Source organism: Anolis sagrei, chromosome 3, assembly GCF_037176765.1.
Source record: "Anolis sagrei isolate rAnoSag1 chromosome 3, rAnoSag1.mat, whole genome shotgun sequence".
NCBI lineage: Eukaryota > Metazoa > Chordata > Lepidosauria > Squamata > Dactyloidae > Anolis > Anolis sagrei.
In genome coordinates, this window is record NC_090023.1 from 183,934,450 (window position 1) to 184,182,553 (window position 248,104).

At 40.5% G+C, this 248,104-nt stretch overlaps 3 protein-coding genes across 5 annotated transcripts; 1 reads left to right on the forward strand and 2 right to left on the reverse strand.

Moving 5' to 3' along the window:
- Nucleotides 1-6,015: 6,015 nt before the first annotated feature.
- On the forward strand, nucleotides 6,016-81,966 carry ASAH2 (N-acylsphingosine amidohydrolase 2; the record flags this gene model as incomplete). Its single annotated transcript, XM_060768758.2, has 21 exons — nucleotides 6,016-6,067; nucleotides 26,988-27,122; nucleotides 39,256-39,326; nucleotides 42,752-42,904; nucleotides 47,069-47,245; nucleotides 48,610-48,737; nucleotides 50,217-50,294; nucleotides 52,525-52,645; nucleotides 54,317-54,442; nucleotides 57,721-57,807; nucleotides 60,253-60,357; nucleotides 60,451-60,532; nucleotides 64,639-64,754; nucleotides 65,995-66,089; nucleotides 68,721-68,760; nucleotides 71,281-71,376; nucleotides 73,315-73,410; nucleotides 74,345-74,491; nucleotides 76,437-76,496; nucleotides 77,552-77,640; nucleotides 79,997-81,966. Coding segments are annotated over 21 exons (2,229 nt in total), but the record flags the coding sequence as incomplete, so codon positions are not given.
- A 2,935-nt stretch (nucleotides 81,967-84,901) lies between these two features.
- On the reverse strand, nucleotides 84,902-175,450 carry SLC16A12 (solute carrier family 16 member 12). Its single transcript, XM_060768757.2, has 7 exons — nucleotides 175,280-175,450; nucleotides 114,742-114,961; nucleotides 106,522-106,625; nucleotides 102,729-102,872; nucleotides 99,465-100,056; nucleotides 94,607-94,866; nucleotides 84,902-87,395 (listed from the first exon to the last, which is right to left on the reverse strand). The coding sequence occupies exons 2-7, from the start codon at nucleotides 114,849-114,851 to the stop codon at nucleotides 87,133-87,135; spliced, it is 1,473 nt and encodes a 490-aa protein (XP_060624740.2). The 5' UTR covers nucleotides 114,852-114,961; nucleotides 175,280-175,450; the 3' UTR covers nucleotides 84,902-87,132.
- Nucleotides 175,451-188,743: 13,293 nt separating this feature from the next.
- On the reverse strand, nucleotides 188,744-238,833 carry PANK1 (pantothenate kinase 1). Of its 3 annotated transcripts, none has more exons than XM_060768753.2 (7): nucleotides 238,478-238,833; nucleotides 206,152-206,504; nucleotides 200,198-200,451; nucleotides 198,404-198,580; nucleotides 196,645-196,768; nucleotides 193,340-193,465; nucleotides 188,744-190,327 (listed from the first exon to the last, which is right to left on the reverse strand). In XM_060768753.2, the coding sequence occupies exons 1-7, from the start codon at nucleotides 238,719-238,721 to the stop codon at nucleotides 190,268-190,270; spliced, it is 1,338 nt and encodes a 445-aa protein (XP_060624736.2). In that variant the 5' UTR covers nucleotides 238,722-238,833; the 3' UTR covers nucleotides 188,744-190,267. The 3 variants fall into 3 exon arrangements, with proteins under 3 accessions (XP_060624736.2, XP_060624737.1, XP_060624738.1); XM_060768754.2 differs by lacking the exon at nucleotides 238,478-238,833 and adding an exon at nucleotides 230,644-230,807; XM_060768755.2 differs by lacking the exon at nucleotides 238,478-238,833 and adding an exon at nucleotides 230,531-230,611.
- Between the last annotated feature and the right edge of the window lie 9,271 nt (nucleotides 238,834-248,104).

Here is a 248,104-nt window from a genome sequence, read left to right on the forward strand (position 1 = left end):
TGCAGGACCTAGGAGGAGGTTGGCATGTGCCATAGTTTCTGCCAGGCTTTTAACAGCACTCTGTTCCAGTGTCACAAAGCCTGGCAATAATGAAGAGACATCAGATGCTCACATGTCTTTTAAAGACCACCTCAGCCTTATAGTCATTGGAATCCTTTGGGCATTTTCTTCATTTTGGTGATACATATCAGAGGGTTGGGTGAAATCTCATCGCAACCTTTCTGGGACTGGGCCTTTTCAAGGTTTGTTTGCTCCACCCCCACCCAAAATTACACATTTTGCATAGCATTATCAGTGAATGCTACCTCCATTCTAAATTTCCATGAGGGACATCTGGATTTAGGTGAGGAAGTGTGGAGGAAGAGTCTCTGAAGGTGGGGAGAATCACAGAGCTCTAATGGCATTCTTCAGGAGCACAAGCAAATCCTTCATTTGGAAAAGTCTAACCATGTTGGATAAGACTTCCCACTCTTCCGATGAAGATTCTCTCTTATCAGCCTCTAATGAGATGATATGGGAAGTCCCATGCTCCTACTCCAGCTCAGGGAGTACATAGCACAAACCATGGTTTCCCTTCCAAAGATGGGATGAAGCTTCTTGTGTTTTCTAGGAGTAATCAAAGCCTGAAGTTTCCTCTCTGCCTGGACCTGTTTAGGTGTCTCCATGGCCATGTGCTAAAGATATTGACCATCCATGCCTCCAACACAATTACAGCATAATTGGAACCAACTCAGTGCAGTCCCTAATACTGCCACTGCCCATTTCTGGAGGCTGTTAACTGGTCTTCTTTACCCACTGAGGTGCTGAGATACCACTGGTGTTGGAGTGATTCGTCTTTGATTGAATCTATCTAGAACAGTTGTTCCCAATTTTTGGTTCTCAAGGTGTTTTGGACTTCAGCTCCCACAATTCTTACCAGCTGGTAAGATTGCTGGGATTCTGGAAGTTGAAGTCTAAAACACCAGTAAGAACAAAGGTTGGGAACTACTGTTCTAGAAAGTGTTCTTCCCCTTTTCCTCCTGCCTTCTACCTTGCCAAAGGGACAGGATAAGCAACCTTGCTAGATTCAGAACTGAGTGAAAGGTAAGTCTTGGTACTACAAGGACTCAAACAGAAGGAGGCAGCTGTAAATCCATAGATGTCCACCCCCAGAGAGTCTCTGCAAACTGCAGCAAATCAATGAAGCTTGGAAAGTATAACAAGCTACTACTCTGTTAACTTTGCCAGATCTGTGCACACAGCTATTTCCTTTTTGCCTGAAGCTGAGCCCATGAAAACTGGAGAATCTGCAGCCACATCTCTCACCTACAGAATGCCACTGAAGACATAAGGTATAGCAACCCTAGTTTGGACGCTACTAGGCAGTTTTAGGATTAAGAGATGATTAACACAGGAACGGAACAGGAAGAGACTTCCAGTTCTTCTTGCAAAAAGACCCCTCCTCCATCTCAAATAACCAGAAGGTATGTGCAGGGGCAGCTCAACCCACTACGCAAAGTAAGCATTTGCAGTATAGTTGATTTTGCCCAGGGGCGCTCTTGAGGTGCTCTTGGGGAAAAATAGACCTTGACATATGCGAGTTGTAGTTACTGGGATGTATAGTTCACCTACAATAAAAGAGCATTCTGAACTCCATTAATGATGGAACTGAACCAAATATGGCACACAGAACTCCCACGACGAACAGAATATATATATCAGTAATTGGTTGGGGGGGGGGGCACCAAAATATTTATTTGTTTATTTATTTACTTTATTTCTATACCGCTTTTCTCAGCCCTCAGGCGACTCAAAGCGGTGAACAACATCAATACAAAACACCATGGGACAAGTATAGGCAATTAAAAACAATTATAACATAAATCATTAAACATCCGTATAACAATCATTAGCGACTCAACAGTAAAATCGGAATCCAGTCTCATCAGCCATTATTCCGTATTCCTATGTTTAATTACACTGTTTAATCAGATGCTTGTTCGAACAGCCAGGTCTTCACTTTCCTCCGAAACGCCAGCAGGGAGGGGGCTGATCTGATATCTGCAGGCAGGGCGTTCCACAGCCGAGGGGCCACCACTGAGAAGGCCCTGTCTCTCGTCCCCGCCAAGCGCGCCTGTGATGCAGGCGGGACAGAGAGCAGGGCCTCCCCAGATGATCTTAGTGTCCTAGCCGGTTCATAGGAGGAGATACGTTCGGAGAGGTAAGTAGGGCCAGAACCTACTTGCTTACTGTTTGCTTACTGTTGAAAATTACCTAGGGCCGCCTCTGGGTATGTGTGATTTCCAGGAAACAAAGGGGGTCCACCCATAAATATTGGAGAAAATATACTGTTTAGCGACCTCATGGTATCAGCCAGTAATGAAAGGCCCAAGGCATTGACTTCCTCGGCCCATCCTCTATTCGGTTATCAGCCAGCATGCCAACATCTTAAATCAAGAAATAACTTCCTAATATCTACAGAGATACTTGCAGGAACACCTCTGCAAATGAGAGTCCAAAAGTGGCAGGCTAAAACCCAGCACCTCAATCAGTGACCGAGACGAGATGAAAAACTCCCTCCTGGGCACACAGAAGACTCGGCAACTTGGAAGGCATTGAGTAGACTACGCTCTGGCATCACGAGATGTAGAGCTAACCATAAGAAATGGGGCTACAAAGTGGAGTCCACGACATGTGAGTGTGGAGAAGAGAAAACCACAGACCACTGACTACAATGCAGTCTGAGCCCTGCCACATCCACAATGGGACCTTCTTACAGCGACAGCAGAGCCACTCCAAGTGGCCAGCTTCTGATCAAAAGAAAGTATTGCTTGTTGCTTTAGGGGTGCTGGTCGGTCCACCACCGTGTGTGTGAAAATGTGGCAAAATGCTCCCCTTCCTGAGAATTCAACTAGAATTCAAGTGCAAATATTGAATGTGTATATGTGTAGAATATGTGGAAGACGTATTCTACACATTCATAAACACACTAGATGTGATTTCTAACCCAACTTTTTGGCAGGACAGTAGAGAACCACTGTGGTGTAATGGAGATCAAGGTGCAAACCCCCAATTCGTCACAGAAACCCACTGAAAGATTGTAGGCAAGATTTTACACTATACATCTCTTTATTATATTTTGAACAATATACACAAAACAAAACTGCATGAAGCTATAATCAAAAATAGAAAAAAGCAATGACTAATCTACTCCCACCCTCACCAACAGAAGAAAGAACAAGTCAGAAGTTGTTTTTCCTTCCTCCAAACACAAAACTTTGGAGTAAAGGTGTTATAAGTTTCTCATAGCTGCTCAACATTTCAACTATAATCAAAAAAAGGATACATACATTCTTGTGCTATCTGAGTTATTGTAATTATTTCTATATATGCAGCTTGTCATACAAATCAGCATATGCAAAAGAAAGAAAGAAAGAAAGGAAAACAGTGTCCTCTTGTGGGGTGGAAATGACACATTTCCTCTGTTTATACCACATGATTCCAGCTCCCTTAAACCTTGTTGTTGTTTTGAATCTTCAAATCATTTTTGACATGGTGCTTTATTCACAATATTTATTCAGAGGAAGTTGTCTTTGCCTGCCTTCGAGAAGCTAAGGAAGTGAGGATTTGGTCAAAGTTAACACAGTGGTTTCCATGACTGATCAGAGATTTGAACCCCGCTCATCAGAGTAATATCCTTCCCTCCAATGAGCAGTTGGGTTTTATTTCCTATCCATACTTCAGGAAATAAAGCCTGACTGCTCATTGGAGGGAAGGATACTAGAGGCCAAGATGAAGTACTTTGGCCACATCAGGAGAAGACAGGAAAGCTTAGATAAGACAGTGATGCTGGAGAAAATGGAAGGAAAAAGGAAGAGGGCAAGATGGATGGATGGTATTCTTGAAGTGACTGGCTTGATTCTGAAGGAGCTTTGGGTGGAGACGGCCAACAGGGAGCTCTGGTGTGGGCTGGTCCATGAGGTCACGAAGAGTCGGAAGCGACTGAACGAATGAACAACATCAGAGTAATAGTTCAATGCTCAAACCACCACCATGGCAGTTCTCTACTATCATTCAAAAAGAAAGAGGAAGAATAAAAATTAAACTAATTCTGAAAGGTAGGTATGGAAATGGAATAGATAACACTTTGTTTGGCTGCATCTATACTGTAGAATAAACGCAGTTTAACACCACTTTAACTGCCATGACTTGATGTGATGCAATCATGGGAATTGTAGTCTTAGGACCTCATCACACTGACCCAATAAAGCGTCCTAGGATGCTTCCAGCCTGCTTCAAGGACCGAGCCCCACACCTGCTATCACAAGATGTCCTTTGACTTCTGTCAGAGGTGGAAGAGCCCTTGGGGCCCCCAACTGGGGTGGAAGAGTCCTTGCCTCCAAACACAGGAGCCTTCCTGTGTTGTGGTGACTCCAATGCAGCCAGCACACTTCTGCCCAGTTTGGGCGACACTCCCACTGTGTGATGGGGAAAGCGCCACTTCGCTATGCCAAAGTGGTACATGGATCACCAGAGTTGCCGCTTATGCCTGCCGTTTTGCCACACTTGTTGACAAAATAGCATGAGGGGATTCCTCCATATGATAAGATCATAGGTCTCCATTCTTCTCTGCCATAGAGTCCTGGTACTTCAACAAACTACAACTCCATTGCTTCCCTAAGATTGATCGAGGACCATTAAAGGCTGGCTCTACACTGCCATATAATCTAGTTTATCAAATCAGATAATTCACATAGGAGTCTACACTGTCACATAATCCAGTTCAAAACAGATTATCTGGATTTTATATGGTAGTGTAGATACAACCAAAGTGATGTCAGGCTGCATTTATTCTACAGTGTCAATGTACTTCTTGTCCTGGGCAATTTCCACTGCCCTATATCTCAGGATCTGATCCCAGATTATCTGCTTTGAACTGGATTATATGAGACTACACTTTCAGATAATCTTAGATAAGCAGATAATCTGGGATCAGAGCATGGGATATAGAGCAAAGTAGATCCATCCTAGATTTTGCGAAGCCCCTTCCACACCATCCTATATCCCATGATCTGATCCCAGATTATCTGCTTATCTAAGACTAGCTGTCCTCTGCCATGCGTTGCTGTGGGCCAGTGTGTATATATGCTTGGTGTGTGTGTGTGTGTGTGTGTGTGTATATATATATATAGGCGTGTTTGCGTGTGGGTGTGTGTGTGTGTATATATATGGTTTTGCGCATGTGTTGTAATTTTTTTTATTAAAAATTGGTTTTTAAGTCTCCTGTGTTTTTCAGTGTTTTTATGAGTGATGGTCACTCATTGGCCTGATATGTGTATTGTGTCCAAATTTGGTGTCAATTCATCCAGTGGTTTTTGAGTTATGTTAATCCCACAAACATTACATTTTTATTTATATAGATTATCTGGCAGTGTAGACTCATATCATTCAGTTCAAGGCAGATATTCTGGGATCAGATCCTGGGATATAGGGCAGTGTAGATTCAGCCTTACTTCCCCCCCCCCCCTTACTTTTGAATTATAGCTTGCAACATCCTTGGGGCAGGAAGCCTGCTACTTAAATTCTATATTTGTTTAAATTGCTATCTTTTCATGCTGCCTTTCCTTCAATGAGCAAAAATCACTGTACATTGTCTTTTCCACTTTATCCACACAGCAATCCTGTGAGGCTGGTCAGGCTGAAAAAAAACTTTTATGGAAACAGGATTTTAAAATAGTCACTTTTTAAGGATTTTTTTTTTGTTTGCATTGGATTTCAGCAACTTGAAGAGATCCTATGGACCATCTAGTCCAGCAAGGTGGTTGGGCTAGATGACCCATAGGATCCCTTCAACCTTGTTGGTTCTAGAAAGAGTTCTGTTATGTTTTCTAGTAGAGGAGACTCACTTTATTTTTTGTGGCACAGGTTTACCACCTTAGTCTTTTGGAATGCTGTGCTGGGAAGCTATGAGTCACAGAGAAGGCCACTTGGCATAAGCTGCTGGGAGGGTCAGAGTCCTTATAATACCTACTTATAGTAGGAGGCAACTCACAAGGAGCACAAGCCTTCTCGAGGGATACAACAATACGTGAGTATGCCTCATTCACTGCTTCATTTATTATTAGAATTGGGAAGATGCCTGGAAAAGCAACCATAATGTAACCTTATATGGGAGGGGGGCCTGTTTGCTAAATTCTAAACTATTCATTTGGACTTGGCTGTTTTTGAACCAGGGCAAAAAAGTTGTTAAAGTAGGAAAGAAATCTTCCAAGTGACTTTTGCGGCAACAGTTTGAAGATGTAGAGACATTAAGCCATCCTAAAAGGTAGTGGCAGACAAATGCAAACTCTTACATAGAGGGCAGCTTTGTTTATAAAACTTTTTGAAACCAGAAAAAGAAATTAAAGACTGATACAAGTTTCCTGTTGATATTTCAGAATAAGTCAAAACTGACCATCAGAGTTTACATGAGAAGAGACTATTATTATTATTTACAATGTGGTTTTATTCTTGCCATGCCAATACATCCCCTTTGTCTCGCTGTTTAGATTATGGATGTGCTCTTTCTGCTTTATCTGTAAAGGGAAACGTCTTCACAAAGTTCAGATCTAAGATCTTTTTTATACCCAGGACATGGTAATGCTTGTGAATGTAAATATAGGAACGTGTACCTCGCCAACTTTTGTCTCCTCTTGCTTTTAATGTGTTGTTACCCTTTTCTAATTCATTTTTGCTGTGATGAAGGCAACACAGTGAACAAAAACATTATCATTACAACAAAGCAAAGTCCAATAGCGATTTCACAATTATAAGCAGCTTATTTCCAATAACTATTTGTTTCGTTGGTAGAGGATAAAAAGGACCATGAGTGTGTGTGCATGTGATATTTTTAAAATGACAACTTCCAGCATTTAGTGAGTGGTCACTAGTATATCTAGCATGCTCCTGGATTATCTGCTCTGAACTGGATTATATGAGTCTTTTACTTAGGCGATCCCTCCTTGTCTGAGTAGGATAGTCTTCCAGGATCAGTGTATTGGCGGTGGGTCCGTAGATGACTGTGGAGCCCTATTCTTGATCTGCATCTTCTCCCACAGTGAGGGCATTGTTTTCCAGGCGGAAGGCGGTCCTGTCAGGGTTGGCTTGATCCGCTTTCTTCTTGGCACGTTTCTCTCTTTCACCCTCCATTTGTGCCTCTTCAAATTCTACAGCACTGCTGGTCAGAGCTGACCTCCAGTTAGAGCTCTCAAGGGCCAGGGCTTCCCAGTTCTCAGTGTCTGTGCCAGAGTTTTTCAGGTTGGTTTTGAGCCAATTTTTAAATCTCTTTTCCTGCCCTCCAACATTCTGTTTTCTGTTCTTGAGTCTGGAGTAGAGCAACTGCTTTGGGAGATGGTGGTCGGGCATCCGGACAACATGACCAGTCCAGGGGAGTTGATGGTGGAGGACCATCGCTTCAATGCTGGTGGTCTTTGTTTCTTCCAGCACACTGACATTTGTCTGCTTGTCTTCCCAAGAGATTTGCAGGATTTTCCGGAGGCAGGACTGATGGAATCGTTCCAGGATTTGCATGTGATGTCTGTAGACTGTCCACGTCTCGCAGGCATATAGCAGGGTTGAGACGACAATAGCTTTATAAACAAGCACCTTGGTATCTCTACGGATGTCCCGGTCCTCAAACACTCACTGTCAAATAATCTGCAATAACGTCCTGGGATATAGGGTAGTGTAGATCCAGCCTATCACAGGGTAAGATTTGTTCAGAAAGGTATTTGGTTTCCACTGAGGCTGAGCGAGTGCAATTTGCACAAGACTTTTGGATGCTACTTTGGGCCCCACTTTGGAAGAAAGGTGACATATAAATTAAACAAATACATAAAATAAACTAAAGTCTCCCAGTGACTTTCCATTGCTAAGCAGGGATTTGAACCTTGGCCTCCAAAGTCAATAGTCCAACGCACAAAATTCTACACAGTGCAGTATGTGTCTTCAAGTCTCTTCTCGACTTATAGCAACCACATGGCTTTCTAAGGCAAGGAATACTCAGAAGTGGTTTTGCCAGTTCCTTCCTCTGAAATATTTGTTTGTGGTCTCCCCTCCAAAATATTTGTACTAAGTAAGGTTGACTTTGTTTAGCTTCCAACACAATCTGGTGCCTTTCGGGTATTTAAGGCCTCTCATATTCAGAGTCCTGAGTATTTATTAAGAGTAGCACCTTACCATGGTGTCATAGTGAAATGAGAGAAAGCGCCTTCTCCGTGGCTGCCCCCCATCTCTGGAACTGCTTTCCTAAGGAATTAAAGAGGGGGCCCTCCCTCTCCACCTTCAAGGAACAGATGAAGATGTACCTCTGCTCACTAGCTTATAAAGAGAAGGAGGAATAGATGATAATACTACCATTATACCTCTGATTAATAGCTGCCATCTGTATCTGTGCCCTGTTCACCCCACTAGCTCAATAGACATCTTGAGCAATGGTCAATCTTATTTGCCCCCAAGGAACTGGGAAATTGACGCTTCTGTTTGATGTTTTGTTTCATGTCTGATATAATAGGTTGCATTTTCATTTATTTTTTAGTTTTATAATTTAATCTTTTATTAAAGTTTTTCATTTAATTTTGTTGTTAAGTTATAATTTGCTGGGTCATCAATTTTTGTTATTATGGGTGTATTGTTATTATGACCCTGAGATAAGGTGGAATATAAATATATTATTATTATTATTATTATTATAGTTTGAAGTGTGATTTTCGAATCCCTCCTCAATGAAAGCCTCCTGGGCAAGTCTTACAGGCTAGATCTACACTGTCCTATATTCAAGGATCTGATCCCAGATTATCGGCTTTGAACTGGGCTATATGAGGCTGGATCTACACTGTCCTATATCCCAGGATCTGATTCCAGATTATCTGCTTTGAACTGGGCTATATGAGGCTGAATTTACATTGTCCTATATCCCAGAATCTGATTCAAGATTATCTGTTTATCCTAGATTATATGCCAGTGGAGACTCTCAGAATCCAGTTCAAAGGAGTTCAGATCCTGGGATATAGGGCAGTGTAGATAACAACAACAACAACAACAACAACAACAACAACAACAACAACTTCTTTATTTTTGTATCCCTCCTCTAAGGGACTTGGGGCGGCTTACATAGGGACAAGCCCGATCAACATAGTTAAAATATCCATCCTCAGAAATGACAAACTATTCTAACCACTTGACATTGATGCCTGGAGGGAATAAGGATGGCTGTTGTTGGCTCTTCTCCCTAGGTTTCCATGAATCAGGTGGAAGGCTGCCAATGGAGAACCCTGACCAAGTGTGCCAGGAATAGAGTACAGCTTGCTGCTATTATTATTATTATTATTGTTATTATTATTATTATTATTATTATTATATTACTATTATTTTACTGACACAAAGCCACAGTATGTCACAGCAAACGAGATCAATATGCTGGATTTCGTATAAAAAAATCACAAGGCGAACACTTCCCAAGCATCTCGGACTGTGTGATGTATTATATTACTACTATTATTGCTATTATTATTAGTTCACTTTTTTCCAGGGTTGGGACGCAAAGTGGTTAACCACTTTAAAGGCACCATAGTGAAAAACATATGATAGGCAAACATTAAAGTAAAAGTAAATTAATCCAATTATTAAAGCTATTCATTTAAAATACAATTATAACATAAATTACAAAGCTGTTAACAACAATTGAACTTAAGCAATGTTTTGGATCCACTGTCTGCAAAGCCACAGAACCATATATTTACCAGGTCATCATTTAAGCCCTGGGACCAAAATAGGCAATTTCCTGTTCTCAATAATTTGTGAACACAAAAATCCCCTTTGCTAAAAGAAAATCAGGTGAAGAGGGCCTCTCCCATCCACACATTTTAGTTGGAATGCAACTTCTCTGCTCTTTCCCACATTTTTGTAATTATGCTGGTTGTGAATGTTGATTTTTATCCTCCATGTTCTGGCATCACAAAAACATCTTGACAGTAAACGATCCGCTAGATGAATTTATCTAGTGCCTCGGGAGTTTATGGGAGAACTCTGACTAACCATATGGTGAAGTACTGGCCCTCAAAAAGGAAAATCCTTTTTTAGAAGAAGCCATGTGTGGGCAAAGTACTTGGATCAGGATGACAGGAGGTGTCACCCTTGTGATTTTGTACCCGACAAGCAAACGCCCAAGGAAGTCGCAATCATGTCGGAGATTGTTATGGTAATGAGCAGCTGCCTGTCAGAAATTTGAAATGATGCATTGGCACAAGCATGATCCTCTGGTAAACATCCCATTTTATTTGGAGGCACATAGAGATGTGAAAGGTAGATGGATCACTATTTGAGTCTCGTAACCACAAAGTAGCATAGTGGTATATTCTGCTAGCATACTTTTCACCAGATGACTTCTGACACTTAGATAAGGTTTGCACATTCGAGTTTCCTTGGAAGCTTAACTGAAAACTTACTCAACACATGTGCTGGCTGATTTCCTATTCCAAAACCTCTCTCCCTGCCTTATAGGTAGAAAACATGTGTTTTCTTCATTATTTTTTTGCTTGCAATGGCAAAGATAAATACAAGTTAGCACAATTCTATGAGGTGCCTAAGGCTGAAATAATTTGCACATTCCTGGGAGTATATTCAGTGGCCCTTATTCCTTTCTTGGTGTATATTATTCTAGTCCTGTTTGAGGAATCTTAAGCACATTCAGCTCCAGTTATGACTGGTGAGCATCACTGTATGAGCAATACTACTTTGGTGACAAGAATTCTGGACATCAGGAAAATCTGCAGCAGTATTGCGCTCAAGGGAGATATTTTATATTGAATGTCACTGGGTTTTACATTTTAGCACATCTTGGCATTCCAGGAGATATGAGTAAAAGGTGACCTGTTTTCCTGAGAGAACATTGAAGACTCACATGGTCTTGACTTTGGACTAGGCAGGAGAAGTATATATTAGTCATGTGTGCAAAATTCGTTCCTACCATTCCATTGGTGTCTTTCATGTCTTCCATTTCTTCAGAAGCACGAAACAGGAAGCCCCCTCCACACACGAAAATCTGCTTGACACAAAAACTTGCTTTCATGTCGAGCCGAAATTACCCACTTGCCTGGATTTGGGCAGACCTGGAGCTAGGCTGCACGGACACTCGGGGCCTGCCTGCAGGCCCCGCCACACACACACACACTCACTGAGAGTGTAGTGGGGCATATGTGGCAGCTGGTTGGGCCTGAAGGCAGACTCCGGGCCGGTCTGCAGGCTATACCATACACACACATTATCTGAGAGTGTGGTAGGGTATGTGTGGTGGTTCCTACAGGCACACTCCAGGCCTGCCTGCAGCTGAGCGCCTTACTCCAGAGGAGCAACAGCAGGTGCCAAGTAAGAAGAAGCAGTACCTCCATGTCCCATTTCTGCAAGGCGACAGGGACACACTCCTCCTGTCTAGCCCTTAGCGTAGATCATTTACTAAGGCAACCAAGGCTGTTTCAGTGCCATGTCCCGGCCTAAAGCCAGACTGCGCCAGATCTAGATAATCAGTGTCTACCAAGAACCCCTGGAGTTGCAAAGCCACCACATGTTCCATGACTTTGCCCAAGTAGGGGAGATTGGAAACTGGCCGATAGTTGACTAATTGATTGGGGTCCAGTGATGGTTTTTTCAACAGCGGTTTTATAACAGCCTGTTTTAGACTGGCTGGAATCTTGCCCTCCTTTAAGGAGGCATTAACCACAACCTTAACACACTCTGCCAAACCTTCTCTTTGATCAGCCAGGATGGGCAGGGGTCTAGGATGCATGTGGTAGGCCTCGCCTTTCCAAGGATCTTGTCCACATCCTCAAGATGAACAAATTGAAATAAATCCATTAAAACTGGACAAGCAAGTGCTCGTGTTACACCCTCAGAGACTGCTGTTAACGTGGCATCGAAGTCAGAATTGATCAGTGCAATTTTGTCTGCAAAGAACCGAACAAATGCTTCACAACGATCTTCCGAGTTGTCAGGGATCTTGCTCTGAGGTGGATTTAATAGTCCTCTGACAACTCGGAACAGCTCAGCTGGACAGATCTTAGCGGATGCAATATTGGCCGCAAGAGATGGTGGGGTTTTTTTTTGGCAGCCTTTATTGCCGCATCATAGATCCTTAAGAAGGAAACTAGACGTGCTTGAACTGACCCACTGTGCTTCTGTCACCACATGCACTCTAGCCTCCTCTTCTTTCGCTTCATCACTGCAAGCTCCTCAGTCAACCAAGAGGCTGGTTTAGCTCAGTTACTCAAGAGTGGGCGTTCTGGAGAGATAGTGTCTATAGCCCTGGTCATCTCCCTGTCCCAGCCTCAACACGGTCACTTACCAAGGATGCAGGAAAATCCCCAAGAGCCATCAGGAAACCATTTGGATCCATAAGTCTCCTAGGGTGGACGAATTTAATGGGTCCACCACTCCTACGGAGGTGGGAAGGCACAATAAGTCTAAACCTGATCAGGTGGTGGTCGGTCCATGAACAACAGAGCGATGGTCAGCTCCTCCACCCCGCCACCTTCTTCCCATCCCTGACAGAAAACCAGATCCAGTATGTGTTCAGCACTGTGGGTGGGACCCGATACTAATTGGGACAAGCCCATGCTTGCCATGGCGGCCATGAAGTCCTGAGCTGCTCCTGACAGAGTGGTCTCGGCATGAACATTGAAGTCCCCCAGCATAATTAGCTGTTGGGACTCCAATGCCAGGCCTGAGACCACTCCAGCTTATGCAAGCCACAGTTTTGTTTTTGTCACTCCATTTTTGTAATTGTAATTTTATAAGGTTTTATACCTACAAGCTGGTATTGATGTTTCTGAGGGCAGTTCCAGACAGTACTTTATCCCAGGAAAAATGTGGATATTTCTGGGGACCTGTCTACAGTTTTTTGGAGGCAATACAGTTGTAATGTATGCATTATACATTGCTTCTTATGTCCTCATCAGATGTCAGCCATGTCGCTCTGCTTCATAATGGGGGGCGTAGGGAATCCGGCACCTCATGCCTTGCATTGCCCAGTTCCAGATGAGGATGATCAGATGGGGAGAAATGTGAGCAAGCATTGTGTGTATGGCTTCCCCCTCTGGATTCTACGGCAACACAGGAACCCTCCTGTGTTGCTCTGGTGGCAGTATGTGCTGGCTCCGCCATCCTTCACACATAGAGCTGCACCGGCAGCATCTGATGGGAGCCACCAAGCTCCATGGGTGACCTGGACTAAAATTGGCACATGCCACTAATTTTAGTCCTTTGTGATGTGGTCGCAAAACTGTTACTTTATCCCTTCTATTTCAGTTCTTCTACTCAGTTTCCCCATCACTTGGTCAAGATAACAAAGGTTGGAAATTTTACTTTACAAGTCACAGAATCTGGTCGTGTTGGGTGAGGGATTCTGGCTTTTGTTGTTGTGTGTCTTCAAGTCATTTCCAATTTATGGCAACTGTAAGGCAAACATATCATGGGTTTTTCCTTGTCAAGGGTTGTTCATCTGGTGCCAGAGGTAATTTTCAATGGTAAGCAAACAGTATTTTGGCGTCCCCCCCCCCCAACCAACCAATCACTGATATATATTTTCTGTTCGCCGTGGGAGTTCTGTGTGCCATATTTGGTTCAATTACATCATTGGTGGAGTTCAGAATGCTCTTTGATTATAGGTGAACTATACATCCCAGTAGCTACAACTCCCAAATGTCAAGGTCTATTTTCCCCCAAGAGCGCCTCAAGAGCGCCCCTGGGCAAAATCAACTATGCTTACTTTGCATAATGGGTTGAGCCGCCCTTGTCTGGTGCTGAGAGAATGTCATTTGCCCAAGTAGCCCAGTTGTTTTTCATAGCTGAGTGTGGATTTAAACAGTGGTCTCCTAAATTGTAGTCCAGTGCTCAAAGCACTAGTTGTGGGTCTATGTCTTGTATGTCCCAGCAATAACTCAGGCTTTCTCCTTTGCATCAGCATCCCCAGCTCCATTTTTGGATAGTAGGATAATGTTTGTAGCAATGAGAATATGGCAATGGAAGTAGGTCCAGCAGCCAGCATATTTTGGCTCTGACCCTTCACAAAATTAAAATAATTCATTATGTGAATGAAATGCCGAGACAGGGTCTTTGGCTGTTTTCTATTGCTAATACCCTTTCTCTGCTTCGCAATCTCCTGCACATGATACCATCTGTTATACTTGGGCAAGATGCCAGAAGAGCAAAGGGCAAGACTGACTTTCAAGAACCTATAGGGATATATCCGGGAACTTATCAAGTACATCCTATGCAGCATGGAGAAGACAAATAATAGTTTGGTTTTTTATCTTTGGAGGACATCTGAACACATCATGAATGATAGCATTAACAGGTGTTACCCGTTGGTTTTCCCCAACGGAAACATTTTTTATGGTAAGCCATTAAGCCATGTCTCTTTTCATGGATTTGACTTGGTCAGTTCCTTAGCATGTGACCAAAAATTCAATCCACTTTCCCACAGGGATAAGATGAATACTTACATAAAAGCTCTGTCTTTTCATTCATTTCACTCAGCCAGCAAAAACTAGGGAAAGATCACATGAACTGAACTTCTTTACACTGAGGGGAAATTCTGCGGAGAGTCTAACTTGGGAGTTACTTTTGTGTGGTAGAGATTTTGTGATCTTTCTAACCACCTCATCACACGGGCTATTTTTCAGCAGCAGTGACAGGTTTTTAGCAGTTTTACCACAGAGCCCGACAGCTCCCATCACACCCCGGAGAAGTACTTCTAGGGTGGCTTCATGGTTTGTTTTGTTGGGGGTTTTTTTGTCATGTCAGGAGCGACTTGAGAAACTGCAATTGGCTGTCTGCAAGGGTGTTGCCCAGGGGATGCCCAGATGATTTGATGTTTTTATCATCCTTGTGGGAGGCTTCTCTCTTGTCCCTGCATGAGAATGTAGTTGATAGAGGGAGCTCATCCGCCTCTCCCCGGATTCGAACCTGCGACCTGTCGGTCTTCAGTTCTGCCGGCACAGGGGTTTAACCCACTGCGCCACCGGGGGCTCCTGCGCACTGCGCACCGGGGGCTTCATGGTGAAACTGGCAAAAAATCCCTGCTGCCACCAAAAAATAGCTGGCAGCAAAAGACAGGAGGCATCCCGTCTTTCCATAGGGATCCACAAGGACAGCCAGCTTTCTGATGCTTGAAGTAGGGAGAAGCCGGGATGCTGTGTGGTGTGGGATGACAGGTCCCCACTCCTCCGTGCTGCTGTGATCCACAGTGATACTTGGCGATTCCGGTAGGGCATGTGAAACGGTAGCAAGTCAGGTCTTAAGCATTTTTTTCTGAATGTACAGTAGATTCTCACCTATGGGGACTGGTAGATGCCAGGTATCATGGCTGGCTCTCCACTATAAAATTAATGCAGTTTGACATCACTTCAACTGCTGTGGCTCAAAGCTGTAGAATCACAGGAATTATAATTTGTCAAAGTACCAGCATTCTTTATCATAGAAAGACCTTCTAAAACAGTGGTTCTCAACCTGTGGGTCCCCCAGATGTTTTGGCCTTCAACTCCCAGAAATCCTAACAGCTGGTAAACTGGCTGGGATTTGTGGGAGTTGTAGCCAAAACACCACAGGTTGAGAACCACTGTTCTAAAACAACTCCAATGAGTCCATAATATTGAGCCATGGCAGTTAAACTGCATTAATTCTACAGTCTAACACCAGCCTTGGGATATTATCACATAATTTTTTAACCCACTAGCCATCACCTGCCACACATTGCTGTGGCCCAATCTGGTGATCTGGAAAATAAAGTAACAAGAAAATGTTGGTTTCTAATATATGTAATTTCTTTATGCTCGTGGGAATACTGTACTTCTTGTTGTTTCTTTGTCAGTGTTGATGTAGAGATTTTCTGTTTTGCCTACTCTGGAACATGGAACACATTATTGTATTTCTTTAGGGGTCCCTTTCAAATCTATGATATTATATCTGTCGTATACATATGTGTGTATGTGTCTATCTATGTATATCTATGGCTGGATGGCTGCTTGTCAGGAGGGCTTTGATTATGTTTTCTTGCCCTGGTGAAGGGAGTTGGACTGGATGGCCTTAAAGGCAGCATTTCTCAACCTGGGGGTTGGGACCCCTGGGGATCGTGAGGGGGTGCCAGAAGGGTCGCCAAAGACCACTAGAAAACACAGAATTTTCTGTTGGTCATGGGGGCCCAATTCTATCATTGGTGGGATTCAGAATGCTCTTTGATTATAGGTGAACTATAAATCCCAGTAATTACAACTCCCAAATGTCAAGATCTGTTTTTCCCAAACTCCATATGTGTTCACATTTGGGCATATGGAGTATTTGTGCCAAGTTTGGTCCAGATCCATAATTGTTTGAGTCCATGGTGCTCTCTGGATGTAGGTGAACTACAACTCCCAAACTCAAGATCAATGCCAACCAAACCTTTCCAGAATTTTCTGTTGGTTGTGGGAGTCCTATATGCCAAGTTTGGTTGAATTCCATCGTTGGTGGAGTTCAAAAGGCTCTTTGATTGCAGGTGAACTGTAAATCCCAGCAACTACAATTCCCAAATGACAAAATCCATATTTTTGAGTGATGGTCGCTCCTTGGGGTAGTAGGTGTATTGTGTCCAAATTTGGTGGCAATTCGTCCCGTGGTTTATGAGTTATGTTAATCGCACAAACGAGCATTACATTTTTATTTATATAGATCGATGTTGCACCCTCTCCCCATGCCTCCCCAACAACCGGGTTAAAGTGGATCTCACCACATGATATCTCCTCCTTTCAAAGGAGATTTGTAGACAAAGCATAGCTAGTGAACTCCCATCTTTATCTGCCTACCTTCGTTTTGGAAATGGATTACCATATTTTATGTATGGTGAAGGAGAAACGCTTGAGACCTGGCTTCTTCTTTGTAATACAATTCTGAAGGAGCAGGGCATGGGAGGATGTGAAGCCCATTCTGTGCTGAACTTTTGGATAGAGCACTACAAAGCAATCCTTTACTTTTTCAACACTGGAGCCTTTGTCTCACTTGAGAGTGCTTTAACATCCATGGCTGAATGCTATGTAACTCTGGGAGTTGTCGTTAACAAGGTCTTTAGTCTCTTCTGCCAAAGAGTGCTGTTGACTCACTAAAATACAACATACAGGATTCCATAATATTGAACCACTAGCCATCCCCTGCCACACATTGCTTTGGCCCACTCTGGTGGTCATGGGGGTTCTGTGTAAGAGGTTTGGCCCAATTCGTTGGTGGGGTTCAGAATGCTCTTTGATTGTAGGTGAACTACAAATCCCAGCAGCTGCAACTCCCAAATGTCAAGATTCTATTTTTCCCAAACTCCACCAGTGTTCACATTTGGGTATTGAGTATTCGTGTAGAGTTTAGTCCAGATCCATCAGTGTTTGAGTCCACAGTGCTCTCTGGATGTAGGTGAACTACAACTCCAAAACCAAAGGACACTGCCCAAACTCTTTCAGTATTTTCTGTTGGTCATGGGAAAACTGTGCGCGGCCCTAGGTAATTTTCAACGGTAAGCAAACAGTATTTTGGCGCCACCCTTCCCCCCAACCAATCACTGATATATATTTTCTGTTCGTTGTGGGAGTTCTGTGTGCCATATTTGGCTCAATTCCATCATTGGTGGAGTTCAGAATGCTCTTTGATTATAGATGAACTATACATCTCAGTAACTACAACTCGCATATGTCAGGGTCTATTTTCCCCCAAGAGTGCCTCAAGAGCACCCCTGGGCAAAATCAACTATACTGTGAATGCTTACTTTGCGTAATGGGTCGAGCTGCCCCTGACTGTGTGCCAAGTTTGGTTCAGTTCCATCGTTGGTGAGAATCAGAATGCTCTTCGATTGTAGGTGAACTGTAAATCCCATCAACTACAACTCCCAAATTACAAAATCAATTTTTTGAGTGAAGGATGTATTTTGGGTTGTTAGGTGTCTTGTGTCCAAATTTGGTGTCAATTCGTCCAGTGGTTTTTGAGTTCTGTTAATCCCACAAACGAACATTACATTTTTATTTATATAGATGGCAGTGTAAGTGAGGTCGAATTGATTCCTGTAGTTTGGTGAGACACTGGCACTCTGGCAGACATTGTGAAAATACAACTTCCAAGAATTAATACCATTGAGTTATAGCAGTGAAAATGATGTCAGACTAATGCCCAGATTTTAGTTTGGTGAGGAAGAAACTGACATTAAATATTGGTGAGGAAATTTGTGCCAGTTCCAGTTTGGATAAGCGCTAACAAATTTATTTCTACATGGACTTTCTTGGGTTATAATCCACTTCCTCAGCTGTTCAGAATGCATTGTTTGAATCTTGGGCATTCTGTGCACTATTATATAATTGTATGGAAGTTTATACCTTTTTTCTACTTCTTTTTCCCATTCTAAAAAGGACTCTGCCTCCAACAGCATAGATTTCCTTGAAAGCAGGACTCATTGCAGGACTTCAAACTATGTAACATTTTGACAGTCTAGTGAAATTTAGGGCCCCCAGTGGCGCAGTGGGTTAAAGCACTGAGCTGCTGAGCTTGTTGATCGAAAGGTCGCAGGTTCGATTCCGGGGAGCGGCGTGAGCTTCCGCTGTCAGCCCTAGCTTCTGCCAACCTAGCAGTTCGAAAACATGCAAATGTGAGTAGATCAATAGGTACCGCTCCGGCGGGAAGGTAACGGCGCTCCATGCAGTCATGCTGGCCACATGACCTTGGAGGTGTCTACGGAAAACGCTGGCTCTTCGGCTTAGAAATGGAGATGAGCACCACACCCCAGAGTCAGACATGACTGGACTTAATGTCAGGGGACTACCTTTACCTTTACCTTTAGTGAAATTTATAGGATACTAAAAGGCCCCTTTAAAGTTAATAATACAATTTCAACATCCCATTTCACTCTGGAATTTTGCACACAACCATGAAATATTTTGCAACTCAAACATTGTCCACCAGTCTTCTGAGAAAATACACTTCCTTCATTCTTTTCTTTGAAGAAAATGCAATCCACAAAGAAGGGGCAAGACAATAGCTGTGCAATATTAATGCACCAAAACTACTTTGAGTTTTTTTTCTACTCCCCCCCCCCCCCCCGCCCTAAATATACATGTTTATCTCTGCCTTTAAACTGTAATACAGTGTTTTGTACAGGAGATAGATCTTTGTGAATTATGATGGAATGAACCCAATTATGAAAGTTCGATCTGATAACTCTATTTCTGCAAAGGTCAGAACGACATATTTGGGTGACTTGATTTTCTTGTATTATCTTCCTTTAACAGTTCAGATAAAGATTTATTACATCTGCTTAACCTGACTCCATAAAAGGTGTCACTCAGACAGAGTAAAAACCACATGGAATAATAGAATAATGGTGTTGAAAGAGATTGGGGAACCATGTAAACTTGGGATTGTGGCTTCAAATTCTTCTGTACTACATGCTGTTGAAAAGCCAAAGAGCCCTCTTGTTCAGTAGCGAAAAAATTTAATAGTATCCCTGATCTACTCAGATCGTTACAATATATACTCAAATATAAGCCGAGTTTTTCAATCCTTTTTTTACGCTGAAAAAGCCCCCGTTAAGGTTATTATTATTATTATTATTATTATTATTATTATTATTATTTGAAACATAACAAGATGAGTCCACAGCAGACACTCTGCTGGCTGTTGAATTGGATCACACGTCAGACACTTCCCAAGTGTCTAGGACTGTGTCATGTATCAGTGAATAATGCATGCAGATCCCAGTAAGGTGGCCTTCTGCAACTGGCAGATGGTAATTTTGTCAGCGCCAATTGTGTTTAAGTGCAGGCCGAGGTCTTTAGGCACTGCACCCAGTGTGCCGATCACAACTGGGACCACCTTGACTGGTTTGTGCCAGAGTCTTTGCAGTTCGATCTTTAAATCCTCATATTGTGTCAGTTTTTCCTGTTGTTTCTCTGCAATCCTGCTGTCACCTGGGACTGCGGCATTGACAATCCATACTTTTTTTTTTAACACGATTGTGAGGTCAGGAGCGTTGTGCTCCAGAACTCTGTCTGAATTTGGAAGTTCCAGAGGAGTTTGACGTGTTCATTTTCTGTAACTTTTTCTGGCTTGTGATCCCACCACTTCTTTGTTGCAGGCAGATGGTATTTGTGGCACACGTTCCAATGAATCATCTGGGCAACGGTGTTATGCCTCTGCTTGTAGTCTGTCTGCGCGATCTTCTTGCAGCAGCTGAGGATGTGATCTATTGTTGCATCTGCTTCCTTGCAGAGTCTACATTTGGGATCTGTTGTTGACTTTTCAATTCTGGCTTTGATGGCATTGGTTCGAATGGCTTGTTCTTGGGCTGCCAGAATCAGGCCCTCTACTGTTTTCTGCATATGTTTAGGTCCTATCTTTGCAATGACTGGTCCTTGGACTAGCATTACTTATATAATAAACTATGTGAATAATAAACTATGTGATGCAATTTAATGGCAATCCAGTTTGCACTGCTAAGTCTACAACTTAGAAGAACAGTGTCACCAAATTTATATCCTACTTAATGTGTCTTTCCTGATGGCTAATTAAACAGACTCCAAGATCTCTTTCACATATACTGCTGTTGAGCCAGGCGTCAACCGTCTTGTATCTGTGCTTTTCGTTTTTTCTTCCTAAGGATCTTACCACATTAACTATGTGATTTGCCACACATTGTGGTCAATCTATCAGGGCCCATCGGGAGTGTGGGGAACTCATTGCCTCACACTGCACATCGCCTGGCTTCCACCTTATGCCATCCCATGGGGAAAGTGTCCGCTGTCCGGCTTCTCCCCATTGTTGCTTATGCAACACAGCAAGCCTCCAGTGTTGCTGTGACATGTGACAGTCCTACTTCAATTGCACCACAGAGCCACACTCGAAGTAGTTTGACATTGGGGGATGGGAACCGACAGGATCCGTGGTGCAAGTAATGTAGGACCTTACTTACTTAGGCAATCCCTCGTTGTCCGAGTAGGATAGTCTTCCAACAACAGTGTACTGGCAGTGGGTCCGTAGGTGACTGTGGAGCCCTATGCTTGATCTGCATCTTCTCCTCCAGTGAGGGCATTGGTTTCCAAGTGGAAGGTGATTCAGGTCGGGGTTGGCTTGATGCAGCTTCCTCTTGGCATGTTTCTCTCTTTTGCCCTTCATTCATGCCTCTTCAAATTCTACAGCACTGCTGCTCACAGCTGACCTCCAGTTAGAGCTCTCAAGGGCCAGAGCTTCCCAGTTCTCAATGTCTATGCCAGAGTTTTTAAGGTTGGCTTTGAGCCCATCTTTAAATCTCTTTTCTTGCCCACCAACATTCTGTTTTCTGTTCTTGAGTTCAGAATAGAGCAACTGCTTTGGGAGATGGTGGTCAGGCATCCGGACAATGTGGCCAGTCCAGCAGAGTTGATGGCGGAGGACCATCGCTTCAATGCTGGTGGTCTTTGCTTCTTCCAGCACGCTGACATTTGTCCACTTGCCTTCCCAAGAGATTTGCAGGATTTTCAATGTTGACTTTTGTGGAAAGATGGTTGCCAAGTTAGTGGAAATGGTCAACATTTTCTAATGTTACACCATTAAGCTATATTTCTGGCATTTTGTAGAGGGATTGGCTGGTGACTTCTGGAAGAGCACTTTGGTTTTCTCAATGTTCAGTGACAGGCTGAGCTTTTCTTATGCTCCTGCGAAGGTGTTTAGAGTGGCTTGTAGGTCTTCTTCTGAATGCGCACAGATGACGTTGTCATCAATATTCTTCAGTTCTATAACAGATATTGTTGTAATCTGGTTTTGGCTTTCAGTCTGCTGAGGTTAAATAGCTTGCTGTCTGTCCAGTAGATGATTTCCACTCCGGTGGGAAGCTTCCCGTCAACAAGATGACAGTCCCCCTTCGATGGACTGTCACCTTGTGGTGAGGGAGCTTGCATGTTCCAATGAACCTGCGGGCACAACGACTGAAGTCATGCACTCCCAGGAGAGGCCACGGGGGAGATTCCAGACCAAGCACAGTCCGAAGACCCAATGACGGAGCAGGCGGAGGATAACATGGTACAAGTTACAACTGCTGTGAAGGCAGAAGAAAACTGCAACAGATGAGAAACCACAGTTGTCATGTTAAACTATGCCACCAGTGGAATCTCACTCTGTGAAAACTGTGTGTTGGTCAGTTGTGCACTGACCTCCACACAATGTAGGACCATCATATGATGGACAGTTTAGCTCATGTGATCAGGCCCTTAGTGAAGCATCCTACATTTCTCCTTGTTGAAAATAATTTTGTTTGTTTTGGCCCAGCTCTCTTATCTCTTGTGGTTCTATTGAATTCTGATCCTGTCTTCTAGAGTATTATCTCTCCCAATCTGGTGTCATCTGCAAACTTGATAAACATACCTTCAAAACCTTCATCCAATCTTTAATAAAGATATTGAACATCACTGGGTTTAGGACAGAACCTCTCCACTAGTCACCTCCTCCCAGGATGAAGAAGAACCATTGGTTGAATGGAGAGGAACCCTTTGGATTCGGTTGCTCAACCAAATCTACTTAACAGCCGTATTGTCAGTAGCACAAAGAGTTGTATAAAGCTAGCTCTGTAGCTATATATCACTACATTGCCTAGATCAGAGGTCCTCAAACTAAAGCCCGGGGGCTGGATACGGCCCTCCAAGGTCATTTACCCGGCCTTCGCTCAGGGTCAACCTAAGTCTGAAACGACTTGAAAGCCACCGCAACAACAACAATCCTATCTTATCAGCCAAAAGCAGGCCAACACTTCTCACCGAAATACTAATAAAATGTTATTCATTTTAATTATTGTATTGTTTTTAAGTATTTTTGCACTACAAATAAGATATGTGCAGTGTGCATGGGAATTCATTCATTTTTTTTCAAATTATAATCCAGCCGTCAAACAGTTTGAGGGACTGTAACCTGGCCCTCTGTTTAAAAAGTTTGAGGACCCCTGGCCTAGATGTTCAATGGGCAGGAACAGAAGTTCAGTATTTTCATGAACTACACTAAGTATATTGATTAAGAGAAGATATGCCACATTCCATCCCCTCCAAAATTTTGCACGTGAAAACTGGGACATGTGTGGCAAAGCACTATTGGGTAGTTAAGATTGCAAAATTATTGAGAAATAACACACAAGATAGGAGAGATTGCACTAGTTTCCTTTTAGTTTGATCCCAGTGGGCAAGACGTGATTCTGCCTTCCCCTCTCCTTCTTGCTGAATTAACCATGTGCAAACTAGTTTTGCTCTTAGTTTACTGCAATGGAAGTACTTTGAAAATAATGGGGTTTTTTTGGGGGGGGGGGGGTTGGCAGAGAAAGGGAGTTTTTAGAAACAGCTGAAAAAAAGTGAGATGGCAGGATTAATTGGGGCTGCCCTGCTGGATGGTTGGAGGGTATGTGTACAAAACCATGTGGAATGTGTCCTTTAATCCCCCTTGATTCAGGGATAATTTACCAATACAAAGGCCTCAAAACATGTAGTAAAACATAGTAAAATATGTACATACTATTTCCCACATTAAGATCACTTCTGACCGAAAGGTCATGAATTCAAAGCCAGCCCAGGTCAGAGTGAGCTTCTGTCCAATTGTGTAGCTTGTTGTCGACCTTTGCAACCCGAAAGACAGTTGCATCTGTCAAGTAGGAAAATTAGGTACCACTTATGCGTGGGGAGGCTAATTTAACTAATTTACGAGGCCATAAAAAAGACTCCAGCAAAAGCACTCCAGCAAAGCATGCAGGGAATGCGGAAGTACTTCATCAGTGTCGCAGGTGGACGATGAAAGCGACAATTCCCTGGCGGCCAGAAAAGTTAAATAGCCTCTGACTGTCTGTCTATATGTGTTGTGTGTCTTTGGCATTGAATGTTTGCCATATATGTGTACATTGAAATCCGCCCTGAGTCCCCTGCGGGGTGAGAAGGGCGGAATATAAATACTGTAAATAAATAATAAATAATGATGCTGCTAACTGCCAAGTGAAGTTTACATTGGGGACCTTATCATGTTGTGCACTCTTGTGATCTCATGTGAACAATTTAATTGTGGGTAGCCTAGATATCTATGTGTTTCTGAACTTTGCAACCAAAATGCTGTAAATGCCAGAAACTCACAAGTTCAAGGGTAAGGTGAGAATTGATTGTGCTTAGCTATCTCTTGCCTTTAACTGATAGAACATAATTTATCAAGGAATCGCCCCAAGTATGCAATTTCTGATAGTAGTTATTGCATCACTAACAGGTTGTGCTTTATGAAGGCCATGTGCGTAATCAGCCCTCCATGGCCTGAAAACATTCTTAAAAAGAAGAACACAATTGAGATGCATTAGAATTTAGGAATTTTCACAACAGATCAAACAGTTAAGGAGCAACCTCCAAACATCCATAAACATTCATTGTTTTTAGGTGCCATCTACAAATCAATGTCACAAGCTTGGTAGGTGGGGATCAGAGAGGGGGGGCTTTCTCGGTGGCGGTCCCATAGCTTTGGAACTCCCTTCCCAGGGAGATTAGACAGTCCCCACACTGTCCTCCTTTTGTAGGAACTTGAAGACATGGCTCTTCAATCAAGCCCTTGAGAATATTTACTCCCTAGTTGTCCTGCGTAGTAGTCACACATCCTGCACTTTATCCCATAACCTCTCTCCATTACTGCAGCTGGCACTTATTTCATTCTTAATGTTTACAACTTGGCCATATTTACAGGAATTTACAGCTACGGTTAGAGGGCCACAGTTTGACTGAATCTGAGTTGATGTTTTATATATGCATGTGTTTTATTATATTGTATTCTATATTGTGCTTACTGTTTATGTTGTTTTTAGGCACTTTATGCCGTCTGTAAGCCATCTCAAGTTCCTTCAGGGAGATGGCAGGATATAAAAATAAAGTTGATGTTGTTGTTGTTAGAAACAAAACAAGATGAGTCCACAGCAGACAAAATAACTCTGCTGGCTGTTGTATTGGATCACACGTTGGACACTTCCCAAGTGTTTAGTAAAAACCACAAGATGAGTTCACAGCAGATACTCTGCTGGATGTTTTATTGGATCACACGTTGGACGCTTCCCAAGTGTCTAGGACTGTGTGATGTATTGGCGAATAATGCGTGCAGATCCCAGTAAGGTGGCCTTCTGCAGCTGGCAGATGGTAATTTTGTCAGCGCCGATTGTGTTTAAATGCAGGCCAAGGTCTTTAGGCACTGCACCCAGTGTGCTGATCACCACTGGGACCATCTTTACTAGCTTGTGCCAGAGTCTTCGCAGTTGGATCTTTAAATCCTCATATTGTGTCAGCTTTTCTAGTTGTTTCTCTTCAATCCTGCTGTCACCTGGGATTGCAACATCGATGATCCATACTTTGTTTTTTAACACGATCGTGAGGTCAGGAGTATTTTGCTCCAGAACTCTGTCAGTCTGAATTCGGAAGTCCTAGAGTAGTTTGATGTGTTCATTTTCTGTAACTTTTTCAGGCTTCTGATCCCACCAGTTCTTTGTCACAGGCAGCTGGTATTTGTGGCACAAGTTCCAATGAATTATCTGAGCAACGGTGTTATGCCTCTGCTTGCAGTCTGTCTGCACGATCTTCTTGCAGTAGCTGAGGATGTGATCTATTGTTTCATCTGCTTCCCTGCAGAGTATACATTTGGGAATAATAATAATAATAATAATAATAATTATTATTATTATTATTATTATTATTATTATTAATGTACAGTAGACCCTCTGTTAACTGGTCCTAATGGGGATTGCCAAATAAATTTAGTTTCTGGCTGTTCAACAATACTATTAAAAATAGGCCTAACTAAGGACTTCATCAGATGGAGCTGGGGACAACGGGGAATCCGTGGGGTAGTGGGGGAATCCGTGTGGCAGTGGGGAAAACTGTGGGGAAGTGCATCGCTTTGTCCCCTTACCATCACGCAATGTTTTCCGGCTGCCGCTGACTTCCTTCTGCTCGGTCACCTGCTTCTTGAATGAGAACATGTGTAGTCACCTGTGTTCTCAGGGCAGCCTGTGAACACACTGCTGGGACAGAGTAGACTAATATAATCCAGTTCAGTGCAGTTAATCAACAACAACAATTTTTATTGATTAGCCAGTTGGCCTTATCAAAAACAGACAGTGCAAACACAGCATACAACATATAACATACGCCTGGTCCTATTAAAATGGAATACAAATATATAGGAATTTATCAACTTAAAACCAATGTAGCTTAACTGTAGATATATGCATCAACTATCCTCGTCTCCCCTACACTGCACCCCAATCTGATCTATGTACTCTGATCTCATTTTAGCAGCTTTAAATGCAGTTAATCATCTGAAATTGCATTATACGGCAATGTAGATGGGGTGTGGGAAATCAAATACCAAAGATGGCTGGAAACTCACAGTCTTGTCTTTTGGCATCATCTTTAACTAGACCAAACTCCAACATGCCTCCCAAAATGTCATGGGATCATTTCAAATTCCTAAATACTACTCCCTAAACAAATATTTGCAGAATGGTCTGGAACCCGAAAACAGCTTGGTAAAGTTCAGGTTCCATCCTAGCCTTGCTGACTGTAGGGTACTGGACGTGGTAGTCCAAAACAAATGAAAGTCATATTTATTAACTCTGCTAAAGACCAGGAAGTGAATCTCCAGTCATTTTTGGCTTACCATGTTTGAATGGGTTTTGGCATTGACAGTGATAATCAAATGTATTCCCTAAGTATTTCCATGCAAGCAAATATATTGCTTTGTAGACCACACCTGAAAAAATAACTCTAAATATTTTACTATAATTGGTATAATGATTTGGAGATGGTACCTAATATCTTCCCATAAGGTACTGTCAGTGAATTGCGAAGGATATTCCTTCTGTCCTGCTTATGCAAATACCCCAGCATATCTGCAAAGATCAAGATGTTTTTGGGATGTCACAACTTCCTTATTTCCTTCTCTTATAGATGTTCTGCCTCAAATGAGTAAGTCCTTGTCAACAGCTTCAAAACTAGCTATTATCATTATCCCTATTGTGATGTTGGCAACAGGACTTGTGACTTTGCTGGTGTTCCTCTTTCTCCCTAACAACACCAAGGCTGGTAAGTGTTATGTTTTCTCATATTTGTGTTATAAAACTAATTGTACAATTGTATCCACTGTATGAGTTCTGTAACCACAGGGGACACTTCCTGAACTTACCCATGGATAATAGCGAACCCTATTGAAATGACAATTCCTGCTAGAAAATATCTTAGATGTAACTTGTCTAGAAATATGCTAGATCCTCCAGCAAAACTCTGTTGTAACCAGAAGCATACTGTAGAATCACCTGGAAGACCTCGGAAATACCATATTTACTTTAGTATAATGTACCATCAAATGTAATGCACACCACAGTTTTGAAGGAATGTATTACCTTAAAAAAAGGATCCACTGTCAAATATCATGCAAGACAGTGATGGCCACAAAAAGCTGTTGGGAATCTATGCCCTTCCACCCGACCTCCTTGCCACCAGCCTTTTCTCCTTCCTCTGTCCCCAGCTTGGATCTCTTGTCCAACCATGCATATGTAAGTCTAATGTGCCATCAAATCTAATACACACCTCAATTTTAGCGATGTAATTTAGCCAAAAAAGATGAGCACTAGACTCAAGTTAATATTGTATTTTGTTGGATATGAATAGGTGAAACTTCTGGTATTGGTTCTATGGATTTGGGAGTTATATTGTATATGTCAGTGGAGCTTATCTTCTCCATGTCTTGTTGTATTGCCCTCTAACACTATGCTACAAATGTGTTGTTGTAGATTTTTTCGGGCTGTATGTCCATGGTCTAGAGGCATTCTCTACTGACGTTTCGCCTGCATCTATGGCAAGCATCCTCAGAGGTAGTGAGGTCTGTTGGAACTAGGAAAAAGGGTTTATATATCTGTGGAATGACCAGGGTGAGACAAAGGACTCTTGTCTGCTGGAGCTAGCTAGTTCCAACAGACCTCACCACCTCTGAGGATGCTTGCCATAGATGCAGGCGAAACGTCAGGAGAAAATGCCTCTAGACCATGGCCATGCAGCCTGACAAAACCTACAACAGCCCAGTGATTCCGGCCATGAAAACCTTCGACAATACTATGCTACAAAATTTGTTAAAAAATGTTCCTTGTTTGAAAATGTTATTTCCAGTTTAGTTGGATTGTACTTACTTTGAAAGTAATGTATATACTCGAAGATAAGATGAGTTTTTCAGCCTTTTTTTTGAGCTGAAAAAGCTTCCCTTGGCTTATAATGTGTTCAAGGCTGGGCAGCAGAGCCTGGAGGCCATTGCTTGAGTATATTATACTCTAGCCATCTCCTGCCATGCGTTGCTGTGACCAAGTCTGTGTATATGTCAGGTTTTTTGTGTGTATATGTGTGTATATATTTGTGTATATGTGTGTTTACGTATATATACATGGTTTTGAACATGTGTTGCAATGTATTTTTTGTTTTTTTGGCTTTTTAAGTCTCTTCTGCTGTGTTTTTTAGTGTTTTTATGAGTGATGGTCACTCATTGGCCTGATATGTGTATTGTGTCTAAATTTGGTGTCAATTCGTCCAGTGGTTTTTGAGTTATGTTAATCCCACAAGCGAACATTACATTTTTATTTATATAGACTAGCCATCCCCTGCCACGTGATGCTGTGGCCCAGTCTGTATATATGTGTTTTGTGTGTGTATATATATGTATATGTGTGTGTATATATGTGTGTGTGTGTGTATGTGTGTTTGTGTTTATGTGGTTTTCCACATATGTTGTGTTGTAATGTATTTTTTTTGTTTTTGGCTTTTAAAGTCTCTTCCATTGTTGGCCTGATAGGTGTATCATGTCCAAATTTGGTGTCATTTCGTCCAGTGGTTTTTGAGTTATGCTAATCCCACAAATGGACATTACATTTTTATTTATATAGATTTACAACATTTATATGCCGCCCTTCTCACCCCGAAGGTGACTCAGAGCAGCTTTCAAGTAATATGTAAATACAATATATTATATTATTACCATAACATAATATTAGTATTATATATTACTATATTGTACTACACCATTATACTATAATATTATTAGTAATATTACACGTAATATAAAATATATAATTATAATATTGTATTATTATTTTTATTAGTATTGTATCACATTATATATTAGTATATTAGTATATTGTATCACATTATAATATTATAAATATTACATGTATACACATATTATATTATATTAAGTCTCTTCCATTGTATTTTTCAGTGTTTTTATGGGTGATGGTCACTCATTGGCCCAACAGGTGTCTTGTGTTCAAATTTGGTGTCAATTAGTCTCGTTGTTTTTGAGTTACGTTATCCCACAAACTAACATTACATTTTTATTTATATAGAGTAGGCGTCCCCTGCCACACATTGCTGTGGCCCAGTTTGTGTATATGCGTTTTCCGTGTGTATATGTGTACATGTGTGTGTATGTAACTGTGTATATGTGTATATATGTGTGTTTACATATGTGTGTATGGTTTTGCACATGCGTTGCAATGTAATTTTTGTTTTTTGGCATAAAAACACTGTGTTTTTCTGTGTTTTTATGAGTGATGGTCACTCGTTGGCCTGATAGGTGCCTTCTGTCCAAATCTGGTATCAATTGTTCCAGTGGTTTTTGAGTTACGTTAATCCCACAAACATTACATTTTTATTTATATAGATTTCTCTCTTTTATCTCCCTTAAAATCTCCCTCAAAAAAGAGAGAAAGGAGATATATTTCAAAGAAGATGAAAGAAATTAACTATAATATAGAGGAGACAGAGAAAAATCGAAAGAAATAACCAAAAAATGAAAAACTTAAAGTGGAATTACAACTTCTAAACAAAGAAAGAAAGTTCTTGGAGCTAGATCAGATGGCGAAATAACTGATATATGTCAGACAAAGATCACTTCCAGAATGCGAACAAACCGGGGAAGTGGCTGTCGAAGAAAATTAAAACAAAGAAATATGAACAATGCATTGTATAGATTATAAATGAAGAAAAATATACTCAAAAGACCAAGAAATTGTAGACCAATTTTACAAATTCTGTGGGAAATTATACAGGAAGTGTTCACTGGCCTTTGCAAGATACCGTTCAGCTATCCCATTTTAGAGAAGACAATTCTGATTAATCCTTGATCATGCCACTTTCCCAACTGCTTTAAAATGTCTCAGCTTCTTTCTCCTCCTCCCACTTTCCCTCTTTGTCCTTAGCTTTCTTCAGTTGCTGCAAACTGAATTTGTAGCGCAAATGTAGCTTGCACTCAACACAGCAGGGAACAGAAAAAAAAAGAAGACAGAACTTTGCCCTTTCCAGTAGGTTCAGGCAAAAGCAAATTGTTGCGGTTTCTTCTAAGTTATGTTTCTTCCTCATTAATACCATTTACTATCTCAACTACCGTACATTCTGCTATTGCTCAAACAAGTCCTAATTTTCATATCTGAAATGCCCCAAACGTGATGAAATTATAGTTTACCCATGCTTTAATTGCCAACAGAAAGGATCTCTTTCTTCCTACACAACTGGTGCTCAGTAAAGTAGGCTGGGGGAAAAGGGGGCAGAAGTTTAGATCATGAAAATAGTGCCAAAGGTATAACGAATACCAAATAAGGGCCTGTATCTGACATTCAGTGGCCCCTTTGATCAAGACACTGATTAGTACTTGATCAAAGGGGCCACTGAATGTCAGATACAGGCCCGTAGCCAGGATTTTGATTCGGGGGGAGAGGGGTGTGAGTTTGATTAAATTTATTTATACCCCGCCACCATCTCCCCTCAGGGACTCGGGGCGGCTAACATGAGGCCAAGCCCAACAAATACAATAAACAAGTAAAATACATGGAGCAAATAATAATTAAAATTTAAATCACAGTAAAAATTGAAATTGAATACAGCAATAAAACAATAACATACAAACAATAAAAGGAAATTAACATAACAGGATAGACGAGGGTTGAATGAAAAGTAATGCCTCCATCTTCGTAACTCCTCAACAGATGGAAAGCCTTAGCATTGAACGGTTGTGTTGTGAAAGTGCAAAGTATGGAACCCTGTGCAGACAGTTGGTCAATGTGACTTAAGCAACGTGCAGTCATTGAATTCTTGACAGCAGAAGGTGTCACCCCAAGGGAGATTCATCAAAGAATGCAAGCTGTTTATGGTGATTGAGTTGATGTGAGTATTGTGTGTCGTTGGGCGAGTCTGTTTAAAGATGTTGAGGTGACACCTTCTGCTGTCAAGAATTCAATAACTGCACGTTGCTTAAATCGCATTGACCAACTGTCTGCGCAGGGTTCTATATTCGCACTTTAACTGCACAACCGTTCAATGCTAAGGCTTTCCACCAAATTGTAACTGTAGAGGAGAGTCTACTGAACAAGCCAGTGCCTGCCACATACCAGTACTGCCATCAGTTGAGGAGTTACGAAGGTGGAGGCATTAGTTTTCATTCAACCCTAGTAACACTGGGTATGAAGTAAAATAAGATTGGGGATACGGAATTAATCAGAATGAGCTGTGCCAAAGTGTGCAGATAAAAACAGGGGACATAGGACAGGATAGGATAACCCAAGTGATTTAACTGGTGGGAGGTACAGGGGGGGACAAGCTATGGGGTTTAATTATAACTGTACCCTTGGTTCGCTTCTGATACAATAAATAAATAAGTAAGGAACGGACTCCAACAGTTCCCTCCTCTGCCTGACGATTTCCCTCACTGCTCCTCACTTTACCCCTGCCCGTCTGATAATGTTTTTTAGTTAACTGACACAGGATGCCAGGCAATGTGTTTTAGAAGGTTGAAAACGTATTAAACCATTTTGTAAGTTAAACAAAGAAATATGTAAATCAGCGAAAGCACTTAAAACAATTAAAAACATGTACATGTGAGGGTTTGTATAAAACCAGTTAAGCCCCACAAGGCTTTTATTAACAAGCATTACTGATATCCTGTTGGGAAGTTACGCCATTGTAAAACAACTTACGATCGCATAAAGTTGGATTGTGTGATTGTGCAACTGTTTTATTCTCAGGAGAGGATGCAGGGATACATATTTGCAGTCAAGACTATTGTGCAAGCAGAGTCAGTGATGTGGCCACATGTCCCGATACTCGGTGTGTCCTAATTTGCAGCGTTTCCCAACGTGCAACATGTCCTGGTAGACATTTTGTGTAGTGCCCCTTGTGCATTCACCACAATTTGTAGCATTGCTGCATATCTTGTCAGCGATGTAAATCCATCATTGTTAAGTTACATATCTTAGCCTCTGATCTTATCCCATGCTTTTGCTTATTGCTGAAATGACAGCAATGTGGGCTCCAATGGGAACTTTAAAGGGAAGGCCATTCCATGCACCTCATGAATGGAATGGCCTCCCTCGTGCCCTTTGCACCAATGACTAACCTAGTGAGAAGGCTACCAGGCAGGAAACAATAAACAATGAGCTAGATGCATACCAAATAAAAGAGCATGTCAAATCAAGACAGATCAAATACCCATTCATGTTGTTGTTGTTCATTCATTCAGTCGTTTCCGAATCTTCGTGACCTCATGGACCAGCCCACACCAGAGCTCCCTGTCAGCCATCACCACCCCCAGCTCCTTCAAGGTCAATCCACTCACTTCAAGGATACCATCCATCCATCTTGCCCTCGGTCGGCCCCTCTTCCTTTTTCCTTCCATTTTCCCCAGCATAATTGTATTCTCTAAGCTTTCCTGTCTTCTCAAGATGTGGCCAAAGTACTTCAACTTTGTCTCTAATATCCTTCCTTCCAATGAGCAATCGAGCTTTATATCCTGAAGTATGGACTGGTTGGATCTTCTCGCGGTCCAAGGCACTCTCAGAACTTTCCTCCAACACCACAGTTCAAAAGCATCTATCTTCCTTCGCTCAGCCTTCCCTGAGGTCCAGCTCTCACATCCGTAGGTGACTATGGGGAATGCCATTGCTTTAACTATGCAAATCTTCATTACCAGTGTGATGTCTCTACTCTTCACTATTTTATCGAGACATTGCTCTCCTCCCAAGAAGTAAGCGTCTTGCAGTAATCTTTGCACCAAGAAATACAAAGTCTGTCACTGCCTCCACGTTTCATTCCTACAAATCCAAAAATCATTTGGACCAGTTTATCAGGAGTGTCTGGTCTTTACTGTTATTCTGAGCTCAAGTAGTGAACCCAGCAGACTAATTTCCTTGGGCAAATATATCACAATCTAGTGAAGGTCAAATTAAATATTATCTGGGTGACTGTTGTCAGTGCGGTTTTATCTGACCAAAGTAAATGTCACTCAGAGGACCTGAGTTATGAGTGAATTACACCAGAGAACCAGTCCTGAAGTGACATGGACCCAAAAGATGTAGGAATTGGGTAACAACCAACACTTTCTACTTTGCCTGGAAATTAATTGGCAGCCGGTGGAATTATTTTAATATTGGTATATCATAATCACTCTTTTATTCACTGGCAGCCAATCTAGACTTGGTACAGAGGTGGCCCAATGTACAGTAGATTGCAGAAGTCCATCATTGAGGTTGCCAGCCTATGCATTATCATCTTTAGGTCTTCCAAATCTAAGTAAGGGCCTCGGGCTTGTTTTGGTTCAACTGGTTTTTCTTTCCTTTTGCCATGATTTTTCTATTATTTTGATTAAATGTGCACAACAACAATAGACATATTACACAAAGACAAAACATACATTACAAAATAAATATACAGTTATACGGTGGGTTTCACAAAAGAGTTTAAAAGATGTTTAAAGGGGTAACTTTTTGCTTTTTACTATAACAGGCACGGGCAAACTTTCTAACTTGTGGGCCGCATGGCTGGCTGGCCAGGAGAGAGGGGGTTCTCCCCAAGTCCCTTCCCTACCCTTACCTCCCTTTCCTCTTCTCTTTCGGAGGCAGAAAGTGAAGGAAAGATGGGAAATATTTGGATCCCAAAAGGGTTGGCCTTCACCAGGATGAGATGGTGCATTGGAGAGAAAAAGTGTATCCATGAGACCTTCTATTGCCTACTCCTGATATAGAATCATAGAGCTGGAAGATACCTCCAAAGGTCATCCAGTCAAACCCCCTGCCATGCAAGAAGGCACAATCAAAGCACTCCTAATAGACAGCCTCTGCTGAAAAGCCTCAATCACAATCTCCGACAGCTCTTACTCTCAGGACGTTCTTCCTCGCCTTTCAGTCAAATCTCTTTCCCTGTCCTTTGAACCCCTTGCTCCCTTGTGCCCTGGTCTCTAGAGCTGCAGAAAGTCAGCTTTCCCCCTTTTCCTCCTCAATGGGACACCCTTTAAAATCTTGAAACATGGTTCTCGTGTTCCCTCTCAGCTAAACATTCCCCAGGAAGAAAGGGGGAAGGGAAAAGGGAAGGGAGGAATGAAGAGAAGAATGGAAGGGAGGGATGGAAGAAAAAGAGAAGGAAGGAAAGACCAAAAGGAAGGAAGGAAAGAGAAAGGAAGAGAGGGAAGGAAGGATGGAAACAGAAAGAGGGAGGAAAGGAAAGAAGAGAAGGAGGAAGATAAGGACGGAAGAGAAGGAGGAAGGAAAGAGAGAAGAAAGGAAGGATAGGATGGTGAGAGAGAGAGAGGAGGGCCTGAGAAAAGAGCCCAAAGGACTGCATCTGGGTCCTGGGCCTGGGCTTGCCCACATCTGTACTAGAAGAATAAGTGCAGACGTCGGCTACATTCCCAACATTATGTGTTAATTCAAGTGCTTCAACATACTATCGTGAATTCAACTAAATCTCAAAGGCAAATATTATATTTTCTCCACTCTCACTTTAAAAATGCATAAAAAGTTCCCAGTCTTTCAAAAAAGCATCACTTAGTGATCTTAAGCGTCAAAATACTCAGCCTTCTGTTCTTGGGATTTTCACATTTTCCCTTAACTGTGTGTTCGAAAAGTCTTGCTGCTATTATCATGTATAACAAAATCTGTTCATGCTGCCATTAGATCATAAAATATCTCCAATTTAAAAAGCACCAGATTAAAAGGAAATTTATATTTAACTAGCCCTGCCACGCGTTGCTGTGGCCCAGTCTGTGTATATGTGTTTTGTGTGTGTGTGTATTTGCGTATATGTGTATTTATGTGGTTATGTGCATACGTTGTAATGTATTCTTTTTGGCTTTATAAGTCACTTCCACTGTGTTTATCAGTGTTTTATGTGTGATGGTCACTTGTTGGCCTGATAGGTGTATTGTGTCCAAATTTGGTGTCAATTCGTCCTGTGGTTTTTGAGTTATGTTAATCCCACAAACAAACATTACATTTTTATTTATATAGATTACTAGCTTTACCCGCCACGCTTTGCTGTGGCCAACCTTCCCTCCTTCTTTCTTTCTTTCTTTCTCTCCTTCCTTCTTTCCTTCCTTCTTTCCCTCTTTTTCTTCCCCTTGTACCTTCCCTTCTTCTTTCTTCCTTCTCTATCTGTTTCTTTCCTCCCTCCCTTTGCTCTTTGGTTCCATCTTTCCTTGTCTCTTTCCTTCCCTCCCTCCCTCTTTCTCTCTTTCATTCCTTCTCTCCTTCCTTCGCTCTCCCTTTCCTTCCTTCTCTCATTTTTTATTTCCTTCTCTCCTTCTTTCCTTCTCTACCTTTCTTTCTTTCCTTCATTCTTTCCTTCCCTCCTTCTTTCCCTCTTTCTCTCCTTCCTTTCTTCCCCTTTTCTGTATATATGTGTTTTGTGTGTATATATATGCATATATGTGTGTATAGATTTGTGTATATATCTATATATGTGTGTTTGCATATATATGTGGTTTTGCGCATGCGTTGTAATGTATTTTTTTGTTTTCTGGCTTTTAAAGTCTTTTCTGCTGCGTTTTTCAATGTTTTTATGAGTGATGGTCACTCATTGGTCTGAGAGGTTTATTGTGTCCAAATTTGGTGGCAATTCATCCAGTGGTTTTTGAGTTATGTTAATGCCACAAACGAACATTACATTTTTATTTATATAGATTTACTGAATCACAAGTCCACCAACAATGATACAATGAGCCTTCTTGTTACTAGGTCCTTGTGGGTTTTTTCGGGCTATAGAGCCATGTTCTAGAGGCATTTCTCCTGACGTTTCGCCTGCATCTATGGCAAGCATGAGGATTCTTGCCATAGATGCAGGCGAAACATCAGGAGAAATGCCTCTAGAACATGGCTCTATAGCCCGAAAAAACCCACAAGAACCTAGTGATTCCAGCCATGAAAGCCTTCGACAATACATAGCCTTCTTGTTGTTTCCGTTTACAAGAAAAGTTACTACTTCCTTTGTACATTTTTGCTCATTTCACTGATGTTACATCAAATTGTAGAAGTTTTCTCTTGGATCATAAGGATATGTAGACATCAATCCCTCCTGCTACATTTTCACCCATTTTCCCAGTTCAATATTATAGACAAACTTTTGTGCTGACATCTCAGATAGTTTTCCCTCATCCAGCCCATTATCTCCTCCAGGCATTCATTCAGAGGAAATGCACCGTCCTTAGCTGGTGATATTAATGAACCTAACCACAAGTACAGCAACATTTCTACTATTCCAAACAATGCACAATAAGGAGATTATCATACCGTGACTATGAGCAATAACTGCTTTTGAAAGCTATCTAATGAGCACTTACCACTTTAAAGGTGCTGTGCCCTGAAGGCAATTGGAGATTCTCCAATTACACTTAAAACAGGAGTGTGTTTGGCTGCCAACATTGTAAGATAAACCCAGCCAAATGCTGATACATATGTGGGAATAATCTATTTTGCTTTCAGTGGGTGTAAGTAAAGTAGCTACATGTGCAGGTTGTGGCTCTTGGACCTCTCCCAGAGTGCCATAAGGCTCCCACGCCCCTTCAAAACATCTCAAAATGACTGCAAAATGCAATAATTTTGTGCTCTCTTTCACAAAATCCTGCTGCCTTTCCCCCCATGCTCCCAAAAAAGCTAAGAAAAGGCTGAAAATCAAGCAAACCCAAAATTCAAAAAGAAGTAATACACACGAGTACAATATGCTAAGGGAGAAAGTTACAATTGTCCCCACCCTCTCTGTAGTCTTCCACTGTCATTTACAGATAGCAGCATTGCAAGGTAATAAATATCCATAGGTAATTGCTATGCAGTTTCAGTGTGCCTTTGATGATGATTAGTCCCTGTTCATGAATGCCCACTCTTATTTACTGATAAGGTGGTTCTCAGCCCTGGCCCTATAGTCTGCTTTTGCACAAGTCCATGCCCAGCCCTCTCTAGTCTGATCATGCCATGTCTTGGTTACTGGTTTTTGAGTTTGGTTTGATATACTTTTAATGATGTTTTTATATCCGTCTGTGTTTTTTAATTGTTTTAATTGGATTTTATATGCTATTCTGTTTTTAATTGTGTTTTTCATGGGTGTATTTTGTTGTATGTTCTGGGCTTGATGCCACTTGTAAGTTGCCCCGAGTCCCTTCTGGGAGATAGTGGCGGAGTATAAAAATAAAGTTGTTGTTGTTGTTATTACTACCTGTACCCGCGGCACGTTGCTGTGGCCAACCTTCCCTCCCTCTTTCTCTCCTCTTTCTTTTTCTCCTTCCCTCCCTCCCTCTTTCCTTCCTTCCCTTTCTTTTCTTTCATTCTCTCCTTCCTTCTCTTCCTCTTCCCTTCCTTCCTTTCCTTCTCTTCCTCTTTCTCCCCTTTCTTCCTTCTCCACCTATTCTTGGGCTGCGGCTCCCAGCAGTCCTCCTGATCTATCTACCTACCTACCTACCTACCTACGTATCTATCACTATCTAATCTATCCATCTTATCTATCTGGAGTATTGCTGGGAGTTGTAGTCCAGGAATAAGAAATTGGAAATATGCAGGGATTGGTATGCTCTCAAAGAAATCCAAGAAGAAGAAAGCTTGCAGCTTGGAAGCAGTGCATTTGGATCATCCTCCTCTCCTAAAGGGCCTGGTCTAGGGGATGCTGGGAGTTGTAGTCTGGAAGAGAGTGTGGATATGCTATTGTGTGTTTAGCTTGCCAGGGGAAGTTGTTTTTGCGCATGCGCTGTAGCATATTTTTGCTTTGTTTGCCGTTTAAGTCCCTTCTGTTGTGTTTTTCAGTGTTTTTATGAGTAATGGTCACTCACTGGCCTGGTAGGTGTATTGTGTTCAAATTTCGTGTCAATTTGTCCAGTGGTTTTTGAGTTATGTTAATCCCACAAATGAACATGACATTTATATTTATATAGATTACTAGCTGTCCCCTGCCACGTGTTGCCATGGCCCAGTCTGTGTATATGTGTTTTGTGTTTATATATATTTGGGTATATAATAAAATAATAATAAAACTTTATTTATACCCTGCCACGATCTCTCGTGTGTTTGTGTAAATATGTGGTTTTGTGCATGCATTGTAAAGTATTTTTTTATTTTTTGGCCTTTAAAGTCTCTTCTGCTGTTTTTTTCAGTGTTTTTATGAGTGATGGTCACTCATTGGCCTGATAAGTGTATTGTGTCCAAATTTGGTGTCAATCCGTCCAGTGGTTTTTGAGTTATGTTAATCCCACAAACTAACATTACATTTTTATTTATATAGATGTTTTTCATTGGTTTTTCATTGGTGTGTTTTGTTGTATGTTTTGGGCTTGGTGCCACTTGTAAGCTACCCTGAGTCCCTTCAGGGAGATGGTTGCGGAGTATAAAAATAAAGTTGTTGTTGTTGTTGTTGTTGTTATGGAGCCCCCGGGGGCGCAGTGGGTTAAACCCCTGTGCCGGCAGGACTGAAGACCAAGAGGTCGCAGGTTCGATTCAGGGGAGAGGTGGATGAGCTCCCTCTATCAACTCCAGCCTCCCACAAAGATGATAAAAACATCAAATCATCCGGGCATCCCCTGGGCAACGTCCTTGCAGACGGCCAATTATCTCACACCAGAATCAACTTGCAGTTTCTCAAGTCGCTCCTGACACGACAAAAAAAAATTATTATTACATGTAGGCATTATTTTCAAACAAGAAGGGGGACTTTGTTTGGGCAGTACATATCCAGACCACTGGGAAGAGGTCACATGGTTATGTTATTGTCATTGCACAACAAAAACAAAATAAGAAAGACAAAGAATTGTAGATGTCAGAGAAAAGGAAACCAGGTTACACTAGATATATTCTAAAAGGGAAAATTCTGTAGTATTCCTAAGCCCAGCTGTTGGAAGGAGTGTTCTCCATACTAATTTGTGTTGTTCTTATAGTTTCTCAGGATGGCTACTTAATTGGTGTTGGCCGAGGAGACTGCACTGGTCCAGTGGCTGAAGTACCTTTTGTAAGTACCTGATCACAAGCATCCTTTCTTTTTTGCCATTGTATCCTTAACCTAATGTGCCTGCTGATTTCACTGGTGAAATGTTGATCTCCATACTTAGTGATGTAAATGTGAACTCATGTATAACTCTACATTTTAGTCAAAATTCGACCCCGAACTAATCCATGAGTTGACTTGTGTACTGTATCTTAACTCTTATTTTAAAAGAAACCACACTTTTCTGTCAATAGAGTGGTAAATGGCAAACGTTTTGTCCATCCCGAGAGAACATAAAAGAAGTACCAGAACCCTCTTATCTCTGCAAAGGTACTATTTCTGGACTTTTTGAATGTCTGGATCCAGAAATGGTGACAGCAGCCAGAGGTAGCTGGCCTCCTGAGGTGACATTGATGACATTCATACTTCAGGAAATAAAGCCCGACTGCTCATTGGAGGGAAGGATATTAGAGGCAAAGATGAAGTACTTTGGCCACATCATGAGAAGACAGGAAAGCTTAGAGAAGACAATGATGCTGGGGAAAATGGAAGGAAAAAGGGAGGGGCTGACCAAGGGCTAAATGGATGGATGGCACCTTTGAAGTGACTGCCTTGACTCTGAAGGAGCTGGGGGAGGTGACGACTGACAGGGAGCTCTGGCGTGGGCTGGTCCATGAGGTCACCAAGAGTCGGAAATGACTGAACGAATGAACAACAACAACACGAACAAATTGAGTTACAAGTTTGGCCACAGAATGAATTAAAGTCGTATATCAAAATATCACTGTATTTCTTCCAATGTCAGGGATGGGATTTATCTGAATACAGGCATTTCCCAGTTATGAACAAGATAGGTTCTGTGGGTTTGTTCTTAGGCTGAATTTGTTTGTAAGTTGGAACAGGTACATTTTTCAAGTGTAACTCCACACACCCACACCTATATATATATATATATATATATATATATATATCCCAAAAGGTTCTCAGAGCTTTGGATAGCATAGGGAAGGGTCTGTTTTGCTGTCTGTGTCTCTGTTCAGAAGATTTCACCTAACTGCATTTTGAAAAAAATGGCTTGTTGTGGAAACAAGGATTGACAAGAAACCTTCAATTGAGACACCTTTTCCCCATGATTATTCTTGTATGAGTGAATTTCCCTTCTGAAGGGTAGGTTTCTCTCACTTTCTGTTGTCTCAACCCCATTCTTAAATATGAGTCATTTGTAAGTCAGATGCTTGCAACTTGGGGACTGCTTGTAATCAGTTGATGTGGAGCATAACACTGCAATCACACCATATTGTGCAAGTGGGCCTCTCATAAACAACTGTTCAGCAACTGTGAACATAATGGAGGACTAGACAGACTTTGAGCCTGATCCAGTATTGCTCATTTTATGTGTTTATATCTGATCAGATATTGGGGATAAGGGGATTTCACGCCATTTAAAGTTTAAAAGCCCTATGCTTTAAACGCCTTTAAACTGGTCCTGCAAGATATATAAACTGGTCCTGCAACAAGATGAGATATACAGAGTTCATCAATGTCTGTGGCTTACTTCTCAGTAGAATTGCTCAGAAATGGATTACAGTAGATACCCGAGTATAAGATGACCCGAATATAAATCGAGGCACAAAAAACTGGGAAAACTTATTGACTTGAGTATAAGCCTAGGGGATTAAATACAGCAGCTACTGGTAAATTTCAAAATAAAAATAGATAAAATTACATTAATTGGGGCATCAGTAGGTTAAAAGTTTTTGAATATTTACTGTATTTCAAAGAAAAATGGTAAGCTAGCTCTCTAAGTGGAAAAGTAGGATCAACAAAAACAATAGGGTATCAACAATAACATAATAATAATAATAATAATAATAATAATAATAATAATTGGCACAAACCAGTCAAGGTAGTTCCAGTGGTGCTTGGCACACTGGGTGCAGTGCCTAAAGACCTTGGCCTGCACTTAAACACAATTGGCGCTGACAAAATTACCATCTGCCAGCTGCAGAAGGCCATGTTACTGGGATCTCCACGCATTATTCGCCGATACATCACACAATCCTAGACACTTGGGAAGTGTCCGACGTGTGATCCGGTACAATAGCTACCAGAGTGTCTGCAGTGGACTCATCTTGTTGTGTTTCAAATAATAATAATAATAATAATAATAATAATAATAATAATAATAATAAAAACAACAGCAACAAACAACAACAACAACGGAAACTTCATTTGTATCCCGCCCTATCTCCCCATGGTGACTCAGATTGGCTTCCAATATAGTAACAGGCAAACATTCAACGTCTATATAAACAATGCAGGGTTAGGTATAGATCTATAATTGTATATACTAATTTCACATATGAATTTCTCCCTGAAACGTTTGCAAATCCTCTCTCTCTATATATGTGCATTTCTCCTGCAATATCTGATAGTCAGTCTGCGGGTACACAACATTTAACAAAATGCCTTTTTGGAGTCTAATAAAATTGAATCTAAATGTATGAGAATGGTTAGTAAATTGAAATGCTGTACAGTTTTTTCTGCTGGTTCCTATTAAATTAATTTTAACATTATGAATGCAAAATCCAATCAAACAAGTTGACTCACAATGTGCATCAAAATGTGTCACAACAAATTCTGACAAATATTCAGACTGCAACCATTTCCATGCAAATGAAGATACATACTTGAAATTTTGACCAAGCATTATGATTCTGCTGGACATAATACTGCCAGATTTGCAACTATTTAACATCAATAACCACCCTGCAGGACCTCTTCAAATTTGGCACTATCTGTGCAAATGGTAAAATCTACCAAAGTTCAAAGCCAATTATTTAAAAAGAGTCTACCTGAATATACTTGCGAATAGTATCATCTGAAAGAGAAAATTTTGCTCTGCAGGACTGATATCTTTTTGTTTTGCAATGCAACCATTAAGTATCCATTTACTCAGTCAATGTATATATTTTGTTCATTTGTGCGTTGTGCTTTATGCAACCTCATGGTCCTTCTAGTTCATTTTATTGGCTGCTAAGACACGATATTTGCTGGATTCCAGAACAACTTTTTGCTGTTATGCCAGCTCCATCAGTGACATCATGTGGTCGGCAATATAGTTTCTCTGAAATCATTTTATTGCAGATCAATGATGCTTTCAGAATAATGAAGTAACTGAAGAAGACTTGGGAACCTGCAGTAAAGATATCCACCCGTGGCTGTTACTGCATAGCTATCGATAGTGGCCCCTATGGCGATGGGGATACATGACATATTGCATCTTGTGTGCACAACATGTTGCATTGGTCTATGATGCCTGAGCCATTACTGGTTATCACATTGAAACCAGCAGTGTAGATCCAGCCTGAAACTTATTTCTGAGGAAACATAACCAGGACTGCAATGCACTCTACATGTTGTTAACAAAATACATTTTTTCTCTGCAGATGGGCTATGCCAGTATGGACCAGAGTGGTGCTGGTATGATCTCCCGACAATACGCTAGAGCGTTCATCTTTGCCAACCCCAATAATTCAACCCAGCGGGTGGTGTTTGTTACTGCTGAAATTGGAATGATGTCTCAAAGAGTCAGACTAGAGGTAAGTGGAAAAATTAAGCATCCTTTTATGACTTTACTAGCTGTACCCGCCACACGTTGCTGTGGCCAACCTTCCCTCCCTATTTCTCTCCTTCTTTCTTTCTCTCCTTTCTTCCTTCTCTACCTCTTTCTTTCTCTCCTTCCTTCCTTTGCTCTTTGGTTCCATTCTTCCTTCTCTCTTTCCTTCCTTCCTTCCCTCTTTCTTTCCTTTTCATCTCTCCTTCCTTCCCTCTCTCTTTCCTTCCTTTCTTCTCTTTTTTCTTTTCTTCTCACCTTCCTTCCTTCTCTACCTCCTTCCTTCCTTCCTTCCTTCCTTCCTTCCTTCCTTCCTTCCTTCCTTCCCCCCTTCCTTCTTTCCCTCTTTCCCTCCCTTCTTTTCTCATAGAATCATAGAATCAAAGAGTTGGAAGAGACCTCATGGGCCATCTAGTCCAACCCCCTGCGAAGAAGCAGGAATATTGCATTCAAATCACCCCTGACAGATGGCCATCCAGCCTCTGTTTAAAAGCTTCCAAAGAAGGAGCCTCCACCACACTCCGGGGCAGAGAGTCCCACTGCTGAACGGCTCTCACAATCAGGAAGTTCTTCCTCATGTTCAGATGGAATCTCCTCTCTTGTAGTTTGAAGCCATTGTTCCGCGTCCTAATCTCCAAGGAAGCAGAAAACAAGATTGCTCCCTCCTCCCTGTGGCTTCCTCTCACATATTTATACATGGCTATCATATCTCCCCTCAGCCTTCTCTTCTTCAGGCTAAACATGCCCAGCTCCTTAAACCGCTCCTCATAGGGCTTGTTCTCCAGACCCTTGATCATTTTAGTCGCCCTCCTCTGGACACATTCCAGCTTGTCAATATCTCTCTTGAATTGTGGTACCCAGAATTGGACACAATATTCCAGGTGTGGTCTAACCAAAGCGGAATAGAGGGGTAGCATTACCTCCCTAGATCTCTCCTTCCTCCCTCCCTCCATTCCTCCCTCCCTTCCTTCCTTCCTTCCTTTCTCCTTTCCCTCCTTCATTCCTTCTCTCTAGACGTAGACTGGAAAAGAGGTGTGCTTGAAGGCAACACTTGAGAGAGATGTGTTCCTGATCTCTGCCAAGCAAGGACGCCATGGTTAGTAAACCAGGAGTCTGCTGCAGACTTCCTGCCACAAAGTAGAATGACTGTCTCATGGGCCCAGTCTGGAGGTGAGGGGTTAAGCAGAAGTGTGCGAGGCCTGTGGCCAGGTGGCCAGCCAACCAGGTGGCCACCGTGGCACCTGTAGACAGTGACCCGGGCTTGAGGCATGATCTGAGCCGCTTGAGAAATTTTCCTGGTTGCTCATGTTCGGGGTGAGGGACTACCCCCTCCCTACACACACACACACTTTCCTTGTGCCCTCATGTTACCTTCAGGTCTGCTTATTGCTCCTTCCAACTGCCGCCGTCTTCAGGATCACTAGACTGGGGGCCAAAATGCTGTGGGCCAAGGCTGCCCACTAAGGGCAGCAGCCTTCTGATGTGACTGCAGCACAGGGCAAAGGAGAGCTGGGACAGCTGTTTGTTTTCTTTTCCCTCACGAGAGGGGAGGGGAGTCGTTTTCATGCATGTGCTGTATTGTCATTTAGATTTTTGGGGGTTTTAAGTCCTTTTCACTGGTTTTTTGAGGGGTTTATGAGTGATGGTCACTTGTTGGTCTGTTAGGAGTGTAGTGTCCAAATTTGGTGTCAATTCGTCCAATGGTTTTTGAGTTATATTAATCCCACAAACGAACATTACATTTTTATTTATATAAATTTGCAAGGTGTGATAGATCCTGAGAGATGTCATATCATACATGGAGTTCTGAGCTTATTGACATAACCACCAGAAGCCGTAGGACATGCTAAATACATTAATTCTGCAGTATAGCTGCACCCTTAAAATACAAGCCAGAAACATATATAAGATTAGCTATTCAGAAATCAGCATACATATTAACAAGAAATATGCTAACTATGGAAATCATGTTGGCACTCCAGATCTTGCTGGATTGAAATTACTAGTAATCTTAGCTAGTGATGAGAGCTGGGAACTTCTGGAAGGCAGCACGATTCCCAATATGCCTTTAAATTTATTTATAGCCATCAAAAAGGGGCTTGAACCTTTTGATAGTCTTAAATTCCTCATAAAGAATTGCCAAATTTACTGAACTTGTGTGAGCTAAGGATCATATGCTCATTTACTCTGTTTTCGGCAGCCTTTCCCTACAGTTTCCTGAGGTTCCTATTACATGACACATGCTCCCTTGTGTGTGCATCCCTATACAGTTCCCGCCCAGCTTACTTGTCCAAATGTATCTCCCTCTACATACCGCTTTGGAGTCTAAGATCGTCCGGGGAGACCCTGCTCTCAAACCCACCTCTGTTGCAAACATGCTTGGTGGGGATGAGAGACAGGGCCTTCTTGATGGTGGCCCCCCGCCTGTGGAACATGCTCCCCAGTGAAATTAGATCAACTACATCCTTTCCTTTAGGAAGAAGCTCAAAACATGGTTTTGGGACCAGGCATTCAAGTAGCAGGCTGACAACAATCACAATGTCTTTGAGAACGGACTATGGGCAGGTTTTAGACTGGGTCGTTGGTCACTGAATTGGATTTAGATATGGCTATTTAGTTAATAATACTGTTTTAAATAGGTTTTAACCTAATGTTTTTACCTATTATGTAATTGTTGTGTTTTACTGTGTTTGTATGTGTGGGCATCAAATTGTTGCCGGCTGTAAGCCGCCCTGAGTCCCTCTTCGGGGGTTGAGTGGGGCAGGGTACAAATGTTTGAAATAAATAATAATAAATAAATAAATTGAAGTTTTGGGGGACAACATTAGTGTCGTCTCCAGCCGTCTCTCTTCCTTCAGTTTGCAGCAAATGCACAGCAATTGTAATGTGAATATAACCTGTTTTGAAACCCATATTTATTTATTTACTATATGAATATACCACTTTTCTCAGCCCTTGGACGACTCAAATGCATTTCATCAGCTGAGCTTCTGGGAAAAAATCTTCTGAGACTTCGAACCATTGAGGGAAAGGGAGTGAGGGGAAGTGATGGAGAAGGGAGGAGAAGGGAAAGGAATCAGAGGAGCAAGAAAGAGGAGAGGAGACAACTACAGTGTGATAAGTTGAAGCACAACTCTTAAAAGGTTTGGGAAGAAAATGAATGGGTCTGATATGAATTCTAGAGTGCATACCTTCTGCATACAACAGTAAAAAAAGGCTATGGGTGAAGATAGATATATCCTCTCATGTCTCAGGTGTGATCAGGTCCTTATTTATTTGTCGTGTCAGGGCAACCAGTCAATTATATTACATTTCTAACAGAACAAAGCAAACAAACAGACAAAATACAAAATTTGCGAGTTTGGTAGTTGATTAAATGTCCTTAAATGTCTGGCCACTTGGAGTGCTTCTGGTGTTGCCGCAAGAAGGTCCTCCATTGTGCATGTGGCAGGGCTCAAGTTGCATTGCAGCAGGTGGTCAGTGGTTTGCTCCTCTCCACACTCGCATGTCAAGGATTCCACTTTGTAGCCCCATTTCTGAAGGTTGGCTCTGCATCTTGTGGTGCCAGAGCGCAGTCTGTTCAGCGCCTTCCAAGTCACCCAGTCCTTTGAGTGCCCAGGGGGGAGTCTCATTTGGTATCAGCTATTGGTTGAGGTTCTGGATTTGAGCCTGCCACTTTTGGACTCTCGCTTGCTGAGATGTTCCAGTGAGTATCTCTGCAGATCTTAGAAAACTATTTCTAGATTTAAGTTGTTGATGTGCTGGCTGATACCCAAACAGGGTATGAGCTGGAGATGTCTCTGCCTTGGTCCTTTCACTATTGGCTGCTACTTCCCGGCGGATGTCAGGTGGTGCAATACCGGCTAAGCAGTGTAATTTCTCCAGTGGTGTAGGGCGCAGACACCCCATGATAATGCGGCATGTCTCATTAAGAGCCACATCCACTGTTTTAGATCAGGTCCTAAGATTTTGGTTTTCTAACACAAGTGATTGGGAGGTGTCAAAGATTCAGATTTATGAATTCTGGCTTGAACTGGACTGGTTCAAGCCAAAATTTGTCTAAATAAATTGGGTGTTAATTCAAGTCAAACAATCTAGCAGAAGGCATGACCTTGTGTAGCCCTAACAGATGCAATACCTTTTTTTTTAGGTCATGCGACAGTTGAAAAACAGATATGGAAATCTTTACGGACCAGATAATGTTGTACTAAGTGGAACTCATACCCATTCAGGACCTGGAGGCTACTTTCAATACACAATTTATATGATAACAAGCAAGGGGTTTATAAAGCCAACCTATAATGCCATTGTCAGTGGAATCCTAGAGGTAAGAGCATGTTCAATCCATGATTTTAACTGTCTTGCTTATTTTTTTACCCTATAGGAAAGCAGTATAGGCAGACTAGTTTCTAGATTTCATAACAACAAGAACAACAAAAACAAAAACTACAACTACAATAATAATAATAATAATAATAATAATAATAATAATACACCTCCTCCCTTACGAGCCCACACGGTCCTTTAGATCTTCCAGGGATGCTCTTCTCTCGCTCCCGGCCCCATCTCAGGCATTGTTGGTGGGGATGAGAGAGAGGGCATTCTCGGTGGTGGCCCCCCGTCTCGGGAACTCCCTCCCCAGGGAGATTAGGCTGACACCCTCCCTAGCCATATTCCGTAAGGAATTAAAGATGTTGATGTTTCGTCGTGCTTTCGATTGACGACTCCTATGACAAACGACATGTATCATAAACTGAATTGTCATTTAATCTGATTTCCCATATTACATTGAATTGATTCTGTTCCTGTTAATTTCGATCTGTTTTCATGATATTTCCTATGCTATTATACATTGTTATCCACCTTATTGAACCACCTTATCCTTTAACCAGATCACATAGTGGTCTTCTCCCCCCCCCCCCCCCAAAAAAAATTAGTCTACAGATTAAATAACTGCTGTTGCTTGTTATTATTGTTACACTGTTTTATGTTTTCTTAATTGTTATTGCTTTGCTTTTAATTGTATTCTGCCTGGGCTTGGCCCCATGCAAGGCGCCCCGAGTCCCTTTGGGGAGATGGAGGCGGGGCAGAAAAATATTCTTTTTCCTCTTCCTCCTCTTCTTCTTCTTCTTCTTCTTCTTCTTCTTCTTCTTCTTTTTCTTCTTCTTCCTCCTCCTCTTTCTCTTCTTCTTCTTTATATTCTGCTCTATCTCCCCGAGGGCACTCAGAGCAGATTAAAGTATACACATATATAGGCAAACATTCAATGACTTTATAAAGTGAGCAACGACATACATTACAAACAAAGGCAAAGGTTTTCCTTTCCATCTCCGCTATTTGGAGGCAATGCTCAACACTTTCCATGCCGAAGAGCCTGTTGTCTGTAGACCCTCCTGGTATTTTTTAACATGCATTCAAAGCAATGCATTCATTCTTTAAGGAAGTAGAATTGGTTTAAATCTGTGTGTATAATAAAATGATTGGTCCTTCTAACCTCTTTATGATGAAAAGTGCTGAATGGATAAGAAGGAAGTCCAGTTATCTGGATTGGAAAGAATTTATCATTGAACTTAGTGACCCATGTAGCTATGTTTAGGTTGTGATTAAAATATCTTAAATCCTTTGGATATATGCAGATGTATGCATGTTGTTTAGAAATTGCTGATTCTATTAATATTTTCTAATTTTCAGAGTATTGAAACAGCTCATCAAAATATGGTCAAAGGGCGGGTTTTTCTCAATAAAGGCTTGGTCGAGAACACTCAAATCAACAGGAGTCCTCTTTCTTATCTTAATAATCCAGAATCTGAAAGACTCAGGTAAACACAAAGTGTCATTCTATAAGGACACGGAATTTAGTGCCTCACTAGCTTGCTTGAAGTGTAAACTAATGAACCCTTATCTAATTTTTATAATGATGTGTTTTTATCTGTGTATTTTATTGTATCTATTTTCCGTTAATGTGTTTTGACTTTGTTGTGCCCCGTCTTGAGCCGCTGGAAGAGTTGGGTGAGAAATAAAATGTATTAGTAGTAGTGGTAGTGGTAGTAGTAGTAGTAGTTGTTGTTGTTGTAATATTTTTTATCAGTGTTTAGTAACTTATCGCCATCAATTGATGAGTGCTGTTTTAATTGAGTATTAGTTGATGTTTTATATATCCATATGTTGTATTTAATTGTATTTTTAATTTGTTTTCATTTAATGTTTTATTTTTAGGCACCTTGTGCCTTGTGTAAGCAATCCTAAGTCCCTCCAGGGAGATGGTGGGGGGATATAAGAATAAAATAATAATAATAATAATAATAATAATAATTATTATTATTATTATTATTATTGTCTTGTAAAAATAATATGAATTGAACCGTACTGGTGAAAACAAAGGTCAATGCTTGTTTAGCATTAGAAGTCATAATGACTGGGGTTTTACTTCTTAGAATCACACTTCCTCTAATTCAGTGAACTTTCTAGAGGTATATTTCTATTTTAACCTTCACACTGCTGATGATGGGAGTTGTACTCTGAAGGTAACCAGGTTGGGGCAAACAAGTTTGTGCAGTTTCCCACACGTAATCTGCACAGAGATATCCATGGTCAGCAACCATGATTTTCTGATCTACTTAGAAATACACTATCATGTGTGCAAAAACCACATTATTTGCAAAAAAAACACACACACAAAAAACCCCCAGCAACCCTGAAACAAAAACTTTTAGCTGTTTTTGGTGTGTTTGATTGCCGTTTTCTGCCAAAAAGAAGACGAAACAAAAGAGCAATTTTCCTAAGAACACATGTGGTTGTGTGATGAAGTAGGCTGCACACACACACAAAAAACATGATTCTCTTGCAAAACCAAAAATCCTCAGAATTATTTCTACATGGAATAATTTTCCAAAACACTTTGGAATGTGTTATTACCAAATGAAATGTGTTTTTCTGTAGTAAAAAAAAAAAAGAAATGGTTAATTCTCGCTTGTAAGAACAAATTAGGTCAAATATCTGTATCTCTAGGTAGGTGAACAAGCAGACAGCAGATGTAGGGGGGATGAGAAGCAAGGGCGACCCTTGAGACAATGGATGTTGACAAATGCCAGCCAGTTGCTATTTCCAAGGCTGGCCCCATACACAACAGCACGGAAATGCCTTCACTTACTATCTGTTAATATGAAGGGACTGCACTGGAAAACTTTCTGATGAGTGATTCTCAGTACAACTCACCTTCTTTGTATCTGCTTCCATCTCTCCCACTAACTTCCCATTCCAGGTGTGAAAGCTTATTTATTTTTTTCTTCATTGTTCAGATATACATCAAACACAGATAAAGAAATGGTGTTGCTGAAATTGGTTGCTGACAATGGTCAAGAGATAGGGATGTTGAGGTAAGGACTCTTTGAACTGCCATTTGAAATAAGGTAAAAGAAATAATGCATCATTTTGGATTGCATTTCTTCATTCCTTGTTATAATCAAAGTAAGGGAAATGTGAGATGCAACTGCAATGGATATGGAAATAGAAGTAAAAGAGGTACTGCAGTGGTTCTCAACCTTCCTAATGGCGTGACCCCTTAATAAAGTCCCTCATGTTGTGGTGACCCCCAACCATAATATTGTTTTCATTGCTACTTCATAACAGTCATTTTACTACTGTTATAAATCATAATGAAAATATCTGATATGCAGGATGCATTTTCATTCACTGGACCAAACTGGGCACAAATACCCAATATACCCAAATGTTAATGCTAGTGGGGTTGGGGGAGGATTGATTTTGTAATTTGGGAGTTGTAGTTGCTGGGATTTATAGTTCACTTATAATCAAAGAGCATTCTGAACTCCACCAGCAATGGATTTGAACCAAACTTGGCTCCCATGACAAATGGAAAACACTGGAAGGGTTTGATGGTCATTGACCTTGAGTTTGGGAGTTGTAGTTCACCTATATCCAAAGAGCACTGTGGACTCATGCAATGGTGGATCTTGACCAAACTTGGCACGAATACTCAATATGCCCAAATACGAACACTGGTGGAGTCTGGGGAAAATAGATCTTGACATTTGGGAGTTGTATTTGCTGGGATTTATAGTTCATTACAATCAAAGAACATTCTGAACTCCACCAACAATAGAATTGCCTCAAACTTCCCACATGGAATCCCCACGACCATCAGAAAATACTGTGTTTTCTTATGGTCTTTGTAACCCCTCTGACACCCCATCGCGACCCCCTTAGGGGTCCCAACCCCCAGATTGAGAAACACTGAGGTACTGAGTCTTGGGGTGTATTGGTTTGCAGGAGAGTAGAATAAGGAGACAGCAAGCTGGAAGATGGATGAATCAAATGGGATTGGGTTGATGGCTACCTTTTCTTCTAAAAATGGGCTCAGGGAGGACTGAGCTGAATCATTTCTGGTTAAAAAATAAATTAGTGCACTTGAAAAGATTGTACCTCAACATTGCAATCCTACTTTTACATGTGTCTGCTGGGCCCTGGGCTTGTGCATGTTAACTAAACCTTGATCCATTTCTGCTGGTTGGATTCCAGTAGACACCTGTATCTGTTTTCGCATGCCTCCCAAAAATGGGCAGGTAGTCGAATAGATGTTTTTGGTCCGCAGCCAAAAATTATGGCCAGATCTGACCCATTGGAACTTAGGAGCCTCCCCCTTCCATTCCTGAGACCCTTTCCATTTTTCTCCTCAAGGGAGCCTGGGTTTCAGCAATGGGGTTAATGAAGCAGACACAGCTTGTGTAAGACACATCATCTTTGCACACCGCGTGATACTGAATAGGGGAGGAGGAGCCGTGATTGGCTGCCACGTGGTCTCATAACAGGTGAAAAACGTCTGTTACGGAACCATCTAACCAAGCTTGAACAAGCCAGATCGGCCGAAGGGAACTAACCACTCCAAATCTGAGCACAAGCCTACTGGGCCCCATTGAATTCATCAGAGCTTATTCCCAGATATTTAGATAGATATATAACTTTATTGATAGTATATATAATTTTAGCCTAGATATATAACTTTAGCCTATAAAGCCCTAAATGGTTCTGGCCCAACTTACCTGTCCAAACGCATCTCCCCTTATGAACCTGCTAGGACTTTAAGATCATCTGGGAAGGCCCTGGTCTCGATCCGGCCTGCATCACGAATACGTTTGGCGGGGATGAGAGACAGGGCCTTCTCAATGGTGGCCCCACGGCTATGGAATGCCCTTCCTAGGAACATTAGATCGGCCCCCTCCCTCTTAACATTCCGGAAAAGAGTCAAGACCTGGTTGTTTGAGCAAGCGTTTGAAAATGCAATGTAAAAGACATATGAACTTGGAACGACTGGACAACGAGATGGATAATGTTTTTAATTAGGAGACACAAATGGCTTATGTATTTATTACTTTTGTTTGGTTTTCTACTATGTATTAATGTTTTAAATGTTTTATGATGTTCTTGGGCATTGAATCGTTGCCTCTGTAAATCGCCCTGAGTCGTCTGAGGGCTGAGAAGGGCGGTATACAAATATAGTAAATAAATAATAATAATAATAAATAAATAACTGCGAGCTGACAAACTGATTTCTAACTTACTTGTTAATCTTTTGATTCTTTTTAATAGCTGGTTTGCCATTCATCCTGTCAGCATGAACAATACCAACCTTCATACAAGTAGTGACAACGTTGGTTATGCTGCTTATCTCTTTGAAGAAGAAAAGAATAAGGGATACTTGACAGGAAAGGTATGAAGAATTTATGGTGATCTTAACTTGCAAATCATAGAATTAAGAATTGGAAGGGACCACACAGGCCCTTTAAGATTTTACCAGTATCTTGACTTAATATTTCCCTTTTTTGTACCTATTCTCTCAGCCAACATCACTGGGTTAACCAAATGGTGTTCAATATGGTTATGATATACCATATTTACTGATGTTAGCAATACACTGTAAAATAGTAACTTCTAATTGTAGTAGGCAATTATACATCATGTAATTCATATCTTGTTGATATCATATCATCCTTTTTGAGTGGGGATTCCTTATGAGAGCCACTTGTGGTGTACAGGGATGCTTACCTTTACCTAAAAGGTCTCCTAAATTTTTACTCCAGCTCTAGGCAAGCACTCCGCTTGAAAACAGAAGGGGTAAAAGCAGTAAAAAAAAGAAAAAAGCATGCCAATGCCAGCTCCAAGTATAGCCTTGTTGCATGTCTTCTTTCCCTGTTCTCTGTTATGTCATATGGGACAAGCAGGTGTGGGTTCAGGGATTAGTTCGCACTCAGCTTGTACACGAAACACAGTTGCACATTGAAACAAAGTTGGCTACAACTTGCATTATTTGTAGCTGCACATAGGCTTTGCACACACATGGGTTTGGATCAAAGCATTGACTGATGCAGTTGTCATTGTCTTCTCTACCAAAACGTGAGACAACAGCCTAAGTAGCAGAAATGGGGTGCAGTGGGATGAGGAGTGTGTCGTGCCAAAATCTGGAGTATTAACATTCCATGGAAGAGATGCACAACATAATAATAATAATAATAATAATAATAATAATAATAATAATACACTGAGCTGCTGAGCTTGTTGACTGAAAGGTCGCAGGTTCAATTCCGGGGAGTGGCATGAGCTTCCGCTGTCAGCCCTAGCTTCTGCCAACCTAGCAGTTCGAAAACATGCAAATCTGAGTAGATCAATAGGTACTGCTCCAGTGGGAAGGTAACGGCACTCCATGCAGTCATGCTGGCCACATGACCTTGGAGGTGTCTATGGACAATGCCGTCTCTTTCACTTAAAAACGGAAATGAGCACCACACCCCAGAGTCAGACATGACTGGACTTAATGTCAGGGGACAACCTTTACCTATTATTATTATTATTATTATTATTATTATTATGCAAAAACACTTGCTTTTGGGAATGAAAGCTGCTGGAACTGGTTTGTTTATATCAGTGGTTCCCAACCTTTTTTTGACCAGGGACCACTCTCCAACATTAGTACCAAAAGGATTACGAATTAGTTTTCATCAACCTTCACTTCAGTTTGCTTATTTGGAGTGCTGATTCAGAAAATTGCATTGGATAGACCACATCAGCTCTAGTTTCTGATACAGAACATATGCCATCCAGTAGTTACCATCTGCTCGCCCACAAAAAAAAACATATTTAATAAGCCTCGGCACTCTAAGAGGGTTTTGCTAGACCAGTTGCTCTTGTTGCAACAGTGTAGTAACAGTGAGGTTGCGAATCATATTTAGTTCTTGCAGACCACTGGTTGGGAACCATTCGTTTCTATGGAGCAATGTGACTGTTTTGGATTCTCCTTGGCAGCATAGCTATAGGAATAATCACAAAAGTGAGTTTAGAACAAAAATATAGTAGCATCACTGATACAATTACTTTTCTCTTTCAGGGGCCGTACGTTGCTGGTTTTGCATCATCTAATTTAGGAGACGTGTCTCCCAACATACAAGGTCCACACTGCATAAACACAGGGGCTTCATGTGAAAATCTCAACAACTACTGTCCAGTAGGAGGGGTAAGTGTTATATCTACAACTTTGGCACAGCTGGCTGGGAGTCAGCTGCATTAAGATCACTACTGACTGAAAGATAATGAGTTCAAAGCCAGCCCGGGTCGGAGTGAGCTTCCAATCAAATTTGTGTAGCTTGTTGTTGACCTTTGTAGCCTGAAAGACAGTTGCATCTGTTAAGTTAGGAAATTTAGATAGGCTAATTTAACTAATTTACGAGGCCATAAAGATCAGCGAAGAATGAGGAAGTACTTCATCAGTATCTCAGATGGACACTGATGGATGCTTGCCATAGATGCAGGCAAAATGTCAGGAGAGAATGCTTCTAGAACATGGCCATATAGCCCGAAAAACTTACAACAACCCAATAAAATTAATTACTCAGGAGAAGCCATCTAGGTTAAACAACCTTTAATTATATCATAACCCACTGAATTATGTTACTAGTGTGACAAAAAGTATATTTTTCAATTTGGATTCAGATTGAAATGCTTATAAATTTTTACTGAAATTCAAAAATAAAGAGTGAGGAAACATGGATGTATTCATCTGTATAGCTATATATGTTTCACAGGTTGCAGCCTAAAACTCTTAACTGATGCAACACATTGTCTCTCCAGTTATGGATATATCATCTACAGAGCTGTGATTGTTACTTCAAAGTTTGGAGTTTGTAGTACTAAACTTTGCAAAACTATTTCAGAATTTTACTGGTTTTTTTGTGTGGGGTTAAGATACAAAATTCAGGTTTCATAATTAACTGAGCTGACTTAGTATAGTAGTGTTGATGGAAGTGAATTCTACCTCCTCTATGCAAAAAAGCGAGGAGGAGCTGAGGAGCCTTCTAAGAAGAAGAAAGCGCAAAAGCTGAGCTGCAGTTAAACATCAAAAGAACCAAGATTATGGCAACAAGAATGATTGACAACTGGGAAATAGAGGGAGAAAACGTGGAGGCAGTGACAGACTTTGTATTTCTAGGTGCAAAGATTGCTGCAGACTCAGACCGCAGCCAGGAAATCAGGAGATGCTTACTTCTTGGGAGGAGAGCAATGTCCAATCTCAATAAAATAGTGAAGAGTAGAGACATCACACTGGCAACGAAGATCCGCATAGTTAAAGCAATGGTATTCCCCATAGTCACCTATGGATGTGAGAGCTGGACCTTAGGGAAGGCTGAGCGAAGGAAGATAGATGCTTTTGAACTGTGGTGCTGGAGGAAAGTGCTGAGAGTGCCTTGGACCGCGAGAAGATCCAACCAGTCCATCCTCCAGGAAATAAAGCCCAACTGCTTATTGGAGGGTAGTAGAGGCCAAGATGAAGTACTTTGGCCACATCATGAGAAGACAGGAAAGCTTAGAGGAGACAATGATGCTGGGGAAAATGGAAGGAAAAAGGAAGAGGGGCTGACCAAGGGCAAGATGGATGGATGTCATCCTTGAAGTGACTGGATTGACCTTGAAGGAGCTGGGGGTGGTGACGGCCAACAGATAGCTCTGGCGTGGGCTGGTCCATGAGGTCACGAAGAGTCGGAAACAACTGAACGAACGAACGAACGAACGAACAACAACAACAACAAATGCAAAATAAGTCAATATCATTGCTCTTTTCACTTGGACAATCAGGGAATCATAGTACTGAAAGGAACTGCAAGGGCCTTCTAGTCCAACCACTGCCATGCAGGACTATCCAACTAAAGTACTGCTATCCAAATTCTGTTTTAAAAGCTCCCAAAAGGAAAGTTTTGTATAAAGAACTCCAAAAGGAGAGTATTGTAAGACAGTCTGTTCCACATTTGAATAACTCTTCTAACTAAGAAGTGATTCCTAATGTTTAGGTGGAATCATTTTTTCGTATATTAATCCACTGGTTTGTGTCCTAGGGCCCTTCCAGACAGGCCCTATATCCCAGGATCTCATCCCAAGTTTTCTGTTTATCCCACATTATCTGGCAGTGCAAACTCATACTGTATAATCCAGTTTAAAGCAGAAAACCAGGGATCAGATCCTGGGACATAGGGCCTGTCCGGAAGGGCCCCTAGTCTCTGGAACAGGAGAAAGCAACCTTGCTCCATCTTCCACATGACAGTCCTTCAAATATTTAAATATGATTATTACCATATCACATCTCAGTTTTCCCCCCCAAGCTAAGCACGCAAGGCTCCCTAAGCTGTTTGTAGATTTACCATCTTGGTCACCTTCCTTTGAACATGTTCCAGCTTGTCAATATTATTCTTCAACTGTAATGCCCAGAACTGGATACAGTACTCATTCCAAGTGAGGTCTATCCAAAGCTGAACAGAGAGATGTTTTGATTTTCCTTCCGTCTGGAGACGATATTCTGGTTGATGCAGCCAAAAATTACATTGGCTTCTGAAACATACTGTTGATTCTGCTTTAGCTTGTGGTCTAATAAGACCTTTAGATCTTATTCATATGTACTGCGGTCAAATCAGGTGTCACATTTCTTACACTGGTGCATTTCATTTTCCAATCCTAAATGGAGTACCTTACATTTGTAGTAGTATATAGTAGTATTTATAGGCCCCCTGGTGATGCAGCAGATTAAGCCACTGAGCTGCTGAACTTGCTGGTTGGTGGTCCAAATCCAGGAAGTGGGGTGAGCTCTCGCTGTTAGCCCCAGCTTCTGCCAATCTAGCAGTTTGAAAACATACAATTGTGAGTAGATCAATAGGCACTGCTTCAGCGGGATAGTAACAACGCTTCATGCAGTCATGCCGACCACATGACCTTGGAGGTGTCTACAGACAACGCCGGCTCTTTGGCTTAGAAATTGAGATGAGTACAACCCCCTAGAGTTGGACACGACTAGACTTAACGTCAAGGGGAAACCTCATGTCGCTCCCCAGATTCGAACCTGCGATCTTTCGGTAAGCTCAGCGGTTTAACCCACTGTGTGACCAGGGGCTCCATTATTATACTTCCAAAAAAACTGTCATTTTTGGACTACAGTCTCCAGAACTTGGCCATGTTGGCTAGAGAAATGAAGCCTCTCTATTTTCCTGTACATTTTTATTATTTTGGGCCAGCACGTCGATGCCCTAGGACCAATTCACATGTTATTTATAGCACCATGAAAGTTGCATGTTAGTTGGGAAATTGTGTGAGATTTCTTCAATAGGGCAGATTCAGAGAATGAGAAAAGGCAAGTATGTCCGTGATATCCTCATAAAAACTAGCTGCAACCACTTTTGCTTCTCTATATTATTGTGTGATATTGTAGCCAGTGGCTAATTTTCCCTTTTGTTTTTCTACAATTCACCTTAGTCCAAGATGTGTATCGCTAAAGGTCCCGGCAAAGACATGCTTGAGAGCACCCAAATAATTGGGAGAAACATCTACTTGAGAGCAAAGGTACATACATCTCCTGACTTCATCTGTATGAGTGGATTCAAGTGGTAGGATGTATTATTTATTTAGTTACTGTTTAGTTTTAAATTAGTGTTCATCTGTGATATTTGGGAAACTTCTTGCATATTAGCACCAATTATAAATAAATGAGTGCATTTTTTTTCCTGCCTGAGTCAGATCAGAGCATAAACTATTATTTGTTATTATGTTTGGTTACGATAAATTGCTTAGATTAATTATCGTATATACTCGAATATAAGCCGACCTGGCTATAAGCCGAGGCATCTAATTTTACCACAAAAAACTGGAAAAGCATATTGACTTGAAGATAAGCCGAGGTTAGGAAATTCCAAAAATAGATACCGATAAAAGTACATTAATTGAGACATCAGTGGGTTAAATGTTTTTGAATATTTACATAAAACTGTAATTTAAGATAAGACTGTCCAACTCTGATTAAACCATTATTCTGACTTTCTTCGATGTAAATGTGCTTACTAGGCCTGGGTAACAACGGAAAAATTTGTTTCTAAAATCGATTTGTATTTGGGGGGTTTTTTTGTTTCGATATTTAAAATAATTACAAAATTTTCCTTTTAAAAAGTTCAATATTTACGAAATTTTGTAAATGGTAAAAAATTAACGAATCGATTTCCGAAACAATAACGAATCGATTCGTTAATGGCGGGCGCGACCGCGAAATACGCTAAAAAACCTCCAAAACCTTCTGAAGCTTCCCTCTCCCTCTGTTGTTGACTGTTGGTGTGATATTATAATTTTTTTCACTAATTAAACCATAAAACTGGCCCAGACATGCAGAAATAATAACGAAACGACCTCAAAACAATAACGAAACGAATACAATATCGAAATATGAAGCATTTACAAAACGTTTTTGAAAATTCGTTTTTTTTAATAATTGCTCCAGAATGGTTCGTTATCGTTTTGTAATTGAAAAAATTAACGAATTATTAACGAATTACGAATTAACTAAACGAAACCGCCCAGCCCTAGTGCTTACATAACCTTCTAATAATAAATAGAGTAAAATAATAAATGTAATAATAATAATACAGTAAAATAATGGAAATATAATAATAACAGTAATAATAGAGTAAAATAATAAATGTAATAATAACAACAATAAAGTAAAATAATAAATGCAACAACAACAATAATAGAGTAAAATGATAAATGTAATAATAATAATAATAATAATAAACAGAGTAAAACAATGAATGTAATAAAATAATAACAGAGTAAAATAATAAAACACTTTGACTCGAGTATAAGCCGAGGGGGGCTTTTTCAGCTTTAAAAAAAGGGCTGAAAAACTAGGCTTATACTAGAGTATATACAGTATTTGTATTTTTAATTTATTATGTATTTGTATTTTTATTATGTATTTGTGTGGCACTGAATAGTTGCCAATTATGTTGTAAGCATCCCCGAGTCCCCAATGGGAGATGGGATGGGATATAAATAAAGTTTGATTGATTGATAAACTAATCACTAATACCTGCGTTTGAAAATCATAAGTTCTATACTTCTTCAATTCTAAGACATACTTCCCCCACACTCATATACGCATAGACAGCTCTAAAAATGGGGTGTATCTTCATTATGGGTACATATATATAGCTTTTGTTCTGTTAGTGACACTGAAATTAGTGTGCATATTACAATCCATGGCATCTTAGAATTGAAGAAATGTTGTATTTATTATTTATTTGTGTTGCATATGATGAAAGCTGCTACTTGAGGGCTTGACGCTTAAAGTCATTAAAACAAACTTGGATAAATAACACTACGTAACACGATTTTTGTTCCTGGAATATAAAAGTCATTTCCTAATTGGTTCTATCATAAAAAAAATATGGAAAAAGTTTATTAAACTGCAAAACCTTTGTTTTTGCGGGACATTGCGTTTTGCTATAGTTTTTCAATGAATATCTCATAGAGTCTCAACTAATTTAACATAGTTTGTGGCAGCCACAAAAATGAAGTTTCTGGAGTAGAACAACTACTTTCAAAGTAAGTATCACACAGTTTGACGGGAAATAAGACTTTCAAACCAGGAACAGAATTTTGTTCGAATTTTGTTACATGGTATAGTATTATGAGCTAATCTTTGTACATGGATTTTTTTTTCATGTCAGAAGTGACTTGAGAAACTGTACGTCGCTTCTGGTGTGAGGGAATTGGCCATCTGCAGGGACATTGCCAAGGAGATGCCCAGATATTTTACCATCCTGTGGGAGGCTTCTCTCATGTTCCCACATGGGAAGCTGGAGCTGACAGATGGGAGCTTACCCCATCTCATGGATTCAAACCACTGACCTTCAGGTCAGCAGTTCAGCTGGCACAAAGGTTTACCCAGTAGATGGAATTGATCCAGTGAATATATGAAAAACTAGTCATTTCAAAGGGTTATCATTTGCATTTCAGGAACTATACAGCAAAGCCGTTGAAGAGATAAATGGCCCCATTCATTCAGCTCACCAGTGGGTGGACATGAGCAATGTTACTGTTCAACTCAATGCTACTCATACGGTAAAGTACACTCAAAGTTATGTTTTAGCAGGAAATAATGACACCAAATTACTTTAACTGCACACCTTAATTTTCCATCATGCTTTCCCAAAGGGTAAAACATGCAAACCAGCCTTGGGATACAGCTTTGCTGCAGGCACCATGGATGGGCCGGGAATGTTCAATTTCACTCAAGGCAAGTGGGGATCCGTAGTTATTCATTATTGCTTGTGCTGATCCTACTTATTATTTCGCTTTCAGCATGGCCATGAAATCTACTGACATTATTAACATGCCAAAAGTACACATGGAAACCAATCCAAGTAAAGTGGGGCTAGGAGTTGTATGCATTCCACCCAGTTTTCCTGAAGCCCAGACTTGGTTCTTAATTCTTTGAGTCGAAAGTGCTTATCTCACAACATCATCATACTGCTTAAGTAAGCAATTGTTGTTGTGGTCTAAAATTACTCATATTTTTTTCTTTTTTCAAGCTAGCACTTAGCCTTTAATGGCCCCACTATCAGTAACCAAATTGAGTATGAATGCCTACAGAGTAGTGGGATTGTGATCTGGTTGTCTCTTCCTTGGTGATTCTCAAGGAAACCTTTGTTATGGAAGCTTCAGACTAATGCTCGGGCTAACAGAATAGCTCTTGTTTCCTATGATCTATGTTCTTGTAACTCTTTTTAGATTCTTAAAAATGTAAAAATAGTAGACATGTGTTTTTGGGGTAAACCTTGTCCCATTTCATGTCCTGGCTTTCATTGGGAGCCTTGGTCCCACTACTGGGAGGGTTGTTTTTGGTTCTTTCATTTCAGGGCTCCGAAAATCGGACCTTTTTTGGGGGGGGGGGGGGGGGCATCCCATCATTGGCTCCTCTTCCCGGCATGTGTTGTTCTTACCTGCCACCTGCTGTTTCTACTCTAAAGTTAGAGGCGCTTGACTGTAGGTATTGGCAGGTGCGTGCACTTTCCTGGCCTGCCTACATGCCACACCACACATGCACTCTCCCTGGAAAGAGAGTGTGTGTGTGGCAGGGCATGCAGTAAGGCCTGGAAAGCGTGCACGCCTGCCAGTGCCTATAGCTGCAGGAGTACTTCGGGCCTGCCTGCATACCCTGCCACACACACCCTGCTACACTCTCCAAGAGTGCATGTGTGATGGGGTGTGCAGGCAGGCCCGAAGTACCAGAGTTCCAGTACTGCCTGCCTGCATGCCCCATCACAAATGAACTCTTGGAGAGTGTGGCAGGGTATGTGTGGCAGGGTATGCAGGCAGGACCAGAGCACATCTGCAGCTGAGCAACTCTTATTATAGAGCTTTCCAGGGAGAGTGCATGTGTGGCGTGGCATGCAAGTAGGCCCGGAAAGCACACACATACCACACACACACATTCTCTTTCCAAGGCAAGCAGGCAAGTTCAGATGCACACAAAAGCAGGCTTTTGTGTAGAGCAGATTTTCGTATCGGGAGGGGGCTTTCCGTTTCATGCTTTCAAAGAAATGGAAGACGCAAAAGAAATGGTAGGAACAAATTTCATGCACATGTCTAATAAATAGTTTGTTGTTATGTTGCAGTGACTATTAACCTTCGGAAGCCACTATTCTGACTAATTTACTGTTTCCAAATTTCTGTCCACTATTTTCTTGTTGTAACTACAGTATTAATGCCATAATGTTACTTTAAAAGTATTTTAAGGCAGTAATATAATACAGCAGTGATGTCATTATGTAATAGTGTTGCCATGCTGTTTTTTTTAAAAAAAATTAAGGCAAACTATGAGACAGGACAAACAGGACAGTGGAAATGGCACTGAAGGATCTTACAGTGTAGAAAGGAAAGCAGTGAAATTATTAAAGCACAAATGTAGTGAAGATATAATATGCAGGGTCAATATTCGGCCTGTGTAAGATGTTCCTTTCCATCATTGTAAATTCTACCAGTGTTCTTACCTTTTGCACCTAAGAAGTGAAAGCATGCCTCTTGGGCAGAGCTTGGAAATGTTTTTGGGACTTATACGTCCTATAATTCTCAGCCAATATGGTCAAAAGGCCATACTGATGAGGGGGATTATGAGAAATTTAGCGGGGCTCCTGCCAGTCTTCAGGAGCCCCCGGTGGCGCAGTGGGTTAAATCCCTGTGCCTGCAGGACTGAAAACTGACAGGTCGCAGGGTCGAATCCGGGGAGAGGTGGATGAGCTCCCTCTATCAGCTCCAGCTCCTCATGCGGGGACATGAGAGAAGCCTCCCACAAGGATGATAAAAACATCAATTCATCCGGGTGTCCCCTGGGCAACGTCCTTGCAGACGGCCAATTCTCTCACACCAGAAGTGACTTGCAGTTTCTCAAGTCACTCCAGACACAACAAAAAAAAAAGTGGGCCAAAGATGGATTTTCAATCCTCTGCTCTTGAGGAACGTCTAGAAGTGTGGCCAGTGTGTTCTTTTTTAAAAAAAATTTTTTAACATATTCGGTATTTAAACATTCTTATACTTATCACTTCCCATTAACAATTGTACAGAACATGTATGTCTTGATACCTATAATATTTCATTCTCCTGCTTCATTACATCCAATCACCCAGTGCTAACCCTTCATCCCAGACCAGCCAATTACAATACTTATTCCCAAAAATCAGTTGTTTCTGTTACAGGTTTGGTCCTCTTACCTTCTATATATACATATTCTATCAATTTCCCCCAAATCTTCCCAAAATCATCTTTTTTTGATAATCCTCTTTTAACCTTAATGTTTCCTGTCAGTTTATCGTTTATTGTGATGTCCCAAATCTCCTTATACCACTCTTCCAATTGGCACTCCCCTCCTTCTTTCCATTTTTTAGCTATTAATAATCTTACTGCTGTTACCAGATCGGCAATTAATTCTTTTAGTTCTTTGGGTATTTTAACATTGTCAATAAATGACAGCAGTGCTATCTCTGGTGTTCCTGTTATCTCTATTTGGGTGATTCTTCTTATTTCTTGAAATACATTTTCCCAAAATTTTTGAACATATTTGCAAGACCACCACATGTGTATATATGTGCCAGTTTCTTGACAGCCCCTCCAGCACTGCTTAGAACGTTTCTTGTCAATTTGATTTAATCTGATTGGTGTGAGGTACCATCTCCACACCAAGTGTGTTCTGCCCATATAGTCAGAACATTTATGGCAGGTAAATGTTTTTATACATTTACTTAAGACATTGATTTGCCATCTTTTGTGGGCATTTTTGGTACCCCATATCTAATAGAATGCAGCTCGGCCAGTGGAATATGAATCTCTGGTGGAAAACAGGATAAATAGAATATTCTTGAAAGGTTGGAAAAAAAGAAAGAAAACTTACATTGTATTGTCGAAGGCTTTCATGGCTGGAATCACTAGGTTCTTGTGGGTTTTTTCGGGCTATAGAGCCATGTTCTAGAGGCATTTCTCCTGACGTTTCGCCTGCATCTATGGCAAGCATCCTCAGAGGTTGAGAAGGTCCTTCTCAACCTCTGAGGATGCTTGCCATACATGCAGGCGAAACGTCAGGAGAAATGCCTCTAGAACATGGCTCTATAGCCCGAAAAAACCCACAAGAACCTAGTAAAACTTACATTTATTGTTTCAAGAATTCCACCTTGGAATAGGAAAGGGTATAAACAAAAGAGGATTATCTAAATTTCAGTAGAAGTTGGCTCTCATATGTGGAGGCAAGTTTTATGGAGGTTCCTTGCGCAAACCAGAGAGAAAATGACTAGCTACATTTTAGAAGAAATTGGACGGGATGTCTGCAGGCAGGATGGAGGCAAAAAGGCTTGAGTACATTGCACTAAGAAAGAAACTGAGAGGTGAAACAAATGGGCATATATATGCTCTAGGACTTCCTCTCACTAAGTCATACAAACCCTGATTTTAAGGCAAGAGCTATCCCAAAGCAACATGGATATAGAATAGTGACCGTATAAATTTTTGTCTGCTACACATCATATTCAAATTGCTATTAAACTAAAATTATCTAATCTAAATTTTCTATATTAAATTGAATTTACTCATTAATAAGATTAATTTATTGGTGAACCAGGCTTTGTATATATCTGAGTTTGGAAATTTAATTGTCTGAGCTATATATCCCAGAAGAATTGCATATTCAGTTCTGGCAGCTGTTGTAAAATATGTAAATAATTTATCTTGATTCTTATCAAATGTCGACCTGTCAGTCTTCAGTCCCGCCGGCACAAGGGTTTAACCCATTGCATCACCAGGGCTCCTTTGTATAATGATAGATGTGAAATATTCTGTTGATGTGTTTGTTGACAGGGATGATAGAAGGGAATTCGTTCTGGGATGCTGTTCGTGATGCAATCCTGACTCGTCCATCCAAGGAAACAGAAGAATGTCACAAACCTAAGCCTATCCTCTTTCCTACAGGAGAGGTATAAAAGATTCACTCTCATTGCCAGAAATGCATTCATTTAATTTTAAATGGTTTCAGTCAAGAAGGATAATAGGACTCTTAGAGACGCTCCAGGGGGTCACTTGTAATATTTACAAATATACTGGCTATTCATAGGTGGGACCCGTGTTTAATGCTGCAGAGCTATTGACTTTCATCAGAAAGAAGTATGTGGCAAGGGTTGCTAAATCCAAGCAGTTACCTTAAAGAGTTTGAAACAAAGTCAGCCTACTGCTTCTATCCTAAAACTGTGGCTTCTATTCTGTTTTACTGCTCAGAAATTTAATTTATCTGATTTTACCTGAATAGGAGATAGAAGAGGGGGCATATGCTCCAAGCCCAGTTCAGAAAACTTACAGGAAGCCCAGACGATTCCTGTGCTGTTTTTAGACAATATTATTTTTAGGTAATATTGTTATTATCAACAACAACAACACTTTATTTATATTCCGCCCCTGTCACCCCAAAGGGGACTCAGGGCGGATCACATACACGGCAAACATTCAATGCCGCTTTGTATAGACAATACACAGACAGACAAAACAGAAGGAGGTGTGTTGTTTCGATTCATTGTCCAGCTCTTTTGGTACCATGGAAGGTTGGGCTCTAGTCCAGCCACAGGGAGTGCTGTCGTTCCATCCTCTATGACAAAGAGTCATCAGGACATCCTCCTTCCATTTAGTCGCCCAGCATTTTCTAATCTTCTTTCTTTACGGCATTGTAAAACACCTCCCCCGCTTTTAGCGGTACCTAATTTATCTAATTACAGCTAAAGCTGTTTTTGACTGCTTATGTAAACCGTGAGCAGGGTACTCACACCGACCCGGGGCTTCGAACTTGCAACCTTTCGGTTGATAGATCTTATAGTTACTGGTGATTTACCAACTGAACCTTCCTAAAGATATCTAATGATACATATCTACAGGAAGATATTGTCAGACCTGGCCAACTTCAAGCTGTTCTTCTGACCCCTTTAACTCCCAACCTGCTCCACAACTTGAAACAATAATGCCATCCTCCAGGTGCCTTCCTAAACAACCGGCTGATTGTATCCTTCATTCCTAGCAGTAAAAAGCTCTTAGCTAGTAAGATGGTGGCCCTTCAGATTTAATTACATTTCTGTTGGCGTTGACACTGCAGATAGAAGTCAGAATGAATGGAAAGTGTACTTCTGAAAAAACAATTAACACAGGATTTTCCTTCTTTCCTGATTTTTTAAGCTTTCAAAACCTTACCCATGGCATCCAAATATAATTGATATTCAAATAGTTACTATTGGATCTCTGGCGATACTGGCTCTTCCAGGAGAATTTTCGTATGTATTCAGTTTCTTCATATATTCGTACATGCAAAGCATTCAAAAATTAGTTTATTTGCATTAAGAAAGTGACTTGTTCTGGAACTGCTGTAATGCTGCACATTTGGGAATGACATAGAAATGAGGGGGGCCTAAACATCCTAAAGGCATCAGATGCCATAAGTAGGGTCAGTTTTGTTTAGTAGTTTGGATAGGAGATCACCAATAAATATTATTATCATTATTATGGTATTAACTTTATTTATATCCCACCTTTCTTTCTCTCAGAACTCAAAGTGTCTAACAATCACACAAACTAATAACAATTTAAAACAAATGCAATTGCAAAATTTTTAAAAACCAAATAAATATTTGTGTGTGGATATAAAGTTACAATAAAATTAAAATACAATTAGAATTATATTCCAAACAGACCATCCTCCCCGAATGCCACCCACAATCTCCAAAACTGTGTGCCTCTCAGCCTTCTCCAAATACCTGCTGGCAAAAAATGTCATGACCTGCCTCTGGAAGGCCAGCAGGGATGGGGCCATCCAGGTCTCTCTTGGGAGGGAATTCCAAAGTCTGGGAGCAGCCACCAAAAAGGCCTCTTTCGTTGTTCCCATCAAACACGCTTGAGTAAGACAGAGAGAAAGCTCTCCCCAGATGATCATAGATAGGTTCATAGACAAATAACCTGGACTTGGTCTGAAAATACTGGTTGTCAGGAGACAAATGGGAGGGGGAGACACCTACAACTATAAGACTATTGTTTAATTTTCATAAGAAATTAATGGGTTTTTAAATTAACAGAAGTGGAAAAATACAATTAAAATTATTAATTGCATGCAGTAATAATATTGGAACTTCTATTATATTTTCAAACTACGAAAAGGTCATTAATCTGACCTACTTCTGAATATTTCTCGCCTAAGATAACCTTATGAAATATATGGGCTTGCTATAAGTTCACAGGCAATTTAGTGATCTGGAAAGATAGAAAGAAAACAGAGTAGCACCATGCTAATATTTTCTAAGCCAACAAAGGACAACCTGATCCTTGTTTTACTTTGTAGTATACTTAGAACACAGTAGACACAGTCCAGTAAAATTTAGTGAAATCTGAAAAGCTACGAACGAGTTATCTGGGAGTAGCTCTGGATTGAGCTACCCTACAAACAACACTGAAAACAATGGAATTTAAGTCAGTCATAATTTAGTTGGGAACAAATCCGTGGTGGGTCAAAATCCAGCATTTGGATTGGGATGATGAGAACTCCAAGGTCTTACTCTCCAAATACTTTCCTTTGTTCCTCGATCTTCTCAATTTCATTAAGATCATGATGTGCAAAGCCAACTTTAGATCTGCCATCTAGAAGCATTACAACTCATCCCTGCTCCCTTCTTGCCATTTAGGAAAGGGTGACAAAGAACAGAGCCCATTCCTGTCCAAAGCACCATGCAGATGAAGTCCAATAAGCATTTAAGCCAAGGATTCAGTACCCATCTGGGCATATCTGGGTGAACTCTAAGATCCTCTGGGGAGGCCCTCCTTTTGCTTTCACCATCGTCACAAGCATGGTTGGTGGGGACGAGAGAGAGGGCCTTCTCGGTGGTGGCCCCCTGCCTCTGGAACGCCCATCCAAGAGAAATAAGACAGGCCCCATCCCTCCCCTCATTTCATAAGAGCATTTCAACAAGCCTTTGAGAATGGCTAGTTCTAGCCCAGCCCCAAACATTGTTGAATATGGCCTTATACTTCCTAGCTATTACCCCGGTCATCCCTCTAATAGGCCCTGGAAATGAGCAGCCAGAGACCCATACCTGCTATTGTTGTTAGCCTGTTATAGCTCTGTTCTTAATTTCCGGTCCCCTCATATTTTGAGTTGCTAGCCCAGCCCAGACATTGTCGGATACGGCCTTGCACCTCCTATTTCTTACCCTGATCATTCTTTTAACAGACCCCTGGAAATGAGCGGCCACAGGCCCATTCCCTCTATTGTTGTTAGTCTATTACAGTATTGTATCTACTTTCCAAGCCCATCTTATTTTGATTTTGTACCAGTCTTGCCCCGTTTTTTTTATTGTTCTGACCCATTCCTTCCCATGCCTAACAATAAAAAAGGCATGGAGAACAGGCAGGATCTTTTTAAATATATATATGTTATTGGGATAATTTTATGCTTATGTTAATACTGTTATTTTTGCCTATGTTGTGATTTTGTATGTGCTAGTGTTGATACTTGGAAACTGCCCAGAGTCCCTTCGGGCAGATAGAACAGTATATAAATAAAGTGTGTTATTATTATTATTATTATTATTATTATTATTATTATTATTATATCTATACCCAGATGTCAAGATGTCATCCAGCCTGCAGAGAACTGTAGGGCAGATCTGGCTCACCCCACAGAAAACAGTGTCCCACCCTATTCTTGTTAATGTGTTTCAAAATGACTTAGCTTGGTCAGAGCTGATATATAATTCACATTTCTACTGTCTTGTGTAATGTCCAGGACTGACCTTGATATTCCATTCTTCTAGTGACCTATAAACCTGAGGGCTGTCACTGAAAGCATTAAAGCTAATTCTATTGCACATTGTAAGGAAGATACAGAAACTGATGGCACTTATTTTCTTGTCTCTCAGGACAATGTCTGGACGAAGAATACGTGAAGCAATAAAAAATGTAAGTCAGTAAGTTCAGAATTAGATAGCAAGGAGGAGCCCAAAAGAAGAAATCCTACTCCTGATTCCCAGGTTTCTGAACCAATTGATTAATGTGTGGTATGAATCTGGGCAACATCTCTTTCCACCATTCTTACCTTATGCTCTGCGGAAGAGAAGGTTGAGAGGAGACATGGTCACCATGTTTAAAGCTGTCATAAGGAAGAGGGAGCAGGCTTGTTTTCTGCTGCTCTGGAGACTAGGACTCGGCACAATGGGCTTAAATTACAGGAGAGGAGATTCCACCTGAACATTAGGAAGAACTTCCTGACCATATGAGCTGTTCAACAGTCTTAGAGTATGGTGAAAGTTTCTTCCTTGGAGGCTTTTAAATAGAGGTTGGGTGGCCACCTGTCGGGGATGCTTTGACTGTGATCTTCCAGTGGGTTAGATTGGATGGCCCATGTGATCTCTTCCAACTCTATTATTCTATGATTTTATTATTCTAGATCACTACAGTCCTCCCATTCAAATTAATTTGTCATATTACTAGCATATTTCGATGTTATATGCCAGTGATTTTCAACCTGGGGTCCCCAGAAGTTTTTGGCCTTCAACTCCCAGAAGTCCTAACAGCTGGTAAACTGGCGAGGATTTCTGGAGAACCGCTGTTATATACCATGGTTGACCATGTACTTATTTGGAACCAGAGTTTTCAAAAACCAGACTTCCAAGGCGTGGAGAAGGGCTTGAGCTGTAAAATTCCTTTGCTTCTTCTTTGCTTTTTAGCTGTGTGGTGCTGTTTTTGGAGTTTCCCACCTACTGCCTTTTTCTCCTTCTGCTCCTTGTAGTTTTGTTGATGTTGTGGTTGTTGTTGTTGTCTTCTTCTTCTTTTTCCTTCTTCTCTTCTTATCCTCCTCCTCTTCCTCTATCTCCTAAGACAGGGGTCCTCAAACTAAGGCCCTCCAAGGTCATTTTCCCGGCCCTCATTCAGGGTCAACCTAAGTCTGAAACGACTTGAGAGCACACAACAACTACAATAATCCTATCTCATCAGGCAAAAGCAGGCCCACACTTCCCATTGGAATACCAATAAGTTTATATTTGTTAAAATTGTTCTTCGTTTTAATTATTGTATTTATTAAATGGTTTTGTTTTTTTTGCACTACAAATAAGAAATGTGCAGTGTGCATAGGAATTCATTCATTTTTTTTCCAAATTATAATCCGGCCCTCCAGTAGTTTGAGGGACTGTGACTTGGCCCTCTGTTTAAAAAGTTTGAGGACCTCTGTCTGAAGAGATATAAGTCCCTTCTATTTCCCTCTTCCAATTTGGTTGTTTACTATTGCATGCCACTTGGATACTTATGGAAAAACAGCTTCAGTTGCACAATTGCAACCATCACTTGATGACTCTATGAGAATCCTGCAATGAAAAACAGATCTAAGTGCACCACTCTGACAGGCATCCATGCCTAAAGTATGAAGCTTGAACTAACCATTTCATGGGATACCTTATTATATCAGCATTGTCCAAGTACCCTTCGTGATTCCTTGCATTTTTGAGATTAACATATCTAGCATATATCTAGAATATCTAGCATAATATATTAAGCACAAATTTTTGTTTGAATAGATGGGAGTAGAAAATGCATGCTGAATTTATTTTAATCAAACCATGGAAACATTTCTGTGAACTACAACTTCTAAAAATCCCCAGCTAATTTGGCCCTTAGTTGTGGGAGCTTTAGACCACAAAGTAAAGTCTACAAACCCTTCATTTTCTTGAGACACGAAAGAAGTCTGCTTCAAGCAAACAAATACAGCCATCCTTTAATTTTGGAGAATAGATAGATAGATAGATAGATAGTGTTGATACCTATTTTCAATATTTTGTTTATTCTTTTTACATTACATTGTATACAATATCATATATAGTCCTATACGGTTCTGGCTCAGCTTACTTGTCTGAATGCATTTCCCTCTATGTCCCACCTCGCAGTTTAAGATCATCCGGGAAGGCCCTGCTCTCACTCCCGCCAGCGTCACAAATACGTCTGGTGGGGATGAGAGACAGGGCCTTCTTGGCTGTGGCCCCCCACCTGTGGAACTCGCTTCCCATTGAAGTAAGATCCGTTCTGTCCCTCCTGCCATTTAGGAAGAAATTGAAGTCGTGGTTCTGAGACCAGGCATTTGGACAACAGACATAGATAGACTTTGGACAGGGAATTGGATATGGAATTGACTGGATTGATGGTACAGCTATTAATACTATTTTTACTGTTTTAATGAATGTTTTACTTATTGTTTTAATTGTTATTATATTGCTGTGTTATGTAGTGGCATCGAATTTCTGCCAAATGTAAGCCGTCCTGAGTCCCCCTTCAGGGGTTGAGAAGGAACGGGATAGAAATACCGGAAATAAAATAATAACACAACGTCATGCTAAAGGGTCAAAATGGAAATGGTATATAAACCCGCCAAAAGATTGAATGTGAATGGCCATTTCTGCTAACAGTTGTTTGGATACACTCATTTCTTAGGAATTGGAAAGTCATGGGACAACTGAAATGAATGTTGTACTGTCAGGACTGTGCAACATTTACACCCATTATGTTGCTACTTATGAAGAATATCAGGTATGTAAACTAGCAGTACTTATTTTTAATGTCCAGTCATCTTCCATGAGGATTGAATACTTCCTAAAATACTTGGTTTTCCTGAAAATGAAAAATTAAGAACTGCTCGCAGGAGTTAATGTAGAAAGATTTGGTAGTCCAAAATACAGTGTGTAGATTATCAGCACATAATCTGTCTACTATCTAATAACCCAAGCATTTCATGTTGGTGGCACATTTTTTAGATATGCATCATTCAATAATTTACCAGCAAACCGGAGATTAAACCAACCCCTTATACAAGATACAGAAATATACCATATATACTTGAGTATAAGCCAACCTGAATATAAGCCAAGACACCTAATTTTACCACAAAAAACTGACTCAAGTATTGACTCGAGTATAAGCCCAGGATGGGAAATGCAGCAGCTACTGGTAAATTTCAAAATAAAAATAGATACCAATAAACTTAAATTAATTGAGACATTAGTAGGTTAAATGCTTTTGAATATTTACATAAAACTGTAATTTAAGATAAGACTGTCCAACTCTGATGAAACCTTTATTCTCACCTCCTTCAGTGGAAATGTGCTTACGTATTCTTCCAATAATAATAGAGTAAAATAATAAATGTAATAATAATAAGTGTGCTGGCACAGTAGTGCCAGGAGATTTGAATTCCTTTTCTTGCACTGCTAGTTTGCATGAATCTATTTAATTCATGCATTTTGCAAACAGGTAGCTTCCCTCAGGTTGCAATCATAGGGCCAACAACCTGTCTATCATCATTAGAATTTTTAGACCCACCCCTTTTCCCAGGGTTTTTGGAGGGAAAGGAGGACCTTTGTTCAGTCTCACTGTTTGAAGCCTAACAGCAGGACGTGTGGGATTCTCTTTCCCACCTGCACAAAGGCTTCACTTCTCACAGCTTTTGCTGTGGGTGAAAGAAATAGATCCACAGCTCTGCTGGGGGGAAAAGGAAAGTTTCCACAGCTTTTGCTGGGGGTTAAAGAAATAGTTCCTACAGCCTTCGTGGAGAAACTAAAGGACACCTTTCAGCTTGGCGGCTCTACAGGAACCTTGCCTAGTAAGGGACCACTCGGGCTATCCATAAAGCAGCTTGGAGCCGGGAGTAGGGGCCTCACGCCAGCAAGGTAAAGAGAGATTGCCCAGGGAGGGGGTCAAAGGATTTCCCTAAGAAAGAAAGGAAAAGTTTACCACCAGTTGCCTGCCCCCTTGTTGGCAGGTTGAGGAAGCTACCGGTTTTCTAAGGTTAAAAAGTGTTTAATTCATTCGTTTGAAGATTTAAGCCAAATAAAGAACTTTGTTGAACTTATCTTGAGCCTCATTAGAACTTTGTGTTGGGAAATCTAAAGGGCCCTTCAGCTGAGGCACCCCGGCGTCCCGTTGGGCATACAGAGAGCAAATCCTGTAAACAGACATTATTTCAGGCCCAGCGTGTGACAGCACAAGAAGAGTAAAATAATAAATGTAATAAAACAATAATAAATACAGTATAATAATATAGTAAAATAATAATAATAATAATAATTAGAGTAAAATAATAAATGTAATAAAATAATACTAATAACATAGTAAAATAATAAATAACCTTGACTCAAATATAAGCCAAAGGGAGCTTTTTCAGCCTGAAAAGGGGGCTGAAAAACTAGGCTTATACTTGAGTATATTCAATACATACATTTTAATAATCAAATGTATAGAGACAGAATATATCTCATGAAAACTTTTCATTTATATTTTTAATTATATATCAGTTGTAAGATAATGGCATACTTTTCCAAGATTATTTGTCATTTCTCATTTGTACAACAGACTAACACACTGCAGTCAACACAGTAACATGTCATGACACCCGGTTTGGAAAGCTCTGTAATTATCTGTTGAACATTGAATACTTTAAACATTCCTGCATCTATGTCTCTCACCTCATAGATCCAACGATATGAAGGTGCATCTACCCTTTTCGGACCACACACTCTTTCTGCCTATATCCAGTTATTCCGAGGTCTAGCCAAGGCTCTTGCTGAGGTAATAAAAAAGTAAACAAATGCACACGTAAGAACTGGGACCTATAACATATTTCTGATACTCTGCTTAAATGGAATCAGAATTGTAGCTACTTCCTTTTTCATTTCAATTCAGTTAAAATATATATTTTTAAATTAAATATGAAACCTGGGGATCACAACCAGAAACAGTGAAGACATCTGCCCTTGCACTTTGCTACTCTGCTGCTGAGTACCCATGCCCTGTGCAGAATACATCTCACCACGTTAAAACAGTGGATATAGCTCATAATGAGACATGCCACATTATCACAGAATGTCTATGCCCAACACCACTGGAGAAATTATACTGTTTAACTGGTATTGTAACATCTGACATCTGTCAGGAAGTAGCAGCCTATAATGAAAGGAACATGACATTGACATCTCCGGCCCATCCTCTATTCGGATATCAGCCAGCAAGCCAATGCCTTGAATCGAGAAATAGCTTCTTAAGATCTACAGAAATATTTGCAGGAATACCTCAGCAAGCGAGAGTCCAAAGGTGGCAGGCAAAAACTCGAAACCTCAATCAGTGGCTGATAACAGATGAGGGACATCCTCCTGAACACACAGAAGTTTGGGAGACAGAAAAGGCACTGAATAGGCTGAGCTCTGGCACCATGAGATGTAGAGCTAGCCTTAAGAAATGGGCTACATAGTGTGGTCCACGTCATGCGAGTGTGGATAAGAGCAAACTACAGACCACCTACTACAATGGAACCGGAGCTCTGCTACATGGAGGACCTTCTTACAGTAACACCAGAGGCACTCCAAGTAGCCAGCTTCTGGTGAATGGACATTTAGCATAATGCCAAGTTTTTAACTTTGTTTGTGGTTTTTAAATACATTATAATTGTACCTAATTTACTTCTGACACGATAAATAATTTTTTAAAAAAAAATCATTTATTTCAGGGCACAGCACGGGACTTACCAAATCTCCCAGAGCCACCTATTTTGAATGTTACAGAGCTGACCTTTCTGCCTATCATCATTGATGCAAAGCCACTTGGTCGTAACTATGGAGATGTGCTACAAGATGTGCAACCCAAATACCGCATGGTAGGTACACTGTTGTTGCATTACAAAACATTGCACTTTCAACAGGAAATAATGTGTGTAGTTTCCTAAAGCTCCTAATAAGCTAATACTAAACTTGATCTCCATGCTTGTTGTTATGTAGCCAAAATTGTTATCCAAAGTTTGCTGAAATATTATTTTGGGGATGGAAACAACTCTACAGGGACCACTCCATTGTGCAGCAGTGGACTGGATCTGTGAAAGCATAAGTAGTGTAGAGAAGAAGAAGAATGAGTATCCCGAAGAGTCTTTTGGGAGATCAATTCATCCTTAATGTCAAACACAAAATGAATTGCTCATCATTAATGCTGGAATTTGTCTGAGAGCACTTTTTTCCTGACATTGTACAAGGAGGCAACAAGCAGCTTCTTATGCAACATGTTTTACCCAAGCTGTGACACTGATGTACAACATCATACCCAAATGGGCATTGATTGGCTGCTGGGAGATGTCCCATGTATTCTTCCATGCTGGCAAACATGTCCTTTGTGGATCCCCAGCTTCTTGGACAACAAGTTAAACATGAATGAACAGTGTCATGCCGCAGCTTTAAAAGCCAATGGGATTTTGGCCTATATAAATAGGAGTAGTGCTTAGATCAGGGGTCCTCAAACTAAGGCCCGGGGGCCGGATACAGCCCTCCAAGGACATTTACCCGGCCCTCGCTCAGGGTCAACCCAAAGCTGAAACGACTTGAAAGCACACAACAACAACAACAATCCTATCTCATCAGCCAAAAGCAGGCCCATATTTCCCAGTGAAATACTAATAAGTTTATATTTGTTAAAATTGATCTTCATTTTAATTATTGTATTGTTTTAAAGTGGGTTTTTTTGCACTACAAATAAGATATGTGCAGTGTGCATAGGAATTCATCATCCTTTTTTCAATTTTTTTTCTGGCCCTCCAACAGTTTGAGAGACTGTGACCTGGCCCTCTGTTTAAAAAGTTTGAGGACCCCTGGGTTAGATCCAGGGAAGTCATGTTACCTCTGTATTCTGCCTTGGTCAGACCACACATGGAATACTGTGTCCAATACTGGGCACCGCAATTTAAGGGAGATGTTGACAATCTAGAATGTGTCCAGAGGAGGGTAACTAAAATGATCAAGGGTCTGGAGAACAAGCACTATGAGGAGTGGCTTAAAGAGCTGGGCATGTTTAGCCTGAAGAAGAGAATGCTGAGAGGGGACATGATGAGGGACATGTATAAATAAATATATGAGGGGAAGTCATAAGGAGGAGGGAGCAAGCTTGTTTTCTGCTGCCCTGGAGACTAGGACATGGAACAATGGCTTCAAACTATAGGAAAGGAGATTCCACTTGAACATTAGGAAGAACTTCCTAACTGTAAGAGCTGTTCAGCAGTGGAACTCTCTGCCCCAGAATGTGGTAGAATCTCCTCCTTTGGAGGCTTTTTAACAGAGCTGGATGGCCATCTGTCGGGGTGCAATCATCCTGCTTCTTGGCAGAGGGTTGGACTGGATGGCCCACGAGGTCTCTTCCAACTCTATGATTCTATGATTCTGTTTGTGTTAATCACACACAATATTTTGTTTGTTAACACACAAAATAAAGCAAATGGTTGTGTAGTTGGCTATCAGTGTCACCTGCAGTGGATTTTTGTTTGGTTTTAAGATCTCACAGTTCTCCTCACTTAGAGACCCTTCGTCAAATCAGAAAGAGGGTTCTTCTGATGGATCTGAAAGAGATAATGCTTCCAGTTGAACCCACACATCTCCATATTTAGTTAGTGGGCCAACAACCATTGCAAATAATGACACTCAGCGGAAAGTCACTTAAAGCAAACAAATTATACAAACCTGATTTCATAAGTTGTATCAAGGAACAATATTTGATAACTTGCATTCCCATATTTACAAAATACTTGGTACATTTTGACACTATATATTCTCTTGCATACTCAGGGAGAGGTTGCTGAAGTGCGTTTTGTTGGTGCAAATCCAAGGAATTCGGCAACAAACTTGGTAAGAATATTAAAGAACTGATTTTTGTTTGGGGCCCTGACATTTATGTGCAGAAATCTGAAGTGCTAGAAATACAGACATGAGGATAGAGAGGAGGAAACATAGATACTCAGACTGTAAGACGGGAAATGACAGCTTGAATCTTTTTACTTCCCACTGGGGCACACCCATGAAGCTAATGGAAAATACATATAAGCTATACATATTGGGGGCCACAGTGACTCAGTGGGTTAAACTGCTAAGCTGCAGAACTTGCTGGCTGAAAGTTGGCGAATTGATTCCGTGGGACAGGGTGAGCTCCCATTGTTAGCCCCAGCTTCTGCCAAGCTAGCAGTTTGAAAACATGCAAATGTGGATAGATCAATAGGTACCACTTAGGCGGGAAAGTAACAGCGCTCCATGTAGTCATGCTGACCACATGACCTTGGAGTTGTCTACGGATAATGTAGCTTTGAACTTGAGATGAGCACCATCCCCCAGAGTTGGACTTGATTAGACTTAATGTCAAGGGGAAACATTTACCTTTACAATGTACAGGTTTCTTTAAAAGCCATTGTGTCAGTAGAGGCACAGCTGGTTGGGAGTGAGCTGCATTAAAATCACGACTGACCAAAAGATCATGAGTTCGAAGCCAGCTCAGGTCGGAGTAAGCTCCCAACCATTTGTCTAGCTTGCTGTTGACCTTTGCAGCTCGAAAGACAGTTGCATCTGTCAAGTAGGAAATTTAGGTACCACTTTATGATGCCATAAAAATCTCCAGCAGCGTACAAAGAATGAGGAAGTACCCCATTGGCGTCAGAAGTGGATGGTGAAGCGACAGCTTCCTCAGTGGCCAGAATTCAAACTGGAACGTTAAATAGCCTCTGTGCGTCTGTCTATATATGTTGTGTGTCTATGGCATTGAATGTTTGCCATGTATATGTGCATTGTAATCCGCCCTGAGTCCTCTGCAGGATGAGAAGGGCAGAATATAAATACTGTAAAAAAATATGCATTTTCACATGCACTGTTTACTACCTTGCTGTTTAATTTCTGTTATTTTGATTTCTTTCCAGACCGACTTTACTTTCCTTACAGTAGAAAAATATGACAATACTTCAAGTCATTGGAAAGTGATGTATAATGATGCCTCCTGGGACACTAGGTGAGCAATTCGACCAGACTAGTCTGAGGATTTATTGAAATAAATAGGTCAGAATTTTGTATCAACTTTGTGAATGTATTCATTCACAAAGTATCCTTAGCAAAGTACCATATACATGCTCATATATAAGTTAACCTTATTTATAAGTCAAAGGTTTTGGGACAAAATTATGGATTTTGATGACTTGTGGAGGATTACTCCACCGAGAAGGGAAAGCACCAATGCCATTTCATGGGATCAGTTGCCCCTGGCTGTCACTACCATTTTCCAAAAGAGATGCCATGGCACAAAGACTAGAGGAGGTCAGTGATTTTTTTTTAGTACAACTTCTAGACTTATACATGAGTATATACAGTAAACTCTCCCACAAGCTTCCCATGCAGCTGATGCCTGGTAAAATAAGTTTTTGTAGCAATACTACCACAAATTGTGATGAAGAAGTACTGTATATACTCGAGTATAAGCTGGGTTTTTCAAGCCTTCATCGACTTATACTTGAGTGAGGGTCCTGGTCAGCTTATTTTCGGATCGGCTTATATTCAGGTCAGCTTATACTCAAGTATACAGGTAATGAAAATTAGACATTTTTATCTTAAAATTTGATGACACAATTCCCAGCCGTGTCTACTTGATTGTTGCACTTCCTTGCGCTCCTTTCAGGATGTATTGCACTCATTGAGCCTGAACCTCAGCTATGTTCTTTTTTTTAACCATATTGTTTTGATGTTGTTTACAATTGTGATTGTTTTTATTTTTTTATCTGATTTTTTTTAATTGGTTGTGTTTTATTTGTAATTTTTGGGCTTGTCCCTTGTAAGGCACCCTGAGTCCACTTGGGGATATAATTAGTGGGATATAAAAATAAAGTTATTATTATTATTATAATTATTATAAAAATAATTAAATATTCAAAAACATTTAACTATTGATGACTCAACCAATGCAATTTTATTGGTATCTATTCTTATTTTTGAAATTTGCCAGTAGCTGTTGCATTTCCCATCCTCGTCTTATACTCTAGTCAATAAGTTTTCCCAGTTTTTGTGGCAAAATTAGGTGCCTCAGCTTATATTTGGGTTAACTTATACTCAGTTATATAGGTAGTTGTGAATACAAAACAATTATGGATGAGAAAAATCAGTTCATGAACATTGCTTAGTTATTGTGCCAGCATAATCTACAATACCAGATATCAATTGCTTGGGGAGAAAGAGGAGAACGATCAGGTAGCCAATATAGAATTCTCGCTATATCCCCTTTTGTGTTCCATACAATATGGTAGAATCCCCTTTTTAAAAGATTGCCTATCCTTGAAATTACAATAAAATATTTAGAAAAGGCCTGTGTTCCCTCTGTGCTCTTATCTCAATTAGCTATTTAAAAAAACTAAGATAATGGGTTGTCAGGGATTTTATAAAGGTGGAATTTGCAAGCGGGGGTAATGCTTATTTCTATTGAGCTCTGGAAATATAATGTTCAGTGAAAAAAATACTACAAAAAGGAAGAGATAAAAATTCTATTGGGGGTAAGGAGCACACAACTCACATATGCATCCCTTCATGGCTATTTTTCGCCGCCCTTTTAAGGCACAAGAAGTTTTTGCAACCAAACAAACCACCAATTTTCAAAGGTAAATTGAGAACAATTTTAAGGCAAGCACTGTCTTTGCTTTTCATGGCTTACAAGTAGTTTATAGCCAAATTTGGGTGGCAAACCAAAAACCGAATTTAAATTAAATCTTTCCTGCCTCTAAAGGGTTTGTTTGGGGGAGTGGAGTGAGCTCCCGCTGTTAGCCCCAGCTTCTGTCAACCTAGCAGTTCGAAATCATGCAAAAGTGAGATCAATAGATGCCGCTCCGGCGGGAAAGTACGGCACTCTTTGCAGTCATGCTGGTCACATGACCTTGGAGGTGTCTACGGACAACGCCGGCTCTTCGGCTTAAAGTGGAGATGAGCACTAACCCCCAGAGTCGGAAACAACTAGACTTAATGTCAAGGTGAAACCTTTACCTTTACTGAAGGGTTTGTAGTGGGAAGTTTCCATTTTTCAGCTGATTATTAATGGTGAGGGCTAAATCTGTGGTGAGTCCTTGGAAAGATAAAATTGGCTCTGAGAGTATAGTTTCTGATGCTGATTTGATATGGCTAAACACAGTTTGGAATTAGGATCATGGAAAGAAAGCAATCAATCTTATACAAATGTCTGCTCTTAATTGTCTTAAGTTTCCACCTGCTAGATTTTCCGATTTTTAAAAACCAACACTATCAGTTTCTTGTATTTTAACATGTGTGTGTATCATTGACAAACTGAGCAGATTTCCATTGGTTTAACCCATATTATTTGCTTCCCCCACAAGGTTCACATGGCAAAAAGGCAACTGGGGACGCAGCACATCTATCGTCCAGTGGCACATCCAAAACAACACTGAACCAGGAACCTACAGAATACAGTATTTTGGCCACAGCAAAGAATTACTGAGGTCAATCCGTTCATTCAGCGGCTCTTCTTCGCAATTTGAAGTTTCAGGCTGAAATGTGAAATAGTGAGATTTGTAGTTTGTTCCATTTTTAATTTTGAATGAAAGGGAGATAATCATGCAGTACATCTGCCTTGGCAACAGTTCACAGCATGTGTCACTGTATCTTTAAAAAGTGCAGCCATAGAGAGTTGCAGCAGAAGTCACGCTCCATGGCTGTATTACTAGTACGATTGTGCGTTCAGTCTTCACATTTTGCTGCCCGGTTCACTACTGTGCAGGAGACAAGTGCAATGTCCATTGGCTGCTTGCCGGTTGAAGTGCATTTAAAGGACAGCTGACTTCCATCTCTTCACAAGAACAGGTTGAGTGTTCTTTGTCCAAACAGAAGAGTTTTGAATTTGGATTTTTTAAATTTTTGAATACAGTAGAGTCTCACTTATCCAACATAGACAGGCCAGCAGAATGTTGAATAAGCAAAAATGTTGGATAATAAGGAGGGATTAAGGAAAAGCCTATTAAACATCAAATTACATTATGATTTTACAAATTAACCACCAAAACATAATGGTTTACAACAAATCCACAGAAAAAGCAGTTCCGTACATGGTTACGTTATGTAGCAATAACTATATTTACAAATTTAGCATCAAAACATTGCAATGTATTGAAACATCTGTGGATCCAGGCAGGAGGCAGACTGCATTGGATAATACAGAATGTTGGATGAGTGGAGGTTGGATAAGCAAGACTCTACTGTACCTGTATTTGCATATACTGTATGTGCATAATGAGATATTTTGGATAGGACCCAAGTCATGACATTTATTTATGTTTTATGTACACTTTATATGCATAGCCTAAAGGTATTTTTGAATAGTTGCTTGTGTACATTGAACTACCAAAAATCAAAAGTGTTCATATTTCAGCCACTCATGTGGATGATTTTGGAGGATTCTGAATATGCGAAGCTCAACCTGTGCAAGTCTTTGGGTGTTGAAAATGAAGTCTCTGCTCTCTTACTCCAATGAATGTCTCATTGCAGTTATCTTTAACAACACAAGCCTAAGCTTGTCTACTCTGAAGGATTCTCAGTGTGTCCAATGGCATTTGCTCCCTATGAAGTCCAGGATTTCAGCCCATGCCAGGCTACAATTTCTGGCCATGGAACCATTTGGCCCAGTAGTTCCATTTGGTATTATGATGAGAGCTGCTGATGTACTACCTACCAGATTGGAGCTTATATGATTTGCAACCTAAACTTATGTTCAATAAGACTATGTCCTCTTACTGGAAACATACATAAATGTCATCCCAATCCACTAAGAGCCAGCTGCCAAATTAAGTGAAGGCACATTCAACTTTTGGCTGAGGTACAAAAAATACAGTGTTTCTACCCCATTTCCAATAATGAGCAAACTTAATGAGCAAACAAAAGCAGAACTCTTGATGTAAGTTCTTGTAGCCTTGTTCACTGGTGGAAATGGTGTCTTCCTTGTGGGCTAAACATTAGGAGAGAATGCTTCTGGAACATGACTATAAAGCCCGGAAAACTCACAGCAACTTGGTGTCTTCCTTGTGCCCAGATCAGAAGCAGAGTCTTATGGTGGGCAGAGATGAATAAGTAGACAACCTTTGAAGAATGGCAGCTACAGATAAACAAAGATCTGTACTGCTAAAGCTAAAACAATCTGTGAAACCTGGAAAGTAGGGTCAAGTCAGACAAAGTTCGCCATGAGAGTCCACTCGCGTTCACTTAAAAACGAAGTACGAGGGTTGAATGAAAAGTAACTCCTCAACAGATGTCAGTACTGGTATGCAGAAGGTACTGGCTTGTTCAGTAGACTCTCCTTTTCAGCTCCATTTTGGCGGGAAGCCTTAGCATTGAACGGTTGTGTTGTTAAAGTGTGAAGTATGCAACCCTGCATAGACGGTCAGTCAATGTGACTTAAGCAATGTGCAGTCATTGAATTCTTGACAGCAGAAGGTGTCACCTCAACATCTTTAAACTTACTCGCCCAACAATGCACAGTACTCACATCAACACAATCACTTTAAACAGCTTGCATTATCTGATGAATCTCCTTTGGGGTGACATCTTCTGCTGTCAAGAATTCAATGACTGCATGTTGCTTAAGTTGACCGACTGTCTGCGCAGGGTTCCATAGTTTGCATTTTAACAACACAATGCTAAGGCTTCCCACCAAAATAAAGCTGTAGAGGAGAGTCTACTGAACAAGCTAGTACCTGCCACATACCAGTACTGCCTTCTGTTGAGGAGTTACGAAGGTGGAGGCATTACTTTTAATTCAATCCTTGTATATATTTGCAGTGATACCTGAGCCATTTTAGCTGTCCTACATTTCATCCCTATTCCATATAGCAAGCTTCTGGGGAAACAGTATAAGCAAAAAACAAAAAAAAGCTGTATCCTTGAGTTAGCATTAAGATTTCACTATTTAGTTCCAGAAACTCTCTTCAGTGAACCAGGACTGTATGATGTGAAGTCTGGGAATCTATAAAGAAAGAACCTTCTCCGCAACTAGGAGAAGAACTTATTGTTGGCCAAGACCTACGGGAAATAATTCAGATTGTTACTCAGTAATTCAATGTAATTAAAAATGAATAAAATATATATGTTTTGATAATTGCGTCTGTCAAATCATTGGTAATTTGGCTTTGGGGAAGTTTGAATTACTGAGGAAAGAGTTTTAATTATATGATTAAATTGTTTATAAATGTCTGTCCAAGGGAACTAATGATCTTAAGTTTATAGAAGGTGAGGCTGCAGAATAATTTGCTGGAATGGCAAACACTAGCATGTCCAAAAAAACTAAAAGAAATATCAATGTCTGACTTTTAAAAAATCAAGTGCTTTATTCATGCCCGCTTTCAGACTGTGTTAGGCTAGAAGTGGGCAACTGAGAGGCCAGAAGACCACATCAGCCCTCCAGCAGACCTTGGAGGCCACAAATACATTGCAAAAAAATCTTGTTTAAAAAAAATGTCAATTTCCCCCCTCTATTTTCTGGACCTGGCATGATTTATACCAAATAGTATTATACGTGAAAAAACAGACTGCCTTCTGAAGAATATAACGGAAAACATTTAATATCTGGTGACGTTTTTGGAAAAGCAGACAGGATACACCTTGCCAATTCAATTTACTCATGATCTCTTACATTATGCCTACTGTTTTAGATTTCCCAAGCAAGAATTTGAAGCTTGTCATAAAATGCCCATGAGGTCACTCAACAAGAATGCATCCACGTGGATGGATGCCTTTATGAATTGCACAGTCTCCCATGAATGACTCAAAATAGTGGAATCTGTATTCCACTAGCTTTGCTGTAAGGAGCCAAATTAAATCAAAGCAGCAGAAGTTTATGACAGTTCTGAGTTTATAAAAGACTAGCCATCCCCTGCCACGCGTTGCTGTGACCCACATGGGGGTTGTGTGTGGGAGGTTTGGCCCAATTCTATCGTTGGTGGGGTTCAGAATGCTCTGTGATTGTATGTGAACTATAAATCCCAGCAACTACAACTCCCAAATGTCAAGATTCTATTTTCCCCAAACTCCACCAGTGTTCACATTTGGGCATATTGAGTATTCGGGTAGTTTGCTCCACATCCATCATTGTTTGAGTCCACAGTAATCTCTGGATGTAGGTGAACTACAACTCCAAAATCAAAGGACACTGCCCACCAAACCCTTCCAGCATTTTCTGTTGGTCATGGGAGTCCTGTGTGCGACGTTTGGTTGAATTCCATAATTGGTGGAGTTCGGAATGCTCTTTGATTGTAGGTGAACTATAAATCCCAGCAACTACAACTCCCAAATGTCAAGATTCTATTTTCCCCAAACTCCACCAGTGTTCACATTTGGGCATATTGAGTATGGGAGAACTGTGTGCCAAGTTTGGTTCAATTCCGTTGTTGGTGGGGTTCAGAATGCTCTTTGATTGTAGGTGAACTATAAATCCCAGCAACTACAACTCCCAAATGACAATTTTTTTGAGTGAAGGACATACACTGGGTTGTTAGGTGTCTTGTGTCCAAATTTGATGTCAATTCGTTCAGTGGTTTTTGAGTTCTGTGAATACCACAAACAAACATTACGTTTTTATTTATATAGATTATCATTTGCACCTCCTCTGTACCACCAATTCCTTGAGTTACCTGAACAGCTGAATTCCAAACAAATCTAATTTCTAAAATATTCCCGAACTGAAAAGCCTTTGTATTGCTCTCATAATATTAATTGTTTTCATACTCTTTTGAAGTGGAAAATCTCCAGGAATCAATAGCTTTCCAAAGTGATATCTCAGTTTATTGTTGAAGGCTTTCATGGCTGGAATCACTGGGTTATTGTAGATTTTTCAGGCTATATGGCCATGTTCTTGAAGCATTCTCTCCTGACGTTTCGCCTGCATCTATAGCAAGCATCCTCAGAGGTAGTGAGGTCAGACCTCACAACTAGGGCTGGGCGGATTCGTTTCGTAATTTCGTAATTCGTTAAAAATTCGGGTTTTTTTGTAACGAAGCGATAACGAACCATTCAGAAGCAACAAAAAAATGAAACGAATTTTTAAATTCGTTTCGTAATTGCTTCGGATTCGTTTTGTATTCGTTTTGTTATCGTTTTGAAATCGTTTCGTTATTATTTCCGCATGTCTGGGGCAAGTTTTATAGTTGTTTGTTTAATCAGTGAAAAAAAATTATAAATATCACACCCACAGTCAACAACAACCTCTGAGGATGCTTGCCATAGATGCAGGCGAAACATCAGGAGAGAATGCTTCTAGAACATGGCCATATAGCTCAAAAAACCTACAACAACCCAGCGATATCTCAGTTGTTTATCAAATCTAGACACAACAGATCATTACAGCTGATTCTGTGACAGTTAAAATAGGGTCAACCATGGTATAAAACATATATCCAGGAAAGCCCCTTTGCAAAATATGGAGACACCTTTTCAGAGTTAACCAAAGATCACATAAAATACACGTATGTATCACCTGTTAGGTTATTCCAAGCAAGAGCAATCAGCTGCAACATTAAAAGACTTATTGGATCACTGACAGCTAGACTTATGCAATTCAGTGAAAAGGCATGCCATTTCAGGGTCCGTTTCCGGCGAACCCCTCGTTTTTTTTTACCGGAAAGTTATTCAAATCGGGAGGAGTGTTGTCGTTTTCATTTGGCTACAATGGGAAACTTTAAAGGCTCAATCTTCAACCATTTTAAGGCCTATCTACATGTAACCTAACCTCAGTTTGAGACCCCATTTAAAACTGCAGGCCTGCCAATTTTCAGAACAATTCACCAATCTACTGATTTTTTTTAGAATTATTCAAGTTTTTAACATAATGTTTTTTAAAGTAAGGCAAACCGCAAGAGAGGGTTCTGGGAATTGTAGTCATTGGTTGTGTCCATTAGCCAATCAGAGAATGGACACAACCAGGCCTTTTATTGGATGAGAGACAGAGAAGAAGAAGAAACTTCAACTCCCATCATGCTCCAAGAGGAACTCAAGAGACTTTTCAATGCCTGCCCCCATGCAAGTACTGTTGGGAAAGTGAGTTCCCAGTAGGGCCCTCTCTGGAGGAAGCGCCTAGGGAACTTTTCCACTGCTAGGGAAGGAGAAGAGATGCTACAGTTAATCCCATCTTCTCCAAGAGCCCCCGTGGCAGACCCCTGCCTTGGGTATATTGCAGACTTAACTTCTGTTGGAGTTCAGCCTGTGATTGTGTCTAATGATCAGGGTACTCTGGATGTTGGGAGTGACAATGAGGTTCATGTTTCTAATGATGAGGTTGCATTAGATGCAGAGAATGACAATGGGATTCCTGTTCAAAGTGATTTTTCTGATGAGGATGTTCCTGAAGGGTTTGGGGATGATGGTATGTTTCCTAGGCCTGAATTGCTACCAGAGAATTCCCAAGGCTTTGAGCCTGAGAAAAGCTCGGCACCTCGACCATCTGCAGAAATTAATGAGCCAGTAGATAGGCAAAATGCTTTCAGTCAGCACAGACAAACAAACCAAGCTCTCAGGCGCTCTGCCAGATCGCGAGAGAGATTGATAACAGACTCAAGGCTGAAAAGAAATCCATTCCTGGCCGCTTGGAGTATAGAGTAGATTAGAGGATAAAAGTGTAAAGTACAGAATCTGTACCCAGACGAAGCAATGTTGGAATTGAGTCAAGATGTTGTCCCACGTCCCTGGAAGCCTTGCCTTGGATAGATTCCTGTGCTAAGTGCCTTGTTTGATTCACGTTCAAGTTTTGGGGTTTACCTTAAAAGTTTCAGTATTTGTTTTCATGAACTCTGATGGACTAATTTCCTGGACTATTTGTTTCTGTCTATTTTTCTACCTTTCTAATTGGATTTACCTATTTTTGTGGATTGTTTCTTACTGCTACTGCTTTAAAATATCTTCAACAAACTGCTTGAATTTTTACTCAGCTGTGTGGTGTTTAAAGTCAGAGGGCTTTCCCTGCCTGGAGTGCAACAACTCCGTCCTCTCCAGTAGCCGATAAATCCAGCTCTCTTGATCCGATTTGGTCAGCATTCCAGTTCCCTCCTCCCCATTCTGTTTTCAGGAGATTATATGAAATGAACCACTGAATCTTACAAATCATTTTCGGCCCAGTTGATCTAGGCCCAAGCCTACTGACAGTATATTACACATATTTTCATTGTCTATTTGAATGTCCATCTTTGTCTCTTCATGAAGACATTTTTTATGACAAGCATGTCCACGGTCAGATTTCTGGAACTGTGCTGAAGATATTTTTTTATAGGAAATTCCTCCTTTTCCATCTCCTCTATCTTTCTAACAGCAAAGGACAGCAAAGGTTTAGTTGAAAAGGTTTGGCTGAAGGCAACGGAGTCTGTCCTATCATTCCTGCCGCTAGGAGGGAAAACAATCTTCAATAGCAGAGTGTAGGTAGCAAAAAATCTATATTGGCAAATGTTTATAGTGTGCCCTAAAGGGAATTTTTGGTAAGTTGTCATCTCTTGCAATGGCTGTTTGTCACATTAGCCAATAGTTCCACATCTTTGTGATCCAGTTCTCCTGTCACAGAATAAAGTATTGCTCCATTTGTCCATCTTGGTTGCTTGGCATCGATATCTCTGCCAGGAGGCATCAAGGGAGTCCGTTTGACTTTCTTTGCTAGTCTTGCACAGCAGAGCAACGTTGAACTGAATATCATGGAAAATCCACAGAGCAGGAATGATGCAGTGTAGTTACCCGTTGTATCTACAAGCCAACCTGTAGAAAACACACATCTCTGTAAGATTCCATATTTTTCACTTAGCCTTACTATTCTGGACTGATTCTGTCACATCTCCATTAGTAAACAGTTTTACAGAGGGACAACTCACTGCAACACATAGGATAACATTGTTTCACAAAAATTTGGTCCCTTGCATTTTCAGATTTAATCCAGACACTGATATTCCAAAGGCCAGTATCCAACAGCCTAACTCATTTATGGAAATAATGGCTGAATCCTCTATGGCAGTGGTTCTCAACCTGGGGTCCCCAGATGTTTTCGGCCTACAACTCCCAGAAATCCCAGCCAGTTTATCAGCTGTTGGGATTTCTGAGAGATGAAGGCCAAAAACATCTGGGGACCCCAGGTTGAGAACCACTGCTCTATGGCAATTATGACCCCATCAGACGGGATACTTTTTGGTGGCATATGGTGGTTCACCTTTCCTATTGCAACAGAGCCCACTAGCTCCCATTCCACTACATAGAGCTACTTCCAGCAGGGCTCAGTCACAAAAAAAAGATGACCAGTGTATGCCACCGCTACTGCAACACAGGAGGCTTCCCATGTTGTATTGAATCAATGAGGGAAGCCAGACGGCTGGGACATCTCTCTATGGGCAGGGGCAATGGGTAAGTCAGGTGATGCAGAGCAGGGGGAGCTGGGTTCCCCATGACCCACACTGGGCACCACCAGATTTGCCACGATGTATTGCAATTCTGGCAGCCAGTATGCTGAGGTCCTTGGAATTATGCTGAAATGCACTACTTTGTCATATAGTGCAATAATTTTGACAACTGTATGCATGCAAAATTGCTCACCTAACTGGAAAATCAGAGAGAAGTCTACTAACACATTGTACATTGCATTTAGACCAAACATTATTTATTTACTTATTTAAAACCTTAATATTCCGCCCTTCTCACCTCGAGCGGGACTCAGGGCGGAGCACAGCATATACACAGCAAACATTCAATGCCGGGACACAAATTCACATATAATACATAAACATTAAAAAAAAATAAAAAAAATAAAACACACTATTTAGAACTGTCCTAGTCATCAACATCAAATCTAGTATTTTGGCCTGGTCATCTTTCCTATTGCTGCTTTATTGCCCTGTCCCGAAAGCTTGGTCCCACAGCCAAATTTTTACCATCCTTCTAAAGGACAGGAGGGGGCTGACCTGATCTCACCAGGAAGGGAGTTCCATAGCCGGGGAGCAATCACTGAGAAGGCCCTGTCTCTCGTCCCCACCAATCGTGCCTGTGACAATGACAGGACGGAAAGCAGGGCCTACCCAGTGGATCTTAATCTCCATGAAGGTTCATAGGGGGAGATGCGTTCGGACAGGTAATTTGGGCCGGGGCTATTTAGGGCCCCAACCAATTGCTTTATTTATCTATTTATTTATCTATGATTTTGGACATCGCACACCGCAGTGAGTCGCCCCTGGGACACCGCAGTGAGTCGCCCCTGGGCTGAGAACTGCGGTATATAAGCAAAGAGAACTGAGAACTGCGGTATATAAGCAAAGTTAGTAATATTTAACAACATTCTCAGATGAGTCCAAAAACCTGTGACACTTTCATAGAGGGAAGCCCAATGAAAGGAAAGGCAGTCCTGTAGTATCATAAAGTCTATTACAGTCAAAACAGTTTCCTGTTGTACATTAAAGTATAACTAATTCATAATACCCCGAGATTTCTGAAGTTTAGCCCGCTTCATTTGATACAGAATTTGTCCAAAATTTGAGCTAATAAAAATGCAGGACACAAAATTGGGAGACCAGATCTTGCAACAAAATATCTGATCAGGAGCATATTTACTTGCACATTTTCAGGAGTGGCATATTTATGTATTCATTTATTCAATTTATACCATGCTGCTCTCCCAGGATGGACCATCTTCTATCAGCAATTACCTTTAAAATTGTATACAAAGCCAATAAGCCAGTCTCTGCATGAAAGAATAATGGACATAAATCTAACATTATTTAGAAATGGCAATATTCAGAAATCCTTCAGACTCCGAGGATTTTGATTCTAAAAGTGTTGATTGTATACCAATGGAATGTCAGATGAGGAGAGGAAGATATAGCACAAAGTGCAATTCATTAGGAAGTTCCAGTCTATCACCAGATACATGACTCTGGATAATCATTTTTGTTATATCACACATATCAATTTGTTTAGTACATGACAGGATGTTTGTGTTATAATCAGCAACATTCTGCTGAATGCCAGTGGCCTATGCTAATAATGTAATTGTCACTTTCCATGTCCAAATAGCATTTCTGCATTCAATCTTCCTCTAACCATACAATCAACAATCTCACAAATGAGCACTGTGCATATGTCTAAAATGCAGGATATCAATCTGTAGATCTTCTCAAGTTACGGCTGTCAGGTCAGGATTACCTTATATCCTAACAACTACTGTTGGCGGACACAATATCGGTTTATGTTTGTCTGATTATAATGTTTTATTGTTTTTAGATGTTGACTGTATTTTTGTACTTGTTTCTAATCTGTATTTACTGGGCATGCTCCTTGTAAGCCAAACTGAGTTCCTTTCGGGGAGATGGAGGCTGGGTATAAAAATAAAGTTATTACTGTATATACTCGAGTATAAGCCTAGATTTCAGCCCTCTTTTTAGGTTGAAAAAGTTCCCCTTGGCTTATACTTGAGTCAAAGTTATTTTTTACTTTACTTTGTTATTAGTATCATTTTATTACATGAATTATTATAATATATTTATTATTATTATTATTACATTATTTTACCCTACAGCATTATTATTTTATTACATTTATTATTTTACTCTATTTATTATTAGTATTATTTATTTACTCTTTATTATTATTACATTTATTATTTTACTTTATTTTTATTATTACTGCATTTATAATTTTACTCTGTTATTGCTGTTATTACATTTCCATTATTTTACTCTATTATATTATTATTATTATTATTATTATTATTATTATTATTATTATCCTGACACAAAAACAGAGTATGACATAGCAAATTAGGTATATATGCTGGATTTTATTATTATTATTATTATTATTATTATTATTATTATTATTTTACTCTCTTTATTATTATTGGAGGGATACATAAGCACATTTCCACTGAAGATTAGAATAATGATTTAATCAGAGCTGGACAGTCTTATCTTAAATTACAGTTTTACGTAAAAATTCAAAAACATTTAACCTACTGATGCCTCAATTAATGCAATTTTATTGATATCTATTTTTTTATTTTGAAATTTACCAGTAACTGCTTCATTTCCCACCCTCAGCTTATACTCGAGTCAATAGGTTTTCCCAGTTTTTTTGTGGTAAAATTAGGTTCTTGGCTTATATCGGGCCGACTTATACTCGAGTATATACGGTATTATATTATTATATCCTAATATTTCAAACTAGAGGCACAAAGGTTGAATTACAGTTGTACAAAAAGAAGCAACACAGACACAACACAGTCTTTTCCCTGACTGTTTAACTTGCATAAATTTATATAAATCCCATCATTCTGATTTTCTTGGCCAATTTGGGTTGTTTTGAAATTAGGTCTGGTAGTGATTGCTCTTTTTTACTATTACAATACTACACACAGCAAGCCTGGACATAAAAAGTCAGATAAATGTTACCCAGAATCGTGTTGGGAAGTTACAAGTGAAGTGGTTTTGGTCTTCTAGGTGTTTTGTATTTTGGCTTTCAGAATCCCTGGATCATTGGCCAAGGCAGACTAGAATTTGGGAATAGAATTATGATCTAGAATTATGGGCTTGTGAATGTTCCATACTCCCATTCCCTATGTAGTCCTTATTTTAGGGTCTATGTAGATAGCATCAAAGCCCTACAGCCTCTTCTTATCAAGAAGTAGCTGCTGTGATCAATGGGAGTCTTTTCCCTGACTGAGTAGGAATCAGCTGATTGAAGATCTCACCCACCTCTATGCAAACGATCTCTGTCATGAGCTAGAATTGTGATGGGATCCTGTTTCTGCTTGTCACACTATATATCACTCACAGAAGGAGCTGAAATAGCAGTCACGTGCTTCCCAAATGAAAGGAGAACAGACCGTGGTTGACTGCAGCTGCTGCTTCCCATTAACTTACAATTGGGAGAATCATGATGGTATTCATTACCTAGCATCATAACTATGATGCTTATACATACATTCATCCCCAACATGATTCCATCTGTTATGCAAATTTTGTTGATTTTTTTTGTCATGTCAGGAGTGACTTGAGAAACTGCAAGTCGCTTTTGGTGTGAGAGAATTGGCAGTTTGCCCAGGGGACAACCGGATGTTTTGAAGTTTTACCATCCTTGTGGGAGGCTTCCCTCATGCCCCCACATGGAGAGCTGGAGCTGACAGAGGGAGCTCATCCGTGCTCTCCCCGGATTCAAACCTCTGACCTGTAGGTCTTCGGTCCTGCCGTCACAAGGGTTTAACCCACTGCTCCACTGGGGGCTCCTATTTGGTTGATGGGGGACCCCTAAAGACATAGAATCATAGAATCAAAGAGTTGGAAGAGACCTCATGGGCCATCCAGTCCAACCCCCTGCCAAGAAGCAGGAATATTGCATTCAAATCACCCCTGGCAGATGGCCATCCAGCCTCTGTTTAAAAGCTTCCAAAGAAGGAGCCTCCACCACACTCCAGGGCAGAGAGTTCCACTGCTAAACGGCTCTCATAGTCAGGAAGTTCTTCCTGATGTTCAGATGGAATCTCCTCTCTTGTAGTTTGAAGCCATTGTTCCGCATCCTAGTCTCCAGGGACAAGCTTGCTCCCTCCTCCATGTGGCTTCCTCTCACATATTTATACATGGCTATCATATCTCCTCTCAGCCTTCTCTTCTTTAGGCTAAACATGCCCAGTTCCTTAAGTCGCTCCTCATAGGGCTTGTTCTCCAGACCCTTGATTGTTTTAGTCGCCCTCCTCTGGACATATTCAAGCTTGTCAACATCTCTCTTCAATTGTGGTGCCCAGAATTGGACACAGTATTCCAGGTGTGGTCTAACCAAGATGGAATAGAGGGGTAGCATTACTTCCCTAGATCTAGACACTATGCTCCTATTGATGCAGGCCAAAATCCCATTGGCTTTTTTTGCCGCCACATCACATTGTTGGCTCATGTTTAACTTGTTGTCCACAAGGACTCCAAGATCTTTTTCACATGTACTGCTCTCGAGCCAGGCATTGTCCCCCATTCTGTATCTTTGCATTTCGTTTTTTCTGCCTAAGTGGAGTATCTTGCATTTGTCCCCGTTGAACTTCATTTTGTTAGTTTTGGCCCATCTCTCTAATCTGTCAAGATCGTTTTGAATCCTGCTCCTGTCCTCTGGAGTCTTGGCTATCCCTCCCAATTTGGTGTCATCTGCAAACTTGATGATCATGCCTTCTAACCCTTCATCTAAGTCATTAATAAAGATGTTGAACAGGACCCGGCCCCGGATGGAACCCTGCGGCACTCCGCTCGTCACTTCTTTCCAAGATGAAGAGGAAGCATTGGTGAGCACCCTCCATTTAACCAATTACAGATCCACCTCACTGTAGTTTTGCCTAGCCCACATTGGACTAGTTTGTTTGCCAGAACACGAGGCATTCTTTGACGGTAACAACAAAATTTACTCATAATTTTTCAGATTTATCAAACACCTTGAATATCTTTTTATCTTCATTGGCCTTCTCCTAATTCCTCTTACTACATTTGGTTGATTTTTGGAACTAGTTATAAGGAACATGCTGCCCTCTGGTGTTTGCTATAAGAAAAGTAAGATTTTACTTCATTCCAATCTAGTCAAGACGGATAAGTAAATCAGTTTCTGGTTTGTCAGTTACGCAATCAGTCATAAGTGTGTTTCATCCTGCCTCAGTATTAACTCATGTTTGTTATACTACAATCTTGTTTTAAAATATAATTATATATTTAAAATATATTTATATAACAGATAAATACTCCAAAAAATTGAATTAATAAATGCATTGTGCCATCTTAAATGTAATATGGCCACTTATTGTGTGAGAAAAATTGAATTAATAAATAAACGAATTCTGAATTTCAGTACATTTTAGTAAACAAATGCTTAAAATGCATTGTGCCATCTTAAATGTAATGTGGCCAATTATTCTGTGCGAAAAGGAGTCATACACTCAACACTTAAACCATTACATCATGCAAGATTAGGCTACATCTACACTGACAAAGAAAATCCAGATTATCTGCTTCGAAATTGATTATATGGCAACCCCCCACCCCGCCATTGAACAAATCTTGCCAAGAAAACCCCATGATAGGATCTCCAAAAATTGAAAAAGATTAGAAGGCAACAACAACAGCATCAACAGCATATAAATCTGACTTGGCCACGGTAGTACACACTTTGGTTACATCCCATATAGACTACTGCAAGGCGCTCTACGTGGGGTTGCCTTTGAAGATTGTCCGGAAGCTTCAAATGGTCCAACGAGTGGCAGCCAGGTTATTAACAGGAGCGGCGCTCAGGGAGCATACAACTCCTCTGTTGTGCCAGCTCCACTGGCTGCCAATTTGCTACCAGGCACAATTCAAAGTACTGGCTTTAGCCTATAAAGCCCTAAACGGTTCTGGCCCAACTTACCTGTCCGAACGTATCTCCTCCTATGAACCAGCTATGATGTTAAGATCGTCTGGGGAGGCCCTGCTCTCGATCCCGCCTGCGTCACAAATATGTTTGGCGGGGACAAGAGACAGGGCCTTCTCAGTGGTTGCCCCTCAGCTATGGAACACCCTTTCCAGAGATATTAGATCGGCCCCTTCTCTGTTAGCATTTCGTTGGAAGGTTAAGACCTGGTTATTCGAGCAGGCATTCGAAAAGGCAGTGTAACAAATATTGGAACATGAAACGACTAGATGACAAGATTGGATCTTGATTTTAACTGAGATGCCATGAGTTATATAGGATAGACTTTGTAATGTTTGTATATTGATGCTATGGTTTTAAATTGTTTTAATCTGTTTTATGATGTTCAAGCATTGAATTTTGCTACCGTAAACCACTCTGAGGCGCCCGAGGGCTGAGAAAAATGGAGTAAATAAATAAACAATAAATATATATATTGGAAGAATCAAATGGAGGAAGTCATACTCTAGATTCATGTGTCAACATGCTTGTGTATTACATTGATTTATATGAAAACTGACCTGCAACCGGAGGGCTAATCAGGTAGGGTATTGCATGAAGGAAGTACACCACCCCAAGAGCTGATGACAAGGAAGTGGTGCCCACCACATCTGCTGTTACCACTGGGATTAACGTGACATAGGCGCCATCGAAATACCCAAAGGTGAATGAGAAAGGCACGAGGAGCGGAAAATTTTGGAGAACTGGAAGAAAGAGACAGCAGAAGCCATCCATGGCCACTGCAAAGAGGTAGCAAACGTAGCGGTACTTTTTCAAACACCTGAAAGACATTAAGCACACAGGAAAGAAACAAGTGAGTCATGATACATTCCCCTTCGTTCCACTTCATTTGTTATCAGTGGCCTTGAGGATGGGAATTCAACTGCAAATAGTGCTGATCTGGTGCCTTATCACACTAGAGTTGAAAGTGTAGGCAAAGAGTATGTATCCCATATGAAATCCTGTGGCTGCCTTCTGCAGAATTCTGGGGCTTGTAATTTAGTGAGACCTAGGACCCCTCTGGCTGAGCATTTTAAAGGTCCCTATCCTAAACTACAATCCCCGGAATTCTGCAGGAGGAAACCACAGAATTTTAGATGGGATGCATCTCTTTATGCTCTATAATATTATATTATAATATAACATAATATTATAATATTATAATGTAATGCAATATAATACTACCACTAATAATATATTACAATTATATATTTATATTACCTGTAATATTACTAATATAAATAAAAATGTAATGTTCGTTTGTAGGATAAACATAACTCAAAAACCACTGGACCAATTGACAGCAAATTTGGACACAGTACACCTAGCAGGCCAATGAGTGACCATCACTCATAAAAACACTTTAAAACACATCAGAGGAGACTTAAAAAACAAAAAAAAATTACATTACAATGCATGCGCAAAACTACATATATATATGCAATACACAAATATATACACACGCATACACATATACACAGACTGGGCCACAGCAACATGTGGCAGGGGACGGCTTGTATTGCAATATAATGGTATCGTACAATATAGTAATATGTAATACTGATACTGTACTATGCTAATAATATAATATATTGTATGTATATATATCTTGTAAGCCACTCTGAGTCCCCTTCGGGGTGAGAAGGGTGGCATATAAGTGTCGTAAGTAAGTAAATAAATAAATAAATAAATAATAGTATGGTATAACCACCTGCTTCCTTATATTTCTTACCAAGTATGCCAAAGGATCTAAATTGGCAGCGTAAACTTTCATAGAGCAGTTCTATATTTTTGGAAAACGGGAATCTCCATAACCTTTTGGAAAATGGATATTCATAACCTTTTGGAAAAAACAGGAATCTTTTTGGAAAGTCATGACCTTGTTAGATAACGTAACCTTTTGTAAAGTATGATCTTCCTGAGAAGAGTTAAAAACTCGCTTGAATCAACCTTCTCCTTAGTGGTAAATAATATCCACTAGTATTCATGCAAGACAATTAGGTTTCTCAGCTGTTAGACTGATATACCTAGATATCTCTTTGAACTGTTAGGAACAAAAATATGCCAATGCACAAAAAACATATAGAGTTTCAGAAATGTTGTTTCAGTTGCCCAAAAAAATCTACTCTTCCTTAAAATGTCTTGATTTAAATCATGCTCCCAAAAGACCAAAAACAAAGTAGACTTCATTAAAATAACATAGTTAGTTTACTCACAAACTTCATAAATTCAGCATTCAGGTACATTGCATATCAGTCCAGTTACAGATGGATTTGTAGTAGTGTCTCTGTGCAGATAGCATGGGGCATCTTTCTTATAATCTTAACAGTCCAAAGTCTAAAGCAGTGGTCCTCAAACTTTTTGAACAGAGGGCAAGATCACAGTCCCTCAAACTGTTGGAAGGCCAAATTATAATTTGGAAAAGAAAATGAATGAATTCCTATGCACACTGCATGTATGTTATTTGTAGTGCAAAAAAAGCCTTAAAAACAATACAATAATTAAAATGAAGAACAATTTTAACAAATATAAACTTATTAGTATTTCAATGGGAAGCGTGGGCCTGCTTTTGGCTGATGAGATAGGATTGTTGTTGTTGTTGTTGTTGTTGTTGTTGTTGTTGTGTGCTTTCAAGTTGTTTCAGACTTAGGTTGACCCTGAGTGAGGGCTGAGTAAATGACCTTGGAGGGCTGTATCTGGCCCCAGGCCTTAGTTTGAGGACCCCTGGTCTAAAGCATCTCTATGGTCTGAGAGACAGTCCCAGATCTGATTACATGGTCTGTAGCCCTTTCCAGAACATAGAGTTAAGGAAAACTACATACCAATACACATATATACAATATAGTAAACAAACTGAATTATATACATAACACATAACTAGTGGAGGCTTGAAGAAGGTTGCTATTTCCAACATATATGGACACTTCATTTCTGGGCCGATTCAGAGTGTCAAGTTCCAGATCAGACCAGTAAAAACCATTCCAGCTGCCTTGGAATGGTGTTTACTGCCATTCCCTTGGCTACTGCAGAGGCAGGATGGAGTCTTGACCATCCAGTGGAGACGAACCTGATTTCTTATTACCAGACCGCTACTCATACTATCCACTTGGACAAGAAAAAAATGGTTAATCATGTGTTTCTAGAAGGGAGTTCTTTAAAAGACCAACCAAGAAGATTTATACTGTTCCGGCCCAGTTTACCTGTCTGAACGTATTCTCCCCTATGAACCATCAAGAGCATTAAGATCTTCCAGAGAGGACCTGCTCTCGATCCCATCACTTTCGCAGTCGCGTCTGGTGGGGACGAGAGACAGGGCCTTTTCTGTGGTGGCCCCTGGCTATGGAACTCTCTCCCAAATGAGGTTAGGTCTGCCCCCTCCCTCCTGACCTTTAGGAAGCTAGTGAAATCCTGGTTGTGGAACGAGGCATTTGCAAAGTGATGGTTGAGACCGGTAATTGACTAAAGTTATTGACTACAATGTGCGGACTGAGTTGGACATGATTTTATCTTGGCGAATGGTCTATATGCACTTTATCTTATATGTATTTTAACTGTATGATGTTTATGTATGATGTTTTAAAAGGTTTTTACTGTTAGCATTGAATTCTTGCTGTTAGCCGGTCTAAGTCCCTCTGCGGACGTAGAGAAGATCGGGATATCAAAGTTTTAAATTAATTAATTAATTAATTTGCTGGGACTAAACTCCAAAACATCTGGAGGGGGGGTGTCAATGTTTGGGAGTCACTGAGCTACAGGGAGCAGGTTTTCTCTTTCCTGCCAGAAATTGGAAGTGGAGGAAAACACACAACTGGAATCACACTTGCATAAACAACCATCTGCCTCTAGAGGGCAGTAGAGATAACATTTTAATTAGCATTCCCTGCTATTTTCCACGCTATAGAATTATGGAGTTTGGTATCACTAAATGAATGCTGTAGAATCCTGATAGTTGTAAATTAGTGAAGCACCCACACTGATAGGTAAAGCTAAAGGTTTTCCCCTGACATTAAGTCCAGTCGTGTCCGACTCTGGGGAGTGGTACTCATCTCCATTTCTAAGCCAAAGAGCTGGTGTTGTCCATAGACACCTCCAAGGTCATGTGGCCGGCATGACTGCATGGAGTGCCGTTACCTTCCTGCTGAAACGGTACCTATTGCTCTACTCACATTTGCATGTTTTCGAACTCCTAAGTTGGCAGAAGCTGGGGTTGACAGCGGAAGCTCATGCTGCTCCCCGGATTCGAACCACGGACCTTTCGGTCAACAAGTTCAGCAGCTCAGCAGTTTAACCCACTGCACCACTGGGGGCTCCACCAGGGACTCCACACTGGTAGATAAGGCTAAATATTTTTTAAAACAACAACTCTCATGATTCCATAGGATTGAGCCATGGCAGTTTATTTATATATTGTATCAGGAGCGAATCAAGGGTACAGTTGTAATGTATTTAAAAAACACTAAGTTTTAAAACTTGGCATTATATTAAATGTCCTTTGACCAGTAGCAGGCCACTTGGAGTGCCTCTGCTGTTGCTATAAGAAGGTCCTCCATTGTTCATGTGGCAGGGTTCAGACTGCATTGTAATAGGTGGTCTGAGGTTAAAGTAGTGCCAAACTGCAATACATCCTTTTTCTTGTCTGCTCTGCTGCTTAAGGGAAAAGATAAGCTAATACTCATAGGGTTGAATTCAGTCCCTTTCACATACACCCCTATACCATTTATTGTACTTTTTTTATATAAAAAAACTTATTTAAACAGGTATTTTGTTATGATTCTGGACAGCAACTTCTCTTTTTAATATAAATGATGGGAGTGCTTGGTATACACTGTGGTTTGTTCCATGGATACCAAAATCCATGGATGCTCAAGTCTCACTGTATACAGTGGCATAGTACGCACTTTAACAACACAACCATTCAATGCTAAGGCTTCCCACCACAATGGAACTGTATAGGAGAGTCTACTGAACAAGCCAGTACCTGCCACATACCAGTACTGCCATCTGTTGAGGAGTTACGAAGGTGGAGGCATTACTTTTCATTCAACCCTCGTAAAATGGCAAAGTCAAGGTTTACATTTTGGATTTTTTTAATGGATGGTTGAATGTGTGGTTGGAGAATCTGTGGATGTGAAGAGCTGGCTTTATACCAGTTATACAAATGTGTGTAATGGAATTACACACATGTAACACAGTCTAACCAAGTTATACAAATAGCTTTGTTTCAACTCATTGTGTTGCTTTTGAAAAACACTTGGTTGCACCTTAATTTTCCAGTACCCCATTACAGGTAATATGTTGCTTCCAGGCTCTGGGTCTGCAAGCCATAAACACTCCTGTTTATTATTCTTCATTCTACACAGCTTTCTATTCAGACGTTACCTTCTGTCCGTGAGCCATCCAAAAGTGATGTTGCCAATAATGTCGACGACCCCAAGGATAGACATGAGGAAAGCTGCCTGCTGGTGACTCACTCCGACCCGCAGCGCATAAGGCACCAGGTAAACAAAGAGAGGGCTGCATCCGTAAGCCATGAATAAGACTGACCCTGCCAGCACCACAAAATCTGGCATCAGGAGAAAGCTGTATTCCTGCCATGAACATGGGCACAGGCACTTGTGCGACCAGACTTTGATGAGGGGGGAGCAGACGGACCACTTCTTGAAGTCCTGCTTTGGCGCTTCTGGCTCAAACTCCTGTTCAGGAAATTCCGGGATGTTCTTGCGGCCCTCCTTCCCTGCAACAGGTCTCATCAAGGCACCACAGACACAGAGGTTTAAAACAAAGCCCCCGAGGATGAGTAAGGCTCCTCGCCAGGAAAACTGTTCAATCAGAAGCTGCACCACAGGAGCGAGGATGAAGGTACCAATCCCGCTGCCAGACATGGCAATCCCGTAAGCGAGAGCCTTCCTCTTGTGGAAATAGTTGCCCACCATCGCTATGGCTGGGGAATAAGAAAGCGCAAAGCCCAATCCTGGAAGAAGAGAGTGGGGGGATCACACATACAAGCCAATATAGGTTAGCAGCAAATCTATAATGTCTCTAAAATATAATATGAATTGGGCTGCAGGGGCACAGTGGGTTGAACCCTTGTGCTGCTGAACTGCTGATCTGAAGGTTGGCTGAACTACTGACCTGAAGGTTGGCAGTTCAAATTTGTGAGACGGGATGAGCTCCCATCTCTCAGCCCTTGTTCATGCCAACCAAGAAGTTTGAAAACATGCAAATCTGAGTAGATCAATAAGTGCCACTTTGGCGAGAAAAGCCAGAGACGCTCCAAGCAATCTTGCTGGCCACATGACCAAAAGGTGACAACACAGGCTTCTCTGCTGAAAAATGGAGAAAAACACCTCCCAGAGCCAGAAATGAGCACTGCCTGGAGGGCCGAAATTTGTCCATGCCTGCTTTACACCCATATAATGCAGCTGAACAGCATTATATGGGTCTCTACACTGTAGGCTTGGTTGATTAAAAAAAAGAAGTTCAAAACTCATTTCGGATGTAGGGGGCGCTGGTAGTTCAATTCTAAAGTCAATTCTGATTTTCGGAGAAAAAAAATGTTCAAAGCTTTTTGAAACTTCCGAGACTTCCGAATCCTTTCGTTAATGGTTTGAAAGTGTTATTTCCTGTTTCATTGGGTGGTCTTTACTTTGAAAGCAGTTGTTTTACTCCAGAAGCGGGGAAAAGCAAGCAGAGCAAATTTCTTCCTTCTCTGGTTTAAAACTGGCTTCTCTGGCTTGAGCTGGGGCCAGGAGCCAGAAGTGGGGAAAAGCAAGTGGAGGAAATTATTTCCTTCTCTGGTTTAAAACTGGCTTATCTGGCTTGAGCCGAGGCCAAGGACCAGAAGCAGGGAAAAGCAAGTGGAGGAAATTCCTCCCTTCTCTGGCTTTAAAACTAGCTTCTCTGGCTTGAGCCGAGGCCAGGGACCAGAAGCAGGGAAAAGTAACAAAAATGAGTTGTAACAAAAATGGCGGAGAAAGCTTTGGAAGGGCAAAGGGACTTCCAGTTTTCTTAAAAACTTCAAAATCACATCAAAAAGGTAATTTTTCCAACTTTATTCCGAATTACAAAGATTCCGACGGTACCTAACCATGCCTACTACACTGACCATATAATGCAGATTCAAATTATATTATATAGCAGTGTAGGTTAAGCCTTAAAATTACTCCAAGTCAGAAAGACTTGAAAATGCACAAGGAAAACAATTCCTTTGAGGAACCAATCACCTGTGTTTTTTTTAATCTAATGTATTGTATTAGAATATAACTCTCAGAATCCCCAAACCAGAAAGACCAGGGACTTTTCTCAATAACTATCATCGAGGAAACTTTAGGGGTAGGTTTTTTTTAGTGTTGTAGCAAATAACAGGGGCTTCTTACTTATGGAATATATGCATTAGGTTTGAAACTGAAGACCTTACACAACACAAACGATAAGAATGGAGCTTTTTTCCCCCTTTAGCAAACAAACTATTGGCGGCATTTCTACAAAACTATTATTAAACTGCAGGGGTTTGAGTCCTAAGCTCACATCACCGTAGCTACAATGCTAGTTTTTAATAAGTCAGCAGTTTCAGCATAAACATTTCCACTCCTCATCTTTGGGGAAATGAACTAGAGAAAAACAATAGAGTGTTTTGTTAAAGGGATGACTAAATTCATTGGAAATGAATCAAGGCAATGCAATCAGCAGAGCATTTGGATTCTAAAGCCAGTTAACCTTGTAAGGTTAGTGGTGCGGCTGCAACAAACAGCAAGGTGTGTATGGCCTACAAATTCAAAAGTGAACTTCATATCCACTTGAAAACTGATGAACCTTAACATTTAAAGGGTGGAATTCCATTTGCAGCTCTCAAAATGTGAGAATTTGTGGAGAAATTTCATTTCAGCTTTCAAAAATAAATTAATGTAATGATTGTGCCAAAACTCAAGTACTTGACACTAACATTCAAATAGTCACATGCACCAAGAACATTTATTGGACTTTGAGTCATCTGCAGTTAAATTTAATAGAAATTCAAGTGAGAATTATCATATTCCAAAACTAATCATAGCTCTGCTCCTATCTGCTCCTATCTCTTTTGTGTGCAACCAGGCCCGTAGCCAGGATTTCGATTTGGGGGTGGGGTGAGTTTGTTTCGGGGGGGGGGGGGGTTGAGTCTGAATGAAAGAGGGTTTACCCTAGCAAACCTTTTGTATCATTACCCCAATACCCCCATGCATATGGGATATATTGAGTATGGTGATCAGATCATGATATGAATAAACATAACAATTTAAATAATGCACCAGTAAGGCTTTTTCGCAAACCAGCATGAGAATTTCGGGGGGGGGGGGGCTGAAGCCCCTCAAGCCCCCCCCCCCTTCCCGGCTACATGCCTGTGTGCAACTACATCCTTAAAGCTGCAATTCTACTTTCACATACTAAAGAAAAAAGCCCCAATGGACAGGATGATATGCATGAGATGCTGCTGTAATAACACTGCAATCCTTAACCTATCCACATGCAGGGTATTTTCACTGAACTTAGTGCATCCTATGTCTCAGAAAATATGCACAGAATTTGCTGTTTCACAATATATCTTATGCCTAGAGGAGACTGGCAGAACAGAACAACAACATTAGCATCAATAGTGATAAGCAATACCTGTAAGAACTCCCAGGGAAAGATAAAGATGCTCCAGGCTTGTGGCAAAGGAACTCAAGATAAGGCCAGCAGATGCAAGCAATCCTCCTAGCATGATGCCCACCTGACATGAGACGTGGTTGCTGATAAAACTCCCAAGCGGAGCTTAAAATGAAAAGGATTGAAGTTAGGGTTGCACATGTCTTTGCAGAAGCAAGTATACTTTCACATGACCAAACTGATCTACAGACACCTATACTCAGCCAAGAAAAGGCAGACGGCTCTGAAATTTCAAAATCCAGATCCACAGAATTTGCCCCCTACCATATAATAATAATAATAATAATAATAATAATAATAATAATAATAATCTGGACGCAGGCAGTTTGGATTATTGATGTCGCCATACCAGGGTTTTTTTTGGGGGGGGGGGGGGTTGGTCGTGTCAGGAGCGACTTGAGAAACTGCAAGTCGCTTCTGGTGTGAGAGAATTGGCCATCTGCAAGGATGTTGCCCAGGGGACGCCTGGATGATTTGATGTTTTTATCATCCTTGTGGGAGGCTTCTCTCATGTCCCCGCATGAGGAGCTGGAGCTGATAGAGGGAGCTCATCTGCCTCTTCCCAGATTCGAACCTGCGACCTGTCGGTCTTCAGTCCTGCCGGCACAGGGCTTTAACCCACTGCGCCACCGGGGTCAACAGTCGCATTGAGGAAAAACAACAGGAAAAACTCAGCCATTATCAGGACCTCAAAATCGAACTGCAAAGGCTCTGGCATAAACCAGTACAGGTGGTCCCAGTGGTCATTGGCACACTAGGTGTGGTGCCAAAAGATCTCAGCTGTCATTTGGAAACAATAAACATTGACAAAATCACGATCTGTCCACTGCAAAAGGCCACCTTACTTGGATCTGCGCACATCATTCGAAAATACATCACACAGTCCTAGATGCTTGGGAAATGTTCAGCTTGTGATTTTGTGATATGAAATCCAGCATATAGATCTCGTTTGCTGTGACAGACTGTGTTTTTGTGTCAGTAAAATAATAATAATAACAAATTTATTACCCGCCTTTACCTGTGGCTTAAGGTACGATATGACATCATTAAAATAAGAGATAAAACACTATTTACAAGTTAAATCCACTGGTGACATGCAAATAAAAAATCCCAACTTAAAATTGATTTTTCAATATTGCTTCACCACACACAAACCACCTCATCATGAGCAAAGAGGGAGAAGCGGGTGGGAGGGGGAATCTGTCACCCTGTGCACAACTCCCTCTCGGAGACGATTTCCTGATCACATGGGGAAAACATTGCCCTTGTGGGGAGGCCCTGTGCTAGCTCCACTGGAGCCAGCACAAAATGGGAAGCTTCCCATGTTGGGGTGAAAGCGTCCGGCGACGCTTTCCCTTGGTTGGGGTCATGGCCTACTCTGGAAGTAACACATTGTGTGATGTTCGGTGTCGGTTTCCATCCCCCAGATGGTGTAAACACATCCTAGGATGCTTATTTCACCCTGCCCGACGAGGTTGCTAGGCATAGCTATGGCAACAGATACACCTGTTCTTCTCCAAAAAGCCTTGGGCAGCATAGCCATTGGGAATAGTGGTCTGAAACATTTCAAATTCAAAATATTCAGTCCCTAATTTAAAACTCCCCACATGAATAATAATAGCAATAACAACAACAACAACAACATCAAACCGCGGGTGGTGCAATGGGTTAAACTCTTGTTCTGCTGAACTGCTGAACTGAAAGTTGGCAGTTCAAATCCATAGGACGGGATGAGCTCCTGCTGTTAGAACTAGCTCCTGACAACCTAGCAGTTCAAAAACATGCAAATGTGAGTAGATCAATAGATACTACTTCGGCAGGAAAAGGCAAAAAGACACTCCATGCAGTCATGTCAGCCACACTACCAGGACATGTCTATGGACAATACGGGCTCCTTGACTTGGAAATGGAGATGAGCACCACCTCCAGAGCCAGAAATGAAAAGAGAAGCCTTTGCTTTTGACTGTGTATTTGCGTCTCATTGTATTTCGTTATAACAACACATTGAATATTTGCCTGTGCCTGTTTATATGTTGTAATCCACTCTGAGTCCCCTCGGGGAGAAGGGAGGAATATCAATAAAGTGTTGTTGTTGTTATTTTCCCAAGTTTGGAAATTAAGGAGGATTACAACCATCAAAACAAATACAGTAAGAAATTAACAGCACATGAGAGTTAACAAGATACTAAACCATCATAACATTTGAAAACAGTTAAAATAAATTCAAACAGAAGCAAGAAATAAAAGTCTAACACACATATGATGCTTGTTTCCTGGAAAAGTTAGATTTCAAATTAAGATCACAAAGCTTTTCTATATACCACACTAATTCACCATGTCTCCAAAACAGAATGTGAGGAAAACTTTATTATAGACTGAGAGGACAGGAGTGGAAAGACACAGGGCTCAACTGAACTCATTTTCATCCCTTTTTCAGGTTCCACTTTATAGTTGTGCAAGAAAGTTCAATACTCCATAGGAGGCATGCCATGTGTTGATTACCCCCTACGTGTGAAGTATTTACTTTTTCAAACAACAAAACATTCATCATGCAGTATGTACTATTTTTCATTTGATCTGAGTTTGAGGTGTAAAAAAAAAACCCCAAACCAATAAAAAGTGAAATGTGTCCTCACTCAACATTTTCCTTATAAAGTTCATGCAGAAGCTTCCCAAGCTCCAAAGTAAAGCTTAATCCCATGCAAGAGTTTCCTGAGTTTTAAATAGCCTCTTATCTCCATTCACTGGTAAGAGATAAAAGCGGAAGCTGCATCAAGATCTGATGAGGAACTTCCCACATACAATCCAGAAATACTTAGTAAGAAATCTCTTTTTTTAACAAAGCTGCCTGGTGTGTACCTGTATTAAAATTAAATTTCTGAGATCAGAAGGTCTGATTGGACCCGTGTTGGTTCTGACAATCGAAAACCAGAAGTTTCAGCCACTGAGGTCTGGTTATTGCTGGCTGGGTGTCTGTGCCCTACACCACTGGAGAAGTTACACTGTTTAGCCGGTATTGCACCACCTGACATCCGCCGGGGAGTAGCAACCAATAGTGGAAGGACCAAGGCAGTGACATCTCCGGCCCACACACTGTTTGGGAATCAGCCAGCACGCCAAAGACTTAAATCAAGGAATAATTTTCTAAGATCTACAGAGACATTCGCTGGAACACCTCAGCAAGCGAGAGTCCAAAAGTGGCAGGCTCAAACCCAGAACCTCAATCAATGGCTGACACCAAATGTGAGACTCCCTCCTGAGCACACAGAAAACTGGGCGACTAGAAGGCGCTGAACAGACTGCGCTCTGGCACCACGAGATGCAGAGCCAACCTTAAGAAATGGGGCTACAAAGTGGAATCCATGACATGCAAGTGTGGAGAAGACCAAACCACAGACCACCTACTGCAATGCAACCTGAGCCCTGCCACATGCACGATGGAGGACTTTCTTGCAGCAACACCAGAGGCACTCCAAGTGGCCAGGTACTGGTCAAAGGACATTTAATAAAATACCAAGTCTGCAAACTTTGTGTTTTGTTTGTTTGTTTGTTTTTAATGCAATAAACTGTTTTGGTTCACTCCTGATACGATAAATAAATAAATTGCTGGCTAAATATAGTACAACATAAAAGAAAACACAGAAAATACCCTGCATATGTTCATTCAGAAATAGCTCCTTTCAATTTTAAAGAGATTTATTCTTATGCATACATAAATGTGCATATATAAATATGCATTCATAAATAAGCTCACCACAAAGCATTGTAGCACAATCTACAATGGAATGGATCCAAGCTGTCCGAGCATAATCTTGAGCAAAGTAAGTCTGGAACTCTACAAAAAAGATCGAAATACACCTGGAAAAGAAAGACATGCAATCAAACCTGGGCAAAAGTGTTTGGACCAAAAAGATAACCACAGGTTACATGGAAACTTACATTTGATTTCTAGGCTACATGGAAAAGAGAGAATCTTTCCTATGAGACTTTTAAGCGGTGATCAACATATATATTTCTGCTCACACCAAAATGTATTGAACTATATCTGAACTCGAGGCCTGATTTGTTCCTTGGGTATGACACTATTACCATATTGTGAGAGATACTGAGACATTCTTTATAGCATGCTGTGGTGAAGTGTGAATTTTAACCTACGGTCATGTATAGATAGGTGTTTAAAGGGGTAAGTATTTAAAATAACATAACTGGGGGGATGGTAGCCAGCTCAGCTCACTCTGACATGGGTTGGCATGGTAAAAGGGGAGAAGCCAACTGCCACTTGGCAAGAGCAGGCATTTTAAATAGGCAGTCTGTGGTCAGAGAACCACAGGGAAAGCTGGTTCTACTGTGTTGAGAATCAGGAAGGTTTAGGCTTTTAGATAGACCAAGTTTAGATAGACCAAGTTGACTTATTTAGATTAGTGGTTAGAATTTGAGCAAAAAAAAAAAAAAGGAAGAGAACCCCAGTAAGAATCTTTACTGTAACAGAGATAACAGAGGTAAAGAATAGACTAGTGCTTGGAGTGATCTGTTAAGGAAAGAAACACATTTTGAGGGAAATACATTTAAAACCTGTCTAGCGGAAAGAACAGTCCTCTTAAGAGTTGTTTTATGAAAGATTATAAATGTAACCACTAAAGGAATGTACCTCTAGGAGTTAAGAAACATTGAAACCATTAAGCTTCCATATTTCAATAAACTTATTACAGTTTCTCTTAAATCTAAGCCTCTGTTTCGTATACTTTCGAGCCAAGCCGGTGTACACATCAAAGGAAGATAAACAAAATATTACAGGCTAGTGGCTGTGTTATCGATTTTGTAGATTCATTACAAATTATAGGAGACTCTGACAAAGCAGTAACGTCCCTACAACTGGTGGCATTGTTACTCATGCCTTCCACGTAAAGCAGTGGTTCTCAACCTTCCTTAATGATGCAACCCTTAATACAGTTCCTCATGTTGTGATGACCCTCATTCATAAAATTATTTTTGTTGCTACTTCATAACTGTAATTTTGCTACAGTTATGAATCGTAATGTAAATATCTGATATGCAGGATGTATTTTCTTTCACTGGACCAAATTTGGCACAAATACCTGATACGCCAAAATTTGAATACTGGTGGGGTTGGGGAGGGGATTTAATTTTACCATGTGGGAGTTGTAGTTGCTGGGATTTATAGTTCATCTACAATCAAAGAGCATTCTGAACTTCATCAATGATGCAACTGAACCAAACTTGGCACACAACTCCCATGACCAACAGAAAAAAACTGGAAGGGTTTGTTGAGCATTGACCTTGAGTTTTGAAGTTGTAGTTCACCTACATCCAGAGAGTACTGTGGACTCAGATAATGATAGATCTGGACCAAACTTGGCACGAATAGTCAATATGCCCAAATGTGAATACTGGTGGAGTTTAGGGAAAATAGACCTTGACATTTTGGAGTTGTAGTTGCTGGGATTTATAGGTAATCTACAATCAAGGAGCATTCTGAATTCCATCAATGATGGAATTGAACCAAAGGAAATGGCTGCCAACTCTCTGAAGCCTGATCATTTTTAAGGCATGAACCATATTTTTTATACTTTTTAAAAGTACTGTTTATCCCCTCTGTTCTCTGTAAGAATTCAGAGAGACTGCTGTATATATTGTTGCTCTGTTTGACTTTTGAACTGAAGTAAAGTTACTGTTACTCGTTACACAAATCTGAGTGACACATTATTATATTCCAGGGTATATTTTGGTTCAGATTCAGTGGTAAAGTTTGTGTTTATTTACATTTACAACCTCCAACATGCTGTGGGCCAGAAACAATTTGATGGCACACAACAACAACAAATGTAAATTTTAAATGTTTTCATTTTTAACTTTTTAAAATCAGCGTTTTAATTGAATGTATAAGTTAATGCAATTTTTGTACTCCATATTGTTTTAGACATCCTGTTTTATTTTATACTAGCCGTCCCCTGCCATGCATTGCTGTGGCCCAGTCTGTGTATACGTGTATATGTGTGTTTGCATATATATGTGTGTGGTTTTGCGTATGGGTTGTAATGTAATTTTTGTTTTTTGGCATTTTAAGTCTCTTCTGCTGTGTTTTATGAGTGATGGTCACTTGTTAACCTGATAGGTGTATTGTGTCCAAATTTGGTGTCAATTCGTCCCGCAGTTTTTGAGTTCTGCTAATCCCACAAACGAACGTTACACGTGGCACGTCCTCTGCCACGTGTTGCTATGGCCCAGTCTGGTGATCTTGAAAATAAAATAATGAGAAACTATTGGTTTCTAATATACATTATTTCTTTATGCTTGTGGGTAAACAGTACTTCTTGTTGTTTCTTTGTCAATGTTGATGTAGAGATTGTGAGGTTTGCCTCCTCTGGAAAATGCAACATATAATTGTCCTTCTTTAGGGGTTCCTTTCAAATCTATGATACTATATGTGTCATATACATATATATGTATGTGAATCATATCTATCTGTATCTATGGCTAGATGGCTTTTGTCACGAGGGCTTTATGTTTTCTTGCCCTGGTGAAGGGAGTTGGACTGGATGGCCGTAAGGCAGCATTTCTCAACCTGAGGGTTGGAACCCCTGGGGTGTCATGAGGGGGTGTCAGAAGGGCCGCCTAAGGCCACCACAGTATTTTCTGTTGTTCATGATGGGTCCAGTGTGGGAAGTTTGGCCCAGTTCTATTGTTGGTGGGGTTCAGAATGCACTTTGAATGTTGATGAACTATAAATCCCAGCAACTACTGTACAATTCCCAAATGTATTCATGCCAAGTTTGGTCCAGATCGTTCATTGCTTGAGTCCACAGTGCTCTCTGGATGTAAGTGAACTACAACACCCAAACTCAAGGTCAATGCCCACCAAACTCTTCTAGTGTTTTCTGTTGGTCATGGGAGTCCTGTGTGCCATGTTTGATTCAATTCCAGCACTGGTGAAGTTCAGAATGCTCTTTGATTGTAGGGGAACTATAAATCCCAGCAACTGCAACTCCCAAATGACAAAATCATTTTTTGAGTGATGGTCACTCCTTGGGCTAGTAGGTGTCTTGTGGCCAAATTTGGTGTCAATTCTTCCAGTGGTTTTTGAGTTCTGTTAATCCTACAAACTAACATTGCATTTTTATTTATATAGAAGATAAGCCACTTTGTGTCCCATCCATGAAAAAAGTGGAATATAAAGCAAATCAGATCAACAAATAAAATGGACTCTATCACCAGTCTGTACTACTCTGTCTAGCACATACTGGAAAGAGGTAGAGGCTTGTGGACTTTTCGTTCCATTTTAGACAGATAAACAAGAATTCACCTAGGAGAACTGCAAGAGTTGCAGAAATGTGCTTTTCCAAGAGGCTAACATGTGATCTGCCCATGATTAACTGAAGTGTTTCTTCAACAGCATGTCATGACACAGCATTCATCTCTGAAAAATAAGTCAGGGGATATCTTTCTGTTCAAGCTAGAGAGGTCCGTTTGCCCGAGCTCTTGAAGCTGTGTAATCCCCAGATTTAATATAGCTACACAATATCACTCTTACTCCACACTCCCCAGCTTCACCCCTCTTCCTAGCCTAATAAGAAGTAGATCATGTCTGCACCATTAAATCTAGGTGAAAAAATAGATTTTGTTTAGGAGGTAGGTTTTATCTATAAAATAGTAGGCTATAGCAACAGTCAGTACTGCCCCGAAAAATGCTGTTGCAAAGGCGTTGGATATTTCTACCCAGAGTGACAGCTGAATTTTACATTGATATTAGTGAAGAGTATTATAGTTTGAGTGTTGGGCTCTCCAACGCTAGGGTGCAAATCTCCGCTTAGCCGCAGGGTGATCTTGGGCAATTCACACCTTAGAGCAATGTCAAATGTTCTCTGAACAAGTCTTGACCAAAACCCTGTGATAGGTTCACATTAGGGTCACCATAACTTGGAAATGACTTGAAGGCACACAACAACAAACAAGCCCTAAACGGTTTGGGACCTGCCTACCTGCGTGACCGCATCTCCATTTATGAACCCACGTGCTCCCTTCGTTCATCCGGAGAGGCCCTGCTCGCGATCCCACCTGCGTCGCAGGCGCGTTTGGTGGGGACGAGGGACAGGGCCTTCTCTGTGGTTGCCCCCCGACTTTGGAACACCCTCTCCAAAGACATTAGACTAGCACCCACATTGGCAGTCTTTAGGAAGAACTTGAAGACCTGGCTATTCCGATGTGCCTTTCCAGAATAGGATAACCCCCAGTACTATGTCCCAGAAGCACTTTATTAGACTCTCTGCACATTGCACTTGCCCAGAATCCCAACATACCTCCTGTCACACCCAGCACTTTTTAACCTGTACCCATCACTGGCCCGGCCCTGGTTTTTATTGCATAAAGGTGTAATGTTTTGTTATTGCTTATGTTTTTAATTTGCTGTGTATTGTATTGTTATTGTTTGTTGTTTTGTTGAGGCCTTGGCCTTTGGAAGCCGCATCGAGTCCTTTGGGAGATGCTAGTGGAGTACAAATAAAGTTTAATAATAATAATAATTAAAAATTGCTCCTAAATGCAGTAGGATAGTTTTGCAACAGCAGACCATCTATACCAGGCGTGGGCAAACTTTAGCCCTCCGGGTGTTTTGGACTTCACCTCCCGCAATTCCTAAAAACTTTTATTAAATGCTGTATTCTTGATATATAACCCCAGAGAATTGTCCAAAATGTATAGAGTGATGTCTAATATTTGCTGGCATTCTGAATGACACAAAATAACATTTTATCAGATTGATGGGATTGATTTACAATATTTGTATATCACCATTCTCACCTGAGGGCGACTCAGGGCGGTTCACAAAACGGCACATTTCAATGCCCACAATAATATAAAAACAATTAAAACATTTAACATAAATAAAATTCAGTAAGTAATAAAACCAATAAAAACATAGCTCCTCCACATCTCATTACCAAAATCATTATCCAATCGCATTGTCCAGTTGTTCCGAGATCAGGGTTTGTCTGCTACAATGCATTTGAGAAAGCCTGCTCAAAAAAACAGGTGTTGACTTTTTTACGAAATGTTAAGAGGGTGGGGACTAATCTAATGTCCCTAGGGAGGGCGTTCCACAGCTGAGGGGCCACCGCTGAGAAGGCCTGTCTCTCGTTCCTGCCGACCAAATATGTGAAGAAGGTGGGACCAAGAGCAGCCCCTCCCCCCACTCCCGTCAACTTGACAACTGATGGTTTTTGATTTTTAGAAAGAACAGGTTATTGAAAGAGGGGATTATCTGGATGTTTTATTGAGAGAGGCGTGGACAAACTATATAAATATAACACCCAAAAGGAAGATCAGAACTCACTCTTTTTCCCTCTGTTCTTTTTCTCTGTTTTTTTTTTGTGTATGTGTGTGTGTGTGTATTTTTGAACATGTATTTTATGACATTGTCGTTTCTTATCTTTTCTTTGCATCCGAATCTTAAGTATTGTAAAACTCTCATAAGAAAAAATATGCAGTAGACTCTGTGTATCGTTACGCATAGCAATTGGTAGATACCAGATAAATGTAGTTCCTGGTTGCTTGAATTACTATAAAAAATAAGCCTAGCGAGCACTATACCCTATACCAGTGGTTCTCAACCTGTGGGTCCCCAGATGTTTTGGCATTCAACTCCCAGAAATCCTAACATCTGATAAACTAGTTGGGATTTCTGGGAGTTGTATGCCAAAACACCTGGGAGCCCACAGGTTGAGAACCACTGATCTATACTATACCATGGTATAAACTTTGTATTGACTTTATATTAATATAGAAATACAATAATTATAAGCAAATTAACATTAACAAAGATAAGTCTAACTTAATGTAACACAGCTTTACCATTTTGCAAACACCTTAAGGACCACTGATGCTCTTACAATGTTCATTTGTCTTTACACTATGCGATCTACAGATATATCACACTAAAGTGAACATGCTGACTTATTATTTTTCTTCTTCCTTCCCTTCTGAAGAGAGGGGGCATCAAATATATTCTGGATACTTCAGATGTTTGGAGAGTGTATATATAGAAAGAAGGAGCCCTCTTGGATCCCCTTAAGGAGAGTTCTTGAAAGGGTTACCATGAGTGAATGGGATTGCACAACGAATGTGACGTATACAAACCGGGTCACTCCAGTTCTCCGGAGTTGTCAAAATGTAGGGCAGCAGCAGGAAGCCTACGTTGCTCCAAAACAAACAGAACCCAGCCTGGCAGCTATGAGCAGCAGCTCAGCAGGGCTTTCTGGGTTAGGGTCTTTAGGGAGCAAAACTAAGTGACAAATAAAAGGTATTGCCCATAAAATTCTGGATTATACTGACATGCAGTACCTTGCAAATCATACTCTGAATATAGCTTGCCAAGAAAAACTTGTGATAGGTTCACCTTAAGGTCATTATAAGTCAGAAATAACTTGAAGGCACACAACAACAACAACAACAACAACAACAACAACAACAAAAAGAGGTCTCAAACTCACTTGTGTGAAAAGTGTCTGTGAAGCATCTTTTGGAAATCATCTCCTTAAATCGTCAGCATTAGGTGTGTTCGTACATTACAATGAATATTCCATGACAATGTATATATTCACATTCTATTTGCATTTAGTCTGCATGTCCTTTAAAGTCATGGAGGAAAAACAGTTTGGCACGAGAGTTGAATGAAAAGTAATGCCTCCACCTTCGTTACTTGGGTTTGGATGGGAATATTTTAATAAACCAAATGCAGAAATAATCCTTAGAATGTGCTCTTTAACTACTACTATTCAGCTTTCTACATAATCACCAGACAATTGGATACATTTCTGCCAATGATGAACAAGTCTTCTGAAGCTGTCACGGAAGAAGTCGGCATTCTGTTTCTGCAACCAGCATCTCACAATTCTCTCAACGTCTTCATCAGAAGCATAATAATGTCCCCACAGATCTTCTTTCATTATCAGGAACAGATGGAAGTCAGACCATGCTAAATCTGGATGGAGGATGTTGTACAGTGGTAAGATCCAGTCTCTGAAATTTCAAGTCTGTGTGCTTTCATTTCAGGCGTCAGCATCCTAGGTACCCATCGTGCACAGATCTTCCGATAGCCAAGCAAAGAAATAACGTGACCCACACATTCTTGTGAAATGCCAATTATGCTTGAAATTTCTCTCTGAGTGATATGGCGATCGTCCTGAATCAATCTGTCAACCTTCTGCCTGTGAAACTCGGTGGTTGCTGTCACAGGACGTCCAACTCTTTGCTTGTCACGCAAGTCAGATGTTCCCACCTCAACATCTTTAAACTTACTTGCTGAATGATGCACAGTAGTTACATCAATACAATCACCATAAACAGCTTGCATTCTCTGATGAATCCCTTTGAGGTGATACCTTCTGTTGTCAATAATTCAATGACTGCACTTTGCTTAAGTCACAATGACCGACTGTCTGCGCAGGGTTCCATACTTTGCACTTTAATGACACAACCATTCAATGCTAAGGCTTCCTGCCAAAAAGGAACTGTAGAGGAGAGTCTACTGAACAAGCCAGTACCTGCCGCATACCAGTACTGCCATCTGTTGAGGATTTACGAAGGTGGAGGCATTACTTTTCATTCAACCTTCCTACATGTCTTCGTATTCCCTTTGTACCTTCTGGAAATATGCAAAAGGCCTGCTCTGTGTCCCATGATGCACCAGGAGAAATAGGTAAAAGTCAAGACAAACCTGCATTGGCACCTCATGTTTAGCCACAGGAAGAACACCAAAGGCTTTTTGTCAACTGGGAGAAATTCTGCAGCTTTTAAAGGTTTTGTGGGAGTGTTTTCACAATGTTTAATTCAGAGTGTTGCTTTAGCCACCAAGCTGCCCTGTTGTTAAAGGACTAGGCGGTTGGATTAATCCTTGCTTCAATGACAGCTTTATTGCACACATATATATGTAAACAACAAATTGTACACAAAATGGTTTTACCTTGTCACTGCTCTAGTGCAGATAGTCACGAGGAAGCAGCCGATGACAATCATCCACCCCCAACCGCCATCCGGAGGAGAAGCGCTTAAACCTTTCCTTGCTGCAGCCATGGCTGGGATGGGAAGACTTTCCTTTGGTCCAGACTCACTCTGTAAGACCAATGCCAGTTGACAGGCAAGGTATGCATGGAATGTTACCTGGTGCAAAGATTATTTGACATCTGAAACAAGGGGGAAAAAGTAGGGGAAAAACATCAAAGCTAACGGCACTTTGTTCTGTAAGAAGGTCACTATCAAATAGTTCAATGGAGCCACTGCTTTATTGTTTAACATTAAGTTTTATTTTTAACCCCATGGATTCCGGGATGCAAATTCTGTGCATTGTTCAGAACAGCTGACTATGGGCCATATTCTTTGATTTAATCCAGAGTCACTCCATTGATCTTGCTTTGCATTCACATCACCAAAGGCGGACTGAATATTTACAACTGGCATAATTTTAACCATAAAAAAAACCTTTAACGCCTCTATCACGTGACAATTCAAAATGAAGAGAAACTCACAAAGGCTTCTGTGCTTCAGTACTGATTCGGAGCAATCAGTACTTAAAAACTAGGAGCCCCGGTTGGCACAATGGGTTAAACCCTTGTGCCAGTAGGTCTGAAGAACGACAGGTCAGAGGTTCAAATCTGGGAAGAGCGCGGATGAGCTCCCTCTGTCAGCTCCAGATCCCTATGCAGGGACATGAGAGAAGCCTCCCACAAGGATGGTAAAACATCAAAAACATCCGGGCATCCCCTGGGCAACATCCTTGCAGACTGCCAATTCTCTCACATCAGAAGCAACTAGCAGTTTCTCAAGTCACTCCTGACACAAAAAAAACTTAAAATTGGTGTAAAGTATGGGTAGGTAAGAGAGGGAGACATGCATCAGGACGCCCTTTGTTCAAAAATAATCTTCACTGTGGATCAGAGTTTAGAAACGTTACTTTTTAGGATCATAGCTCTCACAATCATCCAGTTCTTGGCAGAGTCCAAAAGTTGTAGCTTAAAGAAGCTCTGTCCCATCTGCAACAGGAGATAACCATCACTAGATCTATTCCGTGCAAATCACAAATGATAAATACTACATTTATGACTGCTATTACTCTGATGCTAGTTTCAAAACTGCAAGATACATGCAGGAGACAATTTTACACATGCTTACTCACAAGAGACATATCAAATAGGATTTATTCCCAAGTAACTGTCAATAGAATGATTGCTTCTGAAACCCATTTGTATGCATATTTAATTCCAAATCCTATTTACCCTACTCTCTGTTGAGTAGCCACATGTAGTATATACAGTAATCACACCCTGAGATTACTGTATATACTACTGACTTAACCCTCCATTAATAACAAACCCTCCAGTAACAACAGTTCTTTCCATGTTGCTGTTGTGTGCCTTCAAGTCATTTCTGATTTCTAATGGCCTGAAGGTGAATCTAGGAACCGGCATGGTTTGAGGCTTATACTCTGGTGCAGTGGGTTAAAGCACTGAGCTGCTGAGTTTGTTGACCGAAAGGTTGCAGGTTCGAATCCGGGGAGTGGCGTGAGCTTCCGCTGCCAGCCCGAGCTTCTGCCAACCTAGCAGTTTGAAAACATGCAAATGTGAGTAGATCAATAGGTACCGCTCCGGTGGGAAGGTAACGGCGCTCCATGCAGTCATGCCGGCCACATGACCTTTGAGGTGTCTATGGACAATGCCGGCTTTTGGCTTAGAAATGGAGATGAGCACCATGCCCCAGAGTCAGACAAGACTGGACTTCATGTCAGGGGGAAACTTTTATCTTTACCTTAACTGTGGATAAGTCACAACACTCCTAGAAAAAAATTGCTTTTGTGTTCCTGTGAGACTGAGAGAGTGTGACTTGTCTCAAGTGGGAATTTGAGCCCTGGCTTCCAGGGTCATTGTTCTCTACTATTATAAAGCCACACTGAACTTTCATAACATACAATAGCAGCTGAAAACCTTCTTGAAGAGAACACCTTTTAGATTAGAATTTCAAAGGCATAAATAATGTTTACGTACACAACTGTAAAGTTTGTATTTAACAAATGATCACAATTATAGATTTTAACCTGAAGAACCAACTTGATCAAGAAGCTGGAAGTCAGCACCCAAGCAAAGCTGGTCACCAGTACATTCCAGAGACTGTCAGCCAAGTTCAAGGGAAGTCTCAGTAGACCGTGCATTCTTCTGCTGGATATCTGCCCAGATTAACATTTCTCCCACTGGTCGCCATTCCACTAATAGAAACGGTTACATGCCTAGATTGATTTATGCCCAGTATAGCGTGCTTACATGCTGGAGACTACTTCCATGGTTTGTTTGATTAAGAGGAGTGTTACAATCCATTTTTACTTGTGTTGATTTTTTTAAAAAAAAACACTACTGTCGGCCTCTATCAAAAACCAAAGAAACCTCAACCATTGAGTAGGTGCAGGTCTTCTTTTCTTATGAAACAGGAAGGATAATAATAATAATAATAATAATAATAATAATAATAATAATAATCGCACAGACGGACTACACACAGACAGACTACAAACAAAGACACAACTCTGTGGCCCAGATTATTCACTGGAACTTATGTCACAAGTACCACCTGCCAGCAGTAAATAATTGGTGGGATCATAAACCCGCAAAGGTTGTGGAAAATGAACATGCAAAAATACTGTGGGACTTTCTAATCCAAACTGACAAAGTCTTGGAACACAATACACCAGACATCACAATTGTGGAAAAGAAAAAAGTCTGGATTATTGATGTCGCCATACCAGGTGACAGTCGCATTGAGGAAACACAACAGGAAAAACTCAGCCACTATCAAGACCTCAAAATCAAACTGCAAAGGCTCTGGCATAAACCAATACAGGTGGTCCCAGTGGTCATCGGCGCACTGGGTGCCGTGCCAAAAGTTCTCAGCCGGCATTTGGAAACAATAAACATCGACAAAATCTCGATCTGTCAACTGCAAAAGGCCACCTTACTTGGATATGCGCGCATCATTCAAAAATACATCACACAGTCCTAGACGCTTGGGAAGTGTTCGACTTGTGATTTTGTGATACAAAATCCAGCATATAGATCTCGTTTGCTGTGACATATTGTGCTTTTGTGTCAATAATAATAATAATAATAATAATCTTTATTTATACCCCGCCACCAGCTCCCCAAGAGGACTCGGGGCGGCTTACATGAGGCCAAACCCGGCAATACAATACATCAGTATAAACCAACACAGCAATAATATATAACAAAAAATAAAAATACAATACAAAAGCATATCATCAATAGATGACTACTTCTTTCCTGTCTTCTTCCCTAACTTTTTTTTTCATTAGCCATCAGCCTTCCTTGTTTTCTATGTCCCTTATTCCTTGATAAAATCCGTGGATACGGAGGACTGACTTCATTTGCAAACATTCTTGCCAAGACACTACATTCAAACACACACTATATGGAAATGTCTGGTTCAGTGCCTATCTCATTGCAGTTTAGATCCTCTTTCCATAACTCAACCAATCTTTGCTTCAGTTTATATTGTTTTTCAATTATTTTCCTGCATATGAAACCCATCACGTCTTTCTCCTTCTTTACCATTTTAAAATTTGATCAAAATCTGTTTCTGGGTTTAACTGAATCAAAAAATTTAAACATATAAGGACCAGAGAAACACAGTGAAAAATATTAACCAAATGGTATAGAACCCCATTTAAACTAGCCCATATAACTAAATCAACATCAAAATTGTGTTGGCACAAATGTAGTGAAATTGACTCTTTTATGCACATGTGGTGGGACTGCGATAAGATACAAACATTTTATAATAAAATAACAAAGCAGAAGAAGATGGAAAAAATTAACAGGGCAAAAAGTAGAGCTGAATAAAAGGCAATTATTTACCCAGATAATAGATGGTAAGGGCAGCATTAATGAATGGGTCGATATCACAAAATATATGATAGAAGCTTCCCAAGCAACTTTAACTCTGTGTTGGAAAGAACATAGAAAATGGGAAATGAAAAAATTGTTTGAATATTTAGCGGACTTCATGCTCAAGAATTACATTTTCAAAAGGAGAATGAAATACACAACAGGACGTTTCAAGAACTGGGACTCTAAATAGGAAATTTTGGTAGCTAGAGTAAAGGGGAAAAAAAATACAAAGAACTGAATCATACTCTCTTCATATTTATTTATTTATTTAGACCATTTCTACCCCGCCCTTCTCACCCCTGAGGGGGGACTCAGGGCGGCCCGTGGTTCCCAAACTGTGGTCCGGGGACCACCAGTGGTCCGCAAGAACTAAAATATGGTCCACAGCCTCACCATTGCTACTCTGTTGCAATGAGAGTGACTGATCTCGTGAAACCCTCTTATAGAGCCGAGGCAATGGGGATGTCAGGAGGGGAGAGGCTGGCTACCCACGAAAGGTGCAACAACAAGCCTCCTGACTGCTGCTTCTCCTCCTCCTCCCTCCCCCTGAGCAGAGCCGTTCCATGTGGTGTCTGGAAGTGGGGGCATTTTGATATCTTCATTTTTAGGCCTATTCTTGGACTTATTGGCGGTACTGATTCAGAAAAATGCATTGGATGGACATCAGCTATAGATTATTAAATATGTTTTTCTGTGGGCAAGCAGATAGCAACTTTGTTATTCTTTCTTTTTCATGATCAACATAAAGAAGGATTTTTGGAAATTGTATGGATGGACAGCAGAAAAAAGACTGTTGCTAAATTCGAGCAGATGGTGACTACTGAATGGCATATGTTCTGCATCAGAAACCAGAGCTGATGTGGTCTATCCAATGCAATTTTCTGAATCAGCACCACAAATAACCAAACCGAATCAAGAGTTGACGAAAAACTGATTCATAACCCTTTTGGTACTAATGTTGGAAAACGGTCCCTGGTCAATATGGTCCCTGGTTTTAAAAAAAGGTTGGAAACCACTACAACGGATCAATTAAAATAACACTTGAATTGAGGATGCAACTGTTCCTAGTGGGAGGGGGATGAGGGAGGGAAGGAAGACAGGAAAACTGATCGACACAAGTGGGAAATAAGTGTGGAATTGGCAAGGTTTGGCAAACTAGACATATCAAAATGAGAAAATTTAAGTGGAATTTCATTATATATTTATTCTATTTAACATTGTGGGATTGTTATTGAGATTTGTATCATTCTGTTTGTGTTTACAATCATCATCATCATCATCATCATCATCTATTTTTTAAAAAAGGAAATTTATGGTTGAATTGGAATCTTGTCTGGCCCGAGACTTAATTCTCGGTGACCGCTGGAAGAGCACTTTGGTTTTCTTGATGTTCAATGACAGACCGAGCTTCTCATATGCTTCTGGGAAGGTGTTTAGAGTGGCTTAAAGGTCTTCTGAATGCGCACAGACGACACTGTCATCAGAATACTGGAGTTCTATAAGACATGTTGTTACAACCTTGGTTTTGGCTTTCAATCTGCTGAGGTTAAATAGCTTGCCATCTGTCCAATAGATGATAGTAAAGCAGTTGCTCTACTCCAAACTCAAAAATGGAAAATGGAATGTTGGTGGACAGGAAAAGAGATTTAAAGATGGGCTCAAAGCCAACCTTAAAAACTCTGGCATAGACACTGAGTACTGGGAAGCCCTGCTCCTTGAGCGCTCCAGCTGGAAGTCAGCTGTGACCAGCAGTGCTCTAGAACTTGAAGAGGCACAAATGGAGGGTGAAAGAGAAACGTACCAAGAGAAAGGTGTGTCAAGCCAACCCCAACCGGGACCGCCTTCCACCTGGAAACCAATGCCCTCATTGCGGGAGAAGATGCAGATCAAGAATTGGGCTCCACAGTCATCTACGGACCCACTGCACACTGCACACTGACCCTGGAAGACTATCCTACTCAGACAACGAGGGATCGCCTAAGTAAGTAAGTTCTCTCTAGGAATTTCTAGGTCTTCCAGTGCAACATTATGGTGGAAGATGATCCATTATATGTATTAACGTATTAAACACAGGTGGAGGATCTCAGCCCATTCAAAATCAGCTTTGGTTTTGTGAACAATGAAATTTCCTTCTACCATGAAGAGAAATGAAATAAATAAAACTCTTCCTTTTGGGCGGTCCATACCATTCCCTTGCTGCTCTGTTGTGTGTTTCTTTCCCTCACTGAGTGAAGTAAATAAGCAAATAAGCAAAGCTGTCTGGTATGTGTTTCAGTTTTCCTTGGAGAGGAACCTAAAATAGCCCAGCTGCAGTCTAATCCTTTAGCCATTGAACATACAATATTCACGCTGACAAGGATCACGGGGCGTCCCATGAAATGTTATCCGATGCCATTTTGAGGAGGGGACTGAGGCCAATTCAAGGTAAACAGCAACAAGTAACTTGGAGGAAGTTTCTCATTCTGATCCTGCTGTAATAGCAGTGACCTTGGAGTCAACTCAAATGTTTTGATCCCATATTTTTACGAAAAAATATGAAGGCACAATGCACACGACACAAATACAGGTACACCTCAGTTAATGAAGGAGATGTCTTCCTGTGTGTTACTTCCTCAACAGAAAATCAAGGTGCCAGAGACAGATATAATCTGGAATGACTAGGGATCCGTTCCCATATTGCAAGAAAAAAAGCAGCTGAACTTGTTTTCAGCAAACTTTTCGTTCAAAACAATATGTACATGTGAAACCAAGCACCTAGATCAGTTAATCCTTGCATAAGTAAACAAAAACATTTTGAACTTTTTTGAGAAGATTATTTTTTTCAAAATGCATCTACTGATGACTTTTTCCTGATCATTCTCTGCTCTTCATATGATTCCTATTTTAGTGGCCAAACTTCACAGATCTTAACTTTTATCATCATCATAGGCAATCACTGGTGGCCGAGTATGATTGTCTTCAAAAGGCAGAGTATTGGCAGTGAGTTAGAAGGACTGGGTCCATATCCAACACCCAAATTTCATGGTCCTGTCCTGTCATCACTCACCAATCACAATAGGACCTTTGTTGGTTTTGATTGGATGGACACCTGAATTATGACCAAGCAGGTTTGGATTTAAGAGTTGCATTTAATTTTTTCTGCCTAAGTGGAGTATCTTGCATTTGCCCTGTTTAACTTCATTTTGTTAGTTCTGGCCCATTTTGATATCTTCATTTTTAGGCCTATTCTTGGACTTATTGGCGGTACTGATTCAGAAAAATGCATTGGGTGGACATCAGCTATAGATTATTAAATATGATTTTCTGTGGGCAAGCAGATAGCAATTTTGTTATTCTTTCTTTTTCATGATCAACATAAAGAAGGATTTTTGGAAATTTTTGGAAATCTCTAATCTACATACTATACATTGTGATGAGATCACCATAACCGGCCATATAGTTCTCCCTGCCAAATTCACCTAGCTGTTAACAGAAGAAAGCATTACAGCATTTTCCTGCCAGGCTAAGAAAGCATTACAGCATTTTCCTGTCCTTACTGCTTGAAGCAGAATGTCCGTGCAAGGAACCTTATGATCATTACTGTGCTCTGTTCATATATTAGCACATCATCATGAAAGGACAGCAAACAAAAACCCATTTTAACTTAGCAACTGGCCTCTATGCAGAGATGCAATTTGTCAAATAGTGACAAGTGGAAGGCTCCTAATGGCCCTGCTCAGACCCGTAGTCAGGATTCTGATTCGGGGGGTGCTGGGTTTTGATTTGGGGAGGGGGGCTGAGGATCTACCCTAGCAAACCTTTTGTATCGTTACCCCAATACCCCCATGCATACAGGATATATTGAGCATGGTGATCAGATCATGATATGAATAAACATAACAGTTTAAATAATGTACCAGTAAAGCATTCTCGCAGACCACCCTGAGAATTCCCCCCCCCCCACCGGCTACATGCCTGGCCCTGCTGCATTTCCTCTAGTTTTCCCACTTCTTATAACAAAATCATGGTGTCTCCTAATGGAACAGGTATCAGGCAGACCCAGACTCTAAGGATCAATCTACACTGCCCTATACCCCAGGATCTGATCCCAGATTATCTGCTTTGATCATCTGGATTATATGGCAGTATAGAAGGAGCGTTTAACTGTATTGGCGAAGGCTTTCATGGCTGGAATCACTGGGTTTTTGTAGTTTTTCAAGCTGTATGGCCATGTTCTAGAACAGGGGTCCTCAAACTAAGGCCCGGGGGCCAGATGCGGCCCTCCAAGGTCATTTACCCGGCCCTCGCTCAGGGCCAACCTAAGTCTGAAATAACAACAACAACAATCCTATCTCATCAGCCAAAAGCAGGCCCACATTTCCCATTGAAATACTAATAAGTTTGTATTTGTTAACATTGTTCCTCATTTTAATTATTGTATTGTTTTTAAGTGTTTTCTCACACTACAAATAAGGTATGTGCAGCGTGCATAGGAATTCATGTTTTTTTTTTCAGATTATAATCCGGCCCTCCAACAGTTTGAGGGACTGTGATCTGGCCCTCTGTTTAAAAAGTTTGTGGACCCCTGTTCTAGAAGCATTATCTCCTGACATTTCACCTGAATTTATGGCAGGCATCCTCAGAAGTTGTGAGGTCTGAGAGGTCTCACAACCTCTGAGGATGCCTGTCATAGATGCAGGTGAAATGTCAGGAGAGAATGCTTCTAGAATATGGCCATACAACCCGATAAACCTACAACAACCGGGGCTTTTAACTGTTATGGCTCAGTAGGAGTTGTAGTTTTAGATGTCTTGGTCTTCTCTACCAAAGAGTCCTGGAGCCTCACCAAACTACAAATCCTAGGATTCCGTAGCAAAGAGCCATGACAGTTAAAGTGGTGTCAAACTGAATTCATCTTACAGTGTCGATGCAGCCTTAGACATCACCCTTTAGCATAGTAAATATATATATAAGGCAAACATTCAATGCCTTTTTACATAATGAACAACGAGATACAATACACAGACAGAGGTAAAGGCCTTCCCCTTTCCATCTCCGGTGTCTGGAGGTGATGCTCATATGATATGAGGATTTAAAGATCAAACTGCAAAGACTCTGGCACAAGCCAATAAAGGTGGTCTCAGTGATAATCGGCATATTTGGTACAGTGCCTAAAGACCTTGGCCTGCACTTAAACACAATCGGCACTGACAAAATTACCATCTGCCAGCTGCAAAAGGCCACCTTACTGCTGCAAAAGGCCACCTGCGTGCATTATTTGCCGATACATCACACAGTCCTAGACACTTGGGAAGTGTCCAGCGTGTGAGTCAATACAACAGCCAGCAGAGTGATCTTGTCTACTGTGGACTCAACTTGTGCTTCAAATAATAATAATAATTACACACTTTATTTATATTCTGCTTTATCTCCCCAGAGGGACTTAGAACAGATTACAGTTTACATATATAAGGCAAAAATTCAATGCCTTTTTACATAGTGAACAATGAGATACAATACACAAACAGAGGTAAAGGCCTTCCCCTTTCCATCTCCGGTGTCTGGAGGTGATGCTCATCTCCAGCCATGGTCCATTTCTTCATGCCGAGGAGCCTGTTGTCCATAGACTTTCTCTGATTGTTGCCAGCATGTCTGCATGGGGCACCCTTTATCTCCCTGCCAAAGTGGTACCTATTGATCTACTCGCATTACATGCTTTTAAACTGCTAGGTAGGCAGAAGCTAGGACATAAGCTGACAGGCAGGAGCTCACCCCAATTCATGGCTTCGAACTGCTAACCCTCTGGTCAGCAGATTTCCTACAGCTAGTAAGGAGGGGAAGAGAGTTCTAACATGAACAGTCAATAAGAAATCCCTCTCCTGTGTTCCCACCAAATGTTCCTATGTTTAGCATTTAAAACATTTAAAACCCTTTGCTGGTTTTTAAAGAAATAGGAGATGGCAACCTGAGCTTTAATGTCTGATAACGGTATAAATACTGTGTCCTGGACAACCTGGATCTAAGCATTTTCATCATTCATGCAATATTTGGCAAAGTTGTTTTTCTAGCCATCAGAAAGATTTCAAAGTCCCAGCTGTTGACAAAATGCTCTCTTCTTCTTTATAGTCTGTTGCTGACATTCAGGGCACTGCTTTTTCATGTTTTGCAACTGCCTTCAGGTAACACCCAGATTCAAATTACTCAGAGGCTCTACAGTTCATCAGTTATCTAACACCAAAAAAGAATATGTGATATAGAGATTATCAAGGTGTGACTGCTCCATCCAGCCTAATGCAATGTGATCTCCAAATCATTACCAATACAGCTGAAGAAGTCTGGGAAACAAGTGAACAAGAGGAGTTTAAACAGTGAGGTTTCTCATAAATTTGTTTTGGAAAAAATACAAATCTGGGTTTGTGTGTGTGCCTATACAGACACATACACAGCGATTAATCTATTTATGCTTCTACGAGGGTTGAATGAAAAATAATGCCTCCACCTTCGTTACTTGGGTTTGGATGGGAATATTTTAATAAATCAAACGCAGAAATAATCATTAGAATGTGCTCTTTAACTACCACTATTCACTTTTCCACATAATCACCAGACAATTGGATACATTTCTGCCAACGATAAACAAGTTTTCTGAAGCCATCACGGAAGAAGTTGACACTCTGTTTCCACAACCCATCGTGCACAGATCTTCCGATAGCCAAGCAAAGAAATAATGTGACCCACACATACTTGTGAAATGCCAATAATGCTTGAAATTTCTCTCTGAGTAATTTATATAAAAATTATTAAAAGAATTATAAAAAAAAGAAAAGAAATTTCTCTCTGAGTGATATGACAATCGTCCCGAATCAATCTGTCAACCTTTGGCTTGTGAAACTCAGGGGTTGCTGTCACAGGATGTCCAACTCTTTGTTTGTCACCCAAGTCAGATGTTCCCACCTCAATATCTTTAAACTTATACGCCCAATGACGCACAGTACTCACATCAACACAATCACCATAAACAGCTTGCATTCTCTGATGAATCTCCTTTGGGGTGACACCTTCTGCTGTCAAGAATTTAAAGACTGCACGTTGCCTAAGTCACATTGACCAACCATCTGTGCAGGGTTCCATACTTCACACTTTAACAACACAACCGTTCGATGCTAAGGTTTTCCGCCAAAATGGAACTGTAGAGGAGAGTCTACTAAACAAGCCAGTACCTGCCGTATACCAGTACTGCCATCTGTTGAGGAGTTACGAAGATGGAGGCATTACTTTTCATTCAACCCTTGTAGTTCTATTTTAATCTATACTATTAAGTGTAAAATCTTAGGTAAAAACATTTCTACAGATTACACCACTTTGTATGCACAGATATTTGAGGCCCCTTGTACACAGCCATATAATCCAGATTATCAAAGCAGATAATCCACATTATCCGCTTTTAACTGGTTTATATGAGTCTACACTGCCTATTGTCCAATTCAAAGCAGATAATCTGGATTTTATATGGCAATGTAGAAGGAACCTGAGAGGTGTTAAGAGGTCAGAGAGAAATGTTAACACATAATAATTACTGTATCTTAAAAGTAACCATTCACAAAACAATGGTTTATAAAACATTGTTAACACATGTGGTTGTAAACAGCTCTCTCCCCGCAAAAGTTGCAAAATACACAACTGAATTTCTTGATTAATTATAGTTTAACTGTTTTACATTGCAGCGTGTCTTCTCCGTTTATTTTTCCAGTATGGCCATTTTATGGTTAGTGTTAGTGTGTACTGGGAAAGCAAAATGTCTTTCCTCGAGAGTTTTTAAAATGTTACCACATCTAATGCCATCATCTTGCCAATTAATTATTATTTTGCATAATGTTGATCATATGCCAAATGCTCTGGGGCATCGCTGGCAAATGATGGTACATATCTCATTGCAAAATGTACAGACAATGAACTCCTGATGCTGTGGGCAACATGCCGTAATAAGTTTTTGCAGTTGTGTTGTGAGAGTGCACAGGAGGATCAGAGTTGGCATAAGGTTTATGTATCTGAATTACTGTTGTAGGCTCCTGTTACTAGAAAGTTTTGTGTGTGGGAGTTAAAGTGCATGTAAATAAATACAGGTCTGTTTGTAAGCAAAGACAGACCTACAACCCCAGACCTGCAGTGGTTCTCAACCTGTGGGTCTCCAGATGTTTTGGCCTTCAACTCCCAGAAATCCTAACAGCTGGTAAATTGGCTGGGATTTCTGGGAGTTGTAGGCCGAAACACATGGGGACCCACAGGTTGAGAACCACTTTATTAAAGTGGTGTGGAGAATTCATTTCTTCCATTTCCTTTGTTTCTTTCATATCTTTCGTTTCTTCAAGAGCAAAAAACAGGAAAGCCTGCTGCAGGCCCCGGTAGGCACGGCCGCTCTAGACTTGCATGCCACACACACACACACTTTTCAAGGAGAGTGCATGTGTGGTATGCAGGAGTGCCCATGCTTGCCAGGGCCTGCAGCCAGTCAACCGCCTCTTACTCTAGAGGAGAAACAGCAGGTAAGAACAAGCCTCCTTAAAGTGCACACCAGGAAGAGGAGCCTGGGTGGGAAGCCCTCCCTCCATAATGAGCCAATAGAAAATGGATCTTTTGGCACCAGAAATTGAAAACAGGTTTCAACCCTTCCGATTTTAGGAGACTCCCAAGAAACATATTGGAGACCCAATCAAAAGCTGGGACCCGAAATGGGTCAGGGCTTACCCCAAATGCACAACCCTAATATCCGTTTACTGCTTGTCTGCCTTGTAGGCTAGATCTCTGAAAATTATGATGCCTATCATTATATATGGTCAAGCTATGTAGTATTGATTTCCCTTTTGTCCTGAACTATCATCCCTATTGTTCTTCAGTGGATTTATAGAAGTAATAAAACAATGTATCCAACTGTAGATGTTGCCTATAGTTCAACCGCAAGCATCGAGTGAGAATACTTAAGGAGCTCTGGGGTTTTAAAAAGAGCTTTTATATGGCATTTATTGACCAACATGTTGTAATAATGATGAGGTCTGATTGTTTTGTGGAGCCAGCAATAGAAAAACAAATCATAAATATGTCAGAATCTTCATTAACTGTTATTGGAATCTAACTTTAAAATATTATTGCGTTCTCGTATATGCATGTCTGTGCAATTCTCTACAGATGGCACTTTTCTGACTGTCAACAAATTTTTACTAAAGTAAAATTAGATGTATATTTCCATTAGAGGCTCCATCTACGCTGGTATATCACTCTGACCAAAAGGTCATGAGTTCGAAGCCAGCCTGGGTTGGAGTGGGTTTCCAACCAATTGTGTAGCTTGTTGTCAACCTTTGCAACCCAAAAGACAGTTGCATTTGTCAAGTAGGTAAATTAGGTACCACTTTAAAGTGTGGGGAGGCTAAATTAACTGATTTATGAGGCCATAAAGAAGCATTCCAGTGGGGAAGCATGCGGGGAATGCGGAAGTGCTTCATCAGCGTCGCAGATGGACGATGAAAGCGACAGCTCCCCTGGCAGCCAGAAAAAGTTAAATGGCCTCTGTGTATGTCTGTATATGTTTGTATGTCAAAAATTGGCATTGAATCTTTGCCATATATGTGTACACTGTAATCCGCCCTGAGTCCCCTGTGGGATGAGAAGGGCAGAATATAAAAGCTGTAAATAAATATAAATAAATATATAAAATCCCGACTTTCTGCTTTGGACTGGATTCTATGGCAGTGTAGACGCATATAATCCAGTTCAAAGCAGATAATGTGGATTATCTACTTTGATAATCTGGATTATATAGCATGTAGAGCCAGCCTCAGAAAATAATAAGTGGAAATTACATCACAGCTGAACATTATGGATATATGGGTGAGTAGAATTACACATTTTGTTTACCTTAACTTTTGAAAATCAAAATATTTTAAATGCCATCTTAAGCCAGTATTGGTTTGAAAGTAGCACAGTTATCTTATGCGGTCATTTTAAAGATCAGCTCTAAAAGCCCTGGAGACTAGGATGCGGAACACTGGCTTCAAACTTCAGGAAAGGAGGTTTCACCTGAACATTAAGAAGAACTTCCTAACTGTGAGGTGTTCAGCAGTGGAACTCTCTGCACCAGAGTGTGGTAAAGGCTCCTTCTTTGGAGCCTTTTAAAAAGAGACTGGATGGCCATCTGTCAGGGGTGCTTTGAATGCGATTTTCCTGCTTCTTGGCAGGGGGTTGGACTGGATGGCCCATGAGGTCTCTTCCAACTCTATGATTCTATGAAAAGGTGATGTATAGATGGTCTCTAACCTCAAATTAATTATTGAAAATGTCACAGAATGTTTCCAAACAATGTTGAGAATGTCAAGATATGGAAAGACAATATGAACCAACACGAGCCCTAAGATCATCCGGGGCGACTCTCCTCTCGCTTCCGCCTCTGTGTCAGGCGCGGTTGGTGGGGACGAGGGAGAGGGCCTTCTTTGAGGTGGTCCTCCAGCTCTGGAACTCTCTATTCCTAGGGAGATCAGACTGTTACCTACCCTATCTTCCTTCCGCAAAAACCTAAAAACATGGATGATCTGTTGTGCCTTTGATTAGGCCAGTGTTTCTCAACCTGGGGGTCGGGACCCCTGGAGGGGTCATGAGGGGGTGTCAAAGGGGTCGCCAACGGCCATCAGAAAACACAGTCTTTTCTGTTGGTCATGGGGGTTTTGTGTGGGAAGTTTGGCCCAATTCTATCACTGGTGGGGTTCAGAATGCTCTTTGATTGTTGGTGACCTATAAATCCCAGCAACTACAACTCCCAAATGTCAAGATTCCATTTTCTCCAAACTCCACCAGTGTTCACATTTGGGCATATTGAGTATTAGTGTAGAGTTTGGTCCAGATCCATCATTGTTTGAGTCCACAGTGATCTCTGGATGTAGGTGAACTACAACTCCCAAACTCAAGGTCAATGCCCACCAAACCCTTCCAGTATTTTCTGTTGGTCAGGGGAGTTCTGTGTAGCCAAGTTTGGGTCAATTCCATCATTGGTGGAGTTCCGAGTGCTCTTTAATTGCAGGTGAACTATCAATCCCAGCAACTACAACTCTCAAATGACAAAATAAATACCCCCCTCCCAACCGCACCAGTATTGAAATTTAGGTATATCAGGTATTTGTGCCAAATGGGTTCAGTGAATGAAAATACATCTGCATTATCAGATATTTACATTACAATCCAAAACAGTAGCAAAATTACAGTTCTGAAAATAATGTTATGGTTGGGGGTCACCACAACATGAGGAACTGTATTAAGGGGTCACGGCATTAGGAAGATTGAGAAACACTGGATTAGGCAGTTCCAAAGAACTGGCCCTTTAATACCTAAGTTCTGGCACTTTAGCATGGCTCTCCGCTCTACAATCCTGACATTATAAAGCCCAAGGACATTACTCTCCCATCCCTGCCACTGAATTTTGCACTTTCCCTTAGCTCTGTCTAGGAATTATGCACAAATTCAGAGCCCTCTGAACTCAGAACTTTTATTGCTCCCATGGTACTGTTTTCATTATGTTATGTTTTATTGTGATATGTTCCTATTTGGTTTTGTTTTGTTTTTATTTTATTGCATTGTGTTCTAACTCTGTGCTCTCTTGGCTTGTCCCTTTGTAAGCTGCCCCAAGTCCCTTCGGGGAGATGGAGATGAGGTATAAGAATAAAGTTGTTGTTGTTGTTGTTGTTGTTATTATTCTCATATCATGCCAGCTTTTCAAGTTGTTTCACTTCAATCCTGCTGTTGCCTGGGATTGCAACATCAACGATCCACACTCTGTCTTTTAATACGATCGTGAGGTCAGGAGTATTGTGCTAAAAAACTATGTCGGTCTGAATTCGGAAGTCCCAGAGTAGTTTGACGTGTTCAGGCTTGTGATCCCACCAGTTTTTTGTAGCAGGCAGATGGTATTTGTGGTACAAGTTCCAATGAATCATCTGAGCAACTGTGTTATGCCTCTGCTTACAGTATGTCTGCACGGTCTTCTTGCTGCAGCTGAGGGGTAGTAGGGGTCTTCTTGCCACAAGACCCCTACTAACCCACTATTGTTTCATCTGCTTCCTTGCAGAGTCTACATTTGGGATCTGTTGTCGACTTTTTAATTCTTAAATTTTTTTTCAGTTCTTCTTATTATTATTATTATTATTGATGATGATGATGATGATGATGATGATGATGATGATAACTGGATGCATAAGCTATTTCTTGATCTTGCATAAGGATTTCCATACAGTCACATCACTTTGGATTCAAGTCACATTCAAATTTCAGCTTTTACATATCCCTCCAATTCTTGTCCTGATTTGGGTAAGTGTTGCTTCCTTGGGGACTACTGGAAATCCTACTGCACTGATTTGTTTCATGCCTATTTTCTGCCAAGTGCATACTGTTAAAATACAATGGAATGGCTTCTGATTTGTTATCTAAAGAAATTATGTGGGCCTGGTGGGCCTGGACTTGTGCCAGTGGCCAAGCCATTGGCTGCCAGTCCCTGGTAGGTTTCCAGGGAGGGAGGGAGGGAGGGAAGGAAGGAAGGAAGGAAGGAAGGAAGGAAGGAAGGAAGGAAGGAGGGACGGTGGGAAGGAGGGAAGGAGGGAAGGAGGGAAGGAGGGACTGACTATTGGGAATCCACAATGCTCTACACAAGAGAACCAGCCCCCAAGATAAGAAAGGTATATAGGCAAATGAGGTTAGATGTTGTACAGAAAACCCATCCCCTATTATCCACTGTTTGTCTTTTATCCTCCCTACTATTGCCTGTGGAAGACTGATATCTCTCAGGACATGTCCTTTTCCGAAAAAGTTTTCGAGCACATGGAAGTGGCCTTTGAAGATAGCTTGGAAGCTTCAATTAGTGCAGAGATCAGTAGGCAGATTGCTAACTGGAGCGCCATACAAGGAGCGGAGAACTCCCATGTTACGGCAGATCCACTGGCTGCCCAGTCTGCTTCCAGGATAAATATAAAGTGCTGGTTATTGTCTATAAAGCCCTAAATGGTTCAGACTCAGACTATTTAACAAACCACATCCCCATGTAAAAACCTGCGATCAGCGGAGAAGGCCCTGCTCTCGGTCCCACCCCCTTCTCAAGCACAGTTAGTGGGAATGAGAGAGGGGGCATTCTCCATGGTCACCCCATCTCTCTGGAACTCCCTCCCTAAAGAAATTAGAATGGTCCCATCACTCCTCTCTTTAAAACAACAACTTAAAACCCATTTCTGTGAATTAGCAAATGGAGAGGAAGGAAAGTAGACTATCACCGATTCTACTTTGAGACATTGTGCTAAACATGTCTACTTTGAGAATTGTGTGTGTGTGTATGATTGATTGATTGATTGATGTTTAATTGTCTCTTAAATGTCTATTATATTTTGTACTGGCATTTAATGTTTGATGTTTGCCATTTTACTTTGGAAGCCGCCCTGTGTCCCCTTGGGGAGAGAGGACGGGTTAAAAATAAAGTATTTATATTATTGTTATTATCAGTCTTTCCTTTGTTTTCAAGAGAGAGGGGGGATGTCTCCAGTTAGAGATAGATAGATAGGCCCTTAACTTTACTATATAGATATGTAGTTCTTTTCATTAAGCTCTTGTAACTTCTAATGCTTGACTTTGTTCCTTAAGATTGCTGAAGCTCTATTAACACTCTGCTATACTGCTGCTTTATTTTTCTGTTTTTCTTTTTCAAGCCCCAACAAGAATGATGTCCAATGAGTACAAACTGAGATAACTGCTGACTAAGGAGCAAAGATACCAATGGTTTGCAGAACACAAGCTGCAGTCTTTATTATGGGAACTTCGTTCTAAGATAGGAAAGTTACCCAAGGTGGTAATGTGATCTGGCTTCACTCGAGGGAAGAGTCAGGAGAGGACGGGCAGAAAGAGAAGAGGTAGAAACAACATTCCTAGGAGTATCAGTTTCCATCACAGTGCAGTCAGGATAAGTAGGTAAGAAGGGAGGACACTTTGGGTCACCCAAATTATCTCACCCAGTTCTTGCTGCCAGCTCTGAGGCATTCTTGAGTCTTCAGTGCTAAGTGCTGTTACACATCTATATAAATAAAAAATATACTGTTCGCTTGTGGGATTAACACAACTCAAAAACCACTGGGCGAATTGACAATAAATTTGGACACAATACACATATCAGGCCAATGGGTGACCATCACTCAAAAAAATTATTTTGCCATTTTGGAGTTGTAGTTGCAGGGATTTATAGTTATAGTTATAGAATGCTAAATCAAAGAGCATTCTGAACTCCACCAATGATGGAATTGAACCTAACGTGGCACACAGGACTCCCATGACCAAGAGAAAACACGAGAAGGGCTTGGTGGGAATTGGCCTTGAGTTTGGGAGTTGTGGTTCACCTACATTCAGAGAGCACTGTGGACTCAAACAATGATGGATCTGGACCAAACTTGGCATGAATATTCCAGTACGGGCTCCTGAAGATAGCAAAGAAACGGAAGAAATGGAAGGAACGAATTCCACGCACAAGTCTACTCTCCACAATTCATTGTATCAGTCTGTTCTAGTTAGTTCTAAGGCCACATCTACACTTCCATGTAATGTAGTTTCAAAATGTAGTTTAACTATATTGAACATTATATAAGCTGTATTATGAAACTGTACTCTATGGCCATATAGACAGGGTTTAAGAAGATCTACATCAGGGGTCCTCAAACTTTTTAAACAGAGGGCCAGGTCACAGCCCCTCAAATTGTTGGTGGGCCGGATTATAGTCCGAAAAAAACATGAATGAATTCCTGTGCACACTGCTTATTTGTAGTGAAAAAACATTTAAAAACAATACAATAATTAAAATTAAGAACAATTTTAACAAATATAAATTTATTAGTATTTCAATGGAAAGTGTGGACCTGCTTTTGGTTGATGAGATAGGATGGTTGTTATTATTGTGTGCTTTGAAGCAGTTTCATATTTAGGTTGACCCTGAGTGAGGGCCAGGTAAATGACCTTGGAGGGCCGCATTCGGCCCCCGGCCCTTAGTTTGAGGACCCCTGATCTACATCAATGATTCTCAACCTGTGGGTCCCAGGTGTTTGGACCTACAACTCCCAGAAATCCCAGCCAGTTTACCAGCTGTTGGGATTTCTGGGAGTTGAAGGCCAAAACATCTGGGGACCCAGAGGTTGAGAACCACCGATCTACATACTTCTTGAAAGTTGCATTAGTAAAAACCAGCAATGTATAGATGTATTCACTGAGGTTGGAATGTGCTTCAATAGCAGTGAAAAGGAATGAAATATGCGGCATTCAAAGGAATCTGTTTTCTACTTTTCTTCCCAGAAAGATGATCAAAATAAATGTTAAAAAATGAAACTTTGATCTCCTCATACAAGTAATGTCTCTCCCCCATTTTAATGTTCACATTCCACGAGTTAAAAGGTAACCGGACTGACTAGTGCAGCTCAGCACATTCTCTGTGCTCAATGGGCAATTTTAGAGTAATTTATTTACCTAATCGGTTTCCTATGAAGCAATTTTTTACAGTATGCCTTTAAAAAAAACTCTACTGTCCATGCTCATGTATAAGTCAACCTCATGTTTAAGTCAAGGGCAGATTTGGGGGCTACAATTATGCAGTTTTCATATGACCTGTTGATAAGTCAATGCTCATTCCACAGCAATGTTAAAACACTACTGACAGCTACCTTTGGCTGCCACTGCTATTTTTCCACCCAGGCATTCAAAAAGGCCAGAAGCGACACTATGCAAAAGAAAGTAGAGGGGATTAGTGCTTACTTTAGGTTCCCCATGACAGACTAAACACTTGCCTTGTTGCCACTCTACTCAGAGGAAGGGGTGGTTCCTTTTTGCTAAGAGTTATGGTGTAGAAGTCACACTAAACAATTAATAACTCAAACAAGGGTTTGGGGCATGATTTTTTTGATTAAAAATTCTAAATTTTACATGAGTGTACAGAACACTGATGTTTGAGCCCACGTGTGACTTCATCAGACTGTGCCTGTGGAAAATGTGGAAAAGCAGGAAAAAGTGGGGGGAACTGTCTTCTTACATGAAGAATTGTCTTCTTTGTGTGAGATTACGTATTTAAAGAAAACTGAGAATTTACTTACTCCCGTCACATAGGATCACCTCCTCCTGCCTCTACTATTGGTAGAGGAGACAGAAGGTACAGTTCTCAAGGCAGACTTCTGGGATACATTACTTTCTCTCCCAATCCTGTTACTCTAGAGCAGGGTTCACAAACTGTGCTCCGTGGAGCCCTTTCTCCTCTTCCTTTCTCCTACTGATAAATGCAGGGAGACTAACGTTTTGAGTTGCTGAAAACAACAGCGTCCTCCCAGGCACAGACCCTGTCTCCCCCGCCTTCCTCAATGCCCAGACTCTTTTCTCACCACCAAGATGCCCGCCCCCTGTGTGAATTAGTTCATACTGTAATGTAAAACAGTCTTCATCCATTTATTTATTTACTAGCCGTTCCCTGCCACACGTTGCTGTGGCCCAGACTGGTGATCTGGAAAATAAAGTAATTAGAAAGGTGTTCCTTTCTAATATATGTAATTTCTTTATGCTTGTGGGTAAACAGTATTTCTTGCTGTTTCTTTGTCAGTGTTGATGTGGAGATTGTCGAGTTTGCCTACTCTGGAACATGCAAGATATAATTGTCTTTCTTTAGGGGTCCCTTTCAAATCTATGATACTATATCTGTGTGTGTTTGACTCATATCTATCTATATCTATGGTTGGATGGTTCTTTGTCAGGAGGTCTTTGATTACGTTTTCTTGCCCTGGTGAAGGGAGTTGGACTAGATGGCCTTAAGTATGGGGGTTCTGTGTGGGAAGTTTGTCCAATTCTGTCGTTGGTGGGGTTCAGGATGCTCTTTGATTGTAGGTGAACTATAAATCCCAGTAACCACAACTCCCAAATGTCAAGGTCTATTTCCCCCAAACTCTATCTGTGTTCATATTTGGGCATATGAAATATTCGTGCCAAATTTGGTCCACATTCATCATTGTTTGCGTCCACAGTGCTCTCTGGATGTAGGTGAACTACAACTCCCAAACTCAAGGTCAATGCCCACCAAACCCTTCTAATGTTTTCTGTTGCTCATGGGAGTCCTTTGTGCTATGTTTGGTTCAATTCCATCATTGGTGGAGTTCAGAATGCTCTTTGATTGTAAGTAAACTATAAATCCCAGCAACTACAATTCCCAAATGACAAAATCATTTTTGAGTGATGGTCACTCCTTGGGTTAGTAGGTGTCTTGTGGCCAAATTTGGCGGCAATTCGTCCAGTGGTTTTTGAGTTATAGTAATCCCACTAATGAATATTACATTTTTATTTATATAGATTTCGAATATTTTTACCCCGCCCTTCTCAACCCCCTGGGGAGGACTCAGGGCGGCTTCCAGCCGGCAACAATTCGATGCCTCTATGTATACATAATAAAATACATGACCAAATCAATAATTATATATAGTTAAAACATTAAGTCAATACAATTAAAAATTACTAACAAATACTAGTCTGGTGGCCGTTATCTAGCCGAATTTTGTGGTTGGAGACTCTATCAAACTTATCCATAGTCCATTACCATAGCCACTGTCATCATTACTATTGTCTGCATAGTTACCCGAAGGCCTGGTCCCAAATCCAAGTTTTTAACTTCTTTCTAAAGGAGAGGAGGGATGAAGATAACCTAATTTCCCGGGGGAATGAATTCCACAGGTGGGGGGCCACCACCAAGAAGGCCCTGCCCCTCGTCCCCGCCATGTGCCTTTAAGACAGAGTCGGGATCAAGAGCAGGGCCTCCCCAGAAGATCTTAAGGTGGAACGTAGAAGGAGATACGTTTGGACAGGTATGCTGGGCCAAAACCGTATAGAGTTTTATAGGTCACAACCAGCTCTTGGACTAATTGAAGTTTCCGAACAGTCTTCAAAGGCAATCCCATGTAGAGCGCATTGCAGTAATCTATTTGGGATACATACATTATATACACATTATATATAATATAATGTATAAACATTTCTTGGGGTGCCACAAGAAACTTTTGCTTCAAAATGGGCTCTGCAGCCAAAAACATTTGAGCAAAGTTTGAGTTTACTGCTCTAGAGGAAACTCAAGACACCGTTCTTAAGACATACATCACTTCTGGGATACTAGACTTGCCCCCTCAATCATATTGCTCTAGAAGAGACCAAAGGCACAATTCTTAAGAAAGCCCATTCTTCCAAGTCACTGAAACAATTTAACACAGGTGAATCTGACAGATCCCATCTTACGTGTTTTTAAATGCTTTCTCCCATTTCCAGGCACATCAGGAGCTCAGAAAACTCTTTCTCCCCTACTTGTTTCTCCACAGTTCTGACACAGTTCACTGACAAAACACCATGGATGACAGCCGGAAGTCTGTCTGTGTCTTATGATGGGTCCTGTGTTTCGTCAATGAACTGTTTTAGAAGAACCAAGAATGAGTTATTGTGTGGATTTCAACTGTCTTGACAAGTTGCAACACTGACTATTGGTGTGCTGGTATTGTCAGAAAAATATATTGATGTACTAGTATTTTCTGTCACTTGATTGGCAATCCCACTTGGTAGCCAAGTGAGTTACATTTGGAACTTCAGCCATTTCAGAAGAACTCCAAACTCCGCTCGATGAAACATTATGTTATTTCAATAAATGTCCATTTGATTCTACTGTCATCATTGATGGACCACAGGGTAGGGGATCTGGATCATGTACCTTATAAAAGTAACTTTCCTGGGATCCACCCTCAATGCAAATCACGTACCTCTACAAAATAACATCTGGCCCATTCTACAGGTGGAAAGAGAGTGTAGAGCGGTAGCAGCCTTCTTTCTATCCGAAAGGTAAGAACAAACTTACATTGTCTAAACACAGTAAAATCTGGTTTGGGGCTTATGTGTATTAGGTTTGAGTCATGCAACTTTTCAGTATGTTTTCTTTTTCTCTGTGACTTCCTCTTGTTCTATATACCTGCATTGTGATTTTGTTGTTGTATGCCAATAAAGGCTGTGTGTGTGAATCATGTGCTTTTCATTTCCTACAGTAAACACATGAGAAGAAGATAGTTTTTTCCTTCCATTTTTCAACTAACCATGATTTCTCATTCTGCCTGAATAAGGGACTGAAGTTTGCATTAACTTTGAATATGTTTTAATGGGTTTTAAGTATGGAGTTTTAAATACGATTTATATTTAATTCTGTTTTTATATACCTGTCCGGCATATAAGACGACTGGGCATATAAGACGACCCCCCCCCCAACTTTTCCAGTTAAAATATAGAGTTTGGGATATACTCGCCATATAAGACTACCCCTCTTCCAACACACACCAAATAAAAAATTTAAAAACATCAGATTTGATTTCAATATAGTAATTTTCCTATTACTGTACCTCCTTCTCTGCCTCTCAGATCTCGCGCATGCGCACCTGCGCCGCTTCACTGCAGTCTTCAGGAGCAAGATCTGAAAGGCAGAGGAGGAGGTACGGTAACAGGATACAAGGGCGGGCCAGACAGGTAAATGAGTTGTGTTTTTCTGGGCCCAGAGTCACTCTATCTCTTTTTTCCATACCCCGGGCACCCTAGACACCTGCAGCTTGCTCCGCCCTTCACTTACATCTTCCCGGTGAGGAGCCCCTTCACCTCACCATCGGGACCGCATTAAGTCCACAAATCCTGATGAATGGATTTTCTTCTACCGTACTTGTACAATGTTGCCCTTCATGCTTTCATACAGTCTCTGCATATGGCAGGGACGTGGCCACTGCCATTTTTGAGTTCCCCCCACAATATGCAGCAACCACAATTCTCCAATCCAGAAGTTTCAGCACCCGCTCTATAAGACAACTCCCGGCATATAAGACTATCTCACATATAAGACGACTCCCATGCATAAGGCTACTCCAGTGTATAAGACTACTCCCGTGAATAAGAATACTCCTGCGTATAAGACGACTCCTGCGTATAAGACGACCCCTGGCTTTTGAGAAGATTTTCTTGGGTTAAAAAGTAGTCTTATAGGCCAGAATATACGGTATTTGTATATTTTAAATTGTATGCAATGTAAATGCAATTTTATGTTAAGCTGCTTTGAGTCTCCTCTGGGAGAGATAAAGTGTGGTATACATCAATATAATAAATAAATAAATATTAACAGTAGTTTCAAATAACAAGACGGAGTCATGAACTACAGTTGACGTTAGCATTCTGCATCTCCTTAGACCTAAAAAGAGTGCATCTATACTGCCGAATGAATGCAATTTGACACTGCCATGGCTCTATGTTATGACACTGAATGTTTGCCCTACATGTTGAAAACTATCCTGAGGCGATCTACAAATTAATTATTATTTTACTGACACAAAAACACAGTATGTTATAGCAAACAAGATATATATGCTGGATTTTGTATCACAAAATCACAAGTCAAACACTTCCCAAGCATTTAGGACGTTATGATGTATTTTTGAATGATGTGCAAGATCCAAGTAGGGTGGCCTTTTGCAGTTGACAGATCGTGGTTTTGTCAATGTTTATTGTTTCCTATTATTATTATTATTATTATTATTATTATTATTATTATTATTTGAAACACAACAAGATGAGTCCACAGCAGACAAGATCACTCTGCTGGCTGTTGTATTGGATCACACGTCGGACACTTCCCAAGTGTGATGTATCGGGGAATAATGCGTGCAGATCCCAGTAAGGTGGCCTTCTGCAGCTGGCAGATGGTAATTTTGTCAGCGCCAATTGTGTTTAAGTGCAGGCCAAGGTCTTTAGGCACTGCACCCAGTGTGCTGATCACCACTGGGACCACCTTTTCTGGCTTGTGCCAGAGTCTTTGCAGTTCGATCTTTAAATCCTCATATCGTGTCAGCATTTCCAGTTGTTTCTCTTCAATTCTGCTGTCACCTGGGATTATCATCATCATCATCATCATCATCATTATTATTATTGGAATCATGAGAGCTGTAATTTTACAAGGTCTTTAGCCTTCTCTGATAAATGGTGCTGGTGCTGCATCAAATTACAACTTCCAAGAAATTATTAATCCTTCATTTTGTTTTAGTTCATTAATTCACGGTTACTTTTGGTGCATTTGAGGAATCATTGGTCATTTATAGTTCTGAAACATCTAAAAATAATATGATAGCAAAAGTAGAAGTCTAAGGAATGACAGTAAATTGAGTAAAACAAATACAGTTAAAACATAAAGAAAAATGTTAAAATTGAACACAATTTAGAACAAGCCAACAGAATACCTACCTTGTTAAAAAGCCTTCAGAAGGAAGTAAGGTCAGTTGCCAAAGGCACTCCTGAATTTACCACAAAAAAAAAAAAAAAACTTTGCCTGCCTGCAGAAAAACCAACAGGGAGGAAACCAACCTAGTTTCAGTCTTTTGACCCTGAAAAGCAGGGAGGAGAATAGAGATGTGTAGGCAAAAGAAAAATATTATAATCTCATCATGCTCTTTGTTTATAAGGCTGAATTGGATGGCTAGAATGATCCACCCTCCAAGCCAACGGCTGCCACTAATAAATATTTGACACCTGCAAACATGGACATGCCAAGTTGCTTCTCAAATGTTGGCACACTTTCCCCTGACTCATGAACGGGTTTCACATCAATCAGGATTCTGGTGTGACTTGTTGAAATACTCCCATGGTCAGTGCTATTGGACTCTATACCAAAAATAAATGAAAAACTGTATTCATAGGACCAAAGCACCAAGATTATTTAACCACCAAGAACTGCCACCCCACTTGGCTTTTCTATTTCTGAAAATCTTACTGCGGCCCACCCAGTAGCTAGGTAAAGGAGACATTTTTTACCTAGACAATATATTGTTTTTACCTATCCTGGTTGTAATGAGCCAGTGTGGTCCAGTGGTTTAAATATATGATTAGGATCCAGTCCATTCTAGATGGGGTTACATTCCCCCTGAAGACACAGGTATGCCATTTGGGGGTCCTCCTGGATTCCACATTGAACCTGGAGGTCCAGGTATCAATGGTGGCCAAGAGGGCCTTTACACAATTAAAACTTGTGCACCCACTGTGCCCATTCCTTGAGAAACCAGATCTGGCCACAGTGCTACATGCCTTAGTTACATCCCATTTGGATTACTGTAACATGCTCTATGTGGAGCTGCCTCCGAAGAGTATTCGGAAACTTCAGCTGATCCAAACTGGGGTTGGCTATAGGGAGAAGACAACTCCCTTGCTGTAACACCTCCACTGGCTGTCAGTTTGTTGCCAAACACAATTCAAAGTGCTGGTTATGACTTATAAAGCCCTATATGGTTGAGATCCAGGGTGTTTAGCTGATCACATCTCCTTGTAGGAACCTTCCTGGGATTCTTAAGAGAGGCCCTTTTCTCAGTCCCACCTTCATCACAAACACAAGAGAGGGTCTTCTTGGTGGCTGTCCCTCAATTCTGGAACTCCCTTCTAGGAAAGCAAGACTGGCCCCTTTCCTGCTATTTTCCCAGTGGAAGGTTAAAATCTTTCTTTTCAGGCAGACTTTTAAAGAAGGAAGTCTTTAAGACCAAGCCAGAGGGTGTTGTGCATTGTTTTAGTTATGTTAATAGGATTTTAATTATTTAATTATTATTTTTAATACTTTCACTGTTTAATTCTATTTTAGTAGCAGGAGACCAGGCCTCTTAGCCTCAGAGGAAAGCAACAGCAAATGTCCTCTGAAGAAATATTGCCAAGGAAACACTAAGGGGCCCTTCTACACAGGTCCTAAAATGCAGAAGAAACTAGGATAAAAATGTCAAGGCTACATGACATTTGCTGAAAATGTGCACTGGATCACATTAATGGCTAAAAAACACATGATTAAAGAATGCACTTAAAATCCGAATTTGGCTGAAAAATGCACGTATTCATATCACTGAATATCCCTGCACTCAAGAAAAAAACGTGAATTCATTGTGATATGCTGGTATGGACTGCTCCAGCACATTTGCACATTTTTAAATCCCAAAACAACTGATGAGGGCTGTAAACAAATTGAGCCACGAACACACAGATGGCTAAATGGAAGCACAATTGGAAAGCAACTCCCATGAAAACAATGTGCAAGCATTCCTTTATTCTCATGTTTATAAAATTAAACAGAGCTTGAATTTACACAGTGGGCACCAGCATGGCATGGAAATGACCCCAAAGGGGAATAGCATTCAAAAAGTTAAAAGAAAGGCAGAAGGAGGATGAGGAGAGATAATGTCAAGAAATCTTTTCATGTGCACATTAGTATATCTGCTTCGCCGCTTATGACAGTGGTTCTCAACCTGTGGGTCCCCAGGTATTTTGGCCTACAACTCCAAGAAATACCCACCAGTTTACCAGCTGTTAAGATTTCTGGGAGTTGAAGTCCAAAACATCTGGGGACCCACAGGTTGAGAACCACTGGCTTATGAGATCCAGAGCATCTCGGACAGTCAATAAAAAAAAAAAAAAGTACACTTCTGGTGGATCTCCTGCATCCATCTTGTGAACCTGTCAGGATGCTGGAGGTTGATTTACTGGGACTGACAGCTCAGTGTCTGAACTCTCTTTAAAGTACCATGATTTTTTGCCCCACTTATTTGTCCCGCATTTTGATGCTGTCTGGAAGGGCCCAAAGATAGGGTTGTCATAAGTCAACATCAACTGAAGAACAATAACCTGGTTGTATTTAAAAGTATTTTGAGTTGGCTTGGTATTGAATGGACATTTAAGACCTCTTGGTCTTATAAAGACTTGTTCCCGGGAAGCTTTCACACTACACAAATGGAGCACTTTAATTGCCATGGCTACACTATGAAATCCTGGGATTGTAATTGGATGACTAGAACTCTCTAAATCCCTTCTACACTGCACCTATATCCCAGGATCTGATCCCAGATTATGATATAATTTATATAATCCAGTTTAAAGACTTATATAAACCAGTTTAAAGCAGATAATCTGGGATCGGATCATGGGATATAGGGCAGTATAGAAGGGGCCTTAGTATCGTTCTGTCAGCTATACATTTTGGGTTTTCACAGGTTAGAAACATGGTAGATATGATGTGGAAACACAGTGCTGTAACTGTAATGTGAATGGGATAAATGTTTCTCACTGATGACAGAGAAGAAAATCTTGGAAAATCATGATCTGGAGGTCTTATGCCATTTAAGGACAAGTTGTGTCTTACTCTTGGTCTTTCTCAGGTAATCTCAGGTCTCTCTGTCCATAGTCCAACCAAGTAACTGCCAGATTGCCTTTTGCCCATTCGCGATTCTGCATCTGTCAGCACAACCTAATAAACCAGGCATTATGCTATGCTATGGCATGCACTGAGGAGCTGAGGGGGTGGGGGGTAGGTCTCAGGATTGCTAGGCTCCAGCACTCACTGCAAAACGCTAGATCGCTTGGCAGCCTATTCCTGTTTTAATTTGCTTACATTTAGGGCTATGTGACAATCATGTGAAAACTGTACAATGGTTGTCTTGAATCAAAGTTCTGCCATGGGCCCAGAAAATCAATTTCTTTTCAGCAAATATATATTACTCTTAAGAATTCTTAGTGGCATCCCATCTTTATTTGGACAAGCTTTTATAATAATAGTAAAACCTTTATTTGTACCCCGCTACCATCTGCCGCAGGACTCAGTGCAGCTTACAAGAGGCCGAGCCCAAAGTACATCATTAACAAAAATACAACAGACAATACAATACAACAATAAATAAGCAAACAATAAAACAGTAACAAAAGCACGACACTGTTAAAAACCTGTGGCAGGGCCAAATGTAATAGTTAAAATTCTAAAAATGCTAGGCATGTCCAGGTGAGGTAGACTGGATATTTTGGGAATAGAAGGGTGTACAGACAATTCTAACTCTCTCATAAAGTGCATTAGGGACAATTGCTTGGGATTCCTTAATCTGGGAAGGCACACTGGAACTTCCATGTTTTCAAGCTCCTTCTGAAGACTGCCAGTGTTGGGGAATGCCTGATGTCCTTGGGGAGGGAGTTCCAGAGTTGTGGGGCCACCACCGAGAAGGCCCTGTCCCTCGTCCCCACCAATCGCGCTTGCGATGCTGGTGGGATCATGAGCAGGGCCTCACCAGATGAATGAAGGGATCGTGTGGGTTCGTATACGGAAATGCGGTCACGCAGGTAGGTGGGTCCCAAACCGTTTAGGGCTTTGTAGGTAAGCACCTGCACCTTGAATTGAGCCCGGAAAATGAACGGCAGCCAATGGAGCTCCTTGAACAGGAGGGTTGACCTCTCTCTGTAAGGAGCACCAGTTAACAGCCTGGCCGCCGCACGTTGAACCAACTGAAATTTCAGGCCGTTTTCAAGGGCAGCCCCATGTAGAGTGCATTACAGTAGTCCAATCTGGAGGTGACTAAGGCATGGACCACCCTAGCCAGATCCGCCTTCATGAGGTACGGTCGCAGTTGGCGCATGAGTCTCCGTTGTGCAAAGGCCCTCCCGGCCACCGCCGACGCCTGAGCTTCAAGCATAAGTGATGAGTCCAGAAGGACACCCAAACTGCGGACCTGTGACTTCAGGGGGAGTGCAACCCTGTCCAGCAAAGGTTGCCACCCTATACCTCGATCCATTTCCCCCCTTATTTGTTATACAGTAGAGTCTTGCTTATCCAACATAAACAGGCCAGCAGAACGCTGAATAAGTGAAAATGTTGGATAATAAGAAGGGATTATGGAAAAGCCTATTAAATGTCAAATTACATTATGGTTTTACAAATTAAGCACCAAAACATGATGTTTTACAACAAATCAACAGAAAAAGCAGTTCATTACACAACCACGTTATGTAGTAATTACTGTATTTATGAATTTAGCACCAAAACATCGCAATGTATTGAAACAGCTGTTGATCTCGGCAGGAGGCAGACTCCTTTGGATAATACAGAAGGTAGGATAAGCGAGACTCTACTGTATTTTAGTTGTGTTCAGGTTGTTGTTGGGTTTTTTTTAATTTAGTGCTCTTTTTAATAAGCTAGTTTAATTCTTCTCAGTTTTTTAAAATAACACTACAGCTGATTTTAGCTGTATTTTTTAAATCCACATTTAATCTCTATTGCTAAAGAGCCAGTGTGATGTAATGGTTTGAGTATTAGATTACAGCTCAAATTTCTGCTCAGATATTAAACCCACTGGGTGACTTTGGGCAAATCACACACTCTCAGCCTCAGAGGAAGGCAGTAAGAAACCTCCTCTGAACAACTCTTTCCAGGGAAATTAAGTGATAAGGTGGCTTTACAATCACTACAGGTTGGAAACAACTTGAAGAGAACAATGCCACTGTTTGTCCTCCCAAAGAAGGAAATTTTGTTGTGTAGAAGTCACTGCAAAGTAGACCTTGTAGTGTGTCCCCACTAAAAGGATCAGTAACAACAACAACTAATAAGAAAATAACAAATGCCATCAAAGCCAGAATTGAAAAGTCAGTGACAGATCCCAAATGTAGACTCTGTAAGGAAGCAGATGAAACAATAGATCACATCCTCAGCTGCTGCAAGAAGATCACACAGACAGACTACAAGCTGAGACATAACACCGCTGCTCAGATGATTCATTGGAACCTGTGCCACAAATCATCTGCCTGCGACAAGGAACTGGTGGGATCACAAGCCTGAAAATGTTACAGAAAATGAACACGTCAAACTCCTCTGGGACTTCCGAATTCAGACTGACAGAGTTTTGGAGCACAATACTCCTGACCTCACGATCGTGGTAAAAAACAAAGTATGGATTGTCGATATTGCAATCCAAGTGATAGCAGGATTGAAGAGATACAACTGGAAAAGCTGACACAATATGAGAATTTAAAGATCGAACTGCAAAGACTCTGGCACCAGCCAGTCAAAGTGGTCCCATGACGAGGACATGGGTGGGGGAAATAACAAGGAAACAAGGAGAAATGGTTGTCCTCCTTCAACCCACCCTCCACCCCCATAAAATGGACTATCCTTCTCTCTCTAGCACCCCCTTGTGGCCTCCGCCCAGATAACAGAATGTTTTAATAAGTATCTTTTATAGAAATATATTTTAATATGTATATTTGTGATGTTTTTCTAATGTTTATGTGTTGCAATTATTCTGCAACATGCCTGATGCCACAAAGAGAGGTGGGCAAGAAATAATAATAATAATAATAATAATAATAATAATAATTGTGTAATGTGATAACATTTCAGAACCATGTCTATATTTATTCATATACGCATGCAGATGGAAAGCAGGCTTACACTTTATCTTCTTTAAGTGATCTAAAGATTAAAAGGAAACATTTCCATTCTCCTGACTGCAAGTAAGGGGTGCTAATTGCAAACCTATGTAATTTTTTCAGATATGTCATTAGGCTCTATGGGCCTGTAGAATAATTTTAAAATCTTCTAACCAAAAAGCCAAGAAAGCAGTTCCTGATTTTTTTGCTTTAAAAAATCTTAAATTCACAAGACTGTGTTGTTGCCGCAGCATTGATTTTTAAGAGTCTTCTCCCATGCAAGTTTACTCAGAACTTATCTTCACTGTGTGATAAAGATTACTGAATATTTCATCCTAGGAAACAAATTCATTCTTTTCATTTGCAGGGAAAAATAATAGAAGGAATATTTTTGACAGACTGGTCACTTTTTAAAGAATACTTCCGGAGAGAGAACGCAGACTGAATTAAGGAGAGTTAATCTATGACTTATTATACATTTAATCATATACCACTGTATGTTAAACTCAGCCACATCATCTGTCACATGAGAATAATGTATTTGTTCAGTTGTCAATATCTCTCATGTTGACAACACGGAAAAGTTCCTTTTTAGAGAATCCCCTGGTTATTAATGGAGGATGCGCCAAAAAAAGAAATGTTTCCGATCTCTACTCACACTGTAATGTGAAGGACCGACAAATTCTTAAAGTCAGAAATGAACAACCAACTCTTTATACTGCCTTGTGATCAATTCTTAAGATAGATTCCAGGAATCATTCTTGTTAGGCAAATCAATTTACAATTAGGCAGCACCAGATGTCTCATCATACAAAATGTTAAAAGTCACAAGACTCTAGAAAGAGAGATCCATGCAAAAAATAATAACCACAAAATCCTGATTAAACACATAAGGAGGACATACTCCTTCATCCTTCCCTTATTTTTATCCCTATCCTAAATTTCCGAAAGAACCAAGAACAAATGTGTGTGTGTAAAGACGGGCTTGTCGTTAAATACCACCAAGTTGGCTTCAACTACCTTAGACCCTATGAAGTGAGACCTCCAAAAGCCCATGTCAACAACAGCCTGCCCAGGTCTTGCAAACTTGGGGTTATAACCTCCTTGATTTAATAATAATAAGCCAGTCAAGGTGGTCCCAGTGGTGATCAGCACACTGGGTGCAGTGCCTAAAGACCTTGGCCTGCACTTAAACACAATCAGCACTGACAAAAATACCATCTGTCAGTTGCAGAAGGCCACCTTACTGGAATCTGCACGCATTATCCGCTGATACATCACACAGTCCTAGATAGACACTTGGGAAGTGTCCGATGTGTGATCCAATACAACAGCCAGCAGAGTGTCTGCTGTGGACTCATCTTGTTGTGTTTCAGAAAATAATAATAATAATAACAACAACAACAACAACAATAATGCCATCAAAGCCAGAATTGAAAAGTCGACGACAAATCTCAAGTGTAGACTCTTCAAGGAAGCAGATGAAACGATAGATCACATCCTCAGCTGCTGCAAGAAGATCACACAGTCAGACTACAAGCAGAGCCATAATACCGTTGCTTAGATGTTGTTATTGCGGGCATCGAATTGTGCCATTTGTAAACTACCCTGAGTTGCCTTCAGGCTGAGAAAGGTGGTATATAAATATAGTAAATAAATAAAATAAATAAATTTCTTCACTACCCAACATTCACAGAAATCAAATATATAGATGATGCTAAATTCGACATCCAGCGTTATATCTTTGCACTTGACAATATTCTCTAGTAGTGCATTCACAGCTACCCTTCCACAGCTGGCCTTCTTTTGATATTTTGAATGCAATGTCCATTTTAATCTTTAAATATCATGGGAGCAATATCATGGGCAGTCAGCAAACTGGGTTAAACAGCCAGCTACAGAACACTTTGCCAACCAGAAGGTTGGCAGTTCAAGCCACGAGTCGGAGTGAGCTCCTGCTGTCAACCCTAGCTTCTGCTTATCTAGTAGTTCAAAAACAGCAATGTGAGTAGATAAATAGGTACCACTTTAGTAGGGAGGTAAAAGGTGTGGGAATTTGTAAAAAAGCACCCTGAAGTAATGGGTTGATTGGATTTTGCCCTGAGACAAAACTTTTTTAACTGCCATTTTTCATCTCAGAGAGTGAAGAGAGCTCTGACTGGAAACAGTCAGGAAGGAAATGGCTGCCAACTCTCTGAAGCCTGATCATTTCTAAGGCATGAAACATATTGCAAAGACTGTTTAAAAACACTGTTTATTCCCTCTGTTCTCTGTAAGAATTCAGAGAGACTGCTGTATATATTGTTACTCTGTTTGATCTTTTGAACTGAAGTAACATTACTGTTACTCCTTGTACAAATCTGAGAGACACATTATTATACTGCAGGGTATATTTTGGTTCAGAAACAGTGGTAATGCTTCTGTTTATTTACATTTACAACCTCCAACAAAAGGCACCCAGAAGACATGCCAGCAATTTGATCAGGAAGGCATCCATGGACAACAGGCTCCTCAGCATGGAAAAATGGAACAACAACACCTCCCCATGGCTGAGTCAGGCACAGCCTCCAGATGCCGGAGATGAAAAAAAGAGGGAAGCCTTGCCTCTGTTTATGTATTGTCCGTCTTTGTTGTCAATTGTATAACAACATTGAATGTTTGCCATATATATACTCTGAGACCCCTCAAGGAGATAGAGCGGAATATAAATAAAGTATATTATTATTATTATTATTATTATTATTATTATTATTAAAAGATAGGGCAGTCTTCTCCATTTGGTTGTAATCCAAATATTTGGGACTATAGTGCTCATCTATCTGGTTATTGGCTCTCCTGGCTGGGAATGATGGAAACTGTAGTCCAAAACACCTGAAGGGCATATCTGGGAAATATTTTTCTAGGAAATAATAATAATAATAATAATAATAATAATAATAATAATAATAATCTTTATTTTCACCCCACCACTATCTCCCCAGTGGGGACTCGGAGCGGCTTACATGAGGCCAAGCCCGAACAACAAGTTACAATAAAAATAAAACCAAAACACAACCGAAAACGCAAACAGTAAACAGCAACATCATAATAAAATAAAACATGTAAATACATAACAATATAAAGTTACTATAGACGCAATCACAATGACAATGGGCGGGCTGCATGTAATGATTAAAAGAGAGACTAATTAAAACTAATTCAAAACTCGGGTGAGATAAAAAGAGATAGATTATAGCGGGGGTTGAGGCCATCCAGTCAGAAGATAAAAATATCCATGTCATGTTCTTGATTCCCCTAAGAAAAACAGATAAAACAGAGACAAGTCCATTTCCCCCAAAGGTCTTCCCCTTCTCAATTAAACTTCCAAATGGATATGTTTCCTGCGAGAAACCCTCTCTTTGAAAATGTATTGTCTCTATTCTTTCCTTTTGGCAGAAAATAAGTGTGAAATATTTTTTTTAAACAACACACAGAAACCAGACAACATTTGCATCATGGCATCGTTACTGAATATCAGATGAATTCTGTTTTCCGCAGAATGTGCTACTCCAAAAGAAACACTGTTTGAAAAAGGATATTTTCAAGTTTTAGAATAACAGGTAAATAATCAAACCAGGGATAACATTCCATTTTTAAAACGAAAAATAAATAAGATTTAAAATATGTTACTATAGCATGCAAAATATATAAAACATGAAATGTATAAATGCAATTTAATGGCAGGACTTTGTTGTACTGATGGTCTGGGGCGGCTCAACCCATTACGCAAAGTAAGCATTTGCAGTATAGTTGATTTTGCCCGGGGCGCTCTTGAGGCACTCTTGGGGGAAAATAGACCTTGACATATGCGAGTTGTAGTTACTGGGATGTATAGTTCACCTAAAATCAAAGAGCATTCTGAACTCCACCAATGATGGAATTGAACCAAATATGGCACACAGAACTCCCATGACTAACAGAAAATATATATCAATGATTGGTTGGGGGGGGGGGGGCAAAATACTGTTTGCTTACCGTTGAAAATTACCTAGGGCCGCCTCTGCTGATGGTTGATCCCATCCTTCCTCCCAGAAGCAAAGTGATCTACTGGCAGAATACAGTACAACCTCTATATCTATGGGATGGATATCTGTATTTGTGGTTTCATTTATCTATGTACAAAAATGTCTTTTCTAGACATTTCCTAGGTTCCCCAGCAAAACGTTATGGTATTCTTGGCTCAGAGTTCCTTCACTACAATAACATTTGCTATTATCCATAATTTTGCATATCCATAAAGTCCGGGAACATATCCCCGTGATTAGATACCAAGCAAATTCTTAATTTTATGTTCATTTCCTATCTTTATGCCCTACTTTGTCCCTATGAACTGTGCTCCAGTCTAATTGCCTGCCTAGCCTCTATAAGTAGATCTACAAGTCAATGATCTGTTATTGTTGTTGTTGTTGTTGTTGTTATTATTATTATTATTATTATTATGGAGCCCCCGGTGGCGCAGTGGGTTAAACCCCTGTGCCGGCAGGACTGAAGACCGACAGGTCGCAGGTTCGATTCCGGAGAGGCGGATGAGCTCCCTCTATCAGCTTCAGCTCCTCATACGGGGACATGAGAAGCCTCCCACAAGGAAGATAAAAACATCAGATTCATCCAGGCGTCCCCTGGGCAATGTCCTTGCAGACAGCCAATTCTCTCACACCAGAAGTGACTTGCAGTTTCTCAAGTCGCTCCTGACACGACCAATAATAATAATAATAACAATTATTATTATTATTAGGGGTCATCAGTTGAGGACCCCTCCCCCTAGCACCAACTATTGCTCTGGACCAGAGTGAAGAGAGGGGGGGCCAGGGGATAGTTCCATCTTGTCTCCTGTCCTATACTAATAATATAATATAATATAATATAATATAATATAATATAATATAATATAATATAAAATATTGTATATACATATAATATTATAATATTATAATGTAATGCAATATATCTATATAAATAAAAATGTAATGTTCGTTTGTTGGATTAACATAACTCCAAAAGTCCTGGACGAATTGCCACCAAATTTGGCCACAAGACACCTATTAACCCAAGGAGTGATCATCACTCAAAAAAATTGGTTTTGCCATCTGGGAATTGTAGTTGCTGGGATTTATAGTAAACCTACAATCAAAGAGCATTCTGAGGTCCACCAACAATGGGACTGAACCAAACTTGGCACACACAACTCCCATGTCTAACAGAAAGCGCTAGAAGGGTTTGGTGGACATTGACTTTGAGTTTGGGGGTTGTAGTTCACCTACATCCAGAGAGCACTGTGGACTCAAACAATGATGGATCTGGACCAAACTTGGCACAAATATTCCATATGACCAAATATTAACACAGACGGAGTTTGGGGGAAATAGACCTTGACATTTGGGAGTTGTAGTTGCTGGGATTTATAGTACACCTGCAATCAAATAGCATTCTGAACCACATCAACAAGAGAATTGGGCCAAACTTCCCACACAGAATCCCCTTGACCAACAGAAATGCTGCCTTAAGGCCATCCAGTCCAACTCCCTTCACCAGGGCAAGAAAATGTAATCAAAGTCCTCCTGACAAAGAGCCATCCAGCCATAGATATAGGATAGATAGATATTATTCACACACAGAGAGATATATAGTTTCATAGATTTGAAAGGGACCCCTAAAGAAGAACAATGATATGTTGCATGTTCCAGAGTAGGCAAACAACATCAACACTGACAAAGAAACAACAAGGAATACTGTTTACCCACAAGCATAAATAAATTACATATATTAGAAACCAACACTTTCTCATTACTCCATTTTCCAGATCACCAGAGGGGCCACAGACGCGTGGCAGGGGACGGCTACTTACTAATACTAATAATATATTATTATAATTATATATTTACATTACATGTAATATTACTAATAATATTACAATATAATGGTATAATACAATATAGTAATATTTAATACTGATATTGTACTATGTGAATAATACAATATATTGTATGTATATATATCTTGTAAGCCGCTTTGAGTCCCCTTCGGGGTGAGAACGGCTGCATATACATGTCGTAAATTAATAAATTAATAAATAATCCCCATGTACACATACCTGGCAATAAATTCCATTGAATTCAGTAGAGCTTATTTCTGAGCAGACAGATATAGAACTGCACAGTAAGGAACCCAGATGCCTTATTTTTCTGGCCCGATGAAGTTTGCAGCAAGCAGCATAGGATTACTAAATGTTATCCAAGGACATACTGCAGGAATGAAGCCCTTGCTGGGATGCACAAGGATGTTTCTGTTGTGCAACTTTGTTCTTTTGCCAAACAAACAGCTCAAGCACAGGTCAGTTTGCAAAATCCCAGCTAAATAGAAATAATTTCATTGACACACACACACCCCTCCTTTCCGCCAAGGCTTGTTTTCTTTGCAGATTTTTTTTATTTGTAATTCTTGATAGAGTATAACTGCTATGTGGTAACATAGTTATTGTATGTATTCCTTTTTCTTTTTTCCCAGGGAGCCAACCTATACATTTCCAGACTTCTCTATCCTTTTCTAAACCAAGTGTGCGACTCCTCTAAATATTTTCAGCCATTTGGCTCAGTTGGATATAAATAAAAGCAGAACCGAGTTACAAACATCCGACTTACAAACGACTCATAGTTAAGAATGGGCTGACACAACAGGAAGTAAGAGAAATCTACCTCTAGGAAGGGAAATTCACTCCTGGAAGGGTTTTCATGGGGAAAAGATGTCTCCACTGAAGCTTTCTCACCAAACCATGTTTGCACAACAAGCCAAGTTTTTTCAAAATCATAATCATCACAAGGACAGAAAGTGAAGTGAAATCTTATGAACAGTGGCACAGACAGCAAAACAAACACCACAGGGGTGTTCACTAGGCCTGGGTAACAACGGAAAAATTTGTTTCTAAAATCGATTTGTATTTGGGGGTTTTTTTTGTTTCGATATTTAAAATAATTACAAAATTTTCCTTTTAAAAAGTTCGATATTTACGAAATTTCGTAAATGGTAAAAAATTAACGAATCGATTTCCGAAACAATAACGAATCGATTCGTTAATGGCGGACGCGACCGCGAAATACGCTAAAAAACCTCCAAAACCTTCTGAAGCTTCCCTCTCCCTCTGTTGTTGACTGTTGGTGTGATATTATAATTTTTTTTCACCAATTAAACCATAAAACTGGCCCAGACATGCGGAAATAATAACGAAACGACCTCAAAACAATAACAAAACGAATACAATATCGAAATACGAAGCATTTACAAAACTGTTTTGAAAATTCTTTTTTTTAATAATTGCTCCAGAATGGTTCGTTATCGTTTTGTAATTGAAAAAATTAACGAATTATTAACGAATTACGAATTAACGAAACGAAACCGCCCAGCCCTAGTGTTCACCCTTCCCTATGCTATCCAAACCTTTTAAAGTACATATATTAAGTGTAACTCCAGCCTATCTATCTATCTATCTATCTATCCATCCATCCATCCATCCATCCATCTATCTATCTCAGTGGTTCTCAACCTTCCTAATGCCATGACCCTTTAATACAGTTCCTTATGTTGTGATGACCCCCAACCATAACATTATTTTCATTGCTATTTCACAACTATAATTTTGCTCCTGTTATGAATCATCTTGTAAATATCCAGTATGCAGCATGTATTTTCATTCATTTGGCGCAAATACTCAATACGCCCAAATTTGAATACTGGTGGGATTGAGGGGAGGATTGATTTTGTCATTTGGGAGTTGTAGTTGCTGGGATTTATAGTTCACTTACAATATCAAAGAGCATTCTGAACTCCACCAATGATGGAATTGAACCAAACTTTGGACACAGAGCTCCCATGACCAACAGAAAATACTAGAAGTATTTGGTGGGCATTGACCTTGGGTTTTGGAGTTGTAGTTTACCCATCTCCAGAGAACGCCGATGCATCTGGACCAAGCTTGGCATGAATACTCAATCTGCCCAAATGTGGACACTGGTGCGGTTTGGGGAAGATAGACCTTGACATTTGGGAGTTGTAGTGGCTGGGATTTATAGTGCACCTATAATCAAAGAGCATTCTGAACTCCACCAATGATAGAATTGGGCAAAACGTCCCACACGGAACCCCCACGACCAACAGAAAATACTGTGTTTTCTAATTGTCTTTGGCAACCCCTCTGACAACCCCTCACGACCCCCCCAGGGGTCCCGACCCCCAGGTTGAGAAACACTCATCTATCTACACTCTCACACACTCATTTATCCAACCTTTGCTCATCCAACATTCCTTGTTAGCCAAAGCAGTCTGCCTCTCGCCCAGATCCACAGCTGTTTCAACACATTGCAATTTTTTGGTGCTAAATTCGTAAATGCAGTAATTGCTACATAACGTTACCATTGCTTGTTGTTTATATTGCTTTAATTGTTTTTAATTTGCCTTAGGTTTTGTATTGTTATATTGTGTGCTGAGGCCTTGGCCTTTGTAAGCCGCATCGAGTCCTTCGGGAGATGCTAGCGGGGTACAAATAAAGTTTAATAATAATAATAATAATAATAATGTATTGAAGTGCTTTTTCTGTCAGTTTATTGTAAAACATCCTCTTTTGGTGCTTAATTTGTAAAATCTTAACGTAATTTGACATTTAATAGGCTTTTCCTTACTTCCTTCTTATTATCCAATATTTTTGCTTATCCAATGTTCTGCCCGCCCGTTTATGTTGAATAAGCAAGACTCTACTATACACACACACACACACACACACGAGTCTAGTGTGACATTGAATCAAATGTGCACCTCAGTTTTGAAAACCCTGAAACCCATAATAATAATAATAATAATAATAATAATAATAATACACAAATCTAATGTGCATCTTAATTTTGAGATGGTAATTTAGTCAAAAAGGTGAGCATTAGAATCGAGTAATTATGGTATTTATGGCTGGAGTTCCATTTAATAAATGCACCAACGTATATACAAATTCAGCTTAAGAACAAACTGACAAAACCCATATGGCATGTAACTTGGGGACCACCTGCATAACCTAAAGGCACCAAATGCTGTCTGAACTGGGAAATTAAGCAGACCAGGGAGATTGCCAGTAAATACCAGTTGCTATTGGCTGTATTTCAGAGGAAGGAACTGGCAAAGGCCACCTTTGAGTACACTTCTTACCTAGGAAAACCCTATCAAACATGGGATCATCTTGAGTCAAGATGCAACTTGAAGACACACACACATGCAGCACAACTCGACTGTCTCTAAAAATATGCTAAAATTATTAGTTTTAACTGCAACAATAATGGCAGTAATTGTAGTAATAATGGCCAACACACATTTTGATGCCTCAAATTTTAGGTCCGTTACTGGGTACATTTGACCTGCTGATACTAAAAATGGAACCAGTTATCCCCTATATGCAACATACCAGTCTTTATTTGCTCACCCATAAAAATCATAACCACATCTAAGAAACTAGAGCTGGTGTGGTCTATCCAATACAATTTTCTTAATGAGTACACCAAATAACACTACGAACAGGCCTAAAAACCAAGACCAAATATTTTTTGTTGGGCTTTGTAATAATAGTAGTAAGATGCCATGGAAGAGATGGTGAAGTTAATAGCTATAGTGGTAGTATTTGTTTAGCCAGTATCCCCAATGTTCTTAGCACTTGTCCAGAAACACAGACAAGGAGAAAATAACCTACTCTGTTCATCAGGTTTCGAGTCTCGATTTCAGAAGAGAGACAGAAGGAAAGGAAAGCAGTGACAAGAATGACCAAGCTGCATTAGCGCATGGCCACCTTACCAAACAGTGAGACCAGAGTTTCTCAAACTATGCTCCCCCAGATTTTTTGGACTTCGGCTCCCACAATTCCTAACACCTGGTGAGATGACTGGGATTTCTGGGATTTGAAGGCCAACACACCTGGAGGAGCACAGTTTGGAAAACACTGTCTTAGACTGCAGCAGTGGTTCCCAATCTGTAAGTCCCCAGGTGTTTTGGCCTACAACTCCCTGAAATCCCAGCCAGTTTACCTGCTGTTAGGATTTCTGGGAGTTGAAGGCCAAAACATCTGGGGACCCACAGGTGGGGAACCACTGGACTATAGGTTTTACACTAAAACTTGCATGTCAACATATGTATAAGACCGGAGAAACTATACAAACATCAAACACAATAAAATCAACAATTTAAAACGTCTTGATAAAGTGTGTTTGCTGAGCATCTTCCAGCACACATTTGGTGAAGATTGGGAATCTGGAACTGCCCTGAGTACCAAGTAATTAGAGAGAGCTTTGCCACCAAGAAGCATGTGGCTTGAGGGATGACCCTCTGGTCAGCCTTCCAGTTGAATAGCTCACCCGGGAGCAACTCAATTTTTAAGTTGGGTTCCTTTCAAGGGCTATGGTGGTCCTCCTCGGAGAATTTGGGAAGGAGTTCTAGGGAGAGAACATTGTCTAGTTACTCCCACATCATATTTCTCCCTCCATTAGTTAGGACATCACACTGAGATTGAAATTGCAGGCAATAGTGGGGAGATTCACTTTGCATTGTGGTGAATCAACCTGTCATCCCGCATTATCCCCCATCACCCCATTACCTATCACACAGAGGGATGCATCTTCTCAATGAGAACACAGGAAGCCTTCTGTGTTCTCTTTACTTCTTTTTACAACAGTTTCACCACAGTTCAGAGAAGGAGCCCCGCTGGAAGCAGATCTACATCATCTGATGATATCTGGTGGGCTCCGTCCCTGAACTGAGGTGAAACTGTCATAGAACGAGCAAATTTGCCCATGTGATAAGGTCGTTGGTAACATAGAAATAATTCAAACTAACTAATTCATGTAGTATTACAGTGGGGACTACCTCATCAGACTCAGCTACTAAAGTTATTGGGAGGTGTAGGGCTGTTACATTTTAGTGCTGTTTTGGTGGCAACTACTCTAATTCAGCTTGTGGCTGCTGATCAGGATAGGACATGTGTAGGAAAAAATAAGTTCAGGTATACACATAATAAGGACATTATTCAATTATCAGCCTTTTTATGTGAGTCTTCCAAGCGTGTCTACATTGTTAGAGAAATGGACTTATGCCAATAGGTTTCCTGGTACTTGCTTCCAAAAATCTTGATAATGGCTTCTCCTTGAAACTTTTGACACTTTAGAAGAAAGTGGATAAGCTTAATAATGGTGTTGCTAGGCCATCCATTCCTCATTGCGAGCAGCAGCAATTCAGTGTTGTTTTATCTTATTTTATTATCTTCATTGGGAAATTGAACCATTCTTAGTCAAGCCCTTCTACGTTAACAGAATGGAAAACAATAGTTTTGGGCACTGGCTCTTTCCATAAAAACAAATCATACAGAATGAATTATGATGAGAAAAGTCTTCTTGCAAACAAGTACCGTATATTCTGGCGTATAAGTCTACTTTTTAACCCAAGAAAATCTTCTCAAAAGTCAGGGGTCGTCTTGTACGTGGGAGTTGTCTTATGCATGGGAGTAATCTTATACATGGTAGTTGTCTTATGCACTGGAGTAGCCTTATGTGTGGGAGTTGTCTTATATGCGGGAGTGTTCTTATACGCTGGGAGTCATCTTATAGAGCGGGTGCTGAAACTTCTAATCCGGATTGGAGAATCTGTGGTTGCTGCATATTGTGGGGGGAGCTCAAAAATGGCAGTGGCCACGTCCCTGCTATATGCAGTGACTGTATGAATGCATTAAGCGTGATGCTGTACAAGTACGGTAGAAGAAAATCCATTCATCAGGATTCGTGTACTTAATGCGGTCCCGATGGTGAGGTGAAGGGGCGCCCTCACTTACACCTTCACTGGGAAAGTGAAAGTGAAAGGCGGAGCAAGCTGCAGGTGTCCGAGGTAGAGAGTGGCTCAGAAAAACACACCTCTTTTACCTGTCTGGCCTGCCCTTGTATCCTATTACCGTACCTCCTCCTCTGCCTCTCAGATCTCGCTTCTGAAGACTGCAGTGAAATGGTGCAGGTGCGCATGTGCGCGATCTCAGAGGCAGAGAAGGAGGGACAGTAATAGGAAAATTACCATATTGCAATCAAATCTGATGCTTTTAAAAAATTTATTTGGTGTGTGTTGGAAGAGGGGTAGTCTAATACAGCAAGTATATCCCAAACTCTATATTTTAACTGGAAAAGTTGGGGGGTCGTCTTACATGCCCAGTCGTCTTATATGCCGGAATATACGGTATATTTTGTTCGCCCTCAAATGAAAATAAAATGGATATTATGAATACTAGTAAGGTGTTGTAAGAGAAGTTCCTAACATCAACAATTCCAAAATCTATAGCTGGATAATACTTTTATTAGGACCAAGCTAGTAATCACAAAATAATGAACAAATTTCAAGTTCTTCAGAACTAGCGTGAAAGGGGAGAATGCAAATTCATACCCATTGCTCCTGTTCCAAAAAGGGTTGAGATCTGGCTATTGTGTAAAATTTAATTTTACCTCCCAAACCAAAAGGGCATTGCTGTGCAAATCATTATTTTCTCGATATTGCCTAGTTGCCATATTTCTCCCTCCTTTAGTGAGGATCTCATCACATTGATGTCAAAATTGTTGGCAGTAGCGGGGAGATTCACCATGCATTGTGGTGAATCAAGCCAGCAGCGGGACAACCCATCACCCTGCATTGCCTGAATTTGCCCACATCACCCCCTTACCTATCTCACAGGTGGATGCATCTTCTTAATGAGAATACAAGCAACTTTTTCCTCTTACAACAGTTTCACCTCAGTTCAGGGAGGGAGCCCGCTAGAAATAGATCGACATCGTCTGATGAGATCTGGTGCATCTGCACTGCAGTTGAACACCACCTTAACTACCATGGTTCAATGCTATGGAAATATGGGAAGTGGAGTTTTACAAGGTCTTTAGTCTTCTCTGCCAAAGAATTCTGGTGCTTCATCAAACTACAACCTCCATGATCCCATAGCATTTAACCATGGTATTAGAAGTACTGTCAAACTGCATTAATTCTACAGTGCAGATGCAGCTTGAAAGACTGTGGCAACCACTCAAGGTTTACATGGGATGGAAGGTAAGATGGGGCAAAAAAGGTGCCACTTCCTAATCTGCTTATAGCAACTGGGCGAGAGAAGAGGTTTGAATGAAAACGCAGCAATAAAACAAAGAGCTCAAAGCAATCGCTTTTGACTTTGTTCTGTTATTTATTCAATAACAAAAGGAAAATATTTTGGATCTTTTCCACTGCCTCATGATTACAGTGCGCAATGCTAATTAAAACAATGTTTGCAATGGAAGCTGCTTTCTCCTTTGCTTTCCCAGACACTCCTTGCACACAAAAATAAATGCAGATGTAGACTTCCTATTCATTACTATATGTATCACCTGTACAAATAAAACAAATAGTTTTGTTTCTCCTCCCGTCAAATTGTATTCTAATACAAGGATGACCTTCAAGTGTAATAGATAAGTGACTTCAATTTAGACCTCAGTTCCACAGTGGCAAAATTCAGGATTGGGCTTAGTTTTCCCTCTTTGCCTTGTTGCTCCTCAAGCCCTCTTGTTGCTCCCACCACCCCACTGTTGTCAAGTCCCAAATTTAGACTATTTACTCTCTAGACCAGAGCTTCTTAATTTTTTTCGCTCGCAACAACTTTCGGGCTGAAAAATGCTTTATGTGACCATGAGTATATAAGTTACGGAAAACAGGTATAAAAATAAAGAATTACTGATAATAAATCAGCATATGCAAGGCTTACTAAACAGGCTGTTTCTCCTTTTTATGACGTACAGCTAAAGCATCTTTTGTAGAGTCCACTGTAAACACTACACAACCGATTAGTGTATACTAAAACAGCCACTAGGTGGTATTCAAAACACTTTCACTTGCCAATTTTTTTGGAAGCCCAACATTGGGTTAAGGAGGTTGGGATCCACAGCAGAAGCTAGATGGCCATCTGTTGGGAGTGCTCTGATTGTATGTTGCTGCACGGGGAGAGGAGGTTGACTTAGAATCATAGAATCATAAAGTTGGGAGAGACCTCATGGGCCATCCAGTCCAACCCCCTGCCAAGAAGCAGGAAAATTGCATTCAAAGCACCCCCAACAGATCCAGCCTCTGTTTAAAAGCTTTCAAAGAAGGAGCCTCCACCACACTCCGGGGCAGAGAGTTCCACTTGATTACTCTTGTACTCTCTTCCAACTCTATGATTCTATGGTGCCAGGCATGTAGCCTTCAGGGGCTTCAGCCCCCCCCCCCTCCCAAATTCTCAGGGTGGTCTGCGAGAAGGCCTTACTAGTACATTATTTAAACTGTTATGTTTATTTATATCATGGTCTGATCACCATGCTCAATATATCCCACATGCATGGGGGTATTGGGATAAAAATACAAAAGGTTTGCTAGGGTAGATCCTCTGCCCCCCCCCCCCCCCCGGTATCAAACTCAGCATCCCCTGAATCAAAATCCTTGCTACAGGCCTGTATGGTGCTAACCAACCAGTCTTAAAATGCTGTAGCACCCAGATCCAGTAAAAGAATATGGCGAAATATATATAAAATAAAATTTGATAAAATGAAACCTATGCACCCTTTAAATGCAGGTGGTTGTTGTCGAGCCACAATAACCCCCACTCCACTCCCAGTAGATTTCTAGTTCACCAGGGTCTAATAATAAATAAATAATAAATAATAAATATATTATAATATATAATAAATATATTATTTTCCTTTCTTTTCTTTTTTTAAAAAAGACCCTTTCTGAACTTGTGTAAGTTCAAAGCATGAGAATAGAATCATAGAATCATAGAATCACAGAATCATAGAATCACAGAGTTGGAAGAGACCTCTTGGGCCATCCAGTCCAACCCCCATCCAAGAAGCAGGAAAATTGCATTCAAAGCACCCCTGACAGATGGCCATCCAGCCTCTGTTTAAAAGCTTCCAAAGAAGGAATCATATATAGCTGTCTATATCTACGGCTGGATGGCTCTTTGTCAGGTAGGCTTTGATTGTGTTTTCTTGCCCTGGTGAAGGGAATTGGACTGGATGGCCTTAAGTATTTTCTGTTGGTCCTGGAAATTTTGTGAAGTTTTCCCCAATTCTGTCATTGGTGGGGTTCAGAATGCTCTTTGATAGTAGGCGAACTATAAAACCCAGTAACTACAACTCCCAAATGTCAAGGTCTATTTCCCCCCAAACTCCATCTGTGTTCATATTTGGACAAATGGAATATTCATGCCAAGTTCGGTCCAGACCCATCATTGTTTCAGTCCACAGTGCTCTCTGGATGTAGGTGAATTACAATTCCCAAACTCAAGGTCAATGACTACCAAAGCCTTCTAGTGTTTTCTGTTGGTCACAGGAGTCTTGTGTGCCATGTTTGGTTCAATTCTATTATTTGTGGAGTTCAGAACGCTCTTTGATTTAGGTTAACTATAAATCCCAGCAACTGCAACTCCAAAATGGCAAAATCAATTTTTTGAGTGATGGTCACTACTAGGGTTAGTAGGTGTCTTGTGGCCAAATTTGTTGTCAATTCGCCCAGTGGTTTTCGAGTTATGTCAATCCCACAAACGAACATTACATTTTTATTTATATAGATTGAAAATAATTTTGGGTATGAAACAGTATTATCTCAACCACCCAAGTTGGCAATTTTGTTTTTTGGGGGTATTTTGGATTTCAGAACTCTGGATAAGTGATTTTCAACTTGTATGCAGATTAAATGCCGATATTGTATACAATTTTGCAACAAAATATTGACTTGGGACAATCAGATTATTATCTCTTACGTCCATGAGGGTTGTGTGTCAATAGTTAAACTATGTGTTTAAAAAAGAGCCCTTTTAATGGCTATGGCAAATCATCAGTTCTCATAAATACTTCAAGAGATGGAAAGAGAACCACCTACAGTCATAGCAAAAATAATTACGGATGGATAAATGCTGTGAATCAGGTATTCAAATTTAGTTGACAAAATAAACTGTAGCGATGAAACCGGATTATATAATAATGGTGTTACCTATAATAACGACATAATGACTTTTAGAGCAATCCTTAATCCTGCCACACTTCATTAATGTTTCTTGATGTCCTAGTAATTTGCCAGCATTAAAGGGAACGTTCCTTCTTTGACTCGGCAGGGAGGAATGGCACAGGGTTTGGAGATGAAGGTGGCTGCTTTGGTCTGCTTATTAATACAATAAAATCACTGTATTCAAAGTTTCCACTCAAGCAAACCCACTTCAGCCAGTTCCATCTGATTTTTTTCATTATGAACAATGAATTTGTCACCGTTTTCTTTTTTAAAAAAAAAAAGTTACTGGCACAATTTACAGAAATTAGAGGTGCCAAATTTCAGATTTGACCTCTATTTTCCAGTTAGGTAGGTGGCCAGGTATGTGTGTGTGTTTATGGGAATGGCATACTCAGTGGAACTGTGTTGCTTATCGGAAATTGTGACATCACAAAAGGTTGTCCTTCTGTCTCAGTTTTTGGCCCTATAGTCCCAAAGTAGCAGTTCCAATAGGAATATTTGTGTTTACAAATAGCATTTTAGACTGCTTATTAAGAAAATGTCCTCTGGACAGTGGATCTGGGAAGAAAGCGATGTTATAATGTGTAGTTTTTTAAATGTAAAATTGAAGCAAGTTTAAAACTGCATCAGTATAAAGCTGGCAACAGTAGTACACAAATCTTTAATCAGAATTCAAACTTATTTTAACATTTAAAAGTCTGGAAAAATGAAATGATCCTTAAAGGGCTACAATGCAGGTGTCAGACAAACCTCATAATGGAAAGTGTTGTACAGATAGGATAGTTTCAGTGCAGAAGCCGTTTCCACTTTGCTCTTCCTATTTGTTTGAGGATATGACCTTGGGATTCAGGGAAGTGTGTATGGGCAGAAACAGTCCTCCCCAACTACTGCAGTCTTTAAAAGATGATAAAGAATTATTCCCCACCCCCACCCCCCCCCCCCACCCCCAATAAAATATCAATGGGAATTCCTGAACTTACTGTGGAAACAGGAACACATGGATAATATGTGTGGTCAGGGGAGCTTTTGTACAATTTAAACTTGTGCGCTAGCTGTGCCCATACCTTGGGAAGTCTGACTTGGCCACGGTGGTCCATGCTCTGGTTATATCCCGTATAAACTACTGCAACACTCTCTACATGGGGTTGCCTCTGAAGACTGCCCGGAAGCTTCAACTAGTCCAACGAGCGGCAGCCAGATTACTAACAGGAACGGGGTACATGGAGCATACTACTCCTCTGCTGCATCAGCTCCACTGGCTGCCAATTAGCTTCCGAGCACAATTCAAAGTGCTGGTGCTGACCTATAAATCCCTAAACGACTCCGGCCCAGTTTACCTCCCCTATGAACCATCAAGGTTGTTAAGATCTTCTGGAGGTGCCATGCTCTTGATCCCACCACCCTCACAATCGCGTTTGGTGGGGACGAGGGACAGGGCCTTCTCGGTGGTGGCCCCTCGGCTCTGGAACTCTCTCCCACTGGAGATTAGATCTGCCCCTTCCCTCCTGACTATCAGAAAGCTGGTAAAATCTTGGCTTTGGAATATAGCATTTGCAGAATGATGATCGAATCAATAACTGCTGACCACACAGGCAGATGGTGATGAATTTGTGACTTTACTTTGACGACCTGGCTTTTTGTAATTGTATGATCAGTATTTTAATGTATTTTATGTATTCATGTATTACAATGCTATTATGTTTATCCTACTTGTGTATGAATTTCCAGCCAGTAGGAATTGTGGGAGTTGAAGTCCAAAACATCTAGAGGGCCGAAGTTTGCCCATGCCTACTATAGAAGTACCTGGAGGATTCTGTACTTTCTAGAGCAGGGGTCCCCAAACTAAGTCCCAAGGGCCAGATACGACCCTCCAAGGTCATTTACCTGACCCTCACTCAGGGTCAACCTAAGTCTGAACCAACTTGAAAGCACACAACAACAACAACAATCCTATCTCATCAGCCAAAAGCAGGTCCACACTTACCATTGAAATTCTAATAAATTTATAATTGTTACACTTGTTCTTCATTTTAAATATTGTATTGTTTTAAAGTGTTTTTGCACTGCAAATAAGATATGCAAATAAGATTCATTCATGCTTTTTTCAAATTATAATCTGGCCCTCCAACAGTTTGAGGGACTGTGACCTGGCCCTGGGTTTAAGAAGTTTGAGGACCCCTGGTCTAGAGATTATTCTAGGCACAATTAAATGATACTGTGAGTACCAATCTTGCAAATATGGGGCTATTACATTACTGCAAATAAAATTATTTTCTCATTTGTCAATCAAAATGCATATTCCCTAGTAAATGTAATAAACAACTGGTTATTTGTGATTAGCTCTGATCCAATGGCACAGTGATGGAAAAGCTTTCTTCTAGTCTGAGTTGAAAGCAATTCAGAAAACCATTCCACCTTCTCTATGCACTTTTTCAAATAAGAACAGCAGGCATTACATCCTCTCCTGCTGTCTTCTGCTTTGAAGCTTGTCCTGACAAAATGAACTACTAAAGGGAAGGAGAAGTGGGATCAGTGGGAGAGCGAGAGTAAAGTACAAATTCTTTGGTGTAAACAAGCAATGCTTCCACTGCCACACTTTCCTCAAGGCATCGGTTTTGGTCTATTAGGCACTGTATCCAAGACCAAACATTTGTGTTTATTAGCCAAAGTAAGTACCACTTACTTCACTGGGGTGAAAATTGCTGGAAGAAACATTAACAACCTTAGATATGCAGATGACACCACTTTGATGGCCCAAAGCGAGGAGGAGCTGAGGAGCCTTCTAATCAAGGTGAAAGAAGAAAGCGCAAAAGCTGGGTTGTAGCAAAAGCTGGGTTGTAGTTAAACATAAAAAAACCCCAAGATTATGGCCACAAGAATGATTGACAACTGAGAAATAGAGGGAGAAAACGTGGAGGCCGTGACACACTTTGTATTTCTAGGTGCAAATATTACTGCAGAGGCAGACTGCAGCCAGGAAATCAGGAGATGCTTACTTCTTGGGAGGAGAGCAATGACCAATCTTGACTCTAGCATAGACACTGAGAACTGGGAAGCCCTGGCCCTTGAGTGCTCCAGTTGGAGGTCAGCTGTGACCAGCAGTGCTGCAGAATTTGAAGAGGCACGAATGGAGGGCGAAAGAGAAAAATGTGCTAAAAGGAAGGGGCGTCAAGCCAACACTGACCGGGACCATCTTCCACCTGGAAACCGATGCCCTCACTGTCGGAGAAAATGCAGATCAAGAATAGGGCTCCACAGTCACCTACGGACCCACCGCCAGGATACTACACTTGGGGGACCATCATCCTCGGACTATGAGGGATCGCCTAAGTAAGTAAATATTATTATTATTAATTCATCTTGTCCTGGGGACTTGAATTAGTTTAGATTAGCCAGATTTTCCTGTACTGCCTTTGTACCTATTCTGTGCTGCATTTCCCCTGCTGCATTGTCTCTTCTATTCTTCCCAAGTTAACCTTTTGGGAAAAGACTAAGGCAAAGAAAGTGTTGAGTAATTCTGCCTTTTTTCTGTCCTGACAGCATTTCGCCATCAACTGTATGCAATGCCCCTACCATTTTGTCTGGTCCAGAGTCAGGACTTCTAACACTTATATTCTCCAGACCCCAGGATTATTACAGGTCTTTAAACAGTCCCTAAAAATAATTGTTGTTCTTGTTGTTCTTTGCTGTCAGGTCAACTATGACACACAATAACAATATGAATGATAGACCTGCAAGATTCCCTGTTATCAAGTGTCCTGCTCAGGTCTTACAATCTCAGAATCATGTCTTTCTTTATTGACTCTATCCATGTGGCCTCCTTCTTTTCCTTCTGCTTCCCAGTGATACTGGAGCTATGTCCTGGATTTTTAATTTTTAGTTATTTTTTAAAAAGAAATCAGTATAGTACAATCCACAGATATGGTACAATCCACAGATATGGTACCATCATTTTATTCCTTCAGATGCTGGAAATGAAAAAAGATGTGAAAGCCTTTACCTCTGTTTATGTATTTTCTGTCCTTGTTAATTGTATAATAATTGTATAATCCGCCCTGAGTCCCCTCGGGGAGACAGAACACAATATATATAAATTATACTATTATTATTATTATTATTATTATTATTATTATTATTATTAGAAACACAACAAGATGAGTCCACAGCAGACACTCTGCTGCCTGTTGAATTGGATCACATGTCGGACACTTCCCAAGTGTCTAGGACTGTGTGATGTATCGGTGAATAATGCGTGCACATCCCAGTAAATTGGCCTTCTGCAGCTGGCAGATGTTAATTTTGTCAGCGCCAATTGTGTTTAAGTGCAGGCCAAGGTCTTCAGGCACAGTACTCAGTGTGTCGATCACCACTGGGACCACCTTTACTGGCTTGTGCCAGAGTATTTGCAGTTCGATCTTTAAATCCTCATATCGTGTCAGCTTTTCCAGTTGTTTCTCTGTAATCCTGGGATTGCGACATCGACGATCCATACTTCGTTTTTTAACACGATTTTGAGGTCAGGAATGTTGTGCTCCAGAACTCTGTCTATCAGAACTCGGAAGTCCCAGAGGAGTTCGGCGTGTTCATTCTCTGTAATTTTTTTCGGCTTGTGATCCCACCAGTTCTTTGTCACAGGCAGATGGTATTTATGGCACAAGTTCCAATGAATCATCTGGGCAACGGTGTTATGCCTCCGCTTGTAGTTTGTCTGCGTGATCTTCTTGCAGCAGCTGAGGATGTGATCTATTGTTTCATCTGCTTCCTTGCAGAGTCTACATTTGGAATCTGTTGTTGACTTTTCAATTCTGGTTTTGATGGCATTTGTTCTAATGGCTTGTTCTTGAGCTGCCAGAATCAGGCCCTCCGTCTCCTTTTTCAGAGTTCCATTTGTGAGCCACAGCCAAGTTTTTTCTTTGTCAATTTGGATCTCAATTTTTGCCAGAAACTGTCCACGGAGTGCCCTTTTTTGCCAGTTTTTTCTTCTGCTCTGGATTGTGTTTTTACGGTATTCACTCTTTGTCTTTTGCACTTTATGCAGATTATTATTATTATTATTATTATTATTATTATTATTCACCCATGCTCCAAAAATATGCCTCCCTTCAAAGTGTTTGTGGGACTTTCTACCGCAATTCTATGGTATTTTCTGGCCCAAGTATACTCAAAATATTGAGTTTGCTATAATCCACAATTTCTGGTGTCCATGAGGGTCTTGGAACATATTTTCCACAGACATGGGGCCATGCTGCATTGCTCCCACATATTAAGGTTTAAAGTTTTGTGATGTATCACCTTTGGAAGGTGTCCCTGAAAAGGTGGTTGCAGATTTTATAGATGTGTTTCCTTTTTGGTCTCTTTTTCGGGCAGATCCCTTGTGAACCTGACTTGGAAATTTCATAAGACCTGTTCCTCTAATTACTTTGCACAACAAACCCAAGTCCATACTGTAAGGTTTTCCCAGTGTTTTGACTTCCCCAGGAAAACCTTTGCTCCTGACCCCTCTCTTGCCCCCAAATGCCGGACAACTAATTTTTAACTGGAAAGAGAAGTAGACTTTTTTTGCAATGAGCGGAAGGATTAGCAAAAGAGGCTCCAGCTATTCCCTAATCTGGGTGAGAGGAAGAGCACTTTAACCCTTTTCTTCCCAATGGACAATTGAGAGACATCCTACATTTTCTACCTTACTCAAAGACATACAGGCAACGATGCTGCTTTTCCTGTTCATGTTTAAATCCCCACTTTTGCCACATGAATCAGCCCAAAAGTCATTATTGGCTCATTCCTTTTGCAGACACAATTATTATTCAGTAGAGAAATTCATACACACACACACTTTAGATAGCATAGGGGAAAGTTAACACCCCTATGGTGTTTGTTTTGCTGTCTGTTCAGAAGATTTCACCTCGCTTTCTATCCCTGTGATAATTGGAAAAAATGGCTTGTTGTGGAAACAAGGATTGGTGCTAAAGCTTCAGTGGAGACCCTTTTCTAGGGTTCTGTGATGAACCGTTTTCCTTCGTTTCATCTGTTCTTTCGTTACTTTTGTTACCTTTGGGAACACGTATCGGGAAGGCCCCTCCCGGTATGAAAATCAGCTTGACACGAAAGCAAAAGGGAGCGGATCCCCGCTCCTCACCTGTTTTTGTGAACATGTGGCAATCTAGAACGCATGCCCACCTGCCTGCAGCCAAGCGGGTCTTCTAGTATAAGAATAAGAACTTGCCTCCTTGCCTTGGAAAGAGAGTGTGTGTGTGGTGTGCAGGCCCAGAAAACATGTCTGCCTGCTTACAGCCAAGTACTTCCTCTAGAGCAAGAATGAGAACTTGCCTCCTTGCCTTAGAAAGTGTGTGTGATGTGCAGGCCCAGAAAGAGTCCACACCTGCCTGCAGCCAACCACTTTCTCTAGAGCAGGGGTCCTCAAACTTTTTAAACAGATGGCCAGGTCACAATCCCTCAAACTGTTGGAGGGCCCGATTATAATTTGAAAAAAACATGAATGAATTCCTATGCACACTGCTCATATCTTATTTGTAGTGCAAAAAACACTTAAAAACAATACAATAATTAAAATGAAGAACAATTTATTAGTATTTCAATGGGAAATGTGGACCTGCTTTTAGCTGATGAGATAGGATTGTTGTTGTTGTGTGCTTTCAAGTCGTTTCAGACTTAGGTTGACCCTGAATGAGGACTGGGTAAATGACTTTGGAGGATCGAAACTGGTTTGAGCATTGGGAAATGAAAGTGGTGTCTATCTGCATTAATTGTACAGAGTAGATTTTGATTTTATATTATGTTATTTCGCTTTGTTTATTTTATGTTGTTACTATATGGATTTTATTGTGACTTAATTTTTGTTGTTTGCTTTTTGTATTGTATTTTATTTTGCTGTATTGTATCTTTGGGTTTGGCCTCATGTTAGCCGGCTTGAGTCCCCTTCGGGGAGATGGTGGTGGGGTATAAATAATAATAATAATAATAATAATTATTATTATTATTATTATTATTATTATTATTTGAAATACAACAAGATGAGTCCACAGCAGACACTCTGCTGGCTGTTGAATTGGATCACACGTCGGACGCTTTCCAAGTGTCTAGGACTGTGTGATGTATTGGCGAATAATGCATGCACATCCCAGTAAGGTGGCCTTCTGCAGCTAGCAGATGGTAATTTTGTCAGCGCCAATTGTGTTTAAGTGCAGGCCAAGGTCTTTAGGCACTGTACCCAGTGTGCCGATCACCACTGGGACCACCTTTACTGGCTTGTGCCATTATTATTATTATTATTATTATTATTATTATTATTGGGTTCTTGTAGGTTTTTGAGCTATATGGCCATGTTCTAGAAGCATTCTCTCCTGATGTTTCACCTGCATCTATGGCAAGCAACCTCACAACCTCTGAGGATGCTTGCCATAGATGCAGGCGAAACATGAAGAGATAATACTTCTTGAACATTGCCATATAGCCCGAAAAACTTACAAGAACCCAGTGATTTCAGCCATGAAAGCCTTCGACAATACATTATTATTATTATTATTATTATTATTATTATTACTATTATTGATGCAGTCACAGTCACATCCTGAGTAGGGTTCCTGTGTAGCCCCTCCTTGCATTGTCCTAAATAAGACCTTTCTCTGTAGTCTTTTCTACAATGCGATTTAGTCCAGATTATCAAAACAGGTAATCCACATTATATGCTTTGAACTAGATTATATGAGTCTACACTGTCATATAATCCAGTTCAAAGCAGATAAACTGGATTTTATATAGCAGTGTCGAAGGAGCCTGTGACTTCAAGATCCTGTTCAACATCTTTATTAATGACTTAGATCAGGGGCCCTCAAACTAAGGCCCGGGGGCCAGATGCAAGATACTCCACTCCAAGGTCATTTACCCGGCCCTTTCTCAGACTCAACCTAAGTCTGAAAAAACCTGAAAGCACACAACAACAATCCCATCTCATCAGCCAAAAGCAGGCCCACACTTTCCACTCAAATACTAATAAGTTTAAATTTGTTAAAATTGTTCTTCATTTAATTATTCTATTGTTTTTAAGTGTTTTTGTGCACTATTTATTTATTTATTTGCTTTATTTCTATACCGCATTTTTCAGCCTAATTCGGCGACTCAATGCGGTTTACACAGTACAAATTATCATAACAATAACAAGTAGTTAAAACACATCATATACAACAGACAAAACAACAATCAATTATCATATCAACGCCTCAATAAAAATCAGAATCGTTCTCATAATCCTTATACCAATCCTTATACTATGTTCGATTATACCGTCTTCCTGTGTTCAGTTGCACTGTTTAGCCAAACGCTTGTTCATAGAGCCACGTCTTGACCTTCCTCCAGAACGCCAGCAACGAAGGGGCCTGTCTGATGTCTACAGGTAGGGCATTCCATAGCCGAGGGGCCACCACCGAGAAGGCCCTGTCCCTCGTTCCCGCCAGACGCGCTTGTGACACAGACGGGACCGAGAGCAGGGCCTCCCCGGACGATCTTAATGTCCTAGTCGGTTCATAGGTGGAGATGCGTTCGGAGAGGTAAGTGGGGCCGGAACCGTTTAGGGCTTTATAGGCTAAAGCCAGCACCTTGAATTGTGCCCGGTAGCAGATTGGCAGCCAGTGGAGCTGGCTCAGCAGCGGAGTGGTGTGCTCCCTGAGTGCCGCTCCCGTTAGCAACCTGGCTGCTGAACGCTGGACCATCTGAAGCTTCCTGGCAGTCTTCAAGGGCAACCCCACGTAGAGCGCGTTGCAGTAATCTATGCAGGATGTAACCAGAGCGTGGACTACTGTGGCCAAGTCAGATTTCCCAAGGTACGGGCGCAGCTGGCGCACAAGTTTTAATTGTGCAAATGCTCCCCTGGAAACTGCCGAAACCTGGGGTTCCAAGCTTAGCGAAGAATCCAGGGTCACACCCAAGCTGCGAACCTGCGTCTTCAGAGGGAGTGTAACCCCGTCTAACACAGGCTGTAACCCTATACCCTGTTCGGCCTTTCAACTGACCAGGAGTACCTCTGTCTTGTCTGGATTCAGTTTCAATTTGTTAGCCCTCATCCAGTCCGATACAGCGGCCAAGCACCGGTTCAGGATCTGAACAGCCTCCTTAGTAGTAGGTGGGAAGGAGTGACAGAGTTGGACGTCATCTGTGTACAGATAACACCGCACCCCGAAACTCCGGATGATCTCTCCCAACGGCTTCATGTAGATGTTAAACAACATGGGGGACAGTATTGAACCCTGCAGGACCCCACAAGACAATGGTTGTGAGGTCGAGCAGTTGTCCCCCAGCAACACCTTCTGGGTACGATCCTCTAGGAAGGACCTGAGCCACTGTAGAACAGTGCCACCAAGGCCCATTCCCGCGAGGCGTCCCAGAAGGATACCGTGGTCGGCGGTATCGAAGGCCGCTGAGAGGTCCAGCAGAACCAACAGGGACACACTCCCCCTGTCTAGCTCACGCCGGATAAGATGTGTGCAGTGTGCATAAGAATTCATTCATGTTTTGTTTTGTTTTCAAATTATAATCCGGCCCTCCAACAGTTTGAGGGGCTGTGACCTGGCCCTCGGTTTAAAAAGTTTGTGGACCCCTGACTTAAATGAAGGGCTAGAAGGCATGATCATCAAGTTTGCAGATGACACCAAATTGGGAGGGATAGCCAATACTCCAGAGGACAGGAGCAGGATTCAAAACGATCTTGACAGATTAGAGAGATGAATGGCCAAAACTAACAAAATGAAGTTCAACAGTGACAAATGCAAGATACTCCACTTTGACAGGAAAAACAAAATGCAAAGATACAGAATGGGGGACAATGCCTGGCTCGAGAGCAGTACGTGTGAAAAAGATCTTGGAGTCCTCATGGACAACAAGTTAAACATGAGCCAACAATGTGATGTGGCGGCAAAAAAGCCAATGGGATTTTGGTCTGCATCAATAGGAGCATAGTGTCTAGATCTAGGGAAGTAATGCTACCCCTCTATTCGCTTTGGTTAGACCACACCTGGAATATTGTGTCCAATTCTGGGCACCACAATTCAAGAGATATATTGACAAGCTGGAATGTGTCCAGAGGAGGGCGACTAAAATGATCAAGGATCTGGAGAACAAGCCCGATGAAGAGCGGCTTAAGGAGCTGGGCATGTTTAGCCTGAAGAAGAGAAGGCTGAAAGGAGATATGATAGCCATGTATAAATATGTGAGAGGAAGCCACAGGGAGGAGGGAGCAAGCTTGTTTTCTGCTTCCTTGGAGACTAGGACGCGGAACAATGGCTTCAAACTACAAGAGAGGAGATTCCATCTGAACATGAGGAAGAACTTCCTGACTGTGAGAGCCGTTCAGCAGTGGAACTCTCTGCCCCAGAGTGTGGTGGAGGCTCCTTCTTTGGAAGCTTTTAAACAGAGGCTGGATGGCCATCTGTCAGGGGTGATTTGAATGCAATATTCCTGCTTCTTGGCAGGGGGTTGGACTGGATGGCCCATGAGGTCTCTTCCAACTCTTTGATTCTGTGATTCTATGATTCAAGATGTTTTCTCCCCCTCAACACATTTCCTGTTTTGGGAAGCCACAATTTTTGCATTTCTGCCTGACTTTTTTTTAATTTACAAAAGAGAAGCGTGTTACAGAGTTCAAGAGGAGTGTCACAAACAGTCCCACAGGCAAGACAGAGGCAACATTCCCCTGCTGCAAAAGGTCTTACCGGTTGAATGGCTGCCTGACATAAAGAAGAAAGAGTTAGGCCGCAGAGAAGCTTCCAATGCATCTCTGTAGGCACATTCCATACAACCTCTCCCATAAAGAAATGCCACATTGAGTGAATGGCTGTCTGAGGCCTCTTCCACACAGCTGAATAAAATCCCACATTTTAAAGAGCAAAAGCATCCTGGACTTCAAGAGGGAAAGTTTCTAAAGTAGTTTTGCATGCACACTCCCCATGTAAAGTAAAAAGCCGCACCGGTTGAATGACTGCCTGATTTAGGGGAGTAAAAACACCCTGGGTTTCAACAGGGCAAGTATTTAAAGAACTCTTATATAGTCACACTCCAGGTAATCTTCCCTGTCATTGACAGCTGCACCAGTTGAATGGCTGCCTGAATTATGGGAGCAAGCGTATTCTGGGCTTCAACATGAGAAGATTGCAGAGGCTCTTTACAGGCACATACAGCCTCCCTTGAAAAAAAAAAGCCACACCAGTTGGATGACTGCCTGATTTAAGGGGAGCAAAAGCACATCAGTTCTCAATAGGGGAACTTTCCAAAAGAGCTTGAGAAGGCACATTTCATAACAGTGTCTCCTGCAACAGAAAAGCCACATGGGTTGAATAGTTGCCTGGCTGAAAGGAGCAAGAACACCCTGGGCTAAAACAAGGGGGGTTTCCAAAGTCTGAGGCCTCTTCTACAATGCCATATAAAATCCATATTATATGCATTGAACTGGATTATATGACAGTGTAGACTCATATAATCCAATTCAAAGCAAATAATCTGGATTATTTGCTTACTCCGGATTATATGGCAGTACAGATCCAGCCTGAGGCCCCTTCTACATTGCCATATAAAATCTATATTATATGTGTTGAACTGGATTATATGGAAGTGTAGACTCATATAATCCAGTTCACAGCAAATAATCTAGATTGCGTGCTTTGATAATATGGATTATATGGCTGTGTAGATCCAGCCTGAGGCCCCTTCTACATTGCCATATAAAATCCATATTATATGTATTGAACTGGATTATATGGCAGTGTAGACTCATATAATCCAGTTCACAGCAAATAATCTAGATTGCGTGCTTTGATAATATGGATTATATGGCTGTGTAGATCCAGCCTGAGGCCCCTTCTACAGTGCCATATAAATCCAGATTATCTGCTTCGAACTGAATTATATGGCAGTATAGACTCATATAATCCGGTTCAAATAAAATGTGGATTATCTGATTGATAATCTGGTTTATATGGCAGTATAGCTCCAGCCTGAGGCTCCTTCTACACTGCTATATAAAATCCACATTATAAGATCTGAACTGGATTATATGGCAGTGTAGATGCATATAATCCAATCAAAAACAAATAATCTGGATTATTTGCTTTGATAATCTGGATTAAATGGCATTGTAGGGATAGCCCGATGCCCTTTCTACACCGCCATATAAAAACCCAGATTATATGCCTTGAACTGGATTATAGGACAGTGTAAACTCATATAATCCAGTTCAAAGCAAATAATCCAGATTCTTTGCTTTGATAATCAGGATTATATGGCAGTGTAAATTCAGCCTGAAGCCCTTTCCACATTGCCATATTCAAATCCAGATTATCTGCTTTGAACAGGATTATATGGTAGTGTAGACTCATATAATCCAGTTCAAAGCAAATAATCTGGATTATTTGCTTTATCTGGATTATATGGCAGTATAGATCAGCCTGAGGCCCCTTCTACAATCCGTATTATATGCTTTGAATGGGATTAAATGACAGTGTAGACTCATATAATCCAGTTCAAATAAAATGTGGATTATCTGATTGATAATCTGGGTTATATGGCGGTGTAGAAGGCTCTTGATCTCTACAGCTTCCCTGTGAAGTAAAAGCCGCACCGGCTGAATGTCTACCTGACTTGAAGTAAGAGTACCCTGAACTCCAAGAGAAGAAGTTTCCAAAGCACACTCCACACTGACGAAAAGCTTGACCGCTTGAATAGCTGCCTGATTTAAAGGGAGCAAGAGCACCCAGAGGCTCAAACAAGGAAAGTCTCTAAAGTAGTGCAGCATGTAAAGAAGAAAAAACTACACCGGTTGAATGGTTGCCTGGTTTAAGGTCTATAGATTTCCTTGTAAGGAAAAAGCCGCACCAGTTGAATGGCTGCCTGTTTTAGGGGAGAAAGAGCACCCTGAGCTAACATAAGAGACATTTCCAAAGAATCACATCCTTGTGAAGAGAAAGCCACACCGGTTGGATGTCTGCCTGGTTTAGGGGTAGCCAGAGCACCCTGGGCTTCAACAAGGGAGGTTTCCAACACTCCCTATAGATAGATCCCCTTGCAAAGAAAGCTGCACCAGTTGGACCTTTGCCTGGTTGAAGGGAGCAAGAGCTGGACTCAAAAGTTCGCCCTGTCCAAAGGCTTTGATTGGCCCAAAAGGAGGCTCCTTATCTTGGCCCCTACCTTTGCCAAGGCTCCTCCCGGCTTCGGCGCTGCGTCTCCTCCAAATGCGCTGGCAGACCCCTTCCGTCTTGACCCCTTTGGACGACCCACTCCCTCACCCACCCATTGACAGGCTCCTCTCCCTTCTCCTGACGCCGGCTTGCTTACTCGCTTGCTTGCTGTTGACCGTGGGCTCCCAGCGAAGCACCAGCTGCGGGGAAAGTCACCGGCAAGAAAAGCCTGGCCCCTTCGGAATCGGATTACACAGGGACGCCTTCCTGCCCCGGGGTTTAGTTGGGGCAAGGGGATTTGCGGCTCTGGTGAAATTTGGAGAGGGGTGGGGGCTGCTTAATCCGGAGCCAAGGGGTGAGGATGGGGAGAGGAAGGTGGAATGGATGCAGCTCGGCCTCCCCTTTAACTGCTCTGGCTATGGAATCGGAGGGAGTCCTAGCTTGATGGAAAGTCCAGCAGGCAAGGTTGACATGGGATCCCCAAAATGCCTTGGAATCAGGGCTGGCCCTAGGTAATTTTCAAGTGTAAGCAAGAAGTATTTGCCCCCCCCCCCCAATCTTTGGAAAATTTTTACACACACACACACACACACACACACACATATATATATAAGGTCCAGGTTCGATTCCGGGGAGCGGCGTGAGCTTCCGCTGTCAGCCCTAGCTTCTGCCAACCTAGCAGTTCGAAAACATGCAAAGGTGAGTAGATCAATAGGTACCACTCCGGCGGGAAGGTAACGGCGCTCCATGCAGTCATGCCGGCCACATGACCTTGGAGGTGTCTACGGACAACACTGGCTCTTCGGAGATGAGCACCACACCCCAGAGTCAGACATGACTGGACTTAATGTCAGGGGACTACCTTTACCTTTATATATATATATATATACACACACACACTAGCCGTCCCCTGCCACGCGTTGCTGTGGCCCACTGGTGGTCATGGGGGTTCTGTGTGGGAGGTTTAGCCCAATTCTATCGTTGGTGAGGTTCAGAATGCTTTGTGATTGTAGGTGAACTATAAATCCCAGCAACTACAACTCTTGAATGTCAAGATTCTATTTTGGTCCAGATCCATCATTGTTTGAGTCCACAGTGATCTTGGGATGTAGGTGAACTACAACTCCAAAACCAAAGGACACTGCCCACCAAACCCTTCCAGTATTTTCTGTTGGTCATGGGAGGCCTGTGTGCCAAGTTTGGTTCTATTCCATCGTTGGTGGGGTTCAGAATGCTCTTTGATTGTAGGTGAACTATAAATCCCAGCAACTACAACTCCCAAATGACAAAATCAATTTTTTTGAGTGAAGGACATACATTGGGTTGTTAGGTGTCTTGTGTCCAAATTTGGTGTCAATTCCTCCAGTGCTTTTTGAGTTCTGTTAATCCCACAAACGAACATTACATTTATATATATATACTAGCCGTCCCCTGCCACGCGTTGCTGTGGCCCAGTCTGGTGATCTGGAAAATAAAGTAATGAGAAAGTGTTGGTTTCTAATATATGTAATTCCTTTATGCTTGTGAGTAAACAGTATTTCTTGTTGTTTCTTTGCCAGTGTTGATGTGGAGTGTCTGGTTTGCCTACTCTGGAATATGCAACATATCATAGTCCTTCTTTAAGGGTCTCTTTCAAATCTATGATTCTATATCTGTGTGTGAGAGAGAGAATCATATCTATCTATATTTATGACTGGATGGCTCTTTGTCAGGAGGGCTCTGATTACATTTTCTTGCCCTGGTGAAGAGAGTTTGACTGGATGGCCTTAAGTATTTTCTGTTCGTCATGGGGGTTCTGTGTGGGAAGTTTGCCCCATTTCTGTTGTTTGTGGGTTTCAGAATGCTCTTTAATTGTAGTGAACTATAAATCCCAGTAACTACAAATCTCAAATGTCAAGGTCTATTTCCTCCAAACTCTTCCAGTGTGTTCTGTTGGTCATGGAAGTCCTGTATGCCATGTTTGGTTCAATTCCATCATTGGTGGAGTTCAGAATGCTCTTTGATTGTAGGTGAACTATAAATCCCAGTAACTACAAATCCCAAATGTCAAGGTTTATTTCCTCCAAACTCCATCTGTGTTCATATTTGGGCATATGGAATATGTGTGTCAAGTTTGGTCCAGATCCATCATTGTTTGAGTCCACAGTGCTCTCTGGATGTAGGTGAACTACAACTCCCAAGCTCAAGGTCAATGCCCACCAAACCCTTCCAGTGTGTTCTGTTGGTCATGGAAGTCCTGTATGCTATGTTTGGTTCAATTCCATCATTGGTGGAGTTCAGAATGCTCTTTGATTGTAGGTGAACTATAAATCCCAGCAACTACAGCTCCCAAATGTCAAGGTCTATTTTCCTTAAACTCCATCTGTGTTCATATTTGGGCATATGGAATATTCGTGCCAAATTTGGTCCAGATCCACCAGATCCACAGTGCTCTCTGGATGCGAGTGAACTATAATTCCCAAACTCAAGATCAATGCCCACCAAACCCTTCCAGTGTGTTCTGTTGGTCATGGAAGTCCTGTATGCTATGTTTGGTTGAATTCCATCATTGGTGGAGTTCAGAATGCTCTTTGATTGTAGGTGAACTATAAATCCCAGCAACTACAGCTCCCAAATGTCAAGGTCTATTTTCCTTAAACTCCATCTGTGTTCATATTTGGGCATATGGAATATTCGTGCCAAGTTTGGTCCAGATCCACCAGATCCACAGTGCTCTCTGGATGCGAGTGAACTATAATTCCCAAACTCAAGATCAATGTCCACCAAACCCTTCCAGTTTTTTTCTGTTGGTAATGGGAGCCCTGTGTGCTAAGTTTGGCCCAATTCCATCATTGGTGGAGTTCAGAATGCTCTTTGATTGTAGGTAAACTATAAATCCCAGCAACGACAATTCCCAAATGGCAAAATCATTTTTTTAGTGGAGGACATAAATTGGACTGTTAGGTGTCTTGTGTCCAAATTTGGTGTCAATTCCCCCAGTGGTTTTTGAGTTCTGAGGGTAGTACGAATTAACATTACATTTTTATTTATATAGATTTATTTCCCATACTTGTACCCTGCCCTTTTCAATACGAAGGGGACTCAGGGCAGCCTCACAACCAGCTGCAATTCGATGCCCAACAAACAAATTCCAAAAATAACTATTACAATTAAAACCGCAATAAAACGTAAATGATTAAAACAGCAATTTAAAATCATGCAATTAAATCTTGACTTGCTATTCAGCTGCTATTCTAGTTTGGACCAGCAATTGGATTTACACCCAAATAAGATGATGTATTGATTTTATATGTCTAAGAATCAAGGCTGAATGTTAAAGTGCAGTTGTATTCTTCTCTCTATACTCTGAATTCATCTTGCAGGAACAAGACAAAATACATCTCTTTTTCTTGTAATTTCCAGATGCATCTTCTATATAGTTTTCTGTAAAAACTGTCTGACCAAGAGTAGAGTTGATAGTGTTTGTTAAGAAATTAATAGTCTAGATGTGTGGTCAAAATTATACTGAGATTTTGGATAAAACCCATTATCCAAGATACATATAGAAACCTCAGATCCCAGTCTGATAATGCCACCTAGTGATGAAAACAAGTCCGTGATATTAAGAAATGACCTGAGGACCTATGATGAAACTTAACAATTTCTCTGTCAAGAACCAGAGGGAGCTTAAAGCTTTTTATATTGGAAATTTATTTATTTATTTACAGTATTTATATTCCACCCTTCTCACCCTGCAGGGGACACAGGGCGGAATACAATGCACATATATATGGCAAATATTCAATGCCATAGACATACAACATATATAGACAAACACAGAGGCAATTTAACATTCCAGCTTTCTGTAAAGAACCAGAGGGAGCTTAAGGCTTTTTATCTTGGATATTTATTTACAGTATTTATATTCTGCCCTTCTCACCCTGCAAGGGACTCAGGGCAGATTACAATGCACATATATATGTGGCAAACATTCTTCTTCTTTTTTTTTAATAATAGTTTTTTATTAAGATTTTAAGAATAACATCGAAAGAGGGAGAATATTTAAAAAGATGATAGGAAAATAGGAAAAAAAAATAAGAAGTACATCCCCCTACCCCCAAGTCCACCAGAAAATACAAAAATATAAAAGACACACACAAAAACCGAAAGAAAAAAGAGAAAAAAAAAATATAAGATAAAAATTGACTTCCATCTCTCCATCAGGTGTTGTATCCTCAATGATTTTTCCATTATATCCACTTCATAATGTTCCTCTTATTTATTTATTTCCTTTTCGTAGTTTTCATATAGAGTCCAATCTGTCCTCTTTATCGGGTTCCCGGTATTCTTTTTCAAGAAAAAAGTTAATTCGTCCATTTCTCTTATTTCTCTTAATTTCCCTAACCACTCTTCAGTGGTAGGGATATCTTCCTGTTTCCAAAACTTCGCCAATAATATTCTCACCGCTGTTGTAGCATAGGTAAATAGTCTATCTTCGTTCTCATCTAATTGTAATTCCAAATCTGTAAATCCCAATAGATAATATTCTGGTTTCTTCTTAAAGACTCTCTTCAAAAAATTTTGTAGCTCTTCATGTACTTTCGTCCAATACTTCTCTATTTCTTTACACGTCCACCACATATGATAAAAGTACCTGTTTGATGGCAACCCTTCCAACATTTATCAGAAGTATTCTTGTTCATTAAAGATAGTTTCTTAGGAGTGGTGTACCATCTGTGGAACATTTTTATCCAGTTTTCTTTTAAATCTGTTGCATATACATATTTCAATTTTTTGTTCCACATCTGCTCCCACTCCCTAAATTGAATAGGTCTTCTTATATTTTCGGCCCATTTTATCATACATGTTTTCACTTGCTCACACTCCGTTAGCCAGGTTAATAATGTATTATAAATAACTGAAATTACTTTCTTATTCGTCTTTAATATTTTGTCCCAAATTGACTCTTCCCAGGCGAAGCCTATCTTATTGTCTTGCTTGATATATTCTTTCATTTGCAAGTAGTGTAACCACGTCAAATTACCACTTATTTATTTCATTTGCTGAAAGGATTTAATTTCCATAGTATTCCTCACTAGTATGTCTCTATATGTTGGCCACGCTCTCCAACCTAGTAATCTTCTTTGATGCGCCTCCATTGGTGAAACCCATAGAGGCGTTTTAGTATAAAAATTATTCTTGTATTTCATCCAAACTCTTAATAATGATGCTCTTACAAAATGGTTTCCAATTTTTTTTTTCCTTTTTTTCTCGGTCGTACCACGTGTAGGCATGCCAGCCTATACGTAGATCATGTCCTTCTAAGTTCAAACCTTTTCCATTTTCTCACCCTGCAGGGGACTCAGGGCAGATTACAATGCACATATATATATATGGTAAACATTCAATGCCATAGACATACAACATATATAGACAGACACAGAGGCAATTTAACATTCCAGCTTTCTAGCTTCATGAGGGTATGCTTGATTCCAGCCACAGGGGGAGATGCCACTTCACTGTCCACTTGTGACATCGAGTCCTTGATGGAGTACTTCCTCATTCTTTTGCATGCTGCTGGAAGGTTTTATGGTATCATAAATTATTTAAATTAGCCTTTCTGCACAAAGCGGTACCCAAATTTCCTACTTGACAGATGCAACTGTCTTTCAGGCTGCATAGGTCAACAGAAAGCTAGACTACTAATGGTCGGGAGTTTATTCTGACCCAAGCTGGCTTCGAACTCATGACCCCTCAGTCAGTAGTGATTTGATGCAGCTGGCTACTAACTAGCTGCGCCACAGCTCGGTCCTTTTTATTGTTCCTCTCCTACCATATATTGGTTATCACCATTACTAAAACTTCTTTGGATATAATTGTGCTTTATTTTCAAATTTCAATGTAAAAACTTCCTTGATTTCCAATGCCCTTTCAGATTTAGTGCATTTTATTATATGAATTAGCCTGGGTTTTTTTGTATTGCATTATTTTTTACATTTTTGTTTTGACATTGAACTGTACCATTGTATAGGAAGTCTTCAATATCTGCATTACTCCTTCCCTCCCATGACCTTTTTTAATTTTTTAAAATTACTATTTTTTAAAATGATTTTCTCATGAAATGTATATATTGAAAGTGTTACGTTGTGCTGAGTCTTCCTAGTAAAGTCAAACTCTCGCAGCCTCAGAAGAAAGCAATGGTAAACCTCTTCCGAACAATCTTGCCAGGAGCTCCCGGTGGCGCAATGGGTTAAACCCTTGTGCCAGCAGGACTGAAGACCGACATGTCGGAGATTCGAATTCGGGGTGAGTGCAGATGAGTTCCCTCTGTCAGCTCCAGCTCCTCATGCAGGGACATGAGAGAAACCTCACACAAAGATCGTAAAACATCAAAACATCCAGGCGTCCTTGCAGACAGCCAATTATCTCACACCAGAAGTAACTTGCAGTTTCTCAAGTTGCTCCTGGCATGAAAACAAAACAAAAACAAACAAACAAATCTTGCCAAGAAAAATCTTTCATAAGTTGACATTATGATTGCCATGGGTCAGAAATGACTTTAAATGACACAAATTTACTCATGTAATATGTTGAGAAATATAATGATCTCGGTTGGTGTTTGTTCTGATCCAGCAAGATACTCCACTTTGGCAGGAAGAATGAAATGCAAAGATACAGAATGGGTGACGCCTGGCTCGAGAGCAGTACGTGTGAAAAATAACTTGGAGTCCTCGTGGACAACAAGTTAAACATGAGCCAGGAATGTGATGTGGCAGCAAAAAAACCAAAGGCATTTTGGCCTGCATCAATAGGAGGATAGTGTCTAGGTCCAAGGAAGTCATGCTCCCCATGCTCTATTCCGCTTTGGTTAGACCGCATCTGGAATATTGTGTCCAATTCTGGGCACCACAATTCAAGAGAGAGATTGACTCTAAGCAGGAATGTGTCCAGAGGAGGGCAACTAAAATGATCAAGGGTCTGGAGAACAAGCCCTATGAGGAACGGCTTAAGGAGCTGGGCATGTTTAGCCTGAAGAAGAGAAGTCTGAGAGGAGATATGATAGCCATGTATAAGTATGTGAGAGGAAGCCACAGGGAGGAGGAGGGAGCAAGCTTGATTTCTGCTTCCCTGGAGACTAGGACGCAATGGAACAATGGCTTCAAACTACAGGAGAGGAGATTCCACCTCAACATGAGGAAGAACTTCCTGACTGTGAGAGCCGTTCAGCAGTGGAACTCTCTGCCCCGGAGGGAGTGTGGTGGAGGCTCCTTCTTTGGAAGCTTTTAAACAGAGGCTGGATGGCCATCTGTCAGGGGTGATTTGAATGCAATATTCCTGCTTCTTGGCAGAATGGGGTTGGACTGGATGGCCCAGGAGGTCTCTTCCAACTCTATGATTCTATGATTCTATGGTCAGATTTGAGGATCCAGCAATTACTTCACTCCACACTTTGATTTGTTACTGTAGATAGCCAGCTTTATTTGCAGGTTCTACTGTGTTTCAGGAATTGATCGTCTGTAATCAAAGAAGGGCGACCGGAGCGGTCCTCATCATAGACGTACCCATAAGTGGATACGACAATTCAAAGATGGCCGTGACAACGTGTATGATGAGGACCGCTCCGGTCGCCCTTCTTTGATTACAGACGATTTGGTGGCTTCAGTTGAAGCGAGGATTCGTGAGAACAGGCGCTTCACAATAACAATAATAAAAATCTTTGAATTGTCGTACTCACTTATGCACTTTGCTTTCACTCATAACAGTATCACCGTACACTTCGCAAATCTGTCGATGAATTTTTGCAGCAGGCAGGTTCCTTGCTGACAAAAACCGTATCACTAAGCGAACCTCACATGCGGAGGGTGAGTTGATAGTCTTAAAGATTTTTAAAGCACAGAACAGAACTGTACAGGTTAGCTACAGAGCGGAAACTGAGCCCAGTTGTTCTCAAGGCATGCCGGTACACGAAGCACACGCCCGTAGCGGTATGCGCGCAAATTACTAGTGTCTACAACAAAACGGACCTTACTTAAAAAATACCCCTCGTATATTGCGGGATTTTGGAAAATGGAAATCTCCATAACCTTTTGGAGATTTTATGATCTTTGGAAAGGCACGACCTTGTTAGAAGTCATAACCTTTTTGAAAATGCCATAATCTTTTGTGAAATGGCAATTTGATTTCTTAGTTGTTAAACTGATGTACCTAGGTATGTCTTTGAACTGTTGGAAACAAAGATATGTCAATGCACTAAACACATACAGCAGAGTTTCAGAAGTGTTCTTTTTTAGTTGCCCCCAATAATAATAAATAAAATTTTATTTCTAAAATTTTAATTCAGCATTATTATTTTTTAAATGATTTTCTCATGAAATGCATATTTTGAAAGAGTTACGTTGTGCCGTTACATTGAACAGTCAGCGATTCCAGGTTTTAACTAGTTTGTAAATTTTCAGTTGTACATGCTTTACGTATCCACTCATGATTTTTTTGATTGCAGAATTTTAATTCCTTTTCTCTGTTCAGCTGTAAAAATGCTGATCCATTTTTTAGTTTAGTCCCGAAGGGACTCAGGGCGGCTTATAAACAAAACACAAACAATGCAAACATCCGGAGCTATAAAAATATAAACATTTACACATACAATTAAAACAAAATAAACAACTTTAGCTAAAAAATATAAATCAGTCAGGCAGGCATTCAAAAATATATCTTTTCGGTAAAATTAAGTTGTCATTGTCAACTTCGTCCATTAAGATAGAATCAGTGATATTATTAATTCTCTTTTTTATCTACTCTCCTTTAATGGATATTTGCCTTTAAGTCATGCTCTCAAGAGACAAAAATAAGCAGACTTGGGTTGTTGTAGGTTTTTTCGGGCTATATGGCCATGTTCTAGAGGCTTTTTCTCCTGATGTTTCACCTGCATCTATGGCAAGCATCCTCAGAGGTAGTGAGGTCTGTTGGAAGTAGGAAAATGGGTTTATATATCTGTGGAATGACCAGGGTGGGACAAAAGACTTTTGTCTGCTGCAGCTAGGCGTGAATGTTTCAACTGATCACCTTGATTAGCATTTAATGGCTTGGAAGTGCCTGGGGGGAATCTTTTGCTGAGAGTGATTTGATGTGCCTGATTGTTTACTCTTTGTTGTTTTGCTGTTGTAATTTTTTTTGAGTTTTTTAATACTGGTAGCCAGATTTTGTTCATTTTCATGGTTTCTTCCTTTCTGTTGAAATTGTCCACATACTTGTGGATTTCAATGGCTTCTCTGTGTAGTCTGACATGGTGGTTGTGAGAGTGGTCCAGCATTTCTGTGTTCTCATATAATATGCTGTGTCCAGGTTGGTTCAGGTTGGTGCTCTGCAGACTTCTTTCAAAGTAACATAGTTGGTTTACTCACAAATTTCATGTATTCAGCATTCAGGTATACTGCATATGAATCCAGATACAGATAGGGTTTGAAGTTTCTCTGTGTAGATAACACAGGGCATCTTACTTATAATGTCTAATGGCTTCTGTACAGCATTCTGTTCCTACTGAAGTCTAAAGCATACTGTTCCTACTGTTTCTAAAATTGAGTTCTGAGTCCTAAATAAGTGCACAGTTGCCATTTTTTTGTGAGCTAAGGGAACTCCATTTAAGGTTTAGACCCATCATTTAAGAAGCAGTGATCTCGAGGACCATATGATTCCTGACCCTGTTCTACATAGAAAAAGAATGTGTTTGGTGCAAATTTCAGTGGAGGAGCATTTGCTTAATGTACTTCTTATTTGCAGTCTGAATTGATATTTAGCTAGATCCTGGCTATAGGGAAAGTCATTTCTCCTGAGCTGAAGATGCTCCTGTGGGTCCATCCATGGCCTCTCCGCTAGGCTCAACTAGTTGTTTCAGAAATTCAATCCTGTGTTTGATGAACCTTCTCTCTTGAGGATTATCTTGAGGATTATGTGCACCGGGATTGTGGCGCAGCTGGCTGAGTGTCAGCTGCATTAAGATCACTCTGACCAAAAAGGTCATGAGTTCGAAGCCAGCCCAGGTTGGAGTGGGTTTCCAACCAATTGTGTGTAGCCTGTTGTCGACCTTTGCAACCCGAAAGACAGTTGCATCTGTCAAGTAGGAAAATAAGGTACCACTTTAAAGTGTGGGGAGGCTAAATTAACTGATTTATGAGGCCATAAAGAAGACTCCAGCAAAAGCATTCCAGCGGGGAAGCATGCGGGAATGCGGAAGTTCTTCATCAGCATGGCAGATGGACGATGAAAGCGATAGCTCCCCTGGCGGCCAGAAAAAGTTAAATAGCCTCTGTCTATGTCTGTATATGTTTTTATGTCAAAAATTGGCATTGAATGTTTGCCATATATGTGTACACTATAATCCGCCCTGAGTCCCCTGCGGGGTGAGAAGGGCAGAATATAAAAGCTGCAAATAAATAAATAAATAAATAAATAAATAAATAAAAATATCCTCTCCAGCATATCTTGAAGTCCATTTTCCTCTTCTTTAGGCCCAGTTGCTAAACAACAGTATAAGAAGAAGGTATCATTTTTGTAAGGAGAGTGAATGATATGGCTTCACGGGTGAAATGGTCTATGTGAAGATCCCTTACCTTGCCAGCTGAGGTGGCAGGGCCTAGAAGAGACAGGCTAGGTAGTTTCAGCTTAAAAAGGCCTGGCAGGGAGCGGCAGGAGCCATTTTGGTTTAGGGAAAAGCTCCAGTTCAGAGAGAGGGAGTGGCCTAGGCCTGGGCCAGCCCTGAAACAGCCAGGATTGGTTTGTAGAAGGGGGGTGGAGTTAGACTGTTGGAGGGAAAGTGAGAAGCTGCTTTTAGTCAGTTCAGTTCAGTTCTGGTTAGTGTTAGAGTCAGAGTGGGATCAAGAGAAGCTTGTAGGAGTTCCTGTTAGGAATAGGCAGTTTGCCTGAAGTTTGCACAGCGAAGCAGGCTGTGGCAAACTAGTTACAGCTATTTAAGAAAGAAATAGCTGGGTTTTTGTAATAGGAACTGTAACCAAGAAAGAACCATTCTCTCATGCAACCGTTACGCTTTTAAGAACAAGAACACTTCAATTGTAACAGCCAAGCTTATTAACCTGCATTCGCTTTATTCTGTAACTTTTACTTCAATAAACTTTCCTTGTTATTTTTAAAACTTAAGCCTGAGTCACATGCCCTTTGTGGATCTAGTTCCTTTCCATTTAATTCAACCTCATCTGTTTTCTTATAAAGAAGCCCTTCTAAAAGACATAGTACTTGGTGGAATAAAAAGCCTCTTTTAACAGTTTAAATAGCTAGAGGGTTCCTGTTTCTTTTAGTTTATGGTGGCAGCGAAGGTTTTTAATAAAGAGACATCCCCTCAAGTGTTATCTAAGTGCCAAAGTGGTGTGAATTCCTTATTAAAGGAGGGACAGTGTTGGGATTGTTTGCCCCCTGTCCAGTCATATTGTTTAGCCATAAAGTCTGCCTTTATAATTAGGGGTAGATGGTGGGATTGTGTGACCCCCTGCCCAAATAGCATAAAGGAGTCTACAGTCCAGGAAAATTAGATTAAAATGTTAAGTGGAACTTTAAAATAAAACTGAAGTTTAAAACACATGAAGCATTTCTATTACAACACAGTTTCATACAGGATACTTCATGCAGTGCAATTCTTGTGGAAAATCTGGAAACATTTTTCAGGGGAAGATTTTGCTGGTTCAGCCTTTTCTTCCCACCTGGCCAACATGCAACTGAAAACACTGTACAAGCAATTCCCGAGTTAACATCCGTGTGCTGTCGCATGCTGGGCCTGTGCATAAAACTGTAGGCAGGACATAAATTCTGTATGCCCAACGGGACGCCGGGACTGCCTCAGATAAAAGGCACTTGGATTTCCTTAAAACAGAGTCTTTAGATTGCTTAAAGGTTCAACAAAGTTCTTTATTAATGAAAACGAACAGGTACTTTAAGGCTTTCTTAATAGTCTATTGGCTCTCTTTCAATCTTGTCCACAGGGAACAGGCACTATCTTCATAACTGTAACTAATGGGGAAATCCTTAACTTCTAATCTGGGCAGTCTGTCTTTGCCTCTGTTGGCGTGGAGCCCCTGCACCTGGTACCAACTGCTTCTGGCTTCTGCGAGTGACCCTTACCAAGCAGAGCTTTGTAGACTTCCAGGGGAAAAAGAACTCAGGTTTCCGTGATGGCTGACTGAAGTCCTTCAGCAAAGGAACTGTAGGGCTGTATAACCCCGGCCAAGCTGTGGGCTGTATATCTCCCCGGCCAAGCCATAGAAGACGAAGCTTTCTACAGGAGCTCTTGGTATTATGTCCTGCATGAAAGGCTTCTCTGTGAGGACTGAACCCAAAATAGCTCCTATTCCCTCCAAAACCCAAAAAGGGGGCGGGACCAGGGAACCTAACTATAATTGACAGGTGGCTTGCCCTATGATTGCAGCCTATCTGCAGAGCCCCTGAAACTCAGGACTACAACAAACATTCAATGCAAAGCAGACAAAATTGGAGCTCCTGGTACAGTTGTACCTGCACAATCCGACTTACAAATGACTTATAGTTTAGAACGGAGTAAGTCAACAGGAAGTGCAAGAAATCTATCCCTAAGAAGGGAAATTGACTCCTGGAAGAGTTATGATAGGGAAAAGGTGTCTCCACTAAAACTTTATCACCAAGTCTTGTCACCTGTAAGTGATCCCGAGATTACCGTTTCCAAGCTTTGATGAGCTGCAAAACAACAATTTCAGCAACACGAAATGAGAAATTTCTATAAGTTTGCCAAGATGATCCTGATTTTTTGGAAAGCAAATCCCCAAAAAATATCACGTTAACTACCATTGTCGTGATATTCTGGCAAAAAATTACATTTGGCCTTGTGCTGTTTTGAACAAGAGTAAAATATCTTGATTTACAGCTGACAAATAAAATATTTAGAGGAAAGAAGATAGTAGGCAAATTACATCCAATCAGAAATACTCTTTTACTCTATTAGAGCCATGTTGGCTCAATGGGTTAAACACTTGTGCTGGCTGAAGGTTGGTGGTTCGAATCCGTGAAATGGGGTGAACTCCCATTTGTCAGCTCCAGACAGCCTCCCACAGGATGGTAACACATCCGGTAGTCCCCTGGGCAATGGCTCTGCAAACTGACAATCTTCTCACACCAAAAGCAACTTGCAGTTTTTCAAGTCACTTCTGACACAATTTAAAAAAAACTTTTACTCTCAATGTGTAGCTATGATGCTGGTCCATCTGCGTACACCTACACTTATTTATAGAAGTGTAAATGTTATTTAGCAATAAGGACAAAGATTCAAATGTAGAAGAAGCACAGAAGATCTGGACTGGTCACATGTGTGTTGTATGGTCAAGTGATGTTTTTTTCCTTCCTAATAAATATGAATTCCCCAATCTTTTGTTTGTAAACAAAGCACCTTAGTAAAAGTTTAACTGAAAGAAAACAGGGCATTGTATTGTTTTGATACAAATTAGAGAACGAAGACTGCATATAGCTTTAAGAAACCATCACAACAGTAATGGGCTTTTATTTTAGCCAGGTGAGTGAACAGTTTTTGCATTAATTTATTAGAAGTTTCAGGGTACAGGAATCACACAAGAGTATTCCAAACAAAGCAATCCAATTCATTAGAGAACATTTGCTTCTTTAAACTTACACCGTCCCCCAGTGGACTGTGTACAGCACGTGACAGCAGAACAGTTTTTGCAACATCAGTCAACAGTGTAGAAAGTACATCCGTCAGGGATACCGTTCATTGCAAAATCCATAATTTCTAATTGAACACTTTATTTTTGGCATGTATTTATACACCCTTATCACACGAACTTTTTATACTGCTAATCGTTTTTTTGTGGTGAAGACCAATATTAATTTTTAAGAATCAACATACATTAACTCTCGACATTAGACACTGACGTGTTCGACATTTCGAAAGACAACAAACATATGGCATTGCATTTGTCTTGTATTACTTCCATTTGAAGTATTTCTCATATTGAAAACCGATTTAACACTTAATTCTCATAAACTGGGTATTAAGTGGTGAACTTATTTTTGGATTGTACCATTTCAGATTGCTGGTGGAGGCTCCCATAACTAAATGCTACTCCATAAAAAACAAAGGGGGGGGGGGTCCCTGAAAATAGCAAGTTGGCATGTGCAAGGGACAAATAGTTCACATTTATGGAGAAGAATGTAATTATGTAAGAATAAGTTCAGCCCCTCATCTGCTGTTTCTGGGAATTAGGCCTTTTCCCCTGCCAATAATCAAACATATTCATCACAGAATGCTACAAATCAAGTTTTCCAGAGCTTTAAGGAATAGGTTTCCAGAACTGCAAGCATGGGAATTTCCAGAAAGAGAGTTATATTGAGAGAGCCTGAGGTATTCTCCTTATTCTCAGTAGAATTGATGGCACATCTGACAGCACATTTTATTATTGCCAACATAGATAGTCAAAGAAAGGAAGTCACTTTGGGGAAGATGGGAAAAAGAGTCAAATGAAAGATGAAGGCAGCAGGATTCATTACTTTAGTGTTCACACTAAATGCCAGTTTTGCAGTTTCATTTGAAACCAACAGCGATCATGAAACGTCATGAAAGATTTTTAAAAATCTCCTAGAGCAATTACTAAATGAATAATTATCACACTAGATCAGTAAACCCCAGAAGAAAATAATAATAATAATAATAATAATAATAATACCAGTGTCACGTATCTTAGGTCCTTTCCCCACACAGTATCCATGCTTTAGACACCGTCCATAAAGATCTGCCACATTTGGCCACATTGCACATTTTTTCCTTAAAAAATGTATACAGATAAAAATGCCTTTTTAGATTCCTGGTAAAAATTCTGAAGTTAACATCCAACCCAAAGTTAAAAGATCAGCAAAAAAGGCGTTTAAATTATTATTTACAAATCCAGCATTTAAAATGTCCATCATGGCTTCTTTCCCATCCTCCTAGCAGCTGTCCATCTTGCAGCAGCTTCTACAGTTCTTGGGCCCAAAATCATTGATGATCTGTCATCTTCAGCAATTCCAGAAGAGCCCCAACAGCACCAAAATAACCCTTCAAAGTGTTTAGGAGAAACATGAGAAAAGCATGTTAGTAAAATTACTTGGGTTTAAGCCAATTATCCCAATATTACACAAATGTCACATAAAATATTTATTTATTTACAACATTTATATCCTGCTCTTCTCAACCCGGGGGGATGGGGGACGGGACGGAACTCAGAGCAACTAACATAGGCAGCAATTTGATGCCACAATATAAACAACAACAGTATAAAACCATAAATGCATAAAATATTAAAAACAGTAACATTAGTTATACAATCACATAATCACATAGCCACATAGCCGTTTCCAATTCTCATAACGGTTGTATGGTCCAGTTCCATGTTCAAAGTGCTACTGCGCCCACTAGCCGAAGGCCTGGTTTCAAAACCATGATTTCAGTTTTTTCCTAAAGGAAAGGAGGGAGGATGCTGATGTAATCTCGCTGGGGAGCGAATTGCACAGGCGGGGAGTGACCACCGAGAAGGCCCTGTCCCTCGTCCCCACCAGATGCGTTTGCAAAGCTGGTGGGACCGAGAGCAGCACCCCCCCCCCGGCAGATCTTAAGCTACAAGGTGGAATGTAGAGGGAGATACATTTGGACAAGTAAGCTGGGTCAGAACCATATAGGGCTTTATAGGCCAAGACCAGCACTTTGAATTGTGCTCGGAAGTGGACTGGCAGCCAGTGGAGCTGACATAGCAGGGGGGTGGTATGCTCCCTGTATGGCGCTCCGGTGAGTAATCTGCCTGCCGCCCGTTGGACTAGTTGGAGTTTCTGAACAGTCTTCAAAAGCAACCCCACGTAGAGTGCGTTTCAGTAATCTAAGGCTATTTTGGTAGCCAAGCATCTAACTATATTAAGAGTCTCACAGAGATACTGTAAAACTATCATTAAGAAACAGAGCAAGCACCTGCACTACTGTTTTACTAGGTACTCGGAAATGCTAGGAAAAGGACCATGAAAATACAATGGATTGTTCTAAAATGTTCTGAAAACAAGATGGTCAGTAAAAGATGAGGAATAGCTCAAATATCCCACAAATGCCTTAAGCAATTGGCTGGTTTCTAAAAACCTTATAGTCATATATAATTGGATTTGATATATAACTTCTTTAATTGGACTTGAAAAAGAAAAAAAATGAGCCATTAAAGTACCACATAAGACATGTGCCCAAATTTTGTTTGGACAGGAAACCCTCCATATTAAAGAACAGAGTCAATACACTAAATTACAGTGAAACATGTAGTTGGTCTATGTGATATCGCAATAGGCAGAAAAGGCCTTTCACAGTAAGGGATAGGTTTAATATTTTGCAGAGACCATGAAGAAGAAAAGGCTGCTCTAAGACCAAAATGTACAAAGGCCACTAGAAGCTATTTTACACAATGCCATCAGTTGATTATTGCCACGCTATGAGCTATCTGCATAATCTGACCCATAATAAATCAATTTCAATCAAAATGCTTTCAATTACCAAAATAGACGTGCAGTAAAAAAAAAAAAAACCCAGTTGTCCCACACACCCTAAGGGCTGCATGAGGCTTATGGGCCCATATTGTCTACCTTGGTCTACAAGATGCTGCATTCAAATCTGCCTCTCCCTCTCATAGACATATGCTCAGTACTCTTTTATTCAGTGCTTGCTTCTATACAAAGGACTTATTTATATCTCCCTCCAGCTTCACATGGCAGCCTCCCATTCTACTCTATAGTTTATTTTGTAAACGCCATCTGAATGATCTGCAATTTACTTTGTCTTTTTAATACAGTTTCGTGGCATCTGATTACTCTATATAACACAATGTTTGTTTCTGGGTTATAAATGTCACTTCCTTGTTGGTTCTTTCGTTAAAAACATGAAAAAATGTTACTAAACAGCAAAAATTTGTTTTCACTGGACATCTTGCAGGATATTTTGCTATAGTTTTTCAATTAATATCTCACTGAGTCTCAACCAATTCAATATAGTTTGTAGCAGCCACCAAAAACAGTTTCTGGAGTAGAACAACTAATTTCAGAGTAAGTACTGCACAATTAAACAGGAAATAACACTTTCAAACCAGGAACACCCCCCCCCCCCACCACCATTTTTGTTACATGTTGCTGTCTTTTGAATGTTATTAGCAGCTAACCATGGCTGGGAGGCTCTTTGATCCAGCAGCAACTTCCATTAGCACAGTGATGAAGGAGATTTTCAGAGACTCCCTTCCACCCCAACCCATATACTCCAGTGTGTGGAAAAACCTTCAGAATAGGGTGGAAAGTGGTGCAGGTAGATGTAGTAATGTATGGGAGTGTGGAAAGAGCTGTGGAAAATTACTTTCCTCTTCATTCCTCTGACTGAGGTTTCTGCTGCAACAATTCTTGCCTCTATCCAGTTAGTTCCATATCTAATATAGGAACAGATGTCAAATGTATTTGAATGGAAACATTACACACCTTCCCTTCCACTTTTGTTTTTAAGACTGGAGAAAATTGGTAGCAATTTAAATTTTGCAAGATTTAAATGACTAATTAAGCAAAGTTAGTATCCGCATAGTTAAAGCAATGGTATTCCCCGTAGTCACCTATAGATGTGAGAGATGGACCATAGGGAAGGCTGAGAGAAAGAAGATAAATGCTTTTGAACTGTGGTGTTGGAGGAAAGTTCTGAGAGTGCCGTGGACTGTGAGAAGATCCAACCAGTCCATATTTCAGGAAGTAAGCCCGACTGCTCATAGGAGGGAAGAATATTAGAGGCAAAGATGAAGTATTTTGGCCACATCATGAGAACACAATGATGCTGGGGAAAATGGAAGGAAAAAGGAAGAGGGCAGACCAAGGGCAAGTTGGATTGAAGGTATCTTTGAAATGACTGGCTTAACCTTGAAGGAGCTGGGGGTGGTGACAGCCGACAGGGAGCTCTGACGTGGGCTGGTCCATGAGGTCACGAAGAGTTGGAAGCGACTGAGTGAATGAACAACAACAACAACAACAACAACAACAGTATCAGTATCATCTTGTTTTCAAAACTCTTTACCTCGTGTTCCAAGAAGAGAGCTTTGAGTTGTCCCTTTGACCAATAGTCCATAGCATAGGCTAGTACCTTCATAGCAACCATGTTGATTCTCAAAAAGTTTCCAACGAACACCACTCTGTCGATGTTCTGTAAAATTTAAGTGAAATAATTACATTTGAAAAGGTACCCCTTTCAACTAAAAAGTTTGACAATTGCGTTCACAGCTACATGTTGTCTCTTTCAAAAATCAGGTGTCAAAATTGCAACATGTTGTCTCTTTCAAAAATCAGGTGTCAAAATTGCAACAAAAACATCTTATTTAGACAGAAAGACATTTTCTGGGAAACAGTGCAAATGTATACAGCTGCTGTTTTCTACAGATAGGCAGTCATACCATTTTCTCCTCCACTTAATTAATGCTATTTATTTTTGTAAGCTGAACATGTAAATTGATAACATAATTTTAAATATATCCACAAAGCACCTAGTTTTATACTTTTTTTACATGTCTGTCTAACTAGATTATGATTGTAATGTGTGTCCTGGAGATTCCTAAAGAGACAATTTTAATCAAATCTGTGAATAATTAAATTTGCAAAAGTCATAACTGCAACTTTGGAAGGACAGCTATTGACAAAAAACAAAAAACAGGAAAACCTCTCTTCTTGGAGGCTATATTCCTGGGGTGAGCAAGGATGGGTCCCAAAATAACAGCACATATCCTCTTATAGCTAGTAGCCTTTGGAGAAGCTATTGCACAACCTTTGGAGAAGCATTCTGACTTTGGGAAGGAAACCATACAGAAAGTGAAGAAAACACCAAATAATGGTGTCGTGAAGAAGCTGTGACTGTTTGGTGAAATGCTGAATGTTGGTCTGAAAAACCCAGGAAAGCTGAATTTGAAATTTAATGTCTTAAGTAGAAGACACAAGAAATCATGCTGTTTTGCTCTCGGTATTTACTATCTTCCTGCCAACTAAAGATATACTAAAGGCATAATTTCAGAATTGATCTTGAGTCAAACCTATTTATTTTATATATGAGAAGGAAGGCATTTTTCTTTCTTGCTGGTTGTATGACAAGCTTAATCTGAAATGCTGTGTGGCCTCCATTATTGTTTAAAATGACTACCTGCTCTAGAAAGAGAGTGATGGAAAAATGTTAAAAACCACACTATTTATGTCACTGAAAGCTTGATTCCAATTGTGCAGTTTCAGTCTTGAAGCTGACAGTCTAATTAACACCCTTGAGCTTAGTGATTAAACAAGCACCACATTCTTCCTCTTTGTTAATCACTGCTGATTATTTCTGCTTGAAAATCCTCAAAGTGCTAACATGAGAAAAACAAGTGCTAACCACAATCACACAAGCCTGTCTCTGACAACTTAGTGCTTTCTGTGGAATCCATACTCTAGTAAAATTAAGAACCACTCAAAATGTTTAGTATTTACATGACACTTTTCTGAAGTTCACTTTTCACCGCAATCACAATATTTATATCTTTAGAAGAATCTCAGAGTGTAGGCTTATGCTGTCATTATACACATAATTTAGATAAGTATCTGAAGCTGAGCAATAACTGCTTTGCTGAGGTCCCTCAGCAAAATCAGGGCAAACATTTAAAAACTAAGATAAGAACTCTTAACTTTTTTATCACACTAGCTCCCAGAAATGTTTTAAAATGTTTTAGAGTCACGGGATATTATATTGCTTTACTGCTGAAGAGAAACATGTCATTATAAAGATTTCTCTTAAGGTCTTGGTGGAGCTACCAGTTATTTCTCAGCTCTAGAAGGATCCAAATAATGCAAAGGTGCCCCAAATGTGGGAATCACAGACTCCACAAAGAAGACATAAAGATCTCATTCTAAAGATTTCCCTTGACATTTTCTCTCTATAGATCAGTGGTTCTCAACCTGTGGGTCTCCAGGTGTTTTGGCCTACAACTCCCAGAAATCCCAGCCAGTTTACCAGCTGTTAGGATTCCTGGGAGTTGAAGGCCAAAACATCTAGGGACCCACAGGTTGAGAACCACTGTTATAGAGGAATGCATATAGTTAATGGCCTTCCTGTTAAAAAGTCTCAATAATATGATATCCTTGGGAGTAGGCAGAAAGTGAAAAAAAAAGATAGTTCTATCTGTCATATTTTACCCAAACCTTTCTGACTCAGCTTCTCATGCCCAAAGAACAATAGAATTTAATCTTTTCTATTCCTAAAATGGTCCTCACAACCATCACACTGTCAACTGTAGGTTGTGTCAAACCCGCAGATTTGTTCAGGACTGGAGAAAAAGTTACAGGGTTATGTTTTTTCTTCTCTATGATCATATGACTTTAAGAACAAGCCATTGTTTCTGTGATCTCAAAGTCAGCAAAGTATAGTTAGCATTTGCTGTCCAAACTGGAATTGGAAATCAAAAGATGAAATGAGCATTTGATTCAAATTTGAAGACCAACTGGAAATGGAAAATCAAGCATTTGGAAGTTTGCTATTCAAAACTCTGGTCTTGAAGAGCATGTGAAACAAATAATAGTTTTTGCAAACCATCAATATACTCAGAAAGCCAAGGGAACATATGTGCAAGCATTTTTGCTGTCAAGATAATTGTGGAAATGTTTAGTTTATCTGAGATAAGGTGTCATAGGAATCTCCTTTATTCATATTATGCTTTCCTGAGCCATAACAAGTGTTAATCTTCTTTCCAAAAGAAATACACCAACAAAAGTTGCCATCTCCTCCTGTTAAAAGCAACCAAAGTTGCTCACTGAAGTCAACTCTCTGCGCTTTGATAGCCCTGTACAATGCTGCTTGAACTCCATGCCACAAGGCAACACTGTAAAGAAGCTGAAAGCAAAGAGAAGAAAGATCTGGAAGTGCTCCTGAACAAACATTATTTTGTGTCATTTAGGAATGTAAATGGGAATAACAGTTAATGTCTTGAATTATTAAACTGATAACCTGTTTATGATCTCACCTTTCATTTGTATTATGACCAAAAACCGTACCCATGCACTTCAATATATATTAGCCTTGCAACCACTACATGCTTTTTAGGTTGCTAGCACCTTTTCTAAAGCACAATTGAGCATTATTGTTGAACAATGACTTACATCTGGCACTCCCAAAACTCCAAAAGCTCCACAATTTATAGGTGTAGAAGTAATAACCAACTCCTTCTGGATGGCATGATACCATTATCAAATCAGAGTTTTCCAACCATAACAGTTTCAGTTATTTCCATCTGTTATATAAGTCACATAAATTAGATATTTATGTGAGTAGTACAAGAGTAGGTTTGAAAGCCTGTTAATGAACACTCTTACCTCATTGAGAGCACACATCCGAGCAATGGAGCCAATATTATTGGTGATGGTAACCAATGTCGCTCTTGCTAGGTCTTCCTTACTGATGGAGTCCCTCTTTTCTTTACTCATCATGTTCCCAAAGCTGTGCAATAATATCAGAGGATAAGATTTTTCATATATGTTTCAGACAGGCTAAAGTTTCTAAAAATACGTTTTTGAACAGATTGTGTGAGAGAAACCTTTATATATCTATGCCATTGATTCAAAAGGCAAACCATGGACATTAACCCTAAGAAAATGATCGGAACTGCTCTCTATAGTGAGAAAGAGTAATTTTGTATGAAAGTAATGCTATTTAAATTGATTTTTTTCTTTGTTGCAATGTAGATACTTATGAGTCAGCATAACCATAGAATAAAATTCATGTGATGCTTCAAGTAATATTATTTGGATATGAAGTGAACAGTGAAGATGTCAAATAATATATACACGCACTGGTGAGAAGGGTAATCTGTTTTGCAAGGTGAGATTAAAGTTAACAATGATCCATCCTAAAAGCAAAGAAATATTATTTCAATCACTAGATTGACATTGAAATCAACTGGTCTCAATCACGAGGACTCTTCCTGCTTGACAACAGTTTATTAGCTATATAAACACTATAGACAAGGGCCAAAACCCCTTTATTTTCCATTGCTGAAGGTGTGGGGGTGAGGGTAATGAGTTGAAGTACAAAACTAGATGGGATGCTTAATCCTTTCTTTACCCATCACTCATCAAGTCCCAGACTTTTTCACCCAGATTTTTTTTCTTTTCCATGAGATTTTCAAACTTTACTTGTGTGGACTAAACTCAGTTTAACACAGACCATTTGGAATGCAGAAGCCATTAGCTAAGAATGAATTGTGTGTGTGTTATATTGTATATATATGCAGACATTCTTGAAGTAATTGGAGAGGGAGAGCTAACAGGAACAAATTACATGCTTTTGCATGCAATATTTCAGGCCATCATAACTAAACACATGATTAACTATCAGCTACAATCAATATCAAAAAATAATCTGAATTAAGTATGTAAAACCATGGTTTAGGTTCATCATAGCTTACCATTAAAATAATTTCCATCTCCTTGGGAACAATCTGGTTCAGCAAGACTGGCAGAAATTATTGTAGTGAAATTATTTCTGGTTCCCAAAACACTACTTTCAGTTACCAAAAAAGGACAGTGATGCAGCCTAGGCAGGAATGGAAGGCACCAAAAATGTCCCTTTGAACAACCAGGCAACTCTGATTTAAGACTACAAGTTAGGGTTAGTGCCAAGCATATTTAAGTGTTATGCTTAGAAACTGTAATAAGTCAACACAGGCTGCAGCACACACACTTAGTTGCAGTTTGCTGACCGTCTTGCATGTCACTACAGGTGAACTGATCATCTGTGGCACAGTGTTGCTGTTCTCAGGACATGATATGTTAATTTTTAATTTTTTACCTTGTAACCTTTCTCCTCCCACTGTCCCATTTTTATGAAACAGTACCATTTCCACTGTTTACTTCAAATACTTGACAAAAGATACTCTTCCTACAACAGCTCATGCCAAAATATATTTAACAAGTTTGCACTGCTATACACTCTTATTTTTATGGCAAGAGACGAACAGGGAAGGACAAATGTGGCTACATTGGTTCCCTATCAGAGCCTACCATACTTTCGTAAAGGCCAAGTAAGCACATAATAATCTCCACTGAATCTTTTATACAATCACTTAATACATACCTTGATGCTACAGCTGATCCTTGAAGGCCAAATCGTTCATAGTCTCCGCCATAAATATCCTTCACCAGTTTATCAACATTGGTGCTGTCTCCTTTAGCTGCCATTTCTAAAGCTTCTTCAAAGGTCTCACAGCCAGTCAGCAAACAACACAGGCCCAGGAATGTACCACCTCCAAGACTATGGGGAAAGGCATAATTTTAGCCACCTTATAACTGCTTGTTTTCCTACATGCTTCCTTTCTCTGGAAACCTCAAACATCTTCCTTCAACTTCATGAGAAATTGCCAAGGGATATAAGTCTAGGATTGGGGAGACAGAGATGTTCGGTTTTGAAACGTGGTTACATTTCATGGATGTGATACAGCAGAACCACCAAGAGATGGGTCATATACTCATTCAATCACTGAGTCTCTTTGCACCATGAAGTGTGCACAAGACTCCCTATACATGCATGGCCCTAATGTGCCAAATTCTTCTCTCTCAAGAACAATGACAATATTAATCACACCAACATGCAAGTTAATGTTAATGCAACATACTGCCTTATTATCTTACATGTGCACATGCGGGTAGATATGTGTATTTGACTTAATTTTGGTACGCCACCTTGAGTTACAGCTCTAGAGAAAGGCAAGAGCAGTGGGGGGAGAAGTGGGTAGCCCAAGGGTCACACACAATGTTAGTGGAGTGAGTGAAGATGAAGTCTTTTCCTCTGTCTCAGCTCCCTTATCCACTGAACTTTGTCATTTACTACTGTTATCAGCAGTTGGGGGAGAAGCAATAACGGAAGCCAGGGATAATACACATGCGGCAACAGGTTAGGCAACCCTGCTACAAAGTATCCTCAACACCACACCAATTTAGATAGCTGTCTCCAAAATGTGTGTGTGTGTGTGGGGGGATAGGAGATACTGTGCTCAGATTTTTAGAATGGCAAGATCAACCCTCGATGGATTCATTGTTACATATTCTGGAAGGAACCTCTATTGCTTAATTCTAAAATCGTTTAGTGGTAAGGGGTGTTTATTCATTCAGTCGCTTCCGACTCTTCGTGACCTCATGGACCAGCCCACGCCAGAGCTCCCTGTCGGCCATCACAACCTGAGCTCCTTCAGAGTCAGAGTGGTAAGGGAGAAACCCCCCCCCCTCCCCAATTAAGAACTGTTTCAAACACAAGATGATACAGTGTCATAGTTGAGAAGAACAGGTTTTTTTGGTTGTTTTTTTTTTTTGAGATTATCTTGTATCCTGGATGTTGACATGGAGTTTGAACATTTTAAACAGTTTAAAAATCAAATTGATTAGATTCTTACGCACAAGATCCACTGCTTTCTAAGCAAAACAAAAGCAAGCCACGGGTTGCAGTTTTTACTTGCTTAATACAACACTCACTTGGCTTTATAACAACACAGCAGGGATTACAAATCCTTTAGATGTTGAAAACAAAATCTTAATAGTACTGAGCTGGAAAATAAGAGAAGATACATAAAAAGCTCAGATTTTTATATTTGATTATTTACATATGTGTATTTATTGTAGACAACTATCCCCCAACATTTTCTCTTTGATTATACTGACATTTTAGAGTAATTCAGTCTCCAATTAGAATCTCAAGCCATGTTGTTTTGACTTCCTTTCTTACACATAGGTGCCATTTTTTAAATTATTTTATTTATTGGACCTCATATGCTTCTCTTATCTGACTTCTAGGGCCCCCTTTTGATTCACATTGATGTAGACAGGTTGTTATCCCATTTCATTGGGGAAGAAGTTGTTTTCAACACTGTATATTCACCTGGTCCCTGTAACTCTCTTGTAGTTGTCCTTGGAATATACTGCCAAGATGCTGACCCCAGAGCCTATATTCACTAGCAGCATAGGAAATGGATTATCAAGGCAGTAAGGTTTCTTCTGACACTGTTCAGGATCAGCAGCATTTTCAAAGTAATAGCACTCCGGCTGGCCGTTGAAACCAACAGAATCCACATAGAGAAGACCCTGGATCAAACAGTCCAACTCATCTAATTTATGAAGCTGGAGGTCAGCGATCTGGAAGAGAAGTTAATGCATGAGCATAATGTTGATGCAGCATTAAAACTAAGGGGAAGGGTGAAGGGGTTCTGCAAAGGTACTTTGTACTGTTTGAGTTGCACAACAGGCCATCGCTATACTAATAAAAAACTATTTACACAGGAAATTTCAAGTTTAAAATGTTGTCTGTCTGTCTTTTTCAAAACAAAGGTCAAGCTGTGTTGTGCATTAGAGATTTGGACCATGGCCTTTTGTTTCTCCTTGAAAAAAAATCACTGTTATGCTCAAAGGCCAGGGCACACTATCACGGTGGTCAAATTATGTCATATCAAAAATCTGTAAGGACTGTTTTCCCAGAGAAAATGGTAGAGCAAAAGGAATGTCCACAGATACCTATCCATTAAGGTTGATGTCGCACTCTGTTGTATTATATGGTTGCACTTTGAGTGCTTTGTGAGCCATCCCGAGTCCCTTCGGGGAGATGGTGGTGGGATATAAATAAAGTTGTTGTTGTTATCAATCTTCCCAAAAAGTGTGGTCTGACACCACTTTAAAATAGCTACAAAACTAAAATCAAGTTAACTAGTCAACCCCTGAAGATTGCTCCTGTTCAGCAGAATTCATACCAACAAGATTTATACACTGACACCATTCTATAGCGGAGGTAAAAACTCTAGATAAGAATATTGTCTTAGCAAAAAGTAGGAAGTTGACATTGGATAAATGAATAATGTTATAGGTCAAAAGCAAACTTACAAAATATAATGAATGTAATAAATGATAATTGTATTTTTTCTGCTAAATCACCTTTATCTACATTACTAGAACTGTACTCGTTACAATTTAAAATCTGGAATAGTTTCATATAATGCTCTGTTTTTGATACATATAGCATTTCAAAACACAGTATACCAACCAGCTAAGTTGCCCTCTTGATTAGAAAACTACAGGTTTTTTTCTCACTAAATAATTGTAGCACTCCTAGCTGCCATGGCTCCATCCTATGGAATACTGTGATTAGCAGTTTAAGAAGGTTCATCTAGAACAGTGGTTCTCAACCTGTGGATCCCTAGATGTTTTGGCCTTCAACCCCCAGAAATCCTAACAGCTGACAAACTGGCTGGGATTTCTGGGAGTTGCAGGCCATAACAACAACAACAACAACAACCATCATCATCATCATCATCATCGACAAAATCACGATCTGTCAACTGCAAAAGGCCACCTTACTTGGATCTGTGCGCATCATTCGAAAATATATCACACAGTCCTAGATGCTTGGGAAGTGTTCGACTTGTGATTTTGTGATACGAAATCCAGCATATAGGTCTCGTTTGCTGTGCTTTTGTGTCAATAATAATAATAATAATAATAATAATAATAATAACTTTATTTATACCCTGCCACCATCTCCCCGAAGGGACTCGGGTGGCTTACATGAGGCCAAGCCCGTCAAATACAAATACAACAATACATCCACAAACAAGCAAGCAAATAAAACAATATAAATAATACAATTGAACATATAAGCAATAACACCTGGGGACCCACAGGTTGAGAACCACTGATCATTCCCCCATGCACCAGTACGCTAAAACATGCTGATTTGTTTGCTTTCAGATTCCAGCACCTCCAGTATATCAGGACTGAAAATATTGCCTACTTCTGTTACACTGAGGAAACAGCTCATTTGCCATGTCCGCTCTGGAAATATACATTATGTATCGCAATGACCATGTAGATTCTGCAATGTACTTCTTTGTGTAAAACAAATAAAAGATAAAAATGATATCATTGTAAAAAGAAACTGTTGTGAAATTGGAACAATTCATGCCCCTCTTAGCACAAAGCAAAACAAAGGGAAAAACAAGGAATATGAGCACAGGTGTTATATATAATAAGGAAGTATCAGTTTCAAATTTTACCTTAGGAAAGCAGCTATTACTATGAACACAATGAAAACTTGTACGTTTTTGAAATGCTAAGATCAGAATGTCTGCATTTTTACAGCAATTTTTTAAAATCCTTGTCTTGTACCTTAGATTGATTCAGATAAGCCAAATTTAAAAAAATAAAAGCATCAATGGGAACAACTGCTGTCATATTAAATCAGTTGTTGGACCCCAACTCCCCTCAATCCTAGAAGAAACAAAAGTCTGAGAGGCTTAGAGCACAGTCCAACAAGACCTCAAGAGTAATATGTCCCATGTACTGGCTCTAAAAAGAAAATTCTGAGAACTCTTGCAGTTTTCAGGAAATCTTTCAGAAGTCAAAAGGGAAAATTCCAGTTCATTGTTCCTTTTTGTAATAGTGGAGAGCATGTAGCTCTCTAGTTATGTTGGACTGCAACTCTCATAAGTCATATCTATTATAGTCAATGATGAAGGACTTGAAGTGATGTTGAGTATCTAGAAGGCCACACATTTCTCACCTCTATTTTAGAAAATATGTGAATGTGTGTGTCTTCAAAGTGTGTGACAACTTATGGTGATCTCATTAATTTCATGTGGTTTTCTTAGGCAAAGAATACTCAAGAGGTGATTTTGCCAGTTCCTTCCTCTGAAATATAGCATGTAGTAATTGATGGTGGTCTCCCATCTCTGTACTAACCAGCAATTAACCTAATTTAGCTTCCAAGATCAGATATATCTGATGCCTTTAGCACATGTAGGTGCTTGCCTCAGCTGGAAACATGAGATTTCCATATATAGGTTGAGTATCTATTATCTGAAATGATCAGGGCTATACATTTTGGAATTCAAAAATTATTTCTCTAGATTTTATAATACCTGTGTTTGTATGTACATACATAATATTGGAAATGAAATCCCAGTCTAAACACATAATTCACTTGTTTCAAAATTCACTTGCTTTATATACCTAGCCAGAAAGCAATTTTATACACAATATTTTAAATAATTGTATGCATGACAGAGTTTGGGTACACTGAATCATTAGAAAACCAAGGTGTCACTGTTTTAGTCATCCATGAGGACAATTTTGGAATATTTCAGTTTTCTGAAAAAAGGGATGCACAACCTATATATCTTTGATAACACAAAATTCAGGATATTTATTAATTTTTTAAAAAAGGAACCATATTCCTGAAAGAATCTTTCTGGCAGTCTATTTACTGTTCCACAAATATCCATCAACAGGAAGGCAGAAAGGAGGCAGAGTATAAATTCCACATTAGTTCTCCAAGTGATTCACAAAATCAGTTCACAGTTCCTATTCCTCCCACACAACGAGCTTTTGCTTCTTGAGGTGATTTTAAAACAGTTTGCTGTTCTTACTCATCCCACACAACCAGTTTTTCCAGTCTTTCTCAAAACAACAGCTTACAATCATGAAAATGAAAAAGAGAATTCCCTACTGTCAAAAAATCTGTTCAGGTTGTATCTGTTTATAACCCCCTCCCTTGTGGGTGATATGGTGATAGATCAGTCCTGACTATACTCAGTGTGAATGTTCATTGTGTGGGTAGGAATAGCTGTAGGGAATCACTGAACTGCCTTGCATATCCAAGATCAATGTTATTTGCAAGTATAGGTTTTTCACACACTTGTAGTAGTGATAAGCATACTTCTTGAGTGAATGCTGTCCAAAATGACACTAAAAAATAAACAATAAAAATGGGGAGGTTGAGGGCTACAAAACCAGGGGCTATACACCACATTTTTCCTACCCCAGATGTAAATAATGTTAGAGACATAGGAAAGGAGATTTAAAAGGAGTAAAAACTTAGGAAAACTCTTTCCTCTGTCACCAAGTAAAGCAGTGTTTCTCAAGCTCTGGCCTTCCAGGTGTTTTGGGGCTTCAGTTTCCAGAATCCCTGAGGTTTCTGGAAGTTGAAGTCCAAAACACCTGGAAGATGAGTTTCGGAATCACTGCATTTGAGAATTGGTAGAGTATCTGTATCCCAATACAAGCAGTAGGAAATAGCCTAGCATTAAAGGATGCCTGTTTCTGTTACCAACTCACTATTTTGTTCTAGCTCTCTCAACACATTTTTCGACACTCTATGTCATTGTTTCTCACACTCTGCGCCTCAACATGTTTTGGACTTCAGCTCCCACAATTCCTAACAACTGGTAAGATGGCTGGGATTTCTGGGAGCTGAAGTCCAAAATACCTAGAGGAGCAAATTTTGAGAAACATTGCTCTATGCTTTCTCCCTCATCACCTTTTCCAACTGGCGTTAGGCACCAGGTGTATGAGCACAGCCTAGATTTCATTCTGACTTATTTCATACAGGCCAGGGTAGGAATTTTGTGACTCCCCAATTGCAGTTGTTGGATTGCTGCTCTTCTCAGCAGGTTAGCTAGAGACTCCAAAGGCAAGATATAGTGAGAGTATATGGATACCTGTAGAATTTCCACTCTACATATGCATTTTAGAAATAATTTAAATGAATAATAGTAGTGGTAGTTAAATACCAAAGCTAGTTTACATACTTTGACTTCATTAAAACTGCATGGTCACCCAAAAGTCGTACATTATTCATGTGTATTTGAGGCAAAAGGCTTACAGTTTTCGGGTCCGTTTCCATCTGATCCCTCATTTTGTTTACCAGGAAGATTCGGCCCATTGGCTACAATGGGAAACTTTAAAACAGTGGTTCTCAACCTATGGGTCCCCAGATGTTTTGGCCTTCGCTTCCCAGAAATCCTAACATCTGGTAAACTAGCTGGGATTTCTGGGAATTGTTGGTCAAAACACCTGGGGGCCACAGATTGAGAACCACTGCTTTAAAGGCTCAATCCTCAGCCATTTTAAGGCCTATCCGCAGGAAACCTACCTCAGTTGTAGACCCTATTTACAATTGTAGGCCTGTCAAGTTTCAAAACAATTCGCCAATCTACTGATTTTTAGAATTATTTTAAATTTTAAACATAACATTTTTTAAAATAAGAGAAATTTTAAGAGTGGGTTCTGGGAATTGTAGTCATTCGTTGTGTCCATTCTCAGCCAATAAGAGCATGGATACCACCAGGCTTTTTATTGGATGAGAGACACACAGAGTGAAATTTCAACTCCCATCATGTTCCGAGAGGAACATTCAATGGCCACCCATTACTGCCACTGGGAAAGTGAGTTCTAAGGGCCCTCTCTAGAGGAGGAGGGAACTTTCCAAGAAAAAATGGAGAAGACTTCTTCTGCCAGGGAGAGAAAGAGATGCTACAGATCCCCCTGCCTCGTGCATTTTTTGGACTTAACTCTTTCCGAAAATATTGTTTCTCTGAATTCGTTTCACTGGTCTTTTCATCTCTCTCTTCCCCTTTCTGTTTTTGAAAATTACACAAAAATGGCTATCCAAAAACTACAAATCTTTTTGCTAATAGTTTTTTGGGCCCAACTCTATTGTACATGCTTGTGTTTAGTCTTAATGCCACTGTATTTCACAAGAAGTGTATCAGCAGAAGAATTCTCAGCTGAGAAATTATTCGTGACACATTTGTTAATGCGATAAAACAAGGACACAGAGAAACACCTTCCAGTTTAAAGGACAGATTGCACTAAGCAAAAATGTCCCCCTCCCACCCCCAGTTAACATAATTTACAAGCATATTGGCTGGTTTGAAGTGACAAAAATAGAATACAAAGTCATAGGTTTGACTGACCCAAACATTCTCTCTGCATTTGATTTGGCAGCAAGACTGGGGGGGTGGGGGGGGGAGCCGGAAATAAACAAGGCTGTGTGTAAGTTCAACGTACCATTCGAAAGTCTTCCTCAAACTTGTAAGCTCCACCTCCTGTGGCACAAAGCGTGGTGTGCAAGCTTGAGAAGTTTTTTTCACTACCCATCTGTATGAATCTGTGCATAGCACAGCTTGGAAAACGGATAAAATGAAGGTTCCCTTTACGCCCACACATAGTCAAGTTTTTCAGTTCAAGGTGGACATCTCGAATCCCAGTTTTACCATAGGCTGTATTGGAAGTCAAGTACTTCCTAATGCTTTTTAGATTCTCCACTTCCTCTTGTTCCTCTTCAGCCGTAATGTCTTTTGGTTCAAAGTAGACCAGTTTAACAAGAGTCCCACCGATATCCATGCCAAACCATGGGAAGGCTAGAAGGAGATAAAAGAAACGAAAATATGGATTATTACATGTACACTATAAAAACTATTTCTGAAGTTAAACCTTAGCTTCAACAAAACCGTAAGTGTGTGAAGATCAGTTCCTGACAGCTTTCATTCAAGAGTGCTGCACATCTCTCAAAATAAACCCAACTCTTTGAACACTGTGTTTGCTTATAAAATGAGTTAGGCCAGCCTGGGCAATTCCAGATAAATTGCACTATAACTCCAGTGATCTCTAGACAGCATGGCTATAGGGAGGGAAGGCTAACCCATGTGATGGTGCCATTTCAGAAGGAGAAATTGAGAAGCCTTCATTCAAGCAAGATTCCCTAAAAGGTTTGAAAAGGCACTCTCCTGGATACAAAGCAATTCAATGAGTATTTGAGTTATGTTTTAGGCTCTCTTAGAGGCAACAGAAACATTGTTTTGGGCCAAACAGCCAGTATCCCTCTCCTGTTTCAGATTAGAAATTTAGTACATATTAATATACAAATTCATTTTGCTGTTACCAAGTTATTCAGAATAAAGAGCAGGCAAATTCAGTCTGGAGCTTCAGTCTTTTCTAGATGTCCTAGTCATCCGTAAACCAGATCAACAATTGGGTCATACCATTTACAGAAAACCCACACACACAGATAGATACTTACATAAAAACTCCAACCATCACCCAAGTCAAAAAAGAAGCACAATTAAAGCCTTGGCAGACCATGCAAAAAGAATCTGTGAACCCCACCTCCTCCAGGAGGGACTGAACCACCTAAACGGGGCTTTACAGGCCAATGGATACTCCACCTCAGACATCAGAAGAGCTGCAAGACCGAGAACAAGCCACGAGAGTCAAGACAAAGATCCACCCAGAGAAAAAAATGTTCTTGCCATACATCAAGGGAACCACTGACCACATAGGGAAGCTGATGAAGAAACACAACATACAAACTATCTACAGACCCACCAAGAAAATCCAACAAATGCTACATTCAGCAAAGGACAAGAGGGATCCTCTCACTTCTGCAGGAGTCTACCATATACCATGCAGCTGTGGACAAGTCTACATAGGGACCACCAAACGCAGCATTGCCCAAACACGAATCAAGGAACATGAAAGGCAATGCAGACTACTTCAACTAGAGAAGTCAGCCATAGCAGAGCACCTGATGAACCAACCTGGACACAGCCTATTATTTGAGAGCACAGAAATGCTGGACCACTCTAACAACCAGCATGTCAGACTACACAGAGAAGCCATTGAAATCCACAAGCATGTGGACCATTTCAATAGAAAGGAGGAAACCATGAAAATAAACAAAATCTGGTTACCAGTATTAAAAAAAAAACTCTAAAATTACAACAGCAAAACAACAGAGAGGAAACAATCAAAGACATCTAATCACCTCTCAACAAAAGATTGCACCAGGCACAGTCAGACCATTGTATGCTAATCAAGGATGGCCAGTTGAGACAGTCACACCTAGTACCAACAGACAAGAGTTCTTTGTCCCACCCTGGTCATTCCACAGATATATAAACCCCTTTTCCTAGTTCCAATAAACCTCACTACCTCTGAGGATGCTTGCCATAGATGCAGGTGAAACATCAGGAGAGAATGCCTCTAGAACATGGTCATATAGCCCAAAAAAACCTACAACTACTCAGTCTGGAGCTCTTTCACACTACATAATTATAGCACTATGATTCCGCTTTAACTGCCATGGTTGCAGCCTATGGAATCCTGAGATTAGTAATTTAGGGAAGTACTTCTCAGCCAGAGAGTGCCTCCCCTAATTACAAAAATGAGATTCCACAGGATGCAGCTATGACACTTAAATCAGAACCAGAACACTGTAATTTTGTGTAGTATGAAAAGTCCCCTTTCCCTTTTGAAATCTGGCGTGTCCCTATCATACATACACTTGCAACCTCTTCATATTACCACTACCACTTACAGTTTGCTCCTTTTCTAAGAGCTGTACTATCGGCTTTTTACACATACTCCTCCTCTGTTTTCTATTCCTCTATCATCTTGCCCACAGGCAATATTTAGATTGGTACAGACGTACACTGTTAACCATATTGTTACTCTGAAAAATCCTTTTGAAATTTATATCAGAAAATAAATAAAAAGATGGGCATAGCATAGTCTAAGATAGGAAAGTTGAGCTTGCGCACTATTGTTTCCCAAACCATTAAACAGTATGGCCTGCAGCTACCTTGCCTCAGAGATTCTACGATTTTAAATTGCTCTTCCAAGCTCTTGAAAATGGCAAAAGAAAAGAAATATCTCCATGCCACTACTACATTTCTAGTAGCAGTTGCTACCTTTGTGTTATTGTGAGCCTTTAAAGTGCTTCTGGCTCATAAGACAAAACTATTAGGTTTGTTTTTTTTTTGGTTGTGTCAGGAGCGACTTGAAAAACTGCAAATCGCTTCTGATGTGAGAGAATTGGCCGTCTGCAAGGACATTGCCCAGGGGATGCCCGGATGTTTTGATGTTTCTACCTTCCTTGTGGGAGGCTTCTATCATCTCCCCGCATGAGGAGCTGGAGCTGACAGAGGGAGCTCATCTATCCTCTCCCCAGATTCGAACCTGCAACCTGTTGGTCTTCAGTCCTGCCGGCACAGGGGTTTAACCCACTGCGCCACTGGGGTCCCAACACTATTGGTAGCAAAAATTTATTCAGAGGATGGTTTCCATTGCCCTTTTCAAAGGCTGCGACAACATGTCTTGCCCAAGGTCACCCGGTGAGTTTCCATAGCTGAGTGGTGATTCAGTGCACACCACACCAGATCTCAGATTCAACCTTGCTAATCAAATGAATATCATCTGAGTGTAGATGAGCTCCCTCTGTCAGTTCCAGCTCCTCCTGCAGGGACATGAGAGAAGCCTCCCACAAGGATGGTAAAACATCTGGGCATCCTCTGGGCAACAGCCTTGCAGACGGCCAATTCTCTCACACCAGAAGCAACCTGCAGTTTCTCAAGTCGCCCCTGACATGAAAAAACTGATAATGAAAACAATAACATGAAAATATTCAGCACCATGCTGCTTAATGTAAGTATCCATTATGTAAGAATGAGAATAGATGTCAGTTTTGGAAACTACATTTATTATGTAGTTTTCAAATGACAATGACCTCAAAAAAATATCTGGAAAAATGTTTTATCATGCTTGTAATAAATTTCATTTTTATTCAAAGAAATGCAACATGCATGTAAAATTACATGTTTCCCATTACAAAAGCTCCTCCAAGCTTGGAAAAATATTTTGGGCAGCATGTTAGAATGTACAGCGAATTATTACATTTAATTCCTAAAAACTTCTACATCAGATTAGCCATGATTACATGAAAAAGAAAAGGAAGGAAAAAAGACAGCAAAGCTTCCTGAATGATCTATTTTCTTGACTCCTTGCGTTAGGAAACAACGTTCCCAAAATAGTTCCTATGCATCTATTTTTGGCACTGACACAATCGCTGCAGGAGGTGCAAAGACCGTGAACACCCCTAACCAGTTGCTCCCAATTTAACATGAAGATGCAAGGCAAAACTCAGTTCTTATAGAAAGAAACACAATGCCACTGCTTTGCTATGGTCTATTTGTATTTATTTATGCTTTGTGTTATTTATGGACTGCCTTTGTGTTATTTATGGACCATTTATTCACTAAGGGCAATGCTAAACCACATGACAATTTGAAATAACACATTTATTGAGGATTTGTTTTTATGTTATTGAATATATAAACAAGAATTCACGGTGTTTGAAAGCTCTGCTACAATAAATTGTTACTCCTATCTATCTATCTAGCTGCTCTCCTTCCTCAACAGGAATTTGGTTCTTTTCCCCAAAACATAATTCAATGAAAGCAACTTCACTGTTGTTATCATACAACTTTTTCTGTTCTTTTGTTACTTTCAATAAAAGCAAAACAAAAGCAAAGGTCAATTCGAACAACTCAGTCCCCACATTGGGGTTGACATAAATCAAAACCCCACATTCATATTCTATGCAGCAAGTGCAACATTTATCCTGTGCTTTGCTAGTAACGATATACCACATGGATCACTACTTTGCCAGAATTACATATGCCAAGAAGTACCGTATATACTTGAGTATAAGCCGACCCGAATATAAGCCGAGGCACTTAATTTTACCACAAAAAACTGGGAAAACAGATTGACTCGAGTATAAGCCGAGGATGGGAAATGCAACAGATACTGGTAAATTTCAAAATAATAAAATTATATTAACTGAGGCATCAGGAGGTTAAATGTTTTTGAATATTTACATAAAACTGTAATTTTTACATAGAACTTGTATACCCTTCTAATAAAAATAAATAGAGTAAAGTAGTAAATATAATAATAACAATAATAATAAATAGAGTAAAATAATAAATGTAATAATAACAACAATAAAGTAAAATAATAAATATACTAATAATAATACATTTATTATGTATTTATAACAGAGTAAAATAATAAATAACCTTGACTCGAGTATAAGCCAAGAGGGACCTTTTCAGTCCAAAAAAAGGTATATACAGTAGTTACTCTGGCATGAGTCTATTTAATGGGTTGTTTTTGGCAATGCATATGGAATAGAAAGTGGAAAGTGTTTTCCAATGGCCTCAGTGGGCTTTACATGGCAGCTTGTAAATCAGCCCTGAAGACCAAAGCCTCGGTTTGAGCAGCAAGATACTATTCATTTTCTCTTATACAAAAAGGACAACTGTTTTTTTTCCAGATAAGAGCATAGGAGTTATCTTCTTAGAATCATAGAGTTGGAAGAGACCTCATGGTCCACCCAGTCTAACCTCCTCCCCCTCGCCAAGATGCATGAAAATCACATTCAAAGCATTCCTAGAAACTACCTAGGTGGTGTGATGTGGAGGTGGAAGGGAGGAGCTGTGCACACTGGCAGCTCTGACATACAATATGAAGCAAGAATCTCATTAAAAAAAACCCCAACCCAATTGCTTATGGGATCAAAGTTGCAAGGTCAATTAAATAATATAGTCACTTACGTCCTGCATCTTTTTTATTCATTTGGTAGATTCAGCTGTTAGTAATGCCCGGTTTACCTGTCTGAATGCATCTCCCTTTACAAACCGCAGCGAAGACTAAGATCTTCCTAGGAGGCTCTCCTCTTGGTCCTGCCACCGTCACAGGTGCATTTGGCAGGAACAAGAGAGAGGGCCTTCTCAGTGATTGCCCCACTCCCCCCTCCCAGCTATGGAACCCCCTTCTGTCCTTCAGAAAGATGGTAAAGACCTAGCTGTGGGACCAAGTCTTTGGGGCAGTGCAATGATGCAATAGGGAACCTACTCCGCTGTTTGGAGCCAGCATGGTGTCTTGAGATGGTTTAAAACAGCTGATTTTAAAGTAGATATGACTGATTTTAATGCTTCTGTATATTTATAGTTATACATTATAGGTCTGGGAGTTTAGCACAGCTGGTAAGTCACCAGCAATTATAAGATCTATCAACCGAAAGGTTTACAATTTCGAAGCCCCAGGTAGGCGTAAGCTGCTGACTGTCAGCCTAGCTTACTATTTACATAAGCAGTTCGAAAACAGCTTTAGCTATAATTAGAGAAATTTGGCACCACTAAAAGCGGAGGAGGTGTTTTATGACGCCATAAAGAAAGAAGATCAGAAAATGCTGGGCGACCAAAAGGAAGGATGAAGTCTTGGTGGTTCTTTGTCATAGAGAATGGCGCGATAGAACCCCCTGTGGCTGGATTCGAGCCCAACCTTCCATGGCACCAAAAGGCTGGACACTGAGTCAAAACAACAACACACCTCCTTCTGTTCTGTCTCTGTATTGTCTATACAAAATGGCATTGAATGTTTGATTGTATGTGTACTGAGATCCGCCCCGAGTTCCCTTCGGGCTGAGAAGGAAAGAATATAAATAAAATAATGTTGTTGTTGTTGTTGTTGTTATGTTTGCCGTTTGTATGTTGTGCTCCACCCTAAGTCCCCTTTGGGGTGAGAAGGGGGGGAATATAAATGTTTCAAACAAACATACAAATAAATAATAGATTGGAGAAAAAAGCTGTAGTAAACCAGACTTTGGCTTTTATTAATTGTCATCAGAGTTTGATCTCTGAGTCTTTTAAAAAAATCCAATCTTTTGTTTGGTCGAATAGACTAGACCTTAATCCTTTGTTTGCTTCCTTTGTTAATCTGTGTTATAATCTATTCATGCATCTCTGTGTGCATTTTTGGTAGTGAAATTTATTCTCTTCCACTTATCTCAATCATTCCACAGATGTTGTTAGGTGTCTCATTTACCTTCTCCATCTGAATGATATTTAAATATAATTTTTAGTTCTATTGTTTCTGTATGTGCAGTTTTGATATCACAACAAACACGTTTATTTAATTCATAAGGCACATTTAGTATTATAATGCTGATTTTTAAATTCACATTTTGAAACAAAGCAAAACAGAAATATTTTACAGCTCATTTGCCTCAGCTAGTATATCACTAAATTAAAATCCAATAAATTCCCTCATCAGTTCAATTTATATATAATTTACAGTTTTAATAATATAATTATTACTGCTATTAAAATTTATAAAGGTTTAATTATTCAGGATGCATTTTCTACAGCAGTATGACAAATATGCATGTAGGAGTGGGCTAAGAAGCTGCAGATGGGGCGGGGATCATTTTTCATCCCTTCAGTAATTACACAATGCATGAATTTCTGATTTTTCCCCATAATATTTTTATTGCAAATATATGAGGAATAGGGAAGGGCATAACAGTGGATATAGAACAGGGCTATTTTAACATCTTACATCTTCATCTTCCAAACAAAGGTATCTATGATGTTAAAAAAGAAAAGAGAAAAAAGAGCATTTCTTTTCAAATCTAAAACAGAAGGATAGAAAAGTGGGTGTACAGAGTTTTGAAACAAAGGAGATAGAAAAGTTGAGAAAATGAAAACAGAATGGCCTAAGTAATGTTTCCGACCCTTTCTCTTTTTTGTCATAAAACTGCTAATGTCTGGTAGATTAACTTTCCAAGATATCATTGGGGATCCTGTTATTCTTGTTACTTCTCTATTTTTTTCTTTTGTTATTCCTACATCCCTGTACTACTAATTTTCCCTTGATGATATAGAAAACCCACTATTTTCATTTTCTTTTCTTCTTTTAAATTGGTAATAAAGGGCTGCCATTCTTCTTCAAATCTGGAAGGATCTGGCAATTGTATAAGCCTAGTCAGTTTGTCCATCTCTGCCATATTCAACATTTTTGTAATCCATAAATCTTGGGTGGGATTTTCTTCTTATTTCTGGAGTAAGTATAAACAATCCTTGCTGCAGTTACCATGAATAAAAAGAATATCAGAAATTGTTTTAATAGTCTGATTTTGTTTTTTTATTGCCTTTAGATTTCTAAAAAAGGTTTTCAATATATACCACTGATCATAATGGACGGCAGTTTATGAAAGAATGCAGAAAACTACAAGTTACTTTTCTTCCACAATCTTCTCTGCCACCTTATAGAATGCAAGTCCCATTTCATGTATTTAATGTTTAATGGTAAACTGGTTTTTTTCAAAGCACTAAAATACCACTGAAACTTTATTAAAGTTACTAGCCGTCCCCTGCCACGCCTTGCTGTGACCACATGGGGGTTCTGTGTGGGAGGCTTGGCCCAATTCTATTGTTGGTGGGGTTCAGAATGCTCTGTGATTGTAGGTGAACTATAAATTTCAGCAACTACAACTCCCAAATGTCAAGATTCTATTTTCCCAAAACTCCACCAGTGTTCGCATTTGGGCATATTGAGTATTCGTGTAGAGTTTGATCCAGATCCATCATTGTTTGAGTCCACAGTGATCTCTGGATGTAGGTGAACTACAACTCCAAAACCAAAGGACACTGCCCACCAAACTCTTCCAGTATTTTCTGTTGGTCATGGGAGAACCGTGTGCCAAGTTTGGTTCAATTCCATCGTTGGTGGGGTTTAGAATGCTCTTTGATTGTAGGTGAACTATTAATCCCAGCAACTAAAACTCCCAAATGAAAAAATCTTTTTTTTAGAATGAAGGACATACATTGGGTTGTTAGGTGTCTTGTGTCCAAATTTGGTGTCAATTCGTCCAGTGGTTTTTGAGTTCTGTTAATCCCACAAATGAACATTACATTTTTATTTATATAGATGATTCAAGGTGAAAGTATTGCATCCAGAAGAGATGCACAATACTATGTCTCTTGACTCCCACCAGGGTCTGCGAAGTGTTTTGCTAACTTCCAAACACATTCAACTTTCATGTATAAAAAGCTAAGGACTACATCCTTTACACATCTAATTCCTGTCTAACTGATCATGTTTTCAACCAAACGAAATAAATAAATAGGAAAATGTGTAATTTCACTGGAAACTTCTAATATGCCTTACTTCCCTTTGCAACAGAAAATTATAGCTCACTAATTGACTTTGGTCAACAAAAGATAACAAAATTGCACGAAAGATAAACACGGCTGATAGAAACTATCAATGATTAAGTACTTTAGGTGTCCCATATACCCTACATTTGAAAGACATAAGTATCTGGCCATTCCTCATATAAAAAAGGCAATAAAGAAGGACTTCATTTACCACCACAACAATCCCATTACTTTAGAATGAGCTATTCATTAATTTCCCTATTAAAAGGCAAAAAAAGAGAGAAAAGAATCCAAATCTTTAATACTATGCATATTAGACTTTGAGAAAACAAAAACAGTAAAGCCAAGTCTTCAATAGGACCACACATAGAGACTAAGGACCAAACCATTGTTTCTGAACAATAACTGTACCATAAGCTTTGAACATATTGTTAGCATAACTTGCAGATGTAGGTCTTACTAACTCTACTTGTACTTAACCTACACTTACCATTCAACAAACACAAGATTCTTCAGAGAGAGAAAAACCTCACAGTTCATTTCCTATCACAAACATGGTGTACAAACCAATTAAAACGGGGATGAACAACTCTAGGAGGGTAAGAGACCAGAGTGGACCTCTTGCAGACTTTTAGAGCTGGACTCCATTACCATCTCTCCCATTTTAAAATGTAGTTTATTTATTTGGATCAAACTAGTATAACATAACCACTTTTCCTTATGAGGAAATTGAGAAGATAACATAAGTGATTTATACAGTCTATATGTTTTAACAATTTAACAAAAAAGAGATTTTAAAATACCACCTGTCACATCAGCACTTTTAACCTGTACCCATTACATTTGGCCCGGCCGTTGTTTTATTGTGTTTTTGATGTATTGTTTTTATTATTTTGTTGTTTGATATTGCTTAATTGTTTTGATTTGCTTTAAGTTGTGTATTTGTTATGCTATGTTTTATTGAGGCCTTGACCTGTGTAAGCCGCATCGAGTCCTTCGGGGTACAAATAAAGTTGATGATAATAATGATAATAATAATAATAATAATAATAATAATAACAAAATTTCAAATGTAATCGCCCTCATCCCTTACTTGTATCTATCCCCTGCCCCCGGTGGCACAGTGGGTTAAAGCCCTGTGCCGGCAGGACTGAAGACCGACAGGTTGCAGGTTCGAATCCGGGGAGAGGCGGATGAGCTCCCTCTATCAGCTCCAGCTCCTCATGCGGAGACATGAGAGAAGCCTCCCACAAAGATGATAAAACATCAAAAACCATTTGGGCATCCCCTGGGCAACGTCCTTGCAGACGGCCAATTCTCTCACAACAGGACGCTCCTGACACGACAAAAAAAATAAAAATCCATCCCCTTTCCCCTATTACCCCCTTTCCTCTCCCATTCTCACCCTCCCTCTCGGAACAGTCATACATTTCCTTTATCATTCATTCTGTTTGTTGGATTGTAAGAATAGTCCGGTTCAATTTCTTATATTTTTTGTTGTCCTTTGCCTTGGCTATCAGTTTTGCCCATTTCCCTTCCCATTTCCCCCTGGGGAATCCATTGGTATATTTATTTTATATCTTGAAGCATATATTCTGCTAAATATTTATACCATTTTTGTATATCCCATTTTTGATGCACTTTCCATCCTAGGGCGACTGTAGCTTGTGTCACAGCTAGCATATATTTATTCTTCTCGGCCCAATCTTTACTGCTGCTTTTCCCTTCCAGTTTCAGGGTAACAAACTGTTTCTTATTACACACTATTTTTTGCTCTAATAATTCCTCAATCTCCCTCTTTATTTTTCTATAGAATTCTTATACCTTGGCACAGTCCCACCACATATGGATAAATGTTCATGCCAACAGCTTTTAGATGTTCTTTTTGTAATATGGGCTGGGGGTCCTATACCATTTCATCAGTATTTTCTGTTGCATTTCTTTAAATGTTTAAGTTTTCATTTTTATTTTTTAACATCAAACAAACCTCCTTCCAAATTCTTTAGAGACTGTGGAGAAATTCTGCTGTTTTCAGGCCTATATAAGGTCTTTTCTTCGAAACAGGTGTAATTTTTCAGATGTAATTTCAAATTTTTAAAAGGCTGTTCCTGATCCTAAAATAGTCCAGGGGAAACTCAACAAAAACGCCCCCATACCTCTGGCATTTGGGGACAAAAGATGTTTTTTAAGCCCCTGGAAGACTTTGAGAGCCACCAAAACAGCAAACTGCAGCACATTTAACCCATGTGCTGCACTTTGCTTACTCCTGCCTCATTGACTCTCTTTGTTGCAATGACAGCCAGCTAGTTAAACCATGGAGAGGTTATTTGACTGCTCATATAGCAACAGGATTTTTTTTTTTTTGGCATTTACACAAAACCACCTCCTTGTTTTCGCACAGGAAAGTGCACTCTGTTCTAGTTCTGAGAAAATATTCCAGTTTAGTACATGCCAAAGTCTACCTGAAAAAAAAAGAGTTTACTTGCACAATGGTCTCTTATGGCAATAGTTATTTGCTAAAATAAAAAGGGAGAGCTAGTATAACTTCCTTTCTGTGGGATTAGTGTAGGACTAAATAGAAACCTTCCATAGGGACTAACACTTAGTTGTACTAATAAATGTTAGCTAACTGAAATCAAATTAAGATGTTCAAATAAAGGCGCATGAGAGAAGAGGCAGAAATAAAACTGAAAAAAGGCAGTTTAATAATAATAATAATAATAATAATAATAATAATAATAATAAAACTTTATTTGTACCCCGCTACCATCTCGGTGCGGCTTACATGAGGCTGAGCCCACAATACAACAATAAACAATAGCAATAATAATACAAAACAATAAATAAACTCATAAGCAAAAAATAAGCAATAAACATTAACAATAACACGAAATGATCAATGAGAACAATTCCAAGCCACAGGCTATCCAACTACGCCCTTATGATCTCTTTAAGTGTCCCAAAAATGTAAGAAGAGCTGATGCGTTGGCCATGTATTCTCTTCTTTCCTTTCCTTTCTAGATAAAGGTAAAGGTTTTCCCCTGACATTAAGTCCAGTCATGTCCGACTCTGGGATTGGTGCTCATCTCCATTTCTAAGCCGAAGAGCCAGTGGTGTCTGTAGACACCTCCAAGGTCATAGGGCCAGCATGACTGCATGGAGTGCTGTTACCTATTGATCTACTCACATTTGCATGTTTTCAAACTGCTAGGTTGGCAGAAGCTGGGGCTAATAGCAGCAGCTCACACAGCTCACCGGTTTCGATCTTGCAACGTTTCGGTCAGCAAGTTCAGCAGTTCAGTGATTTAACCCACTGCGCCACCAGGGGCTCCTTTCCTTTCTATCTGTGGCAAAATGAATGTTTTCTCTATGAAGGTACAAAATCCGTGGGGGCGGGGGTTTCACAGAGATGAATTGTTGTGCAAATTACTGAACTCTTCTATCTGTGCAGTATATCTGTGATGATGTTTTGATGTAACCAAGAGCTATGATCCAGAGAGTCTTTTCTGTATCAAGCTCTGGAGACTGGGGTTCAAGTTCCTAGTCGGCCATGAAAATCCACTGGGTAGGAGCCCCTGAAACCCTTGTGATGGGTTCACTTAAAGTCACCATAAATCAGAAATAACTCAAAAACAAGATTTCTCTTACTATTTATTGTGAACTCTTTGTCAGTAGATATCTCTAAATTACACTAACTCTCCCTTTTTATTTTAGTAAATAACTATTGGCAGAAGAGACGACTATGACCATATACCATTATGGGGAAAACATTCATTTTGCCACAGAAAGAAAGGAAAGAAAACATGGCCTATGCATCAACTCTTCTTCCATTTTTAGGCCACCTAAAGAGATCATAAAGGTGTAGTTGGATAGCCTGTGGCTTGGATTTCTTCTCATTACCAATTTGATTTTTAACTTATTTTATTTTCAGTTTTATTTGTGCCTCTTCTCTCATGAGCCTTTATTTGAACATCTGAATTTGATTTCAATAAGCTAACATTTATCAGTACAACCCAATGTTAGCCCCTTTGGAAGGTTTCTCTTAAATTCTTCACTAATCCCACAGAAAGGAATTTGAACTGTGGAAAGGAAATCATAAGACAGATTTACCAAAGGCATGCACAATCCCAAATCTACATGGGTGCAGCAAAGGAAATATATACACACAAACAAAATAATAGGCAGTGGTTTGGCAGGTACATTAATTGGTTCGTATGGCACATTTATATACACTGCTGACATAGTTACATTTCCACTATGAAGCCGACCTGACAAATAACAACAAATATGAACTCATTCAGAACTAGCTGCCCAGTAAGGAGATTTCTCCTTCTCCATTTGGCTAGCGAAATACATGAAAGGAACATAGTTGTGCAGAATATACTTAAGATCACCTCTGTTCCTTTTGACAACAGTTTCCAAGGGCATGTTATATAGTTTATCTCCAGTGGAAGTTCACTAGAGTTGTGCTGGAGGACACAACACACACCAATTATGCAATTTTGGAATCAAAACCAATCCTGCAGACAAAAAAGGTGCCATTGAATCAATATGCTAACTTGGATGTAGGCATTATGCTTTCCAAAAATTATTTTTGTCTTCCTATTCCCCTCGTTTTTTCCTCTTCAGATCAAGAAGACATGTGATGGTATATAAACCAACCCTGAAAATAGACAAAGGATACATCTACACTAAATAGTTAATGCAGTTCAACATCACATCACTGAATTATTCCTATAGTGTAACTGCACCTCACATGAGAGATCATGATGCCAGGGAACCCACAGCAAGTGTCATAGAAGAAGAGAACCTTCCCAGGCCTCCAAGTCCAATGCTCTACTACACTGATCAATGTTCATTACACAAATATAAACAAATCATAGAATCATAGAATCAAAGAATTGGAAGAGACCTCATGGGCCATCCAGTCCAACCCCCTGCCAAGAAGCAGGAATATTGCATTCAAATCACCAGCCTCTGTTTGCCATCCAGCCTCTGTTTAAAAGCTTCCAAAGAAGGAGCCTCCACCACACTACGGGGCAGAGAGTTCCACTGCTGAATGGCTCTCACAAGGCAAACCACACATTGTGACTTCCAGCTCAGAAGCCCCAAGCTTCTTGGTTTTCTGGATTTTATTATCCATTAGAATTGAAGTAAGATTACATCTCCCTCTTTAGACTGTGAGACTTCTATAGCCTTGGAGGAATGTTCTTATGCACTGAAAACTAAAACATTGTGATTAACAAACCGAATTGAAATTTAAGTGGTTCACAACTCTTTGAAAAGATGCAAAAGAAATCACTATTTTGTATTAGTTAAAATGATTGCACAGTCCTTAGTCATTACAATGAGATGCCATTTGTCATAATTGATTTTCCTTTTTAAAGAAGATCCAGTTAAAAATGTATGGTCTAAAGTGCAAAATGCATATGCCAGGAACATCTGGAGAGGAGCACCATATATCTGTGTTTTCATGTTAATGCTTAAAACCTCCAAGCCAAAATGGGAGCATTGGGAGTGCTTGGAGTTTAAAAATAAAACATAGTGAGCAGTTCATTTCCTATTTAATAAGATCTCAAGGGATGGTATGAGAAGACAGTCAACTCTGTTATTAGGTAGAGAATTCGCACTGGTCCTGTTTAGATAGCCCAGTTCAAAGCGTTACCTTATTAATAGCTTGAACACTGCACATTTGGTCATAAACACACATCTTATGAAGTTAAAATATCAATAGATCAGAGGTGAGAAACATTTGGTCCTCCAGATATTATTAGATATCTGAAACCACCAGTATTCCACAACACTAGGTATGCTGGCTGAAACTGGTAGGACGTACAATCTGGTAGGACGTACAATCCAACAGTATCTGCAAGGCCACATGATTCTCACTTTTGCAATAGGCTAAAAACCAAATAGTTTTAAGCAGCACAATACTGAAATAAGCACCATGTTCAGAGTTAAGGTTGTGCTACTATGGAAAAAATCAAACCGAATATCCATTAGGATGCACTGGTTTTTAAAAAGTGCCTAACTGTGGCTTAATTCTTATTGAAGTGATACATCTCTGTCTGGGCTGTAATAACAACTGTTTATATGATGGCAATTCTACCTAATGGGGGGAAATTCTAAATTTAGACAATTGTTAGTCAAGAGGTCAGGGAAGGCTAAGCTAGAAAAGCTATGTTCCCCCTTACATCTAGTTTTCTATGGGTAAAGAATCTGTTTTTATTGACGGCTATTCAACCACGTGAGCTCCATGTGCCTTCCAAAGTAGTACAGCGGAGGCATCTCAATGAGAATTAGGTCTGAGCAAACAGAAGGTATCTAAAAGATTACATGGGTCACTTAACTTGATAGATGCAAACAGCTGAACAATCTGGGGGAAAGTTCATTTGTGGATAATGTGAGAGTACCTTTACCACAGTTTTAAAGTGGAGAAGTCCAACTGAATAAAATATTTAAAGCAATGTGTGCTTTAATAGCTTTTTCCTTTTTTGGGAAAAAAAAAGCTGAATGAAAAGCATACTGGGATAGTAGATTCTTTTTAACTTTAATGATTAAAATGGAGACCAGAATGGCTAGCATTTGAGATAATGCATAGAAGGTATGTAATATCTTCTGCCCTGATTAAAAACCCTCCAAAGCAAGGGTCCTCAAACTTTTTCAACAGAGGGCCAGGTCACAGTAGCTCGAACTGTTGGAGGACGGGATTATAATTTGAAAAAAACATGAATGGATTCCTATTCACATTGCACATATCTTAAAGTGCAAAAAACACTTTAAAACAATACAATAATTTAAATGAACAATTTTAATAAATATAAACTTATTAGTATTTCAATGGGAGGTGTGTGCCTGTTTTTGGCTGATGAGTTAGGATTGTTGTTGTTGTTGTTGTTGTGTGCTTTCAAGTTGTTTCAGACTTAGGTTGACCCTGAGCGAGGGCCTGGTAAATGACCTTGAAGGGCCGTATCCGGCCTCCGGGCTTTAGTTTAAGGATTTCTGCTCCAAAGTAAAAAAAAGCAACCAACAGGAAAAATGCCCAGGGTTTTATATTAGACTTCAACTTGTGGGTGTGATGCAGAATGGAAACAAGGCTGCATATTATGTTACTTACAAGTTTGGATTGCACAAGCTCACACCAGGTCGCCAATTATTGCAGTACGATGTCTCCAAGGTAACTGCAGGTGAGTCATCACACTGTAAGCTGTGTGAAGTCAGAAGTGCAAGAAGCCATCTTGCACCAGGAGAGCATGCTTTGGAAGGATGAGGGTTTTCTCCTCTAGTCCTACTGTGACCACCTGTTTAGCATGTGCCTTGGACAGGACTAAGTAATTAATATTGCACAACCACAGCTTGGAAAATTCCTTTCTTGAACAGCATCTCTCCAAATTCCACAATAGCATGGTCAGTGGATTCTAGGATACATAGTCCTTGAAGCAACCACTTGGGCCAGGCTCACATGGAGATATTTTACTTGATTTCTCACCTCTGACGATACTGTGGCAAAATGCACAAATCAACTATTTAGCATTGGATTTGGTGTTTAGGATAATTTTCTTTCGGATTTAGAGTTTAATGTGTTTTATCATTCACAAGTTCAAGTAATCACATATATTTCTTCTATATTTCTTAATTCTGTCCAGGAGATGTTATCTTCATTCTCTAACATATGCTAGTCTCAAACCTCTTCTCCTCCAAGAACAGATACTGGTATTTGGCTAAGAGTTTGAAAGAATTATTTTCTGGACTATTATTTATTTATGGTATTTCTAGGTTCTTGTAGGTTTTTTCGGGCTATAGGGCCACGTTCTAGAGGCATTTCTCCTGACGTTTCGCCTGCATCTATGGCAAGCATCCTCAGTGGTAGTGAGGTCTGTTGGAAATAGGAAAATGGGTTTATATATCTGTGGAATGGCTGGGATGGGGCAAAGAGCTCTCTGCTGAAGCTAGGTGTGAATGTTTCAGCTGACCACCTTCATTGGCATTTGAAGGCCTGGCTGAGCCTGGGAAAATGGTCTGTTGAAACAGCCAGGCCTTCAAATGCTAATGAAGGTGGTCAGTTGAAACATTCACACCTAGCTTCAGCAGAGAGCTCTTTGCCCCACCCCAGTCATTCCACAGATATATAAACCCATTTTCCTATTTCCAACAGACCTCACTAACTCTGAGGATGCTTGCCATAGATGCAGGCGAAACATCAGGAGAAATGCCTCTAGAACATGGCCCTATAGCCCGAAAAAACCTACAAGAACCTAGTGATTCCAGCCATGAAAGCCTTCGACAATATATGGTATTTCTATCCTGCCTTTCTCAGCCCAAAGGCAACTACTCCTCTCAAAATTTTTTCGCAAGTAGGCATCAACACTAGATAGTTTATGACAGGGGTCCTCAAACTTTTTAAACAGAGGGCCAAGTCACAGTCCCTCAAACTGTTAGAGGGCTGGATTATAATTTGAAAAAAAAAGTGAATGAATTCCTATTCACATTGCACATATCTTATTTGTAGTGCAAAAAAAACCACTTTAAAACAATACAATAATTAAAACGAAGAACAATTTTAACAAATATAAACTTATTAGTATTTCAATGGGAAGTGTGGGCCTGCTTTGGGCTGATGAGTCATGATTGTTGTTGTTGTTGTGTCCTTTCAAGTTGCTTCAGACTTAGGTTGACCCTGAGCGAGGGCCGGGTAAATGACCTTAGAGGGCCATATCTGGCCCTCGAGCCTTAGTTTGAAGACCCCTGGTTTATGAGATACAGAATTTGACTAATAAAGAACTACTCAGAATGAAGAAATACGACAGTTTATTCATAACTTGCTGATCCAAAATGTTCTTCCCTATTCCTCTCCCTCTCACTGGATTCAATCTTTAGGGAGGGAATTTTAGAGTTCAGGGAGACTGGAGACCCAATTTTGTACAAAGAAGTACCTTGAGTATTGGACTAAAACTCAGAGAAAATCTGATTGACCATATCCACTGGCTGTCATTTAGCAAGTTACATTCTCTCAGCTTCAAATGAAGGCAAAGGCAAACTTCTGAACAAATTTGTCCAGGAAAATCCCATTATACGGTCACTATAAATTGGAAATGACTTGAAAGGATATAGCACAGAGATGGTCAGTTTTAATTGCATGGTAACATATATGGATGGAGAAGTTTTTTAGGTGTGCTGGTCCCTTGCCTTCTACTGATGTGTAGATAATTCGAAGTACCTCAAAATATGAAGAACTGTGGTGGCACAATGGGTTAAACCCATGTGCCGGCTGAACTGCTGACCTGAAGATGTGGAGGTTGGCAGTTTGAATCCGCGAGACAGGGTGAGCTCCCATTTGTCAGCCCCAGTTTCCCATGCGGGGATATGAAAGAGGCCTCCCACAGGATGGTAACAAATCCAGGAGTCTCCTGGACAACGTCTTTGTAGACATCCAATTAACTCACACCAGAAGCAACTTGCAGCATATTCTCAATTTGCTTCTGACACCATTTTTTAAAGTACCACAAAATGTAGAGTACTGGGAAGCAGTATCATCATGTCTGTTGTCTACAGATATGAACAATTTCTGGATATTTTGTAAACTGAGAATAACATCAACAAAAGAAATACTCATCTCATTTTTCTAAGGGACAGGGAAAAAGGAAGATAAGAAGACACCAAAAATGGAAATATACCTTTGGGCACCAAATGGAATGTTCAAAGTACAATAGCACCCATTAGTGTTTTCTTTGATAAACTAGTCCTTTTGCTGAAGGCTCATGTCCATGAACCTGTGATGGCTTCCAGCCAATTTCCCTATGAACCTTCAAGGCAGGAGTATGTTTTCATCTCCAAATAGCGAGAAAAGCAGTCACACTGCTGCCATTCTACAAAGTGGTTGGATGGCAGGGGAAAATCTGGTGGCAATCAGCCATCAACTGTCACTTGGACCTCCTAGCACAATTTTCAGTCTTGATACTAGTGATAAACATTTAAACACAAAGTTTTTATGCGTTGAATCATACCAGAACTTCTTTCATATAGATCAACATGAACTGGAATTCACAAAATCTTATTCCTCCCAAATTCTGGATTTTGACTGTCTCCAGTCAGGCTATTATTCTCCATGAGAGTAAAGTTACTGAACATAATGGCACACATTCGACACATACTTCACCTTTGACTTCATAATTGGGAACGTGTTTCTTCTTGACATACAAAAAATGATAATAAGTACTTTTTTTGGCTTGCAAGAGATGAATGATCACAGATTCAAATTCCATTATTAGGACACTGCATGGGCAAACCACCTTCACTCGAATTAGCTCGTGCAATTTGCAATTTACCCTTTAACATACATTGCTAACAAGCACCTTCAACATTCACCTCTGCTTAACCAGAACAAACCAGAATGACTGGGTTATTCATCGTTGTTTTCTACTCAGATCTGTTCAGAGAAAAATCCTTAATTTACTTAACATATAGTTCATGTTATTACCAGAAATGGTCCTTTGCACCTCAAATTTACCCCAAAAATCTTGGTTTAAGGGTGGATTTTGTAATCCCTGCTACAGCATTCCTTCCCATTCTTTTTCTTTTCACTGGAAAACAATGTAAATCCAATGTTTTTTCTATTTCCAAGAGGGGTGAGAACTGAGGTCTAAAACTATTCTTCCTAGTGCAAATAATTGTTGTTGTTGTTTTTAAATCTGATACTCCAATGCAAACTGAGATTGATAAAATCACCTAAAACAGTGTTTCTCAACCTGGGGGTCGGGACCCCTGGGGGGGTCGTAAGGGGGTGTCAGAGGGGTCGTCAAAGAGCATCAGAAAGCACTCCATCAGTGTTCATATTTGGGCATATTGAGTATTTGTGCCACGTTTGGTCCAGATCTATCATTGTTTGAGTCCACAGTGCTTTTTGGAAGTAGGTGAACTACAACTCCAAAACTCAATATTGCCTTCCAATATTTTGTTGGTTATTGGAGTTCTGTGTTCCAAGTTTGTTTTGATTCCATCCTTGGTGGAATTCAGAATTCTTTGATTGTAGGAGAACGATCAATTCCAGCAAGTACAACTCCCAAATGACAAAATCAATCCCCCCCCCCTCCCAACCCCACCAGTATTCAAATGTGGGAGTATTGGGTATTTGTGCCAAATTTGATCCAGTGAATGAAAATGCATCCTGCATATCAGATATTTACATGACGATTCATAACAGTAGCAAAATTACAGTTATGAAGTAGCAACAAAAATGTTATAGTTGGGGGTCACCACAACATGAGGAACTGTATTAAGGGGTCGCGGCATTAGGAAGGTTGAGAAACACTGACCTAAAATGAGTCCGGATACTTTTACTTTGAATGAAAGCAAAGTAGAACACCACTAAATACTTCCTTCCTAAAGCATGATGTTTAATAGTGATACTACTAAGGAAGTGGGTTTAAACTGGAATTAGAAAGTATCTTTCCAACTTGACTGAAGCCACAGGCATTAAATGCATAACTGAACTATGCATAACCTGTATTTTTCCAGGTAATTAGAGGAATTTGAGCCTCTGGAATTTAAATAATAAAGAAAGTGCAAACATAACAGTTTTCTTAACCAAAAAATAGCTTCAGATAACAAAATATGTAGACCCACTGAATAAATGGGATTTACTAATTGATTAGTTTATTTTATGATTAGTTTATTTTATGATTAGTTTATTTTATGGAGCCCCCGGTGGTGCAGTGGGTTAAACCCCTGTGCCGGCAGGATTGAAGACCGACAGGTCGCAGGTTCGAATCTGGGGAGAGGCGGATGAGCTCCCTCTATCAGCTCCAGCTCCTCATGCGGGGACATGAGAGAAGCCTCCCACAAGGATGATAAAAAAACATCAAATCATCCGGGCGTCCCCTGGGCAACGTCCTTGCAGACGGCTAATTCTCTCACACCAGGAGTCACTCCTGACACGACTAAAAAAAATTAGTTTATTTTTAGCAATTGGTCTACTGAGTCTACTCCAGATGGAATTAGAAATTAGATTAAGGTCTCCCACATAATAAAAATAGTGGGTGCAGACTATTTTGATACTCTTAATTAATTGTGAGGAATGATTCAAATGCCACCAACCAAACAACCAACCAAACAACTAAAAGTTAGTTGCCTAAACGAAGAAACAAATAAAAGTTAGTTGTCTCCCAGGTGACCACAGATACTCAGGTAAAATCAAACTGAATGGAACATTTGCTTTGGAATTTCATTTCTGACTTATGGGAGCCCTATTGAAGAAGCCTGTCCTAAGACCTAGCAAATGGTGGTGGTGGTGGGGGTGTCTTGTCAAGATTTGCTCAGCCTTTGCTCTACCAGAATATGTTCATTGGTCAAGTTAACCCATTCGGTTTCCATGGTCGAGTGGAGATTTCAATACTGGTCTCCAAAATCAATAGTCCAATGTTTAAACCCTTAGCCAGTGGTTCTCAACTTGTGGGTCCCCAGGTGTTTTGACATACAACTCCCAGAAATCCCAGCGAGTTTACTAGTTGTTGGGATTTCTGGGAGTTGAATGCCAAAACATCTGGGGACACATAGGTTGAGAACCACTAGCTAAGACCATGATGGCTGTACATCTTTTACAAATCTGCTTTCTCCTTTTCCTCTTAAGCATCTTTGAAAAGTTAGGCTAAGCATACAATCCTAATGTTAATTTCCAAGGAGATCAAAAGGCTGATTTCTGAGCAAGCATATTTAGCGTTGTGCTGAATAGTTCCAACCATGTGGCTGCTCAGATTTCAGCAAGGTTGTACAATTGCAGAAATCTTGATCATAAAACCTCCAATTAAATTCTGATACCATAATAACTAGTGGGGAAACACCGGTCTTTAAAGAGATGTGATTTCTCTAATTGTCCATGATAAGAAATGAATCACTGTGTGTACTTAGGATTTAAACCCAAGTATTTCACTCCCCACGGATCCACCCCTAATATTAACTCTGCTTCATCACACATAGTGATGATAGAATACACTGAGATAATACTACACTCTGGAGAATTTGATTTCGGCATGCATTACCAAATATTTTCTGCTTAAGTAAATCTTCCAGAAAGATAGCTAACTTCGTTAAAACACAACTCCAGTATGGTCTTAAGCAGAAGCTGAACTTAAATATACTGGATCTACAACCTTTACTAAACACAACGGTTTGACTTACAAGTAAATACATTCATGAGCAGACCTTAGTATTCCAAACAATGTTCAAGTTAGTCCTGGTTATAATTACTTGCTATTTTCTATTTCTTCTGGATCACTGTGACACAAGGTGCATATACACCAGCCGTGGGCAAACTTTGGCCCTCCAGGTATTTTAGACTTCAACTCCCACAATTCCTAGCAGCCTACCGGCTGCTAGGAATTGTGGGAGTTAAAGTCCAAAACACCTGGAGGGCTGAAGTTTGCCCACGGCTGACCTACACTGTAGAATTAATGCAATTTAACTACATAGCTCAATTCCATGGAGCCATGAAAGCTGCAGTTTTACAAGGTCTTTTGCCTTCTCTGCCAAAGAGTGCTGGTGCCTCACCAAACCTACAAATTCCAGGATTCCACCTCATCAAATTGCATTAACGCTACACTGCAGATGCAGCCGCAAAGTTTAACTTGGTTTTGTAAAGATCACATAAGTGCACAAACCTTATGATACCGGCTCAATTTTTTTCTGAGATAGATAAATATAAAACCAAAAATAAACTGGATGGCATAGTATCCATTCAACATAAAATGAACAAGAAATTAAATTCCACTGTTTCCAGAAGAAGCAAAAGAAATCTAACTGATTGACTGGCTACAGCTTCAGATCCCATGGCAATGTGTTGTTGAAGGCTTTCATGGCCAGAAACACTGGGTTGCTGTGAGTTTTCCGGGCTGTATGGCCATATTCCAGAAGCATTCTTTCCTGATGTTTCGCCTGCATCTATAGCAGGCCTCCTCAGAGGTAATGAGGTATGTTAGAAACTAGACAAATTCAGGGTGAAAATGAACACAATCTGGCTACCAGTATTAAAACACTCTAAAATCAGGGCAGTAAATAAAAAACACCACTCAGAAAACAACGGAATTCCAGACATGAATCAATCAGGACCAGCTAACACCTCTCAACAAAGGAAGCAGCCACACCTTGAAACTGAAAGGCTATTCAATTCTAATCAAGATGGCTAATTGAAACATTTACATCTGCCTCATAGAATCATAGACAGAATCATAGGATCATAGAGTTGGAAAAGACCTCATGGGCCATCCAGTCCAACCCCCTGCCAAGAAGCAGGAAAATCGCATTCAAAGCATCCCTGACAGATGGCCATCCAGCCTCTGTTTAAAAGCCTCCAAAGAAGGTGCCTCCACCACACTCTGGGGCAGAGAGTTCCACTGCTGAACGGCTCTCACAGCCTCAAACAGACAAGAGTTCTTTCTCCCACCCTGAACATTCTACAGATATATAAACCCCACTTGACTAATTTCCAACAGACTTCACAACCTCTGAGGATGCCTGCCATAGATGTGGGCGAAAAGTCAGGAGAGAATGCTTCTGGCACATGAAGCCCAGAAAACTCACAGCAAAGCTTATTATTGGCATTGAATAGCCTTGCAGCATCAAAGCCTGGCTGCTACCTGCCTGGGGAGAATCCTTTGATTCCAAAGATATATAAACCCCACTTGCCTAGTTTCCAACAGACCTCACAACCTCTGAGGATGCCTGCCATAGATGTGGGCAAAAGGTCAGGAGAGAATGCTTCTGGCACATGAAGCCCAGAAAACTCACAGCAAAACTTATTATTGGCATTGAATAGCTTTGCAGCATCGAAGCCTGGCTGCTTCCTGCCTGGGGAGAATCCTTTGATTCCAAAGATATATAAACCCCACTTGCCTAGTTTCCAACAGACCTCACAACTTCTGAGGATGCCTGCCATAGATGTGGGTGAAAGGTCAGGAGAGAATGCTTCTGGCACATGAAGCCCAGAAAACTCACAGCAAAACTTATTATTGGCATTGAATAGCCTTGCAGCATCGAAGCCTGGCTGCTTCCTGCCTGGGGAGAATCCTTTGATTCCAAAGATATAAACCCCACTTGCCTAGTTTCCAACAGACCTCACAACCTCTGAGGATACCTGCCATAGATGGGGGCAAAAGTTCAGGAGAGAATGCTTCTGGCACATGAAGCCCAGAAAACTCACAGCAAAACTTATTATTGGCATTGAATAGCCTTGCAGCATCGAAGCCTGACTGCTTCCTGCCTGGGGAGAATCCTTTGATTCCAAAGATATATAAAACCCCACTTGCCGAGTTTCCAACAGACTTCACAGCCTCTGAAACATGGCCATACAGCCCAGAAAACTCACAGCAACCCATGACGATGGCTTTTAGACATTATCTCACTAAAGAATAACTTTAATTTTAATGCCTGAAGAGTAATGTTTACTTTACAACTTTAAAAAAAATGATATAAAGAGTAATGTTTACTTTATAACTTTAAAAAAATGATCTTGCAAAAGAACTTGCCTTTTAAATAAATAATAATAATAATAATACAGACAAATAAATCAACTTGCTGAAAAATAACCTTTAATTTTCATGCCTTTTATTAATTACCTTGCTGAAGAATAATCCTTTCATCCAAGTAAACTCATTTCCTTAAAGATTTCCCCTGAATCCAATTTTAAAATAGTGAAACATTGATATAGCCACCCATATAATTTACTTACAATGTTTCTCATCAATTATAAGCTTCATTCTGAGCAATTACAAAGGCACAGGAGCAGTTATTTTCCTTTTTTCTTTCAGGTCGGTGTGACTTCTTGCATCCCAGCCACGGCTATCTGCTTTTAACAAGGTCGTGCTCATTGAAGCAATTGGGAAAGAGCTGGCTTTCGCGCTCGGCACCGCGAGGGATAGGAACCAAGACCAACCCACTGACTTCCGGGCTTCTGATTGGCTGAGCGCGGGACCTGCCTACGTAAGATCAGTGGGTGCGTCCCCGGGAAGGCGCTCCTATTGGCTGGCGCGGGAGGGTATTTAATGAGCTGATTGTTGTGCGGTGGCAGCAAAACTGGAGCACAAAGACTCTCCTTCTATGCAGCTTTAAATCTCCTGTCCATTTCTGGCGATCCTATTAATGCCAGAAATTTTCTTAGGTAAGGACTCCCCAAAGTGCATATATATATACATTTTGGCACGAATTTAACTGCCACTGCTCAATATTATGAAATCATAGAGATAGATGCGTTTTAGCTCCTTTCTCCATTTATGTTCAACATTTACACAAATGACCAGCCACTGCCAGAAGGGAGAGAGAGTTTCATCTATGCTGATGATTGTGCCATTACCACTCAAGCAGGGAGCTTGGAGATAGTTGAATAGAAGCTCTCCCAAGCTCTAGGTGCTCTTACTGCCTATCATAGGGAAAACCAGCTGATCCCCAATCCATCTAAAACACAGGCATGTGCTTTTCACCTTAAGAACAGACAAGCTCTGAGGATAACCTGGGAAGGAATCCCACTGGAGCATTGCAGCGCACCCAAATACCTGGGAGTCACTCTTGACTGTGTTCTGACCTACAAGAAGCACTGCCTGACTATCAAGCAAAAGGTGGGTGCTAGAAACAATATCATACAAAAGCTGACTGACACAACCTGGGGATCACAACCAGACACAGTAAAGACATCTGCCCTTGCGCTATGCTACTCTGCTGCTGAGTATGCATGCCCAGTGTGGAACGCATCTCACCACGCTAAAACAGTGGATGTGGCTCTTAATGAGACATGCTGCATTATCACGGGGTGTCTGCACCCTACACCACTGGAGAAACTACACTGTCTAGCCGGTATTGCACCACTTGAAATCCGCCGGGAAGCAGCAGCCAATAGTGAAAGGACCAAGGCAGTGACATCTCCAGCTCATCCCCTGTTTGGGTATCAGCCAGCACGTCAATGACTTAAATCACGAAATAGTTTTCTAAGATCTACAGAGACACTCGCTGGAACACCCCAGCAAGCGAGAGTCCAAAAATGGCAGGCTCAAACCCAGAACCTCAATCAATGGCTGATACCAAATGAGAGACTCCCCCCTGGGCACACAGAAAACTGGGCGACTTGGAAAGCGCTGAACAGACTGCACTCTGGCACCACAAAGATGCAGAGCCAACCTTAAGAAATGGGGCTACAAAGTGGAATTCACCACATGCGGGTGTGCAGAAGAGCAAACCACTGACCACCTGCTGCAATGCAACCTGAGCCCTGCTACATGCACAATGGAGGACCTCCTTGAGGCAACACCAGAGGCACTCCAAGTGGCCAGATACTGGTCAAAGGAGATTTAATCAACTACCAAGCTTGCAAACTTTGAGTTTTGTCTGGTTGTTTGTTTTGTTAAAAATGTAATACAAATGTCTGGTTGCTCCTGACACAATAAATAAAGCTCCTTCCTGTACAGCCCTAGACTGTATTTGAGCCCATTTCGTAAGGTTTTCTTAGGCAAAGAATACTCAAGAAGTAGGATGGTTTTGCCATTTCCTTCCTTTGAAACGTAAGCATCAATTGGTGATCTCCCACCCAAGTGCTAACCAGGGCCCACTCTAGTTAGCTTCCCAGATCAAACAGGATTTGGAGCTTTCTCTATGGAAACCATAGTCTCCCTTTTTTTGGGCCCCTTCCACATCTATATAAATAAAAATGTAATGTTCGTTTGTGGGATTAACATAACTCAAAACCACTGGACGAATTAACACCAAATTTAGACACAACACTATCAGGCCAACGAGTGACCATCACTCATAAAAACAGTGGAAATCACAGTAGAAGAGACTTAAAAAGCCAAAAATTAAAAAATACATTACAACACATGTACAAAGCCACCTATATACAAATATACACATACATACACACACAAAATACATATACACAGACTGGTCCACAGCAACACCCAATGTATGTCCTTCATTCAAAGAAATTGATTTCGTCATTTGGGAGTTGTAGTTGCTGGGATTTATAGTTCATCTACAATCCAAGATCATTCTGAACCCCATCAACGATGGAATTGAACCAAACTTGGCACACAGAACTCCCATGACCAACAGAAAATACTGGAAGGGTTTGGTGGGCAGTGTCCTTTGGTTTTGGAATTGTAGTTCACCTACATCCAGAGATCACTGTGGACTCAAACAATGATGGATCTGGACCAAACTCTACACGAATACTCAATATGCCCAAATGTGAACACTGGTGGAGTTTGGGGAAAATAGAATCTTGACATTTGGGAGTTGTATAGTTCACCTACAATCACAGAGCATTCTGAACCCCACCAGTGATAGAATTGGGCCAAACCTCCAACACAGAACCCCCATGTGGGCCACAGCAATGTGTGGCAGGGGACGGCTAGTCTATATAAATAAAAATGTAATGTTCGTTTGTGGGATTAACGTAACTCAAAAACCATTGGGCGAATTGTTGCCAAATTTGGCCACAAGACACCTACTAACCCAAGGAGTGACCATCACTAAAAAAAAAAAAAGATTTTTTCTTCATTTGGGAGTTGTAGTTGCTGGGATTTATAGTTAACTGACAATCAAAGAGCATTCTGAACTCCACCAACGATGGAATTGAACCAAACGTAGCGCACAGGACTCCCATGACTAACTGAAAACACTAGAAGGGTTTGGTGGGCATTGACCTTGAGTTTGGGAGTTGTGAGTTTTAACACCTACATCCAGAGAGCACTGTAGACTCAAACAATGATGGATCTGGACCAAACTTGGCGTGAATATTCCATATGCTCAAATATGAACACAGATGGAGTTTGGGGGAAATAGACCTTGATATTTGTGAGTTGTAGTTACTGGGATTTATAGTTCACCTGCAATCAAAGAGCATTATGAACCCCACCAACGACAGAATTGGGGCAAACTTCCTACACAGAACCCCCATGACCAACAGAAAATACTCAAGGCCATGCAGTCCAACCCCCTTCACCTGGGCAAGAAAACGTAATCAAAGCCCTCCTGACAAAGAGCCATCCAGCCACAGATATAGATAGATATATATGATTCACACATACACAGATATAGTATCATAGATTTGAAAGGAACTCCTAAAAAAGGACAATTATATATTGCATTTTCCAGAGTAGGGAAACCAGACAATCTCAACACCAACAGTGACAAAGAAACAGCAAGAAGTACTGTTTATCCACATGCATAAAGAAATTACATACATTAGAAACAAACACTTTTTCATTACTTTATTTCCCAGATCACCAGCAACGCGTGGCAGGGGACAGCTAGTAACTGAATAAAACCCAACATTATCTGCTTTGAACTGGAGTATATGGCAGTGTGGATTCAGATAACCCAGTTCAAAGCAGATATAATAACAACAATAATAATAACTTTATTTTTATACCCCGCCAACCATCTCCCCAAAGGAACTTGAGGCAGCTTACAAGGGAAAAGTCCAAAAATTACAAATAAAAAACAACCAATTAAAAACATCAGATAAAATATAAAGCAATCAAAACAACGTGGCTGAGGAAAAAGAACATAGCTGAGGTACAGATTCAATGAGTACAATACATTCTGAAGGAGCGCAGGGAAAGTTCAACAAACAAGTAGGCAGGATTTTCTGCCTTGATATTCTGGGTTATATGGTTGTGTGAAAGAGCCTTTGGTTGAAGATTTCCCCCACCCTCCAAACAATATAGCCCCATAAAATAATGGTAAGAGACTCTTCTATTTCTTTTTTTTTTTTACATGTCTGAAAGCACAGATGTGTTTAAAGGAAATGTATGAACAAACAAATTGAACACCACTTATCCAGAATTTTAAAAAATTGATTTCCTGGGTGGATGAGGTGGGTCCATCTTACATTGTTGAATAATAATAATAATAATAATAATAATAATAATAATAATCTTTATTTATAACCAACCACCATCTCCCCAAAGGGGACTCGGGGAGCCTAAAATGAGGCTGAGCCCAAAAATAGTACAGCATAATTAGGCACAGAAAAATTACATCATGACACAATACAAAAATTAACAAAATAAAACAAACAGTGCAAAATCTATATATATATATATACATATATATAAATGCTCTGTGCATAATAAGTACCTTATAAACAAAAGAATCAATGAACGAAATCACACCAAATTTGGCAACAAAACGTCTCACAACACAAGGAGTAACCATCACTCAAAAAATTATGATTTTGTCATTTGGGAGTTGTAGTTACTGGAATTTATAGTTCACCTACAATCAAAGAGCATTCTGAATGCCATCAACGATGGAATTGAACCAAACTTGGTACACAGAATTCCCATGACCAACAGAAAATACTGGAAGGGTTTGGTGGGCATTGACCTTGAGTTTGGGAGTTGTAGTTCACCTACATCCAGAGAGCACTGTGGACTCAAACAATGATGGAACTAGACCAAATTTGGCACAAGCACTCAATACGCCGAAATATGAACACAGATGGAGTTTGGGGGAAATAGACCTTGACATTTGGGAGTTGTAGTCACTGGGATTCACAGTTCACCTACAATCAAAAAGCATTCTGGACCCCACGAACGACAGAATTGGGGCAAACTTCCCACACATAACCCCCATGACCATCAGAAAATACTTAAGGCCATCCAATCCAACTCCCTTCACCAGGGCACGAAAACGTAATCAACATCCTCCTGACAAAGAGCCATCCAGCCATAGATAAGATATAGATAGATAGATATGATTCACACACATAGAGAGATATATAGCATCATAGATTTGAAAGGGACCCCTAAAGAAGGACAATGATATGTTGCATATTCCAGGGTGGGCAAACCAGACAATCTCCACATCAACACTGACAAAGAAACAAGAAATACTGTTTCCTCACAAGCATAAAGAAATTACAAATATTAGAAACCAACACTTTCTCCTTACTTTATTTTCCAGATCAACAGACTGGGCCACAGCAACGCGTGGCAGGGGACAGCTAGTAACATAATAAAATTCAAACACAAAGGGCAGGCCAGATGCACGAAATAAAATGTTAAAACTCTGAGTGAGATAGGAATAGAAAAAGTGTGATTATGAGGGAAGAACCCAAAAAGGAGGAGCAGTGGGGTTTGGCCTTTATTAAGGACCCAGGGGGCAGTGCAACCTGAGGACAACTGTAGATGGAAACTGAATGAATGCAGTCTGACACCACTTTAACTGCCACAGCTCAATGCTATGGAATCCTGGGATTTGTAGTTGGCTGAGGCATCAACACTTTGTCAAAGAGGGCTAAAGACCTTGTAAATCTCCCATGAGTTCATGCATTGAGGCATGGCATTTGAAGTGATGACAAACTGCATTACTTCCCTTTGTTTCAGGCACAATTTACTGGAGATAAAATGACCATGAGGCTATAAGCTGAATATGAAACACACACAAAACATGAATGTCATTGATAGATGGGTCATTATGCCCAAACCAATATTCAAAAATATACTTGGAATAAGGGAGACTCTGGTTCCTTCTACAGTTCTTACATCCCAGGATCTGATCCCAGGTTATTTGCGTTGAACTGGATTATATGAGTTTCCACTGCCAGATAATCCAGGATAATCTGGGGCTCCTTTCACACAGTTGAATAAAATTTTCTGCTTTTAAATGGGTTATATGGCAGTGTGGGCTCAGATAACCCAGTTCAAAGCAGATATTGTGGATTATTCTGCCTTGATATTCTGAGTTATATGACTGTGTGGAAGGGCCCTGCCCCTGGATTATCTGAGTACACACTGCCATATACTGTTATGTACCCCAGTTCAAAGCAGATAATGTGGGATTTTATTCAACTGTGTGGAAGGAGCCTGAGTTATTTGAGGCCACTTCCACACAATTTTATAAAATCCACATTGGAATGGAATATATGGCAGTGTGGAGTCTGATAACCCAGTTCAAAGCAGATATTGTGGACGATCTGCCTTGATATTCTGGGTTGTATTGCTGTGTGGAAAGGCCCTGAGTCCACACTGCCATATATTCCAGTTCAAAGCAGATAATGTGGGATCTTATTCATCTCTGTGGAAAGGGCCTGGATTATCTGAGGCCCCTTCCACACAGCTATATAAAATCCACACTGAAGTGAATTATCTGGCAGTGTGGACTCAGATAACCCAGTTTAAAGCAGATAATGTGAGATTTCATTCAACTGTGTGGAAAGAGCCTGGATTATCTGAGGACCCTTCCACACAGCTGTATAAAATCCACACTGAAGTGGGTTATCTGGCAGTGTGGACTCAGATAACCTTGTTTAAAGCAGATAATGTGGGATTTTATTCAGCTGTGTAGAAGGGGCCTGGATTATCTCTGGCCCTTTCTACACAGCTGTACAAAATCCATATTGAAGTGGATTATCCGGCAGTGCGGACTCAAATAACCCAGTTCAAAGCAGATAATGTGGGATTTCACTCAACTGTGTGGAAGGGGCCTGGGTTATCTGAGCCTCCTTCCACACAGCTGTGTAAAATCCACACTGAAGTGGATTATCAGGAAGTGAGGACTCATAACCCAGTTCAAAGCAGATAATGTGGGATTTCATTTAGCTATGTAGAAGGGGCCTGGATTATCTGTGGCCCCTTCCTCATAGCTGTATAAAATTCACATTGAAGTGGATTATCTGGCAGTGTGGATTCAGATAACCCAATTCAAAGCAGATAATGTGGGATTTCATTCAGCTGTGTGGAAAGGGCCTGGATTATCTGTGGCCCCTTCTACATAGCTGCATAAAATCCATATTGAAGTGGATTATCTGGAAGTGTGAACTCAGATAACCCAGTTCAAAGCAGATAATATGGGATGTCATTCAGCTGTGTAGAAGGGGCTTGGATTATCTGTGGTCCCTTCCGCACAGCTGTATAAAATCCAGACTGAAGTGGATTATCTGGCAGTGCGGACTTGGATAACCCAGTTCAAAGCAGATGTGGGATTTCATTCAGCTGTGTGGAAGGGGTCTGGATTATCTGAGCCTCCTTCCACAAAGCTATATAAAATTCACGTTGAAGTGGATTATCTGATAGTGTGGATTCAGAAAACCCAGTTCAAAGCAGATAATGTGGGATTTCATTCAGTTGTGTGGAAGGGGCCTGGGTTATCCGAACCTCCTTCCACACAGCTGTATAAAATCCACACTGAAATGGATTATCTAGCAGTGTGGACTCAGTTCAAAGCAGATATTGTGGATGATCTGCCTTGATATTCTTGGTTATATGGCTGTGTGGAAGGGCCCTGAGCCCACACTGCCATATATTCCAGTTCGAAGCAGAAAATGTGGGACTTCATTCAGCTGTGTGGAAGGGGCCAGAGAAGGCCTTGTAAAACTACAACTCCTGTCACGCCGTAGCACTGAAGCCATGGCAGTGGAGAGGCCTCCTTCCCTGCCTGCCCCCAACTCCACCTGGCAGGATTCCACAGCCATGAGTCACGCCAGGGAGAGCAGTGTGGAGAGCGGCGCATTCCTTGATGCAGATGTTCCCCCTCCATCTTCTGAGGCGCACAAAAGAGGCGAGACTTACGCGGCCTGTTCTTCCTCCCCGAGTCCACCCTCCGCCGGGGCCGGGTGCCCTTCTTGGCCGGCGGGGAGCCGAAGAGCAGCGGGTGCGGGGCGGCTTCTCCATTGCAGCCGGGCAGCGGGTGGAAGCCGTTGTGGAGGAGCAGGCCGTTGTGGAGCGCCGGCGCGGCTGCTGCTGAAGGAGGAGGAGAGGCAGAAGAGGAGGAGGAGGGGGCGCCGGCTGCTTGGCCTCGCAGCCTCTCTCCCATGGCGGCCGGCCTCTTTGTGTCAACCCCTTCCCGCGCCCGGCTTCTCTCTCTCTCCGTCCCTGCGAGCCCTTGGGAGGCGGCCCTGGCCTCACGCCGCAGGAGGAGGAGAAAAGGAGGCGGAGGAGGAAGAAGGCGGGAGAGAGGCAGGGCTGACAGAAAAGGGGCGGCCTCAGAGGGAGAGAGGCACACACACACTCACTCACTCACAGCGAGAGAGCGCTTCTCCCTCTGCTCACAGAAAATATTCCTTTCCCTCAGAGCTGTGGGGAGTGGTGTCACCGCATAAATAAGAAAAGCCTCCTGTCAACAGAAGTGCATTCCTTTCTCTCAGCTGGGCCGAGAGGGAAGTGGTGTTGCATAACTAAAATAGTAGGAATATTAATTAATAAATACCTCCTTACTGAAGTAGTGCTTTCTTTTCCCACAGGGCCCTTCCACGCCGCTGAATAAAATCCCACATTATCTACTTTGAACTGGAATATATGGCAGTGTGGACTTGTGCCGTCACACCCAGACACTATAAAGTTAAAACTAAGATGTGCTTCTCTCTTTATCTGGGTGAACCACAGGTGCCTTTCTTAGAAGCTCAAGATTCCCAGCAACTGAGGCCAGTCCAGATTTGAACATCAAACAGAACATTTATTTCTCAAAGTCCTTGACAGACTTGGCACAGCTTGATGAAGTTACAAACACAAACTGTGCTGGTACAGCTGTACCAGGAGCTTCAATTCTGTTTGCTTTGCATTAAATGTTTGTTTGCAATCCCAGGCTTGGGATTTTGCAGCAGGGTGGCTTCCTGTTATAGTTTGCAATCATAGCGCAAGCCACCTGTCAATTATAGTTAGGGTCCCGCCCCTTTTTGAGTTTTGGAGGGAATAGGAGCCTTTTTGAGTTAGTTCTTACAGAGAAGCCTTTCACACAGGACATAAAACGAAGTAGCTCCTGTAGAAAGCTTCGTCTTCTACGGCTTAGCCGGGGAGATATACAGCCTACAGCCTGACTAGAGTTATACAGCCTTACAGCTGAGGGACTTCAGTCAGCCATCACAGCAACCTGAACTCCTTCTTTTTCCCTGGAAGTCTACAAAGCTCTGCCTGGTAAGGGTCTCTCGCGGAAGCCAGAAGCAGTTGGTACCGGGTGTAGGGGCTCCATGCCAACAGAGGCAAAGACAGACTGCCCAGATTAGAAGTTAGGATTTCCCCATTAGTTAATTACAGTTAAGAAGATAGTGCCTGTTCCCAGTGAACAAGATTGCAAGAGCCTATAGACTGTTAAGAAAGCTTTAAAGTACCTGTTTGTTTTTCATCAATAAAGAACTTTGTTGGACTTACTTTAAACCTCTATAGAACTTTGTTTCGGGGAGGTCCAAGGGCCTTTAATCTGAGGCAGCCCCGGCGTCCCGTTGGGCACACAGAATTTATGTCTTGTCTACAGTTTTATGCACAGGCCCAGCATGCGACAGCACACAAACAGTCAATTTAGGAAACCATATAGATGTTCTTTTTTTCCCTTTTCCTTCAGTTGCTGAGTTAACTTTCCCCCAACGGTAGAAAAATCCTGGGATCTTTTACCCTAACCCTGAGCTGCTATCTTTCAGAAAGAGCAGGTCTTCCCCTATCCAAGCTCAAGATTAGTTTTGGAGATGAAGTAATGGAGCCTCTCCCAATGGCACAGAAATACTGAGATATTCCCTGCCCCAGCGCTGAGCTACTGTCTTCTAGAAAGAGCAGGTCTTTCTCTATCTGAGCTCAGTACCAGTTTCAAAGGCGAGAGGGTAACCGTACTCACAATGGCCTGTCCGAGCTGCCTAGCTTGGCCACCAGCACATCTGAGGCTTTTTCTATACTAAAGAAGGCAGGAGAGCTTCTCTAAAATGGAGGTCTCATCCCCAGGAAAAGAGGCAGTCTGTAGACCAAAAGGATACTTTTTGAAACCAATAACAACAAGAGGCTTGCAGGCTGGCTTCCAGCCTCTGTTAATGTTTATCTTTTAGGGTGTTGCTGAGACTGTAGCAACCTTGGGGGAAAATGCAAAGGGATGCTATTTTATGCAACTAATGGGCAATGCAAACCAAGCTCCTGGAAGACGGAACAGGACTCAGATAAACCAGTTCAAAGCAGATATGGTGGGATTTTGTGCCTTGAGATTTTGGGTTATATGGCTGTGCAGAAGGGCCCTCAAATAACCCAGCTCAAAGCAGATATGGTGGGATTTTAAAATATATATATATATTTATTGGTTTTCTTAGAATACATCAATACATCAATACCTTCAATACTCCTATATTCCATCCTCAATTCATTACATCAACTATAAGTGTATATAAATATCTTGTATACTTTTTTTTCACCTCTGTGCCCCCTGCTGAGCCACTTTAATTTACATTCTCTTTCCAAAATACCATTTCTTCTTGTGGAGGTAATTTCCCATCTACTTCTTTTAAGCTATTCTTAATAAATTTTCCCCAAACTTCATCAAAGTCATTTTCCTTCCATACCCCTTTCCTGACACTTAACCTACATGTCAATTTATCATTTATTGCTATTTTCCATAGTTTGTTATACCATTCTTCAATTTTAACTTTCCAATTCTTCACAATCTATAATCTTGCTGCAGTTAACATGTTATTTATTGCATCTTTCTCTGTTTTTTTTTCCAATTTCTTAACGTTATATAGTGACAACAGTGTAATGCTTGCACTTTTCCCTATCTTCATATCCGTTATAGCTTCTATCTCTCCAAATACCTTCCCCCAAAATTCATTTACGTATTTACATTGCCACCACATATGTATATATGTACCCACCTCCTGGCAATCTCTCCAACAATTTTTTGTGGCATTCCTATTAATATTTGCAATCTTTACTGGTGTTAAGTAGAATTTCCAGACCAATTTATAATAATTTTCTTTAACACATATCGATAAATTCTTTAAATATCTTTGATCCCATAATTGTACCCAATCCGCTTCTTTTATTCTAATCCCTATGTCTTCCTCCCATATCTGTCTTAATGTTGCATCCTCCCCCCCCCCCCTTAATATCAATTCTTATCTTATACAATCTGCTGGTTATTCCTTTCAACTTGTATCCTCCTGTAGCTCTTTCTTTTTGTATCATTTGTTCAACCTGCGTAAGTTTGCTTTCTTCCCCATTATTTTTTTATCCAATTCTTGAACCATTGCTCTAACTGTAAGCAATGGAACCATGAAAGTTTAATATCTCTAAATTCTCTCACTATAGTTTCTTTCCTCATGTTTGCTTTTATCCAATCTCCAATTTTATCTATATTCTTCTCTCTTAATTTTGTTTATCTAATATGTTTTTTTAAATCTTTTGGGAATTTTCTATCCATTATTATTGGTGTTAGTGGTGGGATTTTTTTTAACAGTGTTACAGCCTGTGTTGGATGGGGTTACACTCCCCCCCCCTTTGTCGTGTCAGGAGCGGGTTGAGAAACTGCAAGTTGCTTCTGGTGTGAGAGATTGGCAGTCTGCAAGGATGTTGCCCAGGGGACACCTGGTGTTTTTGATGTTTTATCATCCTTGTGAGAGGTTTCTCTCATGTTCCCTCATGAGGAGCTGGAGCTGATAGAGGGAGCTCATCTGTGCTCTTCCCAGATTCGAACCTGCGACCTGTCAGTCTTCAGTCCTGCCAGCATAGGGGTTTAACCCACTGCACCACCGGTGGCTACACTCCCCCTGAAGATGCAGGTTCGCAGCTTGGGAGTGAGCCTGGAATCATCACTTAGCTTGGAACCCCGAGTTTCAGCGGTGACCAGGGGAGCATTTGCATAGTTAAAGCTTTTACGCCAGCTGCGCCCGTACCTTGGGAAGTCTGACTTGGCAACGGTGGACCATGCTCTGGTCACATCCCGTATAGACTACTGCAATGTGCTCTATATGGGGTTGCCTTTGAAGACTGTTTGGAAGCTTCAAATGGTCCAATGGGTGGCACGACTGGACTTAATGTCAGGGGAAAACTTTTGCCTTTACCAAAAATGTGCAGTTTTGTTCATCTGAAGGTTTATAATTTTAATATGATTGAACTCATATTAGGGGGGAAAAAAGCTGGCACAACTCAAAATGCTGGTGTTCTTTCGGATTTAAGATTTTTAAAATGTCAGACTATATAATAAATGATGCTGTCTCAAGCAAAGCCATCAACTGTCTCTTTGAAAGCTCCAGAAGACGTTGCACAAGGTTGTGTGCTGCATTGTTTGGTATTTATATATCCCCTAGCTGGAAGGTAAGTCAAAACAGGCATAACAAGTGCAACATATATTTGGAGGGCATTACCCATGAACCAAAAATATTTCCCAGAGTGTTTCATGTGATCCTTATGCAATGCCTGTTGCATAGTTCATCATGTTTTTGAAGGCAATTTTGGTGAGTAATATTTATGTACCTTCTCTAATGACAGATAAAACATCAATGCAGGGCAAAGAGCATAATGAAAAGAATACCCATTTTCACTGCGAGAAAGAATGCCTATGCCCCAAGAATCCCCATTTCTTTCTCATTTTGATCTTTCAACGTGTTATAATGAGTCTGTGAAGTAACTGTTGTACTATTTTAAATCAAATATCAGATGTATGCTGTGATGCCCTGCTCTCGATCCTGGCTTCATCAGAAGTACGTTTGGCGGGGACGAGAGACAGGGTCTTCTCTGTGGTGGCCCCTCGGCTATGGAATGCTCTCCCTAAGGAGATCAGACCGGCTCCCTCACTCTTAACGTTTCGAAGACAAGTTAAGACATGGCTATATGAGCAAGCGTTTACAAATGCAGTGTAACTGACATAGGAAATGGAATCACTTGACAATGGAGTTTGGACAATGTTTTTAACTAGGAGACGCTAATGATAATGATGTTTTTATTGTTCTATCGTAGTTTTATATTGTTTTAATGCTTAATCTGTATTTTGCTATTATGTGTACTGACTTGTTGTAAAGCACCATGAGTTTCCGATAGGCTGAGAAAGGCTGTATACAACTATTGCCTGTGTTGGATGGGGTTACACTCCCCCTGAAGATGCAGGTTCGCAGCTTGGGAGTGATCCTGGATTCATCGCTGAGCCTGGAACCGCAGGTTTCGGTGGTGGCCAGGGGAGCTTTTGCACAATTAAAACTTGTGCACCAATTATGCCTGTACCTTGGGAAGTCTGATCTGGCCACGGTGGTCCATGCTCTGGTTACATCCTGAATAGATTACTGCAACGCGCTCTTCGTGGGGCTGCCTTTGAAGACGGTTCGGAAACTCCAGTTAGTTCAACGGGCGGCAGCCAGATTACTAACTGGGGCGGCATACAGGGAGCATACCACCCCTGTTATGCCAGCTCCACTGGCTGCCGGTCCATCTCCGAGCCCAATTCAAAGTGCTGTTTTTGACCCATAAAGCTCTATAGGGTTCTGGCCCAGCTTATTTGTCCGAATGCATCCACCCATACGTCCCACCTCGTCATCTAAGATCATCCGGGGAGGCCCTGCTCTCACTCCCATCAACAGTACAGATGCGTCTGGCGGGGACAATAGACTAGGCCTTCTCGGCTGTGGCCACCCGCCTATGGAACACACTCCCAAATGAGGTAAGATCTGCTCGCTCCAAAATCATGGTTTTGGGACCAGGCCTTCGGGAAGTAGAAGTAAATGTATGCAGCATTTCGGAAAGACAATGACTGGAATGGCGATTCGACGGACGAGACAGTTTTATTGTTTTAAGGATTGTTTTACTGCTTATGGATGTATTGTTTTAATTTGATTGAATTTTGCCATTACTTATGTGTAAACCACTTTGAGTTCCCTCGGGGTGAGAAAAGCGGTATACAAATACTGTAAATAAATAAATAGTAAATAAATAAATAAAAAATATACCTAACTTCTGCTTAGCAGATAGAAAATTAAAACTTATTGGGACACAGAGTAAAAAGGTGCCCGAGATACATCTTTCTGTGACGGTACCCTTTAAAAAGTTGTATTTTTGCAATCGTTTTGAAGGACTATGATGGGCATCGTGTTCTAAATTGTAGAAATGTCAGGCAGGGACGGAAATAATTTTGTTGGATTTGACTATCTTGACAGAAGCAGCCCTTCTGCACTTTCTAAGACATCTGCAAAAATAAGTGGTCCATGCCTCAAGTGTGGAAGTCTTCCAGAACTATTAGAAGAAATGAAATGAGAACAATATACACTTCATAAATGTCAGATAGCTAGATAGGTGCATATTCACAACTGAGGGGTTTTTTTTGGGGGGGGGTGATGCATGTTAGGTGGATTACATAAATTTATAAGAGCTGGACCTTAGGGAAGTCTAAACAAAGGAAGATAGATGCTTTTGAACTGTGGTGTTGGAGGAAAGTTCTGAGAGTGGACCACAAGTAGATCAAACCAGTCCATCCTCCAGGAAATAATGCCCAACTGCTCACTGGAAGGAAGGATATTAGAGGCAAAGATGAAGTACTTTGGCCACACAGTGAGAAGACAGGAAAACTTGGGAAGATAGTGATGCTGGAGGAAATGGAAGGAAAAAGGAAGAGGGGCCGATCAAGGGCAAGATGGATGGATGGTATCCTTGAAGTTACTAGTTTGACCTTGAAGGAGTTGGGGGTAGCCACAGCCGACAGGGAGCTCTGGAGTGGGCTGGTCCATGAGGTCATGAAGAGTTGGAAGTGACTGAATGAATAAACAATGTATTATCAAAGGCTTCCATGGCCGGAATCTCTGGGTTGTTGTAGGTTTTTCGGGCTGTATGGCTATGTTCCAGAAGCATTATCTCCTGATGTTTCACCTGAATTTTTGGCAAGCATTATCACAACCTCTGAGGATGCTTGCTACACATGCAGGCGAAACGTCAGGAGAGAATGCTTCTAGAACATGGCCATACAGCCTGAAAAACCTACAACAACCCAACAACAACATACATTTATATGGTAATCAGGAAAAATCTTTCAAAATTGTGTGAAATTCCATGCAAATTCTCCACCCTCCCTATGTTGTGCTGTTTAATTTGATACAATAAAATGAAGGGGGATATTAGGAGAAAATCAACAGTGATAAAACCAAACAGTTTTGCTTGTAGGCCATGACGAAGAAATGTTCAGCCTCTTTCTGAAGTTTCCAAATGGGATCCTTGCTCTTTAGCTAGTAGTTTCATTGTTGGGCACCTCTTGCTATTATGGATTCCTCCTGACATTTAGTCGAGTGCAAATCTTTGCTCATTTCTGTTGTGACATCGAGCATTATTCCATCCTGAACACACCCAACTCCTCCAACCTTTCCTCACAGCACTTTTCAATATTTGGTGCTCTTATTTGTTTACACCATGCATGAATAATATACAATAGAGGGTGTGACTAGCACAGCCTAAGGGAGACTATTACCCTTCATGACCTGGGACTGTATCCACTTGTGCATAGAAGCTATGTCAGTGTTTTTTTTTTGTTTTGTTTTTTTTTGTTTTTTTAATCTGTACCATGTGCAGAGCCAGGTATCTCCCAGGATTCATCTGTACACATTCATTGGCGTTAAGGGTGCACTAGAAAACCACAAACAAAACATTGTTTTTAACCAGAGAGAACGCCTCCCTAGGAATCTCTAGACCCTGTATTATGACTCTACTTTCAACTTTCCGCCAAATCCTGGCTGTAGAGTTATTCTAGAGGATCTACAAATGCCTAGAGCAGTGGTTCTCGACCTTCCTAATGCTGCGATCCCTTAATACAGTTCCTCAGGTTGTGGTGACCCCCAACCATAACATTATTTTTGTTACTACTTCATAACTGCAATTTTGCTACTGTTATTAATCATAATGTAAATATCTGATATGCAGGATGTATTTTCATTCACTGGATCAAATTTGGCACAAATACCCGATACACCCAAATTTGAATACTGGTGGGGTTGGGGGGAATTGATTTTGTCATTTGGGAGTTATAGTTGCTGGGATTTATAGTTAACCTACAGTCAAAGAGCATTCGGAACTCCACCAGTGATGGAATTGAACCAAACTTGGCACACATAACTCCAATGACCAACAGAAAATACTGAAAGCGTTTAGTGGGCATTGACCTTGAGTTTGGGAGTTGTAGTTCACTTACATCCAGAGAGCACTGTAGACTCAAACAATGATGGATCTGGACTGGATTTGGAAGGAATACTCAATATGCCCAAATGTGAACAGTGGTGGTGTTTGGGGAAAATAGACCTTGACATTTGGGAGTTGTAGTTGCTGGAATTTATAGTTCACTTACAACCAAACAGCATTCTGAATTTGGACCAAACTTCTCACACAGAACCCCCATGCCTTGAAGGGACTCACTGGCATGAACCTCCCTCCAGCCTTGCATGCTCTCCCTTGCCTGTACATGCGCACCACGCTGCCATGCACCAAGCACGCCTGCTCTCCCCTCCCTGGAGTCTCAGAAACAGCACTACCCTTGGTTGAGAGGCTGGCCAATCACAGTGGATGAGGGCTTTTGGTGGGAGGAATTGCAGTCTGTTTCCAAAAAGGAAGAGGACAGGCGGAGAGATCTTCAGCCTTCTCTGCCAAAGAGGTTCCTAAGATCATCAGAAATATATGTTTTCTGATGGTCTTTGGCGACCCCTCTGGAGCCCCCTCATGCCCCCCCCCCCCCCCAGGATCATGACCTCCAGGCTGAGAAACGCTGGCCTGGAGGATTGTTCTCTCTAGGAATCTCTAGATTCTTCAGTGTAATTCAATGCTCAATCCCGGCAAAAGCATGTTGAATGACATAGAGATTTCTAGAGAGAGAGCATATTAATTAAATCTGCAAATATTCAAATCTGCAAAAGTAAAACTTGCAGCTGCAGAAGGCCAACTGCATTGAAGCATGTTACATTGAAACACAGTTCATTTCCTGTTCTTAAGGTAATTTTGTATATTATTTCTTAATGTTTTAGGTATTCCTCAAAGTATGACAACACCCAGTTTTACTCCTAGAGCAGAGGGAGATAGAGAGAAAGGTGGAGAGTTAAACTCCTCTGATGATCCTTCTTGAATAGCCAGGCATGACTGCTCCCCCATCAAATTTCATGCCTGTAGCCAGGTCTTTGTACACATTATCGATTTGCAGCCACCAGCATTATTCTGCCTGGAAAGTTTTCTGTGCCATTTTGCAGTTTTCTTTTTCTTCTTCTTTTAACAAAATTTTTAAAGGGATTTTTCTACAACATACTGGGGAGGGGGCATGAAAAAAAAAGATAAAAATAAATAAGATAAACAAAAGAAAAATGAATACAAAGAAAAAGGAGGACAGCTCCAGGGTAATATCCAGGTAAATGGGGATGGGATAGGAAAAAGGGTAGGGGGGGGGGGAAGGGGTAGAAATTGGGAGTAAACCAACAGCGATAGAAAGAAAAAAATGTAATA

Coding starts and splice junctions, on each gene's coding strand:
- PANK1 (XM_060768753.2), bottom strand. CDS start 238,721: ATGGGAGAGAGGCTGCGAGGCCAAGCAGCCGGCGCCCCCTCCTCCTCC. Junction 200,452..206,151: donor TTGAGGAAGACTTTCGAATG/GTACGTTGAACT, acceptor CTTCTCTTCCAG/ATCGCTGACCTCCAGCTTCA. Junction 196,769..198,403: donor GGATCAGCTGTAGCATCAAG/GTATGTATTAAG, acceptor ATTATTGCACAG/CTTTGGGAACATGATGAGTA.
- SLC16A12 (XM_060768757.2), bottom strand. CDS start 114,851: ATGGCTGCAGCAAGGAAAGGTTTAAGCGCTTCTCCTCCGGATGGCGGT. Junction 100,057..102,728: donor TTCCCTGGGAGTTCTTACAG/GTATTGCTTATC, acceptor CTCTTCTTCCAG/GATTGGGCTTTGCGCTTTCT. Junction 87,396..94,606: donor GATTAGCCCTCCGGTTGCAG/GTCAGTTTTCAT, acceptor TGTTTTCTACAG/GTTGGCTTGTAGATACAACG.